This window comes from Corvus moneduloides, chromosome 8 (genome assembly GCF_009650955.1).
Source record: "Corvus moneduloides isolate bCorMon1 chromosome 8, bCorMon1.pri, whole genome shotgun sequence".
NCBI lineage: Eukaryota > Metazoa > Chordata > Aves > Passeriformes > Corvidae > Corvus > Corvus moneduloides.
In genome coordinates, this window is record NC_045483.1 from 18,872,053 (window position 1) to 19,157,744 (window position 285,692).

General features: G+C 44.2%; 7 protein-coding genes across 13 annotated transcripts; 4 read left to right on the plus strand and 3 right to left on the minus strand.

Moving 5' to 3' along the window:
- The first annotated feature begins 6,697 nt into the window (after nucleotides 1-6,697).
- Nucleotides 6,698-96,769, plus strand: MARCHF8 (membrane associated ring-CH-type finger 8). 4 transcript variants are annotated; one of them, XM_032115688.1, is made up of 8 exons: nucleotides 6,699-6,857; nucleotides 28,430-28,608; nucleotides 72,265-72,315; nucleotides 82,729-82,808; nucleotides 83,115-83,960; nucleotides 85,894-86,074; nucleotides 89,807-89,954; nucleotides 92,358-93,389. In XM_032115688.1, exons 2-8 carry the CDS (start codon nucleotides 28,513-28,515, stop codon nucleotides 92,660-92,662), a joined length of 1,707 nt encoding a protein of 568 aa, XP_031971579.1. In that variant the 5' UTR covers nucleotides 6,699-6,857; nucleotides 28,430-28,512; the 3' UTR covers nucleotides 92,663-93,389. The 4 variants fall into 4 exon arrangements, with proteins under 4 accessions (XP_031971580.1, XP_031971579.1, XP_031971582.1 ...); XM_032115689.1 differs by lacking the exon at nucleotides 72,265-72,315 and having other exon boundaries at nucleotides 6,698-6,857; XM_032115691.1 differs by lacking the exon at nucleotides 83,115-83,960 and having other exon boundaries at nucleotides 6,715-6,857.
- A 7,987-nt stretch (nucleotides 96,770-104,756) lies between these two features.
- Nucleotides 104,757-132,237, plus strand: ALOX5 (arachidonate 5-lipoxygenase). Of its 3 annotated transcripts, XM_032115687.1 has the most exons (14): nucleotides 104,759-105,005; nucleotides 108,788-108,986; nucleotides 110,701-110,782; nucleotides 112,287-112,409; nucleotides 116,051-116,157; nucleotides 119,039-119,211; nucleotides 119,911-120,057; nucleotides 120,157-120,360; nucleotides 120,585-120,671; nucleotides 122,357-122,535; nucleotides 125,212-125,333; nucleotides 127,511-127,611; nucleotides 129,519-129,689; nucleotides 130,715-132,237. In XM_032115687.1, the coding sequence occupies exons 1-14, from the start codon at nucleotides 104,856-104,858 to the stop codon at nucleotides 130,892-130,894; spliced, it is 2,025 nt and encodes a 674-aa protein (XP_031971578.1). In that variant the 5' UTR covers nucleotides 104,759-104,855; the 3' UTR covers nucleotides 130,895-132,237. The 3 variants fall into 3 exon arrangements, 1 of the variants encoding a protein (XP_031971578.1); XR_004241473.1 differs by lacking the exons at nucleotides 129,519-129,689; nucleotides 130,715-132,237 and adding an exon at nucleotides 126,990-127,204 and having other exon boundaries at nucleotides 104,757-105,005; nucleotides 127,511-127,602; XR_004241474.1 differs by lacking the exons at nucleotides 129,519-129,689; nucleotides 130,715-132,237 and adding an exon at nucleotides 126,990-127,208 and having other exon boundaries at nucleotides 104,757-105,005; nucleotides 127,511-127,579.
- A 22,599-nt stretch (nucleotides 132,238-154,836) lies between these two features.
- On the plus strand, nucleotides 154,837-162,269 carry LOC116447526 (cytochrome P450 2H1-like). The gene is made up of 9 exons (XM_032116795.1): nucleotides 154,837-155,070; nucleotides 156,007-156,169; nucleotides 157,038-157,187; nucleotides 158,786-158,946; nucleotides 159,342-159,518; nucleotides 159,957-160,098; nucleotides 160,382-160,569; nucleotides 161,040-161,181; nucleotides 161,453-162,269. Exons 1-9 carry the CDS (start codon nucleotides 154,894-154,896, stop codon nucleotides 161,632-161,634), a joined length of 1,482 nt encoding a protein of 493 aa, XP_031972686.1. The 5' UTR covers nucleotides 154,837-154,893; the 3' UTR covers nucleotides 161,635-162,269.
- A 5,229-nt stretch (nucleotides 162,270-167,498) lies between these two features.
- Nucleotides 167,499-171,155, minus strand: BLOC1S2 (biogenesis of lysosomal organelles complex 1 subunit 2). The gene is made up of 5 exons (XM_032116404.1): nucleotides 171,035-171,155; nucleotides 170,106-170,222; nucleotides 169,146-169,265; nucleotides 168,558-168,662; nucleotides 167,499-168,052 (listed from the first exon to the last, which is right to left on the minus strand). The coding sequence occupies exons 1-5, from the start codon at nucleotides 171,084-171,086 to the stop codon at nucleotides 168,021-168,023; spliced, it is 426 nt and encodes a 141-aa protein (XP_031972295.1). The 5' UTR covers nucleotides 171,087-171,155; the 3' UTR covers nucleotides 167,499-168,020.
- Nucleotides 171,156-171,745: 590 nt separating this feature from the next.
- LOC116447306 (broad substrate specificity ATP-binding cassette transporter ABCG2-like) lies at nucleotides 171,746-191,016 on the minus strand. 2 transcript variants are annotated; one of them, XM_032116403.1, is made up of 16 exons: nucleotides 190,876-191,016; nucleotides 188,432-188,715; nucleotides 187,792-187,851; nucleotides 186,416-186,530; nucleotides 183,986-184,138; nucleotides 183,120-183,277; nucleotides 181,887-182,038; nucleotides 180,577-180,693; nucleotides 179,484-179,749; nucleotides 178,851-178,933; nucleotides 178,396-178,485; nucleotides 176,809-176,933; nucleotides 176,296-176,450; nucleotides 174,796-174,885; nucleotides 173,541-173,653; nucleotides 171,746-172,654 (listed from the first exon to the last, which is right to left on the minus strand). In XM_032116403.1, exons 2-16 carry the CDS (start codon nucleotides 188,713-188,715, stop codon nucleotides 172,507-172,509), a joined length of 2,109 nt encoding a protein of 702 aa, XP_031972294.1. In that variant the 5' UTR covers nucleotides 190,876-191,016; the 3' UTR covers nucleotides 171,746-172,506. The 2 variants fall into 2 exon arrangements, with proteins under 2 accessions (XP_031972294.1, XP_031972293.1); XM_032116402.1 differs by lacking the exon at nucleotides 190,876-191,016 and adding an exon at nucleotides 190,232-190,433.
- An 8,402-nt stretch (nucleotides 191,017-199,418) lies between these two features.
- PKD2L1 (polycystin 2 like 1, transient receptor potential cation channel) lies at nucleotides 199,419-216,720 on the minus strand. The gene is made up of 15 exons (XM_032116406.1): nucleotides 216,299-216,720; nucleotides 212,385-212,498; nucleotides 210,300-210,427; nucleotides 208,919-209,175; nucleotides 207,834-208,058; nucleotides 207,253-207,481; nucleotides 206,708-206,878; nucleotides 205,819-206,000; nucleotides 204,789-204,909; nucleotides 204,107-204,205; nucleotides 203,277-203,398; nucleotides 202,841-202,958; nucleotides 202,475-202,611; nucleotides 201,577-201,724; nucleotides 199,419-200,546 (listed from the first exon to the last, which is right to left on the minus strand). Exons 1-15 carry the CDS (start codon nucleotides 216,591-216,593, stop codon nucleotides 200,358-200,360), a joined length of 2,535 nt encoding a protein of 844 aa, XP_031972297.1. The 5' UTR covers nucleotides 216,594-216,720; the 3' UTR covers nucleotides 199,419-200,357.
- A 22,229-nt stretch (nucleotides 216,721-238,949) lies between these two features.
- Nucleotides 238,950-260,645, plus strand: SCD (stearoyl-CoA desaturase). The gene is made up of 6 exons (XM_032116090.1): nucleotides 238,950-239,313; nucleotides 243,046-243,331; nucleotides 250,453-250,583; nucleotides 253,897-254,102; nucleotides 255,421-255,653; nucleotides 256,873-260,645. Exons 1-6 carry the CDS (start codon nucleotides 239,287-239,289, stop codon nucleotides 257,070-257,072), a joined length of 1,083 nt encoding a protein of 360 aa, XP_031971981.1. The 5' UTR covers nucleotides 238,950-239,286; the 3' UTR covers nucleotides 257,073-260,645.
- The last annotated feature ends 25,047 nt before the right edge of the window (nucleotides 260,646-285,692 follow it).

A 285,692-nucleotide genomic window follows, 5' to 3' on the forward strand; every position in this document is an offset into this window, starting at 1 on the left:
TCTTTATGTAAATCAGGTTCATCTTGATATGCATTTGACAGTTTTTCTGGTATCTACGTTAGCACTGAGCCACAGATGCTTGCATGAGGAAATTCATGTAGCTGAGAACTGCATCTGGAAGCGTAGTCCACTCGTTTGTGCATAACTTCTCCTACACAGGGACTTTGTGGCAGAGAGCTTGTGAAGGTTTTTCCTGGATTTCTCTTGCATTCGCTTTGTGTGTGACGCTGCAGAGAAGCAACACCAGGGGGCAGCGGAGGCATTTAGAAATGGCAAAAAGGTTTGGGTTTGTCAAATAACGAGATTAAAAAAAAAATAAAAAAGAAAGTGTGATTATTTGTTTGTGACCCTTACTCAGCCCACTCTGAACAGATCTGAGGAAGTCAGCAATAGGGTACATTTCTTTTCGAATTCCAAAGGTTTTTAAAATATCAGAATGGAAGAGTACCTCAAAAACTTGTTTCTATGCTGGGTTTCATGATGTCATTTATTAGGTAATCTTAAATGTATTGAAGACTAGACAGCCCTCCTCTCTTCCTTCCCACTAACCCTGCAAGGATGAATTTCAGAGGTGTCTGTTAGCCAAGCTATGTTGGATGGTATGTTTGGCTATGTTTACCAGATATGTTTGGTAAAAATAATTGCATGTCCCCATAATTCCTTACTTTAAAATGACAAGTGTTGCTGTTTTCTTATGTATAGTTGAGAATATTATATAGGTTGAGAATATGAAAGTTTCAATTCAGTGATGTGTGAGGAATGCATGCCAGTAACTGCTAACGTGACCACTCCTTACTATCTGTCTTGTCTAGCCTTGCAATTCAAAAAGCTTTACAGGTCATCAATGGCAGAAATTTATTTCTAGACCACACTTTAAGGCTGTTTCAATCCTTTTTAATCCAATCTTCAGAAAGACTGATTACTATGTACCATATATGTAGGAAATGTATATATAGCTCCATAAGAATTATATTCTAATCACATCTAGATGGTGAATTATTGCTGAAATTAGGCGTTCTGCCCAGTACCAGAAATTCAAAACAGTACCTAATCACAAAAATAGTATTATTTACTTGGTGTGTGATTAAGAGTGCTAATAAGCAGGAAATGAAAACACTGAAGTTTTCTAAAAGGAAAAATCAGGGGTTTCAAAATACCCTCTCTTCTTTCTCTGTGTGTGAGGGGTTTACTAGCAAATGCATATGATTTTTTAAAAAGTGGATAATATTTTCTCTCTCACTTCTATCCATAAACGTAATGTGCAGACAGTAATTTTTCTTTACTTGAACTAATGAGACTTAGATTTACTTCACTGAATCTTGTACTTAAGTGCTGGAACTGTTGCACATCAAGGGCCTTATTTGCTGAAAATCTGCACTGGCTGATGCCAAGTTACAACACAGATATATAATGAAATACCTTTGGTTTTAAACATGGTCTTGAGACTGAGCATTGAGTGACAGGATTTCTTCTTAGCATCTCCTGTCTTGCCAGCGATCATAGTTTGTTTTGGGGAGACATAGGACTCATCAAAATAGATTGGATTAGCCTGATAATCATCCAGCCCCCCATCTGTCTCTGGGAATAGGAGGTAACAGGCACTTCAGAAGGTGCAAAAATTCCCTAACCAAGTATTCAGGAACAGGACACTGGATCTTACCTCCTATGCTAATGACTAGTCTGAATTGTGAAGAACTTGCTATCTCAGTGTACGGTATTATATTAATTTGGAGGTCCATAAAGGTCTAAAGCTATTTTTGAATCTTGATAGATTCATCGTTTCACTTATTTATATGTATAATGTGAAAAGAATTTTCCTTCTTTCACTGTAGTTTTGAATTTCCTACCATTTTTTAATTGAAATTCATTTGGTCTAGTGTTGTGAGAAAGGGAGAACAGTGTCTCCTGAATATTCAGTATGTTCTGTCTTTGAATCACATCCGCTCTTGCTCATCTTTTTTATGGTAGCAATTCACTGTCTTTACTATTACAGAGCCTTAATTATGCTTGCTGTCCTCCAAATCTCCTCTAATTTTACATTATACTTTGTCATCTGCAGTTCTCTGGTTCCCATTTTCCTGTATTGTGTATATAGCTGTATATAGCTATGAGCTGCTCAAGGTACTGTTACAATGGAAGCCTCTAAAACGGTGATTAAAATAATACCAGGTGAAATATGCCCAGGCTTCTTCCAAGGAGGTCTCATAGAAATGCTTAGTATTATTAATCTTCATCTAGTCTGGACAGGATGTAAATAGCATTTATTAAGAGTATGAGGAAAAATGTAGGAAAATGCTGTAAGGGGAACATGTGGCTGAGTTCAGCGCAATAGCTGTGCTTATGAGGAAGATGATGTATGGGGTTTGTTACACAGAACTAGACTGCCTGTTTTTATGCCTTCACCACATTTGCATGTTGGTTGCATGCAATCTGTTGATTGCAGTGGGGAGAGCCAAAGTTGAGTATTGGCTGCTTAGAGGTAGGCTTGGAAAATGTCATTCCTCCTCTGCATATTTGGGTTTGGGATAAATTACTTTCTATACATTCCCTAATGGTCCAAATAACAAATGTGGAAGTGAAGCAAACTGGCCAGATCCTTTTTTCCAAATTTTTATCAGTAGAGGAGAAAGCTTTTTTTTTTCTCTCTTTTTCAAAGCAGGGGAAGGAAATGGTGAGCCCTAGTCCCAGCTGCAGTACCACTTGACTTCTGGGGAAGCATTACTTGTCCCTGAGCTTCACTTTTTTCTAGTAGTGCATATCCTGCCTTGAATAAGCATTAAATTGACCGGGATACAAAGAAAGGACCAACATACTTTCTGCTTTCTTTCATTTGGACACTAAATGACAATGACTTGCAGTGCTACAAGCTTTAATCAAGTGTGATGCTGTAACGTTGTGGATTGGATTTCTCTAGAGCCAGTTCACCCATACCCAGACAACTAGTTTTACCTAGACAAATCACCTCAAAAGGCCAGTTTATTGTATTTGCCAACCTTTAGTTTTGAGGCTCGGAAAGGAGAAAATACCTCTGAAAGCTTCTACAGAGGATAGTGGTTTTAGGCCTGAGTTAGGCTTTATTACTTCAAAAGCTTACCTCCTCTGAGACAGATTCAAAGCTGTATCCAATCTTGTCAGTCTTCAAAGACAGCCTCACACGACTGTTGAAGAGTTGCTGAAGTCTGCTGGGGTGTGTTGTCATATGCCTGTTTGTCACACACCATGCCAGATTAAAGCTGCTGCGTGTAGGGCTGGCTACAGCCATTGTCTGCTGCATCCACAGCGTACCAGGGTCTTACAGCACTGCACTGGGATAAAGGTTACAGCTTGCTTTGCAGGCAGGAATGCTCTTTTCTCCTGCTGTTTTCCATGTGAGACTTTAATGGCTCATGCCACTCTGTCCCAGAGATGGGTTTCAAATCATCGTAGTGATTTTCAAAGGCCAGGTTTTAGTAAAATGTATTTACTGTAGTGCTGATTTATATCCTGCACCTGAGACTGAAGAAAGTTTGATAAATTTCAGGCACTTTGAGAAAATATTTGTTAAGATGTCTCCAAATCACTTTCTTGGTGCTCTGGCAGTGTTTTTGTTACAGGTGATTTAACCTTAGAAATCTGGTACCTTTCTGATTAATGCTGATTCCTTAATTGGTTAAGAATTTATTTGTATTTCCTTTCATCTTTCTACTTGAATTCACATCAGTTCCTTTCACCTTCCCTAATGACTCCACTTTATCCTTCTCCTACCAGAATCTGTTTTATTCACCTAGCACAGGCAGAAAACAGCAGAACAACAGCGCAGGGAGGAATGAACTCTTGGCTCACCTTTAGTAAAACATAATCAGAGAACTTTTGGAGAAATATCACTTTATTTTAGCCAGTAATGTGCATACAATAGAGTGAACAGATGGGAGAACACACAGTTCAGGATATGCAGGTTGAAGGAACTAGAGGAACTGAGCCAGCTTGGAGAAAAACTAGACCCAAAACACAGTGGAATTCTGAAGTAATCCCTGAAGTATTGTGGAGTTGCTATGGAAACATGCAGGTGCTCAGACCAACACTGTAGACTAAAAAGATCATTTATAATTATCTGGGAAAAATGAATTATGCTTTTCCACGTAACTACTGTATGTATTGTAATAACTAAGGACCAAAAAAGGACACAGATACACAACAGTTGTTACTATTCAGGGTTTCTGCCCCACACCACTTTCCAGGTCTTTGTGCTAAAAGGAGTAAAAGTATTTCTAAAAAGCATAGACTTATAACCATATGCTAGACCTGTGCTGCTGCTTCTAGAGAGGATTGGAGTCTCCTGGGCACAGAGGTAATTATGTTTTGTCTTTTAAAATAAATTCAATAGAATTGTATTTATTGTTGATGGCAAGTAAGGCCATGTGTGTGCTCACAGTCCAGATCTTGTGTGCAGGGCATCAGGCAGCTCTCTCTGCAGATCAATCAGTCTCTTCAGCTAAGTGTGACATGCATTTCTAGGCACACATTCTCAAACTATGCTATTTCTATAACTCTGAGCCAGAGGTATTCAATTAGCAAAATGGAACTGTTCTGTTCAGTTTCCGTAATTTTTTAAAACCTTGTATCTTCTACTCAGTTTTCGAACAGCAACAGCAGCTGGAAGAATTTAATATTTCCATTTGACTAATGGCCTTTAGCTTAAATATATTCATTCTTTCCTATTTTTTAAATTAGCTGCAAGTTTGAGGGGGGAACATTTGCAACAGCTTGGGTTTGCATTTTCTACTGAGAGCTGTGAGGCATTCAGGGAGGATGTTCCACAGTACAGCTTGCCCTTCAGGGTGGAGGCTTTAGTCCCAGCTCTGCAGTCCTGTATTCAGGAGGTTGTTGCTGAGACTTTGTCAAAAACAATGTGTTAAAATAATAGACAAGCTTTCTGGGGAAACAGAGACCATGGAGTAATAATTGCAAAACACAGGGAAAGCTTAGATCTGCAAAGTGGTTTGTTGCAGCTTCTTTCATTTCAGGCCTAGTCCTAAGTTATTCTAGTTTGCCTGGAAAACCTCTGCTCTGTGCAACTATTTTTCTGCATAATTTCTACTTCTATTCCAGTTGTGTCTACAGGCCTTTTCCTAGTCTGGCACACAGCACTGAGTGGTGGGCTATGCTGTTCCCAAAGTGGAATACAATCCTAGCCTGAAAAATGATTTTAAAAAACCCAAACAAACCATACAACAAAATGGATTGAGAGCGTGAAGGAAGAAAAGAGCCTTGAGAAATCCCTGTGGCCTCAAGGTAAGCCAGCAGTACTGGTTCTCTTTACAAGCCTGTACTGCCTATCAAGAGAACAATGGTTATCATCACATATGCATGTTTCCATACCCTGTCCTATAAAGGGATACAATCTAAGTTTGTTAATTTCAATCTACATAGGACTAAACTGGAGTTCTACACACATTCTCCTCTTCCCAGGAAGACACACCATACACTCCGGGTGGCGCTTCTCCCACCTTCACTGCATGGGTGTGCTGGGTACTAACTCTGCAATGTAATAACAGTACTTCAGCCCAGCTTCTCTGTGCTCTGAAAACCTGTTGTAACATGTCATTTTTCTGTAGGGGGTGGTTGGTCTCTGCATGAAAAGGGTTACCTTTCTCATTTTATGCTTTTTGCACTGTTCTTGATGGGTAAATTTAATCTTCCTGGAGCCCTGTAAATTATTGTGAAAAAGTGCAGACTCAGAAAATGAAAATTTCAGCTTAGGTTTAGTGAATGAATTTTCATGTCAAGTCAGGAGGTTTCCTTGTTTTCTGGTTTTTTCTCTGAATAATATCTGCTTTCTTGTCTGTGCTGCACTGACAGAAACTGTTCAGCGAAGCTGCCTATTTTCCTGTTCTTTTTCACTTATTCCCAAGTGGCATAGACATCACATCTGAACACAGAAAAACTCCACCTCGACTTATTTTCATAAAACTCACTTTGCTTTTTCCCCCTGTAAAATTCCCCTAAACAGTATAGTTCACCTATTCCAGCATATTTCAGGAGAGAGGTATCTTTGAAAAGAAAAGATTGAAGTATCCTGCTTGCGTAACGGAAGTGTAAAATAGCAACAGAGTATGACACTCAGATATAGGTATGGGGCAAACTCGAAGTTTTCGTTGACATATTTTTTTGCTGATAAATCAATATATGCAGGTGAACGACTGATACAAAACACCTTACGACGGTGGCTATAAGCCATCTTCAGGCTTTCAGCATACACACATTTTTAAAAAGTTAAATGGCACCCTATGAAGTTGGATGTTTTATTCTACGTGCTAAAGCGCGAGTCGTTCTACCCTGGGCAATAGCGACAGCAGCATCCCCGCCTGCGGCTGGCGGAGGCAGGGCTGAGGGCTGAGCTCAGGACAGCCGAACCCCGCTCGCTCCGCTGCCGATTGTCGCCTCCCGGTCGCCGCCAGTCCCGCCCCCGCCCGGCCCCCCGCGGGCAGGTGCCCGGAGCGCGTTGCCGGTGGGAGGTGCGGAGCGGAGCCGCAGCGCTCCGTGTCCGAGCGCCCGCGGGGAAGGCTCCAGCGGGAGGCGATCGGGCGCCGGGGCAGCCGCGTCCCGCTCGGAGCGGCCGCCTCGCCTGCCCGCGCTGCTCCGGGCCATGGCGGCAGGGGCGGGCCGGGGCGGGGCGGCGCGCTGACAGGCAGCCCGGCCCGGGGAGCCGCGGTAAACAGGAGCCGGGGGAGAGCCGGGGGAGACCGGCCACGCAGGAGCCTGCCAGCAGCCTCCCAGCCGCAGGGCCCGCCGCTTCCCGGCCCCGGGCATGGGCAGCAGCAGCCGCCGCAGCCGGAGGAGGAGCCGCCGGCCCGGGCCCTGTGCGGGGCACCCCCAAGGTAGGCTCGGCCGCCGCCCTGGCCGCGGGCAGCTGCCGCTTCCTCCGCGGGGGCCGGGAGGGTCCGGCGCCGCGAGGCCGGGCAACACGGCCGGGCCCGGGGACGGCCCAGGGCGGGCTGGTGCGGGGCCGCCTGCCCCGGGGTCGCTGCCCCGCGGCCGCCGCTCGTCCCGGCCCCGCCGGCAGCACCTCGCCCCGCCAGGTCCGGCAGGTGAGGCGCTCCTGGGCGAGCAGCAGGCGGCGCGGCCCGGCCCGGCCCGGCCCGGCTCGGCTCCCCGCGGGACCGTGCAGCGCGGGGGCAGCGGGGCGCCGCCGGCCCCTGGGGCGGGCGCTCCGCGCGGGGCGTTCAGGGCTGCTCCTCTGTCGCAGCTGGGGAAGCCGCACCTAATTCCCTGGTAAGAGGCTTTCCCACCTCCGCCGTCTTTGTCTGCTCAGCCTCAGCTGCTGCTGCTGGCGCTGGGAGCATTAGCGTTGCTCCGGGAAAACCGAGAGCGGATCAGCTGTGGGAAAGGGACTGTGTTTGCACCAGGTGTCCCATTAGGAGGAGGATGCGAATTCGCCTTCAGTGAGCAGCGTGGAACAGAGATACCCCAGAGAGAAAACAGTGCACAAGATGTGCTGGTCACAACGTGTTCGTAAGGAATCATGAAGTTTCACGGCAGCCTGAGAAATAGTCAGAATTCCTTCATGCCTCCTGGAGCTAGTTGGCAGGCAGAGAAATGCTCGAGTTGTTCCAAACTGTAACACTTCAACTTCTCCTCGTTTTAGTACGCTGAAAGTGCAAGCAAAGTGAGAATTACAATATGCCAATGCCAGAGCAGTTGGTCTCAAACTGCAGTGCAAGAGGGCACGCAGCTCAGTTCTGCGGTTGGCAAAGGACTGGTCTACTTCCAAGCATAGCAAATTTGTGAATTAACCCAGCAGCATAAACATAGAAGGGACAATTTAGCCAGAGCTTGAGTGGAGGTGGAAGGAAGATGGGGGTGGACGAGATAGCTGGTCTGACAGTAACGCTTCAGCTGAAGCAGCAGCAATCTTTACGGATTTCTGCTTCTAAAATTGGTTTGGAGTAGTGTCAGATGAGGCTGAGATTGATCTAGCAGTAGCCCTAGTCAAACATTTTCAGAGAAAAGTTTTCTTTGAAAAACACTTTATTTATTAGACCTAAGATGTTTTCTTTGAAATGTGTCAACATTGATCAATATCTACTGGTGCAGAGTTCCGCTAAGCCTGCCTGAGGGCCAGGATTGCTGGAAACATGAATGTTCTTGTCTGAAGGGTATGCTCCAGCATCCAGAATAATACCTGCTGGGAGTGTTGGCAGCTTCAAAACTGTAGCCCAAACCATTTGGTGCCAGACTCTCATCAGAGCTGCTTGTAGCTGCTTGGAGAAAGACATTCCCTAGGACTTGATTCTGCTGCAGTTGCTGAAAATGGTAGGACTGCTGAAGTCTGAATGACTGTCCTTTTGCTGGGAACTTTGTGTGACTTAGGTCTAATGTAAACTTAAATTACCAATTCACTGAATATTTGTTGTTATGGTGTTGGAGTTTTTTGTTGTTCTTTTGATATTTTTTTTTTTTTTAAACTTGGCTTTCAGCTAGCCCTAAGCCAGCAGTTCTGCTTGTAGAGGTAAAGTAGTTGAAAAGAAGTGATTTTTTGGTTTGGGGTGTCACACTGGAAAAAAAGTTGCTTGCTTTTCATGCCTCAGTGTATGAATATGGGGCTAGAATTGTTGGAGGTGTTCAGGTGATGTCTAGTGCTAGAAAATACACTTGTTCCCTGGCTGCTTTTGAACAGTCTTAAGTGTTAGGAGGATAGATCAATTCAGCATGCTGAATGAACTTTCTATATTTTCAGGATGAGATGATTTTTAAAAATTTAAACGTCTGTTATTTTAGATCTAACATTTTGGATGAGCAACTCTCCCATATTCAAGGGTGAAAGGACTTAATCTTCCCAGCTGCTGAGGCTGTCACAGTACTTCAGGAATGTACCAAAGTGTCTGACAGACTGATTTCCTCACTGCTCTTCCAAACACTGATATTAGTGGGGAAGGCAGGGCACTGCAGGAATGTGACAGCTTCCAGTAATAATGCTGCTCAAGGAAGGAGTTGTAGGTGGTTGTTACAAGCCCTGAATCGATCTTGCTGTGTAAGAAAAAGCAGTCTCCTGCTATGGGTCTTTTCTGTCATATACCTCAGTCAGCCTTAGTGGGCCTGACTGATAGCTAGCTTCAGAAAATGTGAATAATAGAGTGTGCATGGCTATCTGCCAGGAAAAAATGAAAACAAGAATGAGGTGTCTTCTTTTTTTTCCTAATTGCTTTTTATTTTGTTTTGCTTTTGTTCTGTCCTTCCATCCTCCCCCAAAAATATAAGGAACTCTTGATGCTGTAGAAGTGTTTAACTAGCATTCTGTAAGAGCCTGTGGGTGCACCATAAAAAATTAACAGGCACTGAAAGAAGGAACTTTCAGGAGCCCTGAGCAACCTTGTGCTTGGACTGTGTCTGTGTGTGGCAGACAAATAGTGAATAGCAAAGCTGTAGAAGGCTATAAGGAATGAAAAACTTCAAGTCTGGGAAAAACTTGGCTTTTAGGGCATAAGGTATTAGAGGGGAAATCTTCCTGGGGGACAAGTTATCCATTTACTGCTCACGCCTGTTCTTTCTCGGGAGCATATATAGTGCTAGCTGCTGCAGGAACTGAGAGAACGATGTAAATCACACATCTAATTCACTGTATTAATTTCCATAGCGAGATGGAACTCACACAGGGTTTACTGAGACTTCTGTTTTGCTGACTTGTGGATTGACTGCAAAGATCTGGTGGCAGCTTGTTGTAGCATAGCAGAGCTGGCATTAAACTTGCTGGGTGGGCTTGTTCACTGTGAATTTTCACAGCTCCAGGTTGTTGAAATGCTCTTCACTGAGATAAGGGTCAGTTTTACTAGTTCTGTTTGGATTTTACTGAAAAGTTCCCAAAAGAACTCATAATTTCTAAACCAGATTATTTTTCACTGCTTCCCACAATGTTTTTGTGGGATTTTATCAAGGTATCCACATTCATGTGAAGCATTAAAAAACCAAATAGTGGATTACATAGTGTTTATTGATTCTGGGGTAGGTAAATGGACAAGAGCCCTTGGAAGCCTGGTCTTTTTGCAATTAAAGGTATGCTTTAAGAGCTTTGTTACTCCTAAGTTTAACTCATCACCAGACAGCCAGACAGTTCACAAATAGAAGAGATCTCAACCATCAGCAGTTGCTAGTGCTTGCAATTTCTTTTCCTTAGGGACCAACAAGGGAGGCTGGCCTTTATTATATGCCCAGCTGGTTATCATGTTTGGGCTGATCTAGACCAAAAGTGTTTGTAAATGACTGTTAAACTTCTCTGTCTTTTAAAATGAGTGCCACTCTGGAGCTCACATTTGGTACTTGCAGGCAAGTAGAGGGGGCTTAGTAGCAAATCTTGAATTTAACCTGGCAGAATGTCATGGTTGATTTGACTTGACTGAAAACAGTGTTGGAAATTTTTGATGAAATACACTTATATTACCTATGTGTAATGGATGGAAATTAGTAAAAGGTTCTAGAAACTGGGGCTGAGATTTTCCATAGTTAGATGAAATAAAGCTAGTAGATGAGCACTTTATCCCTGGAGACTCATTTAAGGATCTCCGTTGTAAACCTTGCAAAATATGTAGCCAAAATTCATAGAGAATATAAATATTGTATATTTTGAGGGTAGGTAAATCCTGTGTATCAGTTAGGTATGCCTTGATATCTGTCCCTTAAAGCTTCTGTGTGTCCTTCAAAAAGCATCAGGACAGAATACATGTCACCAGTCCATTCTGCAGGTGAGGCTGCAGATGAACAACTGTACCAGAGTTTCTCCTTGGGAAAACAGGTATTGGACTTAAGAACGTAACTTAGCAGGTCACTGCTAACTCCACTAAGGCTGAGTTTGTCTCCCAGTTTGGTCATGGCTTCAGAAAGTTCATATGTTTATGCACCATCCAGGATAAGAGGTTCATTACAAAGAATAAAGATGTTGTCAGCTGTTCTTCCTTGAGCAGGTAGCTTGACTTCTGTCATGTCCTCCCCACAGAATGAGAAACTGTTCTCTTTGAATCAAAGGGTCAGCTGGATAATAGGGGAAGGAAAGAAAGGAGGTGACAAGCTCTAGGGTGACAAACCAAAGAAGAAGAAAAAAAAAGATTAGGGTTCAAGTTTACGCACAAAGTTGCTAATTTTTAAAAAAGTATACAAATCCTTTGTGCCTCCCTTCCTTGCAAATGTACTTTATTTTTAAAAAGCTTTTTGGTTTCTCTTTAGTGTGTGTACTGAGCCTGCAAGGAAGAGTATCTGTAGGGAAAAAGCCTCAATGCTTCTGAATAAATAGCTAGGCTTCCCCTGGGTCTGATCTGCTGATTCTAATGACCAGAATAATTTGTCACTCAGACTTACTTACTGGTGATAACTCTGTGCCATTGTGCAGCTTGAGGGAGTTGTGCTTCTGTTCTTGTTGCTAGAGTTGGGGTTGAAGTTCTGCTTTCATGTTACACAAGAATTTCCATGGGTACCCTGCACGTGTGGGAGTCCACATATTGCCATGACTCTTAGGACTGAAACTAGAAACTGGCTTCTGGGCATGGCATTTGGGTGAATTTTGCCTGTAGAGGACCATTTGAGTACCATTAACTGAAAAGGAAGCAACAAATTCTCTCTGTACAACCTGTCCTATAGCACCAGTTAAATATTGAGGAAGTATTCAGTCAGATCTTCCACTGTAAGCACTTCTCTTGGCAGTGGACCTGGCCTTTACTCTCCTGGGAGAGGGAAGGTGATGTCACGGGATTATTAGTGGGAGCCCCTCATCTCCAAATTACTGGAGGATTTACAAAAGGGATGTCTTTGTTTAGTGTCATTCTTAAAGGTCTCCTAAAGCATTTCTTTGTTGAAGAGACTCCTTCAAAACCAATGGGAGCTGTAGCAAGACAAAGCCTTCTCTGCCTATTTATATTTGCTTTCACTGTCACTGGCTCCTTGTCTCATCCAGGATAGAGGATTAATCTCTCTGATCCCTCTATTTCTAGTTGTAAAAGCGCAGTGTGCTATTGAGGGTGGTTCACTACTATGCCAATCCTTGTTCTAATCTCTTGTAACTACGAATGCATCAGTCAGGAGAGGAAGGCTAATGGAAAAATATGTCATATTTCTGTGTATGTATTTTTTTTCTATGTGCATATATATGAGACTATTGATGGATTAGAGAACAGGAAGTGATGCAATACAGGGCTCTGCCATGGTTTCATAACATGGGCCACATTAGAGCAACAAATTCTTGCAAATGACTCTGCTTGCCCTATCTGAGTGCAGTTTTGTCTCCTTCTTGCATGTTTCCCATGGCCTCCTTCAGCAAACCACTCTAAAGGGGTTTGCATTTAACAGCATGATGAACTCTGCTACAATAGATAGAAAGTGAAAGTTGGCAGTGGCTTTTTCGGTTCATTATACATAAGCCTGGTGAAGTCTGGCATACCAGAGGAATGTGAAGAGCATGAGGTGATAGTTTACCATAGGTGATGACAGAGAAGAAAATACACATGGGAGCAATCTGGCTCTTTCTGAAGTTGACAGTAGGCTTTGGTTTTTTGTTCCTTTCTAGTAAATGACATGAGTTCCCCTTGTAGTTCTGCATCCAAAATGTTGTCCTTTTAACTGTGATTATTGTTAGAGCTTTTAAGTTAATCATCTTGAGTTTGCTTGCCAAATCTGAACTGGAAGTGCCAGGACTAGGAAGGACAGTTGTTGTCATTGTTTTTTCTCTAGTGGAGTCTGTGACCATTGATTTACAATGTTACTGCTTCTATAAAATGTGTCTATATGTGTACATGTATATGTGCATGCATATAATCCAGAAAAGCAGGTGGACTGAAGATTTGCTACTCTTTGACATGGCAAGTGATATCTAGAAGAAAGGATTTTTTTACAACAAACATGATAAATGCATACTGAACTAAATGCTGTCCTGTTTCAATGAGAAGAAAAAAATCTGCTTAGCTTTAAAAAGAAGAGGAAGTTCACTTGCAGCTAAAGGGTTTTTTGTGAGAGACAGGAAATCTGAGTCTTTTTTCCTGCTTCTGGCCTCTGTTTTCCAGTTTAAGTTACTTCACCTATGCACACCTTAGTTTCCTGCAACTCAGTTGTCATTTATATCATGGTATTTGTAAGGTTCTTGGATTTTTTTTTTTTTTAATTTTTTTCAGCCTGTTCTCTAAGGGGAAGTGGGCTTATGCAATCCGCCTGCCAGTAACTTCTGAACCTCTTGGCTAAATGTCACATAATTGCTGGAACTTCAGATTTTGCAGAAAGAATGGAATATAAATTGCAGTGTCACAGCTGAGAGCGGCAGCCTCACCCTGTGCCGAAACCCACCTAGATGGCACTTTTTAAACATGAGATAGGTGGCATGGGTGCATGGCCCTTATGAAACCTACAGCCACAGGATACCAAACTCAGGGAGGGTATCAGACTGTTCTCATCCTTCTGCTGTGGAATGGCCTTCTTCCACTTGCAAGGCCTTCTGAAGGCTTAGGAAAAATTTCAAGTATTGTTACTAAATAGAGCTGGCATGATGCAGCAGACTCTTTACAAAATTAATGTTTGATAACATAAGGGGTTGGAGGGAGGAGAGATACCATTGTAAAATTACATGATTCTTGTCAGGCTGGCTTGATCTTGGGAATTAGTGAAAAACAGTAGCAGGTTTGATTAAAATATGGAAGGGAGTTTTAACTTTGCGCTTGGCATAATAAAGCAGAAGCCAATAAGAACAAGATCAAATTTAGCCTTCTAAACACATTGGTGTTCTTATGCAGTGTTTTACTACTGAAGCCTTGAAATACCTTGTTGTTTTAGGGCATGAAAACTGTATATTGCCTCTTAGAAGTTCCTTTGTGTGAGGCATGTATGTTGTTTCTGTGATTACTGTGACAGTGATGTTCGGCTATTTTGTACCCTTCATCTTAGGGTCAGACCTGACAGGGGAGGATAACTCTGACTGAGACTGCTCAAGTTGAGTCTTTCTGATGTTGCACAAATACTCACCAATCATTACAAAATTGCAAGGCTTGAAAGGTCTCCGTATTGTTCTGTGTGAGCTGCTACATGCTTTGGCAGGGTGTGAAAAAGAGTCCTGCTCTGGTACACCTGCGGAGCTCTGCAGTTCCTCAGACCTTCTAGAGATGAGTTTCTTTTTATGTGCCATCCTGGAAGTGTAGGAAAACTGCACTGTGATGTTTTCCAGGCAAATCATGGAGAACCCGCAATGCTGTTGTGTTTTCCAAACAGCAAGAAGTTCAAATTTATAATTCTCTGACATTTCCTAATCCATCTGATTACTTTCTTAAATGAAGTGTGTGGCTTTGTTTCTAGTGAGGCAGTGTGCAAGTGATACATTAGAACTGCAGCTTCAAAGCAGCAGGAGATGGCCCTGTCAGAGCCCTGTGCCTTGTAAAGTGCTGCAAGTGAAGTGTGGAAGCATCTCCTATATATATCTACATACCAAATGCAGTAGGATAAGTCTGGCATATGCTTTGCAGTCTTTTGGTGGTGTTTTTCTTCCTGGGATCTCCCATGGTCAGTATTTGGTGTTCTGAGGACCCTGAAGCACTTGTATCTGCCCCAGACCTAGGCTTTTATTTACTAGTGGTGTTGGTATCAGCTTCTCCAACCACAAGGCAAGGATCCCAGCTCAGTTGCTGTTGAACACATGTGATTCAAGATAAGATTTCTCACTCACTTTCCCTTGTTAGTGATACCCTGGCAAGTATAGCATCATGTGGTCCAGCAGCCTGAGAGCAAAGAACTCAGGATCAGTTCCTTATATAGAAAGGGAATTAGATATATCATGGATTTTATTCTTGGCTGTGATCTTTCATTGTGTCTTGTTAGATATTTGTTATGGTTGTTTGCTTTCTCTGTCTACTTGAGCTCCGCTTGTCAGCTGGACATATGTTCAGTCTGTCTCATCCATCTTTGATTGCGTACTGGGAAGTTTTTTAGTTGGCATGTTCTCACTGCGCAGAACTACAGGTGCTTTGCAGAGACTTGGTAGGGCTGTGATGCCCTGCAGGCATCATGCTGGTTGGCTGTTTGTCAGCTGCCTTTTCAAGTCCTCATTAGCTGCTGTATAAAGGTTCCCTGCTCTGTAAGACCTGCATGGGTTTGGCTTAGCCTGTCTTTACTGTCTATACCTCCTGCGGGGGTTGTGGGGGAAGGCTGCAGGGATGGTTCTGCTTCAGGGTGGATGCTCTGCTCGACGAAGGTATGTTTTCCAATTGCTTCTCGATGCTCTGCTGTTATCTCCCTTTCCACGTGACACTACAAAGCATACACCTGTCCCTTGTCACACAGTTTGCTTGCTGCTCCTATGAATAAGGGAAGAGAAACTCAGAGAGCTGATGATCCAATTGCTGAGTGATTGCCTTTGAGCTATATCCTGTGTGGCTCATGGGCAGGCCTTTGTGGTTGATGTCATCTAACTAATGCATATGAGAGACATCTGAGCCAGGAATTGGGAATTTAATAAGATGATGAAACTGTTGTGTTTCAAGTCTGAAAGTAATTCTTGTAAGCAGGGGGTGGGAGTGGAAAGCAACTTGACTGTACACAGTGCATCCCACCAAGGCCAGTATGGACATACTGCAGCACAGGCCTGGTTTCTGAGATGCTGCTTATTCCCTGTCTCCAGCAACCCCTCTGAGTCAAGGAGAGTTGGCAGGTTTCTGAGCCAAGCCTTTCTTCCGTGGGCCTTTTTTTTCTTCCTTTATTGTAATGTGCCAAAAAAAGAAGAAAATCACTAGCAGGCTAAGTCATGCTTTCACCTGGTGAGCAGTAAAACAGCGTGTTACGCTGTCTCTGGGCCTTCTGTGACCCCTTCTATAAGAGATGCCACTCCAGCATGACAGCTTGTAGCGGGATGGGTTACTCACGCTTGTAAACACCTTCGCCGCTGATGTGTGAAGACGGCTGTGCCTGTCCAGATTTCTTCATCTCCCCTCACCATTATTTCTAGGCTTTGAGTGAGAAACTTGAAGATGTTAAGTACCTTCTTGGGTGTATGATAGCTGCTTCCTCTTTGCTGATAGATGATGGCTTTTGAAGAGATACTAATGTTGTATTGGAAATTGGTATATAAAATGTAGTCTTAGAAAAAGCAGTAACTAATTTAGTGCAGCTCCAGCTCAATCAGACAATTGCTAAAAATAAGCTACCTCCTAATTCCACTGGTGATCTCTTAATTAGAGAAGTCTTCTAATTCGTAACCTGCATATAGGACAAGATCGGAGACTGAAGTGGTTTGCCAGTCTGGACAGAATCAGTGTTTGGGAAGGTAATGTTGGGAGAAGACCAGGTGTTCTAACAGCGGTGGTAGTAACTTTGCACTGCATTTATGCTGAGCCTTTGCCCCCAGCTAAATGCTGTAGCATGCAGTTTTGCCAGCAGTGTCTTTTTTTAAGGCAGAGAAGATGCCCTCCTTGGTGAGCATCTGCTTTGTGGAGATTTTTTTTTTCCTTTAAAAAAAACCACACCCACCCCAAAAAACCGAATCCATAAGCACCGAAAGGAACATCTATATGTTTGTTACACTGTTGTTTCCTGCTTGAACCTGTTAGATTGAGCATTTTGAGACAGCTGTTTGGCTTTGCTGCAGGAGCAGCACAGCAAGGAAGAGAGAGCCTTTTCAGGAGGTATTTCACATCTCCTAAGGTTGAGATCTGAATACTTTTTAGCCTCCTGTATTTTCATTTCTTAAGTTTGATGACTTCTGTCTTCTGTAATGAGGCAGTGAGAGATAAGCTGGCCTTGCTGAGATGTGAAACTTTTGTTAACTCTGCAGGAAATATAGGTGATGTGAGCTTGCACCAGATTATTTCTTTGTAAGATAATGGTAATGTTGCCAGGTAATGCCATTCACTGAACAGCATGTGTCCATGAAAAACAAGGAGTGTAACTTCCTCCGAGCTCAAGGCTTTATGCCTCATTTGGAGAGAGCACAGCCAATGGAGAAGGACCGTGCCAGGCACAAGGTCACTAGTGACGCAGAGGGGACCATGCCTGTTCCTAGGCACAGTGCTGCTTCTGTAGCACCCAGAGGCTGAAGGGAATGATTGGGTCCTGTAAGAGGAAAGCAGCAGTGTTTTGGTCACTTGTGGGTTCCTGTCACTTCAGAAATAGCAGAAGACATCTTTCGTCTTTATATACCTTGTGACCATCTTGATGTGCTGTACAGCCCATGTGTGGGAGCCTGTGCTAAAGATGGGACTATCTGGAATGGAACAAGCCAACTGTTTTAAGTGAACAGAAAACGGAGGAGATTTGTCTTGACTTTTTAACATCTGTTGCATTTGGAATAGGAGGTAGTTTTCTTTTTTTCAGTTGAAAAAAAACAAACTTGCATTTTCCATTTAAAATGATTAATAAAGAAATACATCATCTCTCCATTAGCCTAATTCAGCAGATGTTCAAATTATTTGTCTGTAGTTGTTTTTCATCTGCTCTTTGGGAGAGCAAATGTCCCTGAATATTATTGTAATTGTAACGACTTAGAGAAGGAAACCCCAAAGTCAGCTGGTATGGGTCCTGAAAGACATGGAGGAGAGTAGGGTAGAGTTATGTGGGTTTTCCTCTCTGCAGCTAAGTATGCTGTTGGTGTAAAAATCAACAGGTTCAATGCTTGCCTCTTTCTCCAGCAGTAGATTTTCCATGAGGACTGATGATATTTTAGCATGATAAATAAAGTTTTTCTTCTACCTTTCAATTTCAACAGATACCTGATAATAACTACTGTTTCTTCCACGTTTTGTCTTCACAAATGTTTCAGGGTTTACAGTAGTGCTCATGTGCACCAGAGTTGCATCAGCCTTGTTTAGCACGCTTGGCTCATCTCACTGGCTCCTGTTTAAACTAATTTAAAGCAAAGATCATCTGCTTGGGGAAAAGACAGAAAAGCTACTTCTAATTGTAATTGGGTTGAAAAATGTAACGTCAGTTGGCATCAGTCATGTGGCTGTGCTCCTGAATTTTATTTCCCTGTTTGGAGAACTTCATATAGCAGCTTCTTTTACTTGCCCTGTAGATATGCAACAGCATCCCAGAATCCATTTCATTGTATTGCTCCAGCTATCACCAGGTTCCTTCAAGACCACTTTTTGTCCCACAGAATTTTGCTGTCTGTTTGCTTGGGCCTCCCCTCACCTTTACTAGACACTTGGAGATTGCTTTGAAGCACATGCTGGAGTAAAAACTGGTAATCATTTAAGAGTGGGTCAGAAGGGCACTGCAAGTCAGCCTCTTCTCCAGCAGCAAGAAACAGACCCATGCAGTTCTAAGTGTTTCTCATTAGTAAGCACCATTTTTCTGTACTTCACTCTGTCTCAGTACCTTTCTGCAGTTGGCTGTGTTTGGCTGGCAATGAGCACCTAGTGGATGATAGCTGGATTTTAGAAATACTGCTATAGTTCTGGTGATAGAAAGCTGTGATGGATTTGCATTGACAGGATTCTGTACAAGTCTTGCAAGTGCATAGGAATGGATTGGTGGAGTTCTGTGCTGTTTCTCTAAATTTCTCGTAAAATCTCTAAATTTCTAAGTACTTTTAGAAATGAAGGGACTAATGCTGGATGGGACAGAAAGAGTCAACACTTGATTGCTGAATTGAGAACAAGGACAACGGGCGAGGATGCAACTGCTGGACACTGGTTTCTTGTCTGTGTAAGAAGGCAGTGATTTAAAGGAATCCACAGTCATGTATTCATCTCATGATTGCATCCAATGGCTATTTTAGGTACAGTGGGGATGAATGGCCCTTTATAGACTGTGGTAAGGAATGCGTTGTCTGTGGGTTTCAGTAATGCCAGTCCCTTCTTTTCGGGTGGCACAGAGCACTGTTGTGAGGGAAGGATGGTCAGAACCAACACACACGTGCCAGCACGCTCGTGTGAAATAATACCCTCATGAAGGGAAACTGTGCTGGTGCTCTGCTGCTGCCATTCTGTGTGTTGGTGTCAGCACTGGCACAGGGAGCTGGGATGAAACTGTTTGTCAGCCCTCTGAAATCAGTTGCCTGGCCTTTAAACTACACCAGGGACACTTGAAAAATGTTAGGCGCATGCAGCCTTTTTAACCACCCAACAAATCCCATGATAAGGTTGCAGCTGGAAGAGGCTGTCATGTTCTGGCACTGGAAGGGATTTAGTTCTGTTCACAGACCTGGACTCTGTCTGTGGGCTTTATACAGCTTTACTTTTTAATGATAATGCTATGACACAGAGGTTCTTAAACTCTTCATAGCATAGTTTTCATGTTGAAGTTGATTAGAAACGCCGTGTTTGTCTGCCTAGCAATTTTCTCAAATAGATCTGGCAATTTTTTGTGACAATGCAGGTGTGAAACTGAAAGAGTGACTCAGATGTGTAGTGCTGTTATTGCTTATCTTACTGTAGCACTTCAGTCTGTGCTCTTGGTTGTGCCAGGTACTGTACATTACCATGGTAAGGAACAATACCACTCCAAAAAGCCATCTGTGTGGCTGAAACAGCCGGGAGGTGGGATGTAGACATTCCATTGCACAGAAGTGGCTAAGCTGAAGAACTCAAATAATTTGCCTTCTTGAACCACAGCCAGTGAGCACACCTGTGTATTGGTGATACTTGAAATGAAGATGAGCAGCGATGTCAGTGCAGCTGTGGGCTCCACTCCCCCAGCATGTTGTTCTGCCTGGAGCACACGTTCTCATGCAGGTCACAGTACTGGTCCTTCCCACGTTGCCTTTTGCGTGGGGGATTCTTGGACGTGACAGATGGACAGAGAAGGTATCAGCATGGAAAAAGATGGAAACATAAAGCCATTAAGGAGATATACTATGCCTGAGTATAATTCCCAATAAAAACTTCTCACTGAAGTCTGTTATACTTTAATGACTCATTATATTTCCCTGTGTTTAAAATGGATTTAGAATTTTTAAATTTGGGGGATAACAAATGACTTCTGGTGGAGAGTTGATCAGAAATCAGGTTACTTTAAAATGTGGGAAATTACAGTTGTAAACAAACTCATCGGTGTCATGCAAGTAAGCAGAAGAATCAGATACAGGATTCTTGGCACGTTGCTCTTTTTACTCTATATTTGAACTTCTGAAGACCCTGGTTTTAGGCTCTTCAGTTGCTTTGAGCAAGTCCTAAAGAATGTGGTTTATAGATGTTTCTTCAGAATTTAAAGGTTTGTCATAGTGATCCAGAAATCTAGATTTTATTGAGGCTTCCATAGCAAAAACATGTTGTAACTCAAACCTATAAATAAAGAGTTACCTGACATTTAACTCGTAAATCGTTCAAAAGAAATACATTTTTATGAGCATGGCTTTGGAAATTCCCTACCCACCCAAAGAAGGAATGATTTCATATTTCTTCAAAACCCAGAATCATTTAATCAATAGTATATTCTTTTTACTCTGCCTTAAGAGAAGTGTTTTGCCTGGTAGCATTTAAACAATAGTGAAGAATGTTGATTAGGTGCCTGTTGTTCATAAATGGCTTTTACAACTGTTCATCTGTGATGTAATGGAAAATACGTGATGTAGCACAGAATTTTCTTAAAACTGCATCGTTGTTGTCTCTGTACAATATAGAATGTGAGCAATGTCCTCACTGAACAACGATGAGATTGTTCTGTTTCATCACTGTCTTGCATTGTAAATATTTACACTGTTTATGAAACGCAGGCTTTTGTTGTCTTCAATGTAAGTGTATGCATTTTCTAATAATCTTTATTAAAACTACAGAGCAATTTTTCCTTGGATTTCAGAACTGATTTAGAGTTTTGTGAACCCCAAAAGGATTATAATAGAGAATGAGAAAGGATCATACATTATCCATAGGTGTTACATTGTATCATGTGGACTTGTGTACTAGACTAGAAATTTACCTGCAATACATGTTGGTGCAAATTTCTCTCTCTGGTCTATACATGTATTACTATGTCTCTTCTTTCACTGGATTATAATCTTCATTACATTTTCTCTTAAAAAATGTCAATTGTCACATGGAGTGCTTTGCCAAATCGTAATGATCATGTGGGCGTTTTTCCCAATGGATTTGCAGTCATTCTGGAGGTCTGGGGTGTTGCCTTGTCCTTGGCATCACTTGCTGTCTTTCTGAGGTATGTCATAGTCTTGTGGATTTTGGCTTTTGCGCATGAGTAGGGGTGAGGGGAGCGGGTTTTGTATCCGGTAGCTGTACTGTGGATCCTCCTGTGCTGATTGCAGGATGATCTGCAGTTGCAGTCAACCAACTGCAGCAGTCGTGGTAGACCAGTCCCAAACCTGTGTTCACACTGTGATGGAATCCATGTAGGTTACTGCTGTGCCTTACTTTTGGACATGCAGTGAAGGAGGAAAGACAGCTTTCCTCAAAAACTGTAGAAATAGGCTTGGTACTGTGGCATGTTCTTCTCTGACAATGAGTATTATAAAGAAGCAAGTCTTCATCTGTATCTTCAAGAAAAATTTCGAGTTTTGTGATTATGACATCCTAATTTTTGATCTGCAGGGTGGCTTCAGTGCCAGATTGGAGGGAAGAATGCCTCTTCTGGAGAGGGGCATTAATTTCTCAGGAAGCCAGTTTCTACTCATTCTGGGAGTTGATAGGATCATTGCTAAAAGTGATAAGGCAAGCCCCAAACAGGCTGTGATGTTATGTCCTGCTTGGAGCAAAGCTGTAGAGACTCACAGCTTGCTGTGAGTGTGATTTATGTGCTAGACTTGCTCTGTTCAGAAGCACATTAGGAGAGGAAGATGTCTTTAATGTGAAGGGGTGAGGAGAAATGGTGATTATTGAGGCTAAAGAGTGAATGGCACCCCCTTATGCAAATGGATTTGGGAATTCAATGGAGCAGGTAGAGGAAATTGCTGGCTGAGGAAACAGGAGCCCTGGCTGTTACCTCTCCCTGGCCTCCACCATTAGGACTTCCCAATGTAGAGAATGAAACTCCTGCTTTACCTCTTTTTCTTTTTGCTTGTTGCAGTTAGAGACTGTCCCAGGGATTATTGCTGATATTATTGTGGTCTATTTCATCAACAAATACACAATGGGGGTTACTTAAAAATGTGTATGAACCAGCAGACCACTGATGCCAAAGAAATTTTGGATCTGTAGCAGGAGCTTACTGCCACAGGTGTGTGTGGACTACCTGGTGCTTTGTTCTTTCCACAGCACATCAGGAATGATCAGTGATGCTTCTGATGCAGGCAAGTTGCTATTAGTAGCAGAAGCAGACAAAAGTAATTTCTTTGTTTCTCAGGGGACTGTAATGACTCTATGTTGTGTTATTGTAACAGAGGGAAGTGACATTTGTTTTCCTGAAGTCTACCAAGCTAGTTCATAATTGCATTTGTCAGCTGAGTTGATTTGAAGGGAACAGTTTTTAAGGAACCTGTTTTTCAGAGGTCCAGATCCTGCTCAGCTTCCATTGAAATCATGGGAAAGGGTTGCTAAGAGCTCTGGGACTGTTATTTACTGAGACTGTAGTTTAACTGCCTGCTTGTCTAGTTGTATTATAATTGTAAAAATAATTGTATTCTTATTTTGAGAGGAGTTAGCCAGAGCTGGCAGATACTTCTGTTTCTCTGTGTATTCCTGCATATTGAGAAGCTTCCAAAGGGAAGATGGGGAACTTGCAGAAGAATCTCCTGTCCCCTTTCTAAGCTTTTCTTTTGATTTTAGCTACTCAATAACATGATTTTAAAATATACTAAAACTTTAAGTCTTGAAGCTGATTAGTTTTGGGACACTAGCAGGTGGAGGAAAGGAGGAACTGAGATAATAAAGGGAGAAGTTACAGCTAAGCTAGTAAACAGTGTGAGATATATGGGCAGACTCATAGCTGTAAATAGCAATAATCCCGAATTATGTCTGCCTGGTCTCAATACAAGGGTTATTTTCAGGGTTAGTACAACATTAGAAGTGAAATGTGAAAGGTACTGCAGGAAAGGAAGTGTTAGTTCCTCTCCCGTAAGCTCTCTTGATTAGATTTTTTTGTTGAGTTAACAAATGCATGTGAAGTGCATGAGGCTTGATAACATCTCTTAAATAATGCTGTTAACAAAGTACTGATTAAGCTACAGTAAACTGAAATGAAACACAGATGCAGGATCCTCTTTTTGAAAATGCACATCTGTCCTCTCTAGAAGAGGATTACATAAGATATATTAGTAAGGGAAGAGTCCTAACAAGCTCAAAATCAAATAAATAAAAACTTCAAACTGGAGCCAACACAAGCTGATAGAATTGGAAATACTTGCAAATGTGGAAAATGTAGTGGACAGAAAGTAGGCATAAGCTATATCTATCTCAAATGTCAAAGTAGCTAGGAAAAGTTAAGATGCACACAGGAATTGGCTAAGTCAGTGGATGAGGGCTTCTGTTACCTTCAGAACAACAATAAAAACACAAAATGAAAGGACTTTTTAAAATGGGGATTTGAGATTTCACATCAAGACCTCCAGCAGAAAAACAGATTCCAAATCTGCATTAATAGATTATTTCAAGTCCTATTATGAGGAAGTAAGCCATCTGATGAAGATGCTACACCATCTAGCAGCAGTCAGATTTCTTCAGGGAGTTTCCATTCTTCTTTGGGTTGGTCAGGTTTTGTGCCACATAGAGGGGAAGTTTCAGAAGACCAGATTGCATGGCAACGATCCACGAAGTCCCAGAATATAATTTTCAGCCTGCATCTGCAAGGTCCCCTGCAGTCTACAGACTGATCTGTTCCATGGCAGGATTGTCACAGCAGTGGATGTTACTTCAGTGTCTGGATTATCTGGACATCAGTGATGTGTTGCCTTTTTTTTAACCTGCCCACCCTGCAACTGATTGTCAGAGCACTGACATAGGTGACGTTGCTCACCATCACTACTCAGGCTAAGGGCAGTTGAAGAGAACCTTGGGGCAGACCAGAACAACCCACAGGTGAAATTCTTTCCAATTCCCTTTGGTTAGTGACTATCATCTTCCTTCTGGTATGGGTTCCAGGGCATATTTTTAATGCACATAAAGACATATTCTTTTAATCAGAATACCTATTGTACTTTCAATAGGAAAGCATCTGACCTATTTGACTGCTGTATTTTTTCCCCTTCTGAGTAATACAAAGCATGTGCACACACCTACATGCATCCTTGGGATGCATTTCTTTTGGTAAGGCCCGTGTTCATCTGCAGCCAGTGCCACTACAGCTCCAGAGCTTCTGAAGTTTTCCATTACACACTGTGTAGCAAGGGAATATGATGGACTTTCTGAAGTATAAATGACCTAATAAAATCTGCTGTTCAGACTGCATGTTTGTAGACTCTGATAGGTACCAAACCACAGACAGGAAGTCATGATTTGTGCTTACTTGCCCCAGTCCAGGTATGAATCTTTGGAAAGGAGTAGTTTAGCCTTTGTTTTGGAATGTGTAATGGGCAGAGAGCTGCAGTAGGTGGCAGGTGAGGGAGGACTTCATCTGCATTCTTCCAATGGTACTTGACACTAACAATCCAGCAAGCTACAGATCATTTGGTTCATCTCATGTTCTTGCTGTTATTTGGGAAACAGATCTTGACAGGGTGGATGATGAAGGTGGGATTTCAAGTGGTTTCCCACCTACTTCTGTTCTATTGAGGTTTCCTGTTGTTGTCCCTTCTCATTGTTGAGGAATACATCTGGTGCAGGTAATTCAGTTTGTGAGGTGCAGATTGAGCTCTGGGTGGGAGCCTGAGACAAGAGACCGCGAACTGCCAACCTCTTGGACAACCAAGGGCATGAAGATGAGTGGTGCCAGTGAGGTAGGTGAATGGACACTGGGAGACACAGCAGGAGCAGGGGACTTGGGAGGAAGAGCCAGACTTTTGTGCAGGTAGGCTGTGATGGGATAAAAGCCCAGGGGGTCCTTTGTTGAGGGTCCTCCTTGGAGATGCCGACTCAGGCTGTTTCTGTGTTACTGCACTGTGAATAAATGGCTTTGTGGAACAAGACGTCTGAGACCCTGCCATGGGAAACCCCGTCTGACTGTGAGTGGGGTGTGCAGGGAGTCAAGCAGGGTTCTCGTGGGCTCATGGGAGCTGCCTGCTGTGAAGGGGCTTCAGTCCCAGCAGTGAAAGTCTCTGGTGTTGGGAGTGTGACTGCCAGAGAGTCTCATGGATGGTCAGACTGGAAGGTTTCCTTAACACCAAGTACTTCATGCTGATAACCCAGAAGAACCTAATTTTCTGCTTCTATCAGATGTACTGTTCAGGGGAATGCCCCAGCCACCAGGACCAAGTCATGTGCCTGCTTTTCCTTCCTTTTGTACCTCTCAACTACCTTGAGAGACTCTGTCCTCTTTTCTCTGAATCTGACTGGTTTTGCTGCAGCTTTTGTTGTTCTAGCAACGTAGTGAGGACCCAGCTGTTGTGGTTATACGTGACTGCAGGCATTTTTAGTGACTGTTTTGCCTGTCCTGCAGAAGGCAAAACTGGACTACCTAGATGGGTGAAATCTTAGCTTCATTGAGCTAAGATCACCTGTGGGCTCTGCAGCCAGGATTTTGGCCTCTTTTGTCTTTTGAAATGGTATTTGTTTCTAAAGACTCTCTGGAAGGGCAGTATGGCTGGAGCCCATCTTTTAGGAACCAGTGTGGCTACAGAAAAGAGGAACAGTTGAGCTTTTCAAGCTGTCATCTGTCTTGGCATTCCCATGTGCCCGAGCCAGCTTTGCAGGAAGTTAGCAACCAAATAAAACACAGCGGAGGAGGAAGCTGAGCCCTTATCTGCCACCTCCTGGGCACTGGATGGAGATGCTGTAGTAATGAGGAATTCTCATTTGGTGTGAGGTATGGCCTGAATGTCTAACTGGAATCCTGAAAAGAAGGGACTATCTAGGAGCAGTCCCCGTGCCTTGGCATGTCTTCCTTTTTGGCAGGCCCCCAGTTTGATGTGCTTCAAGTTTGGATCCCACTTCTCAGGTGCCCAGCTCCCCACCTTTGAATCAGGTAGGACAAGGAATTAATTTAGCTGTGGAATGTCCTGTGGAGCTTGTCATAACTTGCTTTGTGTTGGCTTTTCTGACGTCCTTGTCTGTACTCAGTACTGCAGATGGTCTGTTCATTCACGTAACTTTATCCTTTAACTAGCACTGTGGAGTTAAAGTGCTTTAGGTTGATACAGACAGAATTTGAGTTGTGTGCATTGTTAGGGACCCAGCAGATTGGGGATGTGGCAGGGTGGCATCTGGGTTTAGTTTACAGCTTTCTATAAGCCACCTTTGAACAAAGGCAGGCTTTATTAGAGCATCTGCCAGGCTTCTTTACCAGAGGAAGGCTGTTTCACATCATCTTCGAATACCCAGTTGGATTATATCTTCTGTTTGAGCTCTTTCAAAGAATTCTAACACTTGCTGTCCTTGAAGTACCTGCAGAAAAACTGGTTTGACTTGTTTGCCATGATCAGAGAAGGTTAACTGTGTTTTCTAATAATTTTCCTTGTTCTCTTTACAGTCAAAACGTGTCCTTGCCTGCAAGCCCAGAACCCTTTTTGAGGGGGGGACACAGAGCAGGGTTGAATTCCTTCCGTTTTGCTCTGTTACCACTGGCAATAGCACAGAACGTATTACCTGGCATATTTTCATTGAAGCTTGACATTCTTTGAATTTAATTTCTCTGTTTTCTTGGGAAAATACCTTCCCTTCCTGCCTTGTTTATTGTAGTTTGATATTCCCATCTCAGCCCATGTTTATATTCCCTCTGGCTTGGCTCCTTTAGAGGAGGTAGCTAAGCAGGTGTGTGGAGGAGCTGAAGAGGTTCTCTGTTTTCTCTTTATGCTGGGATTCAATAATGCTGGTAAATCCCATGTTTCCCTTTGTCTTCCAGTAAGGAAGTGTCCTTGGTGCTTGTTTATGCATAGTGATATATTTTACTTTTAAAGTAAGCGATGCCTGAAAGTTACGGAGGCGTTGCCTTTAAAGCTCTCATGCGTGCTTTATGATGCACTGTCTTGGCCTCTATGGAAGTAACATAAATCCTGCCCACGTGTCACTAAAGCTCTTGAACTTGGCTGAGTGCTCAAACGGGCACACAGCATCATGCAGCAGATGGAGTGTGTGACTGGGATGCAGCAGGCCTTGCATACATTTTTGGTTTTGTTCATGATTTGCTCTATGACCTTTGATAATTCTTTCCCCCTCAGTGCAAAGAGGATGGTGAACTATCATTCTCCATATAAAGCCTTGGAACATGTAATATTTTTTTCCTGTTGTTTAATCAAAAGCAGTTAAAATAGTTGATCCTGTTTTCATTTTATACAACTGCAGTACTCCTGTGAAGTCTAGTGGAAATAGGCCAAGCTTTCTAGGTTTTTGATTCCACGAAAGATGCTGAATGGTCTGGTTCTATCTTCAGAACTTCCAATTAAATGTTAAATAAAAAATGTGTGCAGTATTAAGTTAAGGGTATGCACTAAGTGCTAAGCTATACTACTTCCAAATTGCTAAACAACATAGTACATAGGGCATTTATCTAGTCTCTGCTTTCTGCTTTTGCAGATTCAAAACCAGACAAACAAAAAGTTGGTATGTTACGGAAACAGAAGAACAGTGCATTATTTAGTTTATTTATTATAGTCCCTGCTGTGGTAATGCCCTTTTAATCTGTTCTTTAAACACAATTGATTGTGTCTCATTTGTGGTAAGTTACATTCCAAATAAGCACTCCATGATGTTACATGTTTCAAAAAGCTTTTTATTTAATGTAACTTCACTAATCTAATAAAAGGTATGGTTAATTATGCCTGCCTTTCAGATTAGCATGGCTAATTTTGGCTGATTTGTCTATCGCTATCTTTCCTATGTGTAATGCTTCCCTGTTATATTAGTAAAAGAAGGATAAAGTGTGTGTAGTCCATCCAGTGAATTCACAATCCCTGGTGAGGGATTTTGTTTATATTAATCTCTAACAGTCTTAGGAAGGGAGCATCTCACGTGATACGTCTTTTCATCTGACAGTGGTACGTTTATAGAAATGACAAGAGTCAAATGCAGGCTATTGCCTGTTTTTAGCCAAAATTACAGCATTTGCTTTGTTTTAGGATGACTCCTGAGGCAACTCAATCCAGTATGGTGGGGTTGGCACTTTAGGAAACTTACCTGTATGAGCTTTGCTCTCTGCACCTTCAGGTAGCATGCTCAGCTTGGAGAGCTGCTCTTCCTCCTTCTCCCTATCCAAGCAGATTCAAGCATGACCCCTGCCCTCTAGCTCTGCTCTCAGAATGCTTTCAGAACTGGTTGAGAATTTATTTATTCATTTTGCATTAATTTTGCTCTGACCTGTCTAGTTAAAATTGTTTAAAATTTCTGTGGCTCTTCTCACCCAGCCAGTGCACCAAAACCCAGAGAAAATAAGAGATGGGTGTTGGTCGAGTGGATGGCGTAGCTTTGGTTTAGAAATTATTGCATTTCAAGCTACTTTAACATCATCTAATATTTTTATTTTTTAGTTGCAAGGCCTTACAATGGCACGGAATGAGCACTGCCTTCAAGCCTCCTTCCTGTAAATGAAAGGACCAAACAAGGCGGTGTGATGAACATGCCACTGCATCAAATCTCTGTCATTCCAGCTCAGGATGTTACCTCTTCCAGAGTCTCCAGGAGCAAGACCAAAGAAAAAGAGGAACAGGTACTGTCAGATATGCTTAATTTTCACAGGAAGTTATCTAAGTATAAAATGATAGGGGTTATCAGATCAGACCTGATTCTGTTCCAAAGCCCCGACTCCTTGTGTTACTGCTGCTTTTAGTGAGGACAAATGCTACCAAATTATCTCCTTATTTTTGTGTTTGCTGTTTTAAAGCAGCTGGCTGTAAAATTCTAGAGATTGCTGTTGAGTAAATTCTGCAAAATGCAAGCTACAGCCATCTATTTTGCGTAAGAATTCAAGGCAGACAGGGATTTGGATGATGGCTCTAATTCCATTATTGTAGAAGCTATTACAGGTGTATTTAAAGAAAAATTACATGAAACGTGAACCTCTATATGTAGCCATGCATCCTGTTTTCCTTTGATCTCAGTAGCATGTAGTAGCTGTGTTGTATTTCATAGTGACTAGAATATCACAAGGAAGGCTCTAGACACGCATGTGTGTACAAACTGTACTGTGTTATGGAATATGAGTTGTATTCTTAATTTGGCAGCATGTGTGTGGGCGGAATCAATCTGAGGTCTTGCTGTGGTGCTAATGCAGAAGTATCTGAAGTATCTACTGATTATAAGTCCATTAAAATCCAATCAATACACTACTTAACAGTTTTTAATAGCATACTATGTCTAGTCTTCACATGTCAACCTTATTTATCCCTGGACTGTGTCTCTGATCCAGCCCAAAGATGTTAATGTGCATCATGTACAGTGTACACTGTACTGCATTGATCTGGTATTATCTGTCAGTTCCACAGAAACCTCTTTGTGGTTTTTTAGCTTTAACTTAAAATGAGGTCAAGAGAACATTCACGTTAAGGTACAGCTGCAGGGTTTTCTTTCTGGACTCCTCAGCAGTGGTTAACTATGAGGAGGTCTAGACTGATGCTGAGTACAGACAAGGTGTAGCTAACGTAAAAGGGACTAGAAAGGCACTGTCGTGTTACAGAAAGGGATTCACCAACACTAACTTTGAGTAGGGTGCAAGAGTTGTTTCTGATGTGTTGGGATCATTTGCCCTGACTACCTGTTTCACTTGACAGCTGTCCAGATTGTACCTACCAAAGTCACCAGTAAAAATAAACTGTCCTAATACTGGCTTTTTTGAGTCTTTTCCTTAGTAACATCTTAAAATGGATTCTAGCCCTTCAGATTCTTAAACCAGTAATTAATGAGGCTGGCACACTGCTGCTTTTGGTTACCAGGACTGGGCAAGAAGTTACTATCACAGAGGAGATGCTCTAAATCTATGAAGCACCTTGTCTCAGGAGTCTGCTGGAATCTGTTGCTTCCTGCCTGTCGCATACAGTTACTGTCTGGGCAGCTCCCTAGGTAAGAGGGCACTGCTGTTTCTTCCCTTTGGTGCTCTCCCGTATAGTAACTGTATGTGCTGAGTGAGACAGCTCCTTTGTCAAATGCAGGGCAGTGCTGTGAAGTTACTACCCTGCTCTGGGGTGATGGAGGTTAGGAGGCAGATCAGAACAACTTGTGCCTCTAACCATGCAGTGGGCCTGGAAGTGAGAGTCCTAACTCTCCTTCTAAACATGCTTTTTATTTCGAACACAGTGACTTTGGTGTTAACAAATCTCCCCTGTGTTTCCTTCATGATAACTAGTTGAAATGTTGATTATTGTTCCCCTTGCAGGGTTGCTGTTATATTTTCATGCCTTAGCATGTTAGAAACAGAACCGAATACTTGTTTACACATGAGCAACACTGAAGAGGAAGTGGGACCATGCAAGCAATAGATTAAGCTAACTTGGAAACACTTCATGTTTTCCAAGTCTTGTCCTTCCTGTCTTCATCAGCACATTCATTCATCCCCGGGTGTCCTGCATTCTGCCAAAACTGCAACTGGAACAGCTGAACCTCTGGGTGAGCTGCCTGCTGTCCCTGATGCACAGCTGTACTGACACTGTGGCTGCCCCTGTGCACATGAGCCTGGCTTTTATACTCCGTTCCTCACTCCTGCTTCTGGTGTTAAGCTTTAGTGCTGGATCTTAAAAATGAGCTGTAGGGCAGTCAGGTTGTTAATGTGCTGACTTTGACCAATCCAGTTAATTTTTCACATTGCATCAGTTAGTTCCCAGTACTTTATAGTCAGAGTCCCTGTTAATTCTTGGATGCAGTCAAGACCCACTGGCCAAGACTGTGAATTTTGCTCATATTTGAAGAATACAGTAAAAGGGAGATGGGATGCAAAAGAAGAATTTCTAGATTATCCTTGCCATATTTTTAGTCAGATTTTAGTTTCAGAATGCCTGCTTTCTGTTGAGATAGCATCCACTCCAAGATAAAGAGCAGCATGCAGCTGAACGTGATCCTGTGTTGGGCAAATCTGCTGAGCAGTTGTAGGTAGTTGTTGTGCCCTAGATAATATGTACTGTACAAGTCATGGATACTAAGTAAAACCAAGAAAGAAGGTGTTACAGTACAAAGTCAGTGTAACTTCAATACTTTCATATTTCAGTTGCATTCTCATTAGACAACATAGGTTACAGCTATTTCGTTGTGGTTGGCCTAGGCACAGTTCTTACGTCTGCAAAGACGTAAAATAGTTTTTGAGAAAAAAGTGTAACATTTCACAGTTTAATTCGAGTTCCATGATTTTCTTACCTTACCTTTATTATGTAATAAGAATAGTAAATTTCTTACCGTTCCTGTGCAGGAACAGTAAGTAACTCAAACAAATGTGTACACTGTAGTCTTAAAATATTTTGAGTTGTACAAAGCCACTTGACAATCTGAACAAAATCAAACAAACCACAAACCACAATCAAAACCAATAGTACTACTTCACAGATAAATATGTAGGTTTGCTTTGTAGTACCAAGCTGCTTAGACCAAGTGCATTTCCAAGTGTGCACTTTATAGATTGAGCAGACTCATGTGCGTATCTCTCCTATTTATCAACAAGCTGTGGCTAAAGCCAAGGTGAGTGTCATCTAGCAGATGAAATTCTGTCTTGCTTTCATTTTTGCTGTTTCAAACCAGACCTTTGGCTTGTTGGTACCTATATTCTGCGTTGTAGGAAGTCCTTTGGAGGAAAGGCTCAAGAAGCACAGCAGCAGAAAATGAAGGACCAATGTGCCTAGAGAGAGAACTTCCACCAGTCTCTGAAAAATCAGTGTTTCTCCTATTCCTCAGAGTATGCCTTATATTCTGCTATCTTTTGTGATGATGAATGTGGTTAGTTATTCATATATGTAGTAGAGTTGCAGAGGAAAAATTCTCAATCTGAACAGTACAGATCTCTTACTATTTCTTCACTTCTATGCTTCTGGTCAAGATGTAGCTCTTGTATTTCAGGTTAAGGCTTGGTTTTATTCTAGTTTTCCTTGCTACAAGAGCAGATTTTATGCACTAGTGATTTGTGACTAAGTAAAGAACAGCAAGAAATCCTTAGCACCTTCATCATTACAATCCAGTTTCTCAGATTGAGTGATGTATAATACCTAACTGAGTGATGTATAATACCTAGGCATGCCTCATGGCAGATTAAATTGTAGATTCAATACTTGTGGAAGACTGGCAAAAATCGTATTGAATTTGAAGAAGTGTTAAGAGGAAAGGCTTTTGCCTACCATTTCTGGTCTAAGTCCTCAGTGATACATATACATACCAGAGCCTGGTAGATTCAGGTTGATGTAATTTTCAACATTTAAAGTATTTGAAATCTGAGGTTAGAAGCAGTATTTCATGAAACGTTGTCCATTTCCACAGTAAAAATACGGAGGGTCATAAAGGGATTATTACTCTTGCATTTAACTCAGATGAACTGATAGCTTTAAGGGCTATTAATAACCATCATTAGCTTCTTACTTACCCTTCACTAGGAATAGTTTCATGCTTACTTGATGTTAGGGAGAGTCATTCTATTGTGTGTCAGAAGCCACAACCCCCCTTGCCCCTGTTTTGTGGGCAGTATGCTGGCAGCAAGGTTTCCTAACGCATGCAAAAGCAAACAGCTCTTGGGATCTGATGGGAAACAAGGAAATGATGCTGGCATGTGATTGAGGTGTTGTTCTGGGTTTGTTTTGTTATAGCACAGTCTTTTTGAGGGCTTTGTGCCTTCCTCACTGAAGTGCACTGATATCTGCTGCAAATTGTTAGTAAGTGTTACTGCAGTGAGTGAAGAAGCTCCCTCAGCAATAGCTTTTCACTGCTCTTACAAAAATGTGCACCAACCCTGGCCTCCTATGCTGTGATCTCTGCAGATCTCATAAGCAGATCAGGGATGGGTGGGATCAGTGTTTGAATGAGAGATCATGAGATACTAGTGCAAGTCATTTTTGGGCACAGTACTGTTTCTTCTCAGTAGTCTCAGCCTGGGAATCGATACCCAGTTATCATCAAAGATCACACAGCATTTATCACAGAAGCAGATCAATGTTCTAGTCAGATTTAAACTTGATGATTCCAGTTGATCAGCTGAAACTCCCTTCTGGTCATGTCTCTTGTTTTCTAAGTGCTGTGTAGTATAACTGGCTGTTACATGCTCAGCAGAGATGCTGTGATTGTCCCTGATATATCCAGGTACTTCTCAAAGCTGTCAGCTTGAACGTATACTGAGTGCCTAATTTGTCTGGATGAAATTATGGTGAGAGAAGTACATTGTGGTGTATCTTTGTAAAGTTCTTCTGCCTTTGTAATGATCTCTTGCATCCTGTGACAGGAAAGGTAATGTGGCTTATTGATTCAAATAAGCCACATCTTAGTGGAAAAGCAGGACTTGGGGGGAAAAAAAAGGCAAGAAATGCATTTGCAAGAGTTTGTAGTCACAGAGCAGTTTCTCAAGGTGTGTGCTTTGTATTGTTGAATCTAGAGTGACACTTCGAAAGCTGTTTTTAAGGTACGGAAGCGCTCTGACTTTTTCCATTCACTTTGTGGACTTTGAGCTGTGAATGAGATCTCTGCGTGGCTGAATTCAGTCCAAATACTCAGACTTCGTAAGGCTGTGTGTGTGTGTGTGTGTGTGTGTTTGGTTTTGCTTGCCCATTAAACCAAATCATTCATTCAGCAGCGAGACTCTAAATCCTTTGAGAATTTTACTTCTTATTTTTTTTGTGCTGTGATTTGTGTCTTTATGTGTAACTATGTCATATAGTAACACTGGGCCTGGCATTTTTCCTTTCTTAAGTTTGCTCTGTATAGAAACTGGCTAACTATGGAAGGATTTTTGTCTGAATATTCTTTTTCTCTTCTGTGAGAAGCAGAATGTACTTCTGCTGTACTGCTTATAGGCATAGGCTCAGAGTGGGAATTGTGAAGACCTTTCCTGACAATTCAAATCTTGGCTTTTACTTGGTGTGTTTTTCAATGGATCATAAAGCATGTCTTAGAAAAAGTTACACTTTCCACTCTTCCTGCCCCTTGGCAGCTTAAGGGCTTTTTTGTTCTGTCCCATGTGTTCCAGCAAGAGCATGACTTACCTCACCTTTGGTGTGGTACCTGGAAAACTGTCAAGAAGAGCACAGAGTGCGGCTAGGCCTGAATTAAACCAGGTCTGTAATTTGGGATTTGTTTTTGTCTTACCACCCTGCTAGATGGTATTGGGCAAATCGTTTGGGTTCTTGTGCTGTCCTGACTCCCATCTGTGAAAGAGGGCTGGCATTGCTGACTAGCCTTGTAAAGAACTTCAGGTGTATGGATAAAAGCTGAGCACCTGGAAGTCTTTGCCACTATGTCCTTTGAGATGTCTACTTTGCCAGAGTCCCAGTCTGCAGATGGTTGTGCTGATGGCCCAAAGCTCTGCTGCAGAACATGGTGGGCATAGGGTATGTGGAGAGCAGAGGGGTCTTCCCCCTGAAGGTGAGCATTGCTCGATCTTCGTCGTGGTGAACATGCAAAATGTTGTGACTTTCCTGAACTTCTGCTCTTACTATGCTTGAGTGCAGGATGAGAAGCTGGTCCTCTCAAGCCCTACTCTTAGAAGTTAGTACATGCTGCTTTCCAGCAAATCCCAATGAAGGGAGAAAAGAGGAGGCAGGAAGTGGGAGGGAGGGGATGGTATGGGAGGGAGCTGCTCCTGCTTGAGCAGTCCTAACAAAAAAGTCAGATCACGCCATTTGATTCTGCATTGTGTTTGTTTTGGAGTGTGTACAGCATGTGTGTGTGAGGAAAGGAACAGATGGCTGCTGAGTGGGGATGAATTACAAAAGACAAAGTGTGGGAAGTGATTTCTGAAAGGGTTTTGAGGGAAAAGAGGAGAAAACTCTTTCTTCTAAAAATTCAGTAAACATTATGAAAACTAACAGCAGTTGATACAGCAGCAGAGTTTTAGGTAGTGATTCTTCTGAGAATAAACTTTGGTAGTTTCGGATTTTGCTGTTTGGTTATAATCACTCATTTATATACAATCTCTGTTTTAACTTTCCTTATTGCATGTGAACTCCTTACTTTGATGTCTCAAGACCAGAAACTTAGAGTTAATGATTACAATCTGTAGCTGTCACATTAACCTGAATATTAAATCACCTCTCTGATATTAACAAAATCTCTGTCTGGCTTTCATTAGCAGCTCACTTAAAAAAGTTGAGAGTCATTCTTTAAAAAATACTATACTCTAAAACAAGTGCTGATGCTGTTTAATTACATGATAGTCACGTATGTTTTGGTGGTGTTTTGCAGGTCTGTTAATGTTTCTCGTGTATGTTAATGTGCAACAACTTTCCATAAAGGGAGCCCTGGATCTGAAGTCATGACTTTAAAGTTTATATTTTTTCTTCCCTGGCAGAAGCACACTTGTTTGTTTGCCTTCTAATGAGATGTGTGTCAGTCATGATCCCACAGTGATCTATATCTGCATATAAATAAGTACCTGTGTTGCTGAAATCATCACAGCTCCACAAAGGCATTAGTCAAGACTTGATTGTAGTGATTTTCATCATCCATTGGCTATACTGTTTCTTTAAAGTGAGACTGTCAGATTCCTGCAAACTGATTTTTAAAGTTCATTTATTAAACGTAATTTCTGTAAATGAGACACCCCAGAAGTCCAGATGTTTTTTCCTCTTGTAGGATGTTTTGCCTCATGCATTGATGCATAATGAATGACTGTGTGGTGATTTGATCTTTCAGACAGATGTGTTTCTGTGCCTGGTGAAATAAAATAGGTTGGGTTTTGAGTTGTTTTCTAGGGTGTTTTGTTTTGGGCTTGTTTTGAGAGAAGAACAAAGACTAACAATTCTGCCAGGGAGGCATGGTGTAGTATTTGAACCTCAGGGGGTTTTAAAACTGTGTCTAGCTTTAAGCTGCTGATTCCCCTTAAACCCTGCACCCCAGTGGTTTACAGGTAAAACTTCTGCAAAATTATATATAGGCTTAGATTTGCACCTTGAACTTAGCTAATTCTACTTGGCCTTTACGCCATTTATGAATAATTTTTGACAGGGGCAGGGGAAGTTGTTCTTCAGAAATTGCTTCTCCCTGCTTTGCTGAAATATAAGCTCTTAGGAGTACAGCCTTCTAAGTCAATACTTCTCACACCTAGAAACAAAATCCACCTTTGGGATTCATTTAGCTTTTCTTGGTCCCAGAAGTGATGGTCTCTCATCTGCTACTAAATATGCTTCTCTCTGACAGCAGACATAGCTCCTGTTTTAGGAAATTTCTTACGGAGATTTTCGCATGACAGCCACAAGTCAAAGCATACTTTTATTACTGAGCAAGCCCATATTGTGTATTCTATGAGGTCAGTGGTTGAAATTCAGAATTTCATTTTTTAGCAGTCAAGAACTGAATTTCAAAGACAAAGGAAAGAGCGGAATCTCCTATTTATTGAGGTTTAAATTTATTTACATCCCAGTCCTCTCTTCCTATAAATAAGCACTACTTTAATGTTGATGAAAATGAGGAAAAGTGGCCTGTTTATAATTTTTTCATTTGCTTAAATGTAGACTGCATCTGATTGCTTGTGCACCTTAACTACAGGTGGCTGTTAGTGTAAAGGAGAGGATTGTCCTTGAGTCTGCAGCATTTGATTTCACCCCTGTGCTAAGTAAGCACTGCATGTTTCCACCATATTCTTTAAGGGTACAGCATCTCTGGTGTTCCTGGAGGCAAGAATCTGGGGCTATGTCACCAACTGCTCTGCACACATGTTGTGCATCTGTCAGGGTATCTGGAAGTGGGTGTGTTTAACACAGATATTCATATACTCAGATTCTTTGAGTGTGGAAGCAATTTTTGGTGTATTTTTAACATTAGAACATTTTCAGTAATAAACTTGCATCTTGTGCTTAGGTTTTTCAGAAACCTTAAAATAATTTTTGTGTAACCTACTGAGTTCTATATCAAAGCTGGATTTGGAGTCACAGATTTCCAGTGTGCCTTACTGCCTTGAAGGATAATTGTATTTCCTACTCTTCAGTACGTACACCTTGGAAAATCACTGCTGTAGGTCTCACAGACGTACAAGTATTTATGGCTATTTCTATCTAAAAAGTCAGATTTTTTTCTAACACTCAAGTCAAATTCACTCTCTAGTGTGTAGTTGGGTTCATTAGTTAAGCATATTGTATATAATATCTTTTGATAATTATGCATTGGCATAAAATTCTTAAAAGAAGTACGAAATTATCCTTTTCCCAGAATTTAGATAGAGGAGCCTAAAAAAGATGTTTTAAAAGTTTAAAAGAGGCTGATCTTGGCATTTTTGAATATCAACTAATCAATTTACTTATTTTTCCTGTAAAGTGGTGAAGGGGCAGCCTTGTAATGCATTGTTAGCTTTTCCTGAATGGAAAATTGCAGACCCCAGAAGTGTTTTAGCCAGCTGTGTCTAGATGCACAAATCCCATGTCAGTTGTAAAGTTTCTCCTGGCAATCATCTGCCTGTCTATTTCTAGTAATATTCCCAAGCAGTAGATGCCAGAGGAGGTGATTTATGGATTGTTCAGGTTGAAGCAATGTGTGTTTGCCTCAGCCAGTGGCTTGTGTGATACTTTTTTGCTTTATATTTTATGCATAATAACAGTGAAAACTTTTGGTTGACCCCAGAGAATATGGAAGAGTTGTTTGGGCTTTGTTTCCCTCCAGTATTCTTTAGGTTTGTTTACTGTTATTCAGATGACTGAAAGCACGTTATTTGGGTAAAGATTACAAGGCAGCCTTGTATGCAATGAAGTGAAACATTTACTAATTTTTGCATCTTAATTTCTCTGAGCTGGTTAACATAACAGCTAAGCAACTTCATTCTGCATGAACTACTGGAATGTGGCATCCTGTTCGGCTGCTAATAGGTTTCAGGTACTCCAGAGACACTGGAGTTACTGCTACATCCACAGGCAGATTTGTGGTAGTGACCCCTAAATGGGATCTTCCTGTTTTCATGCACCACAGTTGGGATATTTGGGAGAAGTGAAGCACAGCCTCATACCTGTAAACTTTAAATCATAGCAATTTTAAGTTGTGACAAGGGAAGAACTAGGGTACTTCATGGAAACACCAGCAAATTAGGTCCGCTGGGTACGGCCAGTGCTAATTTGTGCTTAAGCCAAGATACCTTCTCCCTTAGAGCTGGGAATAGGACTGAGCTGGTTGTCTTCTGTGATTAATATGAAAAACTTGACTATTTGGCTTAAAACTGCTTCAAATCACCAAGCAAAAAAAAATCTATATCACTATACAATGATGAAGTTCATGCAGAAGGGGGACAGGCATGCTGGAGTACAGATTTTTAAAAACACCTATTTTGTATGTTTTTAATATGCAAAGCAGAACATACATATCTAAATATATATATATATATATATTAATTAAAGTATCTTTAGACACTGGTAATAAAGGGCTAATTGTCCTAATTCCTAGCTAGAGTCAACATAAAGGTAGCACCTCCCACCCCCAAAACCCTTTCCCATCAGTGTGGTTCAAAATAGCTTGTTTTATTTTAATGATTCCTTTGAGGTTTGTGACACTGAAGGCCAGCATGGGTGACCGCATTTGACTTGGAATGACCTGTGTTACGTTGCATGTAGCTATCTCTGTACATCGAACCCATAGCTCCTGGTATTTGGAAGTGGCACTTTAGCTTCCAGCTTGATTTGAAGATGACAGGTAAAGCTTCTGTTGTACTTTGTAGTTTGTTTCCATGCCACTCACCATCACAGTGCACAGAAACCATGGCTTCAGCTGCTAGTTGCTAGTAAGTCTTTCTTGACTAATTGAACCAGGCTCTTAAATTGTGCTTTTGGACCTATCTCTATGTTAAAAACAAGTGAGGTCATGCACTTTCTAGATAAATTTACAGATAAAATTCTGGAATCTCAACCAGTAGGGTGTTTCCATCTGCCTTGTAAATGGGGCAGGGGGAATGAAGGATAGAAAGATAGCCTTTTGGGGCCTCTCTTGTCCTGTTTGAAAGTAAAGGTTGGGACACTGGAAAAGCAAGTGTCTTAATTACAAGGCAAGGTGTGCTGCTCTTGCTGATAGGGTTTCGGTGGCTTTCCAGTTTTTGTCTTCTCTCTATTCTCCAATGCTACCTTGGCAGTTCAGAGGGAAAGCTGAAAACTCTGCTTGCTGTAGTGCAGGGATGAATGGCCTTAATCCTGTCTTCAAACCCCATTCAGGTTCTCATTTCCACTTGTCACTTCACTACGGCTTTCTATAGCTAATCCTGTACTGTACTTCTGCTTTATAAGCTGAAACCTGTATAATTTGCAATCACAGCCCGTGTCACTTTGGCGAAAATAAAAGGCAGTTTTAGTACTGTGGGGTTTTTTCCCCAAATCAGTTTCACATGCTCAGTATCTGTGAAGTGTCTGTAAGCCTTGTCAGCCTGCTAAGCTTTGTGTTACCTGTAAACATAACTGGCAGAGACTTTCTTATGTTGTTTTTTGAAAATTAATTTCCAGATGATTATTGAAAATATTGGCTGATGCCTGGCTTAGCACCAGTCTTGTGGAATCAAGTGTCTTCATTTGATTCTGTGTTGATAAGGCCAGCATCAGATCTGTCATCAGTCAGATCTTCACCATTGAACATGTTTTATATCAGTATCATTTGTTCTATTTTTAGATGGAAACATTTGAGAAGGGAGATAGAAGGAAACACTCCACTGTATCAGACATAGTAAAGGTGGGAGTTCTACTGAGCTAAAACAGACCTCTAGGAAAATGTTAATAGGCGACAACAGACTGGCAAAAAAGTCCCATCCAACAGATGGGGTGAGCACGGTTGCAACAAGGCTGCACTTCCTCCCAGTCATGTCCTGAGCACAGCTGCTGTAAGGAGTGTTTCTTCTGCAAGAGTTGGCGGGAGAATTTCTGGAGTGGGTAACGTGCCCAGGTATGAGAATTTAATTTACGGTGTTTGTTCTCTGTGTTTTGGAGCCTGAATAAAGAATGCCATTCTGAAAGATGCGTTTAATGGCTACTAGAATGAACTGACTGAAGTGTATGGGAGCTTGCAGTTTCCATGGGAAACTGGGCCTTTCCCATGAATGCAGGTGGGGAGAAAGAGAGACAACCTATATGCCTGGGCTGTATTGTCCCCTCAGAGCTTCAGTTCCAGCTGTATCATGTTCACAGCAGACTGTTTCATCCTGGGTTTTTCCCCCTTATCATCTATAGACCTCTGTTTCTTCTTGAATGTAGATACAACGAAGAGTGCTGCTGTTGTTCCTAGATTTATGAGCATTTCGAACTGCCCCCAATCTACCCAATCCCGCGCTGAGCACAACTGGTGGACAGCTGTGAAATCCTGAAAGCATTGCCAGTTTTAACCTCTGTCCAGCCCTGCTGCTCTGCTTCCAAACTGCCAGGAATCATCATGCTGCCCCCAGGAGCGATCAGGAGCATGTATAGGTTGTGTTAGATCTCCAGATCCAAATATTTGCTTTCAAGAGTTCTTATATCTAGGTCTAAATATTTTAGCAGCTTGGTTAGTTTCAGTCAGACCTTTGTAACGCAAGCCCACCTGTAAAGCTTCTAGAAGATAAATAATAACTACCATAGCCCAGCAATTCCTTAAAGGCTTCTCTTTGACCCCTTTCTACCTCTGGTGCTACAGCTACTCATTTAAAGGAACTACTTTAAAAGTGCCATCCCTCAGCACCTCATCCAGGAAAACCCAGGTATCTTTTCTCTGGCCCCCTCTGAAATGTACTCTCATGTTTTATCCTCTTCAAGAAAATGTTCCTTGTGGTCCCACTGCTCACGCATACTCCACCGGGATTGTGGTGGCAGACTCTGCCATCTGCCCAAGAATGATGGAGGGGTACCCAACTGGAACACAGGAAGTACATTGTTAAAGTCCTTATTTAACACTGACTTCTCTCTGCCTACCTATAGTAAACCTGAGGCACACCCAAGTCTCTGGATTGCAGAGTGAAGGAAGGCAGGTGAGATCAACCCATATTTTTTATAGCCCTGCTGGTTTTCAGTGCAGTCATTACGACAGAAATAACTAAGTCTGATGTTCTGGTTTATAACCAGAATTTTTGGGGATGTTTAATGCAGAGCCTTGATCCTATACCTGTTGTATCCCCTCCTGGTGAATTCTTACCTATTTGGCTAGGTTTTAGCTGTTGTAAGTTTTGCATCTGATGGGTTGCTTTTTGGGTGAGGTTTCTTTGCGTGGGTTCTTTTTTAGTTTTTTTAGTTGTTTTGGGCGGTTTTTTGGAGAAACTTTTGAGGAAGCTTGTACAGTTCCTCTTTATAGCGAAGTTCTGGTTTTTACTTTTTTCTCCTAGATTTCTCAAATGCTTATGAAAGTGACTTAACTAGTTCCTGCCTGTGCAGTTTTTGCTGGGGAGAACTTGTGTGCAATCCACTGTTCTGAGCTCAGTTCTATTTTCTGAGGCCAAAAAGCAAAACAAAGAGCCCAAAATGTAGATGTGAGCGGAAATAAAAGCATTACAGAGCTCCACATGCCCCTTACTTGCTTGGCCATTTCATTTTGTGTTCAACCATCCAGTCTTTGATAGTCTGAATTGGTTTTTGAGGGTTTGTTGGTGGGTTTCATTTTGGTTTTTTTCTGTAGTCAGTGCTTTAATGCTTTTTAAAAAAGTTCTTCAGGTCCTATTGTTATACCCCACTCCTGTTTTATAGTTGCATTAGTAACACCCACAGTACTTGGGTAAGCACCTCTTAATTGCTTTGCAGCATTGTAAATTGACTGTTGCAGGACAAGTATTTGAGTTAGACACAGGCATCAACAAAAGTCAGCTCCTACAACAGGTACTGCTGTCTTTCTGCCTTTTCCATAGAAGCATGGGTTAGAACAGTGGGTTATGTGGTATTTCTTAACGCTTGGAACAGAGTTTGGAGACTGGCACTAATTTAATTAAAAACAGATATAAGATCTTCACTACTCTTTCCCACTGTGAAATTCACATGCACTTGGAGAAACGTCTGCCAGGTCAAAGTCTGTTAGCTTGTTCAGAGTGTTCCTGATTGCTGAAACTCCCTCCAGCCTTGTTTGTTTGAAAAAAGTCTGTTGTATCATTGGATCTGCATAGCCTGCAGTGTTTGTTTCACAATCCACAGAAGAGCTTGCACAAGCATGATTATGATAGGAAACACTGCTTGTGCATTTATTTAACATCTCCTTACGCCATTTTTCCCCATTACACTTTTGGCCATTCAGCTTGGTTCTCCCTTCTCTCAACCCTCCTTTGAGCTTAGACCTGGGAAACGTCCATCAGCTGTTCCCAGGCAGTACCAGCTGAGATGATAGCAAACAAGGTGCTTGGACACGGAGAAACTCCAGAGAGAGTAACAAGCTGAAAATGTGTGGTGAATTGCCCCTGGCTTGTCCAGTGGCCAGGGAAGGACCGTAAGTGCTCATCCACTAAGTGTGTGTATCTGCTGTTTGAGATGTGCTGCAGAGAAATGACCCACTTTGGTGCTGTTATTTTACTGATCAGGGGATAACTAATCTTTTTGTACTGCAGGTTTTAGTACAGAATAGTTGGGGTTTTGTTCACCCAGACATCAAAGAAGTTCTGACTGGCAGCTCAGAAATTTGTGCAAGGTCTGAAAGGAGGATTTATAGGAAATGAGCAGATGGTCTAGTAGAGAATTTCCCCAGGAGGTTGCAGTTATTTAAAAATGGGAGAAACTAAATAGACTGTACAAAATTTGACTGTAAAATTAACTGGCCAGCCAGTAGCTAAATACTTAACCAAAATGATTCAGCTTGGCCCCTAGCATAAGCATGTAATGAAGTGATATCTGTGAGTTTACTCCACACACATTATTTCAGGTTTCTCCTAATAAGTGCACAAGAATGAAAGATGATTTTGCTAAGCACTGTTCTTGCTATGGTGAGGCCTCTCCTGCATCTCTTCCTTTCACAGTGGCAACATGATTGTTCAGGCATGCAGGAGAATGCTGCAAAATGCTGCTCATATTAAATGAAATACAGAGCTGTTCAGCTGAATGCCTTTAAATTTTAAACTGCTCTTTTTAGCTTCACAAACATAAGACTTAACATATTGGTTAGATTGCAGTATTTGAAAATATTCAGTATTTGAGAAAAAAACCCAAGCAGCAAATTGCTTTATTTTGGGGATGCAAGACTCAAGAGTGTGTTAACTCTAAGTAGTGAAGTATCATGTCCCTTTAAAAAATCCGTGGACTCAAGTCACTCTGGAGTGGTTTGCCACACGGCTTTAGACTTCCAATATCATTGTTTTTCATGTGGGGTTTTTTCTGAAGCTCTGATACATAGAAATTGGAGGTTTTGTATAGGAGTGGGTGTCTATAAATGGATAAGCAGTGTTTTAGTGCACATCCCATGATTTCAAATCAACTGATGGATTCAAAAAACAACTGAGCTCATTATTCTTTAAAAAGTTAGGAAAACAATTTTTTTTTTTCTTAAATCCCTATGAAGCACCCTTGTTAGATGGTAGATAGGCTTTCATTCTCTCATTATATTTCAAATTGAATATGCAGTGGAGAGGATGGTCTGAGAAATGGTCTGCAATAATAAAATGTGTTAATTACTGTCATGCTCATCTGTTTATGTTCTGGTTTGCTTCTCCCAGAAACTTACACATAACACCTGGTGTCACAGGGGTAGTACCATGGGCCACGTGAATACATAGTTCTGCTGAGAGTTCACTGGTGTAATGCTGGTGCACAACATAATTACACCGTATTTCTCTTCCAGCTTGTTGTGTTTGCATAATTCTTTGTAATGGTAGTAATACACTTAATGAATTTAGAAACCAACCCTCATAACCTTTCACCCAGCCTCCTGAAGTACTAAGAGGAAGAGGGTAAATATCCAAAGGGCTGTGTGAAATTTTTAACTGAGCTTAGATAACGTGCTTCCCTTTATAGAAGCCTTAGAAATGTGTATTTATAGCATGTTTTTCTCCCTCCCCTCCAGCAATTCATTTCCATTAGCCTCAGAGTTAAAACCTTTGGAAAAAAATTTCTCAGAATTCAACACTATCTTCCAGATATGAAATAAAACATCTGGGTAGTGAATCCACAGCAGCCCAAGTTCAGCTAAGACAGAAGTTTTGTTTGCTAACAAGGTGTAGTCCTTTTGGCTTCCTCTGCAGAGACAGAAGCTCTCTCTATAAAGTAGTTCTGCATCTGTCATGCTCAGCCTCATAGCTTACCTGGGGTACAAGGCTGGATTTATGCAGAGCCCCAGCTTTCTCACTGTAGGAAGCCCTGCTAATTCTCTGGAACCTTGTTGGTTTTAAAGTCATAATGGAGCAGCCTGAAGGAAGACATTAAGGCCCCAGTTCTTAAATGTTACAATACTTTGCCTCCTTGAGGTTTGTTTATCTGTAGGATATTGGTAAGTGAAGTGCTTCCACAGCCTTTGTTGTAGAGCTGATAATGCTTGTGTGGATGTGATTTTGCATTGGAGTTTTTAAAAGGAGTGTTCTGTGTGTGGGGGAGGGAGAAACCGTGAGTTACTGAGTGCACAGGATATGGGACCAGCTGTGTTGGATGAAACAAAAGGTCTGTAGCTCAGGGTGTTGTCCTTGACCTTGAGTGAGGGAGAATATGAGAAACAAAGTGTGTTCAGAGTGAACCTTGCCACCAGATTTGTACCATGTCACTTTGTGGTAAAACTGAATTTTGAATAGGGTGCAGTCATCTGAAAACTTCAGTTTAAAAGTGGATGTGGCAAGAACTGATGAGGGTGAAAAGATGGAGTTGGTCTGTAAAAAAAAAATAAAAGTGCAGTTGATGGGAAGGGAAATCCTCTCCTCTGCCTTGTGGTGTGTGTATCACATTCCTGAGGTCAGAGAGTATCACAGCAAAAACATGCCAATAAATGTGACTATCTGGATAATGCCATCTGGAGAGACGTATGTTTGATAAGTTTATAAGCTTTGATCCATGCAGGAGGACCACCTTTAACAGAGGTAAAAGAGGAGTCCTTCCAAAGTAACAGCCAGTCATGACTGAGCTTTAGATGACTCTAATATCTTGAATATCCCTTTCTGTTCAATCTCTCTGTTACCTTCACCTTTTATCTCTCATCTGCTGTATACATTGGAGGTAGAAAGTGGAAACTATCTCTTTAGTTTTGATGTGACCTGAGAAATGTGATTTCAGAGCTGTCTAGAGAATTAAGTCCAAACTGGAGCCATGGTTCAGAATTTAGGAGCTTCATGAACTCTCACTGTAAATTATAGAATCATTTAGGCTGGAAAAGACCTCAGTATCATTGAGTCTAGTCATTAACCTAACACTGCCAAGTCTACCACTAAAACATGGCTCTAAACACTACATCTATGTCTTTTAAATACCTCCAGGAATGGTGACTCAATCACTTCCCTGGGTAGCCTGTTCCAACACTTAACAACCTTTTCGGTGAAGAAATTTTTCCAAAGAGCCAATCTAAACCTCTTCTGGTGCAATTTGAAGCCATTTCCTCTGGCCCGAACTCTTGTTGCTTGGGAGACTGACAAGCCACATTTCCTTTACAGGAAACTACTTTTGAGAGCCTTGTCACTTGTGTTTGGACAGCAGTGTCACTTGAATTGCAGTGGATGACTGATACAGAGATGCCAAATAACTTGATGTTTATCTAACAACGAAATCAAAGCAAAACAATTCTGAGAAATAGACCCAAACCTACAAGTAACATTTGCCTATTGCAGTAATTGCGTTTGCGAATAAATTACCTGCAAATTACTCTTCTGTTTGTTCACTCTTTGCAAGAATACCTGATTTTTGTAGTTGGCTTGAAAAATTTTACTGACACAGCAAAAGGTGTTGCTTAAGAGAATAAGCAGGTGAGTTTATCCCCCATATTAATCCACCCAACAAGTTCTCCTGAAAAATATTTTTTTCTGTAAACTGTCAACTGAACTCGCCAGCTGCAGTAAGCATTTTTTTCCCCACTTTCTTCGTACAGTATTATTTTCTGGTCTGTCACATTCTTTTGCTGTCTTCACTGTTCATCCTTACACAGCTTCTCTTCCCTCACAGCCCTTAAGAATAAGAAAAATTAATTACTAAGCAACTGAATTTACAAGTGTTACGTTATCACAGAGATACGGTTCTGTGCTTACTATGCCTTCTTTGACTTCTAGCTACGTACATTTTCAATGAAGAAAAAAGAAAATTACCAGCTCTATTTGACTAATGAGGAAAGAAAATGGATCTGGAAGGGTCATCCTTCTTGCTCTTTGGACATTTGGAGAATTGTTATGCTTCATAGCACAAAAATTGCTAAGGATTGCTTTGGGGAAGCAGGGAGACATCAGCTGCTGCAAGGAATGGAGCATGTTCATAGGAGCTCTCATGCATTATTCATCACGAGCTCTTTTCACTGGAATCAGCTGGAGGAAGTAGTTAGTCTAGTTTGAGCTACACTAGTATTTATATTTAGGCAACTTAAACAAGCCCAGGCAAGTACTGCACCAACTCTTTCTATTCATCTGCGGCCAAATGTAGGGCAGACTGCAGTTCTACTTGCACCCCCGTCTCTTTAGGCTGGAGAGCAGGAGTCATGCAACCAGGAAAAGCTGCACTGAGGATACACACGTGCATTCATGCTGGAAAATGAAGCTTCAGGTAGGAGAATGTCTTGTCGGCAGAGGGATGCTGTTGAGCCTTGCGAGATGTATGTGTGTCAGGGCAGCCTGTCAAGGGAGGCTGCTGGACAGGCTCCTCGTTAGAGTGCTACCTGAATGATCCCTTTTAGTGTCATACTTTGTTCAGTTATGATTATGAAGATGCATCTTTTTCTTTTACCATGGTTCTTCCATTCTTGATGACATTTTTCTAAAGGTGCTGGGGTTTAAAAACAGGGAGACAACTTGCTGGTTTTTGGAAATTTTTGAGGGTTTTTTTTTAAGGTGGCTTTTTTATTTTATTGGTTATTAGCACTTCTGTTTGGGGGGAAGGTAACCATAAGAGATTCTGTTAAAACACAGCTGATGTGATAAGCCTTAAGCTCCAGTTGTGTCCTTTCAGAGGGTCTGCATTTGAATGGCTGCAATATTTCTACTTTTTTTAATTTGCTGAATAAAGGTGCTTGTAAAGAGGAGCTTCTGTTCTCAAAGCATATCTGTATTTTTTGACTTTACCAGTTGCTCTAAAAGAAATTTATAGTCTGTCTCTGCAAGCTGTGTATGTTTAAATTATCAGGGCTCTAGCAGTACTGTTAATTCAGTTTTAGACAAAGAAGGGGATTTTGTAAGACCTTACAGAACAATAACACAGGGTCTTTGTTCTGTTCTGTGAACATGATTTGCTGTGTGATATGTGGGTTTGTGCATATGTGTGAGAAGGAGGTACACAAACAGAATCTCATTTGGCAAGAATGTTCAAATGTTATTTGCTTTGTCTGAAGTGTGTTCGTGTGTATGTGTGCTGCTTCTGGCTGCAAACTGTTCTGTGCGGGTGTGCATCCTGCCTGTTGGGGATCTGCTTGAGCTTTGGGGAGGATGGCATTTATCTATGTTTGTTTGTTTATTTATTTTAGTGGGCTGATAAAACTTGACAGTGCAAAGATCAAGAGTCCTTGCTAGACAATCAGGACAAAATGGTGCTTTGCTGTGCAGATGAGTTGTTCCCTTTTCAAAAAGATTGCTTGCAGTCCAGCCCAGGATTTAGTAAATAAGCATTGCTGGTGGAAGCAAAAATTGTCAGCTTTATGTGAAATCCTCGAGGAGATTAATGGTCACGTGGTTTTTGGTGGAGCTTAGATGTGTGCTGTCTGCCAGTATGTTGTCTTCCAAGATGACTCGATCACCTAAATAAAATTTGCATGTACACAAGAACATGTTATTTAGTGACGTTTCTTTTTTGCTTTTTAACAATTGGGAATGACAAGATTTTGTCTCACACATTATCAGTCTGTGGCTTTGGTGGAGAGCGCATGAATACTTTTGGTGGTCCTAAATAACTTGAAATGTTGACTCAAAAACTTTAAAAGCTTGTTTTGACTTTATATGTGAAAGTTCTTCAAATTTATGTGCTATGCATACATTGAGAATTGCTCTGCTACTTGAATTTTGCAGATGCTTCAGTATTTGCCATGAGATAGAGAGGTGGCAGTCTAATATTCTCTTACAACTGAATGTATGGCCTCTCAATGTGTAAAATCCTTGTTTCATGGAAGCTTGCTAGCAGAATTCTTTATCTGATTTTATTAGACTTAAGAGGTCCTGTGCATTCAGTTAATTGACTAAAGTCAGTGGAGATGTATTTGTGATTAAGTGACTTAAACTTTAAGATTTTTTTAACAATGAAGGGTATTTTACTGCCCTGCTGCTCAGTTACACCTAGAGTCCAGAGTTGTGTTATCTAGTCATCAGGGTATGGGGAAGGAAGTGTTATTTCTGCACTTGCTTGTTTAATATATTGATAATTTAAAATTAACTTTTCTAAAAGTGTCTCCATGTTGTTCTTTTTCAACTAGCCACGTTCACATTTTGTCTGTACTTAGTCTCCGCCCTGCCACCCACTCAGCTGATTTTATGAATTCTTTTTTATGATCAAATACTATTTAATGCTATCACTGTATCACAAAGCCACAATTACATTTACAAAAGCATTGTTTGCGTAGAGGGGACTCAAACGTGTTCACCCTGTCTTAAACCAGTTTGGGCCCAGATAAAAGTGGCATATTTCATGTGTCATATGAAAGTGCTTGGGCTTATGCCCATGCTTCAGAAATTCCTCAAAATCTTCAAGAAGCTGAAGCATGAGAGACCTGGATGGACTACGATCATAAAATCATATGGATGGACTGTTGATCATAAAATCTCAGTCTTGGAAAGAGAATTTTTATTCTCATTTTTACAATTTTAAAAAATTCAGACATTGTTACAATGATGATAAACTTTCACGTGTCTGGGAAATGTTCTGGATTAAAGTATCTTCAAAAGTTGCCAAAAATTTGCTCCATCAGCTGAGAGTGGGAAAAACATTTTGACTGAACAGAACACTTCAGGCATTACTTACAGATACAGGAAGATGAGAGATTGTACTGAACATAAAAAAAAAAAAGGTAATGAATTAGGAAGAAAAGGGCAGAAATAATTTTTTTTTATTTTTCTGTAGATCACTGTGAAGAGCTGGAATCAAACCAGAAGAGGAAACATACTCTCTATTCAGGCTGTGGCAAGCAGCAGGGCTGAGATTTATGTGATAAAACTCCTTACCAGTTTCATCTCCTATCTCAGTGTGTCTTTGTAATGGGATATAAAGGCTTCTGATGGCAGAATCAGAAATACAGTTAAACTATTCCCTATTTAGCAGCAGCAAGAAATGTCACAAACTGAAGTGAAGAGTATGCTTATACTGGTTTTAAAGCAGCAAATGGAAGAGGAGTTATTAGTCAGTTCTGTGATATAAAAGCAGCATCATATTGTAATAGTATTTAAATGACTGTGATGTCCTTGGTAAAAGTAGTAGAAACCAGGGAAGACTCCCTCTTTTGCCAGCAGTGGGGAAGGACAGTGATTGCCTTCCTCCCATGGATGTGGCTGGGAGAAGAAACAGTGGTGGGGCTGGAGATCTCTGCACCTGGGTTTGGTGGAGGAGAGCAAACGGATGCCATCATCTCCTTGTGCTTCAGCCTCAACACTGTAATGGATTTGACCACTTCATCGTGGGCAGGTCTTGGCCACTGGTGACAAGGGAGGGTCTGTAAGAGGAGGGACAGATATGGTTTCCCCCCACCACACCTCCCCAGACTTCTGCATCTTGTTGTCCAACAGGCACAGGATGCTCTGATATCTGAGCAGAAACAACTGAAATACCGTTGTCCATTTCTTCCCTCCTGGGAATGACTGCAGGATGGGAAGGAATACAAAGCTTCCAGTAGGGCCATGACCATATGTAAGATTTGGTGGAGACAGAGGGATAGCAGGCAACCATGTGCATCTCCATGGATTCACTGCAACTCGAGTGAATCAGGACATGACTGTCAGTACAGACAAGCCCAGTCCAAAAGCTGAACGAGCACATCAGTGCAGACATGTGCCAAGCTGCAGCTGCTTCTCTCTGGGCAAGTCTTGGGCAAAGGGCTGAGTGATGTGCTATCTTGGCACAGCTCAGGTTTGGTCTGGTTTATTTGTGCATTCATATTAAAATAACAGCAAGTGAACAGACTGGAGGTAAAGTAGCATTTTGATGTTTTGCATACAATAAATGATAGTCATTGCAGTTTTGCTCTGGAGCTATTTGGTCGTGTATTTGCCCTTCAGCAATGTTTAGAGAACAATCCTGAAGTGAGACGATTGCAGACGCACACAACATCCGAGCTTAAAGCTAACAGAAAGGCATTTCAACACCATTTGTAAATGTTGGCATACAGATGCTTATGACCTTGGACTGAGATATAAAACCATGAATACAAATAGGCCAGTTAAATCTCTCCAAGTCAGACCACCTCTGCACTGGACTCTGCAGAGATTTAGCCACTGTGCCTTTCCTGTGCTTCTGGAGGAGTTTGTGTGAAGCTAGTGAAGGCTGGCAGCTTGAAAGCACTGAGAAAATGGAGGTCAGGAAAGATCCGACAGCAACAATTGCAGACTGGGATTTGGGGAATTCGGTTTTGTTTTGTCATCTTTGTAGTGTCATCCTAGGATACTTTGCATCTCTGCACTATAGGTATTTGAGGCACTAGTGGCATTTCTTTTTTCCAGCTCGCTTCCTGTCATGTACTGTTGTTTTTTGATTTGCTTATTTTTTACTAAGATCTAAATTCAGTTTTTGGAGAGAATCACCTCTTGTTATAGGAGTAGAAAATAATGTTTTCTTGAACTCTTCAGCACTAAATGCATATCTCATGAATGCTGATTAATCCAGGGAACTGACTCAAAGACCCAAAGAGCCCTTACGCTTATGATAACAGGAGTGCTGAAGCTGTCAACAAAGTTAAGACCACAGCTAGAATTGAGAACAAAAGAACTGCTGTACCAGGCTGGACTGAAGCACTGTGGCAGTGTACAACAGGAGGTGTTTAGGGAGTAGTGAAAAAAGAGGCATGTAATTATGTGATATCTCAAATGTAGGCATATCATCACCCATATAATGGTGCCTCCCCAATATACTGGAAGATGGAGCAAATTGATAAAGCTTTTGTGATGAGTGGTTTGACAGAGAATTGTCTCTGTCACATGCAGCACGACCACAAATGTTGTAGCTACCCATTTGTACCTTCTGTATTTTTTAATAATGCTTTGCATGCCGTATGGACTCCTTCACTGTGAGTTATGTCAAAGGACTACAAAGGTTTTGGAAGAGCAGGATTCCTGTCAGCTGCAGTAGAAATGAGTCAGCCTCAATGGGGAAACCCTGCCCCTGCATGACAATCTTAGAAGAGCATCTGGAGAAGGGCAAAAATAGGCAATTGTCAATAGACAGTTCAGTCCGACCTATAAAGCAGAGCTAAACTTTGGTAAGTTACTATTGCATTGAGTTACTGGGGAAAACAAGACACACATTAAAAAAAAATAATAAACTTTTTCTGTATGATCTTTAACATTCATAAATCTGTAAAGAACAGACAATATTTCAGATTAGGCTATTCTTCCCACCTCATTTTTGATGTCTTTTTGTGACTTGCTCTCCTTGCCTTTCATGCCTCTACTTGATGTGTTTTCGACCTTGGGATTTAATTTTTGTTAAATTTCATTTCATCTGGATATGTTGTTTTCACTTACAGTTTCTTTCCACTTGTTGCTAAAGTTACTCGTTTCTTTCTTACTGTTGGGTTTCCTAAAAATACTCTTCTATAATGTGTCTTGTAATCCATATTTCTTTGTAAGCAATGTCCCTTTTCCATGCAGCGCTACAGGCTGGGGGAGGAGTGGCTTGAGAGCTGTTTCACAGAAAAGGATTGGGGGTGCTGGTTGACAGCCAGATGAATGTGAGCCAACAGTGGGTCTAGATGGCCAAGAAGGCCGTTGGCATCTTGGCCTGTATCAAGAATAGTGCGGCCAGCAGGACCAGGGCAGTGATCGTCCCCCTGTACGCAGCACTGGTGAGGCCACACCTCAAGTACTGCCTTCAGTCCTGGGCCACTCACTTCAGAAAGGGCACTGAGGTGCTGGAGTGTGTCCAGAGAAGGGCAACAAGGCTCGTGAAATGTCTAGAAAACTTGTCTTACAGGAATGGCTGAGGCAGCTGGTTTTGTTTAATCTCAAGATGAGGCTTGGGGGGACCTTATTGCCCTCTACAACTGCCTGAAGGGAGGTTGCAGTGAGGTGAGGACTGGTCTTTTCTCCTCTGCCTACAGAGAGGACAAGAGGAAATGACCTGAAGCTGAGATGGGAGATTGAGATTAAATATTAGAAAAAAAATTCTTCACTCTTAAGGTGGTCAGACATTGGAATAGGTTGCCCAGGGATGTGATGGAGTCACCACCCCTGGAGCTGTTTAAGAAGCACCTGGATCTGGTGCTGGGTGATGTGCTTTGGTGGTTTAGGGGTTACAGTGGTTGTGCTGGGTGGATGGCTGGACTTAAATGATTTAAAGGTCTCTTCCAGCCTTGATGATTCTCAGATTCTATGATCTGCCTGCTCTACTTGAATGAAAGACAAGGGCAATGATTGGGAGCTTTCCTGGTGCTACTTTATGATCTTGACTGAAAGCTCACCAAGTAACTGCTAAATGCTTTTTAGTGCTGCTAAATGTATTTGCTTGATGGCTGTTTTAAAGCGTGTGGGAACCTTCTGTGGCTCAGACTGAGATGATCAAGAACAAGCAGTCAAACAATCAATGCCTCTGCCAGTCATCTCAGAAACTACACTTTAGCAGGTCAGATTGGCTAAAGAAAAGTAGGTCTCTGAAGATCTGTGTTGTAAAGTTCCATTGCTTCTCTCAGGAGCAAAACCTGTGAGGTTCATGTCATCTTTTACTCTCACTGAAGTGATTAGTTTTTCACAAGAGAGTTCCACAGTGGGCTCGAAGGAGGTAACAGTTCTTTCTCTCTGCCAGTATCACTTCACAGGCTGTGTAAAGTCTGACTGGGTGCTGCCCTTCTTGAAATGAATTAAAATACCCTTGCCCTGAACTTCATCTCCTGCTTGGCAGGAATTTTTCATTCCTTTGAGTGCTTTCTTCATGAGCCTAGCTGTGAGGAAATCCGAACAGCTCAACTCAAGCCTTTCATCTTACAGCTGGACAAAGCATATCCACCAGTGCTGTTTCTTCCAAGTTGTCTTATTTTGATGTTATCTGTAAACACCAGAAGGGTACTGTAAAGCTGTTCAGAAGTGCTTAAAAACATAGGATGTAGTCCAAAGAGATTATTGGCTTGGAGAAGGTGAGGTTATGTAGAAGAGTATTGCAAGAAGGTGATTTTCCCATTTCTTCACTTAAGCAGTTCAGGGCTGAAAGACTACTTAGATTATTTCCCCAACACACACCCTTACCTCTTGTCTCATCCATTTTTTTTTTCTATTTTGCCTTTTGGCAAAGGACACAATGACTTCAGCCTGTTGGCTAGGTGATAACATCAGACAGTCTTGCCTCTCTGAATGGCAGCCTTATTTGGTGGAAAAAAAAAACACCTTAAATTTCAGTCCCAGTAAAGAAAAAGAAAGTAACAAAAAACCAAACCAACCCCAAACCACTAAAACCCCAACAAAACCATAAAAAAATCCAGAAAAGAAACCAAATCATCATCCTCACCCCTTCACCAAAAAAAAACCCAGAACAACTAAAACACACTGTTAGTTCTTTCCGAGATATAACACGTTCAAAAGCAAAATCTAAGTAGTGGTACTGAAGCAATGAGTATGTTAAAAAAAATGGTAATTTTGTGATCTCTGCATTGACCATTCACATGCATTTGTCCTTCACGTAACTGAAAGAAAAGTTATTAAGATAAAGGTTCCTTGTTTCTTTTAATCTTACTCAACAAAATTTTTTAAGTAATGGTTGAAACGTGTATTTTTTAAGGTTTGCTTCCTCTGTTGCAGTTACCAGGCAGTGCTGCTGACTTGTTTTTATCATGTATTTTGGTGTACTCAGCTTCTGTGACTGAGGATGCATGCTTTTGTCTTACAAATTTTAAGCTAATTTCATAATTTTGAAACTTGAGTAATGGGGGTTTTTTTGTGTATCAGAGCTCACTGAAATTAAATTGTCCTTGTTTAAAAAGTGGTGAACAGTTTGGATTATGTGTACTAGAGCCAGTAATGCTTCAAGTGGCAATTTGGTGACAAACAAGCACATTTCTAGACAGTCCTTAAACTAGGTCCTGGCAAAGACTTTGGAGATGCATTATTATTATTATTATTATTATGGGAATCTGAAACTCTTCAGTGGTAGAATTTGGCTGTTCAAAAGAGAGGGAGTAGCAGGAGACTGTTGGGAGAAGGAAGAAATATCTTTAAAATGTTCTTCCAGAGATTGGTTTCTGCACCTTCTGTTGGGCAGCTGAGTTGCTGCTAACATGGCTTTTTGTGTTTCTCTTGTCTGGGGATCTTTTTTTCTCTTTTTCTAATTTAATGTCAAGTTCCCAGCTTAGCCCAGTGTAACAGGAAGCAATCTCAAAACCAGTCAATTTAAGCTTCCTTATGATGACTGTGATGGTTGGTTGGTCTCCATATTGAGGCATTCTGTGGTTACTCCACACTGTTACTTCTTTCTCTTGATATTAAGTTAATAGTTTAACAGTTTTTACTATTCCATCTGGTTTCTGTTAACTACTAATTTTGTTGTTGTTACTTGTCTTCAGTTTCTCTCTTGCTGTCTAATGGAAAATCAGTGTTTTATGACTCACTGGGGTACTTATTTTATCTCAATTGACAGTCAGTGGTTAATATTAGGATGTTGAAATGTAACAACACTCTTCCCCAAGGAAGTATTTGTCTGTCTCAAAGGGGTCAGATTAGTTTGAAGAACCAAATGTAATACCTTAGGCTATTTGAGGCACCAGCTCTACTTTGAAATCCAGGCTGGGCCATCATGGTTAGAGTAATAATCCCTGTGTTTTCTGTCTGCATTGTTCAGGAACTCTGCTTCTGCTATTTTACTTTTTTTTAATACTTCCCTCTCCCGTAATTGTGGCCCTGCACCCACTCTGGTCTTTGTGAGAGTACTGACTGCATGTTGTTCTCCCTAAAAATATCCCTTGTTTCAAGTGAAATTAGTCTCCTGACTTCTGTTGTCTTCTCATTTCCCAGGTTACAATTACGGGTCAGAGTAGGAGTTGACTTAGTGATCATCCCTGCTGCAGTCTGGTATAGTTATTACAGCTGGACAGAAGCTCTTATATTAAGAGACATGAGCTTAGCTGCAGGCAGCATCCCTGAAACAGCTTTGTGTACAAAGCTTGGGAGCTGCTGCTTTCTAAGGGACAGTGGTTTATAACTGCCCCTGTTGTTTTTCATCAACCTTAAAGTAATGAACTTTGGTGACAAGTCGTTATGACAATACCTCATGATTGCCATATCAGTTTTTCAACTGGAGGCATTGTCACAATCAAAAGACATTTTCTCCATTTTTTTTCTTAATGGCTGCAAGGGTAGGAGAGCTATAAGCCTAAGCTGTACTTTGAAGGCTTATGATTTACCAAAATACCTGTATTTAAATTGCAAACACACTGTAGACAGGCAAAATAAAAAATAAAAAAAAAAAATCTCTGTCCATAAAGCTTATTTTGATTGGCAAACTTTCACTGGCTGTGCAAGGCAGGGAGTTTTGTGTTGGTATTTTGCACCATGGTTTTCATGACATACCTGTGGCATTTCAACAAATTACAACCCTATCAAAGCTCTTAATTAGGCACTGGGCATTTTCTTTTCTGCCAAAAATGCTTCATTAAATGTAAAGAGGAGTTGAGGAGTGGTGCCAGGACCAAGCCAATTTCTCAGTAAGGTTGCCTTCATCTACACAGTGTGGTTTAAAAGTAAGAGGATATCACTCCTAATAAACTGTAAGCAGCAGTGTTATGGATAATGAGAAATGTAGCTCATTACAAGAAGCCATTTCTATAAACCTTTCTTCTGTTTCCCTCAGCTATACTGGAGCAAAGCCCTTTTAGAGGTGAGATTGAGACTATCTCCTGGTTACCTGGCATAAAGTCACGAGCTGTCCTGTGGAGAGGAACAGGCATAGGGCAATATATGTGATAATTCAAGAAAGGTAGTCTTTTTAAGAAACAAACAGAACAGAGGCCAAATTCATATTGAAAAATCAAGCTAGGTAAATGCAGTGATAATCTACCCAAATGCAGATTTTTATCTCGTATTTCAGTCTTTTGATCAAGAAACTGTGTACTCTACAAAATCTTAATAATATTATGGCAGATGACAACTGGAAGAAACTTAGTGGTGGGAGCTGAAGTTCTTCTGTGAAAGGATTTCTGAGATGTAGCAGTTGTAGGATGGATGTTTTAACAGTCTCATTTCTGCAGCCCATTATCTCAAAGTCGAATAAAGTACAACAGGGACAAGAATATTCCTTGGGTGGGTACAGTTGGAAAGGAACTCTGCATTCTCCTTTGCTGTCTGATAATCTTCCCCTAGCCCATGAAAAAGCTTGTGAATCAGGCTCTTCAGTCTAGTTTTTCTTGATGCTTTAAACCATTAATGGTTTCTGCAAATTGTCTGTTGTTAGAAGACCTACATTTTTGATCCCAAATTCAAAAAAGAAATGTAAGAGACATCCTGCCATTAAAAAAACAAAGCAAACAAAAAAAATTTGGGCTAGAGGAGGATTATTTATTTTGTTTTTATGTTCCTCAGTTGTATTGCAGATTATATTGCTTATTACTTGCTCTATCCTCCTTTCCTTTTTTTGCTCTTCTGCTTTTTATTTAAAAGAGTTTTCACTTTGCCATGCCATGCCATGTATCAGCTGCTTTTGATTTGCGAACGCACAAGTAGAAGCCTTCTCACATGTCTGACTCCAGGGAAGATGTTGACATCCTTTTCGCTGAAAGGAAAAGAAGGGTGAATACAGATACATCTGAGATGAAAACAGAGCATCTGCCTGCAATAGCAAGAAGTGTGAATTTAACAAGAAGGAAACATGAGCTCCTGATCAGCAGTGGGAAGAGAATCTGCTCATTGTAACACGAGCGTTTTTGCAAGTTGTCTTCTTCTTTACCGTTTATAGATATGAACCACTTTTACCTGTCAGCACTTTTCAGAGGTGATCTCTGACTCTGTCCCATTCTTTTCAGCTGAGCTTTGGGAAGGTTTGGTGTCCAAGGCCATAAAGGTCTGACTACAGAAAGTGCACCTCCTAGTTCCTCAGCCCTTGCTCAGCCTAACCTTTCTTCTTTGTTGTTGTCTGTGGTACGAATGAAGTCAACTACCTTGTCATTAAAATTGAGGTGACACTTGAAGGATTTCAAGTCACTTTTGAGAGTGTTTCTATGACTTAATTTACTGTAGCCCTTGATTTGACCCCGTCTAGTGCAGATTCTTTCTATTAAATGAAAACAAAATGTAGTTTGTCAGGTTTTTGTTTTAATATATATGTATATATGTATATATGTCTATATATGCATTTGAATGTATTTGACATAAATACGCTTGGTAGTCTTTTTACTCCAGTAAAACCTTCAGTTTTTATGCCGGTATCCATTCCTCTTAGTGCCTTGTGTTGATTGCTGTAGTCATCTTTAAATTTTCTTGTATTGGATTTTAAGATTTCTGATTCAATTCTAGCCTTTTGCCATGTGTTGTATTGCTTAGCTGTACACAGCCTTGCTCCTGAATTATCTTCTTTCTTGAAAGCATCAATTGATTTTGGCACAGTATTCTGATTTTTAATTACATCCAGACAGAATGTTCCAGTCATTCTAGGACCTCCAGTATTTGTAACGTTTGTATAGTGGGATTAACCCCATATCTTTCAGGGAATAAAGCCGTCATATCTATAATTATTTTTTAGAAGGGTATGTTAAACTGGAAGCCAAATCTAATACTCCACCTTTGAGGAGTGTTAGTTGGCAGAGAAATAGAATCCTTCTGGATTTAAAAATTATTGCAGTCCTTTTTTCTAAAGCTTACAGGAACTCCCCTTTGTACCTGGGATTAGATTTTATGCAGCTTTCTATCCATTCTAGATTCTTGATATGGAAGTCACCCTCCTTTGTATAACATCGCAAATTCCATTTCTTGCGTTGAATTTAAATATATTTCCAAGTTATTGCAGTGGTGGGGAAGGATACAGAAAAAGATAATATAGACACCAGCAGAAAGACAGGAGAAAAGGGCTGGTTCATATGGGAAGAGCAGTATCTTAAGAAGAATCAAGGGTGATAAAAGGCACAAGGAGACAGAAAGCGCAGGTGTAATGCGAGTTAAGATGGTGCTGGGGACAGTGGTGGTGGCTGAAGGTGCACTTGATGTGGTCACTGGTTCATTTCCTGTTCTCCTCACTGTATCTCTGCTGCTGAAGCAATGCTTACTTATAGGCAATGTTTATGTGTGGGCTTTGCTGGTTTCACCCTGTCACTTTGGGAAGCAGCTCCTGTTTTTTAATATCCATAAGTCTTTAGTCTCGCACCAAAACATGTCCCTCCTGAAATGTAATTCTCTGTACTTCAGTTACACTGCTATGTTCCAGTTATGCCCATGTGCTTGGGAGCACAGGCAGCAGGGTTTCTGAGTGTGCCAAAGGCTGGAAAAACTTAAATATCCAAGCACCTAGAGGAAGCCTAACTTTTTTGGAAGTGCCTGTAGATTCCTTATGCTGTGGGGCCTCACTTGCAACACAAAAAACCCCAACACCACAAAACAAACTGAAAAAATCCCCAAAATAAAACAAATTAGGTATCTTTGAACATTTATCAGTTGTTTGCATCACCCTCAGTTTGCTTGTCCCCACGTACAGGAATGAGGACCTTGTGGAGCACCTTCTGCACGCTCATGGACCACATGCTTAGAGAGTTAGAGGTCATTATGCAGCCAGGGAACTGCAATGATAATTTGAGATGAAATTTACAAGTGGTGGGGACAAATAGAAAAGTTTCAGGGGCAAAGTGAGATTGGTAGAGTGACATACATCATTCTGAATTGAAGGAAGCAGTTACTAAGAAGTAGTCAGCATTTTGGCAGGTGGTGGGCTCTGGGAGGCAGCTCTTAAAGCAGATCCCAAAGTCTGATACTCCCTGTGAAAATCAATGCCCTGACAAGATCCAGCTTGGAGATTCACATTCTACAACCAAGAAGAATGGAAGGGAGGGCTCTTGTCTCGCTCATGTTCTCCTTGCTTTGGCGTGGCTTTGCTGCACAGGAAACTCGTCCTCTGCAAACCACACACACAGTTTGGCCACGTGCCTGTAACAGGACACGGCTGCTGGCTGTGACATGGCGCAACACCGCGTACAACAGTAGTACAAACGGGTGAATTTCAATCAGGGCAGCATAATTTCCTTGTGCCTCAGGTTTCTTGTCTGCCGAGTAACTGCCAGGTTTGCCTACTTCAGGATACTGATATCAAACTCCAGGCGTGTGTTTTGCAAGAGGCTGTAAATTGCAAACTGGCCTCATCGTGTCTCTGTTACAGGTATCATCTTGTTCTTATTTTAAGCTGCTGTCTAGTGCTGTTCAACACTGAACGAGTGCAGTATTTCCTCTGGAGAGGGAATACGGTTTTGGAGGAAAGGTGCTGTATAAGAAGGCACGTGCACTGTGCACCAAAGTTTCAATCCTGTAGTACAGCCTAATTTGTGGTGATAATGTGGGTGTTACCTAAATACTTTAATGTATTAAGAGAGCTTCTTCCGATTTTACATCCTCTTTTTGATGTCATTCATTCTGTCACTTTGGGTACTAGCAGCAGATAGTGTTAAGGAACTTCTCAAGCAAAATACTCATTTTTCTGAGCATCTGCATAGAAAATTGGCCACTTGTTCCTTCGAATTTTTGCTTTTGTTATTTACCTCTCTGTTATGCTACTTTGTTCTTAGCTGCAGAATAAGGCTGCCTATTTCACTACTTTGAGATTCTAAAGTTTGGAGTTCTAAGTGACTGGAAGAGGTTTGTCCCAGCTAGTTTTCAGCGGAGACAAGAGGTTTTCTTCACTTCCACACATTAAACAAGGGAAGCCTACAGGGAGTGTGTCTAAAGACTCCAAGACTTTTTCCAGAGCTGATATTTAAATATTCCTATCTCCCTGTTTGGAGGATTATTAAAAATTGAACTGTAAAGGTAATAGGAAACTGTCATAACTGCTGGGTGAACGGTTATCTTTTGATCAGTTGTAAATGCTTACTCTTTACAAGCACTCATCCTTCCTGCATTTTCCTTTGGGTTGATTCCCATTGTCCATGACCCTTGTTTTGTTGCAGGAATCCCTGCTCACCAGTCTCAGGTCTTGCCTGATCTAAGGAATTATTTCATCTCACCTATGAATTTCCTCCTGGATGCCTGTGAAAACACAGTGACATTTGTGACTTTCTCAAAGCACAGCGCATCTGTGTAAGGAATGGTGAAAGGGAAACAGAGTTTAAATGCAAAAGATGTCTAAATGTATCTAACCTATAGCTTTTCCTTGCAAATTCACATCTATCTCACTCATGTTTGGTAACTGTCTGTATTGAAACACAAAACTGTGAATTTTACATATGGGGGAGTCTGAATGTGGGCCACAATGTTCTGGTTTGAGTCTTCGTGCATTTAAGTCTCTGTATTTCAGAGCACAGTCCAGTTGTTCGTGCAGGTTCCATCCTTATCCTATGGGACTGTCTGATCAGTCCCACTGCCTGCACTTGCAAGATGCAGCTCAGCAGCATCTAATCCTTCCCCCTGCACTCCCGCCTTTTCCCAGAGTGCGTGTTGTGCCAAATCATCTGTTTTATCTTTTAGACAATGCTTTGCTTTTTTTTTTTTTTTTCCTTGCTGGCTGCCTTCTGAAGGGCCCCTTTAAAATCCAATGGAGAATTTTGACTTTTTGTAATGTTCAGATAAACAATATTGCTTGCTTGGGATTTGGCTTTTAAGAAAAATGGATTTCCAAAGCAGTAGTTACTTTTCTTCAATCACCAGAAGATATTTCAGCAGTCGTTTCAAATGAAGTATGGTACTTACGTTTAGGGGTAGTTTTATTTTTTGTATTTTCACAACTAAGAGGAGTCAGAAATAGGTTTGGGGCAGGGGGTGTGTGGACTGAGAAGCTTCAGTTTCAGATCAGAACTTTTTTGTAAAAGGATCAGTAAGCACGTGGTCGGTGGGATGCTCTAGGTGAAAAAGCTTGCAAACTGAGGATCCTGTCCCCTAAGGGAATCGTCTCTGCTGGATTCTAGTACCAGTGGTGAAGCTGCTCTTTCGTTGCTTTAGCTTTTCACTCAATTACAGGTGTAAAGCCTAAGAGAAAAAAGCCTCCCTTACAGTTCTGACTATATATGTTTGCAGCAGGCATATGAAAATGCTTTTAATTATTTAGTGGTTCTTTGTGGTGTCTTAGAAATTACTTCAAAAAATACAAAATTATGTATTTTAATAATATGTATTATTTTGTAAACCAGCTGCAGATCTCACAGATAGCCAGTGTGATTTCTGCAGATAATGAATGTGTAGAGCAGTGAGCATAGAAAAGATGGAAACTGAGCTTTTAAAATCTAGCTTTGATGGCGGTCAATTTAAAGACAATTAAACAAAAGTCAAATTGTACAAGTTAATACACTTTTCCTGAAAACTTTGATGCAATTTCCTGTGACAAAAAAAAGGCCTCACTCAAAGCTTTAGATAAATAAAGAGCAGGAGATTTAATGTGAATATGAGACTTATTTATAACCCTTTCCCCTTGGGAAATAAACTTTACAAAATGCTGTGTCAGCGCAGGAATGCAGCACTGTCCCCAGTAGGTCAGCCTGCACACTCCACAGCTGCAGTTCATTTTCTGTTTCATAGGAATAAATGAGTGAGGCAGAGGAACCCAAAGAAGTGAATTGCTTAATACTACTTGCATAATATCAGTACTTTTGAGCTGATGCATGTGTGTTTCCATAAAAAACTCTGAGACCAAGCAGGATTTTACTGGAACTGGAGCATGAGAGGTGCAGAAAGAGAATGAGTAAATGTCTTCAGTTAAGTGGAAAAGCTTCTGTTTCAATAGGCTAATGGCCCAGAGATTTTATTTTTGCAGAAAATGCAGGCGTTCCTGGGACTGTGGTGGTAAATTTAGTTCTTACACAGCTGCTGGCATTCGGCTCATTCAGACACACAGAAAGCTCAGCCCTCCTCATTAGACAGCGCGTGCGCTGAGTTTCCCAAGTGGGTGAAGAGCAGTGCTCTCCTGGAAGGCCTCTTCAGCTGGTACGTTTTGTTAGTCTCCCATCTGATTGCCTCAGACAGTCTTCCGCTGTCTTCCAGGTTTTTAGTTTTGAGGCTGCCCACATGGAGCATCCCCTTTTCAGCTACAGGCACCATTCTCTGTATTCACACCACCTGCTCAAAAAACATCTCTTTTTTTCTTTTCCTTTTGCTGTGTGTTGGCCTGCAGGTTGATGGCCCTGCTGTGCTGGGTCATCCCTGCTTAATTTAGCCAACACGGCTCCATTGGCTTCAGTGTTGCACAGTGTAAGGACTGCAAAGCTGTCCCTTCCTGCACAGGCGTTCTTTAAGATGTCTTCCTGCTTCTCCCAGCAGAATGTGTAGCAAATGTAGATTTCCATGTCCAAAGGCAAACACGTTTTTCTAGCGGATTTTTAGTGCAATTTTTTTATCTCTGTTTCTCATACTTTAACATAAATTATTGTTTTTAAACTACCTACTACCACTTGTAGTTACTGAAATACTTTTTTCCAGTCAGGATGTTGGTAATGGCTCAGTCAGAGTCTTTGAGCCAGCAGTGTGCCCAGGTGGCCAAGAAGTACATGTAGAGTGTGTTAAATCCTGTGTGCTTTTGCAGCCTCTAGCACTGTGTCACAGAGTTTTTTAGTCAGTGAGAAATGGCCATCTTGAGTCACTGTTGTTCACACACAACTGTAAGCAAACAAAATGATCCTGACAGACAGATGTGTGAAAGCAAAAGAAATCATACTTTGGCTTCTGCAGCTCTGAATTTTTACAGGAAGCCCGGAAATTCACAATTGCAGAAAATGTCCTGCTGAGCCAGGCTGTGGGAGGGTGTGGTTAACAATGGTGTCGGAGGCTGGGGATGTAGCCAGGTGTTTCAAAGCACTGTCTTACCAGTTGTGCTTGCCATGTGCTGGTACTGTAGCAGTGCAATGACTTTAAATGTTCACAGCACCAAACAGTGCAGAACACCAGTGGGTGCCCACGAAGGATGCTGTACCCAGGAGTGTCTTCTCCCTAGTCCCAGGCAGCCCTCTCTGGACTCAAATTAGTTGGCTGCATCCCGTAGCATCAGGTGAAGCCCTGTGTGAGACCAACCGTGCTGTCTTGACAAAATGGTATAAAATGCACTTGGGTTATTGGTGAGGGTAGCCTGTAACATCTCAAGAGTTTTTTGCCTTTGTTTCTGGTATCAGCGTTTGAGTTTTGGGGAAAGAGAGGGTAGTTGGCTGTGTATGTGCTTTCCCTAGCTTTGCAGGGGTTTTTTTCGGGTGGAGCAGGGAGGTGGGATGTTTTAGTTAAAAAGCTTAAAAGTATGTAAATGTGGGCATTCACATGTGCATGTTCTTTAAATTACTTGGGAGTATATAGTCAGTCAACATGTCTGAAATTTCCTGGATAATTAGTCAGAAACTCTGAACTTTTAATAAAAAAATTTATTAGCACATTTATGCTTTAAAAGATTCTCATTCTGCAGTTCAAATGCACTATCTTTTAAATGAAAAGTATTTTTCCTTTAGGTGTGAATCATCTTTTTTCCCTGAGCAGTGTTTTCTTTAAAGATGGCTGAATATGTTGCTTTTCTTAGACACTATTTTTAGTGAGTTCTCTGAACTTACAAACAAATGTTAGAAATGTAATGAGCTTAAAACTCTCCAGAACCTCACAGGTTAGAGTCTTATAAGGATCTCACTCTAACCAGTGTTTGGCTCAGTAAGTTTAATGGCATCTGTAGGCCCTAGCTGATAATTTACCTAAATTTCTGTGATCATTCAGCACCAAGTTTAGTTTGAAATGCTCCAGGCAGAATATTTTGCTGACTGCACTAATTAAAATGCAGAGGTAAAATTTCAGGAAAAAGTAAGCTGGTCTGTACTGATTAGGTATTGCTAAATAGGTATAATATCTAGAAGTGCTCTTTCAAGAATTCTTTTGTCATGTGCTTTTAGCCATACTGTATTAAATGTTAACAAAAATACCCTGAACACTTTCTCAGCATCATCTGGGAAGTGACTTCTCTAATTTCTCTAGGGAGTATTGTTTGCCCTTATGGTCCATGCAGTCAGAAATAGGTTAATAAGCAATCATCTTACATTAAGATGTAAAGGGAGGAAAAGAAGGTCAAATCCTGGAGCAATATAGAAACAACTTGAAGTATTAAGCTTACTTTGGGCAATACACAGTTTTCTAGTGTTGTTCTGAATCTGCTTCTAGATTCAGGAGGCTTTTGTAACCTTGGCCAAGAGATAAATCGGTAATTGACTGTTTTAGCAGTATATTTTGGTGGTATGAGTTGAAAATGAGAGCAGCTTTGTGGACCATGTTAGATGAGCAGAGGCAGTGATCCAGGCCCTGTTTCAGGCCTGAGTTGCAGCCACTGCCCTGCCTGAGGAGCAGGTGCCAAAACGTGTCCTGATCATGCAGCAAGCATTGCACCTGCAGGGTCCTGCAGACACTGGGAAAGGCCAGCTCTTCTGAGAGGCCCTCCAGGCTGCAGGCTTCCTCTGTCTGCTGGCAGCTTGAGAAATTCCTCCAGTTGCGTAGAGGGTTTTGTAATCTGTGAATGTTTAAAATAGTCAATTGATTTGGCATATTGACGTGTTTAGTGTACCATGAAAATTCCAGCAGTTGCATTAAATGCAATTACTTGACTAAAGAAAGAATGTTATTCCTTTTAATGCATTTGTAATTGCAGACTTCCTCAGTGCCAGTCTTTCTTTCTATTGTTTAATACACAAAATTGTTTGAAATGGTATTTGCACTGTAAGCTTAATGTGTACTGCTTCCATTATCAAGAAAGGTGTATATTTTTGGATCATGTCTTTTGTAGTTCATATAATTTGTTCCCTGAGGGAAGGATTCATTGTTATGAGTTGCATCACATAAAGACGTGCGTTGATTTTAGGCAGGTTGTCTGGCAACAGTGAGGTAGGAACATCCGTAAAACATGTTGGGTGCCAAACTTTGTAGTCTACTTTCTTTCTTTGAAATGGGGCACATGGCATGTGCATGTAAAAAGTGTGCAAATTGATATAATTTTAGTGAGATGTACCAGACCAGATGGTCTTGTACAGAAATAAAAATTTGGCTTTCCAGGTGAGGTGGTCTTTGGTCATCAAGAGAAAAGCTTTTATATATTCTTCTAGCTCAGATGGTTAAAGAAGGAAGATGGAGGTCAGATGTCCCTTTTGAAATGGCAGCTGGAGATGCAGGTTATGCATGATACGAAGCACTTTGCAGAATCTTTGAAAGCAAAGCAAAGCAATGCAAAATGCAGAAAAGTGGTACATTGAACAAAGCCGTGGAGAAGAGGGCCTTTTTGAAGAGAATGCTCTTCTCCCCTTACCCACCGTTTGGCTGGAGTCAAGAAAGAATACAAGCATTGTATCTCTCTTGAAGTCCTAGGACCAAACTAGCAAAGCCAGGCACAGGGCAGTGCACAACAAGTAACCGTATCTGTTACATGTAGGACCTGTGTGCCTGAAAAGTTTGTGTCATGTTTGACGCGTCCATGTAAGTTCTGAGAGCTGCTCCCAAGGCAGGAGAGAGATGGAGCGCATTGTGTTTCTGTCCACACTGGGGTGCAGACGTGGACAAGTGATTCTTACTTAACTTTGACATTCTGCTGTGTTTGCCTTGCTCTTTGAACGTCTTCTCAGTTCTATATTTTATTTGTGACGTGCCAGCCTCCTTGACCTCCCTCCCCAAACCACCGAGGGGCGTGGCTTGTTCTTTGAATTCCTAAGTTCCTTGAACTTTGCCATTGAAGCCACTTGGTCTGTTGTCTTTTCCTTTTGTTGGTCAGTCTTTTCTGTTAAAGCCATATGATCTCATGATTTTGTTTCTGTTGTTGATGTTTTCAGGCACAGCTGTAAGTTCAGCACCTGGAATAAAGCTTGTTAATTCTCCTATGTTTTACTTTTAGGCTTATCTTTTGCTTTCAGGTTGTTTTTCTGAGTTGGTCTCCCACTATGTGAAGTGGCTTAATGTGAATATGAATAAACAAGTTAAGTCTCTGAGTAATCCACAGTGAATTTGCTATAGATTGTCCACTATGATAGATCTAAAATCTTGTATTGGTTTTCTGCACTTAGTCGTGGATTGCTGGTCACAGGGAATCGAGTGGCCTTGTCCAAGAACAGAAGGTGCTGGACTAGATGCAAGGGGCATGATTTGGATTCCTATTTCAGTATTTATCCTGTGTCTCCAGAAAGGCAAAAAAAGGAAATAGATGATGATTTCCATCACCCTGTTGCTTTCAAGTGTCAAGTAAATACTGCACAAGTATTTTCAAGTTAATACTGCACAAGAGCAGAGATGCAAGGCATAGATGCCATTAATGTTTTTTGACTAGGTGCATTATGGCATTATTCTTCATTTCATTACTCTTCTAGCTGTGTGCAAAAGTCATTGATGAACCTTGATGATATTTATTGCTTTTCCACAATGACCTGGTGACTGCCAAAGAAATAAAGGTCATATTCAGTTGTTAAGATGCAAAGTACCATTTCCTACTGATGTAATTAAGTGTCATGTTCTGTCAGTGATGAGATCTAGTGCTTACAAAGCTTCTGTAGTTTAACAATCCACTGGTTTTGACAGATGAAGGAAATAATTGCAAAGTGTTCTCCCATTTCTTTCCTCTCCTTCTGTCCACTTCAGACAATTAAGTGCACTTGCCAATATTATCAGCAGCAATTCCTCCCCCCAGACTAAAAGCTTTGTTCTTTTTAATATCTACTGTTCAGGTATAGGGTTGCAGAGCAAGATTTGCAAAAATTCTTGGAAGAAGTTGTCAGGAAATTTGACACAGTCATGAAACCTGAAACAATACCTGGGTGTGCACGACTGCATGTTTGTGGAACAGTGATGCATTCATGCTTTGGTCATAGGACTCAACGAAAGAATGGAGTTTCATTTCTGATTTGCTGCTTTGTCCTGTAAGGATCCAGTACTTAGTACTTCAGCACCTCACCATTTCAAGCAGTGCCATTCTGTGTTCCATTCTGTAATTCTCATCAGATCTAAGAAGGAGAATTGCTGTATGAATCGGAGCAGTTGTTACTTATTCATTCCCTTCTGCAAAGTTTTTTATTAAGGAAAGCAATCATTCACCCAGAAGACTTTGTTGAAATAGTGCCCGTGACATTCATTGTTGATAATAGTATGTGATTTTGCTAGATATCGATCTCATGCTTAATCTGTCATTGTAAAATGCAATTGTAATGCACAAAATGAAATTAAAATGCCTTTCAGAGTCCACCTAGAAAACCTCAATTTGGCAGTTCTCTAGCCAGTCTGACCTGGTTTGTTTCTGCATCTCTTTTGAGCTGAGACATTAGTGCTTGCCTTGTAGGGATTTCTGTCTGGGGCATTGCAGTAACACCGTCCTCAAAATAAAGTCTCTGTTCTTTGTTACTGAGTTTTTAGATGGAGAACGCCTATCTTCAGATGAAGCTCTTAACCCATGTTATCATGTAAGATAATGTAACACAGAAATTGTATTGCAAAATGAGGAATGTAGTGCCCTATCAGGTCACTGGTGTGTTAAAGAATTAAGACTTCAGGAAGCAAGCCTTTGCTGGGTTCACACAGAGCCATTGGTGTCTCGAGGGCAAAGGAGTACCATCCTCTGGTGCCCTCTGTCCTCCTTTCCCAGATGGAAAGAGAATAAAAATCGTCTTGCTAAGCCATTGAGATCTGGCTTGTAGTTTCTTCTGCAGGTCTTTGAGCAGAGATAAAGATGGGTTTAGTATTAACCATACTTGGGACTGGACTTAGGTGTCTAGTCACAGATGTAGCCAGAAGGCAGTTGTACAAGCTATGAAACTGCTTCCTCTGTTGTCTTCTATTTACGTGCCGTAATGACTGGAAACCAAAGTGTTGAAAACACAAAACCAAATAATTTTACTGATTATTTTTTACCTTTCATCTGGAAAAGATATCTAAGTTGTATTTCTTTAGGGTGCCCGCTTGCTGATGCTGCAGTAAGTCTACAGCTAAGTTTGGGGAAAGGTCAGTTTGATACACTGGTGTTTTAAGTGGACAAGAGCAGCTATGGCTGCTCTGGCTCTCATGGTAGGAACTGGTGTATTGGGGTTCACAGGAATTCTGGGTTTGGCTGTATGAGTTGTGCTTAGTGTTGTGTTTAGTGGAAAATGGATACATTAGGGTAGGGAAGCAAGGGTAAAATAACTTGAGTATCTGAAAGGCTGAGGTAAAAGGAAGGACAGAAGGGAGTTACCATCTTCTAGATATCTGAACTGAAAAGGGAGAGGTGTCATGCAACTGGGGAATGGTGGCAGAAGGGAAAATGAACCAGCAAGATGGAGAAGGCAAGGTGTAGAGCCCTGCAGAAAAGCAGATGTGAGCTGAAGCAACTGCTGAAGAAAGAAGGCAGCTCTGTCACTTACTGTTGGGAGCACATTCAAGGGGAAGGTAGAAAGAGAAAGGAAAGCTGGGAGGAAGATTCTGGCAATTGCAAGCAAGTGCATCCAGAGGACTGCGTAGAAATTTTTCTGATTTTCAGTCATTTTTCTAGAGCCACTCTAGCTGCTGGGGGCCTTAGAGCAGCAACTGCCAGTGAATTGCTCAGGAGAAGTGGCAAGTTGCACTTTTAGTTGTTTCCTATCTAGGGATTTGTTTGTTTGCTTGTTTTTTAAACACCTGCCAGGTGGTTCTAGTTGAGGAGGATGGCTTCAAAAGGCAGGATTCCCATTATCCCATACAGAAAGACTGAATTGCTAAAGGAGAGTGACACTAACTGGTGATAATTGTCGGTCCTTGTTGGCAGATGTTGCATTTGTCTTGATCTTTCATTCAAGTGCAAAGACGAATGCTTTTGCAGGAGGGGAGGAGAGCTTGTTTGGAGCTGTAATTGCCAACCAGAATATGTCTTACTGTGCAGTGGGACCATATTAGAAATAGTCTCTGAAGGTTTTTATTTGTTGGGAGTGGTAGTACCATGAAAGCAGCTTTAGCCTTGCCACTCCCATGTCTGTGTTAATTTGTGAATAATCCTAAAAAGTCCCAGGATGAATGTACTGGTGATGGATATAGAGTGAAAAGTGAGCTTTGTTTGTTTGCCTTTTAAATAATTTTTGTCCGTTTAATGTTTCTGTTCCTCAGTAATTCCTCAGCCTACTATTAAAATCGACCTGTAGTGATTTTCCGGTTGATGTTATGGATGTACCTGCTTTGTGTGGCTAAGAAACAGAGATGTTAAAAAGCACTTAGGTGCTTAGGAGTCCATTAGGAATATCACAGGTTCCTAAATATATGTGTGTATGCACTCTGTAGCCCTTCAGGGAGTATTTTCAAGACTGCTTTTTTTGTTTTAAAATGGTCACTCTTTCAATAACAAAATCAATTGTTTGCAGTCATCTACTGACTGAAACCTCTGATATGTACGTTTCCAACAGCAGATGAATAAAGATAATATGTGCATCTGTCTCTTGGAGGCTCCTGGCATCTATCAGATAAAATCAGTTCTGGGAGCAGAGGCAGACAGACAAGCTTCTGTGGCAGCAGCTGAAAGTCTGTTTACTCTGCATCATCTCCTGTGTTGTGCAAATACAGGTCTTGTCTTCCAGCCTGTCGTGCTTACTGAATTTTAGCACATCCTTTTCAACACAGGTGCCTGTGTAAGTTCAGTCATTCTCCCTTGCAGGCGTCTTCATCAGCTAGACAGGAGTTTTTGAGGGGCATTGAGTTAACATGAAGAAAGCTCTGCTCTGTTTCGTTTCATCCTTGTCTTTGACACCTCGGGCTGGATTTGAGACTGTCACCTGTGTTGCTTCAGGGAGACTTCTCGCCCAAGGGTCTCACTCTTCACTATCATTTTCCCTTGTCCCATGTAGCTGTGTCCTGTTTGCTTCCCACGCATCCCTAGAAGGCCAGGCACAGCCTGCTTCCCCCACACCTCACACATATGCAGTGACAAGTCTTTGTGCTTGCCAGCTTGGTTGGTCTCTTTTCGTCATAGCTTGAGAACATGTTCCTGCCCCCTTTTTTCTTCTCCTGTCCTTCTGTAGCTTCAATGAACTTTTTTTTTTTGCCCTGTTGCTACGGTTACCACTGCCTTTGATGAAATCAGCGAGGCTTTCCCTTATGATTGGAGCCAATTCTTAGCCATACGGGTTCTGGCAGTAGTCCGGTCCAACATTAGTCTTTGCATAAGCATTATGTCCATATTTTTGAGGGTCTTTGTGTGTTTGTTTCTGTTCCAGGAATACTGTTATCTATGTAACAAAAGCTCACAGTCATCTCAAAAATCAAACTCAGCCTTGCAGTATACAAATCTGGCATTCTGATATTTGCTGACTTTTATTTTGGCCATCGGTCAAAACTGACATGTGGTGTTGCCTAACCACTTTTCCCCTTTTCTTCTGAAATACTATTTTACTGTCTCCTGAATACTCAGATTCCTACATACAGGAAATTTCAGAGCACTGTATTTGCTTCCTCATGTTTTTAATGGAGGAAATGCAATTCTTACCTGTCATCTGGCGTAGTGCCCAGGACCGCGTTTAGAGGCAGCTGATGGTGTAAGGAAGACACCCTGCTTTTGTAAGCACATGCTAAAGTTCTATGCCTTGGCTTCTCTTTTCTCATCAAAAGGCTTTGAAGTTGCTGTGGGGCATGCACTATAGGAAGAAGTATCTGGGAGCACAGGGGTGTCAAAGTATGGGTGTAGCCTCTGAATGCTCAGCCAGCCAGACTGACTTAATGTGGGCTTTAGTCACTGAAGGGTCACTTGAATTGTAGCAAACCATAGGCAGGAGGTCTGAGACCAGTGTGCTGGTCTAGGAGTAACAACATTTGCCTGTTTGACAGGGAAATTGTTGTGTCCCTGTTTGTTATATATGTAGGACTTCTGATCTCAAGCTCTGTCTGATCAGTCACTGCCAAGAAGACTAGAAGACAGTGCTGTCAGTCAAAGTGTCTCTGTTAGGTTAAATTCTCTTCAGGAATAAATGAAAGTGAAAGAGTTTGTTTCCTAAAATCCCAAGAAAAAAGATGCACTTCTAGAAGCCCTTACGTAGCTTAGAGCCTTGGGAAAAATACTAACTTTGCCCTTTTGTCAGAGGGTTTAAATCTCAAACCAATTGCATCCCATCTTTACAAATGTAGAGGAATGTAGATCTGTAACTGAATGTTATTACTTGCTCTGTTTGTAGTATTTGTTTAGGAAAAAAAAAGTTTCTTTGGATTTTATTCAGAAAAGTTTTTGCAAAGGAGTTTCTTGGCACTTCCAAGTGAAGCAACTGTGTCAGTTACGGTAAACTTACGTTCAGAATCCAGGTATCCTTAAAGGGTGAAATATCTTGCTGAAACCTACAGTTTATGTTCAAAGGAGATAAGATTGTCATCCTTATGAGTCAGGGTCTGCACACTGGAAAGTGAATAACAGATCCAGTCATTGCTAATTTCAGTTTTGAGAATTGCAGCTTCCACATTTCCATCTTGTATGATATTCCCAGTTTAATTCCGAGTTCTGTAGTATAAAGAAGTTCCTCAGTAATTCTGCCCTGTATCCTGAAGAGACATGCATGTGGTTATTCATGATTGTTTCCAGTCATCACTGCGATCTTTTCATTTTTCATTAAGCAGCAGCTTTCAGCTTTAGTGGTTGGATGTTTGCCTTTAAATGTAGATGAAGCAGGTCTTCATGGTACTGAGAAGTATCCTTTCCAAAATAGATGCCATCTGAGTAAAGGGCTTTACACTACCCTCAGAGAAAAGAAATAATTGCTTTAGCATTTCTCAGTTTGTATATGTGTTGCCTATGTGATTTTCTGCAAGGTAATTGCTTGTTAAACAAACAAAGCAATTCAGTGATTATTGTAAATCAGGCTGATGTTAATAGAAGCAGCATCCTTAATAGCCCCAGCTGTAAGACTTTCTCCATGGAATTTGGTTTCTAATGCCAGCTTTTAAATATTTTCATAACTGTGACTTGTTGCTGCAGTGATCCTGTTCTTGCTCTTTCAGAATGAGAAGGCTTTGGGGCATTCCGTGAGCCGCTCTAGTAACATCTCAAAGGTATGTTGCTTGATATAACTCTCTTTAATAAACTTGGGGATACTGGGATTTCATTCATTTCAAAATTGGGGTGATACATGTGATGATGTGACCAGTATAAAAATGCTTTTTATGCCTGACTGTCATTGATAGTCACTCCTGAAACATTAGAACTCTGGTGTTCTGCAGAGTCTCTTTACAGGTCAAATGAAATGGAAGCTACAGTAGGTTTTCTCTTTCACACTGTCAGCCTCCTTAGCTTGATAGGAGCAAGATAGATGACAGATGCCTGAGATCTTATCTGGAAGGGAAACTGGCTCCAAAAACCGGCTCCAATGTTGTTTTGTAAGATATGTATAGCCGTGCATCCCATAATATGTATAGGATATGTGGTTATGTGTTATTCTATTGTTACTTCGACACATGGCACTTTTAGTGCCATGAACTTGTTACCAGGACATGACTATGTAAGTATTTTTAAATGTTTGATTTTATAGACCCTGGTCATGTAAGAGAAGATGCTCCACCCATTCTAGTCACTCTTCAGCATAGGCAATGGGCACATCAGAAGCATAATCGCTTTGTTACGCCATTAGGAAAAAGGTATCTTCTATCCAAGATAATTATTGCAATACATACCCTACTTCTGCATTGCAAATAAGATATTTTATAAGCTGTAAGCCTGACAACTTTTTGCTTACAAAAGTACAATTGCTTAAAGCCTTCATGCAAGCAAGGCTGTGCTGGTTGCCCAGTGCTTTTCACGGGGTGCATAAGCTTCAGCTTGTTGCCACAGTTTTAAGTGGCTGCTCATAGTTACTTTTAATGAAAGACTGAGTCATTATGGCTGTGACAAGTTCAAGTCCCCTTTTTCTATTGTGGGTACTTCTGGATCTAGGGAACTGTTCATGACTACCTCCAGCAGAGGAGACAGTGTCTGCACTTAATGTATGGTTTATATAGGCCCAGACAGCTTTCACTTTGGAGCCGCAAGACAGGATAACTGGGTGTCCTAAACAATGAGCAGGGCAGCTGCCCAGTGCACAAGGTATTGACCAAGCTGAAGGTGTTGTTATCGTGGATTGGTACGAGATTGTTTTGCATTTGGCATCAGAAAACATGCATTCATATAAAGGGTTTTGAAATAAAAACTGTGTGAGTATAAATCCTCATGTGGGTTTTTCTAAAATGGGACTATGCTTGTTCCTTTTTACCCTGGTTCTTATCTTCGTAGGGATCCTTAATTGGATTTTCAGGTTTTGTTCAGCAGAGATAGTAGTTTTGCCATTAAGTGTCATTGTACTTTTCCCAGAGTGTCTCAAATCAGCACAAGCCTTTTGGCAGCAGCATTTTGGTCCCCACACGAATCTGCACGCTTCATTCTTAATTCATCAAGAACTGGCAGTGTGGCAGTGCAGTGGGAAGGACCTTGCACTCTGGCAAAGTTCTCCCTGGAAGTGCTGGCAAGTGAGACGTCAATATTTACATTCATCCTGAAGCACTGAAACGTTCAACATGACTGCTGTGTGTTGCAAAAGCTAAAGCTCTCAAGGGGATCAAAAGTCAACCTTGCCGGTTTAACTGGGGGAGACTTTTTGGTTGCAAAATGAGCTCCCAGAGGTGTTTATGTTCTTACTGCTCCTGTGTCACCTCTGTCTGATCCATTCTGTACACCTTCTCCGCTCTGGAGATAGGTTCGAACAAGGGCAGAGTGTGGAAGTCCTGCCTTGGGGTGACTTTATGATGTGTATCCCATATTGCTGCCCTATGCCCAGAAATTAATTCTTGTGCCTTTCTATGCCTTTAAACTGAGCCTGAGAGGGGGGAAGGAAAAAAAACTGGGCAAAACTTTTTCAAAGCAGTTTGCAGCTTGTTCAAGGTCACACAGAGATAGTTGACTTTTTTTTCCCAAGCCAGCTTTCAGCCAATTTTTTTTCAGGTTGTTGGTTTGTTTTTTTTTTTTGTTTTTTTTGTTTGTTTGTTTGGTTTTTTTTTGTTTGTTTTTTTTTTTTCTTTTTTCCGGAGAGAGGACTGAGAGTTGGACTTTTTTTCCTTCCCTGGAATTTCGGATTTTTTCCCTTTTTCTGTGGATTGCTTCAGTATCAGAAACACATTGGGAGGACTTTTCATTGAGCACAGAGAGCACCTGGCCCTGGCCAAGTCCCCAGCTCTGGGGAGACCAAAGGGAGGACTCTAACACTTTCCGAGGTTTTTTTCTTCACAGCAAAAGATTTTATTATTTAGCATTATTATCCTTTTCCTATGTGTTTGTTAAATAAATAGTTTTTATCTCTTTCATTCTAGGAAAATTTATTTTTTCCCGAACCTGGTGGGGGAGGGGTGGTTGTGCCTTCTCTCAGAGAATATATCTCTAAATTTGACCAAACCGGAACAAGTCCCACCAGTGAAATCAGCACCTGATTTGCCTACATATCTGAATGCTGCCTTGTGCCTCCAGGCAGTTCAGTGCTGAACTGCAACAATTTTTTTGTGGTCAACAGGTGCTTTGGCTGTTGCAAGCAATTTCAAATGGCAGATCAGGAAAGACTGTGGTATGCTGCATGGAAGCTTAAGTATGTGGAAAATCTTTCTTCAGTTGTGAGTTTTAATAGGAAAATGCCCTTTTTTTATTGTTCAGAATACCATAGCAACCTGGCCAATGAGGCAGACTGGATACATGTAAAGGAGTAAGTATGGAAATGCTTGGCTGCCTGTATAGTCATTTCTGAAATCCACAGAACTTGTTGATCCTACACCATTTTAAGAGGAGCTTTTTAACTAAAATTGGGTTAAATCAATTACATGCTGCATTTCCAGATGTGTTGGGGGGTGTGTGTGTGTGTGTAAAGAAATCGTGGTCATGCTTTCTGCAACTGACTCTTTCAGCCATTGTTTTTCCACCCAAATCTAGCTTACAGCACAGCAACAGAGCAAATCTGCTACAAATTCTTGGCACTGCCACTTGATTCAAAGCCTTACTAGTGCTGACGTCATTACGAACCCTCTGTGATTATTACTGTGTATCTTTCCACTGCTCTCAGTTGCACAGTGCAATTTGAGTGGAAAAGCATTGAGTCAGAACTCAGCCTTCAGCCAAGAGAGGATGCTGTGTTACTTATTGTAACCAAGGAAAGCAATGCCCAAGGGCTAAAAGGGATAAAGGAGGGAGGCAGACAGATGGTGCTACTGAAAATGAAATCAGCTGGTAGAGGTAGCAGAACCTCTCTGAATATAGACCCCCAGTGTCGGGGCCAGGTGGAGCTGTCCCTTGGGATAAAGGGGCAAAAAGACAGTTCTCCAAGAGGCAGATGCTAAGAGGGGCAAAAGAGATGCTAGTACATGTGACCAAGCCAAGAAAGAGCAGTCACCTGACTACTTGGCTAGGGCTGGAGGCCAGAAACAGCAGAAAAAGGAGCAGGGAATAAGATGTAGGAGGATCTTCATATGGTGCCATTAGGCTGTGTGCAGTATGTTGCACACTGGGGGATGTGGCATTCCTCCAGGCCCTTCTTTGCTTTTTTGGTGTATATATTTCAAGCGCTCCTGTTAAATCTGCTACACGCGAAACATTTGAATTTCTGAAATCTTTTCTGTTTGTTTTGAAATGAAAAAAAAAAATCATGGAGGGCAGATTTAATTGATTTAGTCATGGGACTTGAACACAGCCCAATTTCCCCAACTTGCCCTGTTCAGACACTGAAACAGCACTGATGCTGATTGAAATGACCCCAGTTGGCACACAGGAATACAGCCCAGATCCACATCCTGGCTGTTTACCCTAAGCCAGCATTTTTTCCAAGCAGCCACTGTATTGCTGCGAATTGCCTTCATCACACAAGCCCCACAAAGAAATAATTTAGCTTTATAGAAGCTTCATCCTCTAAACGTAGGAGAAACTGACCCTAAAACACAGCTAGTCACTGGGAGCAGCTAAAAGAGGGATTTTCACCGTAGTGGTAATTCATGCCCTCAGTTTATAGATAAAGGAATTGTGCTTACAAGCAGATGAAATGAGGTCACTTACAAAGCTGGTCTCTAAACAGTTATTCTCAAATTAGTGGTATTGTTTACCTTTAAAGTGTCTGATATATCCTGAAACTGATGATGTGATGTCTGGAAATCCCTTCAGGTCATCTGTGTGCTGTTCTTGTCATCTGATTACTTTGCAGGGCTGATTCTAATGTAAAGGGGAAGCACTTTGTAGTCTTATTTTCGTGGCCCTCCAAGGGATAAACTTTGAAAATGCTAATACTGGGATCACAGCAAAGGAATCAAAAGTGAACTCCTTAAAAAATGTAAATGCTTTGTCTTTGCATTGTCTTTTCTGTATAGTTTTATCTTTTGAGCAGAAGCACACTGCAAAGTATTAGATTATTCTTAGGATGAATAGCAGCTAGTGCAGACACAAAGTGGTAGCCTAAGCTTGCTATGAAATTTAAAATCCATTTAGGCTGTTCATCAGCTTGGAACAGATTTAGAAAAGCATATGAATACACATGTCCACTGTTGCCTGAAGCTTTAATGGATTCAGTGAGCATTTGTCTGTAGAAAAGCAGTCCAGGTTTTTCAGTTGCAGAGCTTAGTGATCCTATAGTCTATAGAAGACCAAGGCTTACTGAAAAGAACTGTTTCTTGGAGGTGTTCTGTTCAGGTACATGAGCCTGGGGCTAGGGAAATGCAAGCTGCTCAAAAAGAACCTTCTACTGAGTTATTGGGGAAAGGGAAAGACAGGAAAAATTGTATAGTGTGAAGATGAAAGTATACTCTTCCCCCAAGTACAAGAGAAGTAATCTCATGCTGGGGCACAGTGCAGTCATGTTTGTAAGGAATGGGATAGTCTCCCTCTGCTGTGATAAATTCCCTCTCCTGGGGCTGGAGTCTTGCTTCATATGGGTATGAGGGCACCCCATTAAGGAGGAACCTGTAGGGGTTTCCTTTCCTTTCCTTTCCTCTTTTGTTCCCTCAGTCCAGTCAAGGTATTTTGAGGAAGATTTTTAAAGATAAATAGCCATATATATTTTTTTATTCTTCTTCTCCCTGCAGGACCTGTGCAGTTGTTACTGGGTTTAGTCAACATTACTCCTGTGCTATAGGCAGATTGTATTATTCTTGGGGAGGTTTTGAAGGGATAGATAGCCTCCTTTCTCTAGTGTCTTCAGCCCTGGAATCCAGAGAAAGTTCCCGACAGAATCCTCCTTTAGATTTCTTTAGAAATAATAAGGGAAAGCTGACTTCAGCTTTGCTTCCAGTTGCTAGACATAATTTTAATTATAGTCATATACATTACATAAAGTATGGAAGAAAGTTCTTCCAGCAGCTGACTGCTGGTTCCTGTCAAATTGTTGCCAAAATTACATGGTGTTGATCATCCTGAAATTTTCAGATGACTCTTTCCCACATCTCCCATCCAGTTTTTTAACCACTCTCCATTTTAATAATTTATCTTATCCCACTCTAAAGACACTTGATTTTAATATGCACTGGAAGTCAGTATGTCATGAATCTGGTAGGGAGAACTTACTGGAGAAGATCTGAAGTTGCTGATGGTTGATTCTGCCATGTTGGTATAAAAGCTTTCAAAAACAGCCTGCCAGCAGGGCTGTCTGCCCGTCACATCACCCAGTCTGCCCACAGGCAGCCTGTTTGGCCTATCTCAGGTGTCAGGTTAGTACAGTTTGGTCTCATTGCACTGCTGCCTTGGCTGGAGGCCTCCTTTGGCACAAGTGCAGTGACACAACCACATCTGCTCCACAGATGAACTTCAGAGACCATACAACTGCAGTGCACTTTAGCTAGAGCCATCAGCCAACATGTACATGGAATACAGTATTTACTGAAAGTACTCAAGAGAGCATAAAATAAAGGCAAGCCCATAATCAAAATGCCAAGTTGAAATTTGGGTTGTGGAGTGTTTTGCTCCTTGCTCTGTTGCTAAATTTGTATTTTCCTGAAGCTCCTTGTTCTGAAGTTCCTTCTGATAAAGGAATTAAAATGGAGCTTCTTTTCTCGAACTCTTTGTCTGCCCAAAGGACAGGTGTGCTCTATTGTTAAATGTGCATAGTTCTTAGTATGTTAGTTCCAGATCCTTAGCTGAGACTTCTAGATGTTTTTCTAGCACAAGTAGTAGGGTCACAGTATTGTTCCTATTCATATTGCACCTAGAAATGACAAAGTTCACAGGTATGGGGGAAAAACCCTTCTTTGCTTCCTTTAGACTTCCAATCAGTTGAAGAATTCTACTGGAGTTGTTTCTAATTTTTTACCTTCAGTGAATAATTTAATAAAGTTTTTAGAATGTGACAGGCCCTGTTCTTTAAAATGAGATATAATTGCTAGTACTGAAGTGCAGCCCAGAGTGGGACAACAGCAACTATACTCACAAGTGTCATCTCCAATAAGCAGCTTGTCTTGAAATATACCCAAGCCATTGGCACGTTCACTATGGCTCACTTCAAAGATGCCTTTATTTTCTTAGGAAGGGTGGGTTTTTTTGGTTTTTGGTGTGCAACATGTAATCAAAAGGATGTAATCAGAAAAGGCTGAGTTCTCTCACCAGTAAATAACACTGTTTATGTGGAGTCAGAATAAGAACATATATAATATGTGTATATATGCATATAAAAAAATGTGTATGTTCCTGCTGGCAACCCCTCAGAGAACTGTAGGCTTCCAGGAATCGTTACCTTCAGAATTGCTGTGGTTGTCTGAGCACCAGTGCAGAAGGCCATGCTGTGACCTCAGTGAATTGCATTAGATGGGAATGTCAATATACACAATTAACTAACTATTGACCTTTAGTACTGGGCTATTTTAGGCAACCAGTCAGGCTGTACAGAGTAACTCACAAGCACATGGCTCCAAGGCTCAGATATTCCTCCACACGAAGGCCATGACAGTCCACAGAGTTTCAGCAAGTGATTATGGGGTTAGAGGGGTCAAATTCAGGCCGTCAAGGCTTGGGCTACGTGTCACACATCAGCATGGCAGAAACCTCCTATGAGGAGTGCTCTAAAACCTACTGCCACTGTTGCCATCATAAATAGCCAGTTTGGCCAAAGGTGCTGCTGCTTGGGGAGGCTGCTGCTGGGGCAGTAAGGTTGGTGTGTGCCAGAAGCTACAGAGTGGAGAAGGCTCTGACTGTGCATTTTCCCAGCCTCTTCAGAGCTGAGCCCTGCGTGGGAGCAGCATCAGAGCACCAAGATAGCTGGATCTGCCTGTTCCATTCACCCATCACCGCCTCTTCTTTGCCCTGCTCTGTTCCAAGGCTGCCTGTATTTCTTCTTTTCTGTGGCACCTTTGTGCCTGAAAGCTGCTGTGTCTGAGTCTGAGTCAGTAGACCCAGGTGAGCTGGGAGAACTGGCCAGCAGCAGCTATATGTAGCCCTGCATATAGATCTGGCAGAACTTGGTACTTAGGCTTCTGGCAGCAGCTTGCATTTTACTGTGCTCTTGTCAGGCAGTTGTACTTCACTGTGAGAGACTCATTGCCCTCACTGACTGGTGTTCCTAGGGAGGTGACTGGCATTAAAGCAATGATTAGTTTTACCTCTCTAAATAGTTTCATGAACAAAAAGCATGGGATGAAAGGGAGACAGACTGAGTGACTGGAGGCTCATCGAACCATGGCTTTTGGTGGTAGCCACAGCTTGCATTAGCTTGAACCAAGGCTGGGGCATAACTTCTTCCAGTGTTTTGTTGTTCTTTTTTGTGGTGCCTATCCAAGTGTGTTAATTTCTGTTCATATTTTGATTGCATTTTCATTATGTATGAAAATGGCAAAAAGTACCTTTTGTTCTGAAACAGAAAGGGGGGGAAAGGAAATCTGCCTCAGACGTTGAGTTTCTGCAAGTCACCCTGAACAGTGCTGGCGTCTAGAAACAGAATACTAAGCTTGAAATGCAAGTGAAATTCCACACTTTCTTTTTCATCCCAGACTTTTGATTTTCCAAGTGGCAAGACTTTAACACTCTTCTTATCAGACAATTGGATCAAGAAGCCAGTGACATGGTTTTGGAAGGGAAATTTTGGATCACTGTTTCTAGTCATCCACTGTTAGACTCTTACATCATATATTCTGCTGTCCTTTTCTTGAAAGTTCATTGCTAGACTGAAGCAGCTGAGAGATTGGATTAATTCTTAGCAGGTTACCTTCTGTGATTTGCTCGTAATGTAAAACCTGAGACAGATATATTAATTGATTTGTGACTTCACTTCCAACAATATATAGCTCTGTCTCCATGGCAGAATGCAACATGCTGTTTTACTGGTTTAATATTTTGTTTTTAGATGATTGCTCAATATGTCTTTTAAACTAATTCATTATTTGAATTTTCTTGATTTTCATTTGCAGAATGAAACAGTTTATCAGCAGATTAGTGTCAGGTTTTTCATTAAATTGTCAGACTTTCCGTTAAAAAAAACCCCCTTTTTAAAAGATAGGATTTGAAGTCAGGTGTACCTGCTTTTAGGAGAGGTTAAGCATCAAAGAGAGAACAAATTTCCAACAAATACCTGAATTTACATCACTGCATGATCAGAATCCTATGTCATTAGCACATGCAAGTGGAGTAAAATGTAGAGAACTGTAGTTTCCAGGATAAAACCAGTAATTGATCTTAGTCTTTAATTTGTTTTGTCACAGTCATAACATAGCTCAGTTTGCTTTCTGGCCCAAGGTTTTTCTGCTGGGTTTTATTCTATACATGTACCCAGCTGGTTAAGATGGGAAATAATTTACAGTGTCTTACTAAGGGTTAAGAGGTGTGTGTCTGAGTCTTGGTTGAGTCTTGTCTTTGATTCCTTCAGACCCAGCTGTAAATGGATAACTGTTTTTTCAGTCTCTCTGCACCTGAGGCATCCCAATGTGAGGGCAAATACATTGCTGTCTATAGTGCTGTTGACTAGAGAAATAAAACCTTAAAAGATGAGTTCTGTGACAAGGAAGGTGATTGTTTTATCTATATTTATAAAGTAGCATGTGTATGTATCTTCTCTCACAAAGAGATAACCATATAATGTGTGACAAGGAACCTTGATTTTGCTATGACAGTACAAAAGCCTGTGGCAGCCTTGTTTAAATATACAATAGGGACTTTTAATAAATTAAGTATAGAATTGAAGAGTCCAAAGACAGGTACAATGTGTGTTGCAGCATGACCAAAGCAGGGATGACTGAGCAGCTCTGGTGTCAGCTAAAGCTGAAGCATGGGCACAGCGTGCTTCTGTGGCAGCACACCTTTTGTCACTTGAGGTCTCTCTGGTCTGGCTGTGTGCAGTTGCCTGACCCAGGTCTCTGCTGGCTGTGCTGGTTTCTGTGCATCCCGGTATGTAGCTGACACTTCTGTTGTTCTGCTGATTGCATTGTTCCTTCCTGCATTTCAGGCTTTGCTGTGCAGATCAAAAGAGCTGTAAACTTTTGTTTGAATTTTGAAATGCAAGCAGTGTTTTGCAGCAGTGGGTGAGCAGTGCAGCCTGTCCAGCAGCTGTGGAACATGGGAGACCAGGTTTAAAGACACTCTATTATGAGGTTATTGATGCAGGTCTCCTCCTTGCCAAAACCTCCAGGTAGAGTTGAGAAGTCTGTCGAAGTGATGTGTGCAGAATACAGCAGCAGAAATGGTCTTCAATAACAGCTAGTGGAGTCACAGCTCTGAGACAACGTTCATTCTTAGCACATTGATTTTAGAGGCTTGTCTTCTAAGTGTTAAATATGCCAATAGCTTTGCTTTATATTTTTGAGTTAGTTCAGCTAATTCTTAATTCTTCAATTATTTTACTTCTCACTGTGCTCTTGTTGCGACTTACGAATATGACTGCTGCCACACCTCTTGTCCAGGTAGGTGGAATATCCTGTTCAACTAAGAGCAGGATGAAAGGCTTCCCAAAGTACAGAAAGTACTTCAGGAAATGGTCTGGGTTGGGAGATGGTGCTCATGTGCATGTGCTAGTAAGGAATATAAATCCTCAGGTTGTGTTTGAGTTACTGAATTACTGACAGTTCTGTTTTGTGAAGAAAGCCCCAAGCCTCTAATCTCTTGCCATCATTGCAAGAGGAAGGATTAGCTATTACATGGTAGCTAAATTCCAACTAGTTTATACACACACTTCCATCTAATTATTCTAATTACTGTAGCATTGCTCATGTCCTGAGGTATTGTTCTGTGCAGTGTTTGACTGCTGGCAGATTCCACTCCAGAGATGTCTGCATTTGACCTTGGGGTAAGACATTTCTGTTCTGATCACTACTTCTCCAGGGATGAAGCTATGTGACCTTTCTCGCATTTAACAGTAAAGTCACTTTCTTACAACTAGCCCTTGAGTATCTGCTGTAGAGTGATATCTGACTCCATATGCTGTGTTTCACCCTGAAGGTGATTGCTGTGCATACTGACTCCTGACTTGAGGGTTTTGTTTGTTTGTTTTAATTTCACTGCAGGCTGGAAGTCCAACCTCTGTCTCTGCCCCTCACAGCTTCTCTCGGACTTCTGTTACACCATCCACCCAGGACATCTGCAGGTAAAGTGTGCTATTTGCGTAGCTACAGTGAGGCTCAGGCGAGGTTCAAATTAAGGAAAAGCAAAACTGAAAAAGCATGTTTATGGGGAAGTAAGTGATACGGGATTCCCACATAAAGCATCCCATTTGTTTGACTCAACTGCTGTCTAACACTGCTTTGTTAAATCCTACTGACTGTTTGGCCCCGCTATGTTTGCCATTCCCACACTAGCTGTAATTCTCATTTCTTCACTATTAATTATACGTGTTCTCTTTTTTAATAGTTTTTTTACTTTCTGTGCTTTTATTCCACTGTTCTGCATGCAGTTCCAGTGCAGTGTTTTCTGAGTGTTGTCATCACAGTCCAGTGCAGTCTGCTGTTGTCTTGAGAAATCCGCACTGCCAGAGCCCTCTGACACAAGGGGTCACTGTGACAGTAATCTGTCAGGACACGTTACATGCAGCAAAGAGAAACTCCCGTGGGCAGGATCGGGGCCAGGCACTCAGGTCTGCTAAGAATGTAAAGCCCACCCGCACTCTGAAATTCTCCAAGTCCCTCAACGACGTGGACCAGAAGGCGCAGAGCACCAGTGAGTGCTTTGATTATGTGGAGCGAACACGCTCTGAAGGCAAACTGACCCCAAACCAAGAGCAGTGTTTAAGGATTAACAGATTTCATCTTAAAGAGAGGAAACCACTGAATCTCAGGCCTCTTTCTTTTAGCAATTCTAAGCACTCCTATATCCCTTCCCTTTCCAACTACTCGAGTGCATCGGGAGGAGCAGAGAACCACAGCGCTGTGCATATCCCCCTGCTGGAGGACAAGGTGGACCATGACACCTCAAGGAGCAAAAAACTGTTGCGTTACCTTTTTTCCTTCTCCCACACCTCCAGCATCAGCAGCCTGCATAAATTTCATGAACTGGAGAGCTATTCCAGTCACTTCCAAGCTGACAAATCCTCCAGCATGCTGGTGGAAAGCACGGACTTCTGCTCTGATGATATGGGAGACGATGACGTCTTTGAGGACAGCACCTCAGTGAAACTCAAAACAAAAGAGCAGCGGGCACCGCTCTGTTCAGTTGAGAAGGACAGTGACCTTGACTGCCCTTCCCCCCTCTCAGAAAAGTTACCCCCTCTCTCCCCTGTGTCCACATCGGGGGATACCTGCAGGTTGGTTTACCAGAGAACCACCTACCTTTGAACCCTTCCATGTGCAGTGGTGACTGTTGTGCTTTCCCCTGCCCTTGTGTTGTTTCTGTCTCTTCTTTTACCTTGTCACTTTGCTAATACAATAGGTGTGATTTGAAGCATGCACCCTTCTCTCTGCTGTCCTGCACCCCTCTGATGCACTTAACAAGGCTACTAAGCAAAATATTTTCCTTTGGAGTCAAATAAATTATCTTAAAATTTATTTCAGGTTTGGGGTTCTGAGATGGTATTTTTCTCTTATCAGTGCCCAGACTGGGAATATTATGAGAGACTCAGCTATGCATCATAAAGGTCAAGCTGAACATGTCTTAGCTTTTAATGAGCAATGTGTTGTCCTGACAACACTGATGGTTTGGTCAGAGGGTGGGAGTCAGGAGGAAAACAGACTGCTTGAAAATTGCTTCTGAGATCAGATCAGTATAGCTTTAGATTTTTTTTTTGCCTCTCAGTTTGTATCCCACCACACTTTTCTATTAGTAAGGGCTTCCTGGATGCTTTGGTCAAAGGGGATCTGAGCACTGGCTGCTAGAGGTAGGCCTGTGTGATGTCCATAATGTGAGGTCCAAAAACAATGGGTGTCCTTATTCCAGCTACAGGGGATTAATCATGTGCACAGGTGGTGGGAACAACAAGATCTGGACTGTCTTCATGGTGACTTGTCTGCAGGTCTGCCCTGTCCAACCTCCAAAATGTGGTTGAGGAGCAAGAGTCATCACGTACAGGAGCAAATGTCCAATCCCTCTACCTAGCATTTTATTATCCTAGTCTTTCTCCTCCCTAACAGCACTTCTTAAAGCTGATTTTGTTATTACTTGCCAATATTATTTGATTTCCCCCCTCATTACCACCATATCTAGTTCTGTACTGGCTTATCATCAGCAAGATGCTGTTGTAATCCACCCACTCCTTCATTTCCACTTGCCAGCTATCAGCAAGGTCACAAGAGGCAAGATGCTACACATCAGTAAGAGATTTCAGTAATAGGGATGGCAGCAGGCCAGAATGTACTTCACATATGCTTAGGAACTTGTATTCATTCCCTGAGCTCCTCACCATCCCCCTTTCAATTCATGACCTCTTTCACATAGTTAGAAGGACTTCACAATGCTTTATGCTACCCAAGGGTTGTGTGTAAATTGAATCTGGAAATCAGATGTCAGCAGCTGGTAGTAACACTTTATCAGATGTCTTTGCTGTTTGCACAAAGGCTGTGAGGAAAATAGGGAGTTTTGCAGAGCTGATGCTTCCTTAGCAACTCTTGCTAAGTAAGAGTTGGAGAAGCAAAACCATTTAGGGTAAGTGTGTTTTGGGGTTCAGATTCAGTGCTGTAGTTTTGCATTGTGAATCTATCTCTTAGCAACTTGCATTGGAATTAATCACTTGTGCAAAATCCAGGCTGTCTAAGTTAGTTGTTTGTGATCCTGGGGTGGACTGTTCCACCATTGGTTTAGGAATTTTGTTTTATCTTCTATTTCAGACCGTAGTACCTGAGTAGCTGTACCTCTCTGTGCATATTTTGTCTTGGCAAATGCTGTCTGATCTGTTTAAATGCTATTTGCAGTTAAGTGCTATTGGTCTGGGTGAAACATTGTCATTCCTTGCTCCGTTTTTTCTTTCAGGTACTGCATTTCTGTCAGGCTCTGTGTGTGTGCCTCATCTGTGAGAAAGCAGCTGTCTAGTTAGCTGTGTCTGTGCTTAGTTATTTTGTGCCTGTGTATGTGCTTGTGCAGCAATGGAGTTGTTTAGTGTTAGCTCCTTTGTGGAACACATTCCTTTGATTTATTTGTCTTGGGATCCTCAGTGAACATCCATGTGTGATCACAGATATTACATGGCTCTTCCACATCCTTTCTGCTTCCCCTTCTCCTAATGAGCAGCTTTGCTTCTGATTCAGGATATGTCACTGTGAAGGAGATGATGAGAGCCCTTTGATTACCCCCTGTCACTGTACGGGAAGTCTTCATTTTGTGCACCAGGCCTGCCTGCAGCAATGGATCAAGAGCTCGGATACACGATGCTGTGAACTGTGCAAGTATGAGTTCATCATGGAGACTAAACTGAAGCCTTTGAGAAAGGTAGGCACAGGACCTGCTTCCCCAAGGACATGCTTTATTAAACAGAGATCCACTCTGGAACAGGCTGTGCCCGCGAGCCTGCAGCACTCACCACGTATTTATTAACGTTGTTGTGGCTCCTTAGTTAAGTCTGGTCAGTTTTGTATAGGTACAAAAGGATTTGAATTAACACTTACCCTGGCAAATTCAGCATCACTGGAATCCAGCTCTAATAACAGCAGCTTTCTGTGTGTAAATGTACATACATATGTGTGCATATATATATATGCATGCAGCAATCTGACTATTTTATTTACAGTTAGATTTTAGAGCACAAAACTCTACAGTTATCAACATTTTTTTTAATGTGGACTTTTGTATTACTGTTACCTGCTTTAGTTTGTGGCTCTAAGATCCACATGGCTTTTAAGCTCTCTTGAAAATATGAGGATTTCACATTAAATTTGCTTAAAATCACACTTCCTGAATGTAATTTAGTTAGAATTTGTAGCTTTTCTTTTCTTTTTAAAGGATCAAACTTATTTATTGAAAATAATACATTTTAAGTAGAAGGTGGTTCCCTGTTAAATGTGTTTTCATTTTTTTCTTAGGCTGTGAATGACTAGGTTTTAGTACTCTCAGGTTGCTAGAATCTGTATTTTTGTTTTATAGAAAAGTGCCTTTCATAAATCTGTTGACTTAAAGTATAGGTAATGAGACCAGTTTTGTGCTTTTATCCTCGTTTTGTTCTCCCACATCCTCCAAGCTTTCAATTTCAGTTGTCCTTATGTCAGGATTTTGAGATGGAAGTCACTGGTATTCTTAGCACAGACAAATCCTGCCATATCTACCAAAGTGGAAGAGGTCAATAACAATAACCTCAGTCTGGAACTAGAATAAGTGAGAAACATTAAATTCAGTTACAATGAGCCTAAATCATATAGGGTGAGAAGTTTTGACTGCAGCTGTCCCAAAACTGTTACGAGAACTTGTCCAGTTCCTAAAAGTGACTCCTAACAGAAAATAGAGAGATTTCAAATACTTATTTTTAGAGAGATGTACTGTCTGCAAAGTGTATAGCTTAGCATGTCCAGTGGGTAGGATGTCCTTTGCTTCTGACTGTGGTGGATCATTGCCTTCTAAAAACTGCAGATTTTGGCTTGGTGGCCCCTTGGCACGGAGTGTGGTTGCCTCTGAGCTGCAGTATTGGTCATCATACACTCTGTTGTCTGCGCAGACAATTCTTTGCACAGTCCAACCATAGGACAGTAAAGAAATTATTGTAGAGAATCCAAAGAAAGAAGAGTTGCTATAGTTGTCAGTTGACTGCTGGCTTTTTTTCTGTGCTCACTCTGCCTGAAGTGGGTGGGAAGCATTTTCTGAATATTTGGGCCTTTTAAAAAAAATGTTGTGCACCTTCAGAAATGAGTCATTCAACATCATTAGTTATATCTGAACAGGTCATCTGTGTGAAGCAAGACAAGTTGCCAGAAGGTAGGGATAGAGCCATAAATAGAAGGAGTTTACCTCTCAAATACATCTAAAGAGTCCTTTTAGAGGTTCAGCTGCAGCAAGAGCATAAAACGCCTCTGCATCTTCAACTCAGCCCTTACAGTGTCCTTTCAATCAGGAGAAAACAGTATGGAACTGGTGAATATGATCAGGATGGGACAAATAATAGGGCTTCTTCTTGTCTGTAGGATAGAAATGGAATTAAACTTCCTTGGCTTCTTAAGGTTGTATTGCAGCATTGGACTGTTCAAACACTTAAGTTACTAAGGGAGGAGGGTGAGAACAAAACGTGTCATGGCTCAAATGAGGGCAGAAGATGAGGGCAGACAAAAGAGAGATGTTCCATTTTAAAATTTAAATGAAAAAAGATACATTAAATCTAAATTGTCTGCTGATTTTTTTTTTTATTTTAACAACACTTGAAAAATCCAGAACTGCTAACTGTTTTAAGTGGGAAATGCCACATTATGTGTTATCAGAATAATGCAGCAGGGACCTACAGATTTGAGCTTCCTCTCCGGGCTAGTGTGCAATTTGCAGAATATTTCCTCTTTTGCTTTGCAGTCATCTCTCTTGAAGAGGTGAGGTGGTGCAAGCTGGTTTGGTGACTCTGGAGCCAGCAGTTCACAGGGGGCATTGTCCAGCAGGGGAGCCCAAGCTGTGGAACAAAAAAGAGAACTATAAATTAATCAAAACACAGGTCCTAATGGCTCTGTAAAAGCATTTGCAAATAGATTTAACATGGTTGCTTTTTGGCAAAATAATTTTATTAACTTACACTTTCTATCAAAAGGCAACACCTTTGAATAGATGCAAAAGCAATTTTCTATTTTAAATACAACGTGCAAAGGAAATGTTTTGTCCAATCTTTTTCTAAAAAGATTTAAAAAATATAGCTTTCTAGTACAACATGAGTCTAGTATTTCATTCCTGGAAGTATTCAATTCTTGTGCCATGATGAGGTTTGGATGCCCACACAACTGGAAATGTGGCTTGGACTGGACAAAGAGATTGTTTGTTGGCAGCACAGAGATGATCACAAAGTCTCTGTCTCATGTTTCAACCATTCTTGTATTTGTGGCAGTGGAAGCAATAATTCATCATAATGGATGATTTCAATCATACCATTCAGGTCATCCTCACCCCCTTCCACATTATGCCTCCTTTTTGAAGTCCTCTTTTTCTACAAATTATTCTAGGAGACATCAAATGCACCTTTTTATGCATGAGATGTTTATGTGTCCCAGCATATATTTTGTGAAAGTGTGAGAAAAGCCCATCATGACTCTCTTCCAGACAGATATGCTAAGGGATGTGTGTCCCACATGCAAAAACTTCCATCATATACATAGGGGAGATTACAGAAAAGAAATTTAAAACATAGCTTCTGGGTGTCTCAGGTATGTCTGGCATATTAGAAGCACCTATAATAATTGTCTAGTTTCCTTGTATCTTTCTGAAATTACACTGGCCTGATTTTGTGGTTTTGTTTTGGGCTATATAAGCATTATTGATAGATGCAGGTCTGGGGATTTAGTTTGCTGCATCCTCTTGCTTAGAAAAGCTGTCACCCCAATTGTGTGGTATATTCTTAGGGCATATGTATTTAAGTGCACTTGAAACACTGAAAATAACGTGTGAGTGCCACTGCTGTAAGTGGTATTAAATATATGTAAAGATTGAATGAAACCCCCAGAGGCATGAGGTCAGAGCTGAACAGCCTTGAGCTGAGAGCTCAACAGCTATGGGACTCTGAGAGCTCACCATGAGGTGTCTTTACACACCATGGTCAGCTGAATCATGTGCCAGTTCACCATTGTTTTATTGAATGCCTCCCTGAGCAAGGGTACGCACTCCCACTCGTGATGCTCAGCTGCAGGCAGCTGTGGGTACCTGCTGTCAAGTGGGGAACACAGGAAGGAGCAGCAGTGCTTGGGCCCCTCTGTGCTGGAGCTGCCCATGTGTGGGTAAGCAGGGTGTGATGACATTGTGCTGAGGGTGGGAGCTGCGCTCGAGTCCCCTCTGGCACCAGGATGGCTCCTGTCACAGCAGGGTGAGCTGCTAGCCATCACACACATGCTGTGGCCACAGCAATGATGCCATTTGACTTTTAAAATCCTTGTTAGGAGGAAACTGGTCTCCTGCCTGGTTTTTGTTTTTATCAATGTTCTCTTGATTCATACTCTCTAGTAACTACAATAAACTCCTAATCTTCTACTCTGTTTCTGGGTTTCTTGCCAGTGGGAGAAGCTGCAGATGACAGCCAGTGAGAGGAGGAAGATTATGTGCTCTGTAACATTCCATATCATTGCCATCACCTGCGTTGTGTGGTCTCTCTATGTCCTGATAGACAGGACTGCTGAGGAGATTAAACAGGGACAAACTACCGGTATGTTACTTGCTTATCTTCCCACTTATTCCCTTGGAATAATTATTTATCCTGATTGCAGAAAGCATGTGGAACATAAGCGTGCAGGTAATCTTTATACTTTAACTAGTCAGCTTTACCCTGGGGTTGGGTTTGTTTAAAAGCACCGTTCTAAAATTACGTAGTTAAATCAATAAGTTTACCAGTGGATTAATCTGTGGGTGCTTTTTAAATCTGTTTCAGGTTAATTTAGTTTGCACTTGTGAAATGCACAGATATGAGAGCTAATCCACTGTAGCCAGACACAAAGTTGCACTGCCTCAGCAAATTTAGGTCTAAATTTGCAGATAAGGATGTAAGCATTTGTTTGCTGCTATGACTACCTTTAAACTGGGCAAAACTGGAACATTTTTAAAAAAGAGAAGAAGTTAAGAGGAACCTAAATTCAAATCTTTGAGGTAAATCAACAGGGTTTTCTTTCCTCCCAGTCATCTGTGGGTGGGTTAGTCATCAGTGAGAGCCATGTTAGGCTGGAAAAACTTTTATGAGTGATTGTGCCTGAAGCAGAAGAAATTCAAGTTGAATATTAGGACTCCAATTTGCATAACTGAGACAGAATGCACTGCAATTCATGTAGTGGCTGCCACCCCAGTGCAATCGGTATCTCAGCTTATTGAATAGTAAGCTTTCTTGAGTATGTCAGCAGTAAACTTACCAATCTGAAATGTGTTTACTCAGGTATGCTGGGCTTCAGATTTGCAGCTGTCACAGAACTGTTCCTCAGGCAGCTGAGCCTGAAGGTGGGGATAGAAGGGATGGAAGCTGTTAGAAGGCTTCCAGAGCACTGCATGCCAGCTAGACATGCAGGTGGAAGATGTTTTGCCGGTGATTGAACAGTGTACTTTGGGGAGGTAGTTGAGCATTAATGAACCTGCAAATCCACAGAGCTGTTACAGTCTCTTCAGAGCAGAATCACTTGAAATTAAAAAGTTATTCTCTCATTTCTCATTTAGGCTGTAGTTGGACTGTTCATGACTTCAGTCAGGAAGCTGCTTTCAATGAAATCTCTTTGTTTCTGTTCCATCCAACCCCATCTTTTCCATGAACAGGGAAAATTATTGGCCTTTCAGTGTAAGGTTTCCATATAATAATGAAAAGGATATGCTTTCAACGATACATCGTCTCCAGGTTATTTTAACCAGTAAATATATTAGATGAACATAACTAGGAGGAATGGTGTGAATATTTGGTACATGTTGTAGTGCTTTCTTTGCTCCCTTCCTTTAGATTCTAAATCCAGGGAGTGCTGTAATGAGCTGGGGGATGCGGGGAGTGTGCGTGGATATATATTCATGTCCACACAGGGGCAAGCGTATGCTGTCACTGCCTACAGACAGCATCAGACAGCTCACCTGTGAATCAGAGGGTCAGATATGAATCACAGATGGGATTTCATCAGTAGTAGGGCTGCAGTGCCCTTTGTATTTTGGGACTAACATATTTTCATTCCTCCCATACTACCATGCATTTCCAAAACAACACCACCCTGTATCTTGGTTAAAACTTCGAAGAGTTGGAAAAATACGATTTTATTCTCTGAAAAACCTGATAATGGGTGATTCAGCATAGTTTCATATCCATCTTGTGATGACACTTACTTTAAAGAGGCTGGATGAATACAGGACCTAATGTACAAAATGAAAAGTTTTTAATTTAAAAATGATTGATAGAAATGTAACAAGATCCACTGTCTAAAGGTTCAAGCTAGACAAATTTAGGAAAAGAGATGGTGGTAATTTTTAAGGACAGAGGGTAAGCTTGGAATGCTTCAGCATCTCCAGCACTTGCAGTTTTGTGTCAGAGGAGATGCTGTAGTTCAGATACAAGTTACTGGGTGTGATGCAGATAAAATTTTCTCATCTGCATAACAAACATGTCAAGCTATATGGTAACAACCATTCCTTTATGTCTCCACGTCCCGTGTGATCACAGAGTGGAACAGACTTGTTAGGTCACTGAGTTGAGTCTCTGCTATGAAGAGGAAACCATGCCATAGAATCCCTTTCATAATTTGATCCAGTCTTAGTCTAAAAACAGGTGTAAGAGGACTTAAGCATATTACAAGCAACTAGTGGTTGCTTTGACTTTGTGATTGTACTGCATCAAGGCTCAGACACAGAAAATCAGTTGTTTTGGTTTTTTCTCTGGTGGGGAAGAATGTGATATGTGAATCAGAAGTCTGTGTGCTTGACTTGAAGGAGGGAAAAAAAAGCCAAACAGGAAAAATGGCAAACTAAGAATAGTTTGCATGACCCAAACTCCGTGACAGTTTCCTTACAGTACGTTTTTGAAAGATCCAATTTAGTCCAGCCGATATTGACCAGGTCCATTTTTTAATTCTTCTTTTTATTTTCTTTCTTCCAGGTATTCTAGAGTGGCCATTTTGGACTAAGCTGGTAGTTGTGGCTATTGGTTTCACTGGAGGACTTCTGTTCATGTATGTACAATGCAAGGTGTACATACAGCTGTGGAAGAGACTTAAAGCTTATAACCGAGTAATATATGTACAAAACTGTCCAGAAACTAGCAAAAAGAATATTTTTGAAAAACCTGCACTAACGGAGCCAAACTTCGAAAGCAAAGAAACGTTTGGGGTTCACCATTCAGACACAAACTCTTCACATTACACAGAGCCAGAAGACTGTGCTGCAGAAATCCTTCATGTCTGATTTCTGGGTGGGAGGGGTGTTTCTGTATGTCCTTGAAGATTTTAATATCATTGTTTACTGCAAACTGCTCTACCTTTTTAAAATCAGCTAACAGCTGAGGGCTGGCGGATAAATTTTTTTACTTTTGTTTTTTTGTTGGAATTTTTTTAAATCCCTTAGGCATATCTGTCAATGTCATCATGGCTGCATACCTCTCAACATTTTGTGTCTCATACTGGCTGATCAAAGAGCCACAGGATATTGGGTAGAATGAGCCTTGGGTTTGGTATCAAGCAAGCCGCTAGCGAGCTGTCACCAACTTCATGGAGTCTGTTACTTTAGAAGATGAATCTTAAGTGATTCTGGAGGATGCTTAGAGTGGGGTTGGTTGGTCGGTTCTTTATGCGTGATGAAGGAGGTTGTCCCAGACAGTGAGGGAAATGAGAGAGAGAGAGTGTCTAATCTACCACTAACACTGCCACTAACATTGTCTTTTAGGCAACAGGTGTAAAATCTTGCTTTACATATTGCGATGAGACTTAAAAAGCATATAGCACTTTTAAAAATCTTTATTTTGTAATATGTATGTCAAATGAGAATGAAACTTGAAAGAATGTCTCATTTTTGAAACATTTCTTCATTCTTTACCCCATCTATTCTTCTGGAACATAAACCTCTTGCCTTACGAAAAAAAAAAAATTAAAAAATTCCAGCCTGTGATTTCCAACACATGCCCACATTATCTTACTAAACCAAACACTAAAAAACTCTGCCTCTTTGGGGTTCCTTTGAGGAGCAATTTTCTTCAAAGGATATTGCACTTGTGACTTGTGTATGAGGAGTAGTGGATGTGTACAGTGTTTGTTTTCAATAGTTTCAGTGCTCTGTTTTGGGGATTGGTTTTGATATTTTTTTTCCCCAACAAGTCAGACCATCACCATACCTGCACATATATACCTGATGTAACTTTCATTCCAAACCATTGGCAAAGGCTTTGTTGCTATATTGATAAAAATGTGAGCTGTTATAGAAAAAAAGGGAACTTAGTCAATACAGCTGAAACTGGTTTTCTTTCTTTAGTGCTGTGTCATGTGTGAATTACCCAAGAATTTGATGTTATCAGAGGAGATGCTGAGATCCAAGTGTAGGAAGTAAATATCACATTAAGTGGATAAATTTAAAAATACCTGCCTGGTTTTAGTCCTGATGTGATGCACTATGTGGTCAGAGAATAGTTTTTGTCTGTGCTTTTGAATTTGGGACTGGCTTTTTAATTAGTCTGCTTTCATGCAAAGAGAGGGACAGTTTTAAAATCTGTTTGCAGACCTTTAGACAGAGTTGCCCAAAGCCTGGGGTGTCTGCAGTTGATTTGTTTGTCCAGTCTGCTTTACTGCACCATTGTCCAGCTTCGAGCCCTCATGCAGCCAAAGCCTCAGTGTGACTGGAGCAGAAATGGAGCCCCACGAAAAGTCAGCACATGAGGCCTCTGCATTTGAAAGCTGACTTTCCCTACCTGAGCCCTATCTAAATCTCTGTAAAATCAATGATGATAATATAGCTGGTTTTAGTAGGAGTTGCCTGGATTTCTCAGGTAAAAGTTTCTGTTTACTTGTTGAGATACTGAACTAAATTCTGAGCTCTAGTTCAAGTTTCACTTACTATTTTTCTAGTACAACTTTGGGTACATTCTTTTCATAGTAAAAGTAGCTGCTTTAAGACTTCTTAAAGTATACCAGTAAGAGATCAGGGATTTTTTCCTTAACATGTAATATTAATTTATTTCTAAATCAATATTTTAATAGGAGGCAGAGAAGGGACTGTGGGAAGAGAACACACATCCCAGTGGTTACTGAGACCTGTTAGAGGAAAAGCACGTGTGCCTCTCACTTCATGCTTGAAGCTTACTGTCTGTGATCTTCATGAACAACATGGTTCCTTGTTCTTGAGACGTGTTAAAATCCAGACCTCTGGGCAGTCCTGGTAAAGCTGCACTGGCATGGGTTTGTGTACTGTATTAGCTGTCAGGATGTCCCGTGCTTAAGTGATACAGGCAGACAAACCCTGCGCACCCTGCTAGTATCAGGGCAGAGTCTTCATGACCATACACATTCAGAGTTTGTTGCCTGTGCCTGCCATAATTTAAAGTGCAATTACTCAAGACCTTTCCTGAACTCTGCTGTGGGTGATCCTTTTCTATTATGAGAACGCAGTTAATACACCGTCTCATTTTATTTTCTGTTTTGTTCTGTGAAAGATTCACTAGATAAACTCAGGTGGGTTAAGTATCAGGTCTTGCACACCTTCATGATGTTCTTCTGAAATGCCCAAGTGCACCAGGCCTGCCCATCTGCGAGATGCTCACGTTACAGCTGCAGAATGGACACAATCAGCTGCCGAGCGATGCTGTGCACGTTCTCATCCCATCTGTGGCCGGTAGGTGAAATGAAGATGGACAAGTCCTGGTATGAAACCTGGCTGTTCTCCAGCTCACACCTGAGAGGCTATGGTGTGTGAGCAGTGTTCTGACATTGCCAATACAGCGTACTGTAACTTGCTGGTCCTGCTTCAGTCACTGTTGTACATGATTCTGGGTGAAATACTGCAAAATCTCATTCGGTGTTTCGGAAGCTGCATGTGGAACGTGCCAGGTAGTGTTCAGTGTATTCAGGGTACTGAATGTTTTTGCTGTGCCCCTGAGTATCTTAACTTGTAAAGAAAAATCATCTCCAGCAAAATCACTTGGGGAAAAATATTTGTGAATGAAAATGTTTTAGCCAGTGTTGCTGCTAACAATTCCCTCTCCATTTTCATTCTTCTGAATGAAAATTAAGGCCTATTATTTAAACTCTTACACTGCTTAGGATTGCTCATACCAGGAAAGGCTGCAGAAGAGATCTATTTGTCAGGGGTTTCATTTATGCTGGTCACACTTCTCATGCTGATTCTTGCTTTGTGTTAATGGTGGGTTTCTGGAGATGCAGTTCTCTGCTTCTGCATGGTGCCATCAAATATTGGAGAATGCTGAATGGTGCTTTTTTCTTCTTTGTCCTCAAGAAGATACTGTTGACTTTTTTCAGCTTCCAGCTGTGTGGCACTGATGACATCTCAGGTGAGCTCTGTCCTTTCTGTTCAGATGTCAGTAAGGGGAACAACAATCCCCTATTAGATCAAGCTTTCCAATACTTCCCTCTGGCAGCTTTTGAAATGACTGAAATAGAAGTCTGGTCCTTGTACCTTGGTCAAAGTTAGCTTGGGTTACCCTGGGACTTCCCTGAGACCAGAATTTAAGTAGGAGGGAATGTAGGCTTAATGCCATCTACCACAATCCCTTCCCTAGATTGCCAGAGCCTTTGCTGATGTGTCCAATGCCCCAGATAACTGACGAGACTCCCATTCTATTGACATCACTTCTGTCCAAAAAGACACCATCTGGGCCAAGGAAATTCCCCTGCTATGTCACATTTGATGTATCTGCCAGGTCATGAACATGCATTATGTTAGACAGATGTGTGCTGCAGAAGGTTGATCCCATTTAAGAGCTGATGCGATCTTAAATTCCTATGAATTCTCAGGACTTTTTTCAGCTGTAAGCCTGTATTTTGGGAGCAGGAGTGATGTTTAAAATGTGTTCTGAAGAGATGGCCAGTCATCAGGACAGCTTCCTCTGGTCGAATGTCATTGAGATTGGCTTTGCTTCAGCAGGAGGCATTCAATGAAGATTGAATGAGCCTGCGAGGGGTTAGAGAACTACTGGGCCTCTGTGCTGTACCTGGGAATTCCTGGGAAGCAGTAGTAACTCTGTGCAAGCCAATCCCCTCTACTGATCAGAGCATAAGTCCCACTTGGTGCTGTAAGAAAGGGCGCTGCTTGGCCTGCCACTCTTGAGGAACCTTTGAAGTGATGCCTGGATGTGGCCATGCACAGGAGCTGGTTGCTTCTGCCATCTATGTGGCAGAGTAAGTATCTATTGTGAAGTGGAACCCAGGTCCAAATCTCTCCTAGAGCTGAAGTGTGTTAAGATACAGATTTCTGGTGTGGTCTGCTCTGGAGACTGGCCAGCAATGAAAAGGGGGAGGTCAGTGACTGTGGGTTGGGTCCCTCTCATATCTGAGTGAAACAGGGCAAATACAAAAGCAAGGATATTGCTGGCTGGATTTCCTTAGTGTTGTATTAGATACAGAAAGAAAATTTCTAAGTGGGACCTTTTATTTTGTGATTATTTTTTAGTTTTGAGATATTGCGGTGTCTGTATATTCCAATGAAGTACTGAAAGCACTTGTCTTTGTATAGAAGATAACTGTTTAAAAATTGCAGCTAATCTTGTATTTCGATAAAACATTTGTAGATAGGTAATTGTATAATGTTGAAGAACTTTACACTGGCATGTGTTGTATAGTTTATACAAGACACTTCATACTTCTGCAGAATTTTTTAGTTATTAAATTTCTAGTAACTTAACGTATAGTTTTGTATCCTTTCATGTATGTTTGTTTTCTCAGTATTGCCACTTGCAGAGTTATTTTTAGTTTCTTAAACTGTAATTGGTTATTTGTGTGTGATACACAGGGTTATTGACTGCAGCAATAAAGTGTTTCTATAAAAAAAACCCAGAAAATCCCAAACCCATTATAGTATCCATTTTGTTTGAAAAACCATGGAGAGAAAAATTGAGCTCTGCAGTAGTAAAATGATGATCAAAACACAGAATTTGATGGCTCTTCAGTGTAGCAGACCAATGCAGAGTAGCATCCCATGACAATTTGATAATAAAATGATCCATAATGATAAAGGCATTGTAACCATGGGAGTAATTGGGCAACTCCTTCAATTCAGGTGCTTTGGCTTCAAATGCAGGAATCATGGGGAGAATTTTCTGGTTTCTGCCATGCAGGAGGTGGGGAGAGAAGATTGCCATGGACCTTAAAATCTGACCTTTGGAATCAACACTGCATGGGGCATCAAATGCTTCATGTCTGGAGTCAGCATTCTCACATGCATCTGTGTAGAGGTGCAGAACAGAAGATGCTCATTACTATGATTTTCATCTAGGAAGAATATATTACTTTTGTATACAGAAGAGGAAATCTTCAGTTTCATGAGAATACGTTTCTAGAACCAGCAGGTCAAGGAAACTGCCCTGCTGTGAGAGAGCTTGTTACAAAGGCATACACACCAAAGAGCAAAGAAAAGCTTTTCATTTCTGCTTAAGTAGTAATTAGTTTTTAATTTTCTTTTAGGTAAGGAAGGGAAGGAAATCTTAAATCTGCAGCCCTGGAGAGGTGTCTCCCATGCAAAACAAAAGTCTCTGTCCTATATTCCCTTAGTTAAGAAATTCTGGCTGTAGTAAATGAAGCTACTTACATAAAGTTTGGAAACCCAACAAGACCTCTATACAAAAAAACCCTTCTGGAGAGATGGTAGGATAATTTCCAGGGCCTGCTGTTTGACTGGCAGTCTCTGAGATGAAAAGCTGTTAAATGGTTTAAGGAACAGAGCCTGCAAAGCCATCTGGCTGCCAGTTAAAAAGTGTTCCTTGTCTTGGGCTCAGGCATCTCGAGTTAATTATAAATTAACTTACTTCCTCTTGTAAACCTTATTTTCATCTGAAAGAGTATTACTGTCACTGTGTGCATTGTGTCCATCTCTGAGGCAGAGAACAGCATTGGCTCAGCAGCATATGGCACAGCTGTGACTCCAGGAACAGGATTTTTCATCTGGTCCCCAGGAACTGGAGGTGTCTGGTGAGTAGTTACTGGTATCTGGCTGGCAGGACCAGCATGACTTGCCCCTTGGAGCAGGGCAGAAGGAGGCAGTTGGGAAGCAAAAGGGGCAGCATTTCACAAGGTCGACAAATGCCCTGTGGAGGCTACAGACCTGTCAAAAGGTGCAGCTCCAGCTGCTGACTCTGAAAACCAAGTCCTCTCTCAAGAGCCAGGCACGTTCCTGCACTGCTGCTCAGCCCCCTGCACTGCTGCAGGAGCTGGACATCTCCCACCCCACTTCCCACAGCCACCCTGTGGACCAGTCTCCTGTCACCAACCCTCCATTTCAGATTTCCCTATCCCCAGTGTGTTACCCATATCATGCTGTGCTTGTCCTTTTCCTTTCAGTCTGCTTGTGCAACCCAAATTTCCTTCCTCTTGCCCGCTTCCTCACTTGCCTCTGGACCAGGCTGGCAGTGAGGGTTGTGCTAGGATGTACCAAATTGCAGGCAATATGTGATTAATAGGAATGACCATGGAAGTACCCAGGAGTGTCACTGCAAATAAAGGTCAATGTCCCCTTGTGATCCCAGTTTTTCCTGTAAATCCTCTAGGCTCCAGTCTGATGCATAGGATGCTCTCTGACCTTTTGGCATTGTATGGTGTACCACAATACAGCAGAAGTGGAGGATTTTTCACTTCCTTGGGATAGATGTATGACATAAGAAAGTCAGGCAAGAATATCTCAATATAGAACAAGAACTGAACAGAGGAAAACTCAGTTCATCTTGGCTAGATGGAGAAAGGAGGCAGAGGAGGTTTTTTTTAAAAAAAAAAAACAGCCCTGGACAAGGGAAATGGGGAGCAAATTCAGTGCATTACACAGGGTAGAATAATTGGAAATGTAATACTGCTTACGCAGGGTCGAGCGATGACAAACTTTAAGAATAATCTTAAAAGTGCATTCTAGGAAAAAGGCAAGAATGGTGTCAGAGGAACTGAAATCTAAAAATAGAGAGTAGACTTTGTTTGAGAGTATTAGGGAGATAAATGAAATTGTCTCAAAGGCTTTAACATCAGAGGAGGGTTTGAAATGACTGAATAAAACACCAGAAGGCTGCACAGAGCCGAAGGGGCGAAGATCACCACTCAGGGTGTGCTCATTAAATCCTGAAGCTTCAAGGAATCAGGCTTGCAATTCCTAACATTTTAAGACTTCACTAAAATAAACCTCCCAGTCATTTTTGCTGGAAGCAACTTGCTGTGCTGGGTTGTTCTGGTAACTGTCTCAAAGGCCACCTGCAAACAAGGCAGGCCAAGCAGGCTTAGGAGAATTCATCACTGTTAGAGCTGTAGGGTGTGGTGCTGGGACAGCAGGTTCCTTTGTGAAGGGGAAACAGTTATCCTTGTGGTTGGGAGAGAACAGGAAATGTCTTGGGCTAAGGACTTGATCCCAGCTGCAAGAGCACAGCTGTCTTGGAGAGTGTATGTCATACTTCATATCTGCTTTACTCCTGAGCATCCCAAAATAACTCACCAAGTACCACTGTCCCCTTCCTGCAGATAAACTGAGGTCTCTCTAGAGCCCAGCTTGCCACTTACTTTGCTCTCATGTTTACCTTCTTGCTTTTGAAAGTGCTGTCTTAAGAGAACTGATTCTAATAATGGGATTAGCTAAACCAGTATATCCTCATGCCAGCAAGATGATGGTTTATTTTATCCCAAAACTGCTTTCAGGACCATGTTACATTCATGGTCACATGTAACCAGTTGATGTACACCAGAGAAATTAGATGTAAATTAAATCAAACCATTCCACTGAGCAGCTTTCTTGCAGCCCTGGACCAAATAAGGCTTTAGTAGAAGTTAGAGGTATTATTTCAAGGATTAATTTGGACCTGCCTGATGTTGCACAAGCCTCTATCAGGACTCTACCTTTGCTGCTTGTGCTTAGGAATTTTGCAGCAGTTTTCAGTCTCTCATTACTAATCTAGTTTTGCAGTTGTCAAATGTGTGCAGCACAAAATGATACCTAAAGAGCAGCCAGTAATGCAGCTGTACTCCTTGTGTTTGTCTTGTCTGTGGCTTATGTGTCCTATGCCTTTGCTCTCCCCTCCTCTTTAGCACTGTTACCTGCGCAGCCTGAAGCAATGGTTTGGGGAGGGGAAACCTTGAGAGCATGCTGCTTTCTCTCTGCCTCCCTCCTCTCCTTAAGTGCCAGAGTTGCACAGCTACATCTGTAGAGGCAGGAGAGGATCTGCACATTTAGGGGGAAGTGATGAGGTCAAGCAGTTCCAGATCCCATGGTTCTCAGGGCTGAGGGAGATGTCCTAACACCATATTAAATGGGATGAAGGATCCAAGGAACATCAGCTCAAAAAGAGGGTAGGAAGTTCATGGGGATAGAGAGACTCTCAGCCTCTCTCAACCTGGATGGTCCCTTGCAGAAAAGGTATTAAGATACCATATTAAGTGTTGATAGAGCAGCCCTGCTGGGGGCTGTGAGAGATTCAACTGGTGCCAGAATTGCCACTGCCTGGATGGCAGAGCAAGGGCATTGTGCTGAGCTTTGCAACTCTAGAGTCCATTTCTGGGCACTGAGGTGGGACAGAGGCAGTTCTATGAACATGGAGGGTTTTTTCTCCCCATTCTGGTGGAGTAATATGCAATTAGCACCCATATGTTCTCGGCTATTCGGCTCATGCCCCTTAGGTTATTTATGTAGCTTGGAAATTTCTGTAGGCTCTGCTGCTCCCCTCTGCCATTTGTTAATTGCCCATTGTATCATTCCTCCCTACTCCCAGTCCTTACTGACAGATTTCAGGAGGGCCATCTGCCTACCCCAACTGCCTGTAACCTCAGGAGGGCTGTAAGATATGTGACATCTTCACAGAACAACCTTGTTTTTCACTAGCACTGCGTGAAGGTAAAGAGGGACAGCAGCTGACTTCTGCTGTGAGTTTCCATGGAGTAAATCTGAGGTATGTTTGGGCAAAGGGGAGCTGTGAGTCAGAAGCAGCAAAATCTCTGGCAGAGTAGATGTGCCCTTTGCAAGCAGCTATCCTGCCCTGCACTAACCCTCGGCCAGACCAGGAACAGCAGCTGCTCATGTTTTAAGGGCCCGGTTTCCCAGCTGCCTGCATGTGGCTGAACAGATCCTGCTGCCTAGTGAACCCTTCTCCAAGAGAGGAGCGAGGTGTTTGTGCACAGCTGGGGCAGGGAACTGTTCCTGCCTCCCCAGGGAAGGGGTTTGGGGCCGGTAAGCCCAGGCTGGTGCTGACAGTACAGTATGGGTCTCCTCATGAGTGAAGTAATGTAGTCTCTGGATAAAATGGTTGGGTTTGGTTTTTGTGTATCCTGCATTTTGTCTGGCAGGATTTTGACAAAGGATTTGAAATGATGCCAGAAATAAATATCAATAAACTTTTGAATGTGAGCCTCATGATAAAAGCTAGAAGTGACAAAAGAACAGACTTAAAAAGAGACATAGCTGTGAAAAGGCTGGTGAGATGTAACAAATGCATTCCTACAAATTTCCTATACAGGACTATATCTAGTATTTTTTGATGAGTTTGTAAGAGGAGTTGTAACACTACTGGGAGACTCCCAGTCACATCTTTCTAAAGAAGAGACTCAAACCGTGTGAGAACAGAACTCATCACTCAGGAATGGAATTGGGTTCAAATGCTGCATTGGAGCTGAAATGCAAAGAAACATGGAAACCCACTGATCCAGATTTGAACACCATTTTGTTCCATATTTGCAGTGAAAATGGAGGTGCCTAGAAAGTGACCTTAGGTATGACTAATCTGTTTCTGAAACACTTGATATATTAAAAGAGTTTCAGATATCTTTAAATGAAGGCTGTGAACCTAAATTTAGAAATTTTAGGACTGACAGCTCTTGTGCAAAAATGAAACGGAAGTGTGAGTTCTTTGAAATCTTACTTAAAGGGAAGAGGAAAGCAAGGAAGAGCTTACTGAGTTTATGGAGCACTTCTATGTGGTAACATTGTCCATAGAAGTGATCACAGTGCAGTAACAAGGATCCCTTGCTGCTTAAATGTCAGGAGGAGAAGTCAGATCTCCAGACTGGGATTCTGCAGCTACCTCGGTGTGCAGTGCAACAGTTGGCCATTTTGCACTTCTGGGTGTTATTTAAAAAGTAGCAGCAGAGTAGAAATTAATGCTGAGTACTTCTGAATCTTTTCTATGTCTATGTATAAAAGCATGTCCTGAATGTGGGAGAGCCTTGAAATCTTAAGTCACAATACAGAAAATGCTTGAGTTTCTACTTGACCTGAAGAGATGTAGGAGATCTTCCCTAACTCTTCTGGGTGAGCATAGCCAAGTATCTTCATGCCTCTGCAAAAGAAGAACAGAATCCTTTCAAGGGCAGCACAGGCTGTCCCTGTTGTCCCCATTGTTGTGTGGCCACAACATAAATAACTTAAAACATAAGACGGGCCACAGCATGTCTTGGGAAGCTGAAGCAGAGAATCCATAAGCATATCTCGTGGTGTTGCTCAGCAGTCCAAGAGGCACAAGGCACTTTGCAACTGGACTTGGCAGAACAGAAACAGGCACAGCCAGCAACAAGTTCCAACTGTTGGCTGTAATTGCTCACTTCCTCTGTATTTGAAAGTTGCTGCCTCACCTGTGGGCAGAGTGCCTCATACTGAAAGTGCTACCAAAGTATAATTCAATTACTTACCATCATGCACTAATTAAACCAGCACAGTACCTCAGCTCTAACTGTATACCGAGTAAAGCACTCCTGAGGTGGTTTTAATTTCACTTGTTACGTATCACTAGAGATTCACAAGAGCTAGAGACCAGCTAGGCCAAGTGCCTGACAGCAAGGATATGAGGAGCTGGATTTGATCACAGAACACTGATGAAAGGACCCTGAGATGTGCAAAAGCCCAGCCTGGCTCCTCTCAGCACAGTATCCTGCAACTGCTGCTGGCAGCAGCATGGAGGAAGATTATCAGTGAGATAACGAGGGTGGCAGCATGTAGTATTTGTTTGCTTGATGAAATACTAGAGAACAGTATTAGTGGTCTTGGTGTCGAAGTGCCAAGTGTGCGGTATCGCTACTATGGGGTAAGTTGGAGTCTGGAGGAAGCACAGACAGCTCTTCTGTTCATAATGTCAGCATCTTAATGATAGCAGGTGCTTGGTGTACGCAGGGTGGGGAGTGTGAAATGGGATGTTTAGAGGGCTTTCTGCAAATGGGGAGTTGGTTGTGTGTGTGCAGTTCTGACGTGCAGATATGCTGGCATTTGGTGTTGCGCACGGTAATGCAAAGACAGCAGGGTGTTTCAAAAGCTTAGCAGAATACAGGGAAAAAAGCATGGGCAGGTACAGGGGTCAAGCTCTGAGGAAAGCATGGGCTGTACACAGATTTGCACATCTGGTGTATATAATGAGAGTGCAGTATGGTGTGAGTCACCATCCCTAGAAATGTTCAAAAAACATGTGGATATGGCACTTAAGGACATGGTCTGGTGATGAATTTGAGTGAACTTGATCTTAAAGGTCTTTTCCAACCTTAATGATTCTGTGGTGCTATGATAGAATGATTAACTTTGGATGATGAAGCAAGTGGGATATATGCAGTGTGTAGTGTGTTGTGTCAGTGTAGTGTGAGTGTAAGAAGCACACAGAAGAGCACATATGCCTGCACACTGGGGTGGTTGGGGGTGAGGTTACAGAATGCGGAGCAGTTTAAGGTGAAATCCTGTAAGCGTAGAGGTGGTGAGGCACACGGGGCTGTGCCGAGGTGGGCTGTGCCTGGCAGCATCAGGAATACTGTGCGGAGCAGTGTGCTGCAAAGCCAAGAGCTCTGGAAGCTGTGTTGAGTTGTGAACCTGTGGAATGTAGTCAAGAGGAAAGTACAGTGTGGAGGCCTGTGTGTAAAGCGTGCTGGTGTGGAGCTGGTGCACAGCGGGAGGGCAGGTGCACGGAGAGGGCTGAGTGCAGGGTGCGGGGCAGCTTTGCCAGACAGGGGCACGGGGCAGGGCTGGAATTCAGGGTGAGAGGCTGCTGTGCCAGGACAGGGGCACGGGGCAGGGCTGGAATTCAGGGTGAGGGGCTGCTGTGCCAGGACAGGGGCAGGGTTAGAATTCAGGGTGAGGGGCTGCTGTGCCAGGACAGGGGCACGGGGCAGGGTTAGAATTCAGGGTGAGGGGCTGCTGTGCCAGGACAGGGGCACGGGGCAGGGTTAGAATTCAGGGTGAGGGGCTGCTGTGCCAGGACAGGGGCACGGGGCAGGGTTAGAATTCAGGGTGAGGGGCTGCTGTGCCAGGACAGGGGCGCGGCGCAGCACGGAGCGGTGCGGCAGAGGCGGGCCGGGGTAGGTGTGCCGGGCTGGGGAAGGGGCGGGCAGCGCCGAGCCGCCCGTGCGGTGCCGGAGGAGGCGGCGGCGCGGGGCAGGGTCCGGGCGAAGGCAGGAGCGCGGCTTAGCAGCGCCGGTGGGGCTGTGCCGAGCCGAGCCGAGCCGGGGGGAGCATGCCGTCCTACACCGTCACGGTGGCCACGGGCAGCCAGTGGTTCGCGGGCACCGACGACTACGTGTACCTGACCCTGCAGGGCACGGCGGGCTGCAGCGAGAGGCACCTCCTGGACAAGCCCTTCTACAACGACTTCGAGCGCGGCGCGGTGAGTTCAGCGGGCGCTGCCCCGGCCCGCACCGCGCACCATCCGCCGCCTTTCTCCCCGCGCTGCCCCGGCCCGCACCGCGGTGCCGCGGACGGTGGAGCACCAGCGGCATCTCGGCCGCTCGCTGTCCGGCATCTCGAGGGGCTGGGCAGGGCTGGGCTTTTTTTAAATTCGTGTCCGTGTGCCGGCGCTCCGGACAGGGACACTGAGACTGAGGCACCCGCTGCCCTCCCCGGCCGCCCGTCATTCGCATCCCTGCCCTAGGATTTAGCCCTGGCTGTGGTTAGTGAGGCGTTGGGAAAGATGGTTCTGGCTTACAATGGGCTTTCAGATCTCCTCATACTTTCTTTACAAATACTAAAAAAACATTGTGGGTTTCCTGTTGATAGTCGATGTTTAGGGTCAGTCTTTACTAATAGTCAGAGCCCTGTTATCTCCAAAGAATTAAACAAAGAGGTGAGAACATCCAATGAGAATTACAATGCCTTCCAAGAGAAATGTAGAGGGCAACTTCAGTGAAAGCTGAAAAACAGCATGAATGTGTGAGAATGAAGTTGTGGCTGGGCTGTCAGCTGGGCTCTTCTTCCTAAGCTAGATTTCTGATGTGTGCTGTGCCCTGTCCTCTCTGTGGTCCTATCACAGTATTTGGACTATCCAAATGTAATTGCTTATACTCTGAGCACTGGTTTAGAATGGCATTTATTTATTTGCTTACTGTCCACTCTGGAAATCAAAGAGCTTTCTTTTTTTCCCTTTTCCAAAATATGTATTTTACTTGGAAACCAAATTCACCATTTCTAGAAGGTCTGATGAGATACAAACAACTTTGAAAGTTTTAAAAAGGTATTCAGAAGTTTGAAAGTTAAACCTACCACCACATGTACAAGTGAGTCTTTACTGTCAAGGTGCTGCTTTGCCTTGAGGTGTGTTTTTTCAACGATGTGGTTCACAGCCTGAATTAGGTGCGTGGTCTCTTCTGTGTTAAACAGCATGGGCATCCTTAACAGAAGTCAGCATTTTGAGTAGGTGTTGATGGTATGTGTAGCTGTGGTCACCCATTTACCAGCCACTGCTACTGAAGTTAATTTTCTTTCATGATTAAGCATTCATTAGCTTAGAACCTTGGTACCTGAATTTCCCAAATGGACATCCAGTCATTGTTTATCTCTTATCTGCTGAGTAGTCACATACTTTCAGCAAAACTGAACAACATTAGTAAGAGAGGTTGAAGGAAACCTCAGACTGTCCTGAAAACTTATGGTTGGGGCGCTCTCCCAGGAGGGCTGAGCCCTGCCCAGCTGAGGAGATCACCACCAGGGTCTTAGTGACCAGGCGGTTTGCTCTTATTCCTGGGCTGCAGAAGAGGGTTTCAGCTGGCTCTGACTGAGAACCTGGCTGTACTCTGAGCATTCAGTTGCACTGGATCCTGTCACAGGGAGAAAATGCCACGATGGGAGCTTTCAGGATCTGCCCAGCAGTAACTGGTAAGCTGCTGTGGGACCAGGTCCAGCAGGAGCAGAGATACATCCACTGGGTGAGGGAGCAGCAAACAGAGGGTGTGGATGTTAGTAGCAACAAATACACAGTCTGTTTTTCAGCATGTATTTATTGCAGATAATGAGAATAACTCTGTGTTCCATAAAGTGTCTGGCTCATTGGACACTTGCAGTACAATGTGCTAAGTTTTGGTTTTGAGGATGTTTTCTTGGGGAATGCAGCCTGTTTCTCCAGGCACCTGTTCAGATTACATTGTGCCCAAAACACTGTGAGTCTTAATAAAATGTTGTGCAAGGAAAAAAGAAAAGAAAAATACCAGTACAGAACCAAAAAAAATTAAACTGAAGCAGGCCAGAAGACTTTGAGTTTGGTTGGTTTGCAAAATGTAGCAATGGTTTTCACAGTTCTGCCTTTAGTATTTCTTTCAGTACCATCTTTATATTTTTTTCCTGCAAAGCAATTCAATTGTTAATCCATTTGCAAAACAAATGTCACTTTTTAGTGGATGAACATAATTTTGCAGTATTATTTTGTCTTTGTCTACTTTCCAGGTTTGGGATTTTTTTTCCTGAATGTTGGGCCAGGCTCTGTAGTTCCATTATCCTCATAATGTCTTAATTTGCATTATTGCAAATTGTGCATATTACTAGATGTGATGAAAGAGGGCATGGGCCAGATCTGAGTAGGAGATTTGCATGGCAAATGTTGATTGAGGGAAAAGTATGTGGAAAAGTCTGAAGGGATTTGCACGGTGGTGGCTCAGTTGTAGTTTTTCTGACTTACTTCAAGCTCTGGACACAGGGAATGTTGAAAGTCATAATTTCTTTTCTTTGTGTAGTGTCTTTTGGGTAAATTCCTCTGGTGCTGAGTGATTTCAAAGTTTTATGGTGTCCCCCAGTTCTCTCTTTCCTTCCTGTTCCCCTTTCATCTACTTTTTGCTTTTGTTGAAAGAAATGTACTCACATGTATTTCCAGAAAGGAAATATAGCTCTTTCCAATTAGAGCTTTGTGCTTATAGAAAGAGGAGTTGTCTGTGCCATCCTTTTTCCAATATAAGAGTAGTCAGTAGGAATCTTTTCTCAAAAAGAGAAGACTTAGGTTTTGCATGAGATTAAATTGCTTGGACAGGATGGTACAGGAGTTCAGACAGTCCAATACTCTTCCTTACTTCTGTTCTCTCACTCTGCACTCAAACTGTATAAAAGCTCCTAACATCTCTGGCAGCCACCCCGGTGTTTACCAAGGGACCTCATACAACAAATGTCATAGAAACCTTGAGCAACCAAGTGTCAGTTCTTACCTGAGCCTTGTACATTCTCTGTAACCTTTACTGTATTAGCAGAATTGTCATCTGAGGTGAGCCCATCGCAGTGCTGGCTTGGAGGCAGCAGAAGCTGTGAGGTACCAGGAGGGAGCCCTCCCTTTCAGAACTGCCATTAAAATTGGAGTTGTGATGGTCATAAAAAGATTAAAAAGCTTCAGGAACATTTAGGTTACTTGCAGGTCCTTTTTGCATTACATCAACAGTAACTATTTTAGGGCTTTTGTAATATAGGCAAGTAGATTGTTACCAGAGGAATGAGTTTCTTCTGAAGGTTGGCTGTCAATGTGACATTTCTATCAATTCCTTAGATCTGATTCATATTGCTCTTTAATTTAAATCTTACATCTATGTATACCTAGGTGTGACATTGTCCTTAAATTTTTCTGTACATCTGAGCCTTACAAACATGAAATGTATAATTGTCAAAAATCATAGCTGTACAGACATAAAATGTACCATTGTCATCATTTTAAAAAGTAGACCAGGAAGCAAAAGACAGCGAGTGGATTTAGGTGATCTAGATACTGCCCTTAGTCTGAAGCACACATAACTAACACACAAAGGTCTTTAAATTCCTAGTGCCATGTTTTAATCTCATTACCGTCTTGCCACTCCAGTTGCATGAGTAGATGTGCCCTAGCAGTACCTCCTTCAGCTATTGCTAGGAGAGTAGTGAATGGTTTCATGGCCTGCATGTTTTTCTAAGACTTGCAAACATTTCAAGGAGTAATACTGTTTTTAGGTTGCATACAGAAATATTTCTCCATTTCTGGAGTGTTTTGCATGTTATTGTTTGTTCTTTTAGTCATCTTTCTGTTGCACTGCAGTCCAATAACAGGACTTCCTTTTTTCACCCACAAGAAGCTGGAAAGCTGTGTGAGGAAAGACCAGGTATGTCTGTGTAGTGCTGGTGATGCTTTCTGCATGTGCAGTGGATCACTGGCTGTATTCTGCTCTGCAGGTTGACTCCTATGATGTGACTGTGGAAGAAGACCTTGGAGAAATTCAGCTAATAAAAATTGAGAAACGAAAATACTGGTACCAGGATGACTGGTACCTTAAGTATATCACTGTTAAGACACCAGTGGGTGACTATTTGGAGTTCCCATGTTACCGCTGGATTACGGATGAAAAGGAGATTGTCCTTCGAGATGGAAGAGGTGAGAGCCATAAGAAACCATATTTCCTGCAGAACACCTGGAATTTTTTCATCTCTCCTTCCCATTTCTCCATGTAGCTCCCAGTCTTCTCTCGCAAATTAAGACCCTGCTGCATCCTAGAGAATGGGCTTTCCCTACGGACTAGGAATACTTTCTGAGCAGCTCATTGGGCTAGGCACTGGCCGTGGCGTTGGATGTTTTGGGAAGCACGCACAGGGAAGAGTTGTAATGCTGCCTTGTTACACTGGTCTTGAATTTGAAGGCTGACTCTAATGCCAAATTTTTGACTATTTTCCCACTGCTGGAAGCCCTTTTGATCTAATTAGAATTAGTGTTCCCTGCTTGTTTCATACTAAGCTCCTAAGTAGCCCATGATTAATTAGTTTTTATGAGAGTGAAATAAAATCCCAAAGTAGGCTGCTCAGCAGGTGCAAACTGAAACAGCAGCTTACTTTTCATTCATTCTCTTTGCATGCTGTCAAGTCCAGGACAAGGCAGGGTGATGGTTATGACGGCTGCAAGTAATGGGGACCAACTGAGAAAAGTGTTTTAAGTGTCTCTGACGCCTACTTGCCATGACCAGGGTTTGGGCAGACATTTGTCACTGATGTTTGCTTGTTCCCCTCTCTGCTCCTTGGGGTAGGTTGGCCACTGTAGTGTTCTGCAGCATGAGTGCCTGAAAACAGCTGAAACAAGTGTGAGGTGGTACGAAATAAATGCTTTTATTCCCCTTAAATTTTTGGCTACTCCTGGCTGGGGCGTTTTGTCTTTGAAGTCTTTTGTCCTATAATAACAGTTATGTGTCAGTTTATTTTTGGTCTTTCAATTTTTCATAATTTGCTTTATAGCAACTGTAACACTTCATGGAAGGCAGCTTTGCGTGGCTTTCAGAGTATGGTGAGGTAAAGGACAAGAGCAAGTGAAAGTCTGTTGGTAAATTGAACACAACCACCTGGAAACCATTAGCCATCTATGTTATCAGCTGTATTACCTCTGATATTTCCAACTCCAACCCCAAACAGCTTTTGTCATGAAACTCTTGCTGGTTTTATCTGCCTCCACATTTGTGTATGTAAAGTGAGTCGTGTGCCTTGGCCTTTCTCTGATCACTAAGGAAGTCTCTGTGTTATTTAATGTTATATTGAATTCATGGTCAGAAGAGCAAAATGTCTGGAACTGAAGCCTCACTGTTTTTTCTTTCTGTTCTCATGACTGGAAGATGTGATTATTGCCCCAGGCTGACAGGGGAGAGCATTGCTCAAGAAGAGAAGCTTGGAGATGTTTCCTGGAGATGTCTTTTAGCAGAGAACTGGAATAATGTTGTGGTTTTCCTTATTGATGGAAATTCCCCTGGGTACTGAGCTGTAAAACTAGTTCCCATGACCCTCTTCAGACCATTTAACACTTGATATATACAGCAAGTGTCTGCATTAGAAATCCTGGGTTCATACACAGTTGAGACAGATGTTCCTAGCTTGAGCTAACTGCCCCTTGGAAGCACCAAGTCAGGAGCTTATCTTCTTTCACAGATTCTCTAAGGACCTGTGTGTCTACTCAAAAGTACTAAATTGGATCATGTAAAGGTTTCCCACAGAAACTTCGAAAAGGTATAGATCAGAAGTTTGAAGGCTTGAAAACTTTGCTGTCCTTCTCAATACCTGGGCAGTGATAGGTAGAGGAGCCTCATAGCCCTGTCTCTTTTCCCTGTTAACAGCAAAGCTCCCCCGAGATGACAAGACTCAGATTCTCAAGCAGCATAGACGCAAAGAGCTCGAGTCCCGTCAGAAAATGTACCGGTGAGTTTCCCACTGCTCCAGGGTCTGTCCTCATCAGGTCAGAGTTTGGCGGGGTATGTTCACACTATCATATGGCTCTAATTACTCAACTGCTGGATAAGAGAAAGCCTAAGGTATCGTGTTGGCTATATGTGGTTTTTACTTAGATGGAATTCATTGTAAGTGATGATCATCCTGGTGCAAGTGGCATTATGAGATACTTGTACCTCAGATAAGCCTATCTGGAAGACTTAACTGGGAATTCAGTGATACAGCCTCTGTGTGGGCCCTCTGGCACACCATTGTGCTTTCAAGGAAGATTTGAAGGCATATTTCATTTGCCTATTACAAGCAGTACTACAGTTTTGGAACATGATCTGAACATGTCAGCTTTTACTGGAGCTTTTTGGCTGCTGAACCAAGCTAGCTTTAGTTGTTGCCTGCACCAGGGTGCAGTGAAGATCTGTCCCTGTTTGAGTGAACTGGAATGTGCTAACAGGACACAGTTGTATATTATATGTATATATTTCATATGTATATATTATACTGATATAGACATTTTTTCCTAGTCTGTGTCAAAATGAGAAATTCTGTCTTTTCTCAGAGGGTGACGCCAAAAGGCATTAGACATTGCCTTTTGCTAGAGATGTGCTCTGTTAAAATAACGAAAGTTTCTTGCACTTGTACCTCATTATTGGGAGAGTAAGGGTTAAGGCAGAGGGTCTGTTCAGAATTGATGGATTGAGGCTTGGTGTATGTGTTGTTCATTTCATTTGAACGAGAAAGGCTGTTCCTTAAAAATTATGGGAAGTAGAGCAGAGGAAAATATGGTTCAAAAAGAGGTGTGACACAAAATTTTATTTACATATGCAAGAAGGAAGGGAAAACCATTTGTAATTTCAGGGAAATAGCTACTTAAAATTCTGATGCATAGCTGATAATACACAATGCAGTCTGTGTGTGGCAGGTAGTTTGGAAATACCATGGAAACAGTATTCTTTACAATTCACTTTCTTTTGTTTTGAAATAAAAATGGGGCAAAGAATGTGTGCCATGCCCATTAGGAGGTTAAACAGTTGAATCAAGACTCCTGGAGAGTGCCTTTTGAAGGAATCTAAATAAATGCCTGAGTGGTGTTAGCTGCTGTATCTCAGTTCTGCAAAATGTAGTCCCAGGAATGAGCATGCATTGGGCAGCTGTCTCTCTGTCCCCTCCTTCCACAATACATTTGAAGCTACTGCCAGTTTCAACCAAATGTGGCAAGTGTGTAGGAATATCACAGACATTAAGTTACTTCAAGCTTTGTGAAGGTAGGTGGCCAAGTAGATGCCTTCCACTGTGCTTCAGGACTCTGTGGGGTACTGGTAGGTACTGATGTGGTATAAATCACTTACTTTGGCCCAAGTGAGTCTGCCACAAACTTCCTTTAGAGCTGTGAGTTACCGAAGCAGTGGAGGTAAAGGAAAGACACAGCTCCTATGCTGATAAGATTATATGGTTAATCAAATCTCTCTTATTTTCTCAGCTGGAAGGAGTGGCATCCGGGCTTTCCTCTGAGCATCGATGCCCATTCTCACAGTGAGCTGCCTCGTGACATCCAGTTTGACAATGAGAAGGGCATTGACTTCATTCTGAACTACACAAAAGCGTAAGTGTTTGTGGAACTTCAGGAGTTTTGCAGAATCTCTTTTGGGGCAGGGTAAGGATCTGATCACCTGTTAGGTTTCATTGAGTCTCAGAAGTGGATTACTTTCTCCAAGCACTGGATCAGCAGCCAAACAAAGTAGAAAAGTAGGAATTTAATGGATTTGTTACTTTATTTTTTAGTTATCAATATTTAAGCTTTTCACACTGGGAACTGACTGAGCCTCTGCATTCTTGTTAGCCATGGTTTTGGCTGTAGGTGGATGGAGGAGACACTGCTGAAAAACATCAGCAGAAGGACTAGAGGCACCTGAGACCTTGAGCTTTTGACTCAGTTCTCAGCATTGCCCCCTGGAGATAACTTTTCTTCTCTGACTCTTGGCGATAATTAAACCTTCTGATGGCATACACAAAGAAGATGGTTATCAGTGCACCCTTGTCATCCTGCTGGAGAAAATCTGTTCCAAGAAGCTCATCAGTTATCTGCACCTGAGTGTAATCTGCTTGAGGGGGGGGCAGCCAAGTCACTGTCCACCCACTTGCACACGTCATGTCATTGAGGAAGACATTGGATGGCCAATGGATGAGCCTGAATAATAAATTCTGCAGGGCTCTGGAATAATACAGGGTCAGTGAGGTAGAGGGACCTCTCTGACCTCTGAGTCTCCTTCTGTGCTGTCTCAAATGCCCAGGTCATATCACACTGTCTCAGATATCCCACCATACTATCAGCTGGTGGAACAGTCTGACATGAGACAAGACTGGTCATTACATGTCAGAGCATTCTGGGTATTTTTTTATTTATTCATTTATGCAGCTGAATTCCACTACTGGTACAGAGTCAAATCAGCATAGTGTTAGCCAGTGCAAAACAGCTGTTCCCGGGCTCATAGAGAAGATCTGAGTGATGCAGGAGCAACAGCACCTGAATGCCAGAGATGAGAGGTTTGCCATTAGGAGATATAAAGCAGTTTGGAGGCTGCATTCCCCTTCAACAATCCCATCCTGCCAGGCTGTGGCATGTTGTCAGAGGTCCTGAGTCACTGCCAAGTGAAACTTGAAAGCAATTCAACAGAGTGCAGGGACATCTATCTTTGTCATTAGCTGTAAGGGGCCCTCCCCATGAAATAGGAACCTGAAACTGTATTGCAGAAAGCCAGACATTCTGGATAACTGGTATGACACAAAAGAGGTTTTTCCAAGCAATAGCAATGCTTCTTGTCTGGCACATTTGGCTGAAAAATCTAGACCTGTGTTTTTGGTCGAGTGAATTGTGAAAATCTTTGCAGAAGAGTTTGATAGCCCTTATGTAGCCACCCTGATGTGCTTTGGAATCTTGGGACAACTGTTTGCAGGAATGGAGTGGAGAAACATGGGTGAAGGCATGGGGCCTGCCTTTGGTTTGAGTGCAGTAGGAAGGAAGATAGGGAGGTGTGTCTGGAAATCCAGAGGCAGGTGTGGAGCTGCAAAGTGCAGCAGTGGGCAAGGAGCACTTTTAAGGGAATATGTGAGAGCTGGGAGTGTTGTATGAGACATAGGAAGTCATGGAAGAGGGGAGGGGAAAGCCCTTTTTCATGGGGCATGCAAAAATGAACTTAGAAAGAGGGAGATACGTCTTGGATATTCTTTATGCTGTTGCATGGTTGGATCTTTAGGTGCTGTTGACATTGGATAACTCTGCAAGTTTAAAGGATTAATTGTGTGTAGGCGGAGATAATCCTGAAGATGTCTGGTGCTGATGTGACCTACACTGTCTAGCAAATGGAAACTCTCAGACTGGAATCTGTGCCAGAAATGCAGGCTTGTGTATCTATTTTGGACTAACGTTGCATTTGGGCAGATTAAGTTCTACAAGCAAGTCTGACTTTTTTTCCTTGCTCTGGTTTCTAGTATGTGCCAGAGACTTTAAAGAAGTACTTGATTTCTTGGGGAAAACAGATTTTTATTTCCTAAGTCCTGTGGAAGTTTGTTCCAACATAGGAAATGTGAAGAACCTCCTCCTTTTGGAAGTAATTTTCAAAACCTCTGGGAATGGATGTGTGCCTGGCATTCAGCAGGTCAAACCACAGCAGGTTTGTGACTAGATCCCAGGTGCTGTGCCTACTGCTTGATCAGTAGCCCCAGGTAGGAAGACTTGGGCAGGAGAGGAGCAGTACATATCAGCTTATATGTCAAATGTTCTCTAATCTTAGAGCAGTTCTGAAGGAGGACAGAGGCTCTACAGGACCTTTAGTTGAAACTTTCAAATGAGTCAGTCTTGAGTAACTCTTATCAAGCTATCGAGTCATGTTTTTTCAAATAATTTAACCTTCTGGTGATGGTCATGCTGCCTCTTGAAGTTCATGTGTGATTAGGATACCTGGTCCCTATCAGAAAGTCCTGCCCAGCAGTCTTGTACAATGATTCTGTGCCCCTGTCAGGTGTCTCCTGTTCTAGCCTAGGCAGTTGTGTGAGTTTTACTTCCTAGCATGCCTCCAGGCACCTCTTACCCTTGACTGCCATCTGCAGCAGCAGAAGCAGTCCATTCTGCGTGCACCCCTAAAGGTGCTTAGTGCAGAAGCAGCTCCTTTGTCTGCATTATGGTCATGTTGGTCTGGAGCCTTCCTTCCAGGTTACCACTGGCTGTTCTCCAGGCTTTTGGTCCTCTCCAGCCAGTTCTGATCCAGTCTTTTGTATACGTTTGCTGATTGTAAACCCAGCCTCCTGGGATTCTCCTCAAATTCTTCTTGGGAGGATTTCCTGCGACACTGTGACTTTTCTTTACTTTGTTGTCTGCCCTGCATATATTTGTGTGCTGTGTGCGCTTTTATTTGTGCATTTGAAGTGTTAGTGGGAAGCCAGCTTTGTTTTTCAAATTCATTATTTGCTTTCTGGTCAAGTAAATGATTTCTATCTAATAACAGCAGTTTAGCATTTATGTAATAATTTAGGACCCATCATCTCAGATGACGGGAACTTGCTTGGCTGTGCTGTATTTGCTGAATTAGCAGATGAAGTCAGACATTTCTGGCTCCCAGCCCGCTGTGTTCATGTGATGTCTGCAACCAAGGGACTTGGTTTCTGAGGTTAAATGTGAGCCTCAAGTTTATCCAGCAGCTCAAGTAAATAGAAAGCCCTCAAAAACTCAGGCCTCACACTTTAGGGATCCAGTCTGGCCGTGGTCATGTAGATACTTACAGTATCTGTTCCTTTTTTTTAGGAAGAATGGCTGACTGATCCTGGGTTATGTTCTGACTTCGTGCACCTCTCTCAGTCTCTTTGTGTCACCATACCACTTTCTGAACTGGTGTTAGCAGTGCTCTCAGCACTCCCAGCTGATGCTAACCACTGACAATGTGTGGAGCACTAGCTTTTCTGACTACAGTTTTTATAGGTCCTAAAGCACTGCCATTGTAGGCTGCCAAGAACAGCTCTAGAATGGAGTTCTGTAAACACAATAGCCAGAGCTGCGCCCTTGGTGTGCCTTTCTGCCTTGTGTGTGAAAGTACAGCCTGCAAATTTAATTCTGTAGGAACTAATCCCACATGCCATCGATCAAGATTTACTATGTTTAGATATATAAAAGCGTGGAAAATAATAGGAATGGGTGTTGAGAAAGCTGGAGATTATTTTTTTCAGATACGTTTTGTTTTGGTTTATTTTTAGGATGGAGAACCTTTATGTCAACCGTTTCATGCACATGTTCCAGTCCTCCTGGAGTGATTTTGCAGATTTTGAGAGGATCTTTGTCAGAATCAGCAACACAATCTCTGGTGAGTTTATCAGCATTTCCTCGTGTTTGCATCATAGAGTGACTAATTAGTTGTCTTGTACATATTTGATTAGGATGGAGGTGGCTGACTGGCTCTTCTGTGTCAATAAATAAATTGTAATCTCAGGCTGGTGATCGCACCATCAACCCACAGGACTAAAAAACAAAGCTATGATCTCACAAGGAACTGAAATTACTGGTAATTGCTCGGTGACCTTCTCTGTCCTGAGCTGTGCTGGAGGTCAGGGAAGCTGGGTGTCATGGTCCCTTTTGGATTTAGAAATGTATTTTCAAGTATGTTCAAGTCCCATAGGACAGATTTTCGTAAGTATTTTGTGTCTAAACCTAGAGATAACTTAGTGGGAGTGCTTTTCAGACCATACTAGCTGTTGAGGTGTTTTTGAAAGTTTGATTGTCCATATCCCACTTCAACCATCTAAATACACAGAAAATCTTCAGACAGGGAAGTCTGGTAATGTTCTCTGCTAAGGGCAAATATAAGGGTGACCCCTCTTGCCTCTGACACAGACCAGATCAAAGGCTGTTGCCTGATATCCCAGTGCTCAGTTGCACTTTGCTGCTAAAAGTCCTGGCTTCTCAACCCTGTTGCAACATGGGGAGGGTACCAGTGCCTTGGTTCTGCTGTCATAAGACCTGTTCCCATCACAGACCCGTAGCTCCTCTCAGTTGGTTCTCTTGGACCATTCGTGTCAGTTACATGGGTGAGATCAAATGTTTTTCAGGAGTAAATTTATCCCCACAGGGGTTATTTTGATAGAACTCATTTCAGATATGAAAACCTATGCTGATGGGCCAACAGATCTGGGGATGGGTTGCAAAGAGCTGGGAATGACCTGGAAAATGTAACTTCTCCACCTGGTCACCTGGTCCTCAAACCATAATCCGAGGAACTGTGCTTCTTACTGGAAATTTGTGTGAGCTAGACCTGAAAAAAGCTTGTGGCATTTGTCCAAAATGTCACTTACCAAAAATGTGTCAGCATTTATGCATATTGAATTAAATACCCTCCTGTGCTTGCCATTTCATACTCCCATCTTCTTCTTAGAAGACAAAAATCCCCATCTAAGAGAGTGAATTTCACTGTTGCTGTCAAGGATGTTCTGTTAAAAAATCTGTTAATGTAGTATTGACATATAAAAGACAAAATGCTGCTTTTCTTTAACCCTTTTCAATACAAAAATCTTAGAAGCTACTTAAAAACCCAGTAAAAAGAATTGCAGATAGTCAGGGGTTTTGAAGTTTGTGGTGCCATTTCTGTAGAGCTGGGCTGGGGAGCTTTCGATGTGTGAGCCAGGCCCAACCTTCTGCTATCACCCATGGTTACTTTATCTTAGCGTGTTATTGGATATAATGGATGCACAGCCTACTTTAAGTTGGTTAGTGTGTGACTCCTCAAATTTTTTTTGTTTTGACTCTGCAAAGGAAAATGCTTTTCCCCCCTTCTCTGAAGTTCTACTCTTCTTCAGGCTGTCTAGGGATCAGTTCACAGAAAAAAGAGCAATTATGCATTTCTTGGGTATAAACCCAAGCACACAAGGTGGCAGAAGTATTAAAAACTAATTACAGCAATTTGTTACATTTAATAAGATTGCTTCCTAAAGTACTTTTAACACAAGAATTAGATACGATCTACAATTAATTTCATTGATAACATTTCCATACTCATGAGGAAAGCTCCAATTCTGTGACATTTAAACATTAAGCATCAGCCTCAGTTATGTTAACGTGAATCTCAATTTGCTTTTTTTCAAGCCTTGACAGAAACAGGGTTAATGGAGAGGTGGTTCAAGGCATTTTTCAGTCATGCAGTTTCTGTCCAAGGTGCTGAGTCATTTTTTTCTTGATGCAGACTTCAGATACAGCTCCAGACTCATAATGCAGTTGATGGAGATAATGTAAATGTCATTTTATATAAATTTTACTTTTTTCTGCTTTATGAGAAAGCATTGTGGGTTTCAAGACCTTTTTTTTAATTATCACTGCATTCCTTTGGGACCTATATTTTTAATCCTTTTACCCTTTTTAGAAAAATTAATTGCTTTCAGAAAAAGTCCTGCCTTGTTTAAAACTAGACAGTTGTGGAAAACTTCACTACCTTCATTTTTCCCCTGAAGACACCAATAGCATTTTTCACATTAACTGAAGTGGCGACATGACATTACAAATCAGAGCACTGCAACTATGGGAAATATCCAGTAGCACTACATATGTAATAGTAAAGAGATGGAGTATCCAAAACTAGAATTTTATTGAGATGTTAATCTGGGTTGATGTTAGCAACTGAAATATATTTAGAAAGAAAACAAGTCAAGCAAAACAATGAATGAGGAGTTTTATTGAGTCGAAGTCCAAACACTTCCCCAAATGTCCCTCACCCAGCTCTAGCTAAAGGAACTACTCCAGCCACTGCTGTTCTTTCCCTCCACACATTGCTATGTATTTCCTTTCTCTTGCTTGTGCCATCTGTTTTTTGAACTTATCCCTCTGTACTGCATGCCTTGTGAATTTGAAGAGGGGGATTTAAAAATATCATGGAAGACCTGAGAAGGTGATTTACAGGTAAAGAGAGTATTCTTCATAGAAGTGGAATATTTTATTTCTCATTGCTTCTGTACATGGAGAAAAAAGTTATCATCAATTTAATTCTTCTCAATGTGAAAAGCAAGGATTAAATTTTCCATTTATCTTCAGGGATTTTTCTTAAAATTCTGTCACGTTTTAAATCCTTTTCTTGCTGCTTTCTGTATTCAGAGTTGCAGTGCAGTCTAACAAAAAGGTGAGGGGGAAAGGAGGAATGCTACAATGCAGTGGGATATTGATGTTGTGCAGCTATTGATGCTGCAGGCTTGTTTTTCCTTTAGAATATGTGATGCAACACTGGAAGGAAGATTTTATGTTTGGCTACCAGTTCCTGAATGGATGCAATCCAGTGCTGATCCGGAGATGCACAGAGATACCCAAGAAGCTGCCTGTGACCATGGATATGGTAGAATGCAGTCTGGAGAGGAACCTGACGCTGGAGGAGGAAGTGAAGGTACAGCTCTGGGTCAGGCTGGGCTCCACCTGTTCCTTCTCACATCCTCTAACCTCCAAAGTCTGTTCTTACTGCCTTCGGCCACATCTCCTTTCTTCAGGATGTGTGATAGGTCATGGCAAAGCAGTCTCTGCAGACTGGCAGTGCTTCTGTTGGCTTTTCTCCCGCTGTCCTGGAGCTGCAGGCCATGCCTGTCTCCAGGTCTGGTGGAAGAGCTGTAACCAGGAGGTGAACAGTCCCTTTTCACTGGTTTTCTCTGAAAGATCAGGGATTGACTGAATGCCTCAGAGGGGAAAGGTGCCCCTTCCTTTTCTGGTAGGGTCTTACCATGGACATGCTGAAGAAGGGTTGACAAGGGTGGTGCCTTGTTTTTGTTTGTACAATTAACACAGGGTTCTCTTCAGCTGGCAGTGTGAAACTTGCTTGCATCTGAGTGTCACTGCGTGAGTACCAAATACAAAGATTCTCTTTGCTGAAAGGCTCACTGCCAGACTCTGCAGACATCAGTCAGGTGTTTGTGCAGTGGTACTTGCCATCTCAGTGGCATCATTCCTGAGCTGTGAGCAAGGGCATGCCAGGGGTCGCTTGTAACCACCAGGCTCAAGTCAGTCTCTGCCTAAGACTTTCCATTCTTTTGTTCCAAACTGCTTGCACACCATTAAAACACATCATGCTTCTTTTTTTTTTTTCCCCCTACAGCAAGGAAACATTTTCATTGTGGACTACGAGCTGCTTGATGGTGTGGATGCCAATAAAACAGACCCGTGCACGATACAGTACTTGGCTGCACCCATCTGTCTGCTGTATAAGAATCTGGAGAAAAAAATTGTACCTATTGCAATCCAGGTGGGCTTGCTGTCAGGGTCTTTAGAGGATCACACTGTTTGTTGTCTCATTTTAAACATGGAAGGACTTGGAGTTTCATATTTTTTTTATATCTTTCAGCTTGGTCAAAAGCCTGGACCAGACAATCCCATCTTCCTTCCTTCAGATGCCACATATGACTGGCTGCTAGCTAAAATTTGGGTCCGCTCCTCTGATTTCCACATGCACCAGACAGTGACCCACCTCTTACGGACACACTTAGTCTCAGAGGTGTTCAGCATAGCTATGTTCCGGCAGCTGCCTGCTGTACATCCCCTCTTCAAGGTTAGTTCTTGCATGAAGGGAGGATGTCTGTGGGCCAAGGTGGTTATCACATCAGTTGGACAAACCAAAAGGAAGTTCTAGTGAATGTTCAGCTGAAATAGTTTAACTGGCTGCCCTGCAAGATAAGATACAGCTAAGCCACCAGGACTTCAAACTTTACATCTGGCTGCTGTTGAATTTAATCTGAGAATTTTCCTTCTTTCATTGTTTGTTTCATTTCTCAGCTCTTGGTGCCACATATGCGGTTCACAATAGCCATCAATACCAAAGCCCGAGAACAGCTTATCTGTGAATGTGGCCTTTTTGACAAGGTAGGTAATCCTCTCTGTGAATCTTCACTGTTCATGTCAGTTCATGGTTACTCCTGGTTCTTTGTTGTTCTTCATGGTTCCATACGTACATATCCTTTAATCACATATTGCCTTGTTCCCTGACCTTTCTATTAAAAGGCGAACATAAGCAATACCACCCAAGAAACTGGCACACAGAAGTGATGCCTCATTGTGCTAAAGATGTTGTTCTCTTTTACCTCTAAGTAGTCAAATCAGAACTGGCCAACGTCAGTCAGTATCTCACTCATTGCTGATGTGCCTTTGAGTTATAGTATAGAAGTGTACATAAATTCCTGCATGTATTTCCACATAGTTAAGTCCCCAATTTCTCTTAAGTACCCAGTTTTTCATCTGTGAGCAAAAGGATTTGTGATTGCGAATGAAAGTTTTCATCACAGAAAGACGTGTAGGGAAGACAGATTTCTAAGACCACAAAGTGTGTTTGGATTCCAGCTTGTCTTCTTGAGTTGCCATAAGCAGCAGACCGGCTAGGATTAAATCTCAGCTTCATCTGAGTCAGTGAAACACAGCTGTATGTCATACCTTTATGGATGATTTGGGTGAAGGCTGGAGTGCATCCTCAGTAAGTTCACAGATGCCACCAAGCTGGGTGGGAGAAATGGAATGCTGCATCTAGGATCTGCAACAGCTTGGCACACAGCAGTCTCTGTGACAACATGCTGGGAGCTATGTTTGGGGAGGTTTCAGAAGTCCTTTCAAAGAGGGAGCCTGTGTTTCAGGACACCTCTGTCCTTGTTACACCACTGGCACCAGGCTGAAAATAGCTTCCTTGCCTCAGAGTTTTTCACCCAAGCAGAATAGAGAGGTTAAATCCAGACTTCTTCCCTTGTCATCTATACTCCACTGCTGACTGTGGAGACTTCCCATCCCTTTAAACAGAAGCATCATGTCCATACCCCATGCAGAGTGTGTGGGTAAGACCTGCCAGCAAGGATCCTGGAATTCCAGAATTTGTTGGTTCCAATGTAAATGAATAACCAGCCAGAGGACGGTAACTGTAAGGTCACTAGTGCTACAACACTTTTATCATATGCTGTGAAAGCAACTTCTGGGAACTTCTGCACGGTGATTATCTAAAGAGTTTTGCAGTGCTGTCTGTTGTGGACATGCTGTGCTTTTCAAATGTAACATATACCGAAACACTGGCCAGTCCTCATCAGTAGCCACCCAGCAGGATTCATCTCCTGGCATAATTTCCAGGGTGACTAATGGTAGCCTGCATCCCTAAAAACTTTCTCCTAAACTATTCCATAACAGCACTGGGAGTTTAACTTAAGCCCTCTTCTAACACAGTCAGGGCTGCCTTCCTTCACACATGCACTGGTTCTGGAGCATAGGACTGCAGGGAGTGCCATGCTTTGATGTTGCTGTACTTTATTAGTGAATTCCAGTATAAGCAGTACCTATGGTGCAAACATGGATATTAACAGCCATTCATAGGAGAGGTGTGAAATCCCTGAAGTCAAAATGCACAGTTCCAGTAGGCCTCTTCAGTTTGGTACTTTGTGTGGAGATGTGGCTTTCTCCTTCAAAAACAGATTCACCAGCATTCTGTATCCCATCTTCTGCACATTTGTAAAGCCAGTCTTGGCACAAAGGGAACATAATCTCCTACTGTTCCCATCTTGCTGTTCTTCCCGCAGGCAAATGCCACAGGTGGAGGAGGACATGTACAAATGGTGCAGAAAGCAATGAAGGATCTGACTTACAGTTCCCTCTGCTTCCCTGAGGAGATCAAAGCTAAAGGGATGGACAGCAAAGAGGATATCCCCTACTACTATTACCGGGATGATGGCATTAAGGTCTGGGAGGCCATAAAGAGGTAAAAGACCATAGTCCTAGATACTGGCTGATAAAGTCACAGAGACACAGACCTCATTTTTTTCCTGCTCGCTTTGCTCTTTATCACATCTGGTAAGCAATATCTGGGCTGTTTAGTCATGTAGTGCCTTTTCCATCCAGTATATCTCATCAGAGGAAAAATGCTTAGTCAAGCACACACTCTTGAAAGACCGTTAATTCCTGCTTTTCTCAGTGCTGTTTTCTTGTATTCTGTATTTCAGAAGACCCTTTACAAGTATGTACTCTTGTATAGGATTTCACAGAAATTTAGTGAGTTGGAATTTAGCCTGCAGAAGGAATTTAGTTATGATTTTTTTTAGCTATGCACAAGCCAAGAGAGGACTCAGTTCTCTGAGCCAGCCATGTGACCTCATCAAGGTTCTTGTGGAGTGAAAATGTAAGCTTGGCTTCCATGACAGTTCTCTTTTGAAACTCAATAAATTAGGTTTTGTTCTAAACAGTTTATACCTTTCTTAAAATGCCTTAAAATTGCGAAGTCTGAATTTAATCAGGAAGGGCAGCAATTCTGAGTAAGGAGAGGTACTGCAAGCCTGCTCGACCGCACAAACATGGTTCCTTTTCAGATCTGAAACGCTGCCTTGCATGATTTACATGGTTTTTATTCTGCAGTGGCATTTAATTTAACAAACAACGTATTTTTGCATGGCATAAGTCGCTTACCAAATACGCAGCTGTTTCATGACTTTTGAAAAGCATGTTCATTAAAAATCAGATCTTTTGTGTACACAAAGTAGGAGTTTTATGATGCAAGCATAATGTTGAAAGTTCTGGGGATATCTTCGTCTCCTGTGTTTTCTCTGTGTTTTGACAAGGGCTTATCTTGCAATATTTCCTGCAATTGTTAGTGCCCATTTGAGAGAAAAGGAAGTTGTAACTTTGCTGTGGTTGTTTTCTTCATAAAGTCCATTTATTTTTGTCCTCCTTTTTCCTGTGTTTTCTTTGCGGGTTGAGATATGCCTTTCGAATACCAGGTAGTACTTAGTCAACTCCATTCAGTTTGACTGTTTGTGGGTGTTAACCTTGCTGGAGGATGATGTTACACTGCCTCAAACTTGGCTGAGAGCTGTGAATCATTTGGTTTATAAATGGTGTGGGCAGTACCCTTTTGGCTGTGTGAGATCCTGACCCATCAACCCATGGTCATGCATGTGTCTGCTCACCAGAAATCTCCTACGCTGTGCAGGGCTATCAGTCTTCACTTTTTTGATGAAATAATTTCTATCCCCAGCATAACTTCACATGTGGTAGATGGTCTAGACCTGAGGAAGCTGATAAAGTTGTTTCTATAGAAACAATGACTCTCCCATGGCAAATTTGTAAACTGCTCTAGTACACAGCTTCCTATTTCTGATCTGACTGCAGATAGATACACCAACGCAAAGATACTTCAGCCCAAAAGGTCTCACCCACACTTCATATACTCATTTCTATTTGTGTGGAAGGGGGTCTAAAATACTGCCATTTTCTAAGAGGAGGATCCCCTTCCTGTATCACCTGGCACCTGTGCCAAATGCATGGAGACAGAGCTCATGCAGAGCGGCTTTCTCTCTGCATCTTGCAAAATTTTTGTTTTCCTTTATTGTCCTCTGGAAGCCAAAATTACTTAAACTTTTGCTGTTCATGCAGTTGTTTGTCTGCCTCAATGACAACTGTTGACTGGCTAATAGGAACCAAATTGATTTGTAAAAGCCTCCAAATTGCAGTAAATTGATAAAATTTATAAATTTATATTTTATTAAGGGATAAATCTCTATTGGATAACAATTCTTGATCCCATCAGTCAGCTTCTGCAGTCAAGTGTTTCACCCTAGGGGTTGTTGTCAAAATGTTTAGCAAGAGATTATAGGTACCTGCAGAGCTAACAGAATGTCTCAGCACAGCTCCATTAACCAGTCATTCAGTCATGAACTGCAAATCTTCAGGAAATCAGGATTACCTATTTTCACTGCTTTCAAAACTACTTCTGTTATCGTAGTGTTTTAAGAGCCTTTCTTTCAGAGGTGAGCTAGCCTGGGAAGCTTTTATAGGAAGAAGGATCTTGGGAAGAGGAACTGAACAGGAAGGAGATGTCTGCTGTAAACAGTGGGCATAGGAAATAGCTCTAGACCTCTTTTTCCCAGGGGAAGTTTCCTGGACCACTTTGGTATTTCACAAAAAGGATGTCCAGTGGGAGGGGTCAACTATTGGCATTCAGGAGCAGCGTTGGAGTGTCCCACATACGGAGAATGGTACTGGTATCAAAGTCTGGGAACCCAACTGCCCAGTGTGGGAGCCACGTGGCTATGCAAGAGGGAGGCTGTATGGAGTGAGGAAAGGATGTAGATGTGATGACAGAGCTCTGTGCAGGAGCAAAGCTTCAAATAAGAGAATAAAGTGCACAGGATTGTTCAGGGGTTGCAGTGTGGTCCAGGATCTTTTTGTTGGGGGAAGAAGTGATGCTGCAGTCCCAAATGAATCAAAGTTGCCTCTGTTCTTTCCCACTGCTTGTAGGAAGGAGATAGGAGGGTTTTGAGACCTTCTCTTGCCCTTCTCTCTTTCCCTGTGTAACATCTGCAAGGTCGGAAGATCATTTTCTGGAATGGCACACTTGCTTTCTCCTTTTCATTTTGTTTTGTCCATTCGTTCCTGTGTGCAGTTTTGCGGAGGATGTAATTCACATCTACTATGGGAGCGACGAGGTGGTGTGTGAGGACGTGGAGCTCCAGGCCTTTGTCAAAGACATTTACGTCTATGGGATGAGGGGTGTGAAAGCCTCAGGTAAGGTATGATGGCCCAGCCAGATCTGCAGCTTGTCCAGTCCCTGCTGACAGCAGTGCTGAGTGCACAGAACAAGTTAGAGACCCTCTCCTTGGCCTGAAGATGCTCAGTTTTATGTATTAGACCCTGGATCAGGCCACCTCTCAGGAGACAGCTCCTTCCTTTGACACAGATTCTCATAATCAGCTTGGGCAACTTGTGTAATCTCTCTACACTGGGGACAGGTCTTTGATTTTGTCTGCTCACACTTCAAGCATTAGGGGGTGTGTCTGTGTGTGTTGGAACCACCAGGCAGACTGATAGAAACCAAGGAGTGGGAGACCCCTTGAATCCTCTCCTCCAAACCTCACACCAAATAGGAACATGTAAGAACCTCCCCAGGAGTATATTGCTGCATTTCCCATTTGTTCAGCACTTGTGTCATCATTGAACTATTCTGCTCTCTTCAGGGAAAGGTAGTCATAATTATTTCCAAGAAATATTTTCCTTTGCTCTGTCTTTTCTCTCTTTTCTTGCAAACCATTACTTGGCCATGGGAGCTCTCATCTATAACAAGGCTCAATTTGCCCACCTGAGTTAATGCTCCCCTCTCTTTCCCTAAATATGTTGCTTTTCTCTTCCACTCACATTTTTTCCAAGCAGATTTTCCAGAATTTATAGAGGTGGCTGGGGATTCTTCCTACTGTCCTGGCTGATTTACATCTGGCAACACCTCTTGGCCAGTGACCTAGGGGAGATGGCTCTGGTGTTGCCTGCACACATTTGAGTGCCAGATGTCCAGGCAAAACTGTGATGTTTCCAGTCATTACTGGTATGTTCTGGTGGATAAAAGGCTTCTGGGCTCTATCTGCCTGGACAAGCAAAGGTTCATTTTTGTTTGTCTAGTTGTCTCTTAGCAAAAGCTTAGAAATGTTCCTCCTGGTAGGAATTCCAAACTTTACCTAAGCATCTTGATATGGGACAAGTACCGAACTTTTCCAGGGCTCCAGCTGGGGTGGGATGCTACAAGCACGACTGGTGGGACGACTGCCACTACAGATGGCAAACCTGCCAGGCTTGCAGCATCTCTCTCTGCACTGCTGCTGCTCCAAGGGCTGTGTTATAGAGCAGGGCGACTTGGCGGTGTCTGTAAAGAATGGGAGGAGGCTAACTGAGGGAGGCTATGGCACCTGTTTCTTCCTTGGGAAGGCTGCTGTGATTGGGAGAACACCAAACTCCTTTAAAGATGAGCACAGTGTACTTGGAATAGCAGGACACAGTGGGGGATGGTGCATCCTCTCCTTTTTGGGCTAGGCGTCTGGCCAAGGTACCTCTTCCCTCTCTCAGGCTGAGTTCACATCTGTATCAGGTTGGTGGTGGAGACACGAAGCAGCTGGCACAGGCAGCCTGGGCAGGGGCAGCTTGCTCCAGGGTGCTAACAGGTCTGTAGGTATACTGGGACCTGTGGTCACGTTGAGCTGGGACAGGGAGTACAGCACAGGACTGTGATTTAGTGAGGATAGGAGAGATACAGGCCTTGGGTTTCTTTGGTTGCAAAATATTTCCCTAGTCCCTGACTATTCCGTTTTTTCTTTATATAACTCCGTTTGATTATTCTCTTTCAAAGACAGCTTAATGCAACTATTTCTGTTCCTCATTCTGTTGTTTGTCTTTCAGAAGTTCTCATTTCCTCACTTCCCGTTTCAGTGAATAAGCTCTCCCTGCACTCTTTCTTGCAATACACTTGATTGCTGAACCTCAAACCTTTATAAATACAAGCACGTGGTTGCTTCCTCCTTGGCATGAACCTTCCCTGCTTGCACTGCAGACTGAAGAAGAATGGAGCATCTGAGGTCCCTGCCCTGGGGACTCTGGGAGTTCCTTGCTGCAGGGTAGGTAGGTCAGGAACACTGTTTTTTAAAGGTGTAATTATGCTTCGTCTTTCCCTTATGGAACACCACATACTTTGCAAACAGAGGCCATGCCTCACAGACTTGTGTGAAGTAAGGCTGTTTTTACAGCTGCACAGCCAAGGCACAGAAAGGCTGAGGAGCTCCTGTTAGACCACAGATCAAGATTCATAGAAAGCCCTGCTCTTCAGCGACTGCTGCACAGCCCTCTAACCCATGTCTTTTGATTACTGCTGGGTAGCAGGGTCACTTCATCACTGGGTTAAGCTTTTCTTCTCCCTCATCTAGGGTTCCCTAAGACGATCAGAACAAGAGAGACACTAGCAGAATATCTCACAGTGATAATATTCACCACATCAGCTCAACATGCAGCTGTGAACTTTGGTCAGGTAGGAATTTGTGGGAAGACTGTTCTTCTTTCTGGGCTAGGAGGTACATCTATGAGGGCAGGGTCTGAGAACCATTTTTTAGTAGATGTACAGATTGACATTACTGTTTCTGGTCAAAATAACTGCAGAGCCATCTACAAATCCCTATGAAGTCTGTGGAAACTGAAGTGATTTGGAAGCTGAGAAAGGCATTTCAAGTCCTACATAGGTACCAAAGATCAGAAGAGGGATTCTAGCTTGTGTATTTCAGTTTTGCTGATTTTATTACGGGAATAATTTTTTTGAGCATTTAAATGGCATTGCTGCTCATTTCTTGAGTTTACAAGCCAAGTGGCAACTTTGAGCTTCCTCTGTGATGTTTGATGTGTCACATTCTGATAACCTGTGTTATCCCTACTTGCCTTGTCTGATAGATATCTGCCCTGAAACTGTAGTAACAACCTGCCTTTCAAGTGCTGTTTCTTTCAACATCAAGGCATTTTGGAAAGCAGATTTAACAGCCAGAAGCAAATCACTCTGTCAGTCACAGAGCTTTTTCACTCTGTGGTCAGTCACTGGAGCAGGCTCCCTAGGGAAGTGGTCACAGTTCCAAGCCTGTCAGACTTCAAGGAGCATTTGGATGATGCTCTTAATCTGATGGTTTAGTTTTAGGTAGTTCTGCAAGAAGCAGAGAGCTGGACTAGGTGATCCTTATAGGTCCCTTCCAACTTGAGATATTCTATGATTTTATGAGCTTTTTTTTTTTGCATGTTCTCACTTCAGGCATAGGTGATCTCTAAGATATGATCTCAGAGATAAGCAGAGAGACCATTTTATTTATGATGGTTATTCCCAAATACCCTGCATCACTTTCCATGCTGACCCTTCTGTCCACCCCTGCAGCTCAGGAGCCCTGGAGAAGGTCTGGATCCTGGTGTCTAATGGACCCACACTACTGCTGTGACGTGTCCATGACCAGGGACCTCTGTAACTATTCCCATCTAACTTGTCTTGACAACTGATTGTGACAGCTCCCAGTGCCCCCCTCAGAAAATCCTGTCTGTTCAAGTAATACCAAGAAATCATCTCTTGATCTGGCATACAGAGGATATGCAGCCCATCATGGGCTTCAGCCATGGGACAAAAAGGCAGAGAGAGCTGAGGGGAGGAGGAGGAGGTGGCTGTACACTGGAGAGAACACAATGAGCAGTGTGAGCATGGCAGGTAGCTGGCACAGTGTGAGCATGGCACTTCCCCTCAGGCAGGGCAGGGGATATGTATGAAGGTAATGAAAAAGTGCTTGGGAAAGAGTTCTGGTAAGTGCACCATCTCAGATGATGACAAAGCTCGGGGTCATATCTGAGGCAGATGAGACATCAGCATCTCACAGCACTGAAGCAGGCCAGAAGTGAGTATGAGTTCCCAGTCTGCTGCTCACCGTGGCCATATCAGCATGCCATAGTCCATATTTCTCAGTGAACCAGCATGCTTTATCTCTCTTAGCATCTGACCACGTGGACATGCTCTGTGGGCATGTTCATGGAGGAAATTTTGCAGAAAAGAGAAGCTGGAGTAATGGGGATCGCCTCAGGTTATTAGAACTGATGTTTGTTTAATAAAATATTTGAGGCCTTAGCCAGTCTGGTGAATTTGAGCTGTCTGGCACATGCCTGTGGTTAGCAGAATAAATACTCCCATTTAGATTACCCAGCTCTCTCTCTTGTGAGTTCCTGAGCAAAACAGTAGGGACTTCCTTGTCACCTCCAGTCCTTCTCTAGAGCATCTCCCTGTCCTTAGTATCTTCTCTTTCTGAGGGGCTCATACTACAGAAGCAAACTCCCTGTTGGCAAACTCCTGATTTTCTTTGCTGTGTTCCTAAACACCAGCTGCTGCAGGTTTTCACTGTGCTCTCTTGCTCTGCTGTGCAGTATGACTGGTGTTCCTGGATTCCCAACGCCCCACCAACAATGCGCCGCCCTCCTCCAACAGAAAAGGGGACAGTCACCATCGAGCAAATTGTGGAGAGTCTGCCGGACAGGGGACGTTCTTGTTGGCATCTTGGAGCTGTCTGGGCCTTGAGCCAGTTCCAGGACAAAGAAGTAAGTCAAGCTCCCTGCTCTAAGTGCTGGAGATGTGAAACCACGAGGGCCATGGCAAGACTGCACAGACTCATAAGACTGTAGTGCTGCTCTGTGCTTGACTTGACCATTTTCACTCTTCTGTGGAGCTGTGTCAGTGCTGTGGGTTTGCCCATGTTCTGCCAGATGCAAACCAGCTCTGAGCAAGAAGCTGTATTTTACTCAGAGTGTCATGCAGCTGTGGCTTGTGCCTGGTGGGCGAGGAGTGAAAACAGAACAAACCTATGGGAGGCTTTGCAGGCATGGTCTGTGGCCATTTGCCTCGCGTAAAATGAGGTTGTAGGTGCTTGGCTGTTTCACACAAGGGCTCTGTCTGGAGAATGTGTTTTGACATCCTTAAATAGAAGATGATGAACAGAGGGTACTTCAAATTCCGTTCTTCTACAAGAAGAAAGCAGTACTAGCAGAGAAGCTGTACTCTGAGGAAATAGTTCCCAAACTTCCCAAAGCAATGCCAGTGTGCATATTGGCAGTGCACTTTTCAGAGCACCCTTAGAGTCCATGCTGACTACACCAACTGTCCTAATGAACTCTGAAGGACAGTTTTAGGTCAACAGAATCTTCCACTGTCACTGAATGAAGTAGTCATCTTCCTTTTAAATCTGTGGCTGTGAATTCCCCTCTCATGCTATCCTTTTCTCTATCAGCACAGATGTTTGTGTGGCTGTACAGAGATCTGGCATAGGAAGCTCATCTGACTGACCACTGGCCTGAGCAAAAGTGCTTGGTTTTCAGTGGATGACCTCTCTTTCGGTCAGGGAGGTGCCATGTAGACACCTGAACCAGCACCACAGAAAGATGCAGGGATGGAAAGAAGCAGCCAGCAATAGAGGGAAGGTGTAGGCTAGCTTAAGTATTGATAATACTATTTTAATAGAAGCATTTGTGAGGTGAGGCTCTGGTTGGTGTTGTGCCAAATGGTGTAATGTTGAAACAGAATTGCCTTTGCTTTCTCAAAGCATGATTTCTTGGTGTTTTTCAATTAGCTATTTCTGGGCATGTACCCAGATGAACACTTCGTGGAGAAGCCGGTGAAAGAAGCTATGGCAAAATTCCGCAAGAATTTGGATGAGATTGTCAGCACCATCACCGAGCGCAACAAGAACAAAAAGCTTCCTTACTACTACCTTTCCCCAGATCGCATTCCCAACAGTGTTGCTGTTTGAACACATAGCCAGAAGAATTTGGAGGCCTGTAAAGCTAATGCTGTTTTTCTGTTATATATGCTTCTTCAATTAGCTTTTCAGAAAAGGATAAGAAACCCACCCTCTCCATCAGAGCTGCCTTAAGTCGCTTTGAACTTTCAAAATAAATTTGGTTATGACCAATCTTGCAAACAAAGTCTAACAGACAACCCTCTAGGTCAGATTTGTTACAAATTTATTTTTTCAGGACTTTTAAACTAATCTTAGAATCAATATACATGTTTCTGTTATCTTTCCATCTCCTTGCCAAGACAGTGTAACCACAGATTAACTTACTCAATGGAAATAGTGTTATGAGCAATAAGCAAGTCACATTTTAAAATCCTTCCTGTTTTTAATAGGTGACACTGGTGACATAAAAAGATAGAATCTTTAAAGTTTATGCATTGTTTTGAATCTGATTAATGTCAAATATTTTCACTACCATTGTGAATATCTTAATCAGGATGAACGTAGAAGCAGGGAATTTTCTTAATATAGCTGATGGGGTTTTATCACTTTCTTACCAAGTTCATGTGAAATGACATCTCATAGGAGATGAAAATTTTGTACCTACATAAACATGAGTATTTTCTGCATAAAACTAGGAAGGTTTGTTTTAGCCTCTGCCAGCAGTTCGATGTCATTCACATCTAGGGACAAATGTTCTACTTCAGACAATGGCAGCAAGTACAGACCTAGCAGTGCTTATGCTCAGTTTCTGTTTCATTGCTGAGGCTGCTGGGTTTTCTGGACAATCTCTTCTGTTTTGTGGGGGATTAAGAGGCTACTTTGTATAATGGGAAAGTTTGCAGAGAAGGCTTAATTGACAGCTCCTAAGAGGAATCTTTAGATTTGGCCAATTAAGCATAACTGGCATATTCCCTCTTAGTTATAAACCACTGAGTTTTGTCTGTTTTGTTTAGAGGTGTTTAGGTTCAAAAACTTGGGCTCTGGTAAAAGTTGAGAAAGTCACTGAGAAAAGCAAAATTGAGGTTTGTGAAATTAAAAGAGTTGTGGTTTTGCTGATTAGAATTTGGGTTTATTTTTCTGAGAATTTGTTCCTGATACTTGATCTGCTGGCATGCAGTTTGTTTTCTCAATAGATAAGTAAGTTCCTTGTGCTAATAAAACAAAACCAAACATCTAGCTGTTATTTCCTAATTCGGCGTCTGGTGCTGTATGTCTCAAAAACCTTGTAGGTATAAACACAACATGCTGTGTAGAGAAATGAAGCTTATATCATTGAGAAATACAGTTATTTCTATTGTTCATGTGTGATTTGGAAAACAGTACTGCTAAAATATATATCCTTTCATATGAAATGGGTGTGAAAACTGATTTTAGACCCTTTACAGCAAGCAGACTGATTCCTGGTTTTTTCCCCCCAACCAATGACTTGGAGAAAAATGTGGAAGCTAAGACCGTTTCCTGTTATTGAGGTAGTACCTTTATGATTTATGCATCATCATCTTACTGCAGCCCATGAGAAGTGATGAGTGTTAGGAGCAGAGTCAAGCTTGTAAAGCAACATGGAATAGGACCAAGGAACCAGAGACAAGAACCTGTGAGCCCACCCCCTCGAAAACAGAAAAGTGCAACTTAAATGCAACAAGCTGATGCAATATATCCAGCATGCCACCTCTAACTTTTGTCTTTCCACTGTGTACAGAGAATATCCTCTTGCTTCAGCTTTCATGTGATAATGATTTGCATAGTCAAGTATCTGTTTAGAAAACAAAATGTGGAAGGAGACTGGTGGATGTTCTCTTCCATCTGTGCAATCTGATGTAGCCTGTGGACCTGGGGTACAAGTACAGTTGATGGGAGGTTTGGGGAATTGAATGTGCATCTTTCAAAACTGGTATCAGCATCTGATTCAACTGCAGGAGAGGCTGTGGAAAGAGGTAAAGAGGTTAAAATTAATACTAGCACCAGAAGAGAAGCAGATACTTGCAAATAGTAAAGTGCTTACTCTTCCAGGGGGTCTGAGTATACATGTTGCTGTCCCACTCCCAGCTCCCTTTTCAGCTTGTCTCCTAAGTCATGGTACTAAGGTACAGTTCCCTCTTGCAGGATCCCTCCTAGGGGGAAGTATCAGCTTTCCCTGAAGTGTGTCATGCACTCAGCCTGTGATAGATGTTTGAGCTTGATGGGCATCAGCCCAGCTCTAACAGGGTTTGACAGCCAGTAGCTCGTGTCTTGGCTGGATGGCTGTTGCTACTGGCCAGTCCAAGGGAATGTAGCCTGACTCTTCAACTCAAGCTTCATTGCTGTCTTTTCCAATTGCAGTGATTCTCAACTGGCTGGAAGATTGAACTAGGAGATCCCTGGTTCAGGAAGTCCTGCCAGGATATCTGAACCTCCTTTCCTCTTCTAGCAGGGTGAATTTAACTCTATAAACTACTTTTGGGATTGTCCCTTTCCCAACCCCCAAAGATCCCTTGCAATAATATGATTCTCACTGCCCCTGAAAACAAAGCTCACATACTTCTTAGTCATCCCATATGAAGTAAGCTACCCTTTTCTTTTCCCATCAGCCCCCATTTTACATGTGGGGAAATGGAAGAAGAGCAATGAAATTCAGCAGATTAGCTCTGATTTGAGGTGCTTTCTTTATAGAAAGAACATGAGAAAGTTGTTTACCTTAAGTATGCTAATTTTAGCCTTCTAGAGGGCAGACAACAGGTTCAGGCTTGGCTGCTCAGACTCACTTGCTCTGTTGCATGTTGAGCAGAACATAAAATAAACCCCAAAAGATGTGTTTCTAACTAGCAAGTTTCAACCAGCAACTGCTCTTTCCTGCTACATTAACAGCGACATGGTATCTAGGAGGGAATTGCACACACTGAGGTAGTATCACAAGCGTGTAGTTTGCTTTATTTGTACTGTAAAAAGGCATAGGTATTGCACAATCAGATGTGGCTGGTACATTTAGAGGTTAACTGAGTCATGGGTTTTTATGGCCAGCAGACGTGGGTTTGATTGCTTAGACTGATCTCAGCATAACACAGGCATTTGGATTTCCCTGAAGCATTTCCCTCTTCAAATTCAATGCAGGGGTGCTTGGTCTAGGAATCATCTGGGAACATATCCACTCATGATGTACCAAACCACGATTCACCCTGGTGCTTGAGTCACTTGTCTCACTGGTGAATCCCTCATGCTGTGAAAGATAAATGCTGTGTTTCTAGTTCTGTGTGTATTCAGGCTTCACATCTTGCAACAGATGGCTTCTTGCAGCAGCCTTGTGTGACTGAAGATCCTTCTCTGGCCATGTTCCCTACTACATGCTTCCCCTTTCTTTTGGTAAACGGAGTAAATTAATTTCCTGGAGTCTTTTGCTGTAAGACTTTCTTTAAACCTCTTATCTGCTACCACTGTGTGCACAGCATGTGGGCAGATGACAATGATGATTAAATGGCTATTTCAGTCGTTACTTCATACTCTGCATTTCCTCCTGCTTGCAACTGTGTATCTGCAGTTTGTCCATAGATTTTTGTCCCAAACCACACAGCAAATTATCTGTGTTACTGAACAAATTTCCTGTTCGTACATATGCAAGGGGTGGACAATGCCTTCAGGAAGTAGAAGAAATATTAAGTGAGTTGTTCAAATATTTCCTTCTAAGATTTGAGTTGGGGCCTGACTTCAGTAGGTCTCTATCAAGCTTCAAATTCAGCATATTCTATGTCCAGCAGCCTTTTAACTTTAGATTTGCAGTGTTTGAAATCGTGTACTTGGTGATTAGGCTCAATCTCTAGTTACATAGCTGAGTTACTGTAGAATCATAGAATAGTTTGGGTTGGAAGAGACCTTGGAGATCATCTAGTTCTAACCCCTTGCCATGGAGGGTTCTATCATCCAATGCTAGACATTTTTAACCTGTATTTAACTTAATCAGGGTTTGCTCTAAAGTTAATCCAGGCTTTTGGCTGCCTGCATATAGCAGAATACGGCAGAGGTTTCTGGGAAGCCTGCCCAGCGAGTTCAGTGGAGCTGTGCAAGATGCTGCAGAGGAATGTGTTAAACTCGGTGCAGTTACCACAGTCTATGTCAGCATAGGAATTAGACTGAGAACATCCTTTAGTACAGGACACTGAAGAACCATTTCTTTCCCAACTTGGTGCTTGTTTGTAGAGCTCTTCCTTCACTCTTCAGTACCTTGTCTGAGCACCTCCCTCACATGCATGAAGTGACCAACGTCATGTGCGAACTAACAGCTGTCACATGTCAATCCTCCCTCTCCACTTGCTGCCTCTTCAGGATCTGTTTCAGGAGAAATCCCCATAGGCAAGTGGTGCATTGGTCTTCCTGAAGTCTTGGCAGCAAAGGCTCTGAGTCCTTTTGTCTCGGCTGGAAGTACAGCAATGTAAGAGCCGCGGTCTCTGGGGGAGCTGAAGCACTGGATGATTCTCATCTCATTTAAATGGCTGTAGGTACCTTCTCTGCAATACAGCGTTCTTTGGTTACAGCCTGCAGCTCTTAGACAGATGTTTTGTTTCATTTCATTAAGAAGCTGAGCCATGCCATTTGTCTCAAAGATACTGCAGCCATGACAGCAAAGGGAGCTCTATTTCTGCCCTCAGGGCTTGGGCAGTATCAAATACAAACTCCAGCCTTTATTCTTTATGATTCTAGGGTCAGATCTAGACAAGCTACATGACATAATGAGCCAGTTCTCTCTCATCTGTGAGGAAAATATTATAGGGGTAATTGTCAAAGCTGGTTGGTAACTTTTCAGATCTGCCAACTATATAAATATCTTTTTTGTGTGTTCTACAGAGCGGTGTCTATGGTACTGCCTTTTGCCACTCACATACCTACTAATGGTTAGCAGCCATCAATCTTAAACAGGAATCAATAATCAGCATTAATCACTGTCCTAATAATTGTAGGATAATCTGTCTGAGGACCTGTTTACTGAAAAGCAGACCTGCATGGTGACAAAGCCAACCTGATAGGCTGATGATCAGGTGTCACAAAGCGTTTGGGCAAAGCTTTGAACAGTCTGGCTTTGTCTGGTGCTTGCCTGGTCACAGCTGAGCTTCACATGGTAGAAAAGCTGTGTTTGGTCAGGCCTAGAACAAGCAGATCTGGTTTGTCTGGCCCTGTGGAAACAACAGGTCAGAAACAGACTTGTTAATTTCCTGTGTTAGTGGAAAGTATCTAAGTGTTGCCTGATTTTCACTTGGCCACTGCATTTGACCCAACATAAACATTCCCATTAACAGGCTTCATAGTGGACTGCAGAAAATCAGATGTGATTTTGGCATGAAGAAAAATGGGGTTTTTTACATTTTAACCTAAGAGCAATGGATTTACACCACTGAAATCCTACTTAAGCCTGGGTTGTATCAGTATATTCAAGCTGTTTCAGCAGCAGCATTTCACAGCAGGTTTTTCTTATTTGGGGAATAAAAGGCCATCTGGAAGCCTTCTCCTTCCCAGGAACTGTACTGGTGAAACATTTTTTTTCTGCCATCATTAGATCTCAAAGGCTAATGAGTGCTATGTGATTTAGAAGTGGAGGTACTGGTACTTCTGTCTGCATAGATGGAGGTAAGTAGAACTAATCAATAAGCATGGCCAAGATTTAATTATGTTTCTTCTCCCTTCTGTTTTACAGGGCTAACTTGACAGCAGAGATATTAATAGTTCTCTTAAAGCATGCATGAGAAATGTTTCTGGAAAGAAAACTTTCTTAACAGTACTTCTGTCTCAAAAGGAAATCAACAGATGTAATAGTAGAAAGGTGATGGAGGCTTTGCAAAATGGATGTACTGGAAGCAAAGGGTCTGACGAGAGCAGTAACAGAGCAGGTTTGAGCTGCATTTGGGTGACCCACAGAAAGGTCTGGGGCTTTGCTGAAGTAATGGATCATATTCAGATGTACAAATTGATCCAAGCAGATAGTGACAAAATGTTTTTCCATAAGCTTTTTGGGAGTTATACAGGTGGAGATGCAGAAAATAAGTTTGGGAATAAGCTAGCAGCTCACCCACAATCTGGATGAGTACTGGATGAAGGTTCTTGGCTCTGTTTGTGTGAAAAAATCTCCCAGAACAGGTGTTACCAATCATGAAAAGGGAATCTGTGCTTCAGCATTTGACCCAGTGTGTGGAAAACTGCCAAAGCAGACTCCGTGGGACTGACCACATGTGATGGGTCAACACTAAGAATTTAAGACCTTAAAACCACTGAAATCCTGTGAAATCAGCTCCTGAAAGACCTCAGAAATTATGTGAATCATAGTATCATAGAATATCCTGAGTTGTAAGGGCCCCACAAGGCTCATCGAGTCCAAGTCATGGCCCTGCACAGGACAACTCCAAGAATCACACCACATGCCTGAGAACTTTGTCCGGTTGCTTCTTCAATAATATATAAATACAAAAATAATAAGAAAATATAAAAACAAGAATAAAAGGTGTCACAAGCGGGTTGTTGTCTGAAGGCTTCAGCTGCTTTCAGAAACATGCAGTGTAACCTCACTGCACGGGCTGAACTTCCCTGTTCACATTTCCTTCACCTTTGGCAGAACTTGCTGTGCTGGAAATGGGAGCACCACAGAGAGGAAGAGGGAGCTTGTCCTTTGGGTGAGATATTGCTCTGAACAAGTTACTGGGGAGACTTTTGCAAGAATCATGTATGACTCAGCACTGGTCGAGAATTAAACACACTTTATTTAAAAATCTGAAGACTGATAAAGATCAATGAGGGATAAATTAGGAGCAACTGTTTGGACACCTATGCCCATATGTCAACATACAACTCTTATACATACGAAGAAAAATAGGCTTCCTTGTATGTTTGCCTGGCTGTTTCTTCAGGCAACTTCAAGAAAAGTGAGTCACGGGACATACTTCCAGTGAAGCATGAAAGCGCTGTTGAGTGAAACTGCTTCGGTTTCATTGTTGACACTTTATCTCTTTTAACACTTTATCTGCTTTATCAGTAGAATCACTTAAATTCTGTGGCCAAAATCATGTCAAGAGCCAGTAGCTAAGGAGAGGAAAATTTAAATAAGATGTAGGACTGATGATTGATTTATCATTGCTAACAATTTTTGAACTCAGTCTGGCTGAATCTTGAAAGATTATGCTGGCAGTCTAACAAGCAAAAATCCTTTGTGCTACAGAGATGGTCAAGTCCAACTACGTTAGTTTATGGTTTCATCATTTATAAATGCACATTTTAACAGGAGAACCCAGAGGTGTCAGGGGAATAAGGAAAAATCCTTGAACAACTGGAAAAAATGTAATGGGTGCTGTTATAGATCTGCAGGTTTTTTGTGATACTTCTTTATGGGTTTTTTTATTGCTTTTGGTATCATTTGACCTGCCAAAGTTTATCTGTCTCTAGGCCTTCCAAGATGAATGTTTTCACTATGAGTAAATTCACTGGGAAAAAAGTGCATGTAAAACCAGGTTTCCTGTTAGTAACATGTGTGGTACAAGTAATGAATGGTATTTTCACACCAAATGTTCTTAGGCCAGTAACATTTCAGAATATATTTTGGATGTATTTTTTTGTTTTCCAAATCTTGGGCCACTTAAAGCTGGAAAATATCACTTGTTTGTTCCTACTGCAAAGTTAAATCATCAAACTCTTCTTTTACTCTTTTTACTCTTCAGTCATTCACAAGGCTAATTAGATTCATAGGAGCAGTAAATGCAGCTCTTTTTTTTATTGCAAAGAATGTAATTCTCCAGTCCTTCCTTTGAAGTCAGCTGGCTTTCACCAAGGTTACTGAATGAGGAGCTTGGCTCTTTATTGCCATAACAGGTAAGATTCAAATTCTGTCCTTTTCTTCATAAATATGACGGTATCTTGCTGCTAATGGTGTTGATTTTCAGGCTCTGAAAATGGCTTATAACTGTTTGTGTGAGTTCGTGTCACTGGAATTGAGCCATATGACCAAGATGGCCCTTCATACAGTACAGCATGAGAACATACTGGCAGTGAAAGAAACCATGTGCTGCTTCCCCATTCCCACCGTGCTGGTGAGTGCAGCAGGAGTATTTGTGAGAGCTTTGCCAGCGCTCTGTGTCCCCAGGCATGCACTGTCTGTGGCCTGACTTCCTGTGCATGGAGCGCTGGCGGGAGACAACTGTGCATTTGGGTCTGGAGGGGAGGTAAGAGAGGGCAGATGTGATGCAGCTGTGGGAGAGTTTTGGCTTTCAAGGGTCTGGATGTGAGCCAGTGAAGAAAACCAGAGAGAAATACCTGACACAAGTATAACGTGAATCCTGATACAAATCTCATGCCTTTAATATTGTGGATTCTTCCATGCATTGTCACCACCGTGCTCTTGCAGTCCTGGAGCCCAGCTTGTTTCAGGAGGAAGCTGGTTTGGTTTGGAAGCAGCTTTGTGACTGTGTTTAGCTAGTCCGCTGTGCTCTGGGAGGTCATCAGGAAGGCTGAAATAAAGAAACTCTTTCTTCATAGCAAAATGATGAGATCAGAATTTAGAGTGTTTTATGATTTGTGAAATGAGATTCATAGAGGCCATGACCTCTCAAATTCCAGGTGTGGGTCCTTGTGGAGGATGGGAAGGAGTGCTGGAAGTCTTGGAGGGGTAGTCATGGGGCAGGCCTACCCCTGGGGGAAGTACTCAGGGTGTGGGGCAGGCAGGAAGAGGTACCTATGGGACTCCTTCCATCTTGGGCAGGGTGCCTGAAGCAGAGAGGGAAGGAGGCCAAGGGGGCTCAGAGCACAAGCTTTGCAAGTGGGAATGGTCATGGCATAGGTGAGGATCACACAGGAAGGAGCTGGGAGAAGTATCATGAGACATGAGTGAAAGTGAAGCAGGGCCCAAGCTGAGCAGAGAGAGAAGTGAAGCAGCCCCAGAGATGCAAAGGAGAGTTCTGGAGAACTGCTGGAGCCTCCAAGGGGCCTTGCAGGGTTGTGGGGACTGCCCTGGCACTGGACTCGGAAGTAGTCAGATGTTCTTGTCACTGGTGCCCTCTGCTGCTGCTCAATTAGAAATGTCTCTTGTCCTTTGCCAACACTGTCAATATTTACCACCTAGTAAAGGGAGTGCTCTGGCATCTCACTACAGGATTTCTAAGAGAGTATGTGTAAGCATGGAGATAGGATTTTCCTCTTTGATAGAGTTTTACTTCTGAGAGCACTAAGGTCCCACTTCTTTACATCTCAGCCATTTGTGCAGTTGTCCCCAGTGGTCCCTGCAGGTCTGCCTTCCTTTGGAATCAGCACTGAGCTCAGATTCAGATATTCCGGGAGCTTATGTTTTCACCTGGACATGTCTGACATTCCCCTGGTACAGTGATTTTTCCAGTTTTAATCACACAGACGTGGCTTTATGTGACTGACTGGTACTGATTTTGTCTCTCACTCAGTGGTTATCAGTATAAAAGCACTGAGTCATTTTGTGTAGACACCATTCCCATGCACTGTGTGGGTACAGCATTTTTTCTTGATAAATATTCAACAGGTTGCATTATCTGAGATCATAAAATATGTTGATGACATTTGCTGAAGTTGTCCCAGCACTTCATCCAGCTACAACCACATAGAAGACTCTCTTCCTTTCTCAGCCACAGCAGAGACACAAGAGCAGCAGTTTCTGGAGCAAGGTGGTAGAAGGAGATCCCCGTGGGTGATGGTAGAGGCAGTCCCACTGCGGCAGTGATGCAGCCATGAGGTACAAGAATCATTGTGGGGCCTTTGGGGCTGTCACAAGCTCTGTGACTGCAGGAGTGCTCTCAGGCACATCATGTCACCAACCAGCCAGTCCCTAAGCTCTGTCTCTACCTGCACCTCCAGAATTTTGCAGCTGAAGTCCTTTGCCACTCTCTTTGTGCATCTTTTGAAAGCAACAAGTGCACAAGCATTAGTGTGTGTGGTGGCAGAAACAAGAGACTCTAGGAAGCATCAAGTATAAATTTGCTCATTTTATAAAGTCTGTGCAGACCCCTTGGAAAAAGAATGGTCAGAGCAAAGCAGGGAGAGAAAGGTCAATTATCTTATCTCTGAAAGCAGAGATGGAGACCTCAGAAAAGGAATATTCATTGTCTAACTCCACAGCAGAATGATTTTCAGCTTGTTATTAATGGGCTTTCTCTGTACTTATTTGACTTTCATAATCATATCAGAACTGGATCATAGCTTTTCCTTTCCCAGAAACCTGCCAGGACAAGGTTGAAAATCAGTTATCATATTGTAGAGAGGCCTTTTTTGAAGATCATGGAGGCATCACTGGATAATTCCGCTCATATCAATTCCCATGTTAATCCAAAGTGTTTCTTCTGAATTGAATTTCTGCATATTTATGTAAGTGTGTTGGAGTAAAGAGTCCCTTCTCCTACAGAGATTTTCTTTGATTTATTACAGGCTGTCTGCATTTGTCATTTCTTGAGCTGGGGTCCCAGACAAGGTACAAGAGGATCCTTCTAGATAGACTGAGGAATGAGACTTAACTTTGTAGCCTTCCTGCTGCTAAGTCCATCCTTGAGTAGGGAAATCACCGTGTAGCTGTAACTCTTTGCATGAAGTGTTTTGTGGTAGTGGCTGCTGTGTGCATTCCAAGGAGCTGAACAGCAGCAGAGAGAGGAGGATTCCTTCAGCCATATTTGCCATATGGTTTTAGAGTTAGACTCTGATCTTCCACAAGCTTCTGGCAACATTTCAGACCCTGGCAATCCCCCCCAAGTCCAGCTGTTAGAAAGAAGTGATCTTTATTTCTCCAAGCAAGACAAGTGGGAAGAGATGGTTTATGAATTTGAGGCATAAATAGGAGCCCAGCAGCTTTCAGGAAGACTGGATGGTATAGTAATGCTTCCATTTACTGTCTTTAATAAAACAAAGATGGGAAACCCCAAGGTGTTGGACCTCTGCAAATTCCTAATTCATTGCCTGTGGGAGCTCCAGCATGGCCGGTACCAGCCAGGAGAGGGCGCTGGGATCTCAAAACACCCGGCCTGAACAACTTACACAGTCGCTGATGGGACTGAACAGCAACAGGATATCCTCTCTCCTGCATTCTCCTTTTCTGATCAGAAATTCTTAACAAACCAGCCAAGCAGCAGAAACTGTTCATTTCTCAAAATAACATAGTACCGGTTAACACAGAGTATTCACCCAGTCATGTTTTGGTTTGCTTTGCTTTGCTTTGCTTTGTTTTGAGTATATGTGAGGGTTATTGTTTGTTTTGTTTTGGGTTGATTGTTGTTTTCTTGGGATTGGATTTTTTTGCCATAGGGCAGCCACCAGCCTTTCAATGGTCTGTTGCTAATGACACTGTTTACAGACCTGTTCCACACTATTTCTCTTCTGGCAAGGAGGACACACCAGCGGTGGGCAGGAACCCAGCCACTACCTATAAACAACATTTGGGGGGGTTGTGTGTGTGTGTCTCCGTGTGTGTGTTGTTTTTGTTTTGGGATTTTTTTTTTTTCACAACTTCTTGGTGGATTTGGATGCAAACTGGACTACAAAACCAGTATTCACTTCCCGATGAAGAGATAAAATTCTGTTTCCCCCAGTCCATCATCTCTGTCATTATGTGAACATCATCATAAATTGTACAGCAACACACAGCTGGAAATGCGTGTGTAAGAAGAGCCAGCCACCAACCTTGGGCCAGACCAATGCTCCATCTGTGCCAAAGACTGTCTGGCAGTGGCTGGGAATGCATGAGATGTGAATGTGTATGGCACACATTTCTGGCTGCTTGCAACATACTCTATATTGGCAGTCAAAGAGTCAAAAAGGTGGTATTTGGGAGCGAGGACAAGGCTTTCCTCACCCTTCCACGCACAGTCCTAGACAGGGACAAGGAGAAGACTGAGTGAAGGACTATAACAAGAATTTCAGTTGTGTAACTCTTGATGGGATTAATTGGTTAGTTCATGAGATCAAGGGTGTAATTCTTAGGTTGAACAGGAGACGGAGTTGTTTTGCATTAGATGGCAGCACTGAGAACCGGCCTGAAGGAGAAATTGCTGTCTGACGTGCTTGTTTTAGGAGCAGCCTGTAACATGGAAAAGAAGTCTGGATCTCAGGTGTTAAAACATCTGTGCAGAAATCCGGCTTCTTGGGGCACAAAATGATCAATCTCTTGTACAATCGCTCTGTCAAGGAGTATATGACTTTCAGCACAAGCTATAAATGAACATCACCCACGTTTGTCCAAATTTCTGTGGCCTATCTGCAGGTTGTGCACATCCCAGTGCTGCAGGCTCAGGTATGTGGGATATGGTCCATATGTCCCCCCTCCACTGATGCAATCACTTTGCACCTGGTCATTTGTTGTACAACACATTGCCATCACTGGGGCAAATAATGTGCCTGGCCAGAGGCCTGGAAAGAAAGATGATCCACAGAGCACCTGAGGAAGCAGCACATTTGCAGCACCTCACCTTCTCCAGCACAAAACTTGCCAAGCAGCCATCTGGAGAAATCACTTTGTTTACCCATAATAGTGTGAACCCTGGTGCTTCTTGGACTTGGGATAAGCCAGCCAGCAGTAGAAAAGTAGCAGAGGAATGTCCCATTGATTGTGGAGCCTGTTATTTAATTTTTGAGCTATACAAAAAAGTCCATATTTATAGTTTCCCTTGGAGGGTGGCAGGGAAAAAGGAGAGAGATGAGAGAAACAGCATATAAAGAAACATATTACCTTTTTGATTTTTCCCCCCCAAATTTACTTAACCCAACACAGACTTAAGGAACTTACCAAATTATCACACCAATAGAGTGAGGCTATATATACATGACTCCAGTGGATTCAAATTTCCTTCTATATCAATAAAAAATTAAATGAAAAAACAATGGCTGAAGCAAGTAGTTTAGAATCCTTTTTAAATGGTTATACCATGGCTATATATTACCCAGCTAGCCATATTTATTTTTATATGTATATGCTTTGTCTCCTCTAAATTTGTTTATTACTTTCAATTCCTCTTTATATTAGCCAAGATATATTTCCCCTTAGGTGCAGAAGGGGAAGCACCTCAGAAGTGCCTCCTTGGTCTTTGTACATCCCTTTCTTTCCAGTAGCACAGTACGTCTTTCCATGGAATTAAATGGGACCCCTTGCTAGGGTCCTGCTTCCTCCTCTGCAGGCCACAGTCCCCTGCAGGGTCTCAGAAGTGGGGTCATGTTACAGTGCAGATGCTGCAACACATGTATCAATCAACGAGGTCTGTGGAAAAGAAATAGATATGGACCGATTCTTGGTAGCTGTTTCAGAGATGTTTATTTCTCCAGCTGCATGGCCGGGATCTGCCGAGGGACTGAGGTAATCACAGGACCCGAGGGTCCCTGCCCGCGCAGGGGAACACAAAACAACCAACGGGGAACGAGGCTGAGCAGGGCCAGACAAACCCCGTGCCTCCCCTCAGGGCCCCTCTGCCAGGGCTACATGGCAGGGGGAAGGGACCCCAACAGAGTCACAGCCCCTCTTCCAGAGGCTGCTGCTCACAGGCTGTGCCCTCCTCCTGCCTCTACTCTGCCACCTATTTTCTTTTAACCCTGTGTACCTGCTACCCCCAGATAGCTCTTGTTTGCTGACCAGGATTTTGTGCTGAGGCTTCCTGCTAGCAGCACTTGGAGACCTCTGCATCTGACCAGTCTCCTGTGGGGAATGACAGCAGATCCATGCTGCTTGGAGCTGGTTTTCTGGGCTCATATTTTACTTAGAGTCTTCTCTTTTCTTGCCCTCCAAGTACACAGTCTGTGAGACATTCAAAGTTCAGGACCTGCTCTTAGGGGTTGGACTGATGATTTTCTGCCTCAATATCTTTTTTCCTCCAGGCAGCAATCTGCAAATGATATTCAAATGGACCCATGGAGAGCAGGATTACTCTGCCTCCAGGACAGACACAAACCACTCATAAGGATGAATCCAGTTTGAGGCTAGGGCTTGAGGAAACTCAATTCAGGTTTAGGAAAATCCCTTTATTGCATAAAAAGAGGGCGACAATGTTCTTTTTTTTCTTTCTCAATTTTTCCTTTATTAAGGCTGAAACATTTCTAGGCAGGCCTTTGCCATCACATGATCTATAGGTACCCCCAGGTAGGTAGGTATGCCTGGATCAAATAATAAATAATAATCCTTCCTTAATAGCTCTTAGTCTAAAGCATCAATGTACCTTACATGAAAGGTGCAGTGAAAATGGTCATGGAACACTGAAAGAGGTCATGGAAGTTCACTCTTCATTTTCAGTGACACCTAGTTACAAGGTCTGATGTTGGAACCTTTCAGGTGATGCCTGGATCAGCTGAGTTCATTAAGAAACATTTAACCAACCTATTTGCCCTGATAAATCAAATATCCTTCTTGCCAAGCCCTTGTGAAATATTAGATAAGCTGTGCAATGTTCGTTTTGCTTCTAGCAGCTGTGTCGTCTGAGCTGTTGAATACCAATAGAATGTACAGTACAATCTATGGATCACTCTGCATCTTTTGCCATAGTACTACTGGGAGATTTACTTCCATTAATAACTTCATCTGAAAGTCACAGAGAAAGAAGGGAGAGGTACCTACCCAGATACTTTATTTTCTTTTTTCTGACAATTTTTCATTGAAATATCATATGCTTCACACCTCTTAAGTGGGGAAAATAAATCAGAGTTAGTGTTCTCCCCTTTCACTATTCCAAATAAATGAAAAAGGATAGGGCACATCTTTCATGTTCATGAGAGAGAATGCATTAGGCATCACCATTTCCAGAGGAGGTGATATGTGTAGGAGAAGGTGCTGCTTGGGAGGTGGGGGAAGAGCCGCTTTCACACATGAGGGAGACAGGGATGACACCTGAAGCAGAAGAGTCTTCCCATGGGCCCTTTTTACCCAGTGATCCTATGCATGAAACCTGTAGTGAGGAAGGACTGGAAGAGCTTGTCGCATGCTTTGGAATGGGGCAACAGAATCAATCCTGAATTCAGACTGCTGCCATGGAAGAGAATGGTCCCTGTGGGCTCAGAATCAATCACTGTTAAACATTAAATGAAACTCAAATACAGTGATTAGCTCAGAAAATCTCACTTCACTATGAAGTAGTCACATACTTTGTTTTAATCAAGTGAACTCTGCCTTTGGCTCATTGACAAGTTTATCTTTTATGTTAACTTTCAGGACAGTACTGTTTGTGTCCCACCAGGAGAACAGAGTCTGCTACCCCGATACTGCTTCTGAGTTCATGCAAGTTCTTGTTTCTTTTGGGATGCAGGCCACAAATTATACAATGGCTCAACATGCACTGCCAGAGAATTTTGTGGCTGATTTCCACTGTGATGAGCAGACAGTGGAAGACATCCTAGAAACTCCCCATTGACCCTGCAATTTCTTCTTCTCCCTCTGTCACCATGTAGCTGGTGTAGGCCCTCACACAGGGATTGACGGGGTCTTTGGCCAAGGCAAGTCCTCCCTGTCTCACCTGCCTCTGTCCTTGTACCCCACAGCACCACTACATACTCACCAGTTTGGCACTGACTTCTACAGAGAAAAGTCCCTCCCAGGCAGTGCCCTCCACCCTGTCCTGGGCTTTCTGCATTTCTCTTTGATTTGTAGTATAGTAAACATGCTTCTCTTGCTTTCCTGCATCTTCTGGCACAGGTCTTCTTTCTCAAGTTACTCTACATTTCTTTGCTTACCCAGTAGAGTAGGGAAACATGATTTTCACTTTTACTGCTTGCTGTAATTTGGCATGTTTTAGGAGAAAAGCCCAACTGACAGATACCAATACCTGTAAACTTGGAGTTGAAATGTTGCTAGTTTCTTTTTGTCATTAAAAAACTAACCTCCCAGACAGAGAAAATATGCAAATTCATCAATGGGATCTGGTCTGGCAAATTAGGCTGATGAGATTAGCCAATGGTGTGTTCTCCTGCAGACATCTATATTGTATTACATTAGGGACCCCTCACGTGGTGCTGTGGAAATTGCTATGGCCTGACTATCTACACAACCAACAGGGAGATGGTGTCTCCAAGGTGAGGATTCCTCCTCCACCACCATCCTCCTGCTAGAACGGCCTGGCGCTGGCTGTGCCATTGTGGTGGGGTCACTTCTTGGGGGGGTTGTGTTTCTTTGATTTCCTCCTTTATCTTCTCAAGCCACTCTGCTATCTCTGTGCTTCTGTCTCTGGCAGGACTGAAAGGCATGGTGAAAGCATACATTTTATCACTTGGTGTCAGCATCAGTTACTGCTGTTTTGTGTTTTAAATGCACGATTTATCATCCGTTTCCCTTATGACTGTAGTTATTTGCTATTGTGACGTGTTAACAAAGGTTTTGTTACTTAATGATTGCTGAATTCTTCTTGAATTTTAAATTATTTGGTGAGTTTTTCTGTTATCATTTTTCTTTATGATATGCACAGTTTTCAGAGCATAGAGACTACCAGCAAGTTACATGTTTCCATGATTTTTTGTGATGATGATAAGCAATGTTCTAAAGTTGCAAGATGCTTCTAGTTAAGGCCCTAGCCTGAGTTTGAGCAGGTCTGTGTTCAGGTCTTGTTTGTCCTGCAGATTCCCCGCTCAGCCTTTGGAAAGGCACGGTGGGCACTCTGCCCCGTGATGACGGTGTTACAGCTGCGCACAGCTGATAATGTTGCCCCTTTGCTTCTTTATCTCCCAGAGCACAGACCTTTTTGACAACCTGCTGTACACCACAATGGTTCTGCAGCTGGTCAGGAGGAGCTGAGAGCAGCAATATCAGGAACTCTGCTAAGCTCAGACACCCTCTTTCAAATTGGCAGCCCTCACTTCTGTGCCTCTTTTTGCCATGTATAGCACCTGACTGACTTTTCCCATTTCCTGACTCTTTTTTTGCCTGGCTTGGGGAAGTGCTTGTCCTTTCTTTATGCTGACCATAGTCTAGAACTAAGCGCCTTTACTGAGAGATGATGGTGTATAGCAGCAACATAGTGATTTACTGTTGGTGGAGTCACAATACAGGTCAAGGAAAGGCTGTTATCAGCTTCATTTCCATGCCCTTCTGATTACTGAAAGGCAGTTTTCCAAATATTGCAAATGACTGATGAACTTCATTGACTTCATCCTTTTACAGCTGAGTTATGTTTTGGGTCTAGTGAGTTCATACATAAATATTTAACCAAGTTTTTTGATCTAGCTGGTCAAATGTAATTTCTGTGATCTGAAAACTAATGATGTGGTTTGTATCTTATCTCTAGTACAACATACAGCATTTTACAAATATGAGTGTTACACAAATTGTTGAATACTGAAGCTATTACTGAACCTTCATATTTGCTGACCATGGCAGATCCTTTGTCAAGCTGCTGCCAGAAATAAGGCAGAGGTTGATATTGTTATTTTCTACGTGGCACTAAGGAAAGTCCTGTCTGAAAGTAGTAGAAGTTTAGTAGCTAAGATTTTGCTATTCACAGCAGAACAGGCAAGATGATTTCCACAGGCTACTCTGCCAACTTGCTGTCCTGGCTTTGGATGGATAATTTTCTTCTTAGTAACTGGTATGGGGCCATGTTTTGGATTTGTGCTGTAAACAGTGTTGATAATTCAGGCATGTTTTAATGATTGTTGAGCAGTGCTTGCACAGCCTCAAGGTATTTTCTAATTCTCCTACCACCCTGCCAGCAAATAGGCTGGGGTAACACAAGAAGTTGTGAGGAGACACAGCTGGGACAGCTAATCCCAGCTGTTCAAAGGGATATTTCATACCATAGGACAACATACTCAACTCATAAACTAGGGAGAAATAGGCTGGGGGCCACTGCTCAGCAGTGGCTGGGCATCAATTTGTTGGTAGTGAGCAACTGTTTTTAATTTCCATTACTTGTCTTTCTCGAGTTTTATTTTTTAAATTTCCTTTTCTTCATCATCATTGTCATCATCATCATTATTTATTTCAACTATTAAAATGTTCTTATGTCAACCTGTTGGGGTCCCTCCCCTGCCGTGTAGCCCTGGGAGAGGGGCCCTGAGGGCACAGACACGGGGCTTCCCTGTCCCTGCTCAGCCTCGTTCCCATTGGTTGGTTTGTGTTCCCTGCGCGGGCAGAAGGACCCTTGGTCCCGTGACTGGAACAGTTCCTCGGCAGAGCTCCGGCCATGCGGCTGGAGAAATAAACATCTCTGAAACAGCTATCAAGAATCTGTCTGTCCATATATATTTCCTTTCCACGGGACTCCTGGTTTGATATATGCGTGTTGCAGTATCCCCACTGCAACAAATGGTAGAGAATGCGGGCAGAACGATCCCCGATCCCTAAGCGACTGATTTGTGTGAGTAAACCCTGGAAACTTTGGATTCCTCTTCTTGGTTTTGCTTTGCTATTCCGTATCTAAACTATGGAGGAACAGTGGGAAGACTCTTGGCTCTCCGAGCCGCATATGGACATTTATCTTAAACTTAAAACGATTCTTGAACAACGATTTGTAAATTTTAGCTTGATTCAAGCTCAGAAAGAACTGAAACACTTCCTGGCATGGTTGTTTAAGAACTTTTTCTATGTTTCTTGGGATTTAATTCTTACCAAGGGCTTTTGGAAAACCGTTTGGACACAGTTAATATTTGAGTCAAAATACATGCCGATGGAAGAATATTTTCGTGAATATTATTTAGTTACCGAGACTGCTGAGCAATGTCAGCTGTGTCCTGGCGAAGGGAAGCCTGGCTCAGGGACCGTGCGGCCCAGGCCACGTGCACCGAGCGCTCTGCGAGCAGCAGCGAGGCAGTTCCCGCACGCGGGCGGAGCCACGCGAGCCGCAGCGTCGGTGGCGGAGCGAGGCGTGGCGGGAGCAGCGGGACCCGGCGGTGCCCGCCCGGTCCTGTGCAGCGCGTGGTGGAGCGAGCCCCGTGAACGCCCGACTGAGAGGGGTGGCGCGCAGGCGGCGGCTGGCGGCAGCGGCGGTGGAACGGAGCCGCGCCCAGCCGAAACACGCGCTGGAGCAGGGCGCGGGGGAGTCATCGCTCGGGGGCCCGGCCGAGACGTGGGTGCAGCGCCCGGCATCGGCAGCGAAGCTGCGACCAGAGGAGGCGACGCACGGAGAACTGAGCGGCGCGGCCCGGCCCGGCCCGCACGGCCCCGAACGCGACCCCGGGAAGAGCGCGCAGGCACCAGCAGCCCCGACAATTCCAACACGGGAGCGACCGAAGGAGAGAGCAAAGACGCAGTGAGACAAAAAACAGCAGCCACTCGGAAAAAGATCATAGTAACTAAGACCTTAGGGATAGTAAAATGGTATAATGTTAAGCAAAATTATGGTTTTATAACAAGGTGTGACAACCAGCAAGACATATTCGTGCATAGAACTGCTATTAAAAAGAATAACCCTGAAAAATGCATCCCAAGCTTGGGAGATGGAGAGGTGGTGGAATTTAATATTGTACTAGGGAGAAAAGGGTTACAAGCATCGCAGGTCACTGGGCCTGATGGTGTTTCTGTAAAAGGCAGTATATATGCAAAAAATCGTAGTCATGTTAGACAATATCTCCATTGTAAGCCCCCCCACAGTCTCCCTTTCCTAATCCCACCTTTCCCTTTTACCCTATGTCCTATTACCCCCAGTGTATTCCCAATCCGTTTTTTCATCCATGGTTTCCCTCACAAAACCATGCTTTTGCCAGTTGTTTCCCCAAAAATCCCTTTCCAATGCCGAGTGGGGGATGAAAAGGGGGAGGGAAGAAGTTAAACCCTCTCCTGCCTCAGTTTCCCCACAAAGCATGCTCAGAGAATTCTGTCTCCCTTCTGTCAGCCCTAAGATGTTCCAGAGAATCTGTTTGGACATTTAAAGACTCAGGAGGGTGGCTTGTTTTGTTTTGAAACTGTTCTTGTTATGTTTATCCAGTTGTTTTCATTCTCCTTTTATTAAAATAAAACGGGTGAGGTGTTGGGGTCCCTCCCCTGCCATGGAGCCCTGGGAGAGGGGCCCTGAGGGCACAGACACGGGGTTTCCCTGCCCCTGCTCAGCCTCGTTCCCATGGGTTGGTTTGTGTTCCCTGCGCGGGCAGAAGGACCCTTGGTCCCGTGACTGGAACAGTTCCTCGGCAGAGCTCCGGCCATGCGGCTGGAGAAATAAACATCTCTGAAACAGCTATCAAGAATCTGTCTGTCCATATATATTTCCTTTCCACGGGACTCCTGGTTTGATATATGCGTGTTGCAGTATCCCCACTGCAACATCAACCCATGAGTTTTTTCACTTGTACTGTTCTGGTTCTCTTCCCCTCCATCCTGCTGGAGAGAGAGAGTGAGTAAGCGGCTGTGTGGTGCTCAGTTGTCAGCTAGGGTTAAACCATCTCAATGAAAATGTTTAGTGAAATGTCACATTATAATGTAAGGACATAGGAACCCGAGGATGGGTGTGCTGGATCATGACAATAGTCAAGGCAGCCCAGAACTCTCTCCAACTCCAACACTAGCTTAAGAATTAGCTCCCAAAGAACAGAACAAAACCATGGCTACCACAGAGGAATATTCTTTCAGACTGCTTCAGTCTCCAGTGATTCCTGAGCTATCGGTGGTATCTTTGTATTTGAGTACCCTCAATGGATTTTGCTCCCGTGAATTTGTCTGGTTACTTTTTGGACACATATGTCTTGAAAAATGGTGTTCCACAGCCGAAGGGCGTGGTGTGTGAAAAGCCACCTCCTTTTGCTTATTTAAAAACACAGAAAGGAACAAATACCAAAAATTGTTACATGGATTTGCGCCTGGATGCCAAGGAATAGACACTAGTTAATAGGCTGTACCCAGCTTTCTGTGGTGCAGACTGTAGATCTCTCTCTAACAGGATGAGGGAGCAACTTGGAAGACCAAAAATGATAAAATTTCCTGGTCAAGATAAAGACAGTTAAACAAAGAGAAGGAAAAAAATAAACAAGTGATGCAAAGACTCACCACCAGAAGACTCATGACCAGACAGTCTCTGAACAATGGCTGCATTGGAGAGACAATTCCCCAGTTTTCTTTGCCAAGCATGATGTTAGACGACATGGATTATCTCTTTGGTCAGTTTGGGTTGGTTATCCTAGCTGTGTCCACTCACAATCCCTTGCTGTCCCCCAGCCTGCTACTTGGGTTGGGGACAGAGGGTGCACCCAAGAAAGCCTCAGTGCTGTGCAAGCATTGTTCAGCAGTGGCTAAAACACTGGTGTGTCCTCAACACTGTCACAAATATAACTGCAGCACCACACCAGCTGCTCTGAGGGAGCCAGATCCAGTATGCCTTAGCAGGCTGTGAATACACTTGAAGGGGCTATTTTGGGGAGAAGAAGGTTTTCTCACAGACCTAATCTGGAGGACAACAGAAGCAAGTGAATTAAGTGCAGGTCCCAGATTAAAGGCTACGCATAAACACAGGATGGAATCCCAGGAGCTGGCCCCTACATGCCACTAGGCAGGCCCAGCAAAGCAACAGCCTGCAGAAGGCATTCAAAGGAAGGTCTGGAATTTGAAAGACTGGTTCATACAGCAGCATCCCACCCTGTCAATTTGAGCTTAAATTCACAGGTGGAGCCAGAGAACGGTGCCAACTTGTAACAAGACCAGAGGACAAGAAAGCATCTGCTTTCCTACTGCGTGGGGAAGAAAGCTGGGAAGAAAGCAGAGTCTTTTAGGTGCTTCCTGTGAATGTGAGCTATATCAGGATGGGGCTTTCAGATGCAGGTAAGCCTTTCATACTCAAACAGCCTTTCATACTCAAATAATCCCTGTCTTTCTGTCATCAGAGGTGACCTAAGATCTTTGGCAGTTAAATATCTTCCCAGTTAAACTCATGGATCCCTCCAAGCAGCTCTGGCTTTATTCCCAACGCCATTTTGAAACCCTTCAGGGATTATGTGACTAATTACATAAATAATAAAAAAGCCATGTCCGGATGTGGGATGATGCTGCAAGCAAAGCCCTGCTTTTCCAGTGCATTAGGCTTCACAGCAGTTGTGCACCCTCGGGGCTGCCAATAGAGGAATGAAAGGCACTTTATCTGCAAAAGTAAAGGAAAAGAGAATGCAAACAACTAGAGCTTTTCCTTGATGACAATAAAACTGACTGTTCTCAGCAATATAATCATCGCTCCAAAGCCCAGAAGGTTCCTTTCAATTTCACTCATCTGCCCACTTCTGGTTTTAAATGCCCTGGTATGCAGTATTCAGAGTAGTGCCTATTGTACTAGAATTTGCACAATTTGTTGCTGATAAAAAACCCCATTAGGACCAGGACAAATGAGCAGGGAGTTAGAGTCATCTGCCTCAAAACATATCCCTAGCAGTCAGACATGTAAATCTGTATATGTCTCCAGAGCCTTCCTTTGCAGTCAGGGGAAACAAACTTCTTCAGTGACTGACTCGTTTTACTAAAATAAACTCATAAGAGAAGTGAGATAACCTGTTCTCTGTAAGCATCAGTATTTCCCCACTAGCAAGGGAGACCATCAGCTCGTTTGTACGCCCACCTTTTTAATACCTAAATTTAAGCAGGACATGTTTCTTTCCTGTTGTAGAATCTGCTAGTACTCGTCTAACTGTGCTAAAGATAAAATCTACCCATCCTTAGAACCCCACTTTGACAACTCAGTAGAAAACAAAGTGTGGTGTTTACAGTACGTCTGGCTATTTTTGTACACATGAACACTCAAAAACTGATTGAACAAATGTGGACTCAAATTCTAAGCCAACAAGTTCATGCAGGAAGTCAAATTACTTTCTGTTACCATTACCTGGGAGACAAAGAAGAGATTTAGATACATATCTATTCTTTTATATAGGATATATATTGTTATATATGGGATATATAAAGATATATAAGATTATATGCATTTTAACACATCCTTCCAGCATCACATCATCTAAGGGGTCAGTATCATTTTGGCTGTGTGTCTCAAATGATGGAATGGGACAGCATGGGCAGAGTCTTGGCAGGTGGCAGAGCCTGTTTCTCTGACTGAAATGGTCCCTGACGTGGTTGTTTGGGTGGGATACCCATAATTTTACATTAGTTGTCTGAAAATCTGGATGAGCTCCTTCTCTAGTGTGTAAGGAGAAACAGGCACTGCCGAAGGGCACTGGCACCAATTTAATGCTCATCCATTATCAGTAGGTGATTTACAGAGACCAGGGTGTCTGAAGCAAAGAGCAGGAGAGTGGTCAGAGTGTGACCAGAGCTTATGGGGTGATGGGTGAGACCTACCCAGGAAGCATTGCAATGAGGACTTCTCTCCTCTGCTAGGGCTCTGGGGCTGTAAAACATAAAGCTTCTCAAAAACAGAGCGGAAGGTGCGAGGGCGAGGAGGAAGAATAAAAAAGAGCAAGCTGTTTCAAACAGAACTGTCCAGAGAGATTTTGCTACGCAGAACTTGTACTGAGATTACCTCAGCTGATTAGAGCATGGTGCTAATAATGCCAAGGTTGTGGATTTGATCCCTGTGGGGGCCATTCATTTAAGAGTTGGACTAGAGGATCCCTTCCAACTCAGAATATTCTGTAAGCATTTGACACAACTTCATTTTTCTTACCAGCATTATCCCTTGCATTGTCTTTGAGCACCAGTTTCATAGATCAGAGATAAACGGAGATAACCAATCTTCTTCTGCAGATTCTCATTCAGGATGACTTTAGGAGTAATGTCATGTCTCTTTCTTATTACACAGAGACTTCCTACGATAATGAAACCAATTTATGTTTTATTCCACTAATACTTCCATTCCCCTTCTTAAGCTACAGTTGTTACCATCTTCTGCTCTCTACACATGCTCTCATCCCTTGTTTATTTGTTTCCCTACCAGGGCTTTGCCAGGTCTTAGTTACCATTGCTTTAGGACTATTACATAACTCACAAAGTCAACTTTAGTAACATTCATTCTTATCATGAGCAGATTAATAAGTAAACTCATATCTCAACAGGAATAGGAAGGCACTATTGGCTCATTTCAACCACGTGCCTTGGCACCACAGCATATAAATAAGCATGGATTTACAGGTCCAGCATCAGGATTTTCTGACACTTGACTTCTCTTCCTCAGCCAGCTATGGAGCCCCTGGGAATGACCACTATTTTCTTGCTGGTCTGCATCTCATGCCTTCTCTTTGCCACATGGAGAAGCAGATCTCAAAAAGGGAAGGAGCCTCCTGGTCCCACTCCACTCCCCATTGTTGGAAACCTGCTCCAGATTAACCCATGGAATTTGCCTGAAAGCTTGAAGGAGGTAAGGGACTGTCTCATTTTTTCCTATGTTGTCTTCATTGCATATAAAAAAAGTCCAGTCCCACCAGTCTCAGCTTAATTCACAAGCTTAATTTGCATTGACCAAATGTTAGATTCAAACAGAAACAAAATGTTTCCCAGATATACATGCCTGTGAACTCTATATATTGCAATAATCTTTATTTCTAAGTCTATATATTACAAGTCAGTCTATATATTTGCAGTGATCATACTAACAGTAAGCCCTGTGCTGACCTCACAGTTTGTACTACAGTACTACAATTTGCAGTGGATTTGCAATCAAGGCACTGATGCTGTTGCAAGATAATCCTCCTGTGTCCAACTCCTCGCCATGTTGGCAACACAGCCTGGCCCTTTTTGGGGGGAGAACCCTGCTCCATTTTGCTGCTTCTTCTCCTTAGCAGATATGTAGGATCTTCTGGAAGTAGCAAGCACAGAAATTGAAGCAAAAACGTTTGGAAGTGATTGTGCTGTCCATTCCCTCCCCTGACTGATGTCACCCATCAGGAAAAAATACCTGTTTGAGAGACAGCTTCACTGTTTGTGCTCAAAAACCCTTTAGGCATTTGCTTCCATATGTGTATATAATTGATTTTAGAGCTCATGTAAACTGTTATCCACTATGCCTTGTAGAAAGGCATTCTGAAATGTGTTGCCAGCGCTGCAAAGGGCTATTTTCTTTTCTCAGACTTAGACTGGATACTCACCATTTCCATTCATATTCCCTATTTCTTGTATGATTCCCTATTCCCTTGTCTGTAACTCATAGTTCAAAGATCTCTGCACTGTTGTTAATCAATGTCATGTCTCAGCAGTGCTGGGACAATGGCACATCACCTGTCAGACCTCTTTGCTGCAAACAATATGATTATCATTCATGTTGTCATGCTGTTCTTTGTGCTCATCTTTCCTACAGCTCAGTGAGAAGTATGGTTCTGTCTTCACGGTACATTTAGGCCCACAAAAGGTTGTGGTGCTGTATGGCTGTGATGTTGTAAAAGAAGCTCTGGTTGATCAAGGAGATGACTTCAGTGGAAGAGGCACTCTACCACTGATTAAAAGACTCTTCCAAGGCACAGGTACATCCTTGGTAATGCCAGTGTTAGATGGCAACAGATGCTTTCAGTGCTTCAGGGACACAGCTGAGAGGGCAGTGCAGGAGGGAATTTGCTACTTTTTTGCAGACAAATATTTTATTTACTACTTTTATGCAGACAAATTAGCAATTAAAGACCAAGAACCCAGCTCATTACTTGGACCCATGAGTAGATTGGTCCCCTGTTTCAGGTCCCAGGATGGCTTCACTGAGTGCCTTTTTATTTTCAGCATGCTTCAAGTGCTGGCTAAAATTTTGTACATTAAATGTGCCTCTAAGGTCTTACATTCATTCTCCCATTTCTGAAAATATTCTGGATATAGACACAGCTAAGGAACCAGCAAAAGGAAAGCCACAGCACAACAAAGATAAAATAATACAGGCTGACCTAGTAAGGACCACACTCCAGATTAGGTCATGAGATTATTCACCAGGTCAGTCCCTGGTATGGCATTTATAGTACATATTCCATGGTATTATATATATAGTGCAGTACCAATGGTATTGTCACTAATTATATGCTCTGTGAAGGTGCACAGCAGAACATTTGAGTAGTTATTTCAGTGTAAAGGCCTTGTGCCCAAGACCAATTCAGCGTTACTTCTTACTTACTTCCCTACATAGTTTTTATTATCCTGGGAATAAAGTCAGTTTTACTCAAAGCGCTGTGACAGATGGATCAAATTTGTCACCTTCAGAATTGCAGAGAAGTTATGGTTTTGGGCAGATAGCAATTGTGCTGTAACTCCACAGAGAGGTGTCTTTGCATGCTGAGTACTTACTGTGTAGTTCCCATTGAGGGAAAAAAAATCTGTTTCATCATGAAGGTCTATTTTTCCTCCCTGTGTCAGGCATTGTGACCAGCAATGGGGAGACCTGGAGGCAGCTGCGACGATTTGCACTCACCACCCTGCGGGATTTTGGGATGGGGAAAAAGAGCATTGAGGAGCGAATCCAGGAGGAAGCTAATTTTCTGGTGGAGAGGCTCAAGAACACACATGGTAGGATAAGGACTTCATGCCTGCTGAGACACTCTGCATATCTGCAATGAGGCAATGAGGGATGTAGGGCTGCTTCACAAGATCTATGGCCCAAGGAGTGCACGTATGGCCGCTGTTTCTGCTCCCTGCTTCTGTAGGCAAAGTTATCAGTCCTGGAAGTGGGTCAATCAAAGACACGGTGACAATATGGAGGATAAAAGTTAGAGAGGCTTGAAAAGTGCCTTTTAACCTATTCTGCTTGAGGAACAAGACAGGAAGTGGCAAAAGGAATGGCTTTGCCACAGAGCCAAGGGTTTGATGGAACTCAGCCATGGAGACAGTGCTGGACGCTGTCATGTAACCACGTAGGCTCCTCTTCACCTTGTCTCCTGCAGCTCTATGTAAACAGATCTTGACGAAGTGGGTGACCAGAGAACTCACTTGCAGATATTTGAGGTTGGGTCCAGTCCATCTGAACACTAGACAACACGTCCCAGTATTGATGGAGCTTTTCAATGGGAACAGGGATATAAGCTGCTTCTGAGGGAAGGGTATAAGGTTACCCACTTGGTTTCAACCTGTAAATGTGTTTTCTGGTAGTATAAAAGTCAGTGTTACTTCTGAGTACTTCCCCTGAGGGTGGCACAGTACCAGCCTGGACCCCAGGCTTCCTTTTCATTGCCAGTCCTCAATGTGTGCCTATTCTGCAAGGCAGGGGAAAGCAGATGGATCTAAAAGGATGATTAAGCATCGCTGTTTTCCATGAGCCACTAGAAAATTCAATCTGACTTCTCAGATAAACATTTATTTTATAAATCAGAGAAAACACTCTCACCTGCATTGCTTTAATCTTTTGACTAGCACAGTAATACTATATTTCATATGCCCTTATGCAAGCCTCTAGCTCTGGCTCACCTTGTTACTGCATCTTTTACTTGTATACTAAAAGGTTTTGCAAGCAAGATATATATACAACAGAAAAGTATAATTCCATTATTTACCCTTAATGTAATTAACAAATAGCTACGACTAGCATCTTCTACATTCAACATTAATATTCTCACGACCTCTGAAACATCTGCTGAGTCTTCGATTGCCACAGAGTCACCAGTCAGGCAGAGAAGAATCGGTGCTATTGCTCCTTGGAATAGTCTGCTGCCAATTTGACATTTTCTCACTCTGTGGTTTTGTTTTGGGATTTTACACCTTTTCATGTTATTGTTTCTCATCTTGAAACCTTGAGAGGCACTCTATCGCTGTCTGTAATTATAGCTTTCCTTTGTTTCTTGGGTCTAATCTTGCTTTTTGCTTACACCATAATTCTCTTCATAGAAGTAATGCAGCTGTGCTGTCAAAACTAGACTTTGATCACAGGCATTTGAACCCCAAGGAGAAAGTTGTATAACTGAGGTTATGCTAATAAAGTTAGTAAGGAGAGTGCAATAACCTAAAGACATGGTTCAGGCAAAGTCCCTATGGTTTCATTGGGATTTTGTGGGAATCTTTAGGCTATTTCTAATAAACAGTCTATAAGGCAGACAGGCATGTGCTAGCTGAAGAGGAACTAAGGCACTCAGACGAGAGTTCTGCTGAGAACCACTTTTTGGTGGCTGTTGCAGAGCGACCCTTCAACCCTGGGAGTTTCCTAGTCCATGCTGTTTCCAACATCATCTGCTCCGTCGTCTTTGGGGATCGGTTTGACTATGAGGACAAGAAATTTCTTGCTTTAATTGATTGGATAGAGGAAAACAACAAGCTCCAGATGTCTATACAAACACAGGTGTGTGTGGTTTTATTTAATACATTTGTTAGCTATTATAATATTTTATTAAAAAATATTTATTCATGTTATTAGTTTTTAATTGCAGTGGGTTTTCCTAAATTTGAAAAAATTTCTAAAAGAGAAAAAGTCAGTTAAACAAATTCCTGCTGGTTTTTTCTTACCTTATGGAACTGCCATTATATGTCCAAAAGCTGTCATTGCAAAAATTGCTCAAGTGCCGTCTATCCTTGAAGGTACTGAAACCATAAAGTAAATGGCAATAAAATCCTGAGTAATAAAGACGTACTGTTCCAAAACAGTTTAATTGCCCCATTTTCATTGTTACAATCAGGGGAACATTTTATTGTATACACATTAATCAGAATGTACTTTTTCACCCTTTTTTTTTACAGCTATATAATTTCTTCCCAAATGTCATGGAGTATTTACCTGGACCTCATAAACAACTGATAAAAAATTTTGAAAAAATTGATAAATTCACAACAGATATCATAAAGGAACACCAGAAAACCCTGGATCCCACTTGTCCTCGAGATTTTATTGATGCTTTTCTTAACAAAATGGAACAGGTACTGTAAGAGTAGACATTTATTGGATTATAGGGAAATCACTGCTTGAATCACATCTTTTCCTTTTACTTGTGATGGGGCATCGGGTTTTTGCAAATACAGAGGGGAACTTGCTCTTCCTGTCCCATTAACTTAATTTTATCCTCTCCATTTTCTTCTCAAGGATTTTAAACACAGAATTAACAGCATGAGCCAAAGTGAGGAAAAAGTGAAGACCAATCTGGTTAATGCAATTTGATGCTCCTTCCATATTAAAAAAGGTTCATAATATTATTCAGTAAACCCATCATAAATGCAGGTGTTCTGGAGAGTGACTGTCATATTTTTGATAGGACATTAGATGTGTTTATAAACCTACATTACGGGTACAGGATTTTTCTTTTTAAACAAACTTCTTGGCTTTGTCATTCAAAACCTTCTGCCAAATCTTCCCTGCAGGAGAAAGGGAATGATCACTCAGAATTCACCGTTGAGACCTTGAGCAGAACCACGCTCGACTTGTTCCTTGCAGGAACAGGGACAACAAGCCTCACACTGAGATTTGCAATTCTGATTCTCCATAAATACCCAGAGATAGTAGGTAATGGAAAGAAATAGTTTAAAACTTTTTAATAAGTTGTGGGATCAGTTTGGACAATTCCTGTCACTACCACGTGGCAATAGTCCCCTGACGAAGGAAGTATGTCTTTGCAGTGTGGAAATGTGTATTAGTCTTAGTTTTGTGCATAGGAAGGAGATGTTAGTACTAAGTGTATTCATATATTCCTGGTGTGCTAAAAGCAAACTTTGTTGTGAATGGGGGGAGAAGTTTAGGCAAACAGATGGGGGACTTGTTCATTCAACACTTACTTACTTCTTAATAGAGAAAATGCAAAAGGAGATTGATTCCGTGATCGGCCGAGACCGAAGCCCTCGCATGTCAGATCGGAGCCAGATGCCCTTTACAGATGCTGTGATCCATGAAGTCCAGAGATACATCGATTTCCTTCCTCTTAATGTCCCACATGCTGTTATCAGAGACACCAAGTTCAGAGACTATTTTATCCCCAAGGTCTGTTCCACTGTGTCTGAGAAAGGTCATCTCTTGAAAAGAATGCTGTGTTCTGTTCTTTGTATTTTATTTAATTTTCAAAAGCACTGAAATATTATACTGAATTGAAATTTTTTTTTTGGAAGGGGATTCTAGAAGTTATTGAGTCTAACCCCTTGTGTTAGGAGAAAAGGAAAAAAATACTTTTACATCCTCTGTATGAAGAGGGAGATAGAGCTTTCCATTTTTTTTTTTCACATAAACGCAAGTTGTAATTTATTTGGAAGCAATATTAAATACTCCAAACAGACTCACCATTAAAATTCATTAAAAAACCATATTTGCCATACCAATGACATATATTTTCATGCATTAAATGTTCACTTAAACCTGGTTAAACTTTGACTACCATTCTATTTAGCTCTGGGAATTTCTTAGTGTCTCCTTGCTTTAACATATTTCCATTGTACCTTTCTTTTTTGTTAATTCAGGACACTATGATATTCCCTATGCTGAGTTCTGTCCTACATGATAGCAAGGAATTTCCAAATCCAGAAAAATTTGACCCAGGACATTTCTTGAATGCAAATGGTACCTTTAAAAAGAGTGACTACTTCATGCCATTTTCTACAGGTAAGACCTCTTGCCCTTTCAGATCCTAGACTATCCTCTCCTGGAATTTCTCTGAAGATTTCATGGTTCTGTCACCATGGTCTGTACAGTGATGTCAGGTGACATCTGCTACAGTCACTTCTGGGCAGCTCTAACCCCTTCACTAGAGTTTCAGTTGCCTTCCTTTTTAAGTAAACACAAAAGCTCCTCCAATGCCTTCTACAAGATGTGTATGAAGTGGGACTCAGCCATACAATTTGTCTCTCAAACTCAATTTTTTTTTTTCTTGTAGGAAAACGCATCTGTGCAGGAGAAGGTCTGGCCCGGATGGAGATATTCATATTTTTAATATCCATCCTGCAGAACTTTACTTTGAAGCCTACTATTGCTCACAAAGACATTGACATTGTCCCAGTAACCACCAGTCTGGCAAATATACCCCAACACTATGAGGTCTCTTTTGTTCCACGTTAGCCAAGTGAAGACAGTTGCCAGCTCCCAAACTCATGAGTACTCTGGTCGAATGACAGCCATTCCCCAATCTGTTGAGACTGAAACACTCAGATCATTTGAAACATACTTAATGAAGAGAAGACTGCTTAGAAAAGAAAATTGTGTGGTGCTTTTATAATCACCACAGCCAGCTCTTAACAGAGCAGGCAATCACACATCTCCCTGTGAAAAATTACAGATTCTCCTATGCACCTACCTCACCCAGCTCTGGTTCCTGTCTGGCTCCTGACATGCCAGGCTGTCTGCAACAGTTCTCTGAGAGCCCTGCTGCTCCTGCCCCTATCACCTGAGGGGTTCCAGCAGGAACGGTTGCTTGTACTCCAGGGATTTTACAGACTCTTCCTGAAATACCTCTCTCCTCTGTACTTTCAGTTTGTCATCTATTTGTAAAGGCAAGCATAAAACACTGAGGATTTTTTGTGTTAGATGATGATCATCTATTGTATATTCTTGCCCCAATACTTACTGTCTACTGTGGTGGGGATGGAGTTTGTCAATGACTGGGCAGATAGGTCATCTTCAGTGTGATTATAACAAAGGTTTGTGAAATTACAATTTATAAAATAAATTACAAAATAAAGTAGTAGTATACTGAATTGTTTTTCTGACATCCCAGAACATCTTTTAGTGAAAAACCTGTGTCCACAAAGCTTATACTCCAAAATCTCTTTCAAGTCTTGTACACCTCTGACTGTTTAATTTCACTCACTTATAAGAATTGTACTATGGCTTGAAGAATGAGCTGGCTAATGACCTATAAACTTCCATTCCTAATGTGGGATAAAGCTCCACTGACTCTACGGGACCTATCAGAACCCTGACTGTGGTTACAGAGCTGTTCGTTGTGGAAAAAAAGGACAAATTAAATAATATCAGGATCCTTGCCAGTGCCTTTTCCTAGATGAATGCCAGCTTGCATCTTCCCGTTATTTTATGAAGTACATAAAGATCACTGCAGCAATGTTACAATCAGGAAAAAAATCGTAAATAGAGTTTACATGACTTGCCAAGCATACATGTACAGATCCACGAGTGGCATTTCCTGTCTTGATCATGTTCCCATCAATGCAGAGAGCTGAATCTGTACTATGTGGGAAAAGACAAAACTGTAATATTACCACAATGGCAATAACTGTTTATATGAAACAGACAGAACTTGTTTCCTTTCGAAGATTTAATAACTTAGTGTCCCGGGTTCGGTTTGTAACCGGGCAGAAACACCAATTTAGTGTAGTGGTTTGGTCCAAAATACTCATTACTGTTTATCTGCTGTGAGATAAGAATTAGGAGAAATGCAAAGCAGGCACCAAACTTGAAAGAATATAAAGAAGTTTATTAACAGACCTAAAAGAAGAAAAAAAAAATTATACCACCTTCAGAACTCTCCTCCTCCCCCTACCTTCCTCCCTTCTCCCACTGACAATGTGAAAAGACAACCCTTAAGATGTTCAGTCTGTTTACCACTTCCATAATAACCTTGTTCAGTCCATTTAGAAAGAGAAGTCTCTTCTTGCTCATGCTATGAAAACATTATCACAACGAGACAGCCGCCCACTTCCAAATATTGTTCAGTCCATTTAGGAAGAGGAGTCTCTCTGCCTGCATGTGAGTCCTTTCCCCCGACTTGCAGCTTTTCCCGCAACTGCTTTCGAGGGTTGTAGTGGTTTTGATTCAAAATATCCATTATTTACTTATTTTCCTTCTGTGAGATAAGAATTAGGAGAAAAGCAAAGCAGGCACAAACCTTAAACAGTTGCAGTACAATGAAAGAGCTTTATTACTAACAGAATTAAAAGTAAAGAGAAAACAACAAAACAAAATTAAAGTAAATTCCCCCCCCCCCCCCCTCTTTCCAGCACTTCTCTCCTTTTATCCAGCTCACACAAGGGATGACAGAACATGGGATGTTAGTCAGTGTTGCAGTTCTTGAAAAATCTTTTCTCTTATGCTTAAGGAAGAAAAGGTTTTCCTTCAGTTGCACATGGTTCCCAAACTGCCACCAATAGCAGGCCCGCCCGGAAACAAACAGTCTGCTGTGTGTAGAACATCTCTCCCATGAAGAATTTCACAGTTCATTCATACTACAAAACATGGGCCATCACATGGGGTTATTCATCTTTTTAAGGATAAGTTCTTTTGGCCTGCACACAGAGGCTTTTCTTCGCCACAAGTCTCTAACAGCCTCTTACTACTTCTATATAGCCTGGCATAGGCATTCTTCACAATCTTCACAGGCACACGAGGATACTCCATCCCCCCATGTTCTTTCATTGGATTAAAGAGACAAACAGTTTGTGGTATTACGGTTTCTTACCACGGCATGCAAGAAGGTTTCTTTTAAGCTACGCGCCAGAATCGCGGCACCGCCCTCTTCTCTCCTGTCGCCGTTTCCAGCTCCATCCCACGTGACTCACTTCTCTTTCTCTCTGACTCTGAAACCGCCATGTTGAAGGGTGTTCTTGTTCAGGCTTTACGGTGGGGAAAGCCTCGCTCCCTCTGTGCTGCTGGCTGCACGGTGTCCTCTTCAGTTCAGCACGAAGTGTGCTGGCTGCAGACAGGAGGCTCTGCCGGCTCCCGCTGGCTCCGCCGGCTCCGCATGGAGAGGAGAGGGACCCGCCTGTCCCCAGAAGCCGCGCTGGATGGGTTTAGCTGTGAGCAGTCCATGGCTGGTTTTAGCTGCCTGCGGCTCTGGGACAGTCCCCCCCAGCGACCCAGGGTCCGTGCCGTGGCACTGAGAAAGGGGGAAAGGGGCAGTGGCCCCGGCCCGGCCCAGCGGGGCCGTGAGGCTCGGAGCCCCCCCACCTTCCAGCAGGCGAGCTCCGACCAAAAAGGGGAAGTCCCGCCTTTCTGTGCGGTTTAAATATGTAAATTGTGAGAAGCGTAATTGGTCTTAAAGACTGTCCATCAACTCAGGGTCAACCCAACACAAGGGTCCACTCTTGAAGTTTTTTGGGGTACAATTTTAAGGTTGAGCCGTTCAGAAACAAAAACAGAGGCCCTTCTCCTTCCCTGGGAGCAAAAGGTCTTCATCATCTTCATCTTTAGGACTATCTCTGGGAGCATCTCTAGGAACTGAGGTTTTCTCCTTTCCCATTTGGAGCAAAAGTCCTCATCTGGTTCATCTCTCCCTGTCCAAACTTCTCATGAAATTACAGCTGCGTCAGCATCTGCCTATCTCAACGCAGGTGCTTCTGCTCACGAGTTGAACACTCCACCCCCCATATCTTCATGAAATTACAACAGGATACTCTGATATATCATAGCTTCACAACAGAATTTCAGCTTTAAACATCTCCTCTCTCTCTTCCCTCAGGTTTTCAGCTCTTCACAGCAATAAAAAGGGTTAATCTCACCTCGGCCTTGCAGCTTTGCAGCTGGAATGTTGAATTTTTCTTATCGCAGTGGAGAGGGGGGAGAGCCGAGCCGCTCCGGCTGCCCACGGCAAGGCAGTGGGGGGGGTTCCACGGCTGGAACAGGTCCATCGGCTCCAGGATGGCCGTGGCCCGGCCTGGCCTGGCCCAAGCAGGGCCTGGCCGGGCCCGCTGGCCCCCACACGGGGCCTGCAGCCACCTGTCCCAGCGCCGGAAACGAGAGAGAGCTTAGAGGGGGAGTTTGCCTATTCTTAAATGTGGATCACAGAGGTGATCACAACTTTAAGTGGCTTAGAGAATAGTCCATATCCAAACTGGCCAGCTGATAGGTTCTATCAGTTCCCAGAGGAAACTGTAAGCACCCCTTAGCAAGGACGTCCCTTCCGGGACTATGCTTGCTAACCTATGACACCTAGATACCACGAGTTAGTAACATGGCATTGCAAAGGCAAAAAGCCACAAATGTCACAGAATCACAGATACAAGTCCTCTCACCAGATAAAAAGAAGAAAGCACAGTACTTCCTCTTTAGCTGTGCCACAACCAAAATAGCCAAAACAAATGAGGGAGCAGCTTCCTTGTTCCAGGTATCTTCCTCCATGCTGAAAAGTGAAGGAGGCAGCCAACGTAGATGAGCAAGAAAACAGGTTTAGCACCCAGAGACTCCACCATGGTATGAAGTGGGCTTTGAGATTAGAGGAGGGCTAAAGCCATGTGCCCTGATTCTGAAGACTCTGGATATCTCCACAAAGCACTGCTCTGAAAGTTGGATGACTTTAGAAAAACACGTTAGAGAAGCTGGGCAGAATTGTCTTAAGATGCTGGAAAAAAACAAACTCTCCTCTGGAACTCTTCTGCTTCTGCTAAAAGCTGTATTTGCTAGGCTGATTTTCATCCCCTGGTTTGCAGTTGCAGTCCAAGCCATCAAGAACTGCTTCAGCTCCAAAGTGGTTGTATAGACCATTTTGATGACACTCTGTCCCTGGACTCTCATGCATCAGCCCTCCATTTTCTGTTTTCCTCCTGTTCCTCCCTTCAAGAACCCACTACTTTCTTATTCTATTTTCCACCAGAAAATACTGCAAAAGAACAGTGAGATTTAACCTCCTTCTGTACCTCCTCTGGAATTTCTCAGGGACTCTCCAGGTGAAACATCCGAGCAGTTAACCAAGTCGTGGCTTTGCTTTCGGACTATACATTTCCCCAGTACAATGCTGTTTAGACACACCTATGTCTCTCCTATGGTGCTACTCTCCAAGGACCTGCCATGCTTGACATGATTTGGATTCTACCAATGACACAGAGGTCCCTCAGGCAGGGAGGGTAACAGTTACTCAGAGACACAACTGGGAACACAGCTGTCAGCTCTTGGCCTAACTGGGGTGCCACTGTCACAAAATTCTCCAGCGGCCAGAAAGTCGGTCTCTAAAAATTTCCTCTCAAAAAAAAAAGTCACTTGTGGGACAAGTCCCTCTTCTAATTTTTGCTTCCTGGAGGTGGGATACTCAAGGATTTGTGAAGGAACTCACTATTACTTACCTTTCTTACCTGAAAACACTAAGCACTTAGTAGCAGTGCATGGCTAGGAGGATTTCCATCTTCAGAGCCCCTGGAGGTTTTCATCCTTGTTGTTTTGAAATGGTACTGCATTTCGTATACACAGAAAACCAACCTTTTCAACAGGACTTGGTCCGTAGTGTGCCTTTCCTGCAAGATCTGTGGTTTTTGCTGCTGGCACAGTGCCTCCTTGTGTTCCCCTGCAGCCCTGCCAGGTAACACCGTGAGCACAGAAATGCTATTTCTATTTCTAACCCTGCATTTTCAAAGTGATGGTGAAGGCTCTCGAAAGTCATCTGCTTCACTCTTTTTAAAGAGCACTAAGAAAAAGTGTCCATCCTGACTAATTAGTGGCTGTACATAGCCTGACAGCACGATTATCTTTATCACACTGGCACCTGACTAGACATTCTTTTAAACACTCTAAGAAGTTTGAACCACTTCTTTCCTACATATCAGCACTTGTACTGGTCTTCAACTGCAATTCATTCAAAAGCTTGAATTACTTAAGGTCAATAGCTACAGAAAAAATATCCTTGGAGTAGGAGGAATACCTGTTCAGTACAAAGGACTCTGCTGAATTTGCAACACTGTTAACCTAGTAGAGAAGCAGTTTTTTGTGCTAGGCATGCCACTTCAAAAACTACTAGGATCAAAATTCACTGGTAGAGAAAGGATCTGCTAAGTTAACTGAGCATGTGATAAAGTAGTATGTCTTGAAATTTCACCTGAGGTCCAGACAGTCAAAGAATGTAATTGCAGAAACACTTGATGCAGAGTTTAAAATACGTTTTCTTCTATCATCTCCAGCAGATTGAAGGAGTTTGTCTTTATTAACAGACCCCTTTGAAAAAATAAAAAAAGCAGCTTGCGTAATCTTCCCAACAGACCATGAGATTCCAGAGAAATAAACGCAGCAAGTTTATTGTAAATTTATAGTGATTAGTCTCTCTGTTTCAAACAGATAAAAGGAGATACCAAAATGAAGTGTTTTCAATACCCCACCCATTAAGTCCAAAGGTCCAGGTATCTTCCCAATACAGAGCTCAATGAAGGAAAAATTGAAGTTTAGGTTCTGCTGCTACTACGGGAAAATGTCTTTACAGATTACAGAAGACCTTCCCTAAACCAAGTATTTCATGTGGAAAACAGGACTAACACACGTATAGCCAATATCAACATGAGTTAAGGACAAGCTTCTACTTTTCACTGCAGAATGGAGGCAACAGTACCCCTTGAGAAGAGGAAAATATTATTCAGCCTTAAGCCTGAATACAGCCTACTGTATTCAATAGCTGAAAAAAGTTCCCAGTCTTCATGTTAGCTGTAACCAAATCCTTGTCAACATACAGAATGTTGTGCAAAAGCAGAGATCAGTCTGATTCACTGCCCAACTCCAGTTTATAGACTGTTGTGATTTCATCGTTTCTCCAGTTTTTTGTACTTGGCTTCTGCAGAAGGAAAAATAATATTTTGGTACTTGGTAGGTAAAAGCTTTTCATCCTGTAAGCTAATTTACTGTATCATTCAGGACGCTTTTTTACTAATGCATTTAGGCAAATATAATTGTACAATAATTTTTTTTAAGAACCCAGACAATAATATTAATTTAAGCCAAGGGGATTGGGTGCCTGGTGGAACTTAATGAATCCCGCAATTTGCAAGGCTAAACATCAGTCTTTAAAATATGAGTCAGTGCATACCATAAAAAAGAAATCAAGCCTCACTAACAAGCTGTAGTTTACCAACACCTGTACTAATCCACCATAATATAACTTGTTATACAATTTTTTCCCAATGCTTATCACTTCACACACAGTGTTTGTGCTCAAAAGCAGCACAGGCAACTCTGCAGCTCAGATTTGTTAAACAAAACAGAGTTTGCTTGCTTTCTTTTTAAATCCCCTTGGCAAGGCACTATGCTGCTAGGCCTTAACAGTGAGGGACGATAGTTACCAAGTTTTTTGGAATATGCATCCAGTTTATAAGCTGCCTGCTCCAGAGCTGCAACCTGTTCCTCAATTAGGTTTATCTGTTCCAGATATGGCTGAAGATCAGCATCTTAAAAAAGCATAAAAATGTTATCTGTCAGTTCTCAGTAATGCACTTCCAAGAAGCAGTTCACACTTTAAACACAACAATTTCTTACTACATTCTTCAGATTGGACAATTCAAAAGGTCCTTCCCTCCCCTGCCCCAAAATTAAGTGGTGACACTGACAACCACGTTCCAGGAAAATATGAAATGTTTAAGAGTACTGTCTAGTCTCTAACACAAGTAACAAGAGAACGTGAATTAAAAGAAGTGTTATTCCTATCAGATCCAGAATCTAGAGTAAACCAGGACACAAATTCAGATGTATTTTCTCTTACAGTAATCTACAGACTCTAAAGCTGTATGACTGGGATTGTATAACAGCACATCTATTCCAGTGAGTTTTCTTTCCTTCAGCACAATGGAGTGTGAACCTTCTGACTCTAAGATGCTTCATTTCCCAAACAAGTGCACCATTCATTACACCTCTACCTTATTTGGTGTACTTACATTTTTGATTTAAATCCTTCAGATTTCTGCTGATGTTTATAGCAATATCTTTCATTTCTAAGTACTTCAAACTAGTCAGCTTATTCATGTTTTCCAAGAGCTTGTAGTCTTCACTGGTGGCTTAAAAAATAGTTAAGTTTATTTTAATTAAAGGTGATACAGTTTGAATTGTGTGCACACTCTTCAAGAGGACAAGAGATTTCAAACAGCCAAAAGAAGCACAACAGTTTAGATGGCAATACAGATTATTAGTATACACTCTACAAAAAGATGACATTTTGTGAAATCAACTGCAAAAATCAACTGCACTGATGAATTCACTTCTAAATTTTTTTGAGAAAAATTTACTAAGTCTTCATATTTCTATTCTTAATTCTGTCAGTTAGATGCTTATATTTACAAAACTGATAGCACAAATCCAGATTGGTCATCTGTACCATATACCCTTCAAGTCTGTGCAAATCAGTAGTGCTGTGGAGTGCTTTCAAAATTAAGAGCCTATGGAATGCACTGACTTGGTGGGTAGTTTACTTTCCTCCAGTTAATTCTGCACAGCAGTTTATTCTAAGGCATAAATGTTGGAAAACATGTATGATCCTTGCCCTCAGGAAAAAAATAACTCCACTCTCTGCAGTGCTTCCCTCGTAGTCTGTCTTAACCTAGACCACTTTTGTTTGATTGATTTTCCATGTACAAACTTCTTCAAGCCAAAAAAGAATTATTTTTTAAGCTGCTGCTATCATACTGAATTATTCTGAAAAATATTTGTGCTGTTCTGGGACTTCATTAAATTAATATAACTAATCTTAGTGGTTTTAGCAGCCTAGTAACATGCCAAATTTGGACTGCAAGTCTTACCAGATGTGATTTAAATAGTTACAGTTGAGACAAACTACACAACAGATTTCTTTGAAAGAAAGTGAAAAGAAGAACTTGCAGGTCAGTATTGCAGTGCCTTACCTGTCAGTTCACCTGTCAAGTAAGTGGCCATTTTGCTGAACATGTCTTTGCAGAGTTCATTGATGTCTGCCTCCGCTGGCTCCTTAGCTTCCTCTGCGGTTTCAACAGCAGGATCCTCTAGTCAGGGTAAAGACATGACAGGTTTAAGGAAAAACTATAGCAAGTACAGAAACACACCAGAAAGATTAAATGGTCCCATTTTTTCCCTTTCAAACTGCCTACAGCTACTTTCCAATGTAAGTTGTCTACTTTACTAAGGGGTAACAAACCAGGGCAGCTTCCTTGAAGTAGCACCAACATTATTTCAAACTAATACTTTAGGCAGCATTCAAGAGACAGGCACCCGGCCTGACCGCACTGACAAGTATTAGCCCCCTCCTGTGCTTAGACAGGAAAGGAATTTGGGGAGAACTTCTGAGTGGCTGTGCACGGTGCTGCTGTTTATTTCCAGTCACTGACTCGGAACGGAAGCACAGCTGCCCCAGTCCGCTTCAACAGATCCCCACCTGCGGAAAGCGGCACTCGCCGCTTTCTTCTCCAAACCCGCTTCTATCACAACCTGCCCTTGTTCGGCCTTCCCCGGAGCAGACGGCACCTCTTCCCCAGCCCGACAGGCCGCTCTTTCCCCCGTCGGCACCGTCTGCCGGCTCGCACACGGAGGCTGCCCGAGGCCCGCGGCTCCCTCCAACCGAAGCGGCGGCGCGGGGCCGCCCGGCTGGCGCGGGTAGGACCCGGCCGGGTTCCGGGGCAGCAGCAGCAGCAGCAGCAGCAGCAGCAGCAGCAGCAGGCGTATGGCCCGGCCCGGCCGGCACACACCAGGCCGCGGGCGCACCGGGAGCTCCTGCCCGCGCCGCGGCCTTCCCGGGCCCAGCCCCGCACCGCGGCCCCGGGGCACGCCCGGCCCCTGTCCCGGTCCCCCGGCCCCTTACGCTTGGCGGGCTGCGCGCCGGCCTCGGGCGGCCCCTCCGCCGCAGCCGCCATGGGGACAGAGCCCCTCCCGCGGCACCGCACCGCCTCCTCCGGCCCGCGCCAGGCCCGGGACCGCCCCGCGCCCGGCGCGGGGAGGAGCCCCCGCAGCCCCCGCCCACTGAAGGGAGGCCGCGGCGGCTGTGCGGTGTGTGACCGCGGCGGGAACTCGGCTGCAGGAAAGAGACAAATACCGGGTGCAAAACGTGGTGCGAGGTTACGTTGCTCCAGCTGTTAAAGGCAGTGAAGCAGAACAGAGAGCGCCTGGTTTGCGCTCGAGGCGGCTGCGCAGTCAGTGCGATCCCCCTTCAGCACCGCAACCCGGCCGCTCACTGCAGGAGCACCGGCAGGACTGTCACAGCGCACGGCCGGTTCAGGGACTGCTGCCAGCCCGGCCCTCACAGGCAAGCTCTTCAGTCCTGTGTTTGAGGATGTTTTCCTTTGGCTTAGCTGAACCGCTTACAGGTCTTAATGCGATTTAAAAGCATCTCTTCTGTTGCTGATGAGGTGGTGAGGATACAAGTACCGGCAAGATACCACAATCCCCCCAGGATAGACTATCTGTTGCTGTAGTTGCCACAGAAGTGTCTACATAGGTTTTTTTCAGTCCAGTGTAAGTAGCACTATATAGAGATAGTGCAGCAAATAATTAAGTCTGTTGTTAAAAACCTCTGCCAGTAGTAAGTATACAAATTTTTATTTAGAAAAAAAAATAAAGAAAAAGGGCATTTCCTCTCCTCCTTTTAGGTAGTAAATATATTTCTTGCTGTTCACAGTGGGGGGCAAGTTTTTTGGTTTGTTTTTTGTTTCTTTCTTTTACAGTACAACAGTATATATTTCTTTTCTTAGGGGAGATGTCTTACACCACTGCTGTTTAGTTTTTAATGAAGCTAAAGTTATTTCTGAAGTAACTTCCACTGAGAAACTACTAGAAGTATAACTGTTCTTTCCTGGCACTGAGTGCTTGATCTCTGTACTGACTTCAAACTCAAATGCATCTCCAACACACTGCGAATGGTCTGTGTCTCTCCTCAGATGTGACAGACACTAAAAAGGGACAACACATCAATCCATAAATGCCACCATCACCTTCCACCTTCTGAGATGGAGAAGCTCATATGTTCAATGGAATATTTTGCGTAGAAGCTGGCCACAGAATAATAATGGTTTCCAATATAAAATTTGATACGTACCTAAGGAATTACGAGAATTATACTTTCTTAGAAAAAATCACTTACGCAATGTACATTAATGCATTTCTTCTTAAAACCCACAGTCACAGTCCTGTGGAGATCATGCTCCAGAAACAGGGGGACAGGGTTCCCATCTAAAGTCCAGCAAAGTCAGCTGAAACATTTTGGCAATCTCCAGTAGGCCCTAACAAGCTTTTCAGTTTTAACACCTGAGAAGCTGCAGGGCAAGGCACCACAGGAGTCTATGTGAACTTCCTCATAAACCGGAGTTTTGCATAGGCAATGATAAGGAAGATAACAGTCATGCAGAAGAGAGCCACTATGTTTTCCCACATTGCCCAGCTGGTAGGGGCGATTCCTTGGCTGCACAGGTATGCTTCACCAGAACACCTGCAGAAAAGCATGGGGCACAAGTTCATATTACTGTGTGGTACACATCTTCAGGTAATTACTTTTATTCCTGTTCCACAAAGATCCTTCTACCCTCAACTCTGCCAAACAGGTGATAGAAATAGAGAAACTTCATAACCCATCACCAAATAAAGCTTAAGGGACAAATCTACATCTCTGGTTCTCGTAATTTTTCAGTAGTAATCTAATCATTCTTTATAGATAACTGGCAATTTATGAGCAAACCTCAGAACCACCTTAAACCATGGTAAGTACAGAAGCATTAGTTTTGCACAACAATCACTGGAAGTCCAAAAGCCATGGAAACAGAGCACTGCACTGTTCCCTGCAAAATACTCAGTTTGCCATCTTTCTGGCACATGTCATGAAACACTTGCACTGCTTAAGGTATCAGTAGCCAAGAGTATTTCCAATGGGGCCAAATGGGGCACTGAGAGAGAGATACCTCTGCTCTCTGCTGTACCTGCAGGAAGGTTAATATTTACAAACAAGCTCTGTGGGGGAGGCATGTTTCTGATCACAGGTCTACTGCTTTCCAGCAACTCTGTAGCTGTCCACACATTGCATTCCCATTGTTACGTGACCCTGGATTTGTTTAGGAAAACTGGTCAGTCAGGGCTACGTTATCAAATACAAAACTTAATTTAGTGCATCTGCCTATTTCTTCAAGTAAAGTTTCATCCCTACTTCACTCTTGGGTAACTGTGGAGGTTTACTATATAATCCTAAAATACATTACTTTGGAACATGTTGAGATTGGCTTGTAAGTGGTTATTCTGTGAACAGTATAAAAATTTGACACAGTCAGACTTCCCTTTAAGCGAGTCATCACAATTCAGGCCCAGAACCACCATGAGTTACTTACATTTCCTCTGAAATACTAGGGGGACAACTGCCTGTATCTCCCACAAACACTGTTGCATTTGGATTCTTTTCACCACAGAAGTAGAGATCTCTATACTCATTCACCTGAAGAGCCTAGGGAAAGAGGCAGACACCAGATTTTTGCAGAGTTTGTGGTTTGGGGTATTAAAACTGAAACACTTCAAAGGAACTTGATTATTAGAATACACATACCACCATTCTTGGAATCGTATGTTCATGTTCCTTTTTATTTTCAGGCTCTTAATCACTGCCTTTCTTAGGAACCGCTCCAAGTTCTACATGCAGAGTTTGGTGTCCCAGGCCTTGGCTTCAAAGTTACTTAGCCATGGGTTGCTGTCTTTCCAGCTACAAGTTCCTGTTCATCCACTTTCACCTGGGTCAATCTACTGATCCAGAAAACCATGTGGCTGCAGGCAGACACCCCAGCACCACCACACTGAAGGCGTGGCACAGTCAGCCAAGGCAAGAGGTGAAAGGTTCCCTAGCACTGGCATCCTGCACTCACTGCTACCTCAGAGGACACTTCCACATTGAGTACCGCTGATAAAATACCTCAGTGATACCCAAACAATGAGGTCTCACACATCTCCCACCCTGCACCAGCTCCAGCATTCATTTCAGTCATTTTTACTCAAAGTAGGACACTATTCCTTCCAAAGAGGCTTGGCCAGGATGAAAACAGGAGATGGAAACAACTCCCACCTGTGACCTGCTCTACCTATTTACTGTGTTCCAAGCAGCTGCACCCTTAGATCCTTACCACTCAGAAAAGTCAAATTCCACTTCAGAGGAAGCCACACTGAAGACTGAGACACTTGGGCATTATAGTAAATCCTTTAACCAGCTGTAAATTCATTGGTCTCAGACTGGCCACCCATACAGTAGTGTCTGGAGAGGCTGTATCATATTTTATTTTATTCAAAACCACAGGGATCAACTATTTAGGCTAGGAATTAGTGCCTCACTGGACAGTTTGCTCTGCTGCTGTCCAAGCAGCACTAATTCTGTAGCACAAAGTGTTTTTTCAGTCTCTGAGACTTCCAGCTCTCACACAGAGTTCTAACTTTTGCTTCTATTTTGAGGCTGGCTGGTTTGTTCTCTTTTTTACTATGTTCATGCAATGAAACAAACCAAACCTGGCTTTTTAGAGAACTTCACTTTATACTCAAAGCCTCTCCAGGAAGCAGCAGTGTGGCTACATTACTCAGAGGAGACCAATGCTACTTTCTACTCACAGTGAGGCCGTATCGGGGGATGCTGAAGTACTTGAGCCAGTTCAGCCAGCCCATTACTGAAGGGAGGTTCACTAAGAGGCCTGAAAAGATCTGAAATAGAACCCAAGAGATTGATGAGTCACAAACTCTGTTTACTGCAAATAATACCATTCCTGCACAGATGCTGCAGTTCCCAGCAGAGGTGCCCTGGGATTGATGGACCTACTACTGTTGTCATGCCTGTACCCACCGACATGGGTTGGAGCCTTGCAGCACTCCCAGGCTGCTGACCCAACAGCATACCCAAGTACTTCAGCTGAACTGCTTGCAAAGAGGTCAGAAAGGTTTTTTACATCCACATGTGGGCTAAGAAGCATGATCACAACTTCTTACTCAGGAGGACTGTCCTATGGTAGAGCTAGCCAGAGGCTAAAGAGGGATGACTGGGAGATAAAAAAGTGGAGAATCAAAAATGAGAAGAACGGGGAACTTGGGGTGTTATTGTTTCAGTCTTCCCCTCTGTCCTACATCTTTCATCCATGCTTTCTCTTGTCTGGAAAAAGATTTGCTTTTACTTCTTAGCACAAGCAGTCTTCACAGCTAAACATGACACTTCAGCCTCTGCTTCATCACAAGTGATCTTGTGCTTACTCCACTGACTTTCACTCGTGACTGTCACTCCTTATATACTGTGACATAACTCAATGTACATCAGCTGCCCTTGACTACACATGCACACTTCTCACCCACAGCAAGAAGTTGAAGCAGGATACTATTACTTGGCATATTGCAAAAGCAGATTGAATTGCAAATCAAGGAATAAGGGATGGACTGTGGCTCAGAGTATGCACACAGACAGTGACCAGGAATCACCTAACAAGAAGTATGTAACTTGGTAGGTCTCACAGTCAAGAAGTTCCATCACCAGCACCACCTCTTTGAAAAAGAATTCACAGCTCTCATGAGTAGTCAAGATTCCTCTCTCTCTTGTTCTCTTCCTTAAAAAATTGGGGAAGAGTATTGAAGTAATTTCTTGAACCCAAGGGCAATACTGAATTAAAAAAAGAGAGGGTTTTCAACTTCTAATCCCACTTAGGCAGCAAAAATTAATGCAAAAAAATCAACAGATCTGAAGTTTATTTCAGGACTTTTTCCTTTTAAATGATCTAGTTGACCACTTATATTTCTAATACTGGAAATGCAAGATTTTTTTTAAATCCATCTTTGTAAGGACAATTTAATAAAAACAAACAACACTTGTTTGGGGCACACTGTTTGCAAAGTTCTGGTGGCATCACAACTACTGAACTGCACCTGAGCAGTGATCTGACCCTTAGACTACAAGCTGGCAGAAGTATATCTTTGACCCTATAGTGACCATAAAATCACAAGCAAGGGGCTGACATGCCACTGGACTATGGATAGTTTAGCCTGCCTAGGGCTAGCTCAACCCAATCCTCTCAGCTGGTCTCAGCTTTTTGCTCCCCTCCAGGAGGAGTGCACACCCCCTTATATACTTACAAGCATCAGGACAAAACAAATAGTGATGAGCAGATTGGCCACAGCCACCACATCCATCCCAGCACTGATAGCCAGGGACATGGCTGTGGCAGTGTAGGACACCAGTACCAGAGTCAGCATGAAGAAGAAGAACCGCCCTGCAACAGCTTGGTATCCTGTCAACAAACAGAAAGGTAAGAGTCCAGTAAACAACCACATTATGAATTCCAGAGAGGAATCCTATACAAGACAGGCATGTCAGGAAGGAAAACCAACTTTGGAGTTGGCAGGAACTATGCATGCTTCAAAGGCCCACAGAGCATTACCAAAACACGTTGTCGGGCAGGTCCCTGTCTTAGATTGCTGCTGTCTCTGTCCCTGCCCCAGAGTCCTCCAAAGTTATGATGCCAAGCACTTAAATCAGTTGAAGGTTCAAGTAGTAGTATGTTATAGATACAGGAATTAAGCTCTGGCTATGTCAGAAATCAAATGTGTTGGAAGACGACAGGTTCAATGAAAGCATCAATTCTTTACCAATCATCCAGTAACTGATGCATGAGAATATGATGGCTGGAGTAGTTCTCATGGGCAGCAGATCTCCTATCATCAAGGCCAGGAAGTAGGCAGACACACGGTAATATCCACTGGTGTACTGATGGCTGCGAGGACAGGAAGGAGGGGAGTTGTACAGGTTTAGAGTTTCTGTGGGAAGCGGGCTCAGAGTGCATGTTTGGTTTATCCTGATTTGTTTTCTGCTCTTTCTGCCACTGACTCCTCTCTATGGAAATTGCTCATATTCTCTGTGCTCTCCCTGATCACTCTGTAAAGTAAGGGCTGATCTGTCTCACAGACCCTGCAGTCAAACTGACACCCCTTCCATAAAAAGTGAATGAAAGGCTGTGTGACTGCTGTGTAAAATACCAGAAAAAATCTCCTAAATCTCTTTTCAAAGAAAAAGATCCTTAACACAAGAGCACAGGGAAGCGTTAGACTGCTATAAACTGGAGGAACACTTCATCTGCTGCTAACTCATATAGCTGCTTCCAGGGAAGAAGGAATGATACCCAACAATGGGAAAACACCTTTGGAACATCAACCCAGTTCACAGGGCAATTAAATGTCATTATGATTGTTTTGCTGCTTAATGGAGCTCATGAAAAGATGCTTTAACTGGTGAGGTGCCTAAATCCCCATTGACATAGCTGGTAAACTACACTGAGAAGCAGGGCAGACTAGCAAGAAATGGCAGCTTGGGGGAATTTCACTCCTGAGCAGTTGTTAGGATCAATACTAAGCTGCTCTGAGCAGCCTGTGGGTGGACATGTACATTCCAGGCATAAATCTCCAGTTTCCTCTTTACTGCATAGGATCTGTCTCTTGCCCTTCCACTGCATGAGGTGGAGGCGCCTCCAAACGACACTTTCAACATGTATGTATATATACATGTATGTATACTGTATCTACATGCATTTACACACAGATACACACATACAAACACATATATATATGTATATATATAAAAATATAAAGAATAATTATACAGATATTATACATAATATTATAAGTAAAGTAATATGCAGTAACTATATATAATTACATATTAAAGTAATTATTTATAACAAGAATGTAATAACTGAGCACATCCTTTTAAACAGAGGGATGCGCTTGATTATTAGCAAGCTCTTGTAAGCCAGACAGCAGCCCCCTTCATCTGAGCATCCCTTGCAAAGTTTTTCCAGGAATTCTCCCTTCATTTTTGCACAGTCTTGCCATTTTAGGACCATTGCAAGACAGTCTTTCAACCCTTGTGAGCAAGAGGGCAGGAAGGGTTCACAGTCTGCAGGATTCACATGCAGACTTCAAAACCAGCTGTTACCAGAAGTGGGTTGGAAAACCAGCTCCAGTAAACTGTCACACAGCAAGCAAGTAAAAGCATTTCCTCCTTCCCACAGCTCTTAGCATTTCAGCTCCCTGCTCTATAGACTAATTTAGCATTACTATTACAATCTGATGTTGCAAGGGAGCAATGAAGTCTTTGGTGGTAATAATTTTGTTTAGCGTGTAAGATACTCCCCCATCTTGTTCCAGGGTATGAGACCGTCCAAGTGCCTTACTACTTACACAAATAGTTTCTTGTCTCTGATGAATAGCTCAATTGCAGAGACACTGGAAAAACACTGGTTTGTGGTGACAAAAAACAAGGATCCAACCCTAGAAGGCAAAACAGAACACTGCAACAGCGAGGGAACAACCAGATCAAACACTGTCAGCCTCAGACATCATCATACCATCAAGTCAGTGCTTTTCTCTGTCCACAGAATGGATATTTAATTGTGCTACTGTAAATCTTAGCTGTATCCTTTATCTTTCCTTTTACATCCCCTTTGTACTTATGTGCAAGCCTGGCAGAACTGTGGCCCCTTTAGGAACCTTTGCAATTCCATGCTGCAGTGCTCTGAGGCTTGTGAACCCAACCCTCCTTGGGTCCAAGTGGATCCCAAGGCCTTCCTTCCCTGTGCCTCAAACCTGACTGCTACAGATAGAAAAATGAGCAAAGCTGTGGCTTTTCATCTTACCGATTCTGAATGCCACTTCGGTCCAGTTTTACACCAAAAAAGATAGCACCCACAACCAAGGCTAGAATTACAGTCACTGCAATCTGGAAGTGGAAAGAAGAAAGGAAAAAGGAAGTCCTTCAGATAAGTAAAAAAGTTAGGAACTAACATTAAGTCATCTGCAGGGTTTAAGATTCACACCTGCCTAAAGCCTTGCTCTTGGTGAGGCAATGTATACCTATGACACACACAATTCAAATCCTTATGAGTTTTTCAGATTTTATCCTCTTCACTTTCCTACTTTGTTCTTTGGCTAGGAGAGTTTAGCAGAAACACTCTTATAGAATAACCGAGTTTAAAATTTAAAGTGAGGCACAAAATTAACATCACCCTAGAAGATCCCCATGTGAACCAGAGAATGGAGCACTTTATGCCCTCCCCAAACTTCAGTGCAGTAGTCCTTAGCTAAACTAAACCAGAGGTTTTTTCCAAAGGCCACAAAGGTAGCTGAGCATCTCACTCCACTTACATGGCAGTGGCACAGGACTTTTCTGTTTCCCCATCTGCCTTTGAAAACAAGAGTCTGTCCTACAAACTGCAGATCATGGGACTGAGAGCAGCAAGAGTCTGAGACTTTTAGCAATTGTTACCTACTTGTGCAATGGAGGCCTGTGGGTTCCTGATGAGATTTTTCAGGGAACGCTTGGACACCCAGTACAGCTGAGTGAGGAATCCATTTGCATAGGTAATCTCATGCTCCTGCTTGGATAGTCTCTGCTTGCTTCCCCGTCCAAGCTCCACTTTCCCCAGTGCTTCCTTTGTGCTCTGATACAGGCTGGAGCTGAGATATTTCTGGTGCAGCACATCTACCACACTGCTATCCACGTTGTCTTCTGCCACTCCATTTTCACTCCTCACTTCTGAGTGAGAAAAACAAGATACGGCTTGTGATTCCCTATCAACCTGACCTTCAGATATGGCCCATCAATATGCTTAGCAGTTCTGGAGGCTGAAGAAAGGCAGAAATGCCCAGAGAATTTGAGTTGTTCAAGCCTCTAGCTCTGAGTTTAGGAGGACAGCTTGAGTGAAAGGTTTTTCCTGCATTTTTAATCGAACCTAGCTAATCTGCCCATTCCTTCTGGCACAAAACAGTCATACTCTTAAAACAAGGCACCAGAAAACCTTTGTTTCATTGAATTTGGGCAAAATCAATGTTTGCTCTGATTCACATTACTGAAAAGTGCTTTACAAAATCTGTTCCCTTATAATCCTTCAGTCAACGATGTACTACAGTATCCCCAAACAAGTATTTCCAAACATTTCACTCACTATATTGCTAGAGAATTTGTCCTCTAATAGTTCCAGTCTTTTTCACTGTCCTGTAAATCCATCACTCCCTAGCCTATCTACCTTGGCTTCTCTGCAGCAGCCTCTTACATGACTGAAAACTTCTGTCAGCTGCCTCTTGAGACTAAGCAGATCTAGTTTTTCCAGTCTTTTCCACATAGGGTTGTTGTTTTTATTTTTGATATTTGTCATTGCTCTCCTATAAAACTGAAGTGAAAAAAAATCTTAAAAGTTTTCTGAGCTCTTTAAAGAAGAACAAAGTATATATATTAGTAGGAAAAATAAAAAGATAATGAAATGCTCTTAGGCTCAAGGAAACCCAGAGAATAAGAGCTTGCCATCACCACATACAATTTCCCTTCTACACTAGCCAGCAGTGGATTTCTCCTTCACAATTTACCTTTTTCTGTGTCCACAGGTCTGTGATCTTCCTTGCTTGCTGCCACAGCAGTTGAATCACCATTTATGACATCGAGGAAGAAGTCAGCTGGATTGTTGAAGGGTTCACATTCATATCCTTAAAAAAAAACCAGAACAGACCAAACCAAAACCACACATGCAACGTGTTTGTATTGCACAGAGCACACCTTAGAAGGTTAGGTCTAATACCGTATCACCTTTCCATAACCCTGCTACCAGAAGGCTTCACTGCTTTTTTTTAAGTGCTACTTTACAGCAGTAGATTGACAGGACTTAGGAGGTGGTGAATCCAGGGTATCTAAAGAGTTTGAAAGTTGCTTATTCACTGATTTTAGGTGAGGAGAAGGCTCTAACTTGCTTCTACACAGCTCAGTATGGACAACTCTTGCCTCCTTCTCAGTGCTGTTTAACCATATCCCACTCTGAAAGACACACAGTTCCTCAGCAGAGGTTCCTGGATGTCTCTTCTACAGACTCAGATACTTCTTCCAGAGACTCAATTCTTGCTGTTGTTTCCCTGGTCACAAGGATGAGGAAGGGCTGTCCAAGAGCAGCTTCTTATATCATTCTAACTATGGGACAAGGAGGAAATTAAAAACAAACAAACCGAAAGATGCTTCTACAGCTTCCCTGAGAGAAAGGAAGTGAGCTACTAAGAGGAGGAGCAGAAGTACTGACACTGGTTAAAGCACCTCCCTTAAAGTCAGGGAAAGCTTACAGTCTAATGTGTCCATGGTTGCATCTACAGACTGGAAGTTCACTCCACATTCTCTGTTCATTATTTTCAGACATCTTCATCCTGCTTACTTGGAGAGAGGGCAGCCACCCAACAGTGCAACTATTAACCCATCTTAAGACACCGTAATTCTGTTTTCTTGGTTGTCCATCTGCATTCAGTCCAGAGCATATTTTTGGATCAATTTGTACAGATTGCTGCCAATCTGCAGGCTGTGGTTCAAAAACCACTAGATCTGCCACCGAGACCTGGTACAACTACAAGTATTACCTTGTCTGTTGGACATCATGCTTCTACATGTCCAACTGATTCTTGGTTTTTGTCCTCATGCAGGGCAAAACAAAGGCAAGAGAGAGCCATGCTCTCATCTGAAAATTTTTGGGTTTCTCATTCTGTCTTTTTTCTAACATAACACTGCTCAGACTGTATGTGTACAGTCTCTAACATCTTAGTGATAGAGAAGCATGGGATGGTTATCCCATGCTAGGGTAAGAATTTACACACAGATTTAACTCATGAGCCAGTTGCTTTTGCTCTTGGCATGGAAGACTTACCAATAGAACTGAAGTACTCCAGGGCTTGCTTTGCAGGACCATGGTACAGCACCTTTCCCGAAGCCAGTAATGTCAGACTGTCAAACAGCTTGAATATGGAATAGCGGGGCTGATGGATGGAAAATATGATGGTTCTCCCTCTTCTTGAGAGCCTGAAACAGAAACAAACCATCTCTTAAGTACACCACACTTTGAATTTCAGGAAGGCAAACCCCAAGTATCCAAATCCAAGACAAATACTTCGCAACTTCTCAGGGTCTTGACCCACAAAAACTGTCGTTTCCCCTTCTCTGTCACTGTGTCAGATGCTGTCTGCAAGACCTTCAAGATAGCACCCATCATTACAGGAGACCATCACTGCAGTCCAGGTAGCCAGAGTATGATGTTGTCTGTAGCTAGCAAAGCCTGAGGCCACAGCTGTGTATAAACCCTCCTTACATGTTTTTTACACCAGATCTCAACCTGACTACTGTGCTCCATGGCAGCACCAGGCATTACTTAGCAGGCTGTGTAAGTCTGGCCAGCTGAGATTCCTCTTAGGTCTTTTGCTGAAGATTTACTCTAAAGAAAAATCAAAACAAGTGTCCCTTGAGGTTTGTCAGATGCTCTTTCAAGTGCTTTAGCACTGATGCCCAGCAAGTACCCTTGACAACCAAAGACCTATATCCACAAACAGCAGAGCAAAGTGACCCCCAGAAGCAAAACCAGACAACATGCCGCAAACCCAGGAGGAGGACTGGAAAGTCATTCTCATTAAATAAGCCTTCTTTGTCTTCCTGGCATGCAACGTTGTTCTAATTGTCAGAAGACAGTTCATCTCCTAAACACTGGACACTGAGGGTAAATCTGCGGGTGAAGTCTTAGATCTGAGTTCAAGACTGTTATCGGGGGGGGCCTTTGTAATAGACTCAGATGGAAAGCCAAGAAATTATGATTGCAAGGCCGGACCTTCCAGTCCACCCCTTGTTGTGGCAAAGGGAAGCTGTCCAAGCTACATCTGCTTTTTGGGCTCCAATCCAATGCTTGCTGTGGAAAGATTCCCATAAGCTTAAAAAGGCTTTGGAAAAGACCCAAACAAATCATTTACTACCACTTCTGAGTCTATTTGTCTAGCTATTAAAAAAACAACAACAAAAAAAAGGAGCATTAGCTACTCAGTCATAAGAACATTCCTTTTTTTACTAATGAGTTGACAACCAAATTGCAACACAGCCCTGAAGAACTGATTCTTACTTCTTCAGAAGGATGAGTACTGCATTGGCTGTGCTGGCATCAAGGCCAGTTGTCGGTTCATCCAGAAAAAGGACTGGTGGCTCTGTGATGAGCTCCATCCCAATGTTGGTTCTCTTCCGTTCCCCTCCGGACACTCCCCGGATCAATTCAGTTCCTACCTGCAAGCAGAAGAAATCAGGTACTTGCAACAAGACCCAGTCAGTACATGCTCTGGAGTTGTGAGCTTTCCACATCCAGCAGCTGTTTTCATTTTCAGAGTCCCTTTAACGAACTCTAGGGCCAGCAGCAGGTGAGTTCGACTCAGTGTGAGGGACTGTGTAGCAGTAAGCTGAGCCTGATTTTCAGAGGTATCAGGTGCCTTATAACTTCAGGGAACAAGGATGACACTGACAAGGAAGAGACAGAATGAGGCCACAACATTCAGAGGAGGCATTGGTGTGTGGGGATGCCTTTTGTTGGTAGCTTGCCTGTTAATACAAGAGCTGCACAGAACTTTTCTATCACAGACCAGTCTTCCATCCCTCAGAGCTTTCAGAAATGAGAAAACAATTTCCTCGTCTTGTCCCACAAAGCCAGGAAGTGACTGAACAACTTTCCAAGATGCAATGACTAAGCGACTCCTTCCCTTCTGAATTTATACAACATGCTGGACATGGTTCAAAACCTTCCCCTTTTAGTAGCAAATACAAATACCTCTCTCCAAGCTCCCTCCTGAGCTGGAGACTGATTTCTTGCATGCAGTATGGTTTAGTCAGGTTCCTGTTTAGCTTCCTGTAACTGCACTACATACACCATACAGCCCAGAGATAAGCAGCTCAGCTTCCAGAGGTAGTATGATTTCTGAGAAAGGTGTTCTCGCTGCTCACCTTAGCATCAGCCACTTTGCTTAATCCCAGCTCATTGATTATCTGGGTGACTCGCTCTTCCTTCTCTTTAATGCTGATGGAGCTGGGGAGACGCAGCGCAGCAGAGAATTGCAGGTTCTCCCTCACCGTCATTGTGCCCATGACAACATCATCCTGAAAGTACAAATGGATGGACAGTTGGAAAAACTCCTCAGCTGCCTGAGTGGGCACCAGAGTCCCTTAGTGGCAGTCACTAGATCAGCTTTTTGCAGACCACAGTGGAACATGGACTGAAGGACAACTCCCCTTTCAAATTTTACATGACATGAAATTCAAAGTCCTTCAGTAGCAACCAAGGGGAGAATGCAGCTCTGCAGGACCCACAGCTTACACCAAGCACCACCTCAGCCTGCTTTCAGGCTGAGAAGTTCAAGTGCAGACACTGCCACTTTGTACTGCATATGCATTCTATTTACTAGCCAAAGCGAGGCAGAGCAGGCAGTCATTTTGTACAGTTCAACTTCTGTCAGTCCAGTTGGAGCCAAAGGACGTTGCTAGTACTCAGTGTTCAAGGTAGAGACACTCAGGGCATCACCCTGGTCAGCTCTGCTCCCAGTTACAAGCCACACCTTGTTGTGGTCCAGAGCACCTGCTGAGTTCAGCTGCCAACAAGGAGCTTTCCCCAGCTCCTCACTGGCAGCAGCTTCTCAGAGAAGCAAGAATATCGCACCAAGACGCTCCTGATTTTTTCTATGTCTTAACTATGTGTATCTCTTGGACCTAAGACTTTTTTCTAAGGGATACCCCTTTACAAAACTTCCAACAGTTGTGCACTTTGAGGGGGAATCAAATCTATCCACCTGACAGACCTGGGCAGCCTACAGCAACCTGCAACAACCATGAGCCAAACAGAGATTTATCATCAGGTCCATCCAGAGCTCCATGCCTCTCCATCACCCCACTCCGATATTTGTACCAATTCTGTATCCTACCACATGATGAGGAAAAGGGCTGCAACACTGGGTAGCTGCTGGGAAATATGCCTGTTACATCAGGCATCTTTGGAAGACATCCCCTAAGCTGCAGGGCAGCAGATTCTTGCCTGCTTTGGGACACTGCCCACATCAGACGTAGTGCATCAGTAGCACAAATGATACACCAGTCAACCATGTTTGGCATGGGAGTTAACAGAGGAAGACAAGAATGTGCTGCTTTGCTGCCAAAGATGGTTTTGGCATTTCATACCTTCCCCTCCCTTCCCACAACCCCCCAGTCTCTGACCCTAGCCTCCCATTCTCCACTCTCAGATCCACCAAAACAACTACACTGGAAACTAAACTGTGAATTTAAGCTTAATACCAAACATAACCAACAGTGGTATGACACATTCGCTCTCACAGCATGAATGCAGAGACCACCAGCAGTTTTATGGGGATAACATATGACTTAGCACGCGTATATGCTTATCTGCACAAAACTGGTTCTATAATTATGTATGTATTTAGGACTTAAGTGTTGTTTGTAGTTTTTGGTCCATCTTTATCGAGCCGGGGAGTACTGCATGGGGTGAGAACAGGGAGAGACCATTTAATGTTTCACCAAGTTGCTTATCATTTTAAGGTTATGTTTGGTTGCTTTGGACATTTGAGAGACAAATGTCTCAAACTGGGACCACTTGCAAGAAACTTACAGGCTATTCATCAACCACTGAGGATGTGGGGATCTTTGACCTCCAGGATCAAGATTCAGCACCAGTCTCATCCCACAGATCCTCCCAGAGCCCCACAGCTGGCAGTTTTCAGCTGCCTATGTCACATCTGCCTGTAGTCAGAACCCTGGATGGTTTCCAGATTCGGCTGCTCATATGGCTGCCAAGAATCCCCTTCTCCCCAAGTTCCCCAGGGCTTTGAGGGTCTATTATTGGTCCAGGCCTCCACCCACTTCCGCAGATTCAGCTGGCTTTTCCTGTCTCCGAGTGGAATGAACCTCTGTCACAGCCAGCTAGAATCAGAGGAAGAACAGCAGGGATCTACTTATTTCCTAGAATTATTGTCTGATAGTTTGAAGGTACTTCTGCCAGCTAGAACTGCTTCTGAGTTTAACAACAAGAGCTTTTGGGTGTCACGGGTTTTTTTCCTCCTTTTTTTAAAAATCTTTGCTAGCTTTTCAGGGCAGAGCCCAAAGGACAAGTCACAGCAGCCCAGCAGTTTGGGCATCCATGTGGCCGTGGGAAGACAAAGACCTCTGTGCTTGACTAAGCTAGAGTAACAGTTGGATCTTCTTGTCTTCCATATCCCAGATAAAAACTGAATAGTGTAATAGCTGAGTTATCAAATTAGGCTCTGTAGGGATCACTGAAAATTACTGCTAAACTAGTAGTTCCTGCTTTCCTCATCTTAAGTGGTCTTCCATCCCAAGGTCTCCCAGGCCTTGCAGAAAGCAGTTACTCACCTGCACAACGTATCCTGAGATGCACTTGAAATTTGGAGGTTGTGGGATGCCATCTATAAGCACTTCTCCAGACAGACCTGCTGGGTCCTTTCTGGCAGCCAGCACATCTAGGAGACTTCAGACAAACACCAGGCATTAGGTTTTGCAATAACTGTTGCTTTTACCCTTGACTGGGTAAGAACCATCAGCCAGCACTGAGTTACAGCCTGCTCTCAGCATGCTGCAAACCAGAGGGCACAGGAAGGGGCTTCCCCTACTCTGCAGGCTTTAGCTCTTTGTACAGAAAGTCTGGTGTACATCCAGGATTTTCCAGCACACGGTGTGCCACAGCAGTATGGCAGTGTACAGACACGCACAATTCACAACAGTCAACCCCCCACAGACATAAACTTGGTCTGTGTATTTATAGATAACCTCAAATGCACAGGGACAAAAGCACCCTGCTGAGTCGTTGCAGGCTGCTCTCCAGCCAGGGGAGCACAAAACTAACTCCTTTGATCTCAAGGAAATTAATCCATATGGGCATAAACAAGACTAGAGTTACGATTAATGCTATAAGGTAATTTTTTTTCAATGTATCACTGGATCCTCCTTACTGCCAATGCAGAGGCCAGCATGTTTGCCAGCTAAGTAAACTGCCCTGATGAAGTGCTGCTCTTGAAAGCATCCTGATTAACCAGCAGTCTCCTTAGAAAAGAAGATCAATGGTTACCACAAAAACACACCTGTGTGAACTCTGGCCATATTTGAGAGTGTCTGACATTCTTACAGTCAGAGAGTGACAAAGACCTCTCTGACCACAGGAGAGAAAACAGCATTAGCACTGGATGGAGATAGTCTACATGGTATTTCTGTGTGCCTTCATCCAAACAACTCAAGCACATGTGCAGTCCCACCAGCAGGCCAAGTTGGGGTAAGGATCCAGAGCATCCTACAGACTGCATTCCTGTCAGTTATCAGAGAGGGGTCTGGCCTAGCAGCTTCAAGGAAGTCTTGTTGCAGTGAGTTCAGAGGGAGTGTCATCTGCCATGCCCCAGGGGAGCTTGTACCCCATTCCCACCCTGTTACCAGTCAGGACAGAGCCCACATCTGAGCTCCAGTCACCCCAGTTCTGCCTGGTATCTTAAGTCAGGCCACCACCAAAGATGACTGCAGTACTACAGAGCACCAACTGGAGTAGATGGGGTGTGACACAGTCACAGTGCAAGAACTTCAGCAAAGCTGACAGAGGGCAGGAGGTCAAACTGTATCACCAGATTTCTCACAGGCATGCAAAGGTCTAATCCTGCAGATCCCTCAAATCTCCCCCAACCCTCAGAATCCCAAATATACTTTGAACAGCTGACTGTCCATTTAAAGGAGCAGAAGGTACTCACGAAGATTTCCCACTCCCTGTTGGCCCCAGGATAGCATTCAAGCCTGGTTTCATAATGCCACTGGAAGAAGGAAAGAGTTGTTTATAAATAAGGACATTTACAAGGACCATCCATATGCAGCTTTTAGTAGAGGTGAGGTGTGAACAAAATGCCGTTGAAAGGAAAACTTCAGAGATTAAAAACTTCTTAAATCTGAAATCAATAAGCATTTTTCCTTTCTGTCCCAGACTGCCAGTCAGAACAGAATCAGAACTGGACATAAAAAGCAATCCACAAAAGACAGAAATTAAGTGTCTTCCCTGCTGAGCTGGGTCTTGAAAAGAAGCAACAACTGCTCTCTATTGCTCATTTCCTCTGACTGCACCTTGAACCATAGCTAAGGGAACCCTCAGATCTTCTGGCAGAAGAGTTCACAAAAGTTTGGTCCTAATTTGTTCAGATCAATAACTGAAACTGCTTCAGTTATATTCCAGCTATTTTGCCTAAAAGCAAATCAAAGTGCTCACATGAACTGCTGACTGGCAGGAGGGCAGTCATTTCTGTACCAGCACAGCTGGATCTGGAAGGTGACATGAGGTCACTGGTTCACAGCAGCAGATTAATTCCTACCCTCTAGTATTTCATTTAAGCAAACACTTACTTAACATTATGAAGGATCTTCTTTTCCACAGTTTTCCGTTTACAAAGGAATCCACTGGACTGCTTAACAGAGTACTGGATGTTATGGAAACTCACAACGGAGCCCCGAGGACATCGCAGGGACTCCTGTGTTGGAACAGAACGTTGAAAATTGCCTGCTCCTTCTTCTTCTCCAACAGAAATAATGCTGTGATCAAATGTGTCTGACATCATGTCCTTGTTACACAGGTCAAGCTCCACTGCATGGAGGTTTTTGAGGTCACTATTGTTTTGAGCAGTTCCCATCTGTTGAGACAAAGAACACAGAAACACGAAGGAAGGAGACATGTGAACAAAAATTTCTCCAGAAAGTGTCTTGGAAAAGCAAGTTCATGCACACCACACCAATCAATACACATGCCAAGTTTCCAAAAGGATGGACATCCGCACCGGAACACATCAAGGAGTCCCCAAAGGCACGGAAACCCACAGATTTAGAACTAACCTTTAAGAACAAGAAGTATGTTCTTGAACTAAATGAGGCTTGCTCAAAGGGCATCTAAGGAGGCAAAAACAAGTTCACCTATGATGGTGACTGTCTTTTGCAACACAGTCGGGACTATAAATGGAAGCTGTTATCACTTAAAGAGACTCAAGCCCACGTTCTTCAGTCATAGCATGCTTATCCCGCTACCACCCAAAAAAAGCCAGCAGAGAAAGCCTATAAACGAATCCATGTGAAGAAACACAGCAAGAAAAATGGCTGTGTTTATTGAAAATGAAGGCCAGTCACATGCATCTTGTTTGCTGCACAAGTTTGTTCCAGAGATGTCAATGTGATTAAATTAACAATTACACATGCTAAAAATTTACTGTGATGCTGGGAAAAGCCAAGGTGCTCACCAGGTTAAAAGAGTAAGGAGAAAGACCTGTCCACAAAGACATCCATTGCTAGTTTCTTGAATTTTGTGAGAAGGTAGAGGTATCCCACCAACTACCCCCCTCCCACCATCTGCACTTCTTTCCTCCCAGGACTGAGAGGGTGATAACTAGCAGGACCACCACTACAGCAGTAGTAGATTTCTCAGGGAGTCACCCTATTAAGAAACTGGAGCTACAAAAGACAGGTTTAAAGAAATGGGAATTGTTCTTTCCTCTCTGCCTCTTCCTATCACTGAAAGCTCAACAAGTTGCACAAGTTTTTTTCCTGTATAAGTAAAATAAAAATGGTGGGGAAAAGGGTTGTTTAGTTTCGACCCAAACTGAACTATAAAGCTGTTCACCCCAAGGAAAGCCTTGCTTATGGGAAACAACATAGGGTATGCTGGTTACATCAGCAAGAGATGGCTTACACACTTGAAAGGTTGCACAACAGATGATGAGAAAAAAAAAAAAAAACTAACAAGATGACACTGACACCAAGGACAAGGACCTTGTTAGACTTTTGAACATTTTTCTTGTATCTGTCCTGGCTAGGTTCTGTTGCTTAGTTCATCGTACACCCTTTTATGCAGATTTTTATAAAGATACCAATTAGCACTGGCAAGCTAAACCACAAGCGTGTGTGTGCACGGACGGCAGGAGGACGAGAAAAGCCTAGCAGCGGCTACAGGTAGGCTCGGGCTGCAGCAGCACCTCACCAGCAGCGCCCCTCTGTCTCCCACCCACGCCCCACGGGCCGGCTTCGCCACTAAGCCAGAGCCGCGACCCGACCCGGCCGACCACGCTCCGCTCCGCTCCCCCATCCCGGCCCGCCCGCGGCGCAGCCCCGGCCCCGCCAGCAGCGCTGCCCGGCCGCCCCCGGCCCGGCCCGCGCCGTTACCTCGCGGCTGCCGCGGCGCTCGGGGTGGCGGCGGCTCTGGCCGCAGCGCTGCCTTGGCGGCGTTTTATAAGCGGGTCCGAGCGGCGGGTTACATAAAGCGGCGCCGGGGAGTGCCGGCGGTGTCACGCAAACCCCGCCGGTCGCGGGCGAAGGCGGCGGTGATGGAGCCCCGCTCCGCGGGCGGCGCGACCCCCGGGGCGGTGCCGGCGCCGCGCGGGGCCGAGCCCGGCTGTGCGAGGGCCGCGCTGCGGAGCGCTGCCCCCGCCGGCGGCGCTGGGCCCGGGGCGGCGGCACGGAGCAGCCCCCGTGTGCCGGGGTGCCGGGCTGCCGGCGCTGTCAGCCCGCCTTCCCGGGGCGGGGAGAGCAGCGGGGCAAAGCCGCGGTGTTCGCTCGCTGGGAGCCCCCGACGCGGGCAACGGGCGTCGGACACGAGGAGCCCCGTGAAATGCCCGCGGCCCCGGCGCACCCCGGCACGGGAGGGACGGTCGGGGAGTGGGAGGCAGCGCCCACTCTCCCTCCAGCCCTCCCACCTCCTGGAAAGGTCATCACACCCCGGGGTATGGGTCCAGTCCAGCCGGGTCAGCTGGGGCCATTGGCAGCCCTAGCAGCCCCTTCCCAGGGTGACACTGCCACTCTGATCTCACCCTTCCCGAGGCAGTGTGCTCCTTGGTGGGCTCAGAGGTGGTCAGAACAGCCTGTCCATCAGGTTGCCTCTCTGTGCTGCCATGTGTTCCCAGCTAGGAGAACGTGTGAAAGCAGGAATATCGGATTTCCTTCAGTTCGTGGTCAAGCCGCCTCCTTGTCTTCCCACTCCTAAGCACTATTGTCTTTATAAATAAGCTGTATCTCCCCAGGTTCCTTGATGCTGTGAATGGCGGAAAAGCCCAATTTTATGGTTTATAAATATGATTTATGGCAAAGCTGTCAAGTCATCCTATTAATTGCCTCTGGTTTGAGTTCCCTCTGCAGCTCGGTACAGCATTGCTTTTTTTTCTAGCTACAGCTTTTGCTAGATCAATTTAAGGCTCAGGTAGGCTAAAGTATACCTCTAGCTATTCAATTAATAATAAAAACTCCAAAGGCTCACCCCTCCCTTCTCCAACACCTGCCTCCCTCTGGGTATGTTGATATACTCAATGCCATTGCTGCATTAGGTGGAAGACACCCACGTCCTATGAAACTGCATTGCTCTGCAGGGCTGTCAGGAGTCAGCAGGTGGGTTTATGGGGGTATTGAAATAGCCCTAGAGATCCATCAGAAGAGTAGGTTTTGCCATAGGTACACCCAAGGATCAGGCTTGCTGAATGTTCTCTTCAGTCACTCTGTGGGTCAGAAGTGAATTTGAGTTCATGTTTCCTATGTGATTTAACTTCCTCTTTCGAGGAAAATCTGCCTACACTGAAGACTTTTGCCCTAGTGTTTCACCAAGCATGCACATCTCTGTCTCCAAAAATATTTCAATCCTAAATACTCACTACCCCTCAACAAGCTGCAGTCAATCTTCTCTTGTCATGTGCCTGGGACAGTGAGACAAACAGAGCCTGTGTGTTGGGAACAAAGGTGAGCATTTTCTGAGTCATGAACTTGCTGCTCCACATAGTGCCTGCACAGTGGTGCAGGAGAACAACTCGCTCAAGGAGCACAATTAAAAGTTCAGGTTGCTCTTGACAGCTTCAGTTACACATCTGCTCCTCAGACAAAGGTGCTAAGTGCCTTCATGCTGGTAATTCTGGGAAACACTACTGCTCCTCCCACACTTCATGGAATGGAAAATCCACTTCTCTCTCCCCTGTGCCTAAGCTCATCCCAATGACAAAGAAATAAGCAAAGACCCCAGATATGGGAAGGAACTAAATCTGCCAAATACAGGATCTGGCTGGAGGCTCTGGCTTTTCCCTAGCCCATTCTTCAAGCAGCAGTCTTCTGGGCTTCTTCAAGGAGAGCCTGTTTCATCTCCCACCCCAATTAGGAGTATTTTTTCAACTCTATGATGTTACTAGTCCAGTTGATCTAGCTCATACTGTTGCTGAGGGAGGTTTCTGTCAGTACAGGGACAGAAAACAGTGGCCAGGGCTGTAGTTATTCAAGACAAATACTCACAACAAGCCTGATGACAGCCTGATGTTACTATACTTTTCTCTTGCCCATCACTCTGTAGGCTGGTAGGTGCCAGCACTGCTTTGTGCTCCTCATCCACTGAGAGGGGCATTTGCCCTGTGAACTGTCAGGCTTTACTGCAGATTGAAGGATGTGGTCTTCACAGGAAGACACCAAAAGCATTAGCCCAGTGTAAAGCCCTAGAAAGCACCAGGCTACAAGCCCTGGTGCTTTTACTGAATGACATTAAACAAATAATGCTACAGGCTTCAAATTGGTATGTTGTGATAGCAAGGAAAGAACAGCCTGGGTCATGTTTCAGATCTCATGCAGATTTTAGCACAGGTTTGAGATCTTTGCTCTTGCTCCTTGGCTCCTGCTGCCTTGAGCCTCTGATTTGGCTGCCACTACAGGGTTGCAGAGCAGGAGGGACCATGATACCATCCTGGGCATGGGGAAAGGGATCTAGCAGAAAGTGAGGCTTTGAGGAGTCCTGCTGTTTCTCCACTGCTTTCTTTAGGATGCTGCTCTTATTGACCTGAGGATCCAGGGTGTTTTTAATCCTACCTAATGCTGAATTTCTTAAAGCTCATAAAATATTTCAGGGACTTGAACCAGCAAGAGAGTGCATAAGAAATATGCAGGAGGAAATATGTCCAGGAGGAAATGTATGGTGATTAGTACTATTGCCTTCTCTACTGAATGCATCAATAAGCAGATCCCAATGATCACTGTATAAAAGCAGCTCTGAGATCAGTGCAGAAGATGGCAATATCAGACAAGGTGCTTGAGTGATACTTCCTGGGCTTTTCCAAAAGCTCCAGTAAACCATTCCAAAAGACACACCCTGTACAGATGTGTACACATGTGCTGTATCTGCTACATCTACAAATTCACCACCCTAGGCACAAAAAAAATCTCATCCTGCTTTTTCCACCCTGATTGCTCATCATGTCAAAGCTAGTGCTGACTGGCCTCCCTTACTTGGTTAAAGTGCTGCTTGCCTTGGGGAAGTCGACTTTTGCAAGACTTGCAGATTATGTAGAGGAAATCTGACTCTGTCAAGTTTTGTTAATCATTTAGTCCATTATCTGAATTCATAGTAGCACTAAATCCTTAATTGGTTAAAGATAAGAAAAGGTTCAAGCAAATCTAAGAGTAAAGGAAATCAGTATTTAACTAGTGCACTACACTGAGATATCATGAGCTTCATTCTGACAGAAATCATGAATAGTTGAACTACAGGATCAGCAGAATTACACACAGGTATTATCTAGTAAAGCAAGTAATCAGCCACGGAGGTAATAGATAAAGTGCCTAGTGCATCTAAACCACCACAGCAGTTCTTCAGGAGTTAAAAAGATGACATCATAAATATGCTCAGATTTTGATCGCTCCTACTCGCTGCTGTTAGTGATGTGTTCGGGAGCCTGCAAAGGCAAAAGAAAGCTCCCATGTCCTCTCCAGCCCAGCAGGTCGGGGAGAGACGCCAGTCGTGACTGCCCCTATAGTATTCTCAAGCCTTTAAGACAAAGCCTGGGACTTCAGACGAAGAAGTGCACCATGCTAAACTGGGGCCACAACACACAATCCCCAGTACAGTTTTCTCCCACACTCAACCCGAGCTCCTGGGCAGGACTCCTTCAAGTACAGTTTGTCTTGCTATTTGTGAGTCAGGAATGGGCACTCCATCGTTCTGCTTCCCTTCTGAGGGCCTCAGTGCCTGCAGGAGGCTAACAGGATTAGTGTGTTTTATCTGTCCAAACTCAGCTCTGCAGAGGTCAGTTCCCTTGCTAGACTGAATGTTGACATACACATTGTTACATAGGCATTTCACCTCCTTCCTCAGGAACAAAGTCCAGGCTGCCCTATGAGACATTCCTAAAAACTGTTTAACTTTTATCCACTCCCAAGGCCTGAGCTGCTGCCACTAGGATTTGTTGTGGCAGCCCTGAACACATTCAGACTTTTTTTTTGCAGTAGGTGCTGTACACCCAGAATCGCAAAGTGTTCGTCCCCCCAAGGGACCCTACACAAAAGCAAGAGTGTGAGATACTATTATAGCAAACAGCTTGCATTCTGGAGGAGAGATAAGAAACTAGCTCTATCTCATCCATAACTCTTCCCTTCTTTTGTGCCTTCCTAGAGGCTCACCAGTGCTATGTCATCTTGACAGAGAACTACCATGCCATGAAACAGGGCAGAGCATCGCAGTAGGTGAAAGAAAAAGTGCAAAGGCTCAGAAATCTCAGAAGTCCCCTGCACTGATGCAGTCTGCAGGAAAATCACATTTATCAACAAGTAAACTGAGGAAGAAAAGCAGGGAATCACCAGGTAGCAAGTGTTAGCAAAGATAACCCAAACCAGAAAGCCAGACTAAATGTTTGCATTTTTGTCTTGAAGATGAAGGCAGTAACAAAGAGGAGAACAAAGAGAAGGAAGCACTTGGTTGCACAACTCACGCAGTAATGCCACAGGAAAAAGCAGAACACTCCTAAGCTACTTATGCCAGACTTCTTTCTACTCACCTTCCATCTGGCCTCACTGGTTATGTTCCACTGTGTCCCAACTCATCTATATATTTGGCCATCTTTTTCAGGGAAGCCACTGCCTGGTGTTTGTCTTGGCCAGGGCATCTGCAGGTGTGTGTGCGCACGTATATGAAGTTTTTCTCTCTGAGCTCACCCTTTGCTGCTATTTCTGATGCTTTTTGCAGAAGGGGACCGCAAAGGTAGTCACAAGCAGTGGAAATGATCACTTGGGATGGGTTCCCAGTACCTTCTTATGCTGCGGTGCCTTCCAGCACCTAGAGGTGAGTGTACCATCAGAGTAACGATTGGTATCTTCTGGGGATGGCAGTGTCCAGGAAACAGCACCATCCAGAGCTGTTTGGGACATCCTGTGGTGCAGAGCCCTGTTACTGCCATGCACACGGGCTCTTGCCTGTGTAACTTGTATGGCACGCCTCAGCAAAGCTGACTGACTTCAGGCTGGAGACCCATCACTGCACAGCCATTGTTTTGTCAACTGAACTTCTCCACTCCTTCGGCACTCTTCCGCCAGGACTGGGCTTTCTCTCACCCCACCCCGCGGGGCCGACACCCTTCTGTCACCTGCCTGAGTGCCTGGCATGTGTGCAGCATGGCTGGCTGGCAATGAGCTATGCCCGGCATTTACCACCTCTGAAAATGGGCCGTGAGCAGGGCTGCTTCGTTCCTCAAGCGCTGAATTGTGCCATGTCTCTCCAAAACCCGGCACGTTCACGTTACCATATCCCTTAACCTCTGAGCCCAGGACGGGGGCTGGACCTCGCACTCACTGAAATTCCTCCTACTTTTACTGCTCTCACACTCCCAGAGCTCCTTGCTTTCATGTTTGGAGACCTGGAATTAGGGTTTCTATGACCAGCAAAAGGATGGCACATCCATCATCTGGGCTTGTAATCAGCTAGATCATCAGGTGCTGCTGGCTACTCCCCTCCCTTTTTCACTAGTTGCTGATAAACTCTGAATACTGATAGTTGTTCCCTGATGTTACTCTTTTCTTTATAAATGCCTCCTGCTAGGGCGTGCTCGTAAAAGAAACGGGCAGGGCAGCCTCCAGCTAACAACCTTCTGTGCTAAGGACTGACCAGTTAGCAGCAGCCCGAGGCTATTAGTAGCACTCATTAAGAACTTTTCACAAGACTTTAAAAAATGAGCAAAACCTGTGCAAACCCTTTTCACAGGTTGTAGGGAGAATTATAACCTGCCCAGATGGATAAAGCTTGCAACAAATACACAAGTATGAGAGTCTAGTGTCATAAATTACCTGTTGGAAACCATGGATTCTGCTTCTGTCTTTTCTCTGCCACCACGAAGGGAATTTTTCTGTATCTCAGTTTCTCTCAGTAAAACAAATGAGAGATTTGTTTCTGGTCCCCTTCTAAAATGGAAGAGGAAGGGGCTGTAGGTGCAAAGGGTTGTGAGTAGTGCTGACTGACATCTATTGGTAAACCAAAACAGGCTGATAAGGTACCTAGAAGCTTGGCTGTATTTGTGGGGTGTCTGGGGATTTGTGTTCCTTTTAAACATGAAAAGTTAGGCTTGCTCATTGTTAAGACAATGGCATCATGTTCTTGAAGAGACACAGCAAAGAGACGCTATCAGGAGCTTTCCATACTTGTAGCCACGGCTGGTTGGTGCTGCTTATTGCCAGATGCCTGAGCCTCCTCTCAGACATCATTGCCATGGCCTTCCCTGCACACAGCCATGAATCTCTCTGTGCCTCACTTGGACTTTGAAATCATGGCTAGGACACCGCTTCCTTCCCCCTTGGCTCTGAGTCAAGAGCACAGACAGCACCTGCCAGAGTGGGCCTCAGACCACATCCACTGCGACTGCCAACATAAATAACAGTGATAACTGGTGATATCTCTTCAAAGCACTTTATGCTTTTCCAAACCTCTTCCCAAAGATTTTAACCACTTCAAGGCACAGCTGGCACAGTGCAGTTTGGAAGGCTCTGCAGATTGAAACAAAACACAACTATGCACCTTTTTTTGAGGAAGAAAATACTTTATTTTCCCCATCAGACATATATCATCTAAGTAATATCAGTAATATAAGTAATATAAGTAATATCTGCTCCTGATGGGAGGCCTGACAACACATATCTGAAAAGAGAAGCTGTATGAATTTACCATTTGGCGTATTTGTTATTTCTCAACCAGCTTGAAAACACAATTGACAATTACACAAAAGCAAATGCTGGGGACAAGTAATTTCCTTGCCCTCCTCTAGGACACATCATATGCATGACAACATGCACAAAGAACAGACAAGGCACAGTGGCATGAAGATGTACAAGAAAGAGAGAAGAGATTAATGCAGGTGCAGGCACATGCCAGTAACAGAACTTGTTTTACACTGAGAAGCACTAGCACTGCTAAAATTCCTGCACAGGGGGAAGTGGTCTTTCTGCCAGGAAGGGGAAAGAAGCTGACCTGGGAGACCACTATAGCCTGCAGGTCTTGTCTGATCCCAGCCAGAGCTAGTTTAGGGCTCCTCAACATGGCAGGCTGACTGCTGTCCCCCAAGTCCAAGGGAGAGAAAGCTGCCAGGCTGTTCTTGCCAGAGAGAAAGGAAGAGACCTGGCAAGCTAGGCTAGAGTCTCCTGCATTTACCAGAGACAGGCAGAGTGAGAGGCAGACATCTCTCCCAGCAATGGCCCTGTGGAAGCTCTCATGCTCTCCCTTTGCAGGGGAAAATTGGTTTCCCAAGTTTCAGGTGTGAACAAACACTGCACATGAATATCACCATTTTGTTCCTCCTACTGCCCTAAAGAGCAGACTCAGTGCCTGGGAGCTGGTTGCCTAAGGCTGTTGGTCACTGTCCCATGGATCTGAGTTCAGCTGTCACACCTCTGCACTTCATCTGCCTTCCCTGACAGTTATGGGAGTCCCTGTGCAGAAAGGAGCAGGGGAGTGGAGGTTATCTTCTGGTGTGTGGTGACAGGCAGGGCTCTTACACTGTGCTGCTGTGGCTGCAGCATCCCTCCCTCAGTGGGAGGTAATCTGTGGGGCTGGTCCTGGGGTTTGGCACAGCTCGGAAGGGGAACAGAAACACTGGGCAATGCAAAAAGGGAGGCACTGAGTCGCCTTCTCTTTTGAACACAACATCTAAACAACACTCTCCCTTGTGAGAAATCTGAGGCTTTGTAAAGCCAAGCTTTACAGATAATAAGTTTTACCTTCATTTTCTTGGCAGAATCTGATTTCAGGATCCTGTTCCCCTCATGGTAGTTATTGCTAGGTTAAGGAGCTCAGCCTCAGCCAGCAACATATCTTACACTGACTACTGGCACAGGTTCAACCACCTGAAGCAGACAGTTACTGCTTGGATCTCTCCCAAAGTACCGGACTTAGTTCCTCACAGATCAGCATCCCAAGCATTTGATAGCTGTGCTGTAATGCAGACTCAGAACCTCATCCAGTAATTTGGGTCCATGGAAAAGGCGGACACTCTATCAGAGACCTCAAAAGAACAGCAATTTTTTTTTTTACTTTGCAATTATACCTTGGTACCCGTAGTCTGCTCTTGAGCCAGGATCTAAAACAAGGTCTTACAAATTAATTTGTAAGAACCTTCCTCTGTGCCTTTCAACACACAGAAGACCTGATGAGTTAACTACAAAGGGCTGTGTGCACTCTTTGAGCCCCATTATACAGCACATAGCTCCTCTGTTCAATTACGATTTAGCATATGAATTTTCTGTTTAATTAAAATTTGGAGAAAAAGAAGCCTATTTCAGGAAGTTCTCCTGACATAGGCTGTTTTCTTCTGAATAAGAGAATAGCTTCAATGCAGAGAGGAGGAGGAAGTAAGTAACACCATTGTTCTATTTTCAGCTAATAAAGCTAAAGGTAAGAAGTTTTGCTCACTTCTGAATTCAGTGGAACTGGGAGTCAAGAACCGTGGCAACATCTCACAGGTAAGTCTTGTCCCCAACAGCAGGAGCAGCTGATGATGGGAAGTGAGTCATGAGACCCTGCAGTTCCTGCCTCCACAGCTCCTGTCTGAAATCTAAGCTCCCTGTGTGTGGGGCAACAAGCTCCTTCTCACAGCCCCCGCTGGGCCCTCGTAGTTGAAGACCCTCTGCTTCAATTTAGTAAGACTATCTTGTGGTGGTGACAGCCCTGAAACTTGGGCCATCTGAGGACAGGGCTCATCCTGAGGTCCTTCAGACATTGCCAGAGAGGCTTTCCCCAGAATGCAGTGACACATCCATCTTAAAAAAGGTGACAATACAAGATGCCCCTGCACAAGGTCCCCACTAAACCTATCACTGCACAGCACACTAAACAGTGTAGCACTAATGAGAGCTGTTAGCAGTGGTCTGGTACAGCTCACATTTCTATTGGCTTTAAGCCTACAGAGCCTATTTGAGGCTAACTATTGCGGAATACCAGTGATTAAGGTATTTGAAATATATTTATAGTGGCCCTGTAATAGCAGCAATAGTCTGCCCCAATTACAAGGAAAGAGAAACCTCAGCAAACAGAAAAATGCTTGGAAGTGTTTTGCATGTGGTTGAAAAACTGATCTTCAGCTCATTTTCACAATATTCTTTAATGCAAATGATGTCAGCACCCACAACTGAAAATTTGTTTCCTTGACAAAAAGAAGCAGCATCAAACTTTGTATATGGTGCTAGCTTGCAATGTGCAAGAACCTTGAGATGCAATTTAAGGAGTGTGAAAGTAAATGACAAAGATTTCTTAGTGTCAACGGCTGTGTTAGAAATCATGTAACCAGAAGTTTGCTCCCTAACACTCAGACCTAGGACTCCACCAGTACCAACTGCTTTTCATTTTAGAATATTTCAGGCCTTCTCCCAGTTACACTGGCAGTCAACTCTCATTGTGGTTATCCAGAGTTACGTGCTAGTAACCTCTTTCCTCAACACCTGAGTCTCAGGTACAGAGAGGGTTACCAAGGTAATCTGGGAACAAACTACAACAGAATAAAACTGGCTGTAACCAGGTAGAAACAACTACATTTCTTCTTCCTGTTTCACACTGGTGATTATACTCTGCTTTCTTTACATGACAGCCACATCTTTTTCCCGAAGACCATTGTGTGTTTGGAACAGGTTGCAATATGCCATTCTGGACTCAAATGTTCAGAGTTTTGGGGTCCCTACTTTTTGGGGAAGGCTAGATAAAAGATGTTGTGCCAGCCTGTTCAGAGGCAGAAATCTAATACATCACCTAGCTCTAAATTTCATCTCTTCCCAAGATATAGGGGCAGGGGAGAAGGTGAAGGGGGGCAGAGGTTCTAGCTCTGTGGCATGATACATCATTACACTGGAGAAGAGCATCCCTGATTTTTCATACTAAGAGTTCCTGGCAATAGTGGTGTCTGTGTCCAGCTGCCTGGATTATCCTAACAGTGGGGTAACAGCTGACAGTGACTTGGTACACCATGGCAGCCAGACTGGGAGCACTGGGCTGTTGAGCACTGCTGTAGGGGTGCGCATCAGACTGTGGCTAGAGGTTCTTGGGCACCTGAGACCCCAGCACACTTGACTTGGGCAAGATGTGATAGACCTCCTTTTGGGAAGAGTTGCCACTCAAGTTGTTTATCTGTATGTGTTCCATCCCCCAAATTTCTGCTTCTTCTTTCCCCATCTGGTCTAGGCTCTGGGGGTGCAGCTCTTCCTGTCTGGCTTCTTCCTCCTGTGAACAAGAAGAAAGCGTGACCTGCAATGTCAGCAAGCTACCAAGAAGTCTAGCAACAGTCCAGGAGAGAGGCAAGGTGTGCATGACACTAAAATATCTTCCCACATTGTTTCAGAAATTAGAACAAGCCTGCCTGTCTATTAGAGATCCAATACACTGTTTGCTGCAATACACTGATGAATGCACTTTCAAGCTTTAGAAAAACAAGGAGAGATTCATCCCTTTTCATCCTTTTGAGCACATTCACAGAAATGCTGTGGCAAAGCAAATCTGCAAGCAAACACTTGCATAAGATTTTGGGCATGTTCACATGAGAAGGAGGGCCTCCCAAAACACTCTTTCAGATGGGAAGGGATCACAAGACTACTCTGCAAAAGGGATGGCTTTTTTCTGAATCTGCAAGGTCACTTTGTGCTGTTTGGCTCTTCTCATTATTGAAGCCACAAAAACCTGAAGTAGTGACATGGCTCCCACATGCCTTGATGCCTTTGACTTTAAAGGTGAAGAGCCAAAATACACTGGCTGACTCAATGCGGGCAGTCTTTGGCAAAAGTCAGAATTCTGCAGGGAGATGCTATAAGCACACAGCTGACAACCTTCCACCCTATGTGTGATAAATAATCCACAGGCAAGATGTTAAGATCACAGTCCATGACAGCCATGAGCTGCTCTTGCTGGAGAGGACAGTTTGATCATTTTAATGTCTGAGGATGAACAGTTACAAAGCAACTGAAGACAGGCAAATTTTATCCACTGCCACAGGAGTAGGGCTGGCCTCCAAGGAGCCAGAAGGTGTGTTTAAAGGTACCATGGTTAACTGAGGGGACACGAAAGCAAGAGGTTTTGTGTCATTTTGCTTAAACAGAAAAGACTTATCATACAGAATGCTGACCCTGCCCCTGCCCAGGCCTTTTCGTCTTATGTCAATGAGGATTGGAAAAGCAAAGATGATACCAGGCCCTTTCACCCAGCAGGGCTGGTCACCTGATCTGAAGCTGGTTCAAATGCGTGGTGGAGAGCTACCAACCTTGCTAACATCACCCAATGGTTTGCCCAACAGATCCTTCCTCTTCAGCTCTTTTCTTTCTGGCACATCAAGCTTGTTCACCACAGCATCAATCTTGGAGCCAATGCTGTTTATAGACTGTTCCAGCTGCAGCACACGATGCAGGAGGCTGAGGGAAACATGGAGAGCATTTGTAAGCTTTTTCTTGTGATGATTAGTAGGATTTGCAGCAGACATGTCCCAGAGACCTGAAATAGAAGTGAAAGCTCCTCATCAGATAACTGATTCACACCCACTGATGAGATAACTACCTGCTACACTGTGTTTTTGTCTGTAATCAGTGGTTCTGCTTAGGATGGGTCCCAGCCCAGACACGGTATAATACCACTATTAAATACTGCACCTGTCTCTCCTCTGATATGGCCCTATGTGGTTTGCTCAGTGTTTCTCAATAGTAGAATCAGGATATCCTGATTCTCTGTGCTGTATTTATCCCATGCTTCTCCTATGGAAGAATTAGCCAAGTATTATTCTTGGACCTGGAGGATAAAGGCCAACTAGGCTACAAATCAAGGATATTTATTGCTACAGGACCTTTTGTAAAGGTATCAGCTTTCCCTGGCCCAGTTATCTGACCTGAAACATGACAGCATATTGCCTGTGGCCACATGACAGGTGCAGAGGTTATTCAAGAGGCAGAAAGCAAAATTTCTTAATTCAATCTTTTACAGGAACAAGCAAACTACATAACTAGAACTGTACTGGTTACCTGCTTATTTACACACATGCAAGATAAAAGGGACAAGATCTTACTGAAACTGCTCAGCACCACTGTAAAGAGTCACATCAGGGAAGGAAACAGCAGGAAATTGGACCCCTCTTTTGCAGGGGGGTTAAACTACTGACAGCACAAACATACACTTGGAACTCTTCTTTGGAGACCCAGATGGCCTTATTGGTGTGGTTATTCCTTGCTTCCATGTAGGTCAGATTCTCATCCAGGTTGTTGTCACCATAGGATTTCCCCAAAACTTCAATCTCTGTATTCAGAGCAACCTGGAGAACAAAGAAACTCCTGCAAATATGGATACTGACTCTGTGGTCAGCTTTACTGTGAATAACACAGAGCTTCACAGGCAGTGATATACTCAGCTGTTTCCAGGTAGAGTTGGAACTATATTTTACTTGCCTGCTTAGTTTATACCATAAACCCAAAGATTCCTGAGGCCACTTTGGAGTGATCTCTACCAAACAGAAGATTTTTTTCCTTGCCCTTTTTTTTTACCCTTTTTGCCTCTAGGTCACGCTTCATCTGCTGTTGCTCCTCTTCGTCAAGGATGTGATTGCCATCTTTGTCAAATCTGGAGAAAGCTGCTGTGATCTCATGGTCTGCATGGCCCAGTCTGCAAAAGAATAGAAAGAGAAAGCTCAAAGCATAGAATTACACTGTTAAGCTCTAACAGAGTGGGAATTTTGAAATCAGTGTGTTGTTTCCTCTTGCCAGTGGCAAACCTAGACATCCCAAATGGGCAAGAAATAGTTAAACAAACCTATTTAGGACAGGAGATTAAACATTTGAGGAAAGATAATTTTTTTTTTTTTTGAGTCTTAAATTGCCCAGATCTGAGCTAACTGCTCTCCTTGTCTTGAAAAGCAGAAAATTTAAATTACCTGCATTACTAAGAGAAAGGACTAAGTGGGCATCCCTCAAACTGACTCACTCCTTCAAGCTGTTCTTGAATTCTTCAAAGTCTAGTTGTTTCGTTCTGTTCTGCAGGGCTTTCTGCACATCGGAAATCCGCTCCTTCTTCAGTTTCAGCCTCGTGAGTGTCCGGTTGTAGCTCTGTTACCAAAGATACACACAGAACCATGCACAAAGAACCGTGAAGAGTAGAGCAGAGCAGGCAATGCAATACAGGTGAGCATATGCTGAGTAATACCAGCGGTTTTTAAGCTTTCCACAAGCAAAAAATAAAACACTGCTGTATGAACCTCATCTCTAAACTAGGTTCATGCCTTCAGAGTGACACCAACACCCTAACCCTCTGATTTTCTTGTCCCAATTCTTCCTTTATCTGATTTCCCAGCATATCCACTGTTTAAGATAATGTCTCAAATACTATTCTTTCCAGAATATTGGTCCCACAGCAGAATTGTGACCTTCCAGGAGCTTTTCTGGAATTTGCCCATGGGAGAGTCAGATTTGTGCCACTGTAACAGGCTCAGCTTAGCAAAGTAAGGCTTGCCATGTTATTGATCAAAGTACTTCTACTTCTATGAAGGACTTTGTCTAGAGACCATCCTGGGAAGAAAAGTCTCTCAGAAACACTACATCAAGTAACAGGATTCCTCCAAGACCTGCTTGCTCATCTTCTCATTGCCAAAGGGTCTGGAAGCTTGATTTATCCCAGAAAGGAACTGTGACGCTTGGACATGCAAAGAAGGGGGGTCTGGAGTTGTTTCTCTCTAGTAAATTCCACTTAGGTCAGGGACTTCCAAAATATGCTTCATGATTTAGCTAGAAAGCAGCATGGCATTCACTATTCATTACCTGCTTCAAGATGTCAGAGAGCTGCAGCTCATCCTTCTGGCTCGAAAGCTCCTCCTTGACTTCTGAGTAGGTGTCATTGATGATGGCTAGAAACATGTTCTAGAAAAAGGTGAAGAAGTGAGATGAATATGCATGAGACATCTTGCCTGCTCCAACAGCAGAAGCAGCAAGAAACAGGCACAGATGTGCAGGACTTGGTTAAACCAGGAGCTGCTTCCCCATGGGGTATCTCTTGGGCAAATTAAAGAGGGTGAAGAGAAGGCCTGCTTCAACCACACCGTGCTTTCTTAAGTTTTTGCAGTTAAAGCAGTGGCTGGAAGTACATTTGTTCCCACATCAAATATTACCTTTGGTAGCTTCTCTTGCAAAGGCTTAGGTTACATTTGGACTCCTGACACTGGGTGTTTAACTTGGTTATTATGAGCATCCATTGCCTATGAGCATCCATTGCCTAGGAAGCCAGTCAGTTTCAGTCTTCACCTTAACAGATGTTGGCCCTTAATCACCCTAATAATCAAATCCCCAGTCGTAGTAACACACTCTTTGCCTACTGTGGGCTATTTGCACTGCAACCAGAAACTCCTTTTCTAAGCATTTGCACTGCACGTAACCCAGGGATTGTCAGGAGGGGTCTCTCAAGCACTGCTCTCAATACAGGGACAAGGAGGACTTGGTTGCTTACCAGGAGCACAAAGAAAACAAAGAACACATAGGTGACAAAGTAAATAGGCCCAAGGACCCTGTTGGCATTGTCAATGGAGTTGTAGTCAAAATCACCAAGAATGATCCGAAACTGGGTGAAACTGGGAGAAAGAAAGAGCACAGGGTCACACAAAGGCACATGCACTTATCCTACACCTTCAGACAGTCCTGAGGTGAACCTGAACCTGCCTGCAGCCCAGATGGGCACAGGCACAAACCAGAGCTGATCTGATTAGAGCTAGAGGAAAATAAAACATGGTTTCCACACAAATTCAGGTCGTCCAAAGTGTGCTTTGGTATAAACAGGAATCAAAACCAAAACAACCTGAATTTCCCTTATTAAAGGCATTTGACTTAACAGAGGCATCTCTTGCTGAGAGTTTGTGAGACTCTGGAGGGATGTTAGAACTGGACAGTGCTCTTCAACTTGCAGTTCATAGCCCCTATAATGAAGGAAGTTTAAGTCTATTGATCCTAAGCTTCTTTGTCTCCGTTTTCTCTTGCAGACCCCTCAAAGGCAGGACCTGGATGCCCAGAGGTCTGTGAAACACAAGCTGAAAACCACTGCTGTAACAGATACCTCCATTAACATCACACATTGCTTGAGCAGGCCCATAGACTGCAGGATTGTCTGAGATGGGACTTCCCCAACACTCCCTTCTGTGTGTGTGCGCTCATCCTCCATCTCAGATATATTGGTCATTATCTGTGGGACTTCTCTGGAAACAGATATCCTTACCAATATCCACCATATCTTTTGTCCTCACTGATAAACACCAGACAAATAGAAATCTGCCTGTAGCCCTCATTTTTCTCGTTGTATTCTTTTGTCCATGAAGATGTCACAACCAGAAGGCTGTGAGCAACTTATTAACCATCGTGGCTTTATTACGATGAGATACAACATGTGTCTGATTGACATTGAGATTTGCAACTGGCGGGAAGAGTGGAAAGCAGTTAAAATTATTTCGATAAAATTATGGAAACATGGTACTAACTTACACACTTACATGCATTTAACAAAGGTACTGAAGTTTTCCACTTGTGTCCCAAAAAGAAGGTAACCCAGCTGGGCATAGGCAAAGAAGACAATGAAGAACATAATGGCAAAGCCCAGGATGTCCTTAGCACAACGTGCCAGTGTGGAGGAGAGCTGGGTCATTGTTTTGTTAAAGCTAATGTACTTGAATATCTGCAGGATGGAAGAATGGGGACAAAGTTAGGCCAAAACATAAGCTAGGTCAGTCTTTTTCATGTATGCACATGCTTACTAAGACAAGAAGCTCGCTATAGGACCAAAGTACTGAGAAGAAAGTTGGCTAGGGAATGGTGGCTTATTCTTCAGGATATTTGTCCCAGGTGTGCCACCATCCTCCTCTGGGTTTGTAAACGTATGACTGTTCCCTCTGTCAAAGGAAAATATAAACAGGGACTACTAGAAGGACAAATGTCCTAAGGCTAATGAGGAGCCCCTTGCTGGCTTTCCACCACACCAAGATGCTTTAGTTGAAATGCAAAGTCCATATCATCAGATGAGTCATTTCCAGCTGTTGAGTGACCATCATGAAAAAAACATGGTTTGCAAGATTATCCTCAAGAATACCAAAATAGTACAGGGTGGACTAAGTTACGTGGTACTCAGGATTTTCTAAAACCGCTTTTACGCCACAGTGTCTGAGCTCATATTCCTGACTGTTATCTCCAAATAACTGACCTCAGAATGCAGGGTGAAAAGTTGCCCAGATTTACTGCAAAACAGAGCATATGACTTTGAAGAAAATCCTCTCTTGTATAGCTGTTACACTCATTTACTCAGAGGGATAGAAGAGACAACCCTCAAGCTCTCCAGAAGAAGAGGCCTGATTGGACACCTGGCACCTCCCACACCCCCTACAATACCTTGATCCAGGCAAAGAATAAGTTGACTGCATTCATGTTGTTGTACTGTGTCTGCCAGAATGCCAGGAACTCAAAGTCTGCATAGGTGTTGGGGTGTTTCAGCAGCTCTCCCAGCAGCCTGTTCACCTCAGTGGTGCGAAAGATGTGAAACCCAATAGCGACAATGGAGAGCTGCAAAGAGGAAGAGGAATAGTCCACAGTGACCACTGTTTCCATGCTTTCCATGGAAATTAAAATGTCACAGAACTCATCGGAATCCCACTTCAGAGCTGCAGTCTAGTGGTGGGCTGTGGAAATACAGTCTTGATGCGCTGAATGATGCCCTCACTTCACAGTCTCTGTGGCATCTCTAAGAAAGAATTTTCTCCTAGCAGTTCTTCCAGACACAAGAGCGTGTGTCCATGTACTCTGCAGTTCATTTTAGTATTAGAGCAAAACATGTGCCAGCTCTTGTCTTAGCTAGACTAATTTTCACATTCCTTCATTTATTTTGGCTCTTATATCTCTGCCATTGCTCCCCCAAAAAAGCGTGCAAGGATCCTCACCAGAATGACAACCACATCCAGGATGTTCCAGATGCTGGTGAAGTACTGAAGCTTGTGGATACGGAGCTCCAAAGCCTCTTCCACCACATAGTAGAAGATAAAGACACAGAATACAATTTCACAGGCAACAATGAAGAAGTCCCATGCGCTGACATATCGTATAAGCTTCACTGTGCGGATCTGCCAGGAGGGAATGGCACCACCAGTGGCTGGAAACTCAACCACTAACCTTGAAGGGGACAAGGAAACAATTACAAACTAGGGGATGGAGGCTCAGAGATAATTTTGAGAGGCATCACACTTGAACATGACCTATCCACTAGACCATGAGTGTGAGAGTTGTGTGTGTGTTTATGCAGCCATATCTCTGCTGCTTCACTGCCTCTGATAGGAAAGGGTGAAAGGTGACGAGAAGTGTGACCGGCTATTTCAGGAAGAGCAAGACTAATCCATACAATTTCTACTGACATCACTCAGACCCACCCCACTGGTGGACCATAATAAAATATTTGCATTTTAAGAAGCAATGGCATTGAGGAAGATGCAAGAGGCTGAAGAATTTTCATCGTGACTCAGCTTACCTCAGAACACAGAACAGATTGATATTTGCATTATACACAGAGAAATCAATGAAGACGACTCGTGTTCCCCGATCCAGCCACAGTTTCTCCTTCAAGACTTGCAGGGCTTCAGCACTCTCTTCTCTGGTCATCTTGAGGTCTATGTAGTATCCTCCCCCACTGTAACTGGTTAGTTTTCCCCAGTGAGATGAACCACCTAGCTCCTCCTCAGAATGGTACCTCCACCTGCAACAGACAAGCCGCAAGCAAAGGCTTCACTGGCCCAGGCTTGGATATGGCCTTGTACCCAGGAGAAATTAGACTATATCTTCAACGGGCAGAGCAGTTTTAAATTAAAGAATTGGCACTTAATTCCTATTCCAGATCTGACCCCACACAATTTCTCCACTAGTGTTAGTTTTATGGTTTAGTGCTTCCCAGCAGTGACACAACATGATTTGCAATACTATGGAGGGAAAATTCGGAGGTTTGTTGGCTATATTGGTCTTGTTTTCATGGAGGTTACTCTCAGGATCCACTCTATTGCCTTCTACCATATCACACACAACCATCTGCTTAGAATGCTCTTGTGCTCATATTTCCTAATGAATAACAGCTTCTCGTTCATGGATCAAGACTCATGCAGTGAGCAGAGTTATTAAACTGCAGCTACCTCACATTATTATAGAGAAGTAGGTTGTCAAGATGAAAGGGATGCACTCCCTTTTCTCTGGCTCCTGAAATCCCAGAGGAAAGCAAATAGTAACTTGCCAGCTGAATGCCAGCTTGCCATTTGGTGGATCTGGTCCCAAAAATCTTTATTTATCCTCACTCTCTTAAAAATAGGCAACAACTTCTTCCTAATTTTCCACTGGATTTTTCCACGGCTTTCCCAACATGAAAACTCATTCTGTTGTGCCACTCATTCTGTTGTGCTTCTTCACAAAGAGATACTTGATCCACTCAAATTGATAGACAAAAAGGATTTGCTGCCTCTGACTGCAAGGGGAATTCTAGCCTTATGTGAGACGCTCATCCCCGGCATCCTGCAGGTCAGCAGTTCTTACTTGAACTAGAAGAGACTAATTTGGATTAGATGCACTTACGCTGTTCCGTTGATGAGCCCAAAGGAGACCCTTTCTTCTTTTTCTTCGGAGTATACATCATAGCAGCCAGAGATTTCCTCCTTGAAGTCATCATGGACCACACAGGAGTTGTTCTTCACCTTCAATTGTCTCATGCGTGGGACACCCAGCAGCAAGTTCTCGTAATAGATGTATGACTGGGTGCTGTGCACTGCCAGGGACTCGTTGTTGTACCACTTTGTCCAGTAAAGATTATCCAGCAGGGGACCTTGTGCATACTGCAAAGGAGGGAGAGGAGAACAACTTCTTCATAGCTCATGCATCAGAGGAATTTTCTTAGTCTGGGATTGAGGTAGTAAGACCTGACCCACCCTCCTCTGCTCCCCAGGATGGAAAGCAGTAGAAATTTGTGTTGGATGTGTGTTAAAGAGAAGAAAGACCAGGGCTGGTGGTAGAGGAGGAATGCTGGGCAGCAGGGTCATTGTTAGTTTCTCATAGGCCTGTAATGTGTTTGCAGCACCTTCTATGGCTAATGAAGAGACAAGAGCCCTACAAGTCTCTTTGTCTCTTCTACTTCAGTCACCACAAGTTTCAAGGAATTGCCTTGGCACCAGTTGTGAATGATGAAAAGTGCATGTGCCAGTATCCTGGAAACAGTGGGGGAGAAACAATAGTGCCATTGTTTGCTCGAGTGTTTTAATATGACAGAAAAAAGACAAATCTAATTAACAAATAATTTCTGGCTGTCAGAGATAAGTGGTTGCAATAACTCAATGGCCTTCATTGTGGCCCTCATTATTCCTTCACTCATTCTTTGACAGAAATATGTTAGACCCCAGATGTTTTTCCCCTTCTTTATTCTCTTTGATAAAAGTCACTGCAAATTTTAATCCTGTTTCTTTCTAAAGAATCTATAGATTAGACAAGCCAAGGCATGAATTACAGACAGGTTAATTTTGATGTTCTCAAAATGCCATGACGGACATAGGCTATTATTAAGACACCAGCTTGAAGACATTGAACTGTAGGATTCAAAGCCACTTGTACCACAAGGAAACCTGAAGTAAATTCCTTGGTTTCTCTCAGCCAGTACTTCTTATCTCATATCACCAAAATTATTTTGTTGTGTCCTGCCTGTTTTACTGGGAAGTGGACTCTTGTCTGGGCACACATAACACTTAGCCTAGCAAGTATTCTGGACACAATGCTCAGGGATAAATTATACTTTTATTCAGAGACTATTTTGCATGCAAATGTTACTGTATCTATTGCTAGTAGCTGGCAGAAGCCTGTGGCAGCAAAATGTCTTGCTGAAATCACTAGATAGTACTTCAGAGGGAACTGAATATCCCAGTCTAGCTGAGTTTCAGGGTTCCCCATGGCAGGCCAGATTTGTACTCACCACCCAGAAGTCAGCCATGCTGCCGATGGACTGGAAGGAGACACGGCCGTCTGTAGAGGTCTGCAGGAAGAGCTCAGACATCACTTTGGTGTAGTAATAGGCATTGGAACTTGTCATTCCATATGTCACTAAGAGAACAAGAGGAGGGTCCTTCCTTATACCTGAATATTTGAGCCTGATATAAATGTATTTATATATTCACTTTCTGTCTACCTTATATTTTCACAAGTAAGCTGAACAAGGCACAGGAGAAGAAATCTTAGGGCTTTCTGCTTTCTTAGGGATTCATAAACTTATCTGCTCTGTGTTCCAGAGTTTAAACGGTCAGACTGACCTATATATGTAAGAGTTAAGTAGTGAGAGAAGACCACTGGAGGATACAACTGAACATCCTGGGTAACAGTTTTTGTTCTCAGACAAAATTTCTGACAGAAATTTTATTTCTCAGAACAAAGTCCCTGATCCATATTTTGAATTTCTGAAGTGAAGTCATGAAGACACAAAGACCACCCTATTTTCCTGAGTGAAAAGCTCCAGGTAAGTTTTCGTCAATCAAGAAACCCCAAGAGGTGCAAACGAGCTTCCACAAACATGTTGTTTCAACTCTCCAGTGCTGCTTCCTTCAGGAAAACATCCATCATGGTGATCACTGAGAATATGTCCTTACTCTTGAAAGGACATCAGGAAAATAAAGCACGTGACATTCAAGACACAACCCCTCACACCTCCTGGATGAGTCAGTGTGCGATAACATGTACGTCTGTGTGCGTCTTGGTTCTTTCACGACTGAAGCACTGTCTCCCTGGGCCAGCATGATAGTAACTTAGGGTGGTATTGTCTGTCCATCTCTCCTGCCATAGGGTCCGTGAAATATAACCCTCTTCACTGTCCCATGCCACAGGTGCTCATTTGTGATAACAAATGAACCTTTGTGAAACCAAACAGCCATTGTCCTACCTACACAAAGTCCATATTAGCATTAGCATTCAGTACAGGGACACATTTCATTCACCCAAGAATAACAGGGTGAGCTGCCATCTGCTTTATCACCTCAGCCACCCATCCAGTCTCAGAAGGGAAAATCTCCCTGGACTGTGTCTTTGAGACCAGGAAGTTTCTAGAGCTGCTCTCCGGGTCTTGAACATTTGCTGTGAAACTGCAGATTCTCCCAGGACTGTGGAGTCAATGGCTAGAACTGATAATGTGAATCAGAAAATACTGCTTAAGTCTAACCAACAGCAGCTAGCATTCAGTAATTTTACTTCTGTGTGCAGTGCCACAGCCCGTGGCGTAAATCAAATCTCTTCTGATGGGAGAGAGTTTTTAAAGTCCTTGCCAGGAGTTAGTTCCAGAGACAAACGGAGACTTCCAGCCTTCACTGCTGCTAGATAATTGTTTATTAAGTCTTATCAGAGAAACAGAATCACTAGCATGACCCAGACACAGCACAGAGCAGAGAATGCAGGAGAAAGCCTAATTATCAAGATCTACACAGCCTTTTAAAGATAATTTAACCAATGGTTACTAAAAACATATTATTTTCACTTTCTTACCAATTATTCAGTAATGCAGCCAGGAACTGTGGAATTTTTTGTCCAATCATCCCAAATTACTTTTACTGCAGAATATGTAGTAGTAGAAGAAGAAGAAGGAGGTTTGGAGAACAACAACAATCCTCCATTTTGATGTTTTTTGCTATTATCTATTTACTACAAGAGAAGCCCAAAACCTCTAAATTTTTCACTCTGTGACAATCTTACATAGTAGTCCATCACCTAATTTACACCACTGTATTTTCTAGTTCTTGTCTGATAGTTGGCAATTTTTTCCATGGACGAATGTCAAAACAGTGCTGTTCAGGGGTTAAAAATCCTTCAAAACAGGCAGAGAAATATTCTCAGCACTCTGTGTTCCTACAGTGCAGCAGCTATTCTGTAGGTTAATGACAACTTCTTGTTGCTGTGAGCGCTCATACAATAAACGTAACACTTACAGCAGAGCAAGGAAGACTACTAATAAAATCTTACATTATTCCCCTCACGTTGCATACAGAAATGATGCCTATGAAATATGAGAGCTACTTACATAGACAGATGTCCACCAAGAACATAACATAGACCAGCAGCTCTCGCAGGGTGGTCTTCATGTAAAGCTCCCTGTTTTCAGCTGTGTTCTCAGTCAGCGTAGTGCCCCACAGACCTGTTGGGTATAAAGAAGGGACTAGAGAGTTTTCATGGCCATTCTCAGGGGCCGCACGAGGAGCTGTAGTCCTGTTCCAAAAGAATGCTGTTGAGAGTTGAAGTTTTGTGGCTTTTCAAGGCCAAGCCACTTTTTGTTTCAAAATTTGACCTATAAAAATATGCTAAATACCCCTAAGAAGAACCATTCCAGCCTGAATAAAAGTTTTGTGGCTAACCAACACTGAAATATACAGGCTTTTTATTTTGCTAAATCACTCTTTAGTTTTCTGTTTGTGTTCATTACAGCCTGATCTCTTCCTGACTGTTTTTCAGCTTATTCTTTGCAGAAATTCAGTCTTTGTCACAAATGCTCTTGAAACCATAATATTTCATCTCAGTCACCCATGGGCCAACAGCTGACCTTCTGAGAGGTCTTCCATAGCAGAACTGCATCTGGTGTTAGTTTTACAACAGTTAGTTTTAGGAACTATTACTCCTTTTAGTGTATATTGAACCATTAGGCCCCAAATATTTGTCCTTTGATTACCTAAAAACTCTTTCAATTTTCTTGTTGGTCATAAGACTCAATCAAATAACCCAACTCAATATTTTCAGCATAACATTTAGAGCCAAATTATCTTCAGGACATCTAACAATGGAGCTTAGCTGAATCCAATACACCAATTGCACCAGCTAAAGATCCTATTTCTTCACACAACTCATTAAATGTCACCAGGGTTGTCAATAAGAGAGAAACACCTCTTTTAAAAGGAGCCTTGATATTTTGGGTTTGATGAACCACCTGATACCATTAGTGTATCTGTTTGTTCTTTTTGTAATGGCTTTCTGTTGTGATTTCTGGAAGGCTCCTGAAGTTGAAAGGCATAAGAACTTTCAATTGAAAGCCTAGTGATGAAAGCCATGTCAATAATAGCCATAGTCTTGCTGCTTTCTGCAGCTCCTAGAGAGCTCAGCCCTGATTCCTATCCCCAGTAGGATGCAACAACCATCTTCCTGCAAACCAGGATCAAAGCTGATCAAAGGCCCCACATTTGAAGTCATCTCTGGCGGATGGCAAACTTCTTTTTTCTCTGGAGTAAGCAAAAGTGTTCTAGCATTTATCCTGTCATTTTAATAGCTCTTTGACATCTCAAGAGATTAGAGAGCTTTTTGCACCATCAACTACCATAGTGACTGTTGCAGCATCTGCCGTCACTTCGGGGTAGATAAACCAGTAGCCTGTTCTGGACCAGCAACAGAAATGACAGCCTGGAGATGATCTGGATTAACTCCTGTGGAAGGGAAAGTATCATGTGATCTACAGGAATCTTCACAATGGAGAAAAACAAGGGAAAACAATTTGCCCATCTCTTCAGGTCACTTTTAAATGACCACCTTCATCCTCAGAGATGACTACATCACAAGCTTTTAACAAGTTCGTTTTGGTTTTTTTCCATGAGCAGGGAACCCTTATTATCCATATGTTTGGAGCAAAGGTACAGACCTTCTTTACTTTGAGAACAGAAGTGTACTCAGGAACACCTAAGTTCAACAACACTCAAATATCCTTGAGAACTTGGTTCAAAGACTTGCCCAAAATGGTATCTGGAGGATCATGAGGCTGCTCCAGTCCTTTCACATTGTGTCCAGTAGTTGTAATCCTGTATCAGATGATGTTTATTTTCAGGTATGTCTTTAGGAAACATGCCAGGGAAATCTATCACCTGATACATGAAGCATGTCCCCATCTGTGTCTCCTTTGACATCACCTACCCCCTTAGGGATGCAGCTGTTTTGGACATGGTATTTGGAGTAGAAGGACTCAAAGCTAGAAGACATCCAGTCTTCCTTACCTTGAATGACCATCCAGCACTCACACATCCGAGCAAAGAAAAAATAACAGAATCTAGAAAATAGGCTATGAATGCAATTCATTTATAAGTCTCACCTTCCTGATAGCAACAAGTGACTGATAAGAATTACTGGCAACACCTACATTATCTTCTGAGTGTGCTTTTAAGCCAGATTTGTGATGCAGGTGAGTGACTAGCTCACAATCACTCTCACAGAGCTGGAGATCCTCTTCCAAAGGCAGCGGGAAGCTGGGTGTCCCTCATCAACCACCATGCGCCCAGGTACCCAGCAAAGTCTGTGCATAGGCTGGCCATGAAACACCTGAGGTGGCAGGACGCAGGCAGGAACCAGGACACAGAGTTGCTTGGACACTGCTTAGAGAGGAATAGTCCTGAGCAGTGGCACTAGGAGCAGCAGCTACTCATTTCTAACCCAGCACAATAGCTGATGAGGACAAAAGCTTAATAATCCATTTATTACCAGTAGCTATGAACATGTAATCGCAGGAAATGGTTTTTAAGCAAAAAAACCAACCTCTCAAACTGTCATTGTCTAACTGACTTACATGTAGTACTTCTATTTTCCATGTGAGACACCAAGGTGATTAAATGGAAAGGGAAGGGGGAAAGCCAGCAATGGAGAAGCAATGAAAAACAATGGGCACCTAGTAAAGATGCAAAGGAAGGAAGCAAGTTCTTCAAGGAAGATGTCCCCACTTCTGTGAGGCTCAAAGAGACCTTTGGTCTGTCTGCACTGGCCTTTGGATTCCCAGCTTTGGTATTTCCTACAGCCCTATGTACCACCCTTAGTGGCAGGACACACTGGTGCAACAGTCAGAAGAAGAAAATGCTGTGGTGTCCTGACAGTTATCATCATTTGCATACTCCAAATTCAACTCTGGCAACTCACAAATGGAAATTTGATGTTAAAGTACGGATATGTTTTTCCATTTTAAGCCTCAAACAATGCATAGAAGAAAGCATTTCAGAATAAACCAGGTATATGATTGCCTAGGAGTAATCTGTAATTAGCTACCAAACCCACTCAGCACTGTTCCTTGGCCAGGAGAAATCTCTAAACCTCTGCTCTGAATTCCATGTGAATTAGTAGTGTTAGACTGTAATGGCTATGATAAAAGTATTGTTCATAGAGGGGCTGTGCAATTCAGGACCAAGCTATATTGTTATTCACTCCCTCGTACTGTTAGAGGGTGCAGCTCTGAGAAAGGTTCTTGCCTTCCAAGTGAGGAAAAAAAGACACAGTGGCAAGAAGATGTTGTTTTGGTTTGTTGTTTTTTTTTTTTTCTTTATCTTCCCTGTTTTTAAAATATTAGGATTTTATGCCTTCTGTAAGAACCTGTTCAAATAATGCCCTTACCCAGGATTGTATCCTGACAGGAGACTTATCTTGCCTCCAGGGTTTTGTTTGCCTCTGAATAAACCTATATAATATTTCATTCCCCTTTGTCTTTGGAAAACAGCATCTCTTTCTTTCAGCTATCTTCAAGCAAAGCATTATTTGATACATTGCTGTGATCCCTTACATTTCAGTCCTGACAGTGCTAGATTTTCTCTTGTAGATATGTCTATCAGTTCTTATGCTACTGTAGCACAGGGGCCAGTACCACTCTATCTAGAAAATGCACACAAAGACAGAATAGCCTGCTCCAAGCTCTGCCAACAGATTCACTGCATGACCTTGAGCACACCACTGAGTCTCTTGCCTTGTAGTAAAGGTGACAGGACAGACCATGAAGCTATAGCAAGGCACACAGAACGAGGAGGCTCCTTTCAGGTCAGCCAAAGATGATCTCTGAAGTAATGCTACTGCATGTTGAACATGTCCCTGGGCTACACAGACACTCTGAGGCTTCTACCTTCTGCATCCCTTCTCTTCCTCCCCTCCTTCCCACACCATTGCTGTGAGGGCTAATAAGTCCCTTCTAATGAGATATCAGAGACTTACCTCGGATGCCTCTGAAGATGTAGAAGCAGCACTTGAGGAAAGGACTTGTCTTTCCATTCACAGCTTTGCTCTGTTCTTCCTGGCAGGGCAGTGGATCCCCAACCTCTTCAAAATTCTCATAGGGATTCTCCAGGATAGACTTGGGGTTGTAGATAGTTTGAATTTTCAAGGAGGTAGAGGGAGAGCCATTGTAAACAGGATTGTCCCAAGCTTTCTTCCCCACTGTCTCCAGTTCATGCACCTCTGATACTTTAAAGTGGCTCTCAGCTCTGTTGTTTAGGTGAGACAAATTCATGACTGCTCACTGCTGACAGAAGTACCTTTTAACTGGAATTGTGAAGATTGCCTGCCCGGGCTGGAATTAAAACTTAGCAGAGAGATGATCAATGCCCAACAGCTTGTCTGCTTCAGCAGCCAGAAGAGGGCACACCAGCAGCTCCCCACAGAGAGCAAGCATCCTCTGTTTCTTTTATATCAGCTCAGCTGGTGATACCGATCAGAGGGGTGGCACTACCCGTTGTTAGGAACCACCGTCAGCCCTATTATCCCAGTAGCCCTGGGAACACCGACAAGTCCAGGAGTCCTCCTCTGCTTCTTAGCGGCAATAACAGACCTAGACGCCGTCGTGAGAAGAGGAGGCTGCCAGGAGCCGGCCCCTGCGGATGGGGAGCGGCTGGACCGCTCAGGCTGCTGCAGCCTGGGTCAGTTCCAGGGGGTTCCTGTGCGAGTGCCGTGGGGAGAGGGGCCGGATGGCAGCCTCTGTTCGGGGCCGGAGCACTCCCAGTTTCGGTGAAGGGCCAAAGAGCAGAAGCTCCCGTGAGCGCCCCGCGGGGGGCACAGCATCCTCTTCCCTATCTCATTGGAAAAGCCGGGGTGAAACACGGCAGTAAATGTAGTGGTTTTGGAAACCAGGGGCTGCAATCTTCTGCTTTCACAGTATTTCCACAAGCCCTGCCTGCTAGCCCTGAGCCAAGCCTGATTAAAAAATAAACAAACAAACAAACCCAAACAGGCAAAACTGACAATAACAGTAGCTGGGAGTTGCCTGCGTCCACCTTGCCACTGGCCACCTGCAAGCAGTCGTCCCAGGCATCACAGGTACTGTAGGCCTGTGATTGTACCCTGGAGGGTCCCAGAGCTTAACCCTGGGATGACACACTTGTCTTGGTGATGAGACTATAAAAGAATGTATAGCCTGAGCCTGGTCCTTCCTCAGGTCTGAATATATAATTCAGAAGAGATGCCTCTTCTCAGTGGGTACTGAGGGTTGCTATTTTTCTGGCATTACCTAAGGAAGCAACATGACTCTCACACCTGTAGGCCCAAGTAAGGATGTTTTCTTTGGACTCTAATGTTCATACAGGTGTTGCTGCCAAGCCAGGTGAGATATGCAGAGATGGCCCCTAGATGTCACCTACTTGATCATGGCAACTTGGCACAGGGCACTAAGAGGGCAGCAGCTGCTTGGAAGATCACTGGAGGTCTGGGTTGGATCCTTTGACTGAATTTGGTATTATTAGGGCCTGTTGTGTTTTATTACTCCCTAGCGAAATGAAAGCAGTGGCACAGAATCAGCGGGTTCAATGGATGGGAAGCATCTGTAGAGCTCCGGAGCAGCAGGAACACTAAGGAATGAGGCCTCAGTGAAAGACCACATGCCAGAGCCAGGCATCCAGTTGCACTCCTGGGACCATACAGCAGATACCCCTGCCCATGCACAAGCAGCATGACTTATGTGTGGAGCTGCTGCTTTGGGGGAACATGAGGGTTTTTTCATAGTGCAGCTCTTGCTACATCCCATCTCATCCTTCAGGACCCAGGTACAGTGCAGATCTGCCATCTCACTGGCTGGGGCACAGAGCAGGTGGCGAGGGGGGGATACTGACCTGTGTTGAAAGACCCAGTCATGCACCTAGCCCAGAATACAGGTCATGTCTGTGCCACCTGATTCTGAAGAGCCTAACACAAGGCAGAACCAAGAGCACCCTATAATTAAGGAAACACATGCAATGCTTTACAGCCAGCATGGGGTGACTCCATTTATGTGGGTCTGGAAAGCTCCTTTTCAGCCAGTAAACTTGAATGATGGGTGATGTGTCAGCTGGGGGAGAATAGGATCCAGACTTTAGGACCTCATAGATCACTCTGCTCTGCCCTCTATGGTGTTTGATGTAAGTCTGTGTGGAGCAGGCAGTATTTGCTGGCTAAGGAACAGTGCATGTCTGGTAGCACCTGTGAGCACTTACCTCACATCTCTCTTCCTTACAGTGCCTTGGGCCTTACCAAACTTTCATTCTTGTGAAAACCAGCCAACAGAATTTCTCTTCTCCATTCTTCTTTTTCCCTTCTTCGTTGAGGTCCATTTTTCAGCAGGCCTAGAAGAAACCTTTCAGATACCCAGGGAAGACTGTTTCTAAAACCAGAAACCACTATCACAATGGGATTCAGCATGTTAGGATAAGACAAAGTAACACAGCCACAGAAGTTTTTCTGTCAGTGTGTCAAGCACACATACCTTTAAACAATATCCCACACTTAATTCCTTTGTGTAAGGAGAAGAGAGCACCAAAGAGTTCATAAATTCCCCCCCAAAAAGCACTATCAAATGCTGAATTAGAACTACAAAACATTTAGGTTTCATGGTTAGAAAAAAGTCCTATCAGTTAATGAAGAGCAGTCAGTTGTTGGGACTGAAGGCGAGTCTGCTCACCAGATCCAAGAGGGCAGGCTCTCCAGGAGCTCACCAGCCACTGCTGAAGCGGCCCTGACGGGAATGTTTTCACCAGCTAGAGGTGATGCTGGGACACCAGTTACACACCAACTCTCTGTGCTCAGTAAAGCTGGTAGAGGACCAGGACAGAATTACCCAGCTCCATAACAGAATCTGTTTCTGCCCAGATTTTGAACAATACTTTTAGTTTTCTTCCAGGAGCTTAATCATCATCACTGAGGTTTAAAATCTTACAGCTGTCTCGTTCTTGAGAAATCTTGTATATAAGTTTAGCAGTACACAGTATACTATAGTCACTCTTTACTGTAAGTAAAACAAACAGAGACACAGCCATGGATAAACAATTCTGTATCCAAGTTCCTGTTTTCTTACTTAGGGCGCTATGTTAATTCTCATGGCAATAATCCATTTTCAGGGCTTCTCATCAACACAAGTGTTTTATTCCCACTTCCAGGCAACATTAACAGAGCTAGAGAGAGTTGTTATCTCTGTGTATTGCATCAGGGATAGAGAATGGGAAAGTGGTAGCAACAGCACTAATCAATTTTTATCAGAAATAAAAAAAACAGACTTTCAAGCAGAGTACCTTGGTGTTAAGTAAGCTGTTTATGACACATTTGGAAAATTTTCCCAGCACAGTGTATTAACGTTCATGTGTTTTCATTACTTTTCATTTAAATGAAGTCTTCTCTGCCTATTTTTTTTTTTTTGCATCAAACAGGTGGATTTTATCTACATTTGAATAATACCATTCTTATTATAGTAATGTTCAGAGGCTAAGGAATCCAATCATCTTGTGACAGACTTATTGAGGAACAAGCACAAACAGTGAAAGCTGCTTTCTGCAGACCAAGATGTAAAAACTGTATTAGTAAGGCAACCATACATGTCTCCAATCTGTCAAAATAAATCTGCCTGAGGAGGAGAAGGTGAAGAGAGAGTGAAGGACATTTTAGCCAAGGACAGATTGAATTTGAGCTATAAAAACTTGTTACCATGTTGTACAAATTAACAATAAATTTTCATAAATATTTGTACAAAGACATATTTACTAACACTTACATATTTCCTAACATATTGGAGAGCTTTCTTACATTCATGTACCTGTGCAGTGGCCTTCAGTGGGGACTTCACTGGCTGGCTGCAAATTCACAGGGATTTTGCATGTGCAATCCCACCTGAGCAGAAAGCAGCAGGTATAGGATGAAGTTATCAGGTCCTTTACAAGATAATGTTGATTTTTCCTCTTTTTAGAATATAGAACTAAATTTTCTTGTTCTCTAAATACAATTTTGATTACAAATAACCTTTACTGTCGCTCTGCAGGGTGTTGTTTTCTTAAAGCCTCATTGCAATACATGCAGCCGTGCAGACCCACGTGTGGGCATGTCACCACACACACAAGCAGCAAGCACGCTCTGTGCTCCTAGGAACTGTCTGGGCCAACTGGCACTGCTGGGAGAAAGTCTGTCTTTGACACACCGTGGGCAGCAATGAACACTCAGCTGAGCACCACACCTAAAAAAGCAGAAGCACCTGAGGAGGACCAGCTTCAAAACAAAAGGTATTTCCTCCTCTGCAATGAAACCAGCTCTGGGGTGGCAGCCAACCCACAGTTTACTCCCAGAAGTGACCCACGCTTGTCACAATTCAGGGAGCTTCCATCAAGGGGCTCAAGGAGTCACTTCTCATAGGCTGGGCTGCCAGAGGCAGGGTGTTTGGATACAGGCTGCTCCTTTGACCCAGATTTATCACAGCCAGCAAGAAGAGGGACAAACACAGTCTGTGTCCCATGGCATATCACAAGCCAACACCTGCCACTGTCCCTACAAAGACAAAGCTGGACTCAGACCAAAGATTTCTTCCCCAGTCCAGCTACCTGGCAGGTGCAAGAGAGTCTCTGTATGATATCCCTGAGAACACAGCAGGTTGCAAGCTGGTGTTGAAGAAGTGTGATGAGAGGAAGGAATGCTGATCACTCTTGGTTTTTGGGGAATGTTACATTAACACATGGGCTAACACATAGGGGAAAAAATAGCAGGATGCATCAGATGTGAGAGATGAGATTGTCGTTTCAATCAGCTTTGTTAACAGAAGCAAGCACAATGGAGAATTGCAGTGCTACATCCAGCTTTCTGATGGAATAGCATCATTCATATAATGGGAGACTAGTAAAAGAAGGTCTCTGTTGTGGAATAGTTTCCCTCCTCCTGAACTTGCGTTCCTGCTGGTGTTCCCAGTTTTAGATGCACCAGCACTTTTTAAAGCATTTAATCTCTGAAGCATAGGTAAGGCCTGTGGGGTTTTTCAGTTTATTCACAGTAAATCTTGCTTTGAAATATTCTTAGGTTTCATTAGCTATTATTCATACTTCAGTGGCTTTCATCTACTCCCCAATTACATGCTTACGGTTCAGTAAAGCCCTTAAACTCACTGTTGTGACCACCTATGATTGCTGGGCAGTTCTCTGGGAATTTTATAGCATATGGCTACAAACTGGCACAGGGTTGCCCTCTTTGGGAAAGCTCACTTGGAGCATCATTGACCTTTTCTGCCTTTTTAGAGGAATCCCACGAAGATGGTGTCCAAATCTCTCAGCAGCGGCAGTCCAGCCCACGTCGGACGCTTGCACCCCGCTCAGCTGGGATGAAATTCTTCAGCTGAGACCCGCGGGACGCCCCACGGGCTGCCCTCGTAGTCTTCCAGTCCTCGCTGGCGGCCGCGCGGGAGCCAATGGACCGGACCGGACCGGGCCAGACCGTCCCCGGCCCCCGCCTGCGCCGCCCGGCCCGGCCGCCAGGTGGCGGCGGCGCTCCGCCCCGCGCGCGCCGTCCGTGTGGCCGGCCGCGGGTGCGCGCTCCGCTGCTGCCCTCCCCTGCTGTCCCCTCCGCTGCTGTCCCCTCCGCTGCTGCCCCCTCTCCTGCTGCCCCCTCTCCTGCTGCCCCCTCTCCTGCTGCCCCCTCCCCTGCTGCCCCCTCCGCTGCTGCCCCCTCTCCTGCTGCCCCCCTCTCCTGCTGCCCCCTCCCCTGCTGTCCCCTCCGCTGCTGTCCCCTCCGCTGCTGCCCCCTCTCCTGCTGCCCCCTCCCCTGCTGTCCCCTCCCCTGCTGCCCTCCCCTGCTGTCCTCCCCTGCTGCCCCCTCCCCTGCTGCCGCCCTCCCCTGCTGCCGCCCTCCCCTGCTGCCGCCCTCCCCTGCTGTCCCCTCCGCTGCTGCCCCCTCTCCTGCTGCCCCCTCCCCTGCTGCCCTCCCTCCTCTGCTGCTGCCCTCCCCTGCTGTCCTCCCCTGCTGTCCCCTCCGCTGCTGTCCCCTCCGCTGCTGCCCCCTCTCCTGCTGTCCCCTCCCCTGCTGCCCTCCCTCCTCTGCTGCTGCCCTCCCCTGCTGTCCTCCCCTGCTGTCCTCCCCTGCTGTCCCCTCCGCTGCTGCCCCCTCTCCTGCTGTCCCCTCCCCTGCTGTCCTCCCCTGCTGTCCCCTCCGCTGCTGCCCCCTCTCCTGCTGTCCCCTCCCCTGCTGCCCCCTCCCCTGCTGCCCCCTCCCCCGCTGCCCTCTCCTGCTCTGCCCTGCTCTCCCCTGCTGCCCCCTCCCCTGCTCTGCCCTGCTCTCCCCTGCTGCCCTCCCCAGCTCGTTCGCTCTCCGGGCCCGCTGCTGAGCGCATGTCCCAGCGGGTGCCTTCCCGGGGTGAGGGTGGCCGCACACACCGGGCTCCGCTGCCCTGGTGCCACAGCCTGGGCTTTGTGAGTTGTTTGAGCGGCGCCCCGGCACTGCCAGCCTGCCTCGGGCTGCAGCTCGCCAAGGGCTCCCCGGCCAGGCAGCGCAGCCCTGGGGCACCCCCGCCTTGTGCCCTTCACACAGCTGGTCCTTCCTGCATGCATGGCCCCCTCCTCAGCTGGCTCTTCTGCCCGGAACCACATTCCCCAACAGCCACAAGCACTGCAAATCCCAATCCTACCAGCACTCACCTTCCATACTACACTGGGCTTGTCCCTTATCAAACTCAGTCAATTACTGCCTGTCACCCTCTTTAACAAGGACAATATGGGCAGAGCCAGCACAGCCTCAACAAGACCCAGCCTGTCCTTGCCAGGACAGAGCAGCAGCAATGTCCATCAGCCAGAAGAGAAGCAGCCAGGCATCTTTAAATGCTCAGCAAAGCACTCAGCTATCAACCAATCCTGCCTGAGGACCGGTGCAGGTGTTTGGGATGAAAGGAGTACAGTTTATTCTGCCTGGGAAACCTTTTTCTGGCTGGTCACTGATCCTTGCGTATCATGCACAAGCTACAGAATGAGCGGCAGACACATGCCATGGAGGCTGTACCATGGCCATCTGCTGAAAGTTGCCAGGCTCTTTGCAGTTTAGTCATTGCATGTTGACTTTAGGAACACTTCCACCTCTCAGAGCCTCTAGCAGGGGCAGGCAATGCAGACATCCCATGAAGAATAATTTAGTGATAGTCCAAAGGGTGGGGCTTATAAATATATATATATATAAATCCAGTATAAAACTGGATTAGCAGTTCAAATTTAAATCCTCAGCAATGGTTAACTGACATGTAACTCATTCCTGGACAGGGAACTCACCCTGTCTGTTCCTGTTATGCCTGGAGCAAACTTTAGCAATGAGAGACCCTGAAATCAGGGTCATCCAGGGCAAAACATCAAGCATCTCTGATACCTGCTGTGGGACTAGCCCTCTCCCCTGCTTCTAGCAGCTGTCAAATGTCAGCAGTTGACATTTTGATGTTGTTTTTCCCATAGTCTATGGCTAAGGCTCACATTAACACATGCTGAAGAGGAGATACCCTGCTCCCAGGGGTGAAAGAAATGTTTGTGATACATCCAGCAGCACCAGAAGAAGGGCTGGGTCCCTGCATCTGAAGGCCTGGCACCTTCTGAGATCCAGCTGTGAGCACCAGGGAGGAAATGCAAACCAAGGAATCCTGACATCTTTGGAAACCAAGGCAGGAACCCTCTGAACACTAAAGAGCTGCTCTAGCTTTACCTCAGCCGATCCTGAGCTCACTCCACTGTTCTTTTGGGGGAAGGTGCTGGCCAAGTCCTGGCTAGAGACCAGAGAGGCAGATTCCTCAGGGGCTGCAAATGTTTCACCACATTTCTATTTTTGTTCACTGGTTTTCTGTAACCAAATCATTGTTTGGATGAAAATAATTTGTCTGCAGTGCAATTATATCCATTCAACCTACACAGTCCCATACTACATATGCCTTATATGTCTCTTCTTATTCCTGACAATGTAATTCCAAATACATGGTTGTAAATTTATATTCTAAAGGTAGGAAGACAAGATAAGAAAGGCTGAGGTGGCCATTTGAAAACCCAGAGGCTGGCATCAGTTTTGTGATTAGGTGCTGCATGTGATTGATATTCAGCGATGAGCCAATCACCTGATTGAGCCAGTTTTTTAAGGATATACTTGAGTAATTGAGAAAGAGGAGGTGAAGAAGGAGTTGGGGCCAAACCAGTCACTGTCAACACTGTGTGTTTGCACACCAGTTAGCTGCCATCTGTGTTCTAGAGCTTTCCAGACTCATTCTACCTCAGCATTCGGGCATGTTAGCTGGGATCCTGGAGTACCTGTGGGGTGCCCTCAGCATATTACAGAAGCTGTGATCAGGTGGGGACATCATTGGGCAGGAGACATTGCAGACCCTTGGTAGTGGTTTTTGAGGTGCCACCCTGACAGGCATGTATCCCCCTAAGCTGTACAGCTGAGTGTCACACATGATACCGTAACTTTGCTGCTGCAGGATGAGGTAAGTTTGCCTGGATTCTCCCTGTGTAATAATTTTGCTGTTCAAGTTTTAGGGTTGCTGATGTTTTTATGCAAATCCTTTTTCATAGTTGTTATTCCCAAGGCACGCCACAGAGTCAGCAGGCTATTTAAAAAGCAAAATAGCACAGTCGACAAACAAGGAAAATCCTCAGGCCTTGCGTGTCCTCAGTGTCAAGCAGAACCAGATAGTTACATACCTTCCAAAACACACCAAATGCCTGCTGTGCAAATGTGTGAATGCATGTGGTGGTCAATCATCTGCTCACCTCTCCAGTGCAATGAGGACCACACTTTGTAAGAAGCCTTTGTAGACTGACATTTTGAATGAGACTGCTATGTTAGTACTGTCACAAGACTTTAGAGACAAAATGAGGATGCTTCAAAAAGGTAACAGAAGTCGCTAAGAGCAGATGGTTTCGGGCTGCAGGATCCCCTCAGTGTTACCTGCTCAGGATTTCTTTTACAGTTGCAACAGATCTTTCCCTCTTTTAACGCTCCAAACACAAACACCAGGTTAACATGGGGCATTTTTACCCACCAAAACTTACAGGAACCTAGAAGTCTGCAACCCTTTACTTTAAGTGAGGAGGTAAACATGGAAAGAGAAGAGCGTTTCCAGCTCCATTCTTTAGAGGAGGCAGGGCAGACAGGTTCTTTAGAAGACCTGAAAATGCAGCAAAACCAGGCAGGCGGGTAAGGGAGCAAGCAAGGAAACCTAAAAATGTTCCTGGCCAGAAACCTAACAGCTTGTAGGGCCTCTCAACTTAAGAATTCAAAACGTCCTTTACTTGGCCAGCCAGGCACACTGCTGCAGCCCACACACCGTGGTGGGGATGCACTCTGCTCAGGGAGGAATCCTGACGGATCTTCAGTTGCAAATGAAGAAGACATTAGAAAAAGACACAAGCACCATCCCTGTTCTGTAGGCAAAAAAACCCCCAAAACAAGAAAATTCTGCTGACCACATACAGCTCTTCACTGGGATAAGCAGAGAGGGAAAAGAGGAAAAGCAATGCTGGTTCCTGGAGGAGTACAAAGCTCTCTGCTCTAGTCCTGTTGTCCAAGAGGAAAGAAAATATTCACTTTAAAAGTGACTGAGTTATGGATATAGACAAAGTTGGAAACAGCAGACAGGGAGAGGCACACTATGTCTTTGAGTTTTCTTGTGTGTGCCACTGTAAGGAGGATTGGGTTGAGGGTCCAGCAAGTTTCTCCTTTGTCCTTTCTGCTTCTCATACCAGCAGCATGTGTGCGTTCTCAGGGCAACCCCCCCAGTATCTCCCTGCCAGGGTATGCCTGCTTCCCCTGACAGGAGTCTCTCAGAAACATCTCCAGGATAAAAATGAGTATCTGGAATTCAGATATACTCCGGCAAGTATGTAAGGAAGATGTCTCCCAAATCTCTAAACCCCAGGTTATTTTTAACTTTGGTAAGCTACTTTTGTTCCCCTAAAGTTTGGGACAGCCATCAAATTCTCAGGCTGCTATTGCAGCAAGGAGACAGGGTAGAAAGCAATGATGCAGAGCACACACACACAAAGAGGATAAACAGCAACATGGGACAATGTGCTCTGCCCAAGAGGCAGCTGCAAACTGACCTTGGACGTGCCCTCACCATTCTCTGGTGCTGCAATTTCCCGCTGTGCTGACTATGTGGCTCATGCTCACAGCCCCGCAGCATCACCTCTGTCCCCACACACGTGGACATCCACCCGCAGATGCAGCAGGTATCTTGGATGTGTCAGCTGCATCTAACCCGGGCTGACACCACGGAGCACGAGACACTGTGGTACTGCCCACGCCACCTAAGCTGGGTCAGAAGATCTGCCACCACAAGGTGACATTTCTGCAGATCCCTGCTCGGCACTCTCACGATGCTGGCAGCAGAGGATGGGGTACCTGGGAGGACGGTCACAGCCTGAGGGGAGGGGCAGGAGGTCTGGGCTGCAGGTGTGAGAAGGAAAGCACAGAAGGCCTGGAGGAGGAGAAAGGACAGCTGAGATGAGCGGAGAGGCTGCAACCCGCAGAAGGGAGGCTGCAGAAGTGCAGAGGTGCCACCGTCCAGCGAGCGCAGGGCGGGAGGGTGGGGATGGGTGCTCGGCATGCGGCTCCTTGGCACCTGGCCTGCCATATCTGATGTGGGTAGAAGGACACCAGAGAGCACCAGTGCTGAAGAGAGGGTGGCAACACAAAGACTGCTGTGTTCCTCTGGTCCCCATCCCTTTCTCCCCCTCTTCTCCCAATTTATTTACCCAAGTTCAAAAGACAGCCTCACAGTCCGGAGGGGCTGGCTGAAGTGGCCAAGGGGTGGGCTGTGAGGTCATCTTCAATGAGGGCAAAAATCCAGTATCAACAATGCTGCCCATTGTATGGCCCTGTTTAGACAATACTGGCTGAGTTCTTGTTGCTGGCAGCCTGAGGACTGGGAGCAAAGCCTGTTTGGGGTAACAGGAGGGGAGGAGGGTGGGCAGGGTGTCTGGCATTGAGTCAGACAGCAAGAGATGGAGCAAAGTGCAGAGATAAGCACCCTATCCTATAGGAGAAAGTTTCATGAAGGATGTCTGGACTTCAGGCGGCTCTCTTGAAAGCTGTTTCTTGCATAGGTGAAGTTACAGCATTTCAGGGAGTGGGTATCCAGAGCCAGCCCTACAGCTGCCAGCTCCAGCTGTAGGCATATCTGAAGCCACTTTCTGTTCAAGTTACAAAGCATTATATACTTTTCTTTGCAGAGTATCTTAACACATAACAACCAATAAGCACCATACACAATACCTTTACATTTGCCTATAGCCTATCATAACTACTACCATCACCATATTATAGTCATTATTATCCAATCACAAGAGTAAGTAAGTTACAATTTAAGCTTACAGTGGAAAATTCTCAGACCTTTCTTCTTCTTGCTACATCAACATTTCTTGTTTGCCTGCCATATCTCTCTTTTTGGTAAAGACATGTTTTCTATTTACTTATGCTCTTCTTGAGACTTATTTACTTGGTGAAAAACATGTCTTTGTTTGTAGTCACATACCATTGTCCTACTCCTAGAAATCTCCTTCCAACTCATCTCCAGCCTTTGCCTTCTCAGTTACTCATCGATCACTGTTTCAGCAAAACATCTTTTATTACTCTATATCAAAACTTGCTTTCATTTCTATCTCATCCCCAGTTTCTACATTCACAGATGCTTCTGCCAAGCCTAAATACCTGTGAAACTTTCTTACCAAACTTTCATCCTCCCCAACATCTCCCCCTTTCTGTTGAACTATTAAAACATTAGAAATTGTCTTATTCATTATTTTCTGCACACATTGAAGTACACAGGGTACTACTACTATAACCACAATTATGACTACTAAAATAATTAAGCTTATTTTATAAAGTTCCTTCAGCCAAGGTGCAAAGCTCCAACTATCAAACAGTCTAGTCAAGATGGTTCATCTGTTGTAATTTGGTTAGCTAAATCTCTTAACTTTTGCAACTGCTTAGGAATAGAAGCAGATTGATCAGATAAGTTTATACAACACAATCCTTCAAAATTTTCACAGCCATGCCCATGTACTAGTAAAAGACAGTCAAGGGCAGCTCTGTTTTGTAAAGTGGCATGTTTGACAGCCTCTTCATCTGTCAGCAAGTCACTGATAATAGAAGAAGTGGCATTTACTCTTTACTGTGCCTAAAATTTCTAATTTTTGAAGGTCAAATTTATCAACTTTAAAATTATCAATTTAAGTTATGTGTCTCGGGCTGGGAGTTGGAGAAATGTGATGATCATCATATGGCTAATATTTATCAAAAGTAACATTACCAAAACCTTCTGGGAAAGGCACTCAACTAAATAAGTTGAGAAAGGTTTGTCAGGGCTTGTGTTGGATAAACAGATGGTGTCGGATCCTGCGGACTTGGCTAAAGCAACCCAAACATTTGTCTTTGGTTGATTTACAGGTAAAGCTTCACTGCAAAAATAAAAACAAAAGGTAAAAGCAACACGCATCTGCACAAATAATACTAAAACTCCATTCTTTTCTTGGGCTGTTTCTGGCAGACGGTCTTCTCTCAGTGGTTCTGCGGAGTTCACATTTGGGTGCCCGCTTCTCGGCTTCCACTCGCGGGGTCACTGGCTGAAGTGGAACCGACAACGGGTTTTGATGTGTGGTACGGCTTCACGTTCTTTGCTGGAATCCACTTGATTCTTTCACCTGTGGAGAGACATGCAAATCCCTTTCCCCATGTTATAAGATCATATGGTCTTTCTATTTTTCCTGATTCTAAATTCTTAATTAAAACGGGGGGGTGTTCTTTCAATTTTGCTTTTTTGTTGTTCAAGAAATGTCTGTAAATGGAGGGGTCAGGCTCTTCTGCAGAGCTGCTCAAGAAATTATAAACATACAAGGCTTTATTCAACCTTCTTTGAGGTGTAGCCTGGGCTTCTCCCCCTTTCTGTTGATTTAAAATGTGTTTTAAAGTTCGGTGTGTTCCTTTTAGGGTACTTTTTAGCAGTTATTTAAGATACGGTGAGCAAATACCACTGTATCTTACAGCCCTTCTTAGTTCTTTAATTTCGAGAGTGGGGATGGGAACCCATGTTTTAGGACTGCTAGGCTGTTGGCTAGCTATCACAGGCTTAGCTAATAGACTAAGACTTTCATCTTTAGAGATTTGGCGTCTTATTTCATGCCAATCTGTGTCTTGGTTTGAAAGACAGGTGTCTGCTAAGGAAGGCAGAAGCCTCCCTTGAAGTGGCAGATATAACCCCTTTTCCTCCGAGTTATTATAATTTTGAAATCAAGGGCCTTTAGGCAAAGATGTGGGAAAATAGGAATAACAGTTTTTTACTATTCTATATATAACCAGTCAAACAAACAACAACAACAATGGCAGTAACAGCAAACACAAACCCAGTCCCACCCTTCTCGGCTGTCAGGCCCTTTCCCCTCGGGTGCAGTTCCGCTCGCAGCCGGCAGGGGCGCTGGCGGCTCCCGGTGAGCAGGGCAGGTGCGATGGTTCCCCCGCGGCTGCAGGGGGCGCTCCGGAGCGAGCTCGGGGAGCACGCGGCACCGGTGCCCTGGGATCCCGGGGAGGGATGGGACAAAGGCTTCACAAACCCCAGACGGCTGGCCCTGGTGTCCGGCTGGAGCCTTGGGAACAGCAGGCTGGAACGGCGGGCTGGAACGGCGGGCTGGAGTGGCAGGGACGAGCACAGATCCCAGAGGACAGACGAGATGTATCCAAACGGGGAACCCCCTGGAGGTCGGGCAGGCAGGCAGGGCGAGCAGGGCTACAGCGTAGCGAAAGCTCGAAGCAGCAGTGGGGCAGGGCGGCCACAGCCGGGCCTCCAGCAGGGCAGGGAAAACAGCTTTGGGATCCTGGCGTTGTTTCCAGCAGAAAGAAAAACAGCCGAGGAAAAAGAACCAGCAGCTCCTTTCTCTGCAGCTTCTCTCTCCGAATGCCGAGAGCAAAGTGACCCCACACCCAGGTGAAAACAAAAGAGTAGCCAGGTCTTTTGTCTTCTCTTAAGTACGGCCATTTGTCCCCTAGCAACATGCATATGGGAAAAAATTCCTTTAACAGGAAAAAAACTAGGACTAAACTAAAACCCCAACAATCTGTTAATTGAGAATAATCTGAGCACTTTGGAGGACTTTTTGATTCAGAAAGTAGCGCTAACAAACTCTCAGAACTAGTTTTCTCTTTCTGGGTTGCAAGATCCCCGCCGCTCGCTGGCAGGACTCTGGGGCTCATTGCAAACAAATCTGGCTGCTTTTCAGGGTTTCCTTGTGTTAGATTTAAAGCATCAGCTCTGGCAGAGCGGCTCTCCGTCCCCCCTGCCACCGGAGCTGCATCATTGCCCTCCGTTCCCCCCTGTTTGCGGCTTGTGAGGCGAGGCTGAGCTGCACGATTGCGGGATACGGCTGCGCGGTGCCGGGGGACCCCGGTGGGGGTGGCTGTGGCGCGGGGATGGGGCCTGGCGGGGGCGGCAATGGCACGGCCGATCTCCGTGGTGGCGGGCAAGGAGGCGGTGGGGCCGCGGGGGACTGGCTCCGTGACTCCGGCACGGCCGATCTCCGTGGTGGTGGGCGAGGAGGCGGCGGGCGACGGGGCAGGGTGGAGCTGCGCAGCGGTGTGGGGTGCATGGCGAGTATTTCCACTTACGCTGCACAAGCCGGGATGAGTTTTGCGGCCCTCTTGTCCTGGCGTGATATGGCATTAAATAATTTGATTCCCACTGAGTCCCAAAAGTCTCTGGTGTAGACTGCTTTAGAGTCAGCGACTGGGACATGGGTCACAGTCCATGCTATGAGATCTTTCAGTTCTTTTTTTGCCAATTTAGTTGGACTGGACTTAATTAGAGGTTTTAGGTGCTGATAGACATCCTTCTGTTGGGCAGACACATGCTGACCCATGACTGGATTACTCGGTGCTCACCTTTGCCGACCCATCACGGCAGGTGTCTCTCGTTGAGGTCCGGTCCAGGCTCTGACCCGTTGCAGCGTCTGTCCGGCCTCCACACGCCTTCGTTTCAGGTGTCTCCTCTCGTTAGCAGCTGCACACGCTTTCCTTTTAAGCGTCTCGTTTGCAGCTACTCAGGTCACTTCGTTTCAGCGACTGCACATTCACCGAGAAGTCTCCTATATGCGGAAAAATTCCCTTTTTGCCCCTCTATAATGCTGAGCGCCAATTTATAGGAGAAATTTTCACGAAGGATGTCTGGACTTCAGGCGGCTCTCTTGAAAGCTGTTTATTGCTGTAGTGGTTTTGGTTCAAAATATTCATTACTCACTTATTTTCCTTCTGTGAGATAAGAATTAGGAGAAACCAAAGCAGGCACAAACCTTAAACAGTTGCAGTACAATGAAAGAGTTTTATTACTAACAGAATTAAAAGTAAAGAGAAATAACAAGAAATTAAAGCAAGTCGTCCCGTCCCACCCCCCCCCCACCTTTCCAGCACTTCTCTCCTTTTACCCAACTCGCACAAAGGATAACAGAACATGGGTGCGGGAGCTTGGGGGCGTTGGATGGTCGGGACGGACGGAGACGAGAGATCTCTGAAGTCAGATCTTGGAACATGCGGTTTATTGCAAAGGGCGTGGGTATAGGGGCACTGCTTAGAGCTGCCAGACTCAGCTCTGAGCAGGCCCAGGAGAGCAAGAGAGTAAGCGGGTAAGTAAGGAGGGAGAGAGAGAGAGAGGAATGAGAGTGAAGAAGTAGTAGTAGTGAGAGAGTGTAGTAAGAGTGACTGAAGTCCTGGTTACAATACAATAAATCATCTTCTGTACTGAATATTCTAATTGTCACTAACCAATCTAATACAAGATACAAATCCTATAGCATTTACATACAGCCTGTAAGAGTTCTTATATTACCATAGAGTGTTACATCTTAACTTCTAAAAACTACTCTTTGGACCCCTTCTGCTGAGCTAGTAGGGTCTGCTCTGACCCTTGGACCTGCCTGCAAGCAGAGGGTATTGTTCAATCAAGAGGGGATTACCTTCAGTCGGCCATACCATTGTTTTCCAGCTGTTCAGTAACTAAGACTTGGTAATTCAAAGGTGGCTTTCATTTCAATGTCGCTTATAGTTTTCATATTCCCAAAATCTTTTGTCAGGGAATCATATTTATAAGGCTTTCCTGTTTCATCTTCCCCAACACATGGAATGTTAGTCAGTGTTGCAGTTCTTGAAAAGTCTCTCTCTTATGCTTAAGGAAAAAAAAGGTTTTCTTCAGTTGTACGTGGTTCCAAAACTGCCACCAACAGCAGACTCACCCGGAAACAATCAATCTGCTGTGGTGTAGAACATCTCTCCCATGAAAAATCTCACAGTTCCTTCACACTGCAAAACATGGGCCATCATATGGGGTTATTAATCTTTTTAAGGATAAGTTATTTTGGCCTGCACACAAAGGCTTTCTTCGCCACAAGTCTCTAAAAGCTTCTCACTGCTTCTATATAGCCTGGCATAGGCACTCGTCACAATCTTCACAGGCCACACGCGGATTCTCCATCCCCCCACGTACTTCAAATGGATTAAAGAGACAAACAGTTTGTGGTATTACAGTTTCTTACCACGGCATGCAAGAAGGTTTTTTAAGCTGCGCGCCAGAATCGCGGCACCGCCCTCTTTTCTCCCATCGTCATGCTCAGCTCCGTCTCATGGGACTCACTTCTCTTTCTCTCTGGCTCTGAAGCCGCCATGCTGAAGGGTGTTCTTGTTCAGGCTTTACGGTGGGGAAAGCCTCGCTCCCTCTGTGCTGCTGGCTGCGTGGTGTCCTCTTCAGTTCAGCACGAAGTGTGCTGGCTGCAGACAGGAGGCTCTGCCGGCTCCTGCTGACTCCGCCGGCTCCGCATGGAGAGGAGAGGGACCCGCCTGTCCCCAGAAGCCGCGCTGGATGGTTTTAGCTGTGGCAGTCCATGGCTGGTTTTAGCTGCCTGTGGCTCTGGGACAGTCCCCCCCCGGCGACCCAGGGTCCGTGCCGCAGCGTTGGGAAAGGGGGGAAGGGGCAGTGGCCCCGGCCCAGCCTGGCGAGGCCTGGAGGCTCGGAGCCCCCCCGCCCCACCTTCCAGCAGGCGAGCTCCGACAAAAAGGGAAATCCCGCCTTTCCGTGTGGTTTAAATATGTAAATTGTGAGAAGCGTCATTAGTCTAAAAGACTGTCCATCAACTCAGGTTCAACCCACTACAATTGCATAGGCGAAGTTACAGCATTTCAGGGAGTGGGTATCCAGAGCCAGCCCTACAGCTGCCAGCTCCAGCTGTAGGCATATCTGAAGCCACTTTCTGTTCAAGTTACAAAGCATTATATACTTTTCTTTGCAGAGTATCTTAACACATAACAACCAATAAGCACCATACACAATACCTTTACATTTGCCTATAGCCTATCATAACTACTACCATCACCATATTACAGTCATTATTATCCAATCACAAGAGTAAGTAAGTTACAATTTAAGCTTACAGTGGAAAATTCTCAGACCTTTCTTCTTCTTGCTACATCAACATTTCTTGTTTGCCTGCCATATCTCTCTTTCTGGTAAAGACATGTTTTCTATTTACTTATGCTCTTCTTGAGACTTATTTACTTGGTGAAAAACATGTCTTTGTTTGTAGTCACATACCTTTGTCCTACTCCTAGAAATCTCCTTCCAACTCATCTCCAGCCTTTGCCTTCTCAGTTACTCGTCGATCACTGTTTCAGCAAAACATCTTTTATTACTCTATATCAAAACTTGCTTTCATTTCTATCTCGTCCCCAGTTTCTACATTCACAGATGCTTCTGCCAAGCCTAAATACCTGTGAAACTTTCTTACCAAACTTTCATCCTCCCCAACACTATCCCAGTCATCAGCATGTTATCAGCCTAATTCTTGATGCTGATTAAGATTGTCTTGGTGCTTATTTTCTCATCAATGGCAGGGAATTTAGCCATACTGGTCATAGCCTGGAGCCATGGCTGTCACCCCAGTTATGTCTGCATTCCCTTCTAGCCCTGGCAACCAGACACCAGTGATTTCTGCCACTTTATTGACTCCCTTTAACCCCACATTTTCTACTCAGCAGCAGGAGGGTGGCAAGGTAAGCATCAGCTTCTTCCAGACCTTGCCCTTGCAAAGGCAGTTGGGGGTTTGACCACTGCTATTCTTCTGGGTGCTCCCAAATGAGGACCCCAGGTAATCCATACTGAGCTTAGCCATGCTTTAAGAGTGAGGATGGAGGAGGGGATCTTCAGGAAATTATGGGAACCATTGAATATATAGAGCAATGGATGATGTTCTAAGGTGTGTATGTGGTGGGGGGAACATGACAGAAAGCAAGAAAGCAACCAGGATGCTGCCAGTTCTTCTAAAAATAAATAGCACTTTTGGTAAATGCCATGATACCAGGCTCCTCAAGTCACAGTGTCTGGAGCCAGGTGACTAAACAATTCTTAGCTTTCCATTTCAAATATGAAAGCCATTAAGTACCTCTCCTGGATAAGGAAGAGTGTGTGAAAATATAACACAGGTCACCAGATTCCAAAAGGAAGCATGGGGGGAGAAAGCAACATCAAACAAGGGTGGTGATCCCACAAGCTGGCATCTGATCCCTGGCACCTGAACTCCAAAAACAGACAACCCTGAAAGACCTGCACCTGCCATCATCTTTCAAGCAGGCATTAGCTCTGAATTCTTGTAGTCTGAGCCAGGTCCTGTCCCAGCTCATTCTGTAGCCATGGTCCCCTACCCTATTTCTCTGCAACACATAACTCTGCCCAAAAGTCAACCCATCAAAACCAGGGACACCATTAACCTATGAGACTGCTGGCAGCAGTGGTGAATGATGCCAGTGTTCATCTGCTCTGCAGAGCGGGCTCGATGTCTTTGAAGAGCAGATTCTTTATGAGGGTAAGGAGGAAAAAGAAAGCATTGGGGAAAGGACAGAAAGCCACTCCACCACTTCTCTTTGGATGAAAGACCCATGGCATGATTCTCATACCTCTAGAAAAAGCTCTAAAGCTGGAATTGCTTCATACTTCTCCAGGAAAACAATGCAAGAGATGCAGAAAATAATCCTAGCAAAATTTTTGCAAACCTTTATTTTTGACATAGTGCTCAGTTCTTTCCCCAGTTTTCAGCTTATTCCCTCATTACTTGAGTCTCCTCTTCTTGTTTCAACTTCCAGTTGTGAAATAGAAGACAAAGTGGGACACAAGGAACGTTGTTAAAGAAGATAAATAAACAACATGCAACAAACCTTGCAAAGCCCTTGCAGCAAGCGTTTTTGTGTACATGGCTTTTTCAACAGTTTTGGAGGGGGTAACTGAGGACATCCAATAAAATTTCCATGATGTCAACCCCAGATGAAATCCCCTTGCAAAACTTACTGCTAAATGGAAAAGCAATTTTTTTTTTTTTTTAGGGGAGAATAGGAAGGAACATGTTATGGTAAAAGAACCTTAGCTTAGCCTTGATGCTTTTCTCTGCATTCTGGCACTGTGGTAGCAAAACCAGGGTGGTTAGTGCATCCCACAACAGGAATGTGACAGTTCTTCCTCTTAAGAGGTCCGCTCATGGATACTGTCTTGTGGTAAACCTCACTGCTGGTTTGTGCCTCCTTTTCCCCAACATTGATGAAAAGGTTGAAAAGGTTGTGAGACCCTCTGACAAAAAGAATTCTGCAAGAATTTTTTGCTAGCCCAGTGCCTCAGCTGAGTCATGAATCTGTGGGGGGGTCCTAGGAAGGTGGAAACAGCCTTACATGAGATCATGTATTTCTAAAGAAATTCTGTGCTGAAGTTCATGGCCTGTGCTGCCCATGACATGGCTCTGTTCATTGCTGCCCTGCACCATGATCCTGGCATTGCATCAGCTCATTTATGAAAGACTATGACCCTGGGCAACAGTCACCAGATGCAGAAGAATTGAATCAGTTTCCTGAGGACGATGGCTGAAGCCGAATCGTCGTGAAGCAGTGTAGGTGTACACCACGAGCAATGTAATTCTGCTGAAGGCTCAGCTGGGAAGTTCTCCCTGAAAGGAGGGAAAAGCCTGTAGAGATTTGTATCTCTGGAGAGATACAAACTAGAGCAGGAGAAGCCCAGTTTAAGATGTATTTCTGTGTCTATATAGACATTTCTGTTTTCCCACCTGGGCTGCCCAGTGATCCCCCTCTTGTCTCAAACCTTGAGCAGCAGAGCTGAGACAGAAGTCTGCAGCTGGGGCTCGGATGGGCAGGGCCGGGTGGTGGGGCCAGGGGTGTGCAGGGTGCAGGCCACCGGCAGGGCCAGCAGCTCTCCACAGGAGGGAGCCTGGCTGGCACAGCATGGCCAAACCTCCAGCCCACAAAGGACCAAAAAGCCTTGTGACAGGCAAGGCCAGATCTGTTGCAATCTAAATATTGGAAAAGCAAACCACTCTGCACACTCTCCACTTCCTCACCAAGGTGTCAATGCCTGAACCTCGTGGCCACATTCAGGAGCATTAACCTGTTTCAAAGGAGATGAAAACGGCAGCTGGAGAAGCTGGCCAAGCTGTGAACGGCCTTTCTCAGGGCTGTCTTTGGCACATAAGACTTGAAACCTGCCAGGTGAGCACAGCCCCAACAATGATCAAGATCCATCTCTTCCTCTATGCAACAAAAAAAATGTGATGGTCACCCCCAAAATAACTTGGCAGGGGAATATGCAGAAAACACTCCTGTTGTGAGGGAGCAGCCAAACGTGATATTAATTTTAGAGGATGGTAAAGTCCAGCTGCCTTGTATAATCCTTTTTAGTTGCACTCCCTGTCTGAGGAAGGAAACCCATGGAAAAGGAAGGGCTCTGGTTGGGTCTGAGCATCTGCAAAACTGCAAACCTTGAATTCCCCAAAGCCTCACTGTCACCCACCAGTAGCACTGCCAGGTCTGCTCCTGGTTCATGACATGGAGATTATTTTCCCCATGTGTTATGAACTGGAGATTACCTTTTTAAAATCAACAAGTCTTCATTTTTTAATTGTTTTTTTCTTTTCTGGTTTTCTTCTGGAAATCAGGTTTCCTTAGGGCAGTTTTTAGCTCAGTTTGTAGTCCTTTTAGCACTCACATAGAAAATTGGTAGAATTTTTAATTAAAACATCATTTCTCCTCAGTGTTGTTAAGCAAACATTTAATGGAGAGTCTTAAAAGAGATGATTGAAAGTCCCTCCCTGATTCATGTCCGCTTTCACCATCTAGGAACATCTTCTCATGTGGGCTCTCTGTTTTAATATTGTGTCTCAAAAGGTGGGCATGACTTGAGATCCTAATGTCAAATTTAAACATATACTCCTCACAGACCTCTTCATCCATCATAGTGAAACGAAAAAGCAGGGACATATTTTCCCCCTTTCTGGACACCTCTAAATATGGAGAACAAATGGGCTACTGTTATTCTTCATTGTCACTTTTCCCTTCCAGTGATTACAACGCAACTCACTTTTGACAACTGCCACTGAATCAGCCATGATATGTCTGAGCAGGATGCGCCCAGGGGTGGACTCTGCAAGATCTTGGTTGTCTGTCTGCACCTCGTGTGGTCAGCTCCATCACTGCAGGAGAGCTCCAGACAGGATATATGTCAGAGGATATGGGCACACTTTACGCTTTTCACATCCCTGGTCCACTCCCAGAATGATTCATGTGTCAGCAGGGGACAGAAACTGAACACGGGACACACTACTGAGTAGGGGAAGCAGCTACCAGAGGTCCTGGCCAGGGTGATGGCATTAAGGTACCCTAAGCCTTGGTGCTAAATGACTGAGGGTGCCTGGCTCGGTGACCACACGGTGGAGTTCGGAGAGCTGCCTCCGAGCTCTGCCACCGCCAAGGTTTGATTTGTAAGGGCCCTGTTTTTCACTTTTAATAGTGAAGGTCCCTGTGGGATAGAGTTTGAATTTCAGATAGAGCTTGGATTTTGGATAGAGGCTGGATATTGCTGACATTACTGGCTAGCGAGGAGGTTGTTATGGAAAATAGCTGATGGCAAACTGAGCTACTTCTTTTTCCTTCCATCTTCCGCTGAAGGCATTATTTTCTGGGGACAACGGACAGGATTCTTTTTAAAATGTTACAACCAACATTTTCCAGACTGTTTTTGCATATCGTGATGAACATCTACGCAGACATACATTCTTATCCGGACACAAGCTGGGGGGGGGGGAGGGGGGTGCTTTTCTTTGCAGAAATCTCTGATTTCTCTACACACATATACGTGCAGAATGCTCCCCAGACAGATCCCCAATACAGAGCAGACGTTTCATGCTGAATCCCCTTCTTCCCCCGCCGCAACCCACATCCAGCTGGGGAGGGGGAGCGGGGTTCCCTGCCATCCCTCACCCCTCGGGAGCCCCTTATTTCATGAGGCGCAGCCCTCCCGGCGGCGGAGGGTGCTCTCGGGGGACCGCAGCACGCCCGGCGCTCTCCCGCGAGCTCGGAGCGGGGCGCGGAGCGGGGCGCGCAGGGTGCGCGCCGCGGGGAGCGAACAGCAGATTGCGGGCAGCCAATGGCGAGGGCAAGCCGAGGTGGCACCAAATTTCCCGCAACCAATCAGCTCGCGAGGGGGAGGAAGGAAAAAAAAAAAAAGAATAAAAGCAGCCAGGCATCATGAGAGAGCCTGCCCCTCGTCATCGTCCTCTTCCTCAGCATCCTTCCTCCCTCCCGCCCCGCTGCCCGCTCCGCCCCGCCTCTCCCCCCGGCTACGCCGAGAGCCGGGCCCCCGCCGCGATTCGCCGCCCTCCGCGCTGACCCCGCGCATCCCAGCCGCGGGCAGGGGTCACCGGGAGGCCGGGGCGCGCAGAGCCCGGCCCCGCCAGCCGCCAAGCAAGCAGCCCCCCTTAAATACCTCCGCACCCGCCTTCCCGAGCCGCACAGCTCGCCGGGCGAGGAGCCGACCAGAGCCAGCCTCCCACCAGCGCCGGGGACCTGCGCGCCCGCGTACCGCCGCCGAGGAGCAGAGACAAGGCCGCCTCATGCCTGCGCACTTGCTGCAGGAGGAGGTAAGCGGGGCCCCGGGGTGCGGGTGCCTTGTCTCCCCCTCGCCCCTTCCTCCTTCATCTCCTCGGCTCCGGCAGCGCTGCGCTGCTGCTGTCTGGGGGAAAAGGTCTGGGCATCCACGCGTGTCTGTGCGTGCACACACACACGTATCCACACGTGTGTGCCTGTGTCCCCTCCGCCCCGCTTCGCAGCCGTCAGGCCAAGGGGTTCACTGGTAACTTAAGACATCACCCAAGCTTGATGGGGGGCCCATGGATGAAGCGGAGACATCCGCGCCTCTGAGGTGATCTTCCTGGATCCTGTGCCCTCACGTAGACCGAGCATAAAATACTGGCTTATTTTGAAAACACCCATCGAAGCATGCTGGGTGCTTGAAGGGCTATTCAAGAAGATCTTTTGTGTGGGTTTTTTGATAATACTTAGACTGGGATTTTTTTTAGTTTTCTTAATTCATTTTCTTTTTAATAAGAACGGGGTTTCACTCACAGTGTTTTAAAACTAAATATATCAGCAGGAAGCGTCTCTAGGACAGACGCAAGGTGAAAGCCGGCTGCCCAGATGAAATGAATGACTGTGTCTGCATTGCTTGAGCCAAGCAAACATACAATAGGGAGACTGCCCTTTTTCGGCATGAGAAGGTCTGAATAACAACCTGACACCAGTAAGATGTGTGGAGCTGTTGGATTTTTAAAGATTTCCCTTTTTATTTTTGACCCTTCTGGCAGCCACGCTTTGCCCAAAGGGAGAGTGGCTTGATTCTGGTGTTTGTGCTCTCACCTTCTCATTCTTTCCCCCTCTGCCAATGCCTAGAAGTGAATGTAAATCATTGCCCTGCTCTTTTTCTGTCACCAGCACACAGGGTCTCCCTTGGTCCTTTTGTGCAGGTGTCATGACCTTCCAGGGATGCTGTGATGTAAAGAACTTTCCTTTTCTCCCCTCCCAAAATGGATGTCAAGGGCAGCGTGCTCACACCATGTTTCATGGTTTTGGCTTGTATTTTGGGTCATATCCTGGAAGCTGGAAAGAATTCTGTCCCTGGGTCATGCTGGGCATATTCAAATATCCTGGACCCGAGATTCAGTGCCCTGGGGCCCGTACACTGTACCCAGTGCAGGAGCCTTTGAGCTGCAGTTGGTTGTATAAGATGGCTGGGTGCCAGGATCACCTATGGCATGTTCAGTGCTGGGAAGGTGGGGGTGTAGGTGGGGAAACACATCTGTTCTGCAGATGAGAGCTGCAAAGTCACTCAGAAATGAGGGAAAGCTAACGAAAATGATTTAGCTGGCCTCCTGCCTCCCTCAGCCCTAGACCCCAGATCAATCTCCATCTCATTTTCCTGGGTAGGAGCCACTATGGTCATAAGGGGATAAAAATTCTCTTTCTTTCCTCATTTCCCCCATTTCTACCTAAATAGCTGCCCTCTCTCCCTCCCTCTTTCCCCCATGCTCCTCCCACCAAGTCTGTAACGGTGGAGCTGTTTCACAACTGCTTTATAGCCCTTTTGTTTCAAGGTAAGTTTACATGTGAGAAATGACCAGTCTGATTATATCAGTGTAATTCCAGCAGCATAGGTATGCTGGTAAAATTCCTCATGTGGCTACTACAACTCTGCAAAAAGAGATTTTTTCCTCTCTGCTGTTTTCTTTGCTCTCTCCCTCCTCCTCCTCTGCCCCTGTGTAACTTTGACAGTGACATAAACTATCATGGAGGAGAAAAATGCAACTGCAACCCCACATTCTTACTCTGGAAGTAGCATGTCCATATGGGGTGTGTTACCTGTCTAATTATACCACCAATCACTGTTGGGAATTTTTCGTGCATAGACAAGTCTTGGGTCTTTTTGGTAGATCGTCTTGCAGCCAAGAAAGAAAATAGTACCTTTCTGCCAAAATGCCAGATGAGAATATCTAACACTTGGGAAAGGGCAGGACTTCTCCTTGCCTAATCTCTGGATTAGAAGCCATTTCTCATGGCTCTTTTGGTGTGGGGATTACCTCTAAATTCTCCAGCAGATGAGAGTATCATATCCTCAGAACATTAATTAGGAAAGCAGGCAGAGACAGCTGATAGCCGGGATGCAGAAGAGCCAGTCCCAAGCTCAGCAGCTTGCCTTGCTGCAGTGAAGGCAGCAGGATACTTTGTGTCCAGTTTTTTTCCTTTCTAACCTTTGATTCCCCAAGGAAAAACTTAAAGCGTTCCTTCTGTAGAGATCATTTTACTTCCCAAATGTGGGGAATCTGGCAGCCTTGCCAGCTCCTCCCCATCGGAAGGTATGTCTGTAACCCTCTAGTTTCTACCCTTGGGAAAGGGAGGAGTTGGGGTGGCCACGTAAGCTGCCTGGCCTGATTTTAATGCCTCCCTCAGGAAACTAGGCCATGGCAGGATGGTGGTCTTTTATGAATCCTGAACACCTGAGTGGGAATCTGCTGTTAATTCAGGAGAGATCTCTGTTGGGCAAGGAGTTTTCCCAGCTTGACCATGCTCCCTCCCGCAGTCTCAGCTCTGCTGTTCCTGCTGGCTGACCCTTAGTGCCCCTTCACCCATGGATGTGTCCCCGGGCAGGTTCCCAGGAGGCAGGGGATGGGGGTGATGTGTGTGGGACACACTGCTTGCATCCCACGTGCTTGGCACCCCTGGGGTTGAGCCATGTTGGGCACTTGGGCTCGGGGCTGACAAAGGGCTGCGAGTACTAGCAAGCACACGGCTGTCATGACAGAGATGGAAATTGGTGATTCAGGGTTCAGTGACCTGTCTCATTAGGGTCAGTCCTGCCTGCTCCTTTCGTCATGCATGCCTGATGGGGCAGGCTGTCACTCAGCCAGCACAAACAAGCATGTTTAGAGGGAATGTTGTGTCACAGTTATAGAAGGGAGCCAGGAGCCAAGCTGAGCCAACTTTGCTGCTTAGAACTTCCTCTCTGCTTATGCTGGTGGCCATAGCTCAGAGGATTGTCTTCCCTTGCCTCAGTTTGCCTGTGGGTGGGAAATGAGAGAGGGATAAGAGTCTTAGCAGCAGGCACAGGATAAGTAGCTGTAGTTCTAACTAGAAGTACCTCACCTGAGTGCTTCCCATCCACTGATCTTCAAGCATGCTGGTCTTGCCACATCCCATTCTGAAAGGTGAGGCAGAGGAGATAAGGAGGCACCCCAGAGGAATCCCTCTGTGGATCTTCCTGATGTTCCCTGCATGATCCCTGGCGGGGTGACACAAAGAAGTAGGATAGCAGGAGCAGCCCATTGATATATTATAAAACTGTGTTTCAGACCATATTTCTCTCCCACCTCTTTGTTCATTCACAAGATTTCCTTTATTGTTGTCTGCTTATGCACAAGCCGAGACCACAAACCCACCGAAAAACGCCCACTAATCAAACTGAAGGAAAATAAAAATCCTTGCAGTCTGCAAATGATCTCACCCAAGCCACTGGTGGAAAAGAGACTGGCTTTCAAGTATTTTTCTTTACTTTCAGCACCCTATGTACCATTCACCTCCTCTCCAGAAAGACCAGGTCCCTGTCCTCTCAGGCCATGACTCCATGTGGCCAGAGCAGGCTCGTCTTTGTGCCAAAGTCTCAGCTGAAAGAATGGAGCCTTCCAGGGAAACCATAGGCTGTGAATTTTTACAATGCTAGCCTAGATGCATGTATTTCTATTTCTTGAACTGATAACCACCAACTGCTTGTTTTGTTTTCCCTTTTTTTCTTTCTCGAAAATATCCATTGACACCTCTCCAAGGAGTTCTCCTCCACTTCCAGCACCACTGCTGATGGCACAGTCACCTCCCGGGTGACCAGGAATGGAAATGCCATGATGGAGAAGGACTTACTCAATCATGAGGACTTGGCAGGAGACCGGGGCATGATAGATGATATCTTTGATGAGACCTACCGGGAGAAAGAGGGCCCCAAGCCCCCGCTGCGATATGTCTGGAGGAATATCATCCTCATGAGCCTGCTGCACCTAGGGGCCCTATTTGCGTTGACACTGATACCTTCTGCAAAGATCCAGACACTGGCATGGGGTAAGCACACTCCTCTATCTGTTTCTTGGCATCTGCAACCCCCAAATCTGTTGGGTGTCATTTTTTTTTCCTTCAGGCCCACAGACTTGGGGATGAGAAAGAGAGAAGCAGGGGGCTTTTTCTAGAAGCAGCTCTTCAGCCAAATTCGTAGCAAGCTGTGGAAGGGCTTGCTAGTGTCTCTTGTGAGGTCACACGTGAGAGGGAAAGATTTGGCAGGGATTTGGCTTGTCTGCTTAAAGAACAAACTTGATTCACAGACATTAGGCTTGGAAATATCCTGAATGTGCAGCTGCTTCTGGAGTAAAGCACAAAAACTGTTTGATAGAGTACCATGACAGTGCCAGAAAGTTAGGAAGAAAGAGCACCTTAAGAGGTGGTTGGGGAGGCAAGGTACAGAGCACTCTTTGGCATGAGACTGCTGCCCAGACATGAGAACCACTCCTGTCCTTACCGGGGAAGTGAAAATCCCACAGAGCCTCAATGTGTGTATGAGGGAAAAGATACAAAATACAGTTGTGCAGAAGATAAAAGTCAAGAATTAAGTCTGAAGCTCAGGTCTTTTATCATTCTTAAAAAAGCGCAGATTAGCCACCATCATCCCGGAACTAAGCCTGACAACTTCCAAAAAATAAATAAGCGTCTCTCCAGGCAGCAAATTCCAGTGGAAAGCACAACCCAGCAGAAGGTAGCTAGGCAAAGCTCCGCTTTCTCAGAGATCTTGCCCTGGGTAGGAACCAAACTTCTCCTCTGACTGCTGAAAAGACAACTGGGCCCAGGGCCCACTCTGCAGGAGAGCCTCGCTTTCCGCGAGCCTTTGTGTGGACCCCTGTAGGAGTCCAGAAGCCAAATGGCTCCCAGTAGGGAGGTCGAGAGATTGTATCCAGCCCCTGCCTCCCTGTGAAACAGAACATCCTGAAACAAAAAGCAACAGTCCAGATTGAGGTCTGCTGCGGTGGCTTTTGGGTTCAGTAGTACTCCTGCTTACTGGTCAGCCCGGCTATGGATGGGCCCTGGGGCGATCCACCTGGTCTATCACACTGTCAGAGTGTGTCTTCCTGATGGCTGTGTGCAACAAGCATCACAGCTGAACTGGGAAGGAGATGGCTTCCTGCATGGACAGGCTGACTCTTCCTCCTGAACCATATCAGCCTCTCACAGGCAGAGGTCTGGGGGATGAGCTTCACTGGAGGCCACAGTCAGAGTCTGGCTACAGCATCTGCAAAAGCAGAGGCACCGATGCGTTCCCTGTGCAGCCAGCGTGGCCTTTCAGGGGGACATTATGAAAGAAGACTTTGCTGGGCCTTTCCCTTGTGAAAACCTGACAGGCTGTACTTTCCCCTGGTCCATCAGGGCTGGGCAGAACATGCAGCTTCAGTATGACCTCGGAGGAGCATTTCAGGGCTCTTGGTCCTGTTATGTGTGTCCCATCCCTGGGCTGGAGCAAAGACTGCTGGCTTCTCTCACTCACTGAGCTGACAGCCTGGGTCCTCCAATTCCAGTCAGATATCCTCAGGGTGCTGGGGCAAGGAGGAGGAAAAAATGTGAGTCGAATTTACTGATTTCATTTCAAGCTGCTGATATGCTCCATGATTTCTAAATCCATCCAACCCTTCTCCCTTGAGTTCCCTTGGGATACTTAAGAGGGCTTGAGCATCTTTATCCAGAAGGTTAATGCTGTTTTGCATTCTGCTAAACCCCACTCTACCCCAAAATGGTCTCTGAGGCAATGTCTTTGCAACCGCACATCTCTTTGGGATGTCTGTGTGGCATCTCATGGCACTTCACAGGAATCTGCTTTGCTTTTTATCCGATATCAATCCTTCCTGCTCTCCTTGCTCAGTCAACTCTGGCGTGAAGTGCCAGTTGCTCTCCTGCCACTGTGAGGCACTGCAAGATTCCTTGGTGGATTCTGGAGTGACATGTTCTGGGAATGGGAGAAGGGACATGGTGTTTGGGGGAACTGCACTGTTCTGGACCGGCTGAATATCAATCCTGCCATACCAAAGCTGGAGTAGCTCCACCAAGCTCCCTGTCCTGCACTCCTGTTCTGGGAAAGGAGCACTGTTCTTGGCACCTTGCAGCCAAGTCAGAGTTCCCTTATAGTCCATTCTCCTCCAGCACTGACTGGAACTGGAATACTCTGATCCTCCACAGGTATACCTTCTCAGCAAGGCTTCTTGCTCCTTGCATTGCCCTTTTCTCAGCTCATACCTTTATTTAGCAAGGCATCTGTGGCTGTCATGGCAGTGACTTGCTGTTATTTTCCCGGCACCTTCTGGTAGCAAGGAGAGGACAGTTCCCATTTTACAGACAAGGATAGTGCAGCAGAGGCTTAGGTTGCTTCTGGCAGTACACCATGGGCACATGGCAGGCCAGCTCTAGCAGTGGTAGTTCTGGAGCTGCTGGAGGTTTTGCTTGTTTCTTTGTTTGTTTTTCAGATTATTTCTTCCTTAGGTTGTGTACATATAATACAAAATTAACATGGTCCCAGATGTTCTCCGTTTTGGTGCAACAGGCAGCTGTGGTGCCTGGTAGCTCATCTACCTTCTATAATTTATCTGTTGCCTATACCCACTTCATCTAGGCCACCGTCTCCTTGATGTTCCTGTCCCTTTGAAACCAGTTATACTGGTGACTGTCCTCTTTTGTTTTCATTTCTCTATGTGCTGATTCCTCTTTGTCTCTCAAGCTCTCCAGCCCTGCCTTCATCATTGTTTGCTGTTCTGCACTGCTGTGTGCATTGTATCCCCTGATCTCTTTCTGGTACAGAGCTTCCCAGAATGAGCTCGGGTTGTTGATCAGGTGAGAGCTCACCATCACAAGAGCTCTCCGAGCCATTCCAGCACTGGCTTTCTAGTCAGCTCCCCTTTTATTTATTGTCTTCTCCACTGCACTTCTCAAAGTCTTGCTTAGTCTGTTCAAGGATCATGGGCAGATTTTACGTCATTTGCCAAATGGCGCAGAGCCTGAGTCTGAAAGGGCAGGATGCAAAGGTGACTCTAATTGCTCAGATCCTCCCTGGAAATGTGATTTGTGGGTAGTCTTTTTAGCCCTCGGATGCAGGAGACTGACAGTAACTGTGTTAACTCCTGTTGGCCTGGACAGCAGTGTCTGTAAATAGTGATGGTTCCTCTCGACATGGTTCTCTGTCAACGCCTCAGTTCCCTGCAGTGCCAGAGGCTCTAGAAGCATGGGTTCATACTATATTTTGTTGTTGCTGTATTATCTTTGGACCAAGGTGAATCTTGCTGGATAATTTAGGCAATTCCTGACAGTCTGAAAATCTCAGTCCATACTACCTCCAGAGATATGTCAGCAAACAGCAAACAGCAAAATGGGTTTTTTACTTTCCCATCAAGACTACAGCTGGCAACACCTTCCCACTTAGTGTTCCTCCAGGCTTAAGTAGCAGGTGGTGTGCTTCTCTGAGCATGGCAGGGAAGTTAGGTTTCAGTCACAGCAGATCCTATTGCTCCTCCTAAACACTGTCCCCTTTATGCAGCCTGTACATTTCATTGCTTCTGGTATCTTTCTCCTGAGAGTAGCAGGACTCACCTGGCTAACAGGGACTGGGCAGCAAGGAGGGAACAGTCTTGCGCTGAGCAAAAGCCCAAGGACACCTGCTGGAGCAGGAGCACCTCTTCGTGTAAACATCCTTGGTGTTCACTGCAGGTGACAATGCTTTTAGCACATTCCTGGTTTCTCATAATAACTTAGGGTCTGAATCTGGGTCCTAAAGAGGTAAAGCCAAATGAGTCATAGACATGACTGAATCCAGAATGTTTTCTGTTTAATTTTTGGAGCATTGAGTGCTTATTACTGCCAGTGGTCATAATTCTTTGTATTCCAGTTGAATGGGTCACTGGGAATATCACCGGTGAGTTGCCAAACCTTTTGGATCTTGTATAGGTCAAAGCATGGTATGGAAGGTGACTTTGAATCCTCAGCTGATGGAGTCCCTAAGTCCTTCAGTTTGGGGCAGCATCACAGGGCAGATGTGAAAATCTGTGCTACTTTATTTCACCTTCTCTGCACTCTTTCCAGTTGAATTCTTAGTGGATGATCTTGGAGGAGTTTTTCTTCTTCCCTCTGAGATGCTGATTCCCTGACTGTGCAACAATCATCACTGTACCTCTTTGTGGGGGTGAACTCTCTGAATCATAAGGGTGCTGGAATCTTCTGTATTCCACAAGGATTTCAGTCATTTGGCATATCCTGTCGCTGTCACATCAACTCTTAGTTATGGCTGATGGATCTAATTGTCTCCAGGTAGGGTTTGGCTTTCTGTGGGGCTGGTGCCACAAATGCACAGACTTTCCCACAGAAAGTGTCTGCCCCTTAGATAAACTACAGCTTCTGTATTTGGGAAAGAGGCCAGGCAGAACAGGATTATAATTAGAGGGTTATGGCCATTGTAGTGACCTGGGATGCAGCTCCAAGAGAAGTCAACATGAGCTGCTGAGGTTCATGGGCTTTGGATGAAGGCTGGGACTGTTCTATGCCAGGGCACCCAAAAGCAGTGGGTACTCTTTCAAATTTTTTACAAAACCTTCCAGGAAAGGCTACCAAAAGCAAGTACTGGGTTATCTGGGTTTTGAGTCTGTTGGTGTCCCTATCACATCTCTTTTGTGATTCCCTGTGCTTGCTGATAATGTCTTTGTTGCTGGTGTTGTCTTTTCCCAACAGGGATATCCACAGGCAAATTCTGAGAATTGCCTGTATAAAAGAGATACAGATGAGCTTCCTTTCCTGCAAAGCTTAAATACAACAGTCCTCAGCCAGAGTCATCTTCCTGAAGGCTTTTTTTACCAAAATATTCTCAGTCAGCATGTGAGGATTCACCAGATAAGGAAAGCTGAAAACTCAGGGCTATGAATTGGGCTTCTACTCATCTAACCTGGCATTTACTTTCTTGTACTATTGAAGATCATGAAAAATCACATAGTTCATTTGTGTCCCTGGTACACCATCAATTCATAGGGCCTGCTTGCCCTACAGCAGACAGATGGGCTCTTTCCCTAGCAAGTTGCCCCCCACATCCATTGCAAGGTGCCATTGTTTATCATGTACTGTCTGTCTTGTGTTATCTGTGGGGATAGTACTGATTTAAATGTGTCTTAAAATCTAAAATTAACAGGTTGTGAGTTGGTTCATTACTTTCAAGTCAGAGTCATGAAACTGAGTAGGATCTTCAAGGTTTCTAGCACCAGTAAGGCCAAAGGGATGCCTGAACCAAATGCTCTGTTCCATCATCCTCCACTTCTCCCCTTCCAGGCTTGGACAGCTTTGTGATCTTTGTTCAGCTCCATTGTGTCTTGCAAAGGCTGGGTCCTGCTGTATTTGCATGCTTGGCTTTTTTGAGAGACTGTCGAGGTGCTGGGAGAGTTGTGCTCTGGTCCAAGGCTTGTGCTGCATTCAGCAGCAGGCAGGGGAACCAAGGGAGAAGATGAAGATGGGGAGTCACAGTCAGATCAGCAGACAGGGAAGGTCACTCTTGTGCAGTGGGGTGCAAGTGAGAAGGGTTCATGCAAGTTTAAGGGGCCAGAAGATGATGTTAAATCAGCCAAGATAGGCTTTTAGTGGATAAGAGATTAGGTTGGGAATGTAGAAGAACAAAAAGGAGGGACGGAAGGAAGAGGGAGCAGGGGATAACAGGAAAGAAAGCCTGTATTAGTTTGAATGAAAGAACTTGGCTGTGCCTGGCACATGTCTCAGATCTCTGATTCCAGACAAGTTTCTGGCAGAGTATCTAGTTTTCTGGGTTCAAGATAAGCTTGATTAGAGACATTTGGCTGGACTGGATGGCTGAACGTCAAGCATACCAGCAATTCCTATCCATGGACTTATGTGAAAGAATAAGGAACTTTTTTCATGATGGATGCAATTGGCTGAAATGTGCAAATTTATACTAGGAAAGTTTGCCCTGGGGGACTGGTAGGAAGGCATTGCTTCCCGCAGAGGACTAAAGGTGGATCAGTTGACCTGTTCACAGAAGTGCACCCTTCCCTCTTTGTGTCTGAGCTTGCAGAGCAAACCAACTGTTGAATGCTCTCTTTCTGCTAAACTTCCTGACCCTTCCTTCCTCGAGGAAGAGCTAATTTGCAGAACCAATTTTCTTCTAACCCTGACTTCCTAGTGTAATGCTGCTATGAAACTCTTGGGTCTTTCCTCCATTTTAGTTTTAGAATCAGATGCTGGAGCTGAGGTTAATTTCCAGAAGTCCCAGGAGGACAAACAGGCACACAGACCAGAGCAAATATGAACACATGCTGTATTGGGAGCAGGATGTGTTTTTTTACTAGCTGCCAAAGGGCAAGGAATTCCTTCTGCCCTGTGTGAAGAGGGAACACATGAAGCAGCCTCAAAGCTCAACAGGGCCCAGCAAGATCTGCCTCTGCCATGGGCACAACTTGTAATGAATTGTTAGCCCTGGGGTTTCCTTCTGTGAAAGGTGCAGGAGATGAGCAGAGGGAGGAATCAAAAAGACCCTAGGAGTGGTAGCCTCTGAGCAGATTTTAAGCCAGTGGTAGAGCTGAAGGTGAGGCCCAGGCTTCAGTGGGAGGATAGATAGGTTAGATCTTTTTCTAGCCAGCTTCTGCTCAGAAAAGGAGCAGAAGAGAAGCCTAACTCTGGGCTTGAGCTGTCCCCCTGAAAAATGGTATTATCTACCATCTCTAGGTGAAAATAATGCGAAAGAGATTTAGTGAGGAGTGGTGAGATAGGAAACCGAGAGCCTGGATTATTTCGGGTGGGAGGAAAGGGAGAAGCTGTTCCCTGGTGGACTGCAGTGCTTTTACCAGAGTGCTTTATGGAAGCAGCCGCTTTATACTATTTTGACTATTCTGCACCATGACAGATGGCACTGTGCTAAAGAACCAACCCTTGTGACAAGTCTTCTAAGGGGGAGCCTCCTTCCTTGTTAAAGAGCTGAATTGATTTGCCCCACATTGCCCAGGAGGCCTGCGGTAGCTCGGGCACTCTCACATTGAGTTTTACTGCCCCAGTCTGTGCTCTCCATGGATTCTTCTCTTGCTTATACAGCTTTGGGGGAAGGCCTGCCTCTGTGTTGCTCTGCCTGAAACTTTGCTCCAACTGCTCAAACACTTTCTTTTCCTTTGTAGCTCTTCTGTGTTTCCTGGTGAGTGCTCTGGGGATCACAGCTGGATCTCACCGCCTCTGGAGTCATCGGTCCTACAAAGCCACACTGCCCCTGCGAATCTTCCTGACTATTGCAAACTCCATGGCCTTCCAGGTAAGCACTTCCTTAATGTGCCACTGGTCCTCAGAAGGAAGTGCTCCCATGAATCCCTGTCTCAGATAGAAGACACAATTTGATAAAGAGGTTCCTCTCTCCTACTACCTCTTGTTAGGAAAAAGACTGCCCTTTCCATCTAACACTGCAGTGCTAGAGTCTGTCTTTACCTTGTCCCATCAGAGGTTGACTCTGAGACAAACCCAATGAGGAGAGGACAACTGGCCAAGACCAGGGGTAGGAAAGCTCTCCAAACAGGAATGTACCTTTCCCTCCAGGTGTGGTCTCCCTGTGCTTGCACCAGGTCCCATGAAAGAGGTGTGGAAGTGTTAAGTGTTCTCCTGGTGTTGCCTCACTCTCCTTTTGCTGTGTGGCTGATAAAGGAGAAGACATCTGCAAAGCTAAGGACAGAAAATTCTGCAGGATGTAGAATTTGCTGCTGCATAAAGACCAAGAACTTCTTGAGATTTAGGGGGATGTTTCTCTGGTTCAGAAGAGTGATATTTAGGAATAATCATGTTACAAATCACATCACTGGCTTCCAGAGAGTCGTCCCAGGTCAGTGATATTTTAAGGAGAGAAAGGTTGGGCCTTCAGAGTGGCACAAGTGACTGCAGGCACTGTTAAGCACTTTGGGAGATTGCTTCACCTCTCAAAGAGCACTAACCTCAGGATATTGCCTAACTACTGTGAGAGCACTTCACAGTCCCCAAAGCAAACAAAACTGCAAATCTGTGGAAGTCAGAGTGAAAACCCAGATTGGCATGGTGCAGAAAAGTAAATTCTGGTGGTCTCTCAGGCTTGCTGCTGTAAGTCAGCCCTAACAACTCTCCATCCTTTAACTGTACTGAAGGGTTGCTTGTCTGTGGGAAGTACTCAGGAAGGTGTCAGAATGCAGTACTTTCTGCTATAAAAAGCTGAACACAAATGTATCAGTGCTGTGCTCTTAAGTAATTCTCCAGAGGATAGCACTTTGTTTACATGTAATCAGAACAGAGTAAAGTTTTTTAAGCCTTCAAAAATTTTCTAAAACACCACTGAATTTCTTTTTCTCTGTTAGTACCAAATAGCAGTCTTTCACAAGGAAAAGGGGAGGACCAAGCTGTCGATTTCAGCCAGTGGTCCAGCACTCAGCAAGACAACAGGATGGGTTGCTGTGTATTAGCTAGTCCTGTACAAAGACCATCTTTCACAGGGTTATAGGGCAGGGGGGGAAAGAATTTGCTGAGCTGTTGCTGTAGGGGATAGGAATAGACAAAGATGAGAGACACACAGATATTCCAGCTTCAATAGGAACTAATCCAAAGTTCTACTGAAAATTTGGTACTATTCCCCATGGATTTTTTCAAATAGTTACTTTCAGTGAGATCAAGAGAAGATTTATGTTGAATCTATCTCGTTCCTGTTAGTGGCAGCAGAGGAGATCAGTAACTTTTAAGGTCAGGGAAGTTTATAGACTGTTTTATCTTAAGTCCTCCAGAAAATGCCTGTTGGTTGCTCAGAGACCTGTGACTTGTAATTTCAGAGAATTTGAGAATTCTGCCTCTAACTGGCTTTTCCACCTGCAAGACCTGTCAGCTGCAGCACAACAGAAGCTCTCACAGTTATAGCCTGTAGCTGGAAACTCCCAAGGAAGAAGACATTCTCCTTGGCTTTGCTTGCTCTTCTCAAAAAGTCATGATTTTCAGTCAAGGTTGCAGTTAGAGGTGGTCCCAAAATAAGATCCATAGAAAAAAGCTAAAGTTTGTGTCAAGGTACCGATTTTTCAGGTTTGAGACTCCCAATTTCTGTTTGTAGACAGGGTGTGGTGGAGGAAGTGATACCACATGGTCTCTGCATTACATGGTCTCTTTCCAAATTTGTGCCTCCTCCCTGCAGAAAGACAGGGGAAGCCTTCCCATATGTGCAAGCCCAAGTTGTCTGTTGACTTTCAGACTGGGCTTTCTCGTGTTACATGGTGCTGTGTAGGGTCTGGAATGTGAAAGAGACTTTGGGTCACAGGTGAAATTTTCCAGCATAGCTACTGGTTAAGTTTCTCTGCTTACTAGATAGGGAAGGCAGCTGGGCCACCCTCTTCTGGGGGAATACTGAATGATGAAGCTCTGGCCAACATCAGCGAGGGCTGCTAATACTTGGAGATACTTGGCTGGAAGGAAGGCAGCAGTTCCCAGTATTTGGAAAAAAGTGAGAGTTATAATCCTGGCCCATGTTTATCATTGCCTTCTTGAATGGCCTGCAGGTAAATAATTTTATCTCATTTAAAGGAAGAGTGGTTACAATACTAGAAAGGGACTTGAGGAGTCATGTCTCTGCCACAGGCTCCCTGTGTGGACAAGTCCCTCAGTCTTTTGAGGCAAGAAATAGGGATGGTTATGCATTTTCCCTACCTTCAAAGTGTTTTCAGGAAAAGTCCTGGATATGTAGAAGATTAATGAGCCTCTTGTGTAATACAGGTAATAGAGCTGTGCTTGGATCTCTATTTCATGTTTTCTAGGATGGTGTAATACATGGCTTTAAGCTTATTGAAATCTTGATACAAAGAAATGATCACAGGCTTATGAAAATCTATTCTTAACACCAGCCAAAGCAATCATTTCATAATACAAATGATAAAAGCGTTGACATTTTCCAAACTGTATTGATTTTGCTGCTTAAATGGAACAGTTACGGGGCTGAAGAGAGGTATTTTTGAGAAATGTCATTGAAATGGTGTGTTTGTTCTTTTTCTAAAGAGGAACCTTAATTTTAAGACTGTTTGATTTCCAATGAAAAAAAAGTTTAAAAAAGCCTCGCCCCCCAAGTTAAACATCTGATTTGGCAATCCCAGGACAAGCAAGGCAGGATGACCTATGGGAAATATCAGGGACAGGGAAGGGGCAGGTCAGTCAGCCCCAGCTGGCACTGTGCAGGGATGGGGATGGGGACAGGGATGGGATGGGGATGGGACAGTAGCTGAGTATGGGAGGGTGGGGCACCAGCCAGCCAATGAGAGTGGCTGCTGCAGGGGTGGGGCACAGGCTGACCAGCCAGAGCCTGCAGCACCATGGGTGTGGTGCAGCCCCCAGCCCAGAGTTGGCCAATCAAAGAGCAGACTGAGGCACCCCTGGAGCTGCTTCCCAAAACCTGGAGAGGTACAACCAAGACCCAACCTCTGTTTTAAAGGCCAGAAACCCCAAACCCTAATGAGGCATGATGCCACTGATATGAGTTCAGGTCAATAGGATTTAAGTATTTAAACATTTCAGGCCATTTTGTAATTTGAAGGGAATTTCTTCAGCCCTGACCCTAAGTTTTCACTGCTGTTGACTTGCAGAACGACATCTATGAGTGGGTCCGGGACCACCGTGTCCATCACAAGTTCTCCGAAACAGACGCAGACCCACACAATGCCATGCGGGGCTTCTTCTTCTCCCACATTGGCTGGCTGCTCGTGCGCAAGCACCCGGACGTCATCGAGAAGGGACAGAAGCTGGACCTGAGTGACATAAAGGCTGACAAAGTGGTGATGTTCCAGCGCAGGTGAGTGCCACGTGGGGTCAACCCTAGTGGGGAGCCATGGGGATGGAGCAGGGACACTGCAAATGGCCTGGGAACTCCAAGTGGCTTTGATGGAATGTGAGAGGATTTGAGGGCATCATGTGAGAAATGTGACTCTTCAGCATGCCCAAGGCTTTGCTGTGAGACGAACTGTGAGAAATGAGCTGTGCCTCTCCTATAGGAAGTATTTAGAATCTAGTGCCACCTCTAGCCCTCCCACACTCCTCTCTTGCCTGCCTACCCTGCAGCATCTTGCCAGCAGCAGGCTGATCTTCTCACCACTAAGTCCCCCCATGCCTGCTCACCCCACAGCCCAGCTGCTGCTTTGGCTGGCCCAGAGCCCACACACAGGTGCCTCTGAGACATCTTTGGAGATTGTACACCTTCCAGGCCATGTCTGTGCCCCTCTTCCCTCAGTCTTCTGGAAAAAATGTGGTGAAAGAAGGGTTGAAAATGGAGATGTGAGAGGGGCAGTAACTGGGAAGGACAGTCTTGATTCACTGGTGCCTCGTGGATGGGGTATCTCTCAGCCATCTGGAGCTATACTGGGACTGATCCCCAGAGCAGATGAGCCTATCATCAGGGTGTGGGACTGAACCTATATAGTAACTATATATATATATATATATATATAGTAACTATATATATATATATATATATATACTATATATATATATATATAGTAACTATATATATAACCTATATAGTAACCAGCCTAAGTCAGGAAGTCCCTAGTTCAGTCCCAGCGTGATTTTTCTTGTGGGTCATCGGAGTGGTTCACCTTCCTCTACTTCCATTCTTCTAGTGTAAGAGAGCTCACATGCTCATCTGTATGCTCATCTGTGCCACTTGCTTGCATTTTTGGTGGGTGTATTCATAGGCAGAGCCAAGTCTGCAAGGAGGAGTTGCAGCACTGGGCCAAAGCCAGAGAAAGGACCATCTGTGGGACTCTGGAAGCATGGGGTTGCCTTTATAGTGACCAGTGTAGCTGAGAAGCAAATGACAGATGAGGCCAAAAGCAGCAGGTGTCTGGACTCATGGTGATGGGGACATTGTTTTATGCTTGTGTGAGGAGAGCAGGATTTAGTCTGAGTCTCTTACCTGATGATAGGACTTGGGAGTCTCCAGGCATGGCTTCCGTGCATCCAGAGTAAAAGATACAAGGTTCAGGAGCAAGGCATTTCTGCACCTGATTTTCCCTGGATAGCTGAGTGTGAATCCTCCAAATAGAGGACTGAATCAGTCCTTCCTGTCCTGCCTCTGCCACTGAACACCTTCCTCCTGGTCCCTTTCTTTCCAGATACTACAAGCCCTCAGTGGTGTTGCTGTGCTTCACACTGCCAGCTGTAGTGCCCTGGTACTTCTGGGATGAATCCATCGTCATCAGCTTCTTCATTCCAGCCATCCTGCGCTACACCATAGGGCTCAATGCCACTTGGCTAGTGAACAGTGCTGCTCACATGTTTGGCAACCGGCCATATGACCAGAACATCAACCCACGGGAGAACCCCCTGGTCAGCCTGGGGGCCCTAGGTATGTTCAGCATCTGTGTCTTTGCTGCAGGGGGACTCTAGAACAGGGACTGCCTCTTGGGGCTGCAACTGCTTCTAGGAATTTCTATGAATCCAGGTGTCCCTACTTCCCCTGCATCCTTTCCTTCCAGCCTTTGCATCTGGGGGTGTTTCCTGTGCTGGCCAGTGAGTACATAAGGGCAGCAGGGTTATCAGCTCCCATCAGACTCTTTCTAGGCTGGAAAGGACTCTGCTACACTTATCACCTTCTTATCTCAACAGCAATATTTTATTTACCCTGCTCAGAAGTCTCTCTGCCATGTTCACTAGACTGAAAAACATGTGCTGCAGTCACTTCATGTCTGAGATTTGTCAACTTGAAAACCAGCAGATGCACATTTTGGCGTGTTCTCAAGACAACTGGTGATTTTGGGGGTACTTGAGGATAAGACAAGCTAGATGCTTGTATGTTTTTTACTGAAAATTTGGAGATCTAGGAAAGTACATCCTAGGATCAGCATATGCCCTTATCTGTTCTCCCAAGCCTAAATCCTCATCTGTTTTGCACCACTGTACATTACTGGGGCTCCACTGATTTCCACCACCAAAGAATCTGCTTGTGAATTTTTAGTAGGGAGGGGTTTGAACTGCAGAGATTCAGGGGAAGGAGCAGTAGTCGAGGCAGTGTCTTTGAAGGGGTGAGTGCTGAAGCCAATGTTGACAGTATCCAGAACAGATGGTGGCTGACTGGTGTCAATTGTTTAGTAGAAGTGTGTGTCTGCTTTTTTTCCCATCTGGAAATGTCCTTTGGATTTGGCATTAGGATTGCTAGTGCCATAGGAGTATTGATTGGCCTGGTTTGTTGGGGACTTGCTGCTGATCTTGCTGGTAGCTGAATTAATACTAGATTTCTTGTGGTGGCAGGGGAAAGACTATTAAGAATCCCTGGTGTTTTGGTGCAGCTGGGGAGCCAGGGACTAACCATTCCTTGCCACATGCTTGTTTTCCTCTAAAGCACCAAACGTCCTCTATGATTGTCATTGCCTCATTTGGGCCAGCCCTGGCATGCTGGGTCATGCCCAAATGAGATGGGGTAGATTAGAAGGGTGAAATTGGGCTGAGAGGAGAGAGGAGCCTGGACTCAATCCAGAGCCTGTTACAGGAATGTGGTGCTTTGGGTCAAGATAAAGGGTCTATCACCTAGAGCTCTGCAACATCCTCTCCCTGGTCGTGTTTTTCAGGAGAAGGCTTCCACAACTACCACCACACCTTCCCCTATGACTACTCCACCAGTGAGTTTGGCTGGCGCTTCAACTTAACCACAGCCTTCATCGACCTCATGTGCCTCCTGGGGCTGGCCAGCGATCGCAAGAAGGTCTCCAAGGAGGTCATCCTGGCTCGGAAAATGCGGACTGGAGATGGAAGTCACAAGAGTGGCTGAGTTCCTGCTCCCTTGCACACACACATCCACACCTCTCCTTCCTCCTTTTATCTCCCTTTCTCCCTTCCTGACCCCTCCAAACACGCTGGACAAAAGTTTAATGTTCTGTTTACTAACTACTGAATAATGCTACCAGTTTGCTTAAGATAATGAGAATGAGTTTTAATGCCCCCCTCCCATGCTGCATTTTGCGTGATGTATTTAAGATCTAGGACTCTGCCTTTATAACACAAGGCCACTCTTTCCCTCCTTTCCTTTTCCTTTCTGTTTCCCTCTCCAGCCTCTCTAACCTGTCTCCTGCTTTACATTGTCCCAGTCTCTCCCTGGAAAAGAAGCTGGTAAGAAGTGGCCTAGGGAGGCCCTTGCAGTTGGCTATGTACCATTTAGTTAAGGGAAGCCTGTACTAGCCAGATGAAGAGTTAAGCCAAAGTCAGTGACCCTCTCCCCACCACTTTCCCCCACAAAGTTTCTGCCACTGTCCCTCCTCTTTTCTCAAGGGCTGCTAACAGACATGACATAGCTAAACTGCTCTTCCTGGGAAAAGCAGCCCCATCCCTTGCTCTTGCCATCAGAAAGAAGAGTTGTTTCTTTCCAAGACATCTCTTGGGAAGTGTTCTCCCCTGTTCCTCACCACCTAGCCACTCTGGCTGGAGTCTCTCTCAGATCCCTAGCCAAGTCCACCAGTGGCTGAGGGATGAGGTAGCAGCAGTGGGCACTGGAGGGAGAGTGCTGGTGGCCTTAATTCCTACTCCCTCTGATGTCACAGCCTCCCTCCCTGCACTGCCCTCTGTGCCACAAGGGACTGAAGGCAGAGCATGTCTCTGGGCTCCACGGCTGTTTTGGAGAGCCACAGTGAGGAGGAGGACAGATGGAGGGGTGTGCCACTGGCTGCCAAGGGGCAGCACCAGCCCATAATGAGTTTTGTTCACCCCCACCACTGAGATTTTTGCTGGCAAATGGGACTTTGCCAAAATGGAGAGGAGGAGAAGCATGTAAACCAAAGCTCCACCTCTGAGTTAAGCTGCCTTATGTGCTGGAAGAACAGGGTCCCTTCTGGGGGGCAGGCAGATGTGTGTGCCTGCCCTGCAGATCCACATCCTGTGCTGAGCACAGGGACAGGACAAGGGAACACCTGCAGGTGTAGGGAGGAGTGAGGGTGTCTGCAGGAGCAGGTCTTTTCATCCTCGGGGGCTCCACTCAACAAGTGCCTGAGAAACACCAGTGTGGGGCCAGGTGGCACAGGGGGCTCGAGGAAGTTGAGACCTCAATGTGAGACTGCCGCCAGTGTGAGCTACCTCTGGGCTTTCTTGCCCAGGGTCTGCTCTGTTGGTTTGCCATTCCCTGCTTCCCAGAGGGAGTGGGAAGGAGAGGCAAAAACAGCTCCTTGTTAGTCCCTTAGCTTGCCTCCCAGCCCCCTCGGCGAGCCATCTCGCCACCTCGCTCCTTTGCCAGCAAGACAGGCAGCGAGGGCGGCTGAGCCTGCAGAAAGGTCAGTTACATCACTGAGCCAATGTGGGCATGCAGCTGGAGGATGCTGGGGAAAAAAGTCCATGTGGGTGTTGTTTCCTGCAAGTTGCAGAGACCAGCTTGAGTTCAGGCAGTCTGTTATGTTCTGGGTGTTATGGCCTCATGCCCCTCACTGAGCTGAACATGCTTTTTTTTCCCCCTTAACTCTCCTAGTTACTATTAATTTTTATTACTATTATTATTATTAGTTGTAGCAATAGTATTGTTTTTGTTGCTTCAATGCATCAATCGGAGCTGGAGGAAAGCACAAGAGGTAGCTGGAACAAAGTGATATTGGAGTGGGGTTTGCAGCATCTCCCTTATTCAGGCAGGCCAGGGAAGGCAGAGACAGAGCAGATGCCAACTTCCTCACCTCATCTCTGCCACATCGCAGCCAGGGAAGCTTCATGGGAGCAAGCCTCTGCAGCTTTGCTTCCTCCTGCTGCAGTGAAACTCACCAGGAGCCAGGATAGCTCGGTGATGTTCTTAACAAGAACACGCTTGTTACTCAGAAAATGAGTCCGTCTCCTCACCTTCCCCTCCCAGCCACCACCATGACCTTGTTTTTGCTCAGCAATGGGACCCTTCGAGGTTTTCAGCCGTAAGGAGTGATATGGTCTCTAGCCAAGAGGAACAAGGACAAATGGAGAAAAGAGTCCTTCAGCTCCTGGTTTCAGGAGACAGCATCCTTACTGCTCTGAGGCTCTTGACTGCCTGGGTGCTGGCTGTAGCAAAAGGAGTTGTGGCTAGAGCAGTATCCTACCATTTGAAAAAAAAAAAGAAAAAGCCCTCCAAAAAAAGAGAAACACTGTTAGGTCTGTAATTGTGGGCTGACTTTGCTCTAATGTAAACCCCTCTGAACTCGTGGAAGTCCCCAGAGAGGACGAATTTGCTCCAGCCAGTAATTTGAAAGGGGTGTGGGGAGGGGAGAAGGGGAGAATGACTTCCTTGCTCCTGGTGTCCTTAAGGTATAGTGTGACTACCCTACAGTAGAGATGTGTGCTGTGAAATGCAGCAGTATTTCACATCCTCTCAGCAGAGAAGCAGGGCTTGACATCAAGAGTTCCTTTCAAATTTCAAGTGCTGATTCGGGTCCAGAATCTGGAATGAGAGTGGAAGTTGAGGAGCAGTAACCAAACAGTCCTGGTGTTTGTCCAGTCACTTTAAAGGTAGATTGGCAAATATCTCTGGGTGCCTTAAATCTTTCTTTAATATACATAGAAGTATTGACAGCTATTTGCCGTTTTGGTTTTTTTTTCTGAGTTATGAACATTCAAGGGGTTTCTTAATTATTTAATTGCCTACATTGAACTGTGGGTGCAGGTGATTTTGAATGTATTTGAGTTAGAATTTTTGTTAGACTAAGAAACAGATACAACAATTTAGGTAGAACTTCGTTTGAGATATATATATATACACCTATAAATATATATATATATATTTGGTGGCACGTTTGTATCCTGGACGCATTGTCTGTATGTTTAGCTCAAACAAGTCTGTGAAAGGTAGAAGCAGAAAAATCAGCAGTGGGACCTCATGGCTAAAGCAGCTGGGACCTGTTCCCAGCTTAACAACTCGCTCACTGCGTGATTTGGGACAAAGTCATTTAAAAACGCTCCGTGCCTCAGTTTCCCTATCTGTAACAGGGGGTTACGCCCTGCCTCCCAGAGGTGTGGTGAGGCTCGCTGCCGACCAGCCGAGCACAGGAAGGAGCCCTACGAACCACACACACCGCTGCTGGCAGAAGCATGGACTGGTTTGTTTTCCAAAACCGTTCCCAGCCCTGCTGGTATTGTGAAAAGCAAAAGTCCAAGTGTTGGGTGTTCAGGGAAGGATTGGAAAGTTGAATCTGCACATTGTCTAAGCTCTGTCACTGTTGAAATGTGAGTAGGATATGATTTTTCACAGCTTAGGGATTTCTGCATAGTAGTATCTCTGTTTTGTGTACTGGAAAAGAAAAAAAAAACCTTTTTGAAATAATTTCTACTAATATGGAAACAGACATCTGGTTGTGCTGATCTGAAATTTTATTTGTTCATAATAAAAACGATAAATGTTACTTTAAAACTTGTTGGACTGATGACATGGTGGGCAAGGCTTGGTAAAGCACATGATGCTCCATCAGGATGCAGAATGCTGTGCCTTACTGTTTCCAAACCCCTCTCTCTTCCAGGAGAACCAAGGGAAAAAAGCCTCTGGCTCTTTAAGCATCATGAATGAGTGGATTATAATGGCTTTCATACTCCAGCGCAGGCCAGGCAGGCACACCCCGCCAAGGCTGCCCTTGTGCCTGGGGTTACTGCAGGTTAATTCCAGCCGGGGCCCCTTGCCAGGGCCTGTGGCTGGCGGATACACATGCGGCACAACACGTAATACCGGCAGCCGCCTCCCGTCAGGCGGGTTCATCAGCCTCAGCGAGGGGAATTTTCCTCATGCAACAGTGAGCGTCCTTGCTTCTCCCCACCCCTTTTGCAGCTGGAGGGAAGTGAAAGGAAAAGGGGGAAATCCCCATACCAAGTATCACTTTAATTGATAGTAGCTTCCCTGCACCCCCACCCAAGCACCTTTTGATCAGTGGCAAGTAAGGCCATCTCTGCATGGCACCAGCTTGCTCCATGCACAAGCAGGCAGAGGGGATGGCCTTGTTTGTGGCATCTTTGCCACCTGCAGCACACAGGGACCCCTGATCCAGCCCATGTTTGCTGGCACTGCCAAACCCTTGCAGCTGGGCACGCTGAATCTCTTGGAAAAACAGGCCCATGCTTTGATTTCCAGCTGCAGCTACTGCTGCTGGAAAGCCCTTTGGGTGGGAAGGCCAGAGCTAGGGCACTGCAAATTGCAGCAAGGGGCTGAAAAGAGAGTTACTCAGACAGAAGGTTGAGGCTCTTCCAGCAGCTGTGTTCTTCCACCTGGAGGTATGTGACCAGCCCAACCAATTTGACATGTGGCTGCTTTCAGCTATAGAAAAAAGCAAACCAAACGCTCCTGCTCATCAGCTGGTCACAGTAGTATGTCCCTGGAAGTGACAGAGAGGTGCAGCTTCTGGTAATCTGGTGCATTTTTGATCCCAGCTATGACAGCACAGCCCCTCCTAAAAGAAGTGAAACAGAGAAGGCAAGTCAAGTCTTCAAAGCTCCTGATTATTCAGCCAAGCCTAAAAATAAAGTTAATGATCCCTCTGTCTGGATTTCATGAGTGCAGCTCCAATCATGGCCTCTCCCTCTTCGTTAAAGACTGTTATTAAATCCCCTGCCCAAAATACGTTTTCCTACAGTATCAAGCCCTTCAGCAGTGCCAGCTCAGCATTTTTAGGTCATTTCCTGGAAGTATTTAATGCATGATAATTCCTGGTTTCCTATGTAATCTGCACATCTGGGTTGCAATTCCGGTGCACCCCAACTTTGCTCCTCTGAAAATCTCCCACGCACCAGAGAAGGAGAGGGAAAGGAAGAGTTAACGTACAAGCCAGCTCTGCTGGGTAGGAGAGAACAGGCGAACAAGTGCCTGCTTGTTCAGACCCAAAGGAGGGAGAGCAGGGAGGGCTGCAGGCTGTCAGGGGAGAGCTTGCTGCATCTTTTCACTCTGAACACAACATGCAGAAGATGCCAATGTGATCTCTAGGGGAGACCAAGTTCCAGCTGCAATCCACTCCCCAGAGGTGGCATGCAGTGAACACAGCTGTGAGGAACCCAGCGTGTCCAGCCCAGGACCCTGGGAGCAGGACCTGGGAGCAGGACCTGGGAGCGTGCCCAAGGGAGGGCAGCAGTTCCCCCAGGAGCTGCCCAGGAGCAGGACTTGGTACCAGCTCTGCACCAAGCCATGCGCTCCAACCACAGCGAGAAAGCACCAGCTGCTGCTGACGCTCCATGAGGGCACCACAAGCCTGTGGGGACTTCCGGAAGGAGAGAACAAAGTCCCAGGAGAGCACCTGGAGGAGATGGCACCACAGCCGCCCTGCAGAGCAGCCGGATGGATGGCATGTGCCGAATGCCCAGTCCCCTCAGCCCAGCCCCTGAGGGAGCTCTTGTCCCGGGGGGCCGTGGCAGCGCTCCGTCCCGCGGCTGCCATGGCCACAGCCGGGCTGTGTGGGCAGCACGGGCCCCAGGGCAGCCAGGCGCCCTCGCAGCCGGGGAGGCCGGGCACAACCAGCGCCAGCTGACGCTGCAGGGCCGGGATCGGGGGGGAACACCCGCAGTGGGCCGGGCTTCCCCGGGGTTACTGCCGGTCACCGGGGCCCGAGCCGCGTGTGTGCAACAGCCCACGGCGCCTGACCGCGCCGGGCCAATCCCGCCGCCCAGCCCCGCCCGGCCCTGCCCCGCCCCAGCCCCGTTCCCAGCCCCGTTCCCAGCCCTGCCCCAGCCCGTCGTTGGACTTTCTCAAAAAAAGCATCAGATGCTGGAGTCGTGGGAAATACGAGCGCTTCGACTTGTGTTTAAAAATGAGCTCCGGTTTTAGCTTTAAAAAGACAGTATAAAAAATCCGGGAGGCAAAGAATTGCAATTCAGTATGCGCATGGACGCATGTAGTCAAATACAGACACTATTATATACATACATAAACAACACAAAAGTATCATTCATAAAGCGGAATACTTAGATTTGGGATGGAGGTTTAAAAGTATGATTTTCATACATGTAAATATTAGCTGTGTTGTAAGCTGGTAATTTTGTAACTGTATTTTGAAAGCTGGCATCACATGAAGGCAATCAAATCCTCACTCGAAATTCTTAACTGAAAATAACCAACCTTGTAAAACTGTCTTTTATTTCTTTTTAAACTGCATGGAAAGATACAGCACTTTGCAGAGCAAATAGTATTTCATAATAGAGACCACGGTGATGACAGCTCTTACATGCCACTTTGGCTTTGTAACAAACACAGCTGCTTGTTTTACTTTTTTTTTTTTCAGTTTTCCTAAAATAGCTTTTTTACAAAACTCTGGTCTTTATCACTCGAACAGAAGAAATGCTTATCGCTTTTGAAAATGCCTGTGACCTTCAGGCACCTTATATGCCGAGTAAGTGAAATTGTCATTTTGACAAAATGATCCTAAATACTTGTTCCTTCATCTACAGAGAGGTCTAACATTCTGTCACATTTACACAGTCGTATAAAACTAGAAGTTTCTAAGCTAATCACACAATTCTGGTAACCCCTGCCATGTGACTCCTAATGTTCAGAAACAGGAGGAGACTTACACAATCATCATATTGCTCTTCTTCCTTGTCTTTTTGAGTTGCCTAATTAAATACCGGTGATTCAAATATCACACATTTTACAACCATATCATCAACTAAAATAGATTTGGCCTGATCCTGAATCCCAAAGAAATGCTTGGACAGATTGTTCTTGGGTGATCACTGGTAAGTGCATCATTAGAAAACCAAGATAATTAATTTAAAAGCCCTGAAAGACGACAACTGTGACTGAGGTCAAGATGTTTTCTCACCTCAAGCGGGTGACGGAGCTTCAGGCTGCCCTGCACTCACCTGTCCACTATCCCCCTTCAGCCAGAAGTCATCTTTCTAAGTCATCTTTCAAGATGACTTAGAATTCACGTGTCTCTTTTCACAGGTCAAAGATGGTAGGGACACGTTCCAATTCAGCAATTTTAAACATGTGTGAAATCCACTTTGGTTAAATATGCATCCCTTAGTCAGGGGAGACAGGGAGGCAGTGCCCACAGTGACTCACAGCAGCAATCTGAGATACCTGTTTTAGAAAAGGGTGAATCATCTGCTGGTGGTGCATCTGTAACTTCTATATATGGATACCTGGATTAGTTTTTGGGTGCCTGTCTTTTAGATCATGAGTTTGGTGCAATGAGTTCCACACCTGGATTTTAATGAGGAGAGCCCTCAACTCTAAGCATGGGCTCTGAGTGCTCAGAGTGAGAAACATGTCATCTGAGGCATCTTGGTGGCTTTGGCCTATGACTAAGCTTCCTTGTTTGAAGCTAAGGAGGTTTAAAATGCCCCAAGAATTACTGGAAATTTGAAATGCACTTGACATATAAGAGTACATTTGTTTTTTTCCTACTGGGGGCAATCAACTTCTGGAAATTGTTTCCATAGGATGTCATGGCAGCAGACAGCATCAACAGGTTCACCAAGGCTTTAGGGAGATCACAGCAAACGAGGTCCAAAACCAGATGGTAAAAGCAAAGATGTGCCCTCTAACACACACAAAACGTTTGTGGACACAGGTCTGAGTGGAGCAGACCTGGAACAGCCTCAAACAGCTTGCAGGCTCTCCCTAAACAGCCTCTCTGGCTGCCACTGATGGAAAATATGACATGTTAGGCAGGTACAGCGGGATCAGGAGTAGCTGCCAGTAGTTGCCCTGCTCTAAGTTCTGCTTTCATGACAGCCCCTGTTGCAGCATGGGGACACAGAGGGCTGGAATGACTGTGGGTCCCACAATCTTACCCAGTTTTGGAGGCAGCATTCCTATTCCTCCACATCATTCCTTCCAGTTCTCTTCCCCAGGCTTTGTTTGAGAACTCCAAGCCTCTGAGGAGGCCAGCCATCAAATTATCAAGATGTTTGATGGCACATAATAAATATTGAATCTTTGGGAATGAAGCTTGTAACTGAGTTTGCCACTCCTGACTAACAAGCCCATCTCAGACTAATGAGTTCTTTGGACTAATGACCACATAACATGCTGGGGTTGATGTTGTGGAAGATACTGCAGACATGAGAGTATTCAGGAAATGTCTCTAGAACTGCTAGTAACAATACAGTAGCTTTGTTTTAATATTTGTGTGGGATTTATTTTCTGTGTTTGTGGGATTTTTCTTTGTCTCTAGTCTCTCCAGTGCCGATTAAGCTGAGTCATATGCAGGCAGAGTGTAAGAGGTTATAATAAAGAAGCATCGAAAAGGGAATTTTTTGTTTCACAACTAGCTTTAATTTGGATTCAGAAAGGTGAAAAATTGAAGGAAAAAATTTACAAACTTTTTGGATTTATCGGAAAACAAACAAAAAGCTGTGATGTCCCAGGTTTCTTGTGTGGTTGGTTGTTCATGAGGCTGTCTCAGCCTTAAGTGTTTGCCTTCCTTTGCCTTTGACTTGACTCCTTCCATTCCACATAATAGTATATAAGATCACCACCTTTGCACACCAATACAGCTGAAGAGTCTTTTCCAAGCAACATCCAGAAGCATTTAATTTTGAAAATACCCAAACCAGGGTATTTCAAACCAGGAAATTATACCCAAACCAGGAAATTTCAGAATGCCCAGAACACCTTTTTTCTCCTTGAAACAATGTTTCAACTATGATGACCACATTTTCTGCTGGCTCAGTGGAATTTATCCAGTCAGAAGGATGGTGCAGTTTTATATGTCTTGGGCTGGGCCAGCCTCTAGTCTGAATCACTACTAGTGAATTTGTTTGGTTCCCACTCTGCTGTTGACTTCCTACATGATGCTGTGCAGGTCTCTTAATCCTCCAAGAACTGGGAAAATGCTGCTTTTCTCCTTCCCAGATTTTCTGCTGTGCTCTGTGGACAAAAGACTTCATGTTCCTCATCCAGCACAGGGAAGCCAGAGCATGGTTAGGGACGTTTTAAGACAAAGAGCCATCACAGAAACCTTCCACCTTACCTCCTCTACTTAGAGTTCAGCCATTCCTGTTCCTCTGAGGTCCACAAGGCAGGTCCTCAGGCCATCCCTCATCTTTGAGGAAAATCAGAGCATAGTATCCCATCCTTTGCTACTGCAGAAACCCTTGCCCTAACAAAACTCCTGTGCAATGAAGGACACTGAATCACTGAAACTAAAGCACCTTCTCCTAGGAGATGCATGCACAGGTTTTTCTCTCAAGAGACTCAAATCAGTTCTGATTGCACATTTAAATACATAATGCTTTTGAATGATTGATGGGTTAAGGCACAGCTCTCCTAGCTTGTTCTATGCCCTCATCCTTATCTGGGTGCCTTGACCTAACAGAACAGCACAGACAGATAGTAAATGCTTCTGCCTGGGGAACTGGACACATTTTATTTCTTAACAGCATGTTTACTGTCAGCTCCTTCTTCTGTCTGAGCAGGTACAGGACATACTGCAAGGATCACTAATTGCCTGACACATCTTTGTCAGTAACCCCTTCAGCTGAGTTTTCCCTGCCCTGGTGAGTTACTTTCATTCAGCTGCAGTATGTGTTGTGCTGGGATAGATTTCTGTTTGGCTGGAGAAACGCTTCTGCATCTCCTGCCCAGCGCTGCTCTGCCACCCAGCAGCAGAGCCACTGAGCTGGGGCACAGGAGAACTCTAAGCTCAGCCTCTTTGCCCTTTAGTTGCACTGTAAAGTACACACCTCCTTCCCATGTGGCCAGCACACAGAGACATTTCCAACCCAAATGTTTGCCTGGGCACAGTGTATGGTGGCAGTGCCAATGGCCTCCGGCCTTCTCTGGTTCCTAAGAGATAGGGCAGAGAGCTTTCCTGGCCTCATGGCATCAGCTCTAGCACAAGGGTGGTACCATACACACCCTTATAAATGTGCTTGCTGTTCAATGCCAATGTTTAAGTGCATAGGACTGCTCAAGGCATACCAAATAGTAAATACTTATAGGATCAATCTGTGATCAGGCATTGCATCTTTAACACAAACCCCACTTCAGAGCACATTAGCTTATTAAGTGCACTCAATTCCCTTCTGTGAGGAGACTACTGGGGAGAAAGAACAGATACGTAGTCATGAGGAGGCCACAGTGCAGCAGTAAAAGAGAACTCTTAGAAAGTGAGATAGCTTAGAGATGATTACCCTCATCCTCAGTAGAGTACTGAGACACTCTAGATTAGCTGGCATAGATAAAGCACCTCCCAGTAAAAGCCCAGATTTATAACTACTGAAAAAGTGCCGCCTTCCTGATGTATTTGCAAATAGCTTTTCCATGGCTGAGAGGACAGGGTTAGGCAGCTCTTCCTGTTGGGGGAGATAGGGACACTGATACAAAAATGTTCTTACTGCAAGATAGTGATTATAAGAGTACCATCGAGGGGAAACCAGCAGCAGAGGCTGAGAAATAACCTGGCTGCTGAAGAGCTGTTTGACTGAACCAGCAGGGAAAGGTGGGTGGGAGCTAATTCCAGTTAAGGGCATGACAGATAACAAATGCTTTAGTTGCCACGGCTGGCAGGGTGTCTGTCACAGTGACAAACAAATAAAGAAGAGAAGACCCTTGGCACTGCAAAGCCCCAGTGAAGACAATGCAGTGCACGGTCTGTCAATAAGGGCTGCACATGCCTCCAATTTCCCAAATGACAGGTCTTTAGTAAGCTGGGTAAGAAACTTGGCTTTGTGAAACAACCTGTAGCACTTCACTTAGCACTTAAATCCACAGCTAGTGACTCTGCTTCACTGACATGTCAGCATGGCCTTTTCACACTTTCCTGCTGGCTTATACTTTTTTTTCATATGATACACAAGCTACCACATGTTTTAAATTTATAATTCTGTGTGGGACTTCTGAATGTAGTCTGAAAACTAACAGAAAATGCCAGTGATGGAAAGACATGGATACACACCTGCCAACTTCACCTCCACCATCAAATGTAACTACACATTCAGCTGTCACACACAGCAGCACAGCCCTCTTGGTTTTCTCCACTGTGCTATATGGTGAATGAATTTACTAATTCAGAATGTTTCTGCATTTTGGTTGCTCCTAAAAAGCCTACTTCCCCTGTTTCCCTGGTTACACTAGTCAGATCCCCCTGTGCATCCCTGTTCTCCTGCCACTGGCTGTAACGTTGATCAAGAGCATCAAGCTGCTGATAGATCAGATCCACAGGGTCTGCTGCAGTTGCACTGAAAGCCAGCCCTCCAGGTAAGACAGGGAACAAGATCTGAGGGATCCTGCAGTAGGGAAGGGCCCATGTAATGGTGATCAGGAGCCCTCAAACTTTTCTATCTCAGGGCTCCTTTAACCCAACCCTTATTCCCATCCACTTTGGCTTTTCAGGACAGGAGCCTCTTCAGAGGGCCAGACTCCATGGAGGTGAAAAGGCAAGGCTGGATTTAGGAAGAATTTCAGAGCACTCATCCCTTTCCTTCACTCTGGGCACCCAAGATGGTAACATTCCTTTCTCCAGGTTTTCTGGCTGGCTTCACATTCAGGCTGGCCAGCTCCACACCAGCTACAGCTCAGACTTCTTTGGAGATGCTTGCTGTGCAGCAATAGGGTTTTTTCTTTCAGCAGTAGAAGAACAAGACACATCTGGGCGAGACCAGGGAAAGCCAACCAGGAGCACTAGCAAAGGCACCAGCATGAGCTAGTGCTGCTGAAAAAGGAGCCAGGCTAATTGAGACCTGCTAAAGGAGCAGACTGTCTCATTACTGCACGTATATGAAAGCCCCAAGTGAACCTACTCATGAGTAACCAGCACTGCATGCCATACGGCTAAGATCCCACAGAGCTCTCTCCTGGTTTCAAAGCTTGGGCCATCCTGCTCTGGTAAGTTCCCATATAGGGCAGAGACTGGGTGCCACACAGTTACACTGCTCCTCCTAACCCTTCTAGGGTCTGCAAGGAGCTCTGTTCTTCACCAGCATTTGGGCTGAGCATTACAACACAGCTGTCAGAGGAGGTCATTGCTCCATGTATGAGAGAGCTGGATGACCAGGGGGACCCCAACCGGCCTGCAAAACATAAAGAGGAGCTGTGGCAGGGAGTCTTTCTATGTGTCACAGGCTCTTAAACCAGCTGGAGAAGGTAAATATCAACTCCATCCACGGAAAGATGACAGCATCAGTGTGCCCAAGTACTGGTATCCATCCAGCTTATTCCCAATGAATTTGAGCCCACCTCATGCCACAATATCACATATTCTGCAGAGGACATACATTTTCCACCACCCCAGTTAAATACTACCTCCTGGTATCATAGAAGCCCCCTTTGTACAAGTTTGTATGCGTCTATAGATTCAGATGGAAAAATAGTTACCAGGAAATATTACAGGCCAAAGTCAAGATACATTTATGCTAAGATACTATGTGAAAGTTTCCTAGGGGCTGATAAACTCCAGAGATAATTAATCCTCATGAATTTGCAAGAAATTATAAACTTGGACCACCAGTGTTTAATGCTGTACAAGGCCACCAGCACACATTAGCACCTGCAACAGGTTGTGTAACTTGGGTCACACCCAGGAGGGCAGTGGCTGCTCTACACAGATTAAGAATAGAGAGTTATGTATACAGGTGGTGAAACAAAGTGCCCTCTGAAGGAATTTCTAAAGACCTACCCAGAAGGCAGTGGTGTGCCAGGATGACCTTCTGCTTCCAAGCGTTCACATTGGCATTGGCCTTCTAACGGCTGCTCCCACTAACGAGGGAACCAGAATGAGTGGTGTGTTGTGTGAATAGTTACCTGCTTAACTTCTAACACCTTGATTCTATTAACAGCAGCTAATGAACAAAAGATAGTTTAAGAAATAGCAGTTGTAATCTGTGTTTTCCCCTAAGAGTATTCCATATCAAAGGAAAAAGGACCTTATATTACCCTTTTGGGAAAAAACATGTTAAAGACAGTGTGGCACTCATAACTCTTCATGCTGACACCTGCAGATCCAGCTAGGACAGACAGTGCTAGCACAGGACAGCTTCTGTGACCAAACAAACCATGAAATGGTTTGTGGAAAGCCCAGTGAAATGCATCCTACTGTTTGCCAGAGAGAATTGGTGGCTGTGGGGAACATGTTCCTCCTCCTAAAATGTACTGTAGGAAATTCATTCAAATTCAGCCCTGTGGAGGGACTTGACAGGAACCACGTGCATGCCTGTAAGGGCAAGATCTGTTCAATGGGAGAAGGTTCCGTGTAAGAGCCAGCTGAGTGCTTTCTGCTCCATCACCCACATGCTGTGTTCTCTTCATGCTTCAGTGTGCATGGCTGGGGACCATGAACTGGCAGACCCAACTCTGCACTCTGACTTAGTCACTCTGCAAACATGGGCATTGCTCGAGTCTGCTGTTTTACTAAAGCATCTCCATAGGCAATGCCTTGTGGCTTCCACAGATGTCCAGAGAATCTGTTTAAACTCAGCACTTCTAATGCAGAAAAGTAGCAAGTGTTGCAAGTCACACTGCTGCAAATTAGTGAGATGCATGACAATTTATATTGTGAGTCTCCCTTTTAATCTGCCTCCAGGTAATCTGGATTCCCATCTCTCCAGGGATGTCAAGTTTGGACCTCCAATTAAAGAACAGCCAGATTTTTCCATCTATAAAAAGAATGTGAGGTTGTTTGAATAACTATTGCAACAAAACTAGCTTTATTGAGTCAGACCAAAGGTATCCTCTGACTAACCACAGCCAGCAGCAGATGCTTTGAGCCCTAAGGAACAGCCAGATTATATCTTGACCTCTGTTTTTAATAACCACTAATAACCTCACCTTCTGTGAAGCACTCCTTCCATGTAAGTGCTGAAAGGCTTGAGCAGATCACATGATCTTGCAGCTCCTACCCCAGAGAGAGAGTTTATAACCCAAGAGGCAAAAGCCCCAACTACAAATGCAGGCACAGAGCTGCCTTGCAGGAGGCAGCCCAGATCATTCATGGCAAAGCTGAGAATAAAATGCAGTCTCTTGCCACTAGGTTATATTTTCAAAACTATCTGTCCAAAACATGATGGGAATGATTAAACTGAAGAAACAAAGGTTTTGACAGATGAAATTTCCTTCCAGATTTTCTGGCACTGTTTCAGCCTGATCACTGAAATCCCTCATGCACACCTGACCTCCAAGTGTGCACGAGGACAGTGCTAACACATGCCCAGCTGATGCACCACCCAAACAAAACTTTCTGCTTGATGAGCCTATTTCCTATTGCCTCCAGTAACTCCTTCAATACCAGCACACTGACATCAGCAACATTATGATTTATTAAGACATGGAACGGAGTTTTCCCAGTGTTTCCCCTCCCCCACCATTGTCATCACTGATGAGGTCCTGCCTTTAAGAGCTTTCTGGGTGCTGGCAGCTGGAGCTGGCAAGCTGTGGTCAGCAAACACTTGCAATCAGCAGCCTGCACAGGCAGACAATGTAATGTTTTGCTTTTGTGCCCAGCACCTCACTTTGAGGGCAAAAGAAGGCCCCTCAGGCTGTGGGACCTCCTGAGCCTACACCTTGCCTACAGCTGTTGGATTTGTTTAGTGCTCAAGTAAAAGAAGCCCAATTGGTTATGATCGAAGAATAGGGAAAGTGAGCTGGCTCAGCTATGCTTTAATGGTATTAGTTATGAATTTTTACTCACTCAATGTTCTCAGTGCTTGCTTTCCTTTTTCCTCTAATCTCTTTCATTTGTGTGAAATGGATGATATCAGTCCTGAAAACTTTGCTTAGCTTTGTTACTTCTACCTCTGCCTCAGATTTTGAGGAAAGCCTTTGGGGTGTCAGCACCTGTAGAGCTGGAGGAATGCATTTCCAATCCTCTCTACCAGTGCCAAAACATTGTAAAATCCCCACACTTCATGTAGAAGCCTCCCAACTTCAGAATGCAACGTGCCTTTACCTCTCCCCGTGCACCAGCAAGTAGGGTAGCTGATGGCATGGCTCCAGTGCCCGCTAAAGCTTCCACACTGCTGCTGCCAGCAACCTAAACAGATGTCACCTCTTGTGGCATTTAGAAAGCCTTAGGGTATCAAGTGAGAGTACTCCAAGGCTGTATCACCAGAAATGCCAGAAGGGAGCCAGCAAGAACATTAAGATTAAATCCCATCACTTTATGACTTAAATTAATTACGGGGCAAGGGAACCTGTATGAGGTAATTTATACACCTACTCAAGTTAAACCCCAGTTACATATATTCCCTCCCCTCAGAGAAGTGTCTCTGGTCTGGCTCTGTATGCAACAAGGTGAGCATACTGGTTCTCCATCAATAGGGTAGAAACTTCCAACTCCCCTTTACCCCTGTAAAAGTCTCATGAGGGTTAAAAAAATGTGCTTTTTCATCTGATGCATAAAACATGAGCTGGACTGGAGCTCATTCCCACTCTGCCACTGATCAGCTAAGCAACCTCAGCCGTGTCTTCTCGTTCCTTCTTCACAAGAAGTACTAATCCCCAGTGCACCTAGCCCTATACAAGAAACCCCTGCTGCACCCATTAAAGGAATAACTGGACCTATCCTAGATGGCCAGAGGCTTGGCAGAGCAGTTGGGTTTAAACCATCCACAGCCTATAGGATTCTGCAATCTTGATTAAGATCTTTTTGCAAATGAAGGAAAAAGTCAATTTCAGGTCCAAAAGCCTTAAAAAATTTTACATCATTAAGTAATAAAAAGATTTTCAAACCGTTTATTTGCCTCCTGATGGAAGAGCAGGGGTATAGCCACTGGCAGCCTTTCAGCTTAATACCTGCTTTTCAGATATCAGAGGAGATATGATAGCTGTTCAGATCTAGTAGGGGTCCCCATGGACACTGTTTGAAGATCAAATTCTGTCATTTTCCCTCAGACCAGTTCTTGTCAACCACTGCAGGGACATGGTCACACTAACACAAGTGCCAGATTTTCTATTTGGCTACAAGCACCAGGGAGTTGCAAAATCTTTGGCTGACCACAGAAACCTGGGAACAGTAACCCTCAGATAAGGGCAGTGGCAGGCAAATGGCTGGCTGATGCACCCCTGGCACTCTGTGACATGTGAGGAGCAAGGGGTTACTTAAGTGAAATGTCCTGACCAGACACTGCCAGCACACTAAGACTCGCTAAGGCTGACATCAGCCAACTGAGACAGCAGGTCAGTGACAGACCTCATCCAAGAATGGCCTCAGACTCCAGCACCTCTGATGGCACTTCCTGGTGCTCTGCCCTCCCCCCCCGCCCCAGTATCTGAGAGGTCATCAGCTGAGAAATACTCCTGGCTTGGTCAAAGAGATCCCACAGCAGACCTGCTCTGGCATAGGGAAGAGCCTACAAATCAACTATTAAGATGCTCAGAGACCTAAAAACCATAGCTTTCCTATGAAGGCACAAAGGCACTTAAAATAGCAGCTGTGTCCCCAGAACTCAATTAATAAACTTCTAGACTCTGACAATGTCCCAGCAATAAGCAGAGAAATGCCACACAGGAGGTCAGGCTGCCATATCATCATCGGAAGAGAGAATTTCACAAGCCTTCATTGCATGTAAGGCCAGGGACAAGGGCACTGCTTTCTACAACAGCAGGAGACCTTAAACTCTCAAAAAACATTTACAGGGTCTGGGGCCTCAGGGTTACTTCAGGCTCCCAGTATCAGAGCCAAAAAGTTTCCTTTACACAATCCAGAGCATACCTAATCACAGAAGAGAGATAGAAACAAGGGAAAGCTAAAAAAGGTAGGTCTCTACTCAATCAAGTATGCTTCCCTCCCTGAGAGCAGGCCATGCCTTGCTTTGCCCTCCTTCCCTTCCACAGTACCAGTTATAATAAGTAGTATTCAAATTCATCTGGTTCCCCTATTCTCTAGCAGCTGCTTTATCAGCCTTAAACAATGGCCTAAACCACAGAGTTTCTGAGGCTTAATCTCCAAACCTGCACTACAGTTTTGCTACTGCCCATGCCTCCAGTAGTTCTGCCTCCGTAGTCTCCTTTTGTAGGAAAGTCCAACTGCTCAGCTGCCCTCTGCTCCCTAGAAATCCCCCTACCTGGAAGGAGGGGTAATGTACAGCTGAGGCTCAGAGGGGGTTAATCTACCTTTATTCAGCAGAGTAGTTTCCACCTTGTGCTAATTGCAGCACAAACTCTAAAATGCATGGGCTGAGCCCCTAATTATGCCTGAAAGAAATTTATTAACACATGTGACTGACCATAAGGGAATGATCCACCATCTTAGCCTTGCATAGAGGACACGCAGCCCAAGGCTTTTATATACAGGTGATTTTGGTAATCCTACCAAAGATAGTGTGAAGCACAGTTTTCGGAGGGTAGGGACTCTTGTTTTTTTTTCCAGAAATCAGAGATTTTATGACTGGGTTTTTTTTCCCCTCAGATGTTTTCTGAGTTTTGCCCTTGGAAACTCACTAGTAATTGCTAGTTCCTCAGGAATTCTGGCTTTTGTTCTGTTGAGATAAACCAGCAAAGTGGGAGGAAAACCGGCTCCACATTAGCATTTAGCTGATGCTGCTATAAATGACCTTTTTGGGGCCACCTTCTCCCTGTTATTATAGGGCTTAGCACATTTTGAATGTGTGTGCTTTGACTCACCTCAGATGAAGCCCCAGCTGTGTCCGCTGGTGGTCCAAGCCGGAAGAGTCACTCAGCTCTCAGTGAGAGGCATCATATCTAGGGCACACTGGGTCTGAGGTCACGAGAAGACATGGACACTGTTCCCATTTGTTGGGACATCAAGGGCAGAAATCTCAGAGCACTGAGTGATTTTTTTGGAGGTCCTATAACCTCCCTTGAGGCACACAAGGCACTTGCTCCTTTGGTGTTTGGGGAAGATGGTGGACTTGGTAGGATGCTGCTGAATTCTCCTCTACTACATCATTAATGCAGTTGCTTTGGGAGAGAAAGGGGAAGAAACCCCCAGTTTAGTGGAAATGCTGACAGAGTCCTGATATCCAGATGCTTCCTCTGAGAGGAGAACTTTGCTACTGGGGTCAGCTCAGCAAGCAAGATGCCATTTGATTAGTCAGTTGTTTTCTGGCAGTAGGGCCAGAAATGATTGCAAACTGCAATGCCTTTGGCCAAACATTTGAGAGATTGCCACATTATGTATTTATTAAAGGAGTGAAGAAATTTTAACTGGATAAAAATAGCAAGGCTTGGATTAGAAAGTGGCTGGCAAATGAGGAACAGAGGTTCACTGTTGCTTCAGGATGCCTAGTGTTGCCAGGAAATCCTGCACAGCATGGATATGGGTCTGTTCAGCTGGAGTGGAGGAGACACATAAGACACAAAACTGGCCTGAGGAAGCACTACCAGGTCTTTTGGATGATGGACTGATGTCTTGGCCAAGAGAGGTAGTAGTACACCAATGAAATAAACTCTCTCTTGTAGAGGCTGCACACAGATCCGCTCTTTGCAGCCCAGCAAAGTTAGAAGACGTACCTTTGGAGGTGAGGTACACACTGGGGTCTGCTCTTCTGCCATGCAAGATGGGAAGTTCACTCTCTAAATGATAGTGAAACAGTACTAATGGTCGTCTGTTGGGGTTTTAGTTTAGTCTGTTTTTTCTCTGTTAAAGGAATTTTCTCCCATATGCATGTTGCTAGGGGACAAATAGCTGTACTTAAGAAAGACAAAAGGGGAGTGGGGCGGACCTGGCTACTCCTTTGTCTACACCTGGGTGTGGGGTCAGTTCGCTCTGAGCGTCCGGGGAGAGAAGCTGCAGAGAAAGGAGCTGCTGCTTCTTTCTTTTTGGCCGTTCTTTCTTCCTGCTGGAAACAACGCCGGGACCCCAAAAGCCGCTTTCCCTGCCCTGCTGGAGACCGAGCTGTGGCTGCCCTGCTCCGCTGCTGCTTCGAGTTTTCGCTACGCTGTAGCCCTGCTCGCCCTGCCTGCCTGGGCCTCCGTGGGTTTTTCCCATCTGGATACATCTCGTCTGCCACCCGGGATTTGCGTTCGTCCCTGCCGTTCCAGCCTGCTGTCCCTGAGAGCCCGGGATCGGCTGCCCAGGGGTTTGTGAAGCCTTTGTTCCATCCCTTCCCGGGATCCCCGGAGCACCGGTGCCGCGTGTGTCCCGAGCTCGCTCCGGAGCGCCCCCTGCAGCCGCGGGGGAACCATCGCACCTGCCCTGCTCACCGGGAGCCGCCAGCGCCCCTGCCGGCTGCGAGCGGAACTGCACCCGAGGGGAAAGGGCCTGACAGCCGAGAAGGCTGGCACTGGGTTTGTGATTGCTGTTACTGCCATAGTTGTTGTTGTTTTGTTTGACTGGTTATATACATATATATATATATATAGTAAAGAACTGTTATTCCTATTTCCCACATCTTCGCCTAAAGGCTCTTGATTTCAAAATATAATAACTTGGAGGGAAAAGGGGTTATATCTGCCACTTCAAGGGGGGCCTCTGCCTTCCTTAGCAGACACCTGTCTTTCAAAACCGAGACAGATCTTGGCGCCCAACGTGGGGCCTAAGGGCATTAAGAGATAGAGGTGAAAAAGGAATAACAGTTCCTGGATAACTTTATTTTGTGTGCTGGATATTGGAACCTTGTTAGGCAGCACTATGTGGTCTAGTTTACCCTGGTTCGGGTGGCATGTAGCCGTGGCTATATTCTTCCCCTTTGCAGCTCCTTACTTGAATATGGGTCCTCTGACTAAGGCTACCATTGCTGTTATCCAGCTTGCGTTATGGGTCGAGAAGGTGAGGAATTCATGGGTTTTTAACTTCCTCCGGAATGTGGGCACATGGATAAACAGCTATCACACACTGAGCACATGTTTTTGGGGTTATGTTAACAATGGTACCTTCTGTGAGGAAATGACACCAGGGGAAGTTTTCTCCCAACCCCTCAACCAGTTCTTTGGGCCCACCCCATCAATTTTCGAAGGGTTTAAATTCCCTCTGAATACTAACCATCTGCTGCTGATAGGCCTACTCTATTTAGCATTCAAGGATAAGTTGAGATTGGCTTGGATATCTACCCGGACACCAGCCCCAGAGACTAGAGATCCTACCCCAGAGCCTGATCCTGCCCCAGAACCTGACATGGCCCCAGAGAGTAGAGTTCCTACCCCAGAGCCTGATCCTGCCCCAGAGCCTGACACGGCCCCAGACACTAGAGATCCTACCCCAGAGCCAGAGCCTGCCACAGCCCCAGACACTAGAGATCCCGCCCCACAGACTGATACTGCCCAACAGTCCACCTCAGAAATGGACTACCCAAACTGGGTGGGGGTACTGGCAAAAGGGATGCAGGAGATGTGCCAAGAGATGGGTCAGGTGCGCCAGGGGATATGCCAGGAGATGGGTCAGGTGCGCCAGGAGATATGCCAGGAGATGGGCCAGGTGCGCAAGGAGATGTGCCAGGAGATGGGCCAGGTGCGCAAGGAGATGTGCCAGGAGATGGGCCAGGTGCGCCAGGAGATATGCCAATTGCTAAGGGAATACACCTCCTCAGCTAGTGAAAAACCCTCTCCCTGCCCCAAAGAGGGTGAGTCCGATGGTGCAGCAGTGGAACCCACGGATGTTACAACCATCCAGGCTTCAGCTGAACCACAAGGACAACCACAGCCAGCAGCAGTCGCCCCTGTGCAAAGGAGGAAGTATAAGACCAAATCAGTACGACCAGTTAATGATGATGGGCAACCAGGGCCCTCACAACCAGCAGGAGAGCCAGAGCCAGAAGTCATCACTGAGTCCCTGTCGCACGACAGTCTCCGTGCTATGCGAAACGACATTGTGCGAAGGGGGCGTGAGCCTTATACCACCTGGCTGCTTCGGGTTTGGGACCTTATGGGCACAAGTGTGCAACTGGATAGTGGTGAGGCAAGGTATCTGGGATCGTTGACCCAGGACCCAGGTGTGGACCAGATATTCGTGAGGGAGCCAGGGCCCCTTTCTCTCTGGGAGCGGCTCTTAATGAGTGTGAGAGAAAGGTTCATTCACAAAGAAAGAATGCAGGAGTATCATCATAGAATGCAGTGGAAGACACTCGAGCAAGGGATCCAACAGCTAAGAGAGGTGGCAATATTAGAGGTACTCTTTGGGAAGGATGGACAGCATGATAATGACCCCGATAAGGTCAGGTGCACAGGACAGATGATGTGGAACCTGGCAAGGCTAGGGCCATCACAATACACCACCTTCATTGCAACGATTGATGCTGACAATACCCGAGAAACAGTGGGCTCTGTTGCCAACAGGCTCAGGCATTATGACAGCATGATCAATGGCCCGCTAAAAGCTCATGTCTCTGCTGTGGTCCAGGACCTCAAAGAGGAGATGAAGGAGATGAGGGAGGAGATGAGGGAGGAGATGAGGGAGGAGATGAGGAGGGTCAGCGTGGCACCAGTGCGAGTCACAGGCCCCCAAGTCAGAGCCCGTCGTCCCCCTGCGAGAGAGAGAGGGTACACCCCACGAGCTGAGCTGTGGTTTTTCCTGTGTGAGCATGGGGAAGACATGAGAAGGTGGGATGGGAAACCCACCTCTGCCCTGGCAGCGCGGGTGCGTGAACTCAAGGAGGGAGGCACTAACCGAGGGGGTTCCGCTAAGGTGAAGGTAGCCTCAGCCTCCCGTGACCGAGCTGCCAGGCACTACAGAAGGGAGGATGATATGTCGGATCCCCTTGAAGGTACCTCGAGCATGTACGCCCAGGGAAAGAATGATAACCAGGGCTAGAGGGGCCCTGCCTCTAGCCAGGAAGAGGCACGGGAGAACCGAGTTTTCTGGACGGTGTGGATCCGATGGCCTGGCACATCAGAGCCACAAAAATATGATGCATTGGTTGATACTGGAGCACAGTGTACTTTAATGCCATCGGGACATGTGGGGGCAGAACCTGTATCCATCGCTGGGGTGACCGGGGGATCACAGCAGTTGACCCTTTTGGAAGCTGAGGTGAGCCTGACTGGGAAGGAGTGGCAAAAGCATCCGATTGTGACCGGCCCAGAGGCCCCGTGTATTCTGGGCATAGACTTCCTCCGGAATGGCTACTACAAAGACCCAAAAGGACTCAGGTGGGCATTTGGGATTGCTGCTGTGGAGGCAGAGGGCATTAGGCAATTGAACACCCTGCCTGGACTATCTGAGAATCCTTCTGCAGTTGGGCTCCTGAAAGTGGAAGAGCAACGAGTGCCAATTGCCACCTCGACAGTGCACCGCCGGCAGTATCGGACAAATCGAGATGCTGTGATTCCCATCCACAAGATGATCCGTGAGCTGGAGAGCCAAGGGGTGGTCAGCAAGACCCACTCACCCTTCAACAGCCCCATCTGGCCTGTGCGCAAGTCTGACGGGGAATGGAGATTGACTGTGGACTATCGTGCCCTGAATGAAGTGACTCCACCGTTGAGCGCTGCCGTGCCAGACATGTTGGAGCTCCAGTACGAGCTGGAGTCCAAAGCAGCAAAGTGGTACGCCACTATTGACATTGCCAATGCATTTTTCTCCATTCCTCTGGCAGCAGAGTGCAGGCCTCAGTTTGCCTTCACCTGGAGGGGCGTGCAGTACACCTGGAATCGACTGCCCCAGGGGTGGAAGCACAGTCCCACCATCTGTCATGGACTGATCCAGACTGCACTGGAAAAGGGTGAGGCTCCAGAACATCTGCAGTACATTGATGACATCATTGTGTGGGGGAACACCGCAACCGAAGTGTTTGAGAAAGGAGAGAGAATAATTCAAATTCTCCTGCAAGCTGGTTTTGCCATCAAGAAGAGCAAGGTCAAGGGACCTGCCCGAGAGATCCAGTTCCTGGGAGTAAAGTGGCAAGATGGACGACGTCAGATTCCCATTGAGGTCATCAATAAGATCACAGCAATGTCTCCGCCGACCAACAAGAAGGAAACACAAGCTTTCCTAGGTGCCATAGGTTTCTGGAGGATGCACATTCCCGAGTACAGCCAGATCGTGAGTCCTCTCTACCTGGTTACCCGCAAGAAGAATGATTTCCACTGGGGCCCTGAACAGCAGCAGGCCTTCGCCCAGATCAAACAGGAAATTGCTCACGCCGTAGCCCTTGGCCCAGTCAGGACAGGACCAGAGGTGAAGAACGTGCTCTACTCTGCAGCCGGGAACAAGGGTCTGTCCTGGAGCCTCTGGCAGAAGGTGCCTGGTGAGACTCGGGGCCGACCACTGGGATTCTGGAGCCGAAGCTACAGAGGATCTGAAGCCAACTACACTCCCACAGAGAAGGAAATCCTGGCAGCTTATGAAGGAGTCCAGGCTGCCTCAGAAGTAATCGGCACAGAGGCACAACTCCTCCTGGCACCCCGACTACCGGTGCTGGGGTGGATGTTCAAAGGAAAGATTCCCTCCACGCATCACGCCACCGACGCTACTTGGAGCAAATGGATTGCCCTCATCACGCAGCGCGCCCGAATTGGAAACCCAAGTCGCCCTGGGATCTTGGAAATAATTACGAACTGGCCGGAAGGTGAGACTTTTGGGTTATCTTCTGAAGAAGAAGAGGAGCAGGTGACACGTGCCGAAGAAGCCCCACCATATAACGAGCTACCAGAGAGTGAAAGACAATACGCCCTCTTCACTGATGGTTCCTGCCGAATTGTAGGCGCTAGCCGGAAATGGAAAGCCGCTGTATGGAGCCCCACACGACAAGTTGCACAGGCTACTGAAGGAGAAGGTGGATCGAGCCAATTTGCTGAGCTCAAAGCTGTCCAATTAGCTCTGGACATAGCTGAAAGAGAGAAGTGGCCAAAGCTCTACCTCTACACTGATTCATGGATGGTAGCCAATGCTCTGTGGGGTTGGCTGGAAAGGTGGAATAAGGCAAACTGGCAGCGCAGAGGAAAACCAATCTGGGCTGCTGAAGAGTGGAAAGACATTGCCACTCGGGTAGAGAAGCTATCCGTGAAGGTCCGTCATGTAGATGCTCACATCCCCAAGAGCCGGGCTAACGAAGAACATCGTAACAACAAACAGGTAGATCAGGCTGCGAAAATAGAGGTGTCCCAGATAGACTTGGATTGGCAACATAAAGGAGAACTGTTCCTAGCTCGATGGGCCCATGATGCCTCAGGTCATCAGGGCAGAGATGCCACCTATAAGTGGGCACGAGACCGAGGGGTGGATCTAACCATGGACAGTATCTCCCAGGTTATCCATGATTGTGAGACATGCGCTGCGATCAAGCAGGCCAAGCGGGTGAAGCCCCTGTGGTACGGCGGGCGATGGTCCAAATACAAGTATGGGGAGGCCTGGCAGATTGATTACATCACACTGCCTCAAACCCGCCAAGGCAAGCGCTATGTGCTCACAATGGTAGAAGCCACCACTGGGTGGCTGGAGACCTACCCTGTGCCTCATGCTACTGCCCGGAACACCATCCTGGGCCTGGAAAAGCAAGTCCTTTGGAGGCATGGCACCCCTGAGAGAATCGAGTCTGACAATGGGACTCATTTCAAGAACAGCCTTATAAACACCTGGGCTAGAGAACATGGCATAGAGTGGGTGTACCACATCCCTTACCATGCACCAGCAGCTGGGAAGGTTGAGCGGTGTAATGGACTGCTTAAAACCACCTTGAAGGCACTGGGTGGGGGGACTTTCAAAAACTGGGAGATGCATTTAGCAAGAGCCACCTGGTTAGTTAACACTCGAGGTTCCACCAGCCGAGCAGGCCCTGCCCAATCTGAACCCCTACAAACAACAGACGGGGATAAGGTTCCAGTGGTGCACATGAGAGGTATGCTTGGAAAAACTGTTTGGGTAAAGTCTGCCTTGAGCAAAGACAAACCCATCCGTGGGGTTGTTTTTGCTCAGGGACCAGGTTGCACCTGGTGGGTGATGCAAAAGGATGGAGAGACCCGATGCTTACCTCAAGGGGACCTTGTTTTAGGGTGAACTACCCATGGCTCTGTACTTGTATCAGTATCAGCATGTATATTTGTATATAATTTGGGTAATGCATAGATTTATATGGTTAAAAAAGTTAAGTTTCATGTAACATGTTAGTATGGGAAAAAATTCGGGGTGGATAATGTTGGGGTTTTAGTTTAGTCTGTTTTTTCTCTGTTAAAGGAATTTTCTCCCATATGCATGTTGCTAGGGGACAAATAGCTGTACTTAAGAAAGACAAAAGGGGAGTGGGGCGGACCTGGCTACTCCTTTGTCTACACCTGGGTGTGGGGTCAGTTCGCTCTGAGCGTCCGGGGAGAGAAGCTGCAGAGAAAGGAGCTGCTGCTTCTTTCTTTTTGGCCGTTCTTTCTTCCTGCTGGAAACAACGCCGGGACCCCAAAAGCCGCTTTCCCTGCCCTGCTGGAGACCGAGCTGTGGCTGCCCTGCTCCGCTGCTGCTTCGAGTTTTCGCTACGCTGTAGCCCTGCTCGCCCTGCCTGCCTGGGCCTCCGTGGGTTTTTCCCATCTGGATACATCTCGTCTGCCACCCGGGATTTGCGTTCGTCCCTGCCGTTCCAGCCTGCTGTCCCTGAGAGCCCGGGATCGGCTGCCCAGGGGTTTGTGAAGCCTTTGTTCCATCCCTTCCCGGGATCCCCGGAGCACCGGTGCCGCGTGTGTCCCGAGCTCGCTCCGGAGCGCCCCCTGCAGCCGCGGGGGAACCATCGCACCTGCCCTGCTCACCGGGAGCCGCCAGCGCCCCTGCCGGCTGCGAGCGGAACTGCACCCGAGGGGAAAGGGCCTGACAGCCGAGAAGGCTGGCACTGGGTTTGTGATTGCTGTTACTGCCATAGTTGTTGTTGTTTTGTTTGACTGGTTATATACATATATATATATATATAGTAAAGAACTGTTATTCCTATTTCCCACATCTTCGCCTAAAGGCTCTTGATTTCAAAATATAATAACTTGGAGGGAAAAGGGGTTATATCTGCCACTTCAAGGGGGGCCTCTGCCTTCCTTAGCAGACACCTGTCTTTCAAAACCGAGACATCGTCACACTACTTATGCTGAAAACATCCCCATTAAAATGTCCGTTGTGAGACTTTTTGTAGTCAAAAGGGAGTTTTCCTTAAGAACTGATGCTTCCTATCTCCCGTGGTGTTTCTAGTATGTACTTAAAATGGAAAAGGGGACTGGAAGGCTGGAGGGTCTAGTCTCCTCAAACCTGTGTTTTTGCTCCCTCTTCAGATGGGTCGAGTATCCCCTTGCAATGGAGGTACCAGTTCAATCTCTGGCGCCAGTGTAGTATTGGTTCAGCTCTCTATGGAGTTGCTCCCTGAAGAGAGCCATCACAATTGCTACAAAATTGCCCTTTGGGATCCAAGACTTGGAGTTAATTTCTCGTTCCTACTCGGAAGAAAGCTTCTAGCAGGCAATGGAAACGGCACACACATTGTGTCTGAGGTGCAGTGCTGCCACTTGGAGGGCAGTCACCTCCCCTCAGAACAAAGAAGTTACATCTTCAGTCCCTGCAAAGACACAAAATGGTTTTATACATGCACACTTTCCTCTGTCACTTCTTATCTCATGTCTGATCTGGAGTCAGTATGGCCAAAAGATTGTTCACATAAATTGTTTCATATATAGACTTGGATGCTTCTATTAAGATAATGAGTGAAGGCTGCCATCAGGATCAAGGTCTCCATTGTTCTGGACAGTACCTATACTACATTCTGTATCTCCACACTATGAGACACTCACTGTCTCGAAAAACTTACAGTCTAAGTAGAATTTGAATGGGGAGGGAGACTAAGGCATGTAAAAGAGGAATAATTTATCCATGATCAAAGGCTGAGCTGGAATTAGAGGAGCCTGTGTCCCGGGTGGGATCTGTTATCTCCTCTTAGCATAACCACCTACCAATGACTGACACCATCTGTAAATACTCATAATAAAAGGCATCCCAGAAACAAGACACGTGTAATTTCTTAGGACATTCTGTTCTTCCTCTGGTTACAATCCACGGGCATGTAAGGGCTGTTCCAGCAGCTGCATGCAAGGCTTCGGACGTAGCAAAAACAGGCGGACCGTGGTTGTAAGAATGACTCCTGTCATATGCAATCATCTCTCAGCACACCCTGTGGTGCTAATAAAAAAATCCTTTCACAGAGTGCACAGTGTGCATAATTAGCTGGAGTAAGAGCCGAGGCAGCATTGCCATCCTGGAGTCACACAGGGAACTGCAGGTGCAATGTGTCTGAATTACAGATTCCTCTTCGGTCACCCTGATGGCACGAGGTCTGAACTATGTTGCCATGCTTCTGAAAACTGAAGAGAGGAAAGGTTGGACTCTGTCTCCAAGGAGGTACTGCAATCTGACAACACAAAGTCTGGGAGTTAGCACATCTTTCACAGTGGCAATGAGTAAGGATAAAGCTAAGTAAAGTACATTATTCTGAAAAATACCACCCTGTGATGGATAAATATAAACATTTGTATAAAGAAACTATATAAAAAGTTTCTTCTAATGTGGTGGTTGGGGTTTTTTGCCGCCTCCTCTCATGGCCATGAATGCTTTGTCCTCTGCAAAGTAGGGCTCATTCCTGCTTTGCATATGTTAATGTGAAACCAGTGCAAACTTTGCTGTTGATTTTCATTCTGACACCAGATAGAGGTTCCCATATAAATGTCAATGTTTGGGAAGAGCTGACTTTATACAGGATCCTCTTGTGCTCCTGAGGTACTGCCATCCCAGTGTACTGGGGTCTCAGCACACAGCAACCTCTGTCTGGAAGCCAGGATGTTCTTGCATCTTCTGCTATAGGGTACCTTCCTTCTGAGCAGTGATATGTTGTATGGGCACCCTCAGCTCCCTCTCCTTCTCCTATTAGCAGGCTATACCCTGGTCTGTTTTCAGCTCAGATGTACCATATGAGATACCATGTGGCTGCCTGAATCTGGGCAAGGCATTATCTGTGTCATGCCTCAGTTACCAGCCTCTAGTCAACAGCTGACACTTTGTAAGTATACCAAGAGGTTGTAGTGGCCCATGTCCTGGGATGCTGCAGTGATGGAGGTGAGATAAGGATGACTTTGTAAAACATTTATACAAAGCAAGCCTGACTGCTGTCAGTTGTGACAAATGAACATAACCAGCCAAAAGTTTGTCACCATGTATTGACTCCCCTCAGCAGCACCTGACAGCACAAAGCCATCTTTCCTTTGAGTGACAGTCAAAAAAAGCTTGTTACTTTTAGCCACAATTCTCTTTCCTTCACTGTCTGCATCTCTGGTCTTTAGGACTCGGGGAAAATCTTGATTAGGACACAGACCATGCTCTTAACTTGTGACCAAAATATCTGGTCCATTTAAATGGGAAAAGAAACATCTCCTTCAGAGAGCATTGTGCTTCAATAAAGCACCTCTTTGTGGTGGCCCACATCAGTGGTGAAACCTTGTCCAGGCTCGCAGTATGAAAGCCAAGGGGCTTGTTCCAAACAGGCAAAAAAAAGCGATGCTTTATTATTTACACCTCTTTCTTGGGACACTTATAAAAGGGGTAAGGGTTGTCCAACAACAGTCTGTCTGCAACATTTTTCCAACAACCATCAATAAAAGTGCTTCATGTTTAAGATTGTGACAGAAAGATGGATAGTAGCT

What these genes read in the sequence shown, in the direction of transcription:
- MARCHF8 (XM_032115688.1), top strand. Translation starts at nt 28,513, where the DNA reads ATGAACATGCCACTGCATCAAATCTCTGTCATTCCAGCTCAGGATGTT. An exon ending in GCTCTAGTAACATCTCAAAG is followed by an intron (nt 72,316 to 82,728) that starts GTATGTTGCTTG and finishes ATTTCACTGCAG; the next exon opens with GCTGGAAGTCCAACCTCTGT. An exon ending in TAAACAGGGACAAACTACCG is followed by an intron (nt 89,955 to 92,357) that starts GTATGTTACTTG and finishes TCTTTCTTCCAG; the next exon opens with GTATTCTAGAGTGGCCATTT.
- ALOX5 (XM_032115687.1), top strand. Translation starts at nt 104,856, where the DNA reads ATGCCGTCCTACACCGTCACGGTGGCCACGGGCAGCCAGTGGTTCGCG. An exon ending in TCCCGTCAGAAAATGTACCG is followed by an intron (nt 110,783 to 112,286) that starts GTGAGTTTCCCA and finishes TTATTTTCTCAG; the next exon opens with CTGGAAGGAGTGGCATCCGG. An exon ending in CGCTGGAGGAGGAAGTGAAG is followed by an intron (nt 119,212 to 119,910) that starts GTACAGCTCTGG and finishes TTCCCCCTACAG; the next exon opens with CAAGGAAACATTTTCATTGT.
- LOC116447526 (XM_032116795.1), top strand. Translation starts at nt 154,894, where the DNA reads ATGGAGCCCCTGGGAATGACCACTATTTTCTTGCTGGTCTGCATCTCA. An exon ending in AAGACTCTTCCAAGGCACAG is followed by an intron (nt 156,170 to 157,037) that starts GTACATCCTTGG and finishes TCCCTGTGTCAG; the next exon opens with GCATTGTGACCAGCAATGGG. An exon ending in GAGACTATTTTATCCCCAAG is followed by an intron (nt 160,570 to 161,039) that starts GTCTGTTCCACT and finishes TTGTTAATTCAG; the next exon opens with GACACTATGATATTCCCTAT.
- BLOC1S2 (XM_032116404.1), bottom strand. Translation starts at nt 171,086, where the DNA reads ATGGCGGCTGCGGCGGAGGGGCCGCCCGAGGCCGGCGCGCAGCCCGCC. An exon ending in CGGCGCGCAGCCCGCCAAGC is followed by an intron (nt 170,223 to 171,034) that starts GTAAGGGGCCGG and finishes TACCCTGACTAG; the next exon opens with AGGATCCTGCTGTTGAAACC. An exon ending in GAAGGATTTAAATCAAAAAT is followed by an intron (nt 168,663 to 169,145) that starts GTAAGTACACCA and finishes TGCTTTTTTAAG; the next exon opens with ATGCTGATCTTCAGCCATAT.
- LOC116447306 (XM_032116403.1), bottom strand. Translation starts at nt 188,715, where the DNA reads ATGGGAACTGCTCAAAACAATAGTGACCTCAAAAACCTCCATGCAGTG. An exon ending in GCAAAGTGGCTGATGCTAAG is followed by an intron (nt 183,278 to 183,985) that starts GTGAGCAGCGAG and finishes TTCTGCTTGCAG; the next exon opens with GTAGGAACTGAATTGATCCG. An exon ending in ACCTGTGGACACAGAAAAAG is followed by an intron (nt 179,750 to 180,576) that starts GTAAATTGTGAA and finishes TTTCTCACTCAG; the next exon opens with AAGTGAGGAGTGAAAATGGA.
- PKD2L1 (XM_032116406.1), bottom strand. Translation starts at nt 216,593, where the DNA reads ATGAATTTGTCTCACCTAAACAACAGAGCTGAGAGCCACTTTAAAGTA. An exon ending in CATCTTCAGAGGCATCCGAG is followed by an intron (nt 212,499 to 216,298) that starts GTAAGTCTCTGA and finishes TATACCCAACAG; the next exon opens with GTCTGTGGGGCACTACGCTG. An exon ending in TTCAAGAACAGCTTGAAGGA is followed by an intron (nt 202,959 to 203,276) that starts GTGAGTCAGTTT and finishes ATTCTTTTGCAG; the next exon opens with ACTGGGCCATGCAGACCATG.
- SCD (XM_032116090.1), top strand. Translation starts at nt 239,287, where the DNA reads ATGCCTGCGCACTTGCTGCAGGAGGAG. An exon ending in CGCACTTGCTGCAGGAGGAG is followed by an intron (nt 239,314 to 243,045) that starts GTAAGCGGGGCC and finishes CACCTCTCCAAG; the next exon opens with GAGTTCTCCTCCACTTCCAG. An exon ending in GATCCAGACACTGGCATGGG is followed by an intron (nt 243,332 to 250,452) that starts GTAAGCACACTC and finishes TTTCCTTTGTAG; the next exon opens with CTCTTCTGTGTTTCCTGGTG.